Source organism: Danio rerio, chromosome 14 (genome assembly GCF_049306965.1).
Source record: "Danio rerio strain Tuebingen ecotype United States chromosome 14, GRCz12tu, whole genome shotgun sequence".
NCBI classification, from domain to species: Eukaryota; Metazoa; Chordata; class Actinopteri; order Cypriniformes; family Danionidae; genus Danio; species Danio rerio.
The window spans coordinates 18,650,661-18,939,018 of NC_133189.1; the positions used below are offsets into that span (position 1 = coordinate 18,650,661).

Consider the following 288,358-nt stretch of genomic DNA (forward strand, 5'->3'; position numbering starts at 1 on the left):
TCAGCTCTACAAAGAATCTGTTTAATTTTGTCAATAATATGTGCCATTCATGTTATTTTATGAGATATGTTATAGTTAAGGCATTAATTAATGTGTAGATGTCCTTATTGTCCTTATTGTCCTTATATTGTTCTTATTGTCCTTATGGTGTTGTTTTAGGTTTAATAATACATGTTATTTGGTTGGTTTTTTTATAACCTGAATATATTTAACATTTATATGTGCCTGTCATATGTTCTAGTCTATCTTTTCAGTGTTTAAGTTATTTTGTGAACAGCTAGCTTACTAGTTATGTAGCTGCAGCATTTACGTAATTTATTTCAGATAATTTGTACACATTGTAATTATTTTGTGATGTACTGAGTTGTGTTTCCCTGTGGAAAAGATGTTGCAGTACCATTTCTGCTATGCAAGTGACAAAATGAAGAGAGGAGTCCATTAAAGGGAAAGCTGCTCTGTTTGGCTCAACCACGGTCTTGGTGTCCTTCCTATTCATCCTATCACACATACACAACGCAGAGACATTTTTGGGGAAGCACACTAACGAAGAGGGTTCCATATATATATATATATATATATATATATATATATATATATATATATATATATATATATATATATATATATATATATATATATATTAGTGCTGTCAATTGATAAAAAAAAAATAAACTAATTATTCGCACCTTTTTAAAAAAATTAATCGCGATTAATCGCATTTAAAATACTGAAACTTGTAATTTTGCCTATTTACATGTAAAATTAATGTAAACGCAAGAAAAAAATATTTAAATTCAAAAATTTTTTTTTAAATAGAATTTTTGTTTAACTTGTAACACAGATTTCTTCATGTAAACAACATACCCACAATAAACCATCAAGATCCTGGCTTGACAGCCATATTTATTACAGAAATTAAAACACAGGCATGTTAATGACATTTAAATTTCAAAACAATCAATGTCAATAAAAAAACATTGATTTCCATGTTGGATTCTAAGTGGACTGCAGAAAATGCCAAAATACAGGAATTGCAGATATGGAAAATGAAAAATTATAATAATAAACTATAGAATACAAACTGTTGCACTCATTGTAAAGTTTTATTGCTGTGAGTTGAGAACATTAATTATAGAGTAGAAACAATATTGCTTAATCCTATATTACATTCATCCAGTTGCTAAGACTAGGAGTATCCCGCAAGTGCACAGAGACTCCCAAATGCCCACAAATTAATGATAATTTCTTGCAAACCGGTCGTTAAATACATTGCACACCCCTCTCGCCCCTACTCAGATACGTCGCTCACTCCACCCCTGACACCCCTCAACGGGCCTGACACAGACACACACACATACACAGACACACACACACAACGCGCTACAGACGTTTTGGCCCCAACGGCCTTCCATACTGGAGCAACTCCCCTCAGATTCAACACGCATGATCACGTTCATCAAATTTGCTAAGCGTCCTAAACTAAGCGTCCTAAAGTATTACTGTATTACACAAGTATTCTGATACAACAACACGAAGCATACGCTTTCGTTGCGTTTAATGAGGAAACACGCTAGACTTGGAGGGCTCATGCTGAAAGGCAGAGTAATGCCCTGTCTTTGACAGCTCGCGACTTCACCAGACGTTCTAAGTACATTTACATAAGACACCAATACTCCGATTTTAATATGATTAAGATAATACTCTTATTAAAATTCTACCGTGTACCCTTAAAAGGAAGCTTACCTTAAAGGAACACCGAGTCACGAAATGCAGAGGATTTTCTTTCTGTTCGCCATGCGGTATCAACTTACAACAGAAGTCGAAAGTTAAAAATGAAACACCCAAAATTGCATGAAACTCTGGATAACTTGTGATGCAACTAATTGTTCTATACTGGAACTTGCCTTCAAAAAGTGTTTCCTTGGTCTTATCCACATTTATTGCATGTTGAACACACGTCCACCACAACAGGAAGTAAAAAAACCTGAACTGCGTTAATTGCATTAATTTTTTTTAACGCGTTAATTATTTAAAATTAATCGCATGCGTTAACGTGTTAATTTTGACAGCGCTAATATATATATATATATATATATATATATATATATATATATATATATATATATATATATATATTGTAGTGAGCACACTGATGCCACGTCGCCCTGGTCATCGGCGATCGCAAAGGAGCTTTTTCTGCTATGCAGTCGAGTAGGAATTCCAGCAGAGATACTGACCGACCAAGGCACCCCCTTCATGTCCCGGTTGATGGCAGACCTCTGCCACCTCCTCAAGGTAAAACAAATAAAAACATTTGTTTACCATCCACAGACTGACGGCCTTGTAGCGAGGTTTAACAAGACACTGAGGCAGATGCTCCGCCGGGTGGTGGCAGAGGACGGGCGCGACTGGGACCTCATGATCCCGTACGTGTTGTTTGGAATCAGAGAAGTCCCCCAGGCCTCCACAGGCTTCACCCCCTTTGAACTTCTGTTTGGCCGCCAACCCCGCGGGCTTTTGGATGTGGCTCGTCAGGCTTGGGAGCAAGAGCCAGCCCCCCAACGGTCGGTGATCGAGCACGTACGGGACATGAGAGAACGCATTGAGAAAGTCATGCCCATTGTCAAACAACACCTGACCGAAGCCCCGCGCACCCAGCAGAGATTATATAACCGGCCCGCCCAACCCAGAGAGTTCCACCCAGGCAACAAGGTGATGATTTTGATACCCACCGCAACCTCAAAGTTCCTCGCATCCTGGAAGGGGCCATACATGGTGGTAGAAAGGGTAGGGCCGGTAAACTTTCGAGTCCGTCAGCCGGGACGAAGACGAGAAGTACAGCTATACCGCATCAACTTAATGAAGAAGTGGGTTGCAGCTAGTTGCCTTCTCAGAAGAAAGTTCTCCCGTCGTCCACATAGGTGAGCAACTCTCACCAAATCAGAAGGCGGAGCTGCAAGCCTTGGTTGGTCAGTTCAAGGATGTGTTCTCAGAGAAACCAGGCCGAACCACCATTATCCAGCATGACATCATCACCCCACCTGGCACCATCGTCCGGCAGAGGCCTTATCGAGTACCAGAGGCTCGCCGGCTGGCTAACAATGAGGAGATCCAGAAGATAAGAAAGTTAGGAATCATCGAGCCATCCCGTAGCCCATGGTCCAGCCCTATAGTGATGGTCTCCAAACCTGACGGCACCCTCTGTTTCTGCAACGACTTCAGGAAACTTAATGAAATCTCAAAGTTTGACGGGTACCCCATGCCTCGGGTGGACGAGCTGCTGGATAGGCTGGGTGGAGCCCGATTCATCTCCACCATCGACTTCACCAAAGGCTACTGGCAATTACCACTAAGTGAAAGCGCCAAGGAGAAAACCGCCTTCTCCACACCTGGTGGGCACTGGCAATACCAGGTTCTTCCCTTCGGGCTCCACGGGGCCCAGCCCCACCAGCCATACGCTGCAGCATACTTGGACGACCTTATCGTCCACTCGGAGTCATGGAGAGAACATCTATCCCGGTTACGGAGGGTGCTTCTAGATCTTCGAAGGGCTGGGCTAACAGCTAATCCCAAGAAATGCCACCTGGGGCTAACAGAAGCCAAATACCTCGGGTTCCACATCGGAAGAGGTCTCATACAGCCACAACAAAACAAGGTCAAAGCACTACAAGAAACTTCACAACCCACCACAAAGACCCAGGTACGTGCATTTCTGGGGTTAGCGGGCTTTTATAGATATTTCATACCTAACTTCTCATCCATAGCCAGCCCTCTGACAGACCTGACCAGAAAGGGGCAGCCGGAAAGGATAGGATGGAACATGAAAGCAGATGACGCATTCTGAGCCCTGAAGTCGGCCCTCACATCTTCACTGGTACTGCACGCACCTGACTTCGGCTGCCCCTTCATTCTACAAACAGATGCTTACGACTCGGGCCTGGGCGCGGTCCTCTCCCAGGTCCATGGCGATGAAGAACACCCCATCATGTACGTGAGTCTGAAGCTTACCCCTCCAGAGACCTGGTACGCAACGGTGGAGAAGGAGGCCCTGGCGATCAAGTGGGCAATCCTGGAGCTCAGGTATTATCTCCTTGGCAGGAAATTTACCCTGGTGACCGACCACGCCCCGCTACAGTGGATGGCTACAGCGAAAAATAACAACGCTCGTGTCACCAGATGGTTCCTGTTGCTCCAGGATTTCAACTTCAGCGTACAACATCGAGCCGGGGCCTCCCACGGAAACGCTGACGGTCTCTCAAGGCTCTGGTCAGAATGGGCAGGTCTGTCAAAACAGAAACAGGTTTTCTCCGCAGAAAACCCAGGACGCAAATTCACCCCAGCTGGAACCTCATCAACACCGGATCGTTCACAGCTGGACATCGTCAGCCAGGGAGGCATATAAGCCAGCCCCACACAAGAGGAAGATGAGCTTCATTCTCAGATGACTCCCTGCGCTAATGCTTGTGTCTCTCTGTCTCTCCCACAGCGGACTCCAGCTCGTGACGATCTAGCACCCGATTTCTCACTATCCCTCACCTTCTCCCCGGAGCACCAGAGCACCACTACTAAGAAGAGCACCGTATTTCACCCCTATTCACTTTGTAAATAAAGCACCCTCCGGGGACTTATCTGTAACCAATGCAACTGTGTATGTGTTTTCCCTCTGCCTCGCTACAATATATATAAATATCTACATACACACGTACATAGATATATATTTAAAATAGCGCTGTCACCTGTCACTCCCAGCTCCATCTTCTCACGGAGTGTTCCTCGAGTACCTAACTCATCCCGTCACCCTCTAACAGGAGTCTTCACCGCCCAAATTCTCTTTTCCAGTCTCCTGATAAAGAAGGCCAGCTTGCCCTGTTCCCCGGGCGCCAATATATATATATATATATATATATATATATATATATATATATATATATATATATATATATATATATATATATATATGTATATATATATATATATATATGGATTTCGTTTATAGATATATATTTATATAGAGCGCTGTCACTCCCCGCTCTATCTCCAGTCGAAGTGTTCCTCAAGCAGGGCTGGACTGAGGCAAAAAATCGGCCCTGGCATTTTAGGCCAGAGCGGCCCACTAAATTCAATCAAAATGCTATCTATCTATGCACGTCCAATATTTTTATCAACTCATATTCTATAAAACACAAAAGCCATATATATGAAATAAATAAATAAATAAATAAATAAATAAATACAAACTTTAATCTCTAATTTCTGTATACTGTCCATAAAGATATTTGTTGAGTTCTAAAAAATACACTATTCATTCATTTATTTTTCTTCGCATATGTCCCTTATTTATCAGGAGTTGCCGCAGTGGAATGAACTGCCAACTATTCCAGCATGTTTTATGCAGCAGATGCCTTTTCAGCCACAACCCAATATTGGAAATCACCCATACACACTCATTCACACACACTCATACACTACAGCCAATTTAGCTTATTCAATACACTATTCACTCAGCCTATATTCAATAATAAACATAACAAAAACTGCCTGCTAATGCATGGGTAAATCTTCAAAGGGAACAGTGATACATTTTAACCTCTTTCACCTCATCCTGCTTGCTGTTTCACTATCTAAACAATGAAAACATAATATAAGTCAAATTTGTTTCATTTTGATATTATGATTAACAGACACCAAACAGGCTCGTGTAGCTGCATAATTATATGAGCGTCATCTTCACTCTGCATATTTATAACAAAACACGGCTAAAATAAACCTGCCTCCTTTCATTTCCATTGAAAAGAATGAACTTTACCCAGTCTCTTTTGCAGAATATCAGTTTTAATAACCAATAATGGCCATTATAACAGTATAATGTACATTAAATTTAAACGATAAAGGTAAGCAATCAGTCAATGTGCAGAATCAGTGTATGTGGTTACATAAATTAATATATTAGCTTATCTTTGCACTCAGCCAAAACAGTTAACTGAGAACAAGTGATTCAAAGACATAAGAATAGTTAGATAGAGACAACAAGATTAATTCAATATCACGTTTAACAACTATAGTGAGATCAGATCATCCAGCAGGTGAACTGTCTGACATGCACTATACTCTCACCTGGGGTTTATGCTCACCCGCTGAACTTCTGGCTGCAGCTCTTGGCAGAGAGTGTGTGGTCACGTGATTTGCGTTTTTTGCCGTGTACTAGAATGAACGGAGAACTTTTTAGAACCGCTAAATGAAACGCTGGTGTATTTCCCGCGATTTCTCTCCGCCTTCCTTGCGTTTCTTCTCTCTGACACTTGACTATTTTGACAAATACACACAGACGATGCACGCTCACACGGAGTCCAAAATAGGAGTTTGTGATTGGGCCAGCCCAATGTCAATACCGAAAAGAGCCAATGGGCTGCAGAGTGTCACATTGGCCGGCCCGGTCTGTCTGTCCGGAAAAAAAAAGTCTTCTTCGAATTACCCAAGTTATTTTTTAGGGAACTATGGAGACCTACCTGATCTCAGATCCTCTGATATGCTTATTGACCAGGCGGGAGCCCTGGGCTCAAATATCTCCGAGCTCAGGGTTCTCTCCCGGGACAGCATGCCAAACCTGCTATAATGCTAAGCATATCTAAGTGGGAACTCCTGAAGTGAAGTTTCACAAACTAATTTCGAGAGGAGCATGTGATATGATTGAGCACAGCTGGTCACTCATTTGTAATCAGTAATAGTCCAATCCGAGTAATCCTAGCTTACAATAAATGGATCACTTTCTACCTTTTTTCCCTATCTTCATTTCGGAAGAATCCCCCCTTCCACCCCTTCTCCTCCTTTTTCTCTCCCCTTTCTAAAGGGGGAACTATCGAGACCTACCTCTCCCGGGACAGCATGCCAAAGCTGCTATAATGCTAAGGATATCTAAGTGGGAACTCTTGAAATAAAATTATAATCAAAGTTTTTATTGGAATGGTTTTGAAATGGATCAAACAAAAAGTTTTGAAATGGATAAAGTTCACAGTACTCATATAGATTAGTCATTAATCTATGGTAATCTATGGTTAACTCAAATGGTTTGTAGCATTGTTTCCCTCAAAAGGTTTGAGTTGTTTTAACTTATTTGTTTTTACAGTACTCAGTTGGTTTGAGTTGTCTTCATTTATTGGGTTTTACTGTGCTCAAATTTCTTCATTTATTCAAATTGATTAAGTTCACAGTACTCATTAGAATAAGTTTTTGAAGTTAAATGGTTTGTTGCAATCAGTTTCCTCAAATGGTTTGAGTTACATTAACTTAGGTTTTACAGTGTATCTGGATCTTCGTTTTCATTATGACTCAAGTGACAAATGACCCAAGACTTAATATCATTAATTTTTTTGTTCTCAATACTGTTTTATTGACCTTTCCCAAGATATATTCATCAATAATTGATCAGTCTTCGTCACAAAAGTAACACTCTATTTATATGCACATTCTTTAGTAACATTTCTAGCCTTAATAAACCTACTAGCGGTCAGTCTCTCCCTCTTGGAAGCCTAGATTGAATGTCCTTAAATGTGTGCGGGTTTGCACTATGAACTGTAGGAGAACCGGAGCACCAGGAGGAAACCCAGGTGAACATGGAGGGAACAAGCAAACTCCATACTGAAATGCCAACTGACTTAGCCTGGACTCAAACAAGTGGCCTTCTTGCTGTGAGGTGACAGTGCTAACCACTGTGCCACCGTGACACCCCTCCATTGAAAAAACTATATAGTAAAATAAATTTCTATATTTTAAAAAACATGGTGCAGGACAATGTATTTTAATGCAGTGCTTCTTGTGCAATCTGAAACCACTTTACAGAGTATTTCATATCTCAATTAGGCAGTGAAGAGCATTGATTTTTCAAGAAACAGATCTCAAACTTGGGGTTTTGTAATGAAACGACAGTTCAGATTCCTATAAACAGCAACATATACACAATAGGGCTGGGCAATAAATCGGAAAGTAATCGAAATCGACATTCAGAATTCATAATTAATCTAATTTTCCCAAGTCAATTTTTTCAATTATTTTCCCAAAAATGTGTAGAGAATGTGACCCCCCTTACTTATTATATTATGATTTATACTTGTTATAATATTATGATCTAAGGCGACGCAGTGGCGCAGTAGGTAGTGCTGTCGCTCTAACAGCAAGAAGGTTGCTGATTCGAGCTTCGGCTGGTTCACTTGTCGTTTCTGTGTGGAGTTTACATGTTCTTCCTGTGTTTGTGTGGGTTTCCTCCGGGTGCTCCGGTTTCTCCGACAGTCCAAAGACATGCGGTACAGGTGAATTGGGTAGGCTAAATTGTCCGAAGTGTATGAGTGTGTATGGATGTTTTCCAGAAATGTGTTGCAGTTGGAAGGGCATGCGCTGCATAAAACATATGCTTGATAAGTAGGCGGTTAATTTCACAGTGGCGACCCCAGAATAATAGACTAACCCGAAAAGAAAATTAATGAATAAAATTATGAAATTATACTTTTGCATGAGTACAGTCCAGCACAGCCTTCGCATACTGCACACCTGTCAAAAAAATGAACTTACACGTCACAATGACGCATAGTGCAAGCTTTGTAATTGGTGGGTTTGGTAGCGTTGATGTTCAATAAATAATCATATAGATTGTAGATAGTATGTGTTTACTTCGATTATTTTAAAATCAAGTAATGTGAGCATATTTACTTTACAAAACCTGTCAGTGAACTTTGAGGAGAGAAAAAAACAAATAAATAAAATAATCATTCATTAATCCAACAGTGCATTTTAGCCTTTTTAAAATTGAGCATTTAATTAACAAACACATTATTTGCTTAACCATAAAACATTCCTTAGTTCTGCAAAAGAAATAAATAAAATAAAATAAAAATAGACAGATTACACAGAATTTTTATGTGTTTTCATTCATTTCTGTCTAGTTGACCACTAGTCTAGTTTTGGCCTTTTATTAGATGTCTATTAGATGTTCATTGACAGACAAATTTTAACTTTGTTGTAGCTAAGACGACTACTGTATGTCTAGACATCTATAAGACATCTATTAAACATCTTTTAAAAACAAAAAAAAATGCTTCCTGGAATTTATCTGTTCTGCGCATGTTGTTTTTTTAATTGATTATTCTGAATTATACAAATGAAATGCAAAATGTTTTTAAATGGTTACAAAATTCAAATCTTACCTTTAATGTTGAAAAGACTGTACCCATGTGTTTCTTAAATAGGTGTAGAGTTGGAAATGTTTTAGAATTTTTTTATAAATGGGCAAAGTATTAAAAATGTCACTGAATTCAAATATTTAGGCATCAAGTTAGACTCAAACCAATTTTAAAACTCATATTAAAAACCTTGCTACCATACTGAGATAATCTAAGAAATTTTAAACATATCAGAGATTCTCTGACGTATAAGGCCTCTGTTATGTATTTAAATACTATGATTGTTCCACATTTGTTGTACTGTATAACGAGCTGGTCTCAGGAAATCATTTTTAATTATACAAGAGAACACTTAAAATTCATGATAAAAAGCCTGCAATCACTGCAATATCTTAAAAAAACATAGTCTCTTATTTTTGATAATATTATTAAATATAACAATGTTTGGCAATGTATTATAATTGTTTTGTTTTTAAAATTATTCACAATCTTTCTGCTCCATCGTTAAAACATTTTTAAATTCCACGTTAGAGAAAACATCTCGAGTGACGCGTTCTATATTAAGAGGGGAATGTTTTGTCCCTATAGACATAATATCTTTTGGTCAATCCTTTTTCATTTATAAAGCCTCAAATCTATGGAATTCTCTCCCAACAGAAATAATCACATGTACAAATTATAAGATGTTTTCACACCTCACTAGGAGGTGGTTTTTGTCAAATCAAATTTGTACACACTGAGTGAGGTGTTTTTGAATTGTCAGTGTTTTAGTTTATATGCAATTATACTTGAATATTTTAAACTGACTTTTTAATTAATTGGATTTTATTGTTTTAATTTTAACCTGTCCAGGGACGGCAGGTGGAAATTATCAATCCTGCTTCAACCTGGCACAATGCATCTTTTCTCTTTAAGGTTAATGTTATCTTTGTGTATTGTCCCTGTTAAATAAATTAATTCATTAATTCATTCATTCAATTATGAATGTAAATGAGCAATTCCATGCAAATGTCAACCTTGCCATGACAAAAATTAACCAAAATATGAAAACCGTTTCTAAGTTTTTGTGAAGGCTTGTATTTTACAGTACTTTGGAAATACTCAAAAATGTCTCTCAATGTTTTTAAACAATTATATTTCATTTACCAAGGTCACACAAGTGACAATTTCACATCGGTCACATCCATAATAGAGAAGTCATATCCATAATGACACTTTTTCCACATAAATGCAAAAATGTCAAATAAAATAAAGTCAATCATCTTTGTTCTAGAGAGACATATTTTATCCTTTTGATTAGCATGGTGTTTTTTGGGTTGTGCAGTTTAATTCACAGAATTTCTACAAATAATGTATACTGCAAATTTGCATATTTGTTTACATCCATTACACATGTTTATTTTCCTCATTTAAAGTACAAAAATTTTTACGGATTAATTTTTTTAGGGTCCCTTAACTCTGTGGTCAGTTGTTCTGAAAAACATAAACAGATATTTCAATATAAATTTAACAAATTTTCTATTTGAATTTATGTTGTGAGTTTTAACTGCAAAAGTCACATCCATAACAGTGGAATTATTCAAATGTTGAAATGTGACTACTGAATGTGAGCGAAGAACATTTTTTAATAATAATAATAATACATTTTATTTATAGGCACCTTTCAGAACACTCAAGGAAACCTTACAGTATGTCACAGGCACTTTATACACACAAGACAGAAGAGTAATAAACATAATATTAATCCAGAAAGTCATTAAAAGCAACCCTGAACAGAAAGATTTTAACCTAAGATTTAAAATTGGAGATAAAGTGCACCTGACAAATATCTAACGGCAGGGAATTCCATAACTGTGGTGCTATGCAGCTAAAAGCCTTGCTACCAAATGATTTCATCTTAAAATTTGGAACTGATAACAGTTCAGCCGCAGAAGATGTCAGTGAGTCTAATGCATTATGTTTTTCTCTTTATGTGTATCCCATTAACCAACAAGTTATATCAAAAGCAACCTTAAGAAATCCAAAAGAAGTCTGAATACATTACAAAATCACAGGTTAATACAAAACATTACAGAAGAGGCTGTTTTTAGCATGTAATTTGTAACAGGTAATTTGTAGGAAATCAATATTATGTATATTATGTATTTATTTAAAAAATATATATATATTCTTCAAATACAGTGAAAGAAAGTCAGAAAAATACAGGCACACTAAACTAAATAAAAATAAACACAAAATCAATGATGAGGAACCTATAATTAATTATGTTGACCACGTGGCAACTGTAGCATTTTCCAGCGTTTTGTAATGACAAGGCGCTCTATTGTTTGTTAATTAATTCTAAGCGCTCCCATTTACATGTTAATTTAACGACGATTGTATCTGTAAAAGGTTATAGTTTTTAGCCAGCAACAGACCTCTCTGAACACATCTCAGTGGTGTTGCAGTGCGCGGCGCCGCCTGTCGAGAGAACACGGGTTTCATTTTTCGCTCTTGGAAGAGTCTGTATCCCATCATGCACCGCTGTTTGAGCGGCACGGCTTCTCAACGTGTTCCGATTCAGGACATGCAGCACCTTGATTCATAAAGAAATCTAAAGCCTTGTGTTGAAAATAAATCAGTAAATGTACTGATTTGATTTCAGCTTTATTTGAGAAGCGGAAGCGCGTCTGTTTGAACGATATGTCTTTGGTTTGTGCTAGTAAGTGAGTTTATTTCTGTTAGCATAAGTGATTAGCAGTGTGCAGCGTTAGCCATTGTTGTGTAATATTAGCAGAAACTTTGGGCTTGAGGAGCTAAACTTTAATAAGCTTGCATTTGCATTTTTTCGATTCTTATACATTTCTACCATTTAAACTAGAAGCTAATATATATTTTGATGGTTTGTGTCGGAATCTTGAACTATTTGGGCAAGCAAAACATTGGCGTTGTGTATGATAGTAATCATGAATATAATGTATCGTAATCTAGAATATTATGTAATAATGTGATGTCGTCATGTTATATGAATATCAAAGGAATTGTTGAATTTAAGTATCACATTATAAAACCTGACACAGACTTCTGGTTAACATTTGCGAAATTATAATGATGTATTTTGTGCTAAAGATTATGGACATGTCATATTTGTAGTCATGAATGAAAGAGAAGTGAGTGTATTTCTCTCTTCCAGTTTCAAACGAAGTGCCGGAGCACCCCTGTGTGTCCCCTGTTTCCAACCAAGTGTTTGAGAGGCGTCTGATTGAGAAATACATAGCGGAGAATGGAGCTGACCCCATCAATGGACAGCCCCTGTCTGAGGAGCAGCTCATTGATATCAAGGGTACAGAGCTACAGATGACACCCATTTCATGAAAGTTTCTGACAATTTATGGTTCTTTTCAAAACACTTGTTTCTTTACTTGTAGTGTCTCATCCCATTCGACCGAAGGCTCCCTCTGCCACAAGTATTCCTGCTATCCTCAAGTCTCTACAGGATGAGTGGGTGAGTCCTTTAACCTGACTGTATGGAGAATAAATAAGTGTTTACATTGGCAAGTTTTTTTTTTTTTCAAATAAAGTTAAACAGTCTGATCATGGGGGTCACTAGGCCATTTTAGTGCGGCTTCTACTGTTAAAGTTCACACCACATCCTCATAAAATTGCTGTTGTGCAACGAGTTTTTCTACAAAATGTTCACCATATGCACGGATTTAGGAGATGTTCACACAGAATGCGTCTTTGCACCAAAAAAAAAAAACAAACAAAAAACGCAGTGCTCAGGAATGGTATAAAACAGTTGACTTTTCAACTTGCTGTAGTAAACAAATCCTGCAATGACTGCCCCACCTTCAAGCTCTTCTTATTGACCCACTGCTCTAGAACAAAATGCAAATGGATTGGTTAATATCAGCTATCAGTCCCTCAGTTCAGATGACAAGAGAGCTACTGCTGTGAAAATGTAAATGTCTGGATACAAGAGAATGAAAATAACATTGACAGATTTTGTTTTAGTACCCACCTAAAATTACAAAAAAATCACACATGTTATTGATCATGTGGTGAATGTTGAAGCACCATTTACACTTTTTTTTAAGAGTGGACAAAAAACTTCCAATGGGTTAAAGTCTGCTATGAAAATGACTAAATTCATTCACCTTAAGCCGGTGGGAGGGAGTTTTCGGGTAGCCACATTTACACATTTTAAACACAAGATGTTCTAACATTTAATCCCTAATTTAATCGTCATGATGCTGTCAGTCATGCACTTATTCCATTTTTTAAAAGAGCATACATTCACTAAGAAAAAGCTGATAATGAAAAGACCGCTATTGCTGTTATGCAAAATAAATTTGTCATTATCATCTGTGATGATAATCTGTGAATCATTGTGATTGAGATAAAAGCACCATGAGCTGGTGTGTCATGACCCAAATCGTGAATGTTTTCTAAGCCTCTGTTTAAGGGTTTTCGTTTATTAAAATTTGGATTAGAGAAGTGGTTATTTTTGTTTATTATTTTTAATGCAAGCAAAAATGTACTTTCATAGAAAAATGTTTAAGCTTGAGCATATTAGCTTATAGGAATGATATTTCTCTCTCTCTCTCTCTCTCTCTCTCTCTCTCTCTCTCTCTCTCTCTCTCTCTCTCTCTCTCTCTCTCTCTMTATATATATATATATATATATATATATATATATTATATATATATATATATATATATATATATATATATATATATATATGTGTGTGTGTGTATATGTATGTGTATATATATGTATGTATGTGTGTGTATATATCAATCTTTTTAATAACTTACCGCATGTGGAGTCACGTGATTCCGCTCTGTTAAGATTTATATGATTTATAAGATTTATACTTCTGCATCGAATGCATGGATACGGTCCGGCACAGTTAAAATGTTCGTTAAAATGTAACTACATGTCGCACGTTTACACTACATTGACAATGATTGGAAGCTGCTCCAGTGATGACTTGAGATTGCATATTTTCTATTACAATAACATTATTATTTACATTAAAATATTTCTTTACAGAACATTCAAGAAATGCACTGTTTAAAATGTTCTTTACTGGATATGCAAGAGATATGTTATTTACAAGAGATGTAGCTTAATTTTTATTTTTATTATGAAAAAAAATAATAATAATAATTTTGTTTCCAAAAGTGCAAGTTATTTATTTTCACTTTTTTATAAGAAAAAGGTGACTGTTGATTTTAGGCAATGTGTGTTTTAATTTCAGTTGTTCAACGTTGATGTTCAATAAAAATAATCAGAGATAGTAGATAGTGAGAGTTTACTTCAATTCTTTTAAAATCAAGTTATGCACCCTTTGTTCAGAAATCTCTCACTTGTAAAATGTGAGCATATTTACTATAAAAAACTTGTCAGTGAATGTTTTTGGGGACCAAAAATTTTTATAAATAAAATAATTGTTCATTAATCGCAACCAAGTTAAAATGTTGAATCAAATCGAGATATTGATTTTAGGCCTAATTGCCTTTTGGGATGATGTAAAAATGACACATTCAGATGTAACATCAGGATTTGATACAATCATGTACCTTATCTGAAGATATTGTTTATATAAATGTTAAATTGATCGAGTGTATATACATTTTAGTCAAAAGTTTAACATGAATTTGATCTTTTGGCGTGCGCACTACAAATGCAAAGAATCTCCCTTGCACTTTTAGATACTTATATGATATATCTTCGTGCATCAAAATCTACAAGCAGTAAAAATGCCTACCTGTTCCCAAAACAAACCATCTGGCAGAGTCTGTACCATAGACTGGAGAAACAAAATAATCCTGTACCACTTCACTGGGATTTTAGAATGATACGTCCAGTTATTTATGAAATAATTCAACAAAGCCTGCTTATTCTGTGTGCAATATGTGCAATTATACATGCATCATTCAACGTATGAAAAACTTTTCCATTTAATATTTGGTGATTGTTATAAAAGAATGATTATATTTTAGATTAACACAGTTTTTTTCTCTCTCTCTCTCTTTCAGGACGCCGTGATGCTGCACAGTTTTACACTGAGGCAGCAGTTGCAGACAACACGACAAGAGCTTTCTCATGCTCTCTACCAGCATGATGCAGCCTGCAGAGTCATTGCTCGTCTTACAAAAGAGGTCACTGCTGCCAGAGAAGGTAAGAGTGGCATGATTGCTTTCAGGATGAGATGTTGACTGGAATTGTGCCATCACTGACACATTGTTCTGCTTGCAGCTTTGGCTACCCTCAAACCCCAGGCTGGACTGGTCGCTCCACAGGCCGCTCCTGCTTCTCAGCCCGCTGCTGTGGTCAGTAATTTCTTTAGATATTCATAATGTAGCGTGAAAAAAAAAATCTTAATTCACTCATGAACCATAGGTACTTTGAGGTTTTTCAAATAGAAATGGCCACTATTTTTAATGTTATTAGACAGCAATTATAATAATTTTTAAGGTAAAATTTTGTAGCAAGAGTAAACCTTAAAAAACGGTTTTAGATTGTTATTTTTTTGCTTTTTTATTATTTTAGAAATGTGATATTTATAAAGTGTTTAAATGTTTTTGGTAACTGCCTTACCATTTTTATTGAATTTCATTAAATGTAAAAAAGAGGTTGACGATTTTAGATTTTTGAAAGTCGACTTTTATATTATCAAAGTTGAGTCAACTAGTAGCTTTTAGCGTCATCAAAAAAAAACATAAGATGCAAATGTTTTGCAACATGCCACAATTTGCGATTTATTTGCAGGACAGAATATGTTTCCATGCTGTTGGAACGCTCATAACGCGTTGCAAGAACAATGCAACATTACACCAATGACACCATTTTAGTGCAAAACAAATACACTGTCGACTCTTTCGTTATTAATGTAACATTAGCACCCGGACTAAATTTTACTGCGAAATAAATGCAGTTAACACATTGATCACTGCACATTCTAGTAAGAATGTAACAATAACAGATATTTTTGTGCAGAAATAATGCAGCACACAGATTCATGTGACGTTATACATAACGCAGAAAGGACAGGCTATAACATTAAGCCATATTACACTGTCGGAGTCCTAATCAGACTCATATTTTATAAATATTACATTATATTTAATGTATTTTATATTTTATCGCTATGATCATGCGCACTAGAAAGCTGCTCAAAATCCTGCTTAAGTCAGGCGTTTTTTGTGGTCACTGGCTCATTTTAGTTACAGAAGTCTGCTTGCTGTACATCTTCACCAGGTTCACCAATGTTGATGATGTTTACACCTACACAAGCTGTGAAGTTTATCACACCTTTGCGGCTGTGCACTTCACATTTTTTCACAGGTTTGTAGAGGGCAGCAGACAATCACATTACTTTTCAGGGTTGCTTAAACCTAACTGGCACCGATTTAAAGTTCAATACAAGTTCACGTGAATCTTTGACGCTGACATAAAAAATACAGTTAAAAAAATGTATTTTAAATAATCGGAGGGCAGTTTCATTCAGTGACAACATCCGTGCACTCGTGGTTCCACCTTAGTGTGTAAAGCTGCATGTAGTTCTGGTCAAACAACGTGATCTGCACAGTGAGACTAGTCGAAGTTTATCAAAAAGCATCACGGCAGAGCATTAAAGTCAACTAGTTGATTAGTCGACTAGTCAGTGCAACCTCTAATATATATATTAAAAAAAAATTTCTCAAGATTCTGAAAAAAAAATACTTTTAGATTATAATCTCTTTCAAAATGAAAGATGCAGGAAAAAAAAGTTATTTCATATAATGCAGGAATTTATTTCAAAAGTTGAGAATTAATTCTGAGATGAATTGTGAATCCGATATTTATTTATTTTATGGTTTTATGTTCAATTTTAAATGTAAAATAATTCAACCCCCTCATAGCCATAGTACAATGGAGTTAAATATATAATTTTCTGTTTTCATAGGGTGCTGGTGGTGAGGCCATGGAGGTCAGTGAACAGGTTGGAATGACTCCGGAGATCATACAGAAGGTTTGTGAATCCACAAGTATATTCAGCAGTGTTCTCATTGCTCACACATGTACAAAGGGATTCAAAGACTTTTTCTTACATTACAGCTTCAAGACAAGGCCACTGTTCTGACCACCGAGAGAAAGAAGGTAAACGTTTAATTAGCAGTTTGTGGTCACTGTTATTTGATGTGCTTTTCAATGTCTGTAACCTTTTACGTGTTTGTTTTTCAGAGAGGAAAGACCGTGCCAGAAGAGCTGGTCAGAGCAGAAGATCTCAGCAAGTATCGCCAAGTGGGATCCCATGCTGTGAGTATCCAATTTTACACAGTGTGTATGCGTGCATATTTTTGTTTAACATATGTTGTGTAGGCCTGATGTCCACAAAGGTTATATAAGCTGGATGTTTTTTTTCTATATCATAAGAAAACCGCTTCTAAAAAGTGCTACATTTGGTACATTTATTGTTAAAAAAGGTTTAGTTTTTTTCAGAGGTCAATATATTAGGCTCATTAAAAAAATCCATTATGTTTATTTAAGCTGATTTTATACCATTATGGTAGGATTAGTGCTCAAAAAATAAACTATGAAATCCAGCCTGAAATAGGATCAAAATCCAATTTTTTTTTTAAAACTCAAGAAATGATGAGATTGTATGCAGAAGATGACGTTCCGGACACAAAAAAACTCGCACTGAACACTTGCTAAAGGAGAAAAACCCCTAAAATGTCTATATTGCAACAGAAACCAAGCTGTTAAAAATATTCTTGTGCAATGCCCTATTTTTATTGTTATCCGACAACAATTATTGTCTGGAGGGACTTGAAATGTAGTATTTAATTTTAAAATTGTTAAATTTTCATCAAAACTAAATCCTTAAAAAAAAGTTTTAGATTTTTATCTTATGTATTCTCATTATTACTTTGTATTTTTATCTTCTGTATTTATTGCTTTCGATGACTTTTAATTGTTAGAATATTTTTATAATTATAGAAAAGTATTATTTTTTAAAATGTGGTAAACCTGATCTTTTTTTGCCATGATATAGCCATAAAAGCTGATATGGCAATAAATTCAAAATTCTCTCTTTCCATATGTCCTGGTAAAAAAAAATTGCCAAGTAAGCATAAAATTGTTCTAGAAATCCTGTTTTGATCAAATTCTGTGACAGCATCTTTGAAGGCACAGCTATTGGGAAGAAAATGACGTCTGAATCACATTGTGTAAATATCGACTTATATCTTAATCTTAATTGTAAAATCTTAATAAAACTAATACACACTTTTATAGTTATTACCATGTCATATTGTTAGCTGAGAAGCATGCTAACTTTAAACTCTGTTGAATTTAAACTTTTAAAAAAAAATTATTCTCTGTTTAGAAATTAAGATAAAAATCAACAATTTCCACCTCAAAGTTTGACAAATGGAGTTTCTGTCTTAGGCTTGGGCTGGTATAAGATTCTGATGGTATGATAACCTTCACAGTATTATGATTACTCCTCTAAATTGTATTTTTTTAATATCTGGGTAAAAAACTAAAACTTTTCCCCCCTTTGAACACAATATATTTTATGTAAAGAAAGATTTAAAATATTCTGGAACAGTAAACATGTCAGGCTAAGTAATTCAAATAAATCATTGACTTCAGATGTCTTTATTTAGTTTAAAAACACAGATTTCTTTACGATTTAAAATGGGATCTTTGGATCTTTTCTGCTAGAGATACTGTTGTCTTAAAAAAAATGTTACATATACCAAAGGAATGGTATAGCAGAAATTTTTAGCTGGTTTTAAAACTAAAGACTTTTCCAAACTGTGGTATACCTGTGGTAAAACCATTATCCTCCCATGCCTATTCTATGTAAAGTGTTGTGAGTTAGTCTTTCCTTTGATTTAGTTTAGATCGCTGTACAATTTTATTTGAAACATTACATCAAATCAGTTGTTTTGCTCTTTTCAACAGGGTCTTCACAGTGCCAGTGTACCAGGAATCCTCTCTCTGGATCTCTGCCCAACAGACACCAACAAAGTCCTCACCGGTATAATTTCCATTAGTAGTTTGTCAGATGAGTGTTTTGAATGTGTCCTGATTCTTAGAATTTTGTGATGTTACTTACTATTTTGATGAACTGTGTATAATATATCCTTTGTAAGTCCCCCTTTTGGGATGTTACATAAAATGCTGGTAGAAAGCACTTGTGTTGTCACGATACTGAATTGCAGGACCAATTGGTACAGAAATTTTAAAAATGTCCATTTCCCCGCAAACATTTGAGCTCTGTTGAGCATGTACTTAACAACACTCAAATGTTAGTTGGAAATTGAGGTTTTAAACATGTCAGCATCATAACAACACTAGAAAGCACACATTTATGTTTCCAAACCATAAGCATCCCCTAACACAATTCTTGCATGTGTCATCTGCACCCTCTTGGTCACAAATGATTGATCATGCAAGGAAAAATACTGTTGCCCTTTTTTGTTTCTTTTTTTGCAGCTCCTTCCTTTTTGTTGGATTAATTGTGACTGTTTTGCTGAAGTAGAAATAACTAATCTAAAATTAAGATGTAAACAAGGAGAGCTACCACATGGTTCTCTCAAATTAAAACCTCAGTTTGCTACGCTTTCCAGGTGGTGCGGATAAGAACGTGGTGGTGTTTGACCGTCGTGAGGAGCAGATTGTTGCCACCCTCAAAGGACACACCAAAAAGGTCTCATCTGTCATCTACCACCCTGCTCAGGTATGCCATTGCTCTTGTTTTGAATATATAAAATGGTTCCTGGTTTGTATTTAGCTCTCATGTCTCTCCTCTTGTGCTCTTTGTCAGGCGGTGGTGTTCTCAGCATCTTCAGACAGCACTATTAGAGTGTGGTCCGTTACTGGAGGCAACTGTGTGCAAGTGGTCAGGGCCCATGAGTCTGCTGTTACTGGCCTCTCTCTGCACGCTACTGGGGACTATTTACTGAGCTCATCTGAGGACCAGGTAACACACACACACACAATTGTTTTTGTGAATTAAGGGGACATTTTATAGGTTTCCCTTATTTTTACACTGCGCAAACTGTATTTTCTATCACCCTACTCCAACCCTATACCTAAACCTTTTTTTGTAATGTCACTAAATTTAAATGGTCTATTCCAGATGTTGAAGTTATATATTTCTTGTGTGATGCAAGTTGTTTGAAATTTTACTTTCTATTTATATAAAAAAATGCTATGTTTTTTTTATAGCATTGTTTCTCATATTGCAGGTAATACAGAGCAAAAAATTTACTTTTTTGACTTTGTTTTTTTTTTTAAATGTAGTTGCTTTAACTGAGATGCGTGTCAGATGATGTGTTTTGTTGGCATAGCCACTAACCGCCCTGGCATGCCATGAGCTAGTGAAATAAATTGAGTTCATAGCACATTGCTTTCCACATCCATTGTGAAAGCCACTTCACACCTTTCAAATGAGAATCAGCAAACGATGGCCACTTTCTCTTAGAGTGTAAGAAGTTTGTGCAGTGTATGTAGTGTTTTTGATGCGGCCTCTGTGTGTACATTTCCATAGTTACACTTTTCAAGGTTACATTATTTAAACCTCTACATGCATTATTTACTAAAATCTTAAAAAAATTTAAAATAACAGAATTTTGTCTTTGCCATAATTCTTGTCTTGTTTGTTTTTGTTGGCCACAAGTGCTGACGCTTTTGAAGATTTGGGCCAATTTAAGACTATATTTGAGGGAAATATGATTTTAAAGACAATTAAGAAAATTTTTGTAGCTTTGCAATAAAATGTGAATCAAGCATAATTTACAACATTAGCAGTATGCTACACTTACTGGATAAAAGCATTGTCAAAGACTACTTTAGCAGAAACAACCATTTGTCAAATCATGATTTTTTAAAAATTGACATTTTATTTAAAAATAAATAAAATTTCCCCAGAACGAGTGGAAACTGTTGTTGTGGTTTTCCGTTTCACTTCCCATGTAAAAAGAACATGCTTTGTTATTTTTATGGAAGGGAAGTCTCTGTGTAGTTACATTTTTATTCTGTGTAGTTACATTTTTAAATGTTTGTTTTGTAGTACTGGGCCTTCTCCGATATCCAAACTGGACGTGTCCTGACCAAAGTCACTGATGAGACTGCTGGATGTGGTATGTTTTATTATTTTAGCTGCACTGTGTCAGATTTTGAATAAGTGTTTTTTGAATGCTATTTTTATAAGTGTGGAAACTGAAACAAGCTCTCTTTTAGAATTTGTCAAGTTAGGATAAAAATGAAATGTAATGATTTACTTCAAAATATTTCACTCAACATATTTAATACAGGCATTTTGTACATGATTATAAGCCATGTTACAAAAAAAAAAAAGATAGTATTTTTAGGGTAATGACTTCATAAAGTATAAGGAAAAACATTAAAAATTTGATAATAAAATCTTAAAATGTAAAAAAAAAAAAATTCAGTTTGGTACAAAACAGCCAAAAGGACAGCTATGGCCAAGTAGTACTGGTAGGTCTAGTGTTAATTTGTCTCTTCATTTAAAAAGCATTTCTGCCTCATTCTTTCAGCTTTAACCTGTGCACAGTTCCATCCTGATGGTCTGATTTTCGGCACTGGTACGGGCGATTCTCAGATTAAGATCTGGGATCTTAAGGAACGAACCAATGTAGCCAACTTCCCTGGACATTCAGGTCCAGTCACGGCCATTGCCTTCTCTGAGAATGGATACTATCTAGCCACTGGTGAGTCATGTGATCTGTCTGTGTCCATTGTTCAATCTGCATTTTACCTGTTTTCTGAAGTAGTTATTTAAATACTGTTTTACAGTACATTGTTGCAAATCAGCCTTACAGTTATTAATGCAAAAAATGACAGAATTAAGGGCCTCCATCAAATATGATCTGAATCATGCTATAAAGAAGCCATGGTGACTATTTCAGTGTTGATTAAGTTCTGTGTTGTTTAGCAAGTTTTAGTTTACTTCTCTGCAGCTCTAGAGAACTAGAGTTATTACGAAAAAAAACGGAAATTAAAATTATTAGAAAAATGAAACATTACATTTAATGCAGAGGTTTGCTTGAGACATTATAACATCTTACTGTAATTAAGTTCTTAAAGATTATATAAATTCTTACAGTTTATATATTTTTGTAATTTTACTGCATTGCTGCAAAGTAGGTGTTCTGTTTGCTTAACCCTGAACTCTGCGTTGATTAACCCTTAACTTGCTTACTCAAAGTATGTGCACCAAAACTTCTTTTGAGAGTAAGTTCTATTAACAGAACTAGATTAATCATTAGTCATGAATCATTGTTACCTTAAGTGTTTGATGTAGGCTTCTACTGTGTGTATATAATATAATGATAGTGTAGTCCAGTAATATGTGCGTGTCAGGAAGCTGCTGTCAACATCCAGGATAATGAAGTGGATTTGAATTCATGCACACACTTTTTACACTTTCTCTTTTGGAAGTTGTTTTTAATGATTGGTTGGTTTTGCTTCCATATTTGTTAGGGGGGGAATATATTTCTGTAATAAGATTGCATAACCGGTGTATTTTATTAAAAGATAGTAAGATAGTAAGAAGTAAATAATAGTAAAAATAAATTAAACATATTTTGAGTGTTTAACTTACAAAATAAATTAAGAAATAGTAATATTATATGCTAATAATAGTAGAAATTAAGAAATAGTAGAAATTAAGAAACACACACAACCATATATATTAGGCATGGGCTTGTATGAGATTCGGACGCTATGATAACCTTGGTTATGTTCTTTTTAAATGTCTGGGTAAAAACATCAGTTTTTTATACTACTAAACATGTATTTCATTTTAAGAGACATAATATTGTGAAACAGTAAATGTGTCTAATCAATAAAATAAATCATTGATTTCTGGTATATTAGTTTTAAAAACACAGATTTCTTTTAAAAGGCATCTTTGGATTGCATTTTGTCTTTGAATATTTGTAAGCCACTGCACTGTTCAGGTCTATAGTTGGGTGTATCAGTGTTTCTCAATCACATTCTTGGAGGCCCATCAGCTTAGCACATTTTCCATGTCACCTTGACCAAACGCACCTGATTCCAGTCATTAGCTCATTAGCAGAGACTGAAAAACCTGTAATGGGTGTGACAGACATAGGAGAGATCCAAAGCATGCAGTGTTTGTGGTCCTCCAGGATTGTGGTTGAGAAACACTGGTCTATAGGATGTTGATGTATAAGTGAGTTTAAGAGGTAGGTAGTTCAAAAGTTAGGTAGGGGGTGTGGTAGGTTGGTAGGAAGTTTAGTAGGTTGGTAGGAAGTTTAGTAGGTTGGTAGGAAGTTTAGTAGGTTGGTAGCAAGTTTGGTAGGTTGGTAGCAAGTTTGGTAGGTTGGTAGCAAGTTCGGTAGGTCGGAGAAAGTTCGGTAGGTCGGTAGTAAGTTCGGTAGGTCGGTAGTAAGTTCGGTAGGTAGGTCGGAAGTTCGGTAGGTAGGTAGGAAGTTCGTGTGAGAGAGTAAGTCTGAAATAGAGAGAGAGTGGGTGTGAGAGGTTGTTAGGTAGGTAGGTAGGAAGATGGGTAGGTTGGTAGGTAGGACAATTTGGTAGGTAGGCAGTTGGGTATGTAGGTAGGTACAAAGCTAAATGGGTAGGTAGAAAGGTAGTTAAAAGTTAGGCAAGTAAGTAGTTAGGTAGGTTGGTAGGAAGCTAAAGGTAGAGGCTAGGTTGGTAGGAAGTTGGGTTGGTTGGTTGGTAGGTAGGTAGGTAGGTAGATAAGAAGCTAACTAACCCTAAAACGTAACCTGCTGCATATTTAGAGCAATTGTTTCTTACTATAAAAGATATCTTGGTTTTTGGACCTGAAAGCTGCAGTTATTCACTTACATGGCACTTATACGTACATGTCCAATTACCTGCTTTCCGCAGTAGCCCCCAGTTTTTATCATGACAGATGTTAACTCTGAGCAAGCTCTGCCCATTTGGCTCTGCATTGAGTATCACTTGTGTTCACTGTCATGCAAACTACATTTTTTTTGTATGCAGGTGCTCAGGACAGTTCACTGAAGCTGTGGGATCTGAGGAAGCTGAAGAACTTCAAGACAATCACTCTGGACAACAATTACGAGGTCGAATCCCAGAAATATCACTGTCAAATGGTTTTAATCAGTTTGCCAGTTGTTCTGCTTACAGGACGTTTGTCTAATATTTTTGCTGTTTTTTTGATCATGTAGGTCAAGTCCCTGGTGTTTGATCAGAGTGGAACATATCTAGCTGTGGGAGGGTCAGACATCAGAGTTTATATCTGCAAACAGTGGTCCGAGGTCCTCAACTTCTCCGGTGAGTTGAACAACGCTTTGAAGTTTGTCCAAAATTGGGTTTGTTGTTTAATTAAGAGCTTATTCTGTGTCCTCAAACTAATTTAATTTCTTTTTCTTCTTCCTGTAGATCATTCTGGTCTGGTGACTGGTGTGGCTTTTGGTGAACATGCTCAGTTCCTGGCTTCCACAGGCATGGACAGAAGTCTCAAGTTCTACAGCCTGTAACAGAAACAATACTCCCACAACAAATACATCTCTCTGTACGTGTGCATGTGTATACATAGATATGCATTCACTATCATAAACATGGTTGTAGTGATTAATTCAGAAACATTCAGTACACCTTGACTTTGTCACCAGTAAATTCATCTTTTTGTCAATTATTGCTTTAAAACAAATTTTGGCAATAAGGGTTAATGTCAGTTGTTTTTTCGTCTACCTTTTAATCTTTTGATTGTAGGCTGGCAAACTTTGTTAGTGTCCCATGACTTCTCTCTTTTTTTATCCTTCTGTGGACTATCATCAAATGTGAAATAGATTCCAATAAAGTTTAAATTTGTTTTTAATCTATTGTGTATGAATCTGTTGACTCATCGTTTTCATCCATGACAGGCACCAGGGGCCTGTTTCAGTAAGGAGGTTCAACCAACTCTAAGTTTAAACTTGAACTCTGATTTGATTTACAGAGAGATTAAAAACTCAGAGTTTTCAGTTTCAGAATAGCTGATCTGAGTTAGGTCAATCAACATTGAGTAGACCAACTCAAGAGTTAAGTGCGCACACCGCAACTATAAAAAGGCATTATCAATGGAGCGCAGATATTACAATTCACCATGGCAACATCTGAAAAAAAGAGATCACCATTTCTTTCTCCAGCTGAACTTGATGTGCTCATGCAAAGTTACAGCAAATATGACCATATATTTTAAAAAGTAACAATGTAACAGACGGTTAGCGTGGGAAAACATAGCTGCTGTTAATGCTTAGTTTTACATCTAAAGTATTTAAATATTTTAGTATAATAAAAAAGGAATGTAACGTGTGACATTTATAAAAAAAAAAAACATGTTCCCACTTTTATACACGTTGATCAGTTTTAATAGATTTAAAGTGCAGTTGTCTGCCTCTATTATTGTGATAAAGGGTTAATATGGCATTTAGAATGTAAGCAGAACTAAAAAATAGTTTTAGAATGAGTAATAATTCCATTAATTACAGTTCATTTTGAAATATTAACAGTAAAAACAGATTTTACCGCAGTAAAAGTTGTCAATCTTTTTTTATTTAATAAATGTAGCTACTTGTGCCTCAGACGACATTGATGATACACAATGAACGCGTGGGGGCGTTTCAAGCCATGAGACACGGAGAACAGATGCTCTTGACGCTCTGGAGGTAATTAATATACATTAATACTGAAACGGTTAATGCAATTTAGAATGACCAAAACAACGTTTCCGATGTTCTACAGTGTGCTCAGCCTGCTGGTTTGTCCATTCACACACATTTTCATCATCATATATTCTCTTATAACAAACCTTTTTAATGTACATACTTTAATTTGTTAAGTTAAAGTGTTTCCAGCGCAGTTTATGTGCATCTTATTAAATATAAAGTTTATCGTACTCCGTTATGCTCATATTTCATAATGTTTATTTTTAAAAGTTATGTGCATCATGACGTTTCCATCAATCGTTTTTTATACGCATCTCTAAAATGTGCATTAGAATAGATGGGTGGAAATGTAAGGCTAAGGTGAGAAATATAGCTTCGTCTTTAAAAAAAAAATGGAGGACACCGACAGAAACTCGAGTTTAGAGAATAAAACCTGCTCCTGACCAGGTTAAGGTCACAGAGTAAGTTTCACAGAGAGTTTCTAAGGTAACTGACTTTGAGTTAAAGTGACCTCTCTTTCAGACACAGGCTTGACTTACCCTGCTTTCTCGAGTTTGACAAACCTGCCATTTTGAAACGGAAAACCCAGAGTTTCTCTTATTTCAGGGTTAAACTACTCAAGTTTTCATTTAATCTCCTTTCTGAAACGGGCCCCAGGTGGGTAAAACAAGGCATTAATAGGATTACAATGGTACTAATGTAGTCAAACATTAAAAGACCAGTTAATTTACACATTATTGATACAAAATATACAGGGGATAAACAGATTCAATGTTGAATACAAAGTGTTAAATGGTATGTTTTACAGTTGAAAACCATAGTAATTTATAAGTCTGAATGGTGTTTCAGCATAGTCATAGTCTGGGCTTGCCTTTAGTATGCAATAATGTACTGTCAAAAAAGCTCAGAGGCTGTACTTCGTCAGCTGAGGAAGTTCAACCTTCCAAGGGAGCTGCTAAAACATTTCTACACCTCCATCATTGAATCAGTCATCTGCGCGTCAATAACTGTCTGGTTTAGCTCAGCTACATAATCCGACCTCCGAAGACTACGTCAAATAGTTCGGACTGCTGAGCGAATCACTGGTACAACCCTCCCTACTCTACGAGAACTGTACTTATCCAGAGCGAGCAAAAGGGCTGCCAAAATTACTCTGGACCCCTCACACCCTGCACACTGCCTATGAACTTTTACCTTCAGGTTGATGCTACAGAGCACTGTGCACCAGAACAGCCAGACACAGAAACTGTTTCTTCCCTCAGGCAATCCTTCTCATGCAACACTTGATAACAACTTGATAATGTTATACACTTTTATACACATATACACTTATTTAACAACACACTTTACATTCCATTTTGCACATAACAGTTGCACATATAACGTATATAGTAATAAGGCACATACACTTGTCTGTTTGTATATTTGCATGTACTACTTGCTGCTTATATATATATATATATATATATATATATATATATATATATATATATATATATATATATATATATATATATATATATATATAATCTGTTTTTTGTCCTGTCTGTAATTCTGTTGCACTGTAGAAGCTCTGTCATAAAAACAAATTCCTCGTGTGCGAACATAAAGCTCTTTCTGATTTCTGTCCATTATTAGTGACTACTTTAGAGAGTTAGTTCATTTAAAAATTTAATTTTTTCAAATTCCCCCTCGTGTCATTTCAACCCCCTGAGACCTTTGTTCATCTTTGGAACATAAAATGAAAGTATTTTAGATGAAATTCGAGTGCACACAGCAGATGTCCTGAGACATTGTAAGGCCTGAAATGTCCATGATACTTCATAGGCTCAACTGTAATCATATGAAGCTTCAAGCACTTTCCTCATAGTAAAAGTGCAACTTGATCTGATATGGAAGACGGCAAACAGTCACAGTAGTTTTCTGGGAGCTTTGTATGATTACAGTAAACCAATTGAAGTCGGATGGGATGTTTTAAAAATGTTTTTTTTTTTTTTAAACTTTGAACATCTCTGTACCGTAGCTGTCTATAGAGGATGACAGCTCTCACATTTCATCTAAAATATCTTCATATCTGTTCAGAATATGAATGGTCTCATTGTATTGACAACGATATGAGGAAACTTAATGACAGAATTTTAATTTAGGGGTTAACCTACCCTCTAAATGCAAGTAGTGTAGTTTTTTTTTTTTTTCAGAGTTAATTTGCTACGTGAAACATTCTACAGTTGAATGATTAGAAACGAAACAAACTACATGATTCTTGATTGAGGATTTATTGGGTTTTATACTCAGGATGCCAATTATCACAAAGTTAAAAAAATTATGTTTCAAATAACAAATTTTAATGCCTCCAAAAAGCAGGACAAAGGTCAGAAAGAGTCTTATGATTTATATCAGGAATGCTAAATCTAAGATCCAGCAGAGGGCGCTCATTACCCTCGTGCTTCATATTTTTTTTACAGTCATTGCTTGAAACCTATTCATTTATTCATTCATTCATTTTCTTTTCAGCTTAGTCCCTTTATTAATCAGGGGTCGCTGCAGCAGAATGAACCGCCAACTTATACACCATATGTTTTACACAGCGGATGCCCTTCCAGCTGCAACCCATTACTGGGAAAAACCCACACACTTTTATTCTTGAAACCTTTTCTAATTTATGTAGTCATAATAAAGGAAATATATTAGGAAAGTCATTCTCATTCAAGAGATGTGACTATATGCCTTGAGTGGTTCTATAGATAAATCCACTCACCTGCCACTTTATTAGGTACACCTAATTAGTACTGGGTTGGACCCCCTTTTGCCTCCAAAACTGCCTTAATCCTCATGGCATAGATTCAACAAGGTAGTGGAAATATAACTCAAGAGATTTTGCTCCGTATTGACATGATAGCATCACAGTTGCTGCAAATTTGTCAGCTGCACATTTATGATGAGAGTCTCCCGTTCTACCACATCCCAAGGTGCTCTATTGGATTGATTCTGGTGACTATGGAGGCCATTTGATAACAGTAAACTCATTGTCTTGTTTAAGAAACCAGTCCGAGATGATTTGCGCTTTCTGACTTGGTGTGTTATCCTGCTGCAAGTAGCCATCAGAAGATAAGTACACTGTGGTCATAAAGGGATGGTTATGGTCAGCAACAGTACTCAGAAAGGCTGTGGTGTTGACACAGTGCTTAATTGGTACTAATGGGCCCAAAGTGTGCCAAGAAAATATCCCCCACACCATTACACAACCACCACCAGCCTGAACCATTGATACAAGGCTGGATGAATCCATGTTTTCATGCTGTTGATGCCAAATTCTTTCCCAACCATCTGAAAGTCGCAGCAGAAATCAAGACTCATCAGACCAGGCAACATATTTTCAGTCTTCTATTGTCCAATTTTTGTGAGCCTGTGCGAATTGTAGCCTCAGTTTCTTGTTCTTAGCTGACAGGAGTTGCACCCAGTGTGGTCTTCTGCTGCTGTATCCCATCTGCCTCAAGGTTGGACGCGTTGTGGGTTCAGAGTTGCTCATCTGCATACCTCGGTTGTAACGAGTGATTATTTGAAGTACTGTTGCCTTTCTATCGGCCATTCTCCTCAGACCTCGGGCATCAACAAGGCATTTGCACCCACAGAACTGCCGTTCACTGGATATTTTCCCTTTTTCGGACCATTCTCTGTAAACCCTGCAGATGGTTGCGTGTGAAAATCCCAGTAAATCAGCAGTTTCTGAAATACTCAAAGCAGCCCATCTGGCACCAACAATCATGCCACTTTCAAAGTCACTTTAATCACCTTTCTTCCCTTATTTTGATGCTCAGTTTGAACTGCAGCAGATCATCTTGACCATGTCTACATGCCTAAATGCATTGAGTTGCTGCCATGTTATTGGCTGATTAGAAATTTGTTAACGAGCAGTTTCTTGTTGTATTACAGTGTTGGGTTACAGTTTTTTTCATTTGAAATGAAATCCACACAGCTCTGATTAAATAAATAAATAAAATACCTTTTACTTTAGTTTAAATGTTGAATATTTGAACTAACGGTTGATTTTATGAAGTTATTCTGCTGTTTTAAAGGTCTTGCTTTTCATGACATTAGAATTTTATCTTTTTGGCATAACAAATAACATCTGCACCAAACTGCAAATGTACACTCGGTTTGATGCCTCTGAATAACATAGGCCTTTTACTCTAAGTATGATATTTTTTATATTCTCACTAATAAAAGCCTATTTACTTTTTTTTGTCTCTTTGTCTACAATGTTGACAGTTCATGCTAATCTGAATTGATCTGTACTCACACACTTAAAATATACCTTAATGTCAAATTTATGTTTTTTAGAGAGTAAAAATTAAAACACAAAAAAGTTTATAAAATCATTTATTCTGCTTAAATGGGACTACAAAAAGTGCTGTGAATTATAAGAATAAAAACAGAGTATTACATTTATATACAAAATGATGTTGCCAGAATTATACATCTTAGTTTTGATACCAATAATTTACTCAAAAAAGTGAGAAAAAAAAATCAAATGTTACATTCAGAGCATAACTGAATTTTGTTGCGTGTTCTTTCAGTCCTTACAGTGACAAAGTCTTGAATATAATTTTAGGTATCTTTCGTAATTATTTGACTACAGCAGGAACTGCACTTAAAACAAATAAACAGCGTATTTACATCAGTGAATTAACATAAAAAATAACCAAAAATAGCCAGCAGTGGGCGCTCCTCAGACCTGAAATCTTCCATCTAGTGGCGACCTGTGGAGCCTAGCGTTTCTTCTCAGAGAAAGACACTTGAATAAGTGTTTCTTTTTCATATTATGCACTAAACAAAGTGAATTAATTACAATGAATAATTATTAGTATTGACTCAATTCCCGAAATGTGTCCCACAATTTTCAAACAAAAAAAAAAATTACAGCAGTAATTGTTCACATTTAAAATGCACTAATACTACCAAATTACTTCATCAACGTCTCAAATCTACTCATATTTCCAGAGTACAAGCAAAGTTAACACCAAACAAACAAATTACTAACAAAATAATGACTATAAACACTAACAAGTCAGAATTATAATACATTTTCTTGCATAAAATGTTTTTACTAAACAAGAATGACACTTTTTAGTATTTAGAATTCACTGGAGTATATGTTCACTGTAAATTACCCAATTATTCTGAATTAATTCTCAAATATTCCTTTGTGTATTCATGGTAATGAACATTATAGGCTTGTGTACAAAAGGTGTTCACCTAAAGGTGTTACGATAGAATTTTTAGATTGCATTTTTATGAACTAGAACATATTTCATTATTGTAATACTGTAGAATTGTAATAAATGGCTTAGTTAGGTAATATCTGAAATAGCAAACTAACATATTTCAACCTGAAATCATTGTTTCTCACAACATCAACACGACGTTGAACTCTGACATCAACTCGACATAGCTTTGCTCATCAGAGTAATGTTGAATTACCGTACACGTCATTCAAATCTAATGTGAAATCAGTGCAATTGATTAACTAACACAATGTTAAAGCGAAACAATGTTATAGAATCAACATTTTAAACACAAATCAACCTAGTTGGTTTGACTACCTAACATTGAAAAAATGTTGATTTGTGGTTGGTTGGAAAAACATAGTATCCGCATGTGTTCAACATAAAATTGATCTAATTGGTTTGACTACCTAACCTTGAATCAATGCTGATTTTCAGTCGATTAAAATTATCTTATTGAATCAACACATTCAACATAAAATCGAAGAAACTGTTTGCCTACCTAATGTTAAATTGATGTTGATTTGCAGTCGATTGGAACAATGTATAATCATTATGTCTTCAACCTAAAATCGATCTAGTTGGTTTGACTACCTAACCTTGAAACGATGTTGATTTTCAGTTGATTGAATCCACCTTATAGAATCAACCTGTATTCAACATGAAATTGATGTAATCATTTTGTCTACCTATTGTTTAATTGATGTAATTATTTTGACTACCTAATGTTGAATCGATGTTGATTTGCAGTCAATTGGAATGATGTAGAATCAACAAGTGTTCAACATAAAATAAATAATGATAATATGATAAATGAAAATAATGAAAATATGATAAATGACTCACATAACCACATACATTTCAAGTCTGTTATGCTCACTGTTTGAAGTTTGAAAGGACAACCTAATTCGTAACAAAATCAGGTTTGTTTTGAGTTTGTTTCAAGAGTTTGAAACCATAATAAACTAAGAGAAATTTGAGGGAACATTTTCAGTTCTGCAACATCTCTGTGCCCGCTGTATAATTTGTCAGTCAATTTCAACTTGTAAACCTTTTACAGGTGAAATATTTTGTTCAGTCCATTGAGGCTAAACATACATGAGTAAAAACAGATACTGTTTTATCCACATCATCAAATCAGATGCTTTCTTAACAGTGGTTTTCATAATTCAGTTGTTTACATTTATAGTTATTGAGGGTAAAACACTCAGCACATATTCATCTGAACACCATTATCAGCAGAGACAAGATGTTTGCTCACAGTATTTTGCTGATCATGTATTTTGATTCTTTTCAACACAAAAGAAGAACAAAAAAACCTGCTTTGAGTTCATCAGGATTTAAAATGTTGAATAGCAATTTACAAAACTGTATTCTTGTCGCAAAAGAACCACAAAAAATACAAGTTCTTTTCAGTCTTATTTCATGCACTACAAATGTTTATTTGTTTTTGTTGTTTATTGTTTTTTTATATTAAAAAAAGTTTCGTTCGGCCTGTTCCAGACAGACCTGGGTTTAAAAAAGCGCTTGTATATTACAAGCTGTTTTGGCCACTGACATGGAGTCATTCTATTGCTCCCAAAGACTGCATGAAACCCGTTATGGGATAGGGTTGGCATACTACATTATAGAAGTCTGCGCTTGTTGGCGTGAGGTAACAGCACCTCCATTTACAGGTACATCTAAGCCGAGTGATCGTCCATAAGCTGCTGAGAGTCTGTAGAGAACATCGGCCGGTGGACATGACTGTGCGTCTGCTTTTTGTGTCAACAGCATCTCAAACAGAGAGCTCACTTCTGACATCAGAGCTCTGCCACCCAGTGGCTGCGACTCCAGGGTTTTGCCGAAAGTGGAGAAGGAGGTGAAATCATCAAGACTGCTCATGGTACAGAGGGCATCAGGGGACGGTGGACCATCCGGGATGAACAGGTTTTCATGGTAGTCGGTTGACAGAGGAAGAGAAAGACGAGCCATCCATGCTGGATCAGGAACGTCTGAGAAAACATCATCTAGAGGAAAAGAGGGAAAAAAGTCAGAAACCTTTGATAAACTATACACTTCTGTGTTTGAGCTCAGCGGCACTGACAAAAGTTGGTTAAGTATTAGTTAAAAATTGGTAGTAAGGCCTATATTTTACAGATAATTAAACAAATCGTCACCTTAGAATTATAAGGTTTCTATCTGACATTTTTGTCAAAATTGAGTTATTGACATATTCTTATTAAATGACAACTTATTTACATTATGGAATGTTGTTTGCATTTTAAGACTATATAAAAAAAAATGTACACATATTGTTTGCTATGGAATGCAAAAACTTTGAAGCTCAAAATCTCAAAATCATTCAGAACGCAGATAGAACCTTATAATTCCAAGTCTGACAAAATGGTAACGAATGAAAAGAAAAATGATAGTAGCCTGGTTTTTTGTTTTATTTTTCAAGAGTTTACACTTGCTGATGATTGATAACAAAACATGTTTGGCATGCTGTCCCGGGAGAGAGCTCTGAGCTATCCTCGAGCCCAGGGCTCTCTCCTGTTTGAAGGGCAAGAGGGGAGGTTGAGCTCAGGTAGGTCTCGAGAAGGCCTCTGCTTGTCAATGTGTTAGGAACAGCTGTGGGATATAGCTGACTAAGAGTTTGTATATGATGCTACTTTGGATTAGTCAGTTTACTTATATTGCATGCCTTTGGACGATGAGAGAAAACCAGGGAACCCATGGAAAAGCCACGCAAGCACGGGGAGAATGAGCATTTCTGCACAGAATTGCTGACTGGCCCGGTAAGGGCTCGAACCAGTGACGTTCTTGTTGCGAGGCAACAGTGGTAACCACTGGGCTGACTTCAGGAGAAGGAGGATGAGCAGGGGTGGAAGGGGGGATTCTTCAAGACAAAGATGACTGAAGTAAAAAAGTCTGGTTGTTTATAGTGAGTTAGTATAAGTCTGATTGGCGCAATATGTGTAGCTGATGCTGGACCAGCCGTGATCCTTAAACTTTTTAAATTTACTTCCCAGCAGGCAACTTGACAGCATAGTTACATAAAAACACACACACATAAAACATTAAAAAAAGCTAATCGATTTTGATTTAGAACCTTGTAGTCAATTTGACGTCCACACATTTATGCCATTTTGACCACCAAAATAATGACGTAAAAAGTATTATATGAGAAAGTGTTTATTCACCCGAAAGCAAATTTACACAGGATTTACACAGGATTTACAAAGGGTTTTTTTTACACAGGATTTTGTATCCCTACAATGCATGCAGTCTATCTTAATATAAAAACAACATCAAATTGGTGTAAAAAAAATTGAAGACTAAAAAAACTTAACACTCTTTGTGTTGTTATTTTTGTGGTTGAAAGGTCATCACTGTGTGGGTATTAAATAGACGTCAAGGTTTTGACATTAAATCGATTTGCAGTTTTGACATTTTTTGAAGTCATTTTAACATAAAGGATCCCATTGATTTGAGAAAAAACATCAGGTTTTGTAAATGCTACAAAATAAAGTGAGTTTATGTCGGTGTGGTGTGAAATCTAATCTTGTGTTCTCTTTGAATGAGTATATTTCAAAAACATTCCCTTTTTTTTGTTCTGCAGAGCCTGTCAGAATCTTCTCTTGTTTTCTTGTTTGAGTTTGTGTGGATGAAAAACAGGATGACAGGAAATACCAAGTCGAGGTGAGTATTTATCTTTAATTCAGTAAACAGTCATTTCCTTTGCCTGACATTTTAAGGATCTCATGTGCAGTGTTTTAACAAATGCAGCGCTGCATGTCTTACAATCACACGCTTAGAGAATGTTTTAAGGGCAAACAAGGTGACACGGTGCATCAATGGACAGGGAAATTATCTTTATCAAGCCAGAAGGATTCCACAAATACTTTCATTAAGTGAATGACGTTCAGTTCAGCTATAGAATGGTGGTTTTCTGTGTTAAAAGACAGACAACTCTTAAAAAAGGTTCTCAGTTGGAATTTATGGTTACATGAAGAAACAAACATCCATGAAACCATTTTTGAAAGTTTTCATCTATAGACATCTACATTTTTTAAAAGATCAACATTTAGTTGGCTGTACACAAAAAAGGCTAAGTTATTTCAACCAAATTTTGGATAAAATATGGGTAAATTTAACCATTGGGTTAATTGGGCAATAAAATGAAACACATCTTGATGTAAATTCACATTGTTGTTGCAAAACAACAGTTTGGAACATTCTTAAAAAGATAGAACCCACCAGTGAGCTCAGCAACACCAAAGATCAAGAACACTCTCCAGGAGGTTGGTGTATGTGTGTCAGACTAAACAATCGAGAGAAGACTTCACCAGAGTGAATACAGAGGGTTCACCATAAGATGTAAACCATTGGTGAGCCTCAAAAACAGGAAGGCCAGATTAGAGTTCTAAAAAAGCCTTCACAGTGCTGGAAAAACATCCTATGGACAGATGAGATCAAGATCAACTTGTATCAGAGTGATGGGAAGAGTAGAGTATGGATAAAGAAAGGAACAGCTCACGATCCTAAGCAGTGAAGCATGGTGGTAGTAGTGACATGGCGTGGGCATCTCTGTCAATGGAACTGGTTCTCTCATATTTATTGATTATGTGACTGCTGACCAAAGCAACAGGATGAATTCTGAAGTTTTTCAGGCAATATTTTCTGCTCATATTAATCCAAATACTTCAGATCTCATTGGACAGCGCTTCACAGAGCAGATGGACAATGACCCAAAGCATACTGCAAAAGCAACCAAAGAGTTTTTGAAGGGAAATAAGTGGAATGTTATGCAATGGCCAAGTCAATCACCTGATCTGAATCCGATTGAGCTTACATTTCACTTTCTGAAGACAAAACTGAAGGACATTGCCCCAAGAACAAGCAGGAACTGAAGATGGTGGCTGTAGAGGCCTGAAAGAGCAAATGTTAGAATTGTCTATGTCCAAATATTTATGGACCTAATTGTACTAATTCTATTTTCAAATACTATTTAGGACAGATAGTATGCAAATTAATTGACCCAGGTTGGGAGTGACTGCTGTGGTCCACCATTTTTGTTTGTATGTGCATAATGCCACCATTTTCACAAAACATCATTTTTGTAGTGTCGAAGCCACAATGTGAAGCTCACATATGAGAGTTCTTAAATATATTGAGGTGAGACAGACGGCCACCTTGAATCTGACAGTTTTACTGTCTTTCTTGAGCAAATTTTAGGGTCTTAATTAAAGATTGAGGAGAAACAAAGGGCTCTGCTTGCACAAGAACCATGTGTGTGTGAGGAAAGATGTGAAATCCAGTGAGCTCTGATCAAACAAACCCACTAGGGCCACATCTAAGAGCTCAGTCCCAACCTCCAAACCTCATTTTCATTACTTCCTTTCTTCACAGCCCTTTCAAATCCCGGAGATCTCTAAATTCAGCCCTTCACTGGATTATTCACTAAAAATTATATGGGCCATCATACAATTTTTTTGCTCTCTTTTTTATTTATTTATTCTAACCACAGATTTCCTTCTTCTTTCAGTGGCTCATGATTAATTATGGAGGGTAATGATGCCATTGTTAATTCCTTTAAAACAGCTGAACCTATAAACCACAGCCATGGTTAAAATCCCCCAAAGAATTCAACCACATCCAAACAACCACCAGTAGGCTCACGCATGCTAATGCAACATGTGTGCGACATTCACCTATATTTGGTCTGCTTTTTCTGCTAGTACATATACCACAATTTCTCAAATATGCAATCAAAAAAGCGACATCAATTAAAAAAAAAAAACAAGCTATATTTCTAAATGTTTCTATGTGGTTGCCAGATTTTTCCTTGCAGGTACTAAAGCCTAGTTTTCTTATGCAATTTTGATCAAAAATATAAATGTATAGATGGCACACAGCCTAAATTGCTTTGAGCTTGTCCACAAGAATACCAATGCGCACCAATCACAACAGACTGGGTTAGTCTGTTCACTGTAAAATCACTGCAGTTTAGCATCAGGCTAAAGAGGGGTCTGGAAAATTGAATCACTAAACAAATCATATGGAAGTCATTGAGATGATTTGGTTAAAACAAACGCTTATTATAAAGAAAGAAGGAATATTTTTGACCTTGCATGCATATCAGCCTGTTGTTGAGGACTTCCAAAACCAAACTTTATCCAAATAGGGGCACTTTTAGGCATTTGAATAGCACAGGCCCACAGCTAAGCTATGTTTGTCCCAAACATGAGCTCATTTGTCCTATTTTGACTGCTATGCCATCACAAATAGTAAAAATAAGACTTTAAGACTAAGCTGAGTCTTGGTGTGACTTCAGCTAATCAGTTTTGACCAGTACAAACAATTATTTTTCAAGAGAACAACATCCAGCTATGAGGTGCCGTGTAGGACTTTTCTTATAAACACATAGATAAAACAGGTGCATATACAGTAAGTCTGAATTATTAGCACCCCTGAATTATTAGCATGCATGTTTATTTTTTAATTTTTGTTTAACGGAGAGAATATTTCTTAACACATTTCCAAACAATAGTTTTAATAACTCATTTCTAATAACTGATTTATTTTATCTTTGCCATGATGACAGTGAATAATATTTTACTAGATATTTTTCAAGACACTTCTATACAGCTTAAAGTGACAATTAAAGGATTACCTAGGGTAATTAGGTTAACTAGGCAGGTTAGGGTAATTAGGCAAGTTATTGTATAATGATGGTTTGTTCTGTAGACTATCTAAAAAATATAGCTTAAAGGGGCTAATAATTTTGTCCTTAAACTGCTTTTATTCTAGCCCAAAATAAAAAAATAAAAAACTTTCTCCAGAAAAAAAAAAAAATACAAAATTAGACATGCTATGAAAATGTCCTTGTTCTGTTAAACACAATTTTGGAAATATGGGCTAATAATTTTGACTCCAACAGTACATCTACAAATTACTCGCATATACATCTATACTATTGGATCTTTGAAACAATATTTATGAAACTTGCGTATATACATATAAACTTGATGTATGCATACACCCACATGCACACGCATATCAATATAGACTTGATTCCTGCATTAATATATAAACTCGCTACAAGCAAATACATCTATACACACAGCTGTGCAAGATAACATCTGACATAAGCAAAGTCATCGTTTGCTACTGTATTGTTTTTAAATAGACAAAACATTTGACAAGTAACTTTTATTTCTAAAACCTTATCCTTGAAAGAAAACATGTCCAATAAAAAGTGTGTATTAAAATCAATTTGAATACTATTTTGGATAGATAGGCTAAAAAAATTGTGAAGCTCATTATTATTATTATTATTATTATTATTATTATTATTATTATTATTATTATTATTATTATTAATGTATATTATTATTTTATTGAATATTATGTAAAAAAAATATTATTTAATAGGCCAAATTCTGACTGAGGAAAGTTATTTGTGCTGGCCAGTTTGTTATTTGCCTAATAAATTACAATAGGCTTCAGTTTTTTATTCAAAGCTTTTTCTAACGATTTATGATGCAATAAATTTGTATTTAAAAATAAATATTAGTCATATTTTTTTATTCTAAATATTTAAAAAGTTTTTTTTTTTGTTTACGATGACCACCCGACAAGCTAATTCAGCTAAAAATAGTGATTTAAATGTCACATAAATTCAGTATTTATGTTTAAATAGAAAATAAGGCGAATAACTACAAAAAGGTCCACTTTTTGAAAAATAGAACCTCTCCTTTAACATGCTGGCTACGGGCCTGTAGCCTGACTTTTTTTGGTAATGCTTTATGTTGTTGTACATGCATCTGATGGTTCATTACACATTTTGAAGTCCGATTGATTTTATTTTTAATGACCTGATGTGGAAAAATGGAATTTAGCAGGATGTGCTATCTTTTTCACATGACTGGAAAAGTAGGAAAAGTAATAACACTTCAGAGATATTATTATTGTACGTTTTTTGAAAGAGGTTTTATAACCTGCCAGACAAAGTATCATCTTAACATTGTGAAGAAATCTGATAGCACATCTCCTTTAATGTATCATGTCAGTAGCACAAATGTGATTTAAAACATGGAAAATTGATATCCCTAATCATAAACATATACTGATGTTTTCCTCAGCAAACACTATTATTAATCTAAAGTCTACATTGAAACTAACTAAAATAAAGAATGTATCGTTGCTTGTTATAAATTGAAATTCCTCGGAAGATATTAATGAACAAACTTTTAATTCTAGACATTGTCTTATTCAGTTTAAAATAAGTTTGATTATTCAATGAAAAAATTACATAGAATCTTCCAAAATAATTTACCTCTTAGTGACAAATGTAATTCATCAGTTGTGGATCTATTATTACTTTTTCTAAGATACAGAATTATTAGAATGGAATTTTTTGATGTGCTTTCTGAGACAAGTTGGCTTGTTATGTGGTGGGTTCTTTATTTATTATTATGATTTCTATATCGTTTATATATAGTTTTTCCTTTTCTTTTCTTTTCCTTTTCTTTGCTTTGCCTATGATATATGTGGACAAAATATGTGAATATGTGTCTTCAGAAAAAAACTTATTTGACAAAAAATGTTTTAAACCTTCTGATTTTGAATAAATTGTCACCTATTGGCCATGAAAAACCATGTGAGAGGAATGCAGTAAAGAAATGGCAACCTAAAGGCAGATAGCGAGGGTCATGGCCTTCAAAGAAAGAGTGTAGAAAGAGAACAACATTTTATCCTCACACACACACATTTCACACACTCTCACTTTCAGTATCCATAACACACAGACATCTCTGCATTGTGTTAAAGGGTTAAGAATATGGGTTACAGCATGACGTAAACAGCCCAAGGATATGTGAATATTCGTGTGAGCAGGTGTGTGTGTGTGTGTGAGTCAAAAATCACCCTTGAAGGGTTCTGAGGATGTGTGATGACTCTAAAGAGAGGGTAATCTGTACCTGCATGCTTTAGAAAGAAAACCCCTGGTGATAAACACAAAACTGCCTGTCTGTTATCTTTAGCATGACTAACACCGCAAGCAGATGAAGTTATCAGGCTATGCTTACTCACCCCAACCACAAAACCACACACTAGTGAGTTAGCTTGTTGACTACTTTTAAGCTTTAGGGAATCTTTTAAGTGGAACATGCTACATGAGCATCAGATCCACACACTAAAGTAAACTATTTTTCAGAGTACAAAACAAACTCCAAACAACCAGCACAAACACATATTGATAATTAGATAAATGTAATACATATTAAATCATTTAGTTCAAATGTTAAAGCCTTGGAGACAAAATGGTAGCTATAGTTAGCAAAGAATTTATGATGTTTTGCTTAAATTGCTCTAATATTGCAATTTTACTAGGTTTCAAAAAATATATATTTTTTATTAATTAATTTTTTTTTGGCTTATTCCCTTAATTATCAGGGGTCGCCACAATGGAATGAACCACCAACTATTCCAGCAACTTCAGATGGTTATAGGTTTTCGGCTTTCTACAAAATATCTTCTTTTGTAACTCCACTGGTCATACACCACCCAACCTGCTCTGAGCTGGGATCCAACTGACTATTTTCCACATGGAAGTCAGATGCTGTAACAAGGAGGTTAAAGACTGTGGTCCCTAGCATCTGACGCTAGAGCACCTTTAGAGGTCAGAGGAGTGAGGTTTGCCTGCAGAACACTTCTCTACCTGGCCTCTGCTACAACCCCCCCACCCCGCCCCCCCCATGCAAAGACGCGAATCCTGCAGCGTGATACGCATGAATAAAGCGATGCGAGTTGAGCGGTTTGCATGATTGAGACGATTGACGTGATTCACGTGCATTAAGTGCGAATTTCTCAAGTTCAAAAGTCTGAACTTCTGTGGACATTAGCACCTTAACCAATCAGAAGCCTTTTTTTGTAGGGGCGTGCTTATGACCTAGCGCCTGTAGTTGGTGTCCCAGAGGGAAATCCTCCTGCAGACACGGGACAACAGTTGATCAATCTAGGCTCGGCTCAGTCAGTAGCACCGCTAAAAGCCTCCTTCATCCAAGTTAAGTTTCTGGAGGAGTTTATCAACTCACAGAGCTGGGTAAAACGAATCAATGCTGTTTTTTTTTGCCTTAATAAAGCACATAAACACAGTTATTCTTTCAATAAAATCCATGTTAGCCATTAAGCAACAAAGCAGACAGAAGCCCCGCCCATGACGTGAATCCACATCTATTGTTCAGTGAATTTGACGCTCGAATGAAGTGGAATTGACGCGCGAATAAAGCGAGTAAACTTAAAATGTTTACGCGTTTATTTAAGTGCAAATAACGTTGGTCATTAGTCTCCTTGGTAGAGCAACCGGCTGGAAAGTTGCTGGTTTGATCCCAGCTCAGAGTGGGTTGGATGATGTGGGACTGGGGTTATATTGGTACCGTGAGTGAGGTTTAGGGGGTGAGAGTAGCGGAGGCCAGCTAGTGAAGTGTTGTGCAGGTTAACATCACTCCTCTGACCTCTAAAGGTGCTCTAGCGACAGACGCTCGAGGTCATGGTCTTTAGCCTCCTTACTAGTATCCAACTAACCCTAAATTTAGAAGAATGAAACTCGTAAAAGTTTACTTGAATACAACGACACATGCACAGTAGCTCATTTTAGTAATGATGATAAGGTGCAAACTGGGTTAAAACTTTTTATTCTGTCTAAAAAATAAATTCTAAAATAAACGCTTGACCAAAACATAAGGGTCAGCAGCAAAAACCCACATTCTCCACACACTGTTTATCTTAAATCATGACAGTACTTTTTAAAAACCAAAACAGGGTTTATGCTGGTGCAAGCTGTAAGTATAAATCTGGCCCTGTGTTGTTATCTACCATTTGAAACCCCTATAAAGCCTTGTTTTTCGGGCAAGAATGGATCTTAGTGAGACAGAGTGCAAGGTCATTGATGTATTTTGATTCAGTGGAAATCAAGGGGAGATATATGCTGAGCTAAATCTGCCCAGACATCAAAAAGATAAAGCAGAGAAAACAAACTAGACCTTTTATTTGGGAGAACAAAAAAGGTCCTTGTTAATTTACAGTGTGCTGAATCTCAGAACAATAGATGGAAGGAACTGCACACAAACATTTACTCTATACATAGACAAAGGAAACACAGCAGCAGAAATCTACCTACACAAATATTAGTATATCCAGATAAACAGACTTTATGCACAATTCCACAATACTTTTTGTTTTATTGGTGTTCAGTGTTTGAAAGTAATTACCCTTTTGTTGTTTGTTGTCTTACTTGGTCATAGGCTATATGTGGGGAGAAAAAGATACATCTGGAAATTACCTTAATCAAATAATAAATCATGCGTTCAGGAACCCATTTCAGGTCACCTCACTTCACTTTATACAGTTAGTTGTGGGCTTATAATTTAATTTGAATTCCACAAATTCTGCTCTGATAAAACGCTGTAAGTAATGGCTTGTTTAATTCAATTCAATCTAATTCACCCAGCTCTGTTCTTGCATCGTATTTGTTTAAAGAACTTTTTTTCAGCAATAGGTTCATTTTACAACTGCCCTGAGTTTTGCGTTTTGCGAAAACCATCATTGTCCAACTAAGGCAACAAGTTGCATTGTTACAAACATAGCTCATTGATTTGGCGTTTCCCAAATCTATCGTTTCAGCAAACATTCTTAAATTGAGAAGCAAACTTGTACGCTTCCAACTACACTTCTAGAGCTGTAGTTAGAAACATGTTTGGTTCCTGGCTGTGTTCTATTTCCAATTCTCTCCCCTATGCCATATTCATTTAGAACATTCCAACATTTAAACTTGGAATGATTAAAAAAAGCATTAAAATAGTCTGTCTTAGTTGGAATTTGCTTTGTAAGTATTTTTACAGTTCAGTTTTAGCGATCTTCATATTGACAATTAGTGTCCCTCAGTAGTGCACCTTGAAAACATTTGTGCCATTTTGAATGCAGCCGTGGCTCATAATGAAAGCTATAGGTGACCTGTATTTAAAAGCGGAGTTTAAGTTATGTCTCTAAAGCTTATGAAAACAAAAATATATAGCATATATAGCATACGTTAATGCTTTTAATTTAAGGTAGGTTATTTATTAAGAAATGTGTCTGTACTGTAGACCTGACATGGGCTAGTTGTTAGATGTGCAGTTTTTATGTTTTAGAATAGAATATGGCATATTCTCAATAATATTTGTAACGGTTTCTATCATTTTGGGACACACTCATCACTACATTGGTCTTTTCGTAAACAATACATGGTACTATGATAGTTTAGCCATGAGTTATGTTTGGGAAACACACCCCTGGTCTGGCGGGAACTCTTTAAACTTAGCTTAGCATAAATAACTGAATTGGATCAGACCATCTTGCTCAAAAAATGTTCTCACAAAATGTACTTAGACCAACAGAAATTAAAAAGGTGCTATTTTCTAGGTCATTATATCGAACATAGCAACTTTCATTTTCTGTCCGTCTTAGTAAATGATGTAACCACAAAAGAGTCAAACTTTAATTTGGAAAATTATCAATGCACTTTCTCGAGTTTTTTGAGCAAGATGCTAATGGTCTAATCATGACCCAGAGATCGGCTGAATGGATGATAAAACTCAAATGTTCAACTCCATTGCTGCGTCTCAATTTGCAAACTTTACAACCTAAATATTATTTGAAAATAGAAATATCCCATATATCCCAAATAATAGTACTGTATGTTGAAAAAAGTATGCCAAAGGTCCCTGTATAGTTAGCTATTTCTGTTTAAAAAGTAGAACCGTCCATACTCGCTAATATTGCCCACAATAAATTGTGTGTTGAACGTGAATTTTATTTGAACTACAAACGCTTGTGAAAAGTGTAAATAAATTACAAACATGGTGGAGGAGCGAGATCAACCGTCAAGTAGAGAGGCTTCGGTAAAGATGTTTGTATGACCGTTAATTAATATCTAGCCAACTGGAACATGTTTAAAGTTTTCTTTCTGTTATATTTCATCTGCAGCAACAACGTGAACTTCTAAAAAGATGTGTTTGACATTAACATCTGAATGCATAATTATCCAAAGACCTGAGGAGATTTCTCTGAATGAAAGACTCGTGAGTGGCAGTTTATCCTGCTGCTGCTTCTCCAAAAGGGTGTGGAATTAAATATGAAAGAAATGTGGATGATGTGTGGATGATTAACAATGCTCATAACTAAGCAACATGCTTGAAAGTTTATATATTTTCTTCTCAAAAAAAGTACATACTTTTTGGGCTTAGTATAAATTTGTGATTTGGAACAAGCACAAGTGACTTGTAAAATATGTCTAGTTCTAAAAAAGTAGAGTGTTCTTTTAATAAATACTTTTGCTTGTGTGCTATGAATTCATTTTACCCAGTTCACACCAAAATAAAAGTGTTTCGTAGATTAGGGTGATTTTTAAACTCAATATCTTTTTGGTTAACAGTGCACTCAGAATAAAAGCATGATCATTTACCAGAAGTCAGTAGATTATTGAGTCCTTCTTCATACAAGTGGTCCACAGGTGAGTCTCTGCCTGTTTCCCAGTCCATATCACCCATTTCGCTCTCACCATGACCACTGTCTTTAGTGCTCAGCCAATCAGCATCCTGGGCCCCTGACCTACAATATAAAGAATGAGAAAAGTAAATGAATTACAGTAATTTAAAATGTCACTCTATGTAAAAAGGCTCTGAAATGCAGATAAGATATAGGAGAAGTTTGTAACATAATTCTTTGTAAAATATTTTAAAAACAGTAACATTTTTTACCATATATTTTTTAGCATGGTACCAGGATAGCAACCACGATAACCTTTAAAGGGGTGATCCAGAGTGTATTTTTAAGGCTTGGGTGCTCATGCTTCATTTGTAAAAAAAAAATCATGTTATTTTTTTATATACTGCTACTCAGCTAACAAGAAAACGACAATCATATTTCATAGTTCCTCCAAAAGCCCGCCCTCAAGAGCCTCTGATTGGTCAGCTAACATAATGTGCTGTGATTCGCAGATTGGCTTCATGTCACCAGGAAGTGTCACGTCCAGTCACTAGCACATGCTGTGCTTCTGTGGTACATACTGTCAGTCAGTGTAGCCGTGTCAGTGTGAGCCTGAATTGGACATAAAACGAAAAGGACATAGCTAAACCTCATGCCTGCTCTCTAAAATAAAATCTGACATGTTGTCTTTCACATATATTCAGGTTATAAGCGTGTCAGTGATATGAAACGTGCACATATCTTTTGCAGGTTTGTTATTTGAGATGTAGAATGCAGGAAAAGCAGCCACATAGAGAGAAACTGCAGCACTGGTGAACACTGTGGCTGTTTACATTCTTGTTTACATCCTTGCTACAACATCCCGTTAACGCTAGAAACTAGTCTGTGCATGCAACTGACAAATTTAAAAAAATAAAAACACAGGTTGTGGCTCACAATCCATAGTTTCAGCTATTATGATTGGAGCTGCTTCTTCTTTGAGGAGTTTCAAGCTGAATCCAGCCCTGAACTGGGAGAGATTCTGAAAGCTGTCCTATGTCAAATGCTAGCTATATCTGTTTTTTTTAAATAATTCTCTGGAACATAATTAACACTGAATTGTAAGCACTTTTTTCTTTGTGTCGTGTCCTTTAGAAGTCCAAATACAAAAACAGAACAAGCTCAAATGGCATAACATGTGGCGCATGCGTGTAACCTGAAGTGTTTGTGATCTTACTAATCCGGATGTATTTTTTGTAGTCTCCAAACTTTGCTGTAGGCTTTGCTAAGTTAACTCCGTTAAAGCCAATGTCTCCCTTATTAAGCTTTAAGTGTTTTACATTTAGAGATGTTGTATATGTTCACACAGTCACATTACACATCAACTAAAGTTTAAAATATGATATTGTAGTGGACCACCTCTTAAAACACCATGATTTTTACTGTAGAACTGATGTACTACTTGCAGTATTACTGTACTATGGTTCTGGCACAAAATATTTTTGAATATAAGGTGAAATGTTTGAACAAAATACAACCCATCAGAAGGACGTCTGCTGGTTTAAACAAGCCCTGTCTAGTATAGACGAGTCACAGACTCTCCATTCTCTTTTTGATTCTAAATGAACATAAATTAATATAGACAGTAGTGGGTTCTGTCTGATAACAATCTGTGTGTACAGTGAGTAATACAGAGAGCGGCTGATCACAGGCGCCACATATTCACTGATCTACAGATACTTCCTTTTTTACCAGAAATCTACTTGATAAAATCTCAGTTATTATGGGACCATGTTCTAACATGGTTACTGTGACAATGTGGTTTTTGTAGCATTGTACAGTGTTCAGTGAGTATACGGGACAACATTCATTGTCTATTTAGCCAGGAGTCAATATGATGAAAAAAGGTTTTACCTGCCAGCTCTGTGGGAATACTTGTTGCCACGAAAATTTGGTCGAGGCTGAAGTTGCCCCTGATGCAACAGAGACAGGAGCTGAGACACCTGCTGTAAAATAATAATGACACAAAATTAATCATTTATTATACAGACACCTATAACTCACTTTATTTTCATTCATTCATTTTCTTTTTGGCTCAGTCCCTTTATTAATCTGGGGTCACCAAAGTGGAATGAACTGCCAATGTTTTACGCAGCAAATGCCCTTCCAGCTGCAACCCATCACTGGGTAGCACCCATAAACGCTCATTCACACACATACACTACAGAAAATTTAGCTAATTCAATTCACCTATTGCACATGTCTTTGAACTGTGGAGAAAACCCACTCCAACATGTAGAGAACATGCAGACTCCACACAGAAATGCCAACTGACCCAGCTGAGGCTCGAACCAGTGACATTCTTAATGTGAGGCGGCATAGCTACCCACTGCGCCGCCCAATCACCTCATCTTATATAATAAAAATCAATGTCATGATTGATTAAACATTCAGTTAACTGAATACTGACACAACTTGTGCTTTAATAGTGTTCTACAAGATGTGTGAGCCATCATGTTTATAATGTAACAAAGCTTAGACATCTAATTACTCTTGACTCTGCTAATGTTAAAGGAAATAAGCTCTTTTTACAAGTCACCTAGAGGTAAACAGTCAAGTTCTACCCTTTTGTGTCCATTCAGCAAATCTCCCAATCTGGTGAGAGCAATGTTAGCTTATTTTAGCATAAAACATTGAATCAGATTAGACCATTGGCATGTCACTCAAAAATTTCACAAAACAGTTACATCATCTACTAAGATCAAGTGAAAATGAAAAGTTGCTGTTTTCTAAGTCAGTGGTTCGCAAAGTCAGGGTCGCATGGCAATTTTTAAAAGTCAAATAACTTTGATTAAACTATTAGAATTACCTAATTTATACCTAATGTTTTTCTATAACCCACAGAAGATGAAAATAGTTTTTATATAAAAAAAACAACATGCAAACAAAAAAAACAAAAAAAGCCATCAGCCTGGATTGAAACCCCTGGGGTGTTTAAATTATATTAATTGCAGTAGATTGATTTTACGGCACCATGCTAACTTTACACATTTTGTTTTGCTTTACATACTGTGCTTTTTAACAGATTACACAGATCAGCAAAACAATGTATTTTGCATGATAAAACAGTAGTGCTTCATGGTGATCATTGGATTTAGTTTTTTTTTTTATAAACAAACTGACACCTTTATGGTACTCACATTAAATAAACATTATTTAAAGTTTAGAGAATAAAAAACATACATGATTGAACATATATAACATATAAGTTATTAAAAATATAAATATTTTTTGGAATATTATTTGAGTGAAATGCTAATTGTCTAATCAAATTCAAATTCAGCAGAACGGATAAAAAATGTTAAAGCTCAACTGTTTATCTTTAGGGTAGTTGTAGAATGAATCTTAATTTAAAAGTGGAGTGTTACTTTAAACATGTATTATCTGTTACAGAATAATCTACAGAGTTTAGGAGCATTTTGGTATGAAATATTGATTTTAGAAGAGGTTTAAGGAGACAGGAAGCTGTTTCTACACAGGGTCTATTCATTTAGAGGCTATTTCCTTCCAGGATGCACATAAGAAACCCAGCCTTGGCTGCAAGGACAGGCACCGGTGACATTTTGGCCCCTTTCCTCTTCAGCCGCCATAGGTCTAATTTGCCAACTGGGCCAAGTGAGTAAGGGAGGGTGGACTGAAGAGGAGGGAAACATTAGGGGTGGGGAGGACAGGATTCATGTTCTTCCTGCCTCGCCACAGTATTCACGTGAGGGCTCAAACCCATGCCAGGACCTTTTGTTCTGCTAATTGCTTTGGTAAAGGTAAGCATATGGGTGGACCAAGACCCAGAGGATATGCAGTTTGACTAGTACAGCAATTTTGATATATATTTTGTAAAAATATAAGCTGATAAAAAGATGTTATTATAACTTTTCTTTTTTTCTTCCTTTTTTAAATTAAAGAAAATTATATCAGTACAAGCAATTTGTTCCCCGCCCATACATGTTTGAAAACTATTAGGCTACTGTTTAGAAATATCTATACTTGCTTTAATAGTCACCCCTCTCTAAAGACAACAATGGAATGAATTTTTCCCCTCATATTTAGTTTGACTGTGTAATATGATAATATTGAGGATTGGCAAAGTTTTCTCCTGAGGCTTACTGAAGGTTTAAGTTACTGTGTGACACTAAATACACTTCAGTGCCTTCATCATCTGTCAGCTGTCCCCTTAGGGGACATACAGATATGGGCCAATCCTGCAGTAAAACTAGAGTGGGAAAACTATCATATACTTGAGCTTATATGAACTGATGTGCCTTGAAATTGAAGCCAAGAACCTTTAAAGTATCTCTGTTGATATCTTGTTTTTATATGGGAAATTGTAAATTAATAAGCTATAAGTAAAAATGGAAAGTTTTCATACTTGCACTTCAGGTGAGGCAGAAGATAGTTCAAAAGAACCGTTTTCTGCAAAGGCTGCCATAGAGAGTCTAACAAGGTTCCTCAGGATCTGCCTTTGGTCTGATTCTTCCATCCTTCCTCTTTTTTCTGTGGTCTTTGGTCTCCGCAATGTTGCCTGATTACTAGAAACTGAAGTCACAGTTTGTGAGGTGTCCATGCTAGTGGGCTTGGATTCTTCAATTTTATTTCGTCTGAGCGTACTAGCCTGTGAGTTTGCAAATGATGATGAGGAAGAATTTCTTGTCTTTTGCAGGGTCCGGCATGGGGTTCCTGAGGTATATGGAAGTGTTCCATTCCACTCTATGCTCCCAGGCTTTTTGAGTATCTTGCTTTGAGTGAGTGGCAGGTTCCCATCCATTTCTGTATGAGCTTGATTTTGAGTCATGCGAGCAAGTGTTGGTGTAAAGGTAAACTGGCTCTGTGAATGTGCTTTTTCCACTAAGGGTGATGTAGATGATAATGCCTCAGCTTCATCTTCTTGAGACGTTTCTCTACGACCCCGAAGCACTGGCACCAGCTGGATGTCAGTCTTTTGAATGTGCTTCTGAGGCCGTCGTGGGTGGCGAGTGTACGTGGACTCAGCTTGTCTACAGTTGTAAGCACGGTTGTCCCGTTTGTTAGGGTGACAGAATGTCTTGGCTAAAGCAATGATTAAAAATAATACCAGACAGGTAGATCCAAGGCAGATGGCCAAAAGCATTGTAAAGCTATACTGGGCCTGGTTATCATGAGACAAGTTCTTCAGATGGTCACGAAAATTAATGAAAGTCACTTCCAAAGTGGTTCTTGTGCTTAGTATTGGAGTTCCCATATCAGATACTTCAATTCCCAGTTTAAATGTTCTCCCAATAAGTTCTGTGGCATTAGTTGTGTTAACATAGAACTCCCCAGATGTTTTGTCCAGAAAAAATATATTAGAAGGGTTGCCGCCTGTTATTCCAAAATTGAGTCTTCCATTGAGACCAGAATCTGGATCACTAGCCCTAATTGTGGTGGCCAGAAATCCTTCAGGTTTGTTGAGGGAAGAGTAATTTCTATGTTTGTGGAAATTATCCTCCATTGCTTTATCTCCAAGTTCAGTCACAATCTCCCCTTTGTCCACATTCACTGGGACATTTAGCAATGCAATCCCCTTCTTGGGTAGAGGCTCATAAATTATGGGGTAATTGTCATTAACATCCTGTATTTCAACCAGCACTGCTGCAATGCTGGTCATTGGTGGGTACCCTTGATCCACAGCCTCCACAATAAATGAGTAGACGCGGGATTCCTCATAGTCTAATGATTGCTGGACAGTCACTTCCCCACTGCTGGGGTGAACAGAGAAAAATGCTGTTGGTGTCCCCAGTTCATTTGACTCTCTAATGGAGAAAGATACCTGTCCACTGAGACCCAGGTCAACATCATGTGCCTCCACAGTCAAGAAATGGAAGCCAGGTGTGTTATTCTCTTTCAGGATACTCCGGTAGTGGCTCTTGGTAAAAATTGGTGGGTTATCATTTTCATCCAAAACATGGACAGTCAAGTGCTTAATGCAGGACAGAGATGGATCACCACTGTCTTGAGCGAGAAGAGTAAGGTTATATTCCATTTGTTTCTCACGATCCAGAGTGCCATTGGTAACAATCATGTAGTTGTCTCCATGGATTTGTTTGAGTCTGAAAGGGCCAGAACCAGTCAAAATGTGCACTTGTACCTGCCCGTTTGCCCCATAATCTGCATCAGATACCATCACAAGAGCAAGGAAAGTTTCATTTGGTGCTCCCTCTGTGACTGTCGCAACAGGGGAGTCTGGGGGAGTCCATGTAATGTGTATGCGGGGAGCATTATCATTTATATCTTGCAATTTAATTTGCAACTTGTGGTGAGATGGGATACCATTGGGCCCTAGATCTCGAGCTTGGATGTCTACCTCATATACATTCTTCTCTTCAAAATCTAAAGGGCCTTGTAAAGTCAAAGCACCTGTTTTGGGATGAATGCTAAATAGTCTTTGTACTTCCAGTGGGGAATGCTTACTAAGGGAGTACTCAACTTCCCCATTAGCACCTTGATCGGGGTCTGTAGCACGAAGATTTAAGACAATTGTCCCACGAATTGTGTTCTCTGCTAGCTCAATAACTGAAGGGGCTTCCTCAAATATTGGGCTGTTGTCATTTGAGTCAAGAATTGTGACAATAATTTTTGTGCTGCCTGATTTTGGTGGGTTTCCTTTGTCCCAGGCTATTAACTCCAGTTCTAAAGAGGCCTGCAACTCCCTGTCCAGTTCTTTGGTGACCACTAATTCAGCCTGCTTAGCCCCCCCAAAAGAACGGACGTCCAAAGCAAAGTGCTGGTTAGAAGACAGGGTGTAGGTCTGGAGGCCATTTGGCCCTGCATCTGGATCTGCAGCCCGATCAAGAGGAATTCGCATTCTCAGTGAAGCAGTCTCAGAGATCTCCACCTCCTGCAGTAGACTAGGAAAAACTGGGTTGTGGTCATTTAGGTCCATCACCTCCACACGAACTGAGAGTAAATGCATAGCACCACCTTTTCTGTAGAGAACATTGAAGGCCAGTTCACAAAGTTCTGTTCCCCAGCATAGCTCCTCTCTGTCCAGCCGGCCAAACGTGGACACTGTACCATCTCTTGAAGCAACTGTCACCGGAAGGGCATGCCCATGCTGGACGACCTGGAAGTTTTCTAGTGACCCTGTTTCCCCACGCTCACGTAGATCATCCAGGAGGCGGCCCACCCTTGTCCCAGGTGGCTGTTCTTCCCAGACACGATATTGAATAGTGAGGTGAGCAGAGCCCATATTGTTGGCAAGACAAACTTGACACTCAAAAAGAGCTGCCAGAAGGAGCAAAACCTGGAGCATGACTGTGTGTGAGGTTTCCTGTTTATTTTTACGCAGAGTCAGATGTGCTAAAGCACCTAGATAGACATTCTAATGCATGACATCTGCAGTTTACAGAAGATACTCAAAACCTATTCACCACTACCTGCTCTATGGCTAAAACAGCAAATATAAAAAAATGCTCGAAAATGAATTACGAGAACAGTACTACCACATCCATATGCTTTATTAATTACCATTTACAGTAAATATAAAAGTCACAACAATTAAAAACATCACTGTGAAGTTTTCAAGAAATAAATTGACAGTAGCATGACTCTTCAATAAAGCTGCTTATTGCTGATATCAACAGATGTTCTACAATATAACTCACTAAACAAACAAACTATGATCAAACTAAATAATATATGTCTTTTATAGTTTTATAAATATATTCTAATTCCAGTTCCTACAGATTTATAATTTGAGCCATCCAGCATTCTCTACAGCCAAATCAATGTTATTCCACAGCATTACTCACTCACACACAGCTGCTGCTTCTCGGTCCGGCACTCCAGTCAGCATAAACTAAAAAACTGTGAAACATAGTGGGCTGGGATGGCACATTCAGCAGAGAATGACCTGCAAGCCAATCACAGATATTGAGGGAGGAGTGTAGAACTGCTTAACTCCACCCTTGTCCTGCATTTCTGAAGAAATCAGACGGTCTGCTTTTTAACGAAACATGATCCCACTTCTTTCATTCACTGCCTCTAGCTTTTCACAGACTCTTTTCCAAACCGTCTAAATAAACACAGTAAGAGTCGTGGTCTTTGGCATCCGTCATCAGTGTTGAAGCAAATCTAAGTTGAGACCCTTAGGGGCTCTGATAACAAAAACAAGGCCTCGATCTGAACTTAGAGAGTGCTGATGTAAAGTCCAGAACCTATTTCTGTTATCACAAGCCCAGATAATCACCCAGTGACACACTCCGGCAATCTCCAGGACTTTTCATCAGTGTTTTTTTATTTTTTGAAGTATGTTTTTCTGAAATGTCTGTAAGCAGTCAAAAAGCAATTGAAATTTCTCATAATTTAGTCAATAAACTGTTTAACTATTGAATTTCTTTTATCTTTGATGTTATGAATAACATTTTACTAGTTATTTTGCAAGATACTACTTGAAAGGTTTAACTAGGTTAGGGTTTTTAATTAGTTTGGGGATCTTTCAGAAGTAATCGCTACTTTTTCAAAACTCTTAGTTCTTATATCACAACAGATCATCAACAGTGCACTTTTTTCAAACACTTCGGCATATTTTCAATTGTGTTAGTACTATATAATCACTATATACTATATAATCACAAAATATCCTTTTCACTACACAAAATAAGTGTTTCATCTAAATAAATATTTCATTCACAGTAACTGCCTTTCATAAAGCTATCACAATCAAACTTTTGATTTGCATCTTTTATCATTCACTATTATACATTTGTCTGTCATTTAATTCATCTGATCTTAATGTTTAATCAATTAATAATTTATTATGTCCATAGATTTTCAAATTGTCTGATTGTTGTCTGATCATTTTTAAGTTACAAATTGATGCAAGAACTTTCAGTTGAGAAATACCAATTACCAATATTACAATCATATACAGTAGGTAGAACCTGCAAAGTTAAATTAAAATAACAGTACAAGGCTTTATACACACTCATTCACATACATATATTACGGCCAATTTAGCTTACCCAATTTACTTATACTGCATGTCTTTGGACTGTGGGGGAAACTGGAGCCGATGTAAAAAATATGATGCATGCAAATTATATATATGATATACAAGTTCATAGTTGGATTTCACATAAACAAAATATGTCATACACACAACCTATTTCAAATTATAGCAAAACTTGATATTTGTATACACTGGAATTACACATTTTAGAATTACAAATAGGCATGTACACACACATTACTGTAAAGTGTAACAAACATGCAAAAAACTAAGAAATTAGTAAAGGGGCAAACACTTTTTTACACTTTTTTTTAAACATTTTTTATATATATATGTTGCATATAACATAATCCAAATAAAATATATGGAAAATATGAAAGTGTATTGTATGTCATTGTATGGAAGGGCATCCACTGCGTAAAACATCTGTTGGATAAGTTGGTGGTTCATTCCGCTGTGGCGACCCCAGATTAATAAAGAGACTAAGCCGAAAAGAAAATGAATGAATGAATGTCTACACATGTGTAACATTTGCTGTAATGGCGGTGTACAGTTTTACAGCCCAGTAACACTAATTGAGCACAAATAGTAATTTGAAATCTGTATCTTGTATTGTTTACTACTAAATGAACTGTTAAAAAAGTACTGAGTTGAAACAAGATCTTACTGTGTTGATCTTATTGTGTTCTGAAACAATAATTATGTGAATTGAAAATATGTGCTATAGTTGGGTCGATAGAAGTTGCCATAGTCCATCGCCGATGGCTGATAGAAAAATACACACTTAGGCTCCATTTTTACTAATATGTCTGAGGATTTTGAAATGGCATTTTTAAAATGGCATTTTAGAACAAAAACATTCCACATCCACACTGGCATTTTACCTAGCATTTCTGAAAAGCCCTCCTTCCACACTATAGAGCTGAAAGTGCCAGCAGTCAGCAGGTGCTTTGAGCACAAAACCCCAGAGAGCAGTGCTCAAAAAAAAAAAAAAAAAGAGTGCATGTGGGACAGCCTATCAAGGATGTACCGCTGGATCATGTCCCACTACAGTTGTTAAATGTGATATTTAGTTAAACTTTTCCCTATCTAACGACTCTTCAGTCTTTTAAATCTATCAGGTAATGTGTCACAGCGTCAGTACACCACTTCAGTCTTTTGCGCTTGTACTTAGTAATTTTAGCAAAAACCACAGATAATGTTGGTTGGTTCCTGTTGGTTGTTCATCTTTTTTACCAACCAAGTTTGTCTACGTCAATATAACGACACAGATCACTCTGCCTATTCATGCCAGAGTCCCGTGGAAAAAGTGATTGACAGGTGGTAATTTGTGTGTAACTTGTCTTTATTTATTTATTTATGATTTGGTTATGGGTAAAATGAAGACCATGCGGGTCAGGTAGGTAAAACGGTAGGATACAAATAATTAATTTGTTATGAATGAATGAATTAATCATAATAATTAATTCACCGCCACCTACAATGACGATGCCATCATCCATGTTGATGTTTTACATTAGACATTGTTTGATGCCATATTAGTCGACATCGCTTATGTTTCTACAATAGTTAGAATACTATAAGAAACTATAACTAGTTTCTTAAATAATTTCCTATTTCTAAAGTATTTCCTAACAATATATTTTAGATTGCAGCCAAACTAAAGTAATAAAACTTTATTCTGAAGAAAAACATAACTGGAAATTTCCATGATCTTTTAAACATATCTTGGGAAATATTTGAAAGAGAACACAAATTTCACAAGAGGGCTAATTATTTTGTCTTCAACTGTACGTTTTTACTATTTGAAACTATAAATGTTAGCATTAAAGGAATATTAACCAACATGTATTAACAACCAAGATTAGTATATTCAAAATAAGCATCAATCTAGATTAATAAATGTAAAAAAAAAAAAAATTGTTCAGTGTTAGTTGTGTAAGTAATATCAAAGAACTGAAATGGGTTATTCTTTACATATAAATGTACACTGTAAAAAATCCTGGTTGCTATAAATTTTTAAGCTGAATCAGATAAACCGTATGAGTCCACTAAACTTATATTATGTTAAACTGACTTAAAACAACTTGTGTAACTTATTATTAAATTATATTATAAAATTTTATAAAATATTATAAAATATCATAAAATTAAATTAGAATGTGATTAACTGTCAAGACTAATTGATCATGTTTTTTTACAGTGTATTATTTCGATCTGTTCAAAAGGGTTTTGCTTGTACAAGCATGAGAATAATATGTATTATTGAAGGCTTGAGGCCAATAAAAAGAGGATGGCAAAAGAGGAAAAGTGCAGACCCCACTTCCCCTCTACATGGGGGTCTGCTAACATAAACTATCCCATTACCTCTCAGCCAATAAAAGCTTTTCCCAGAGTGATAACACAGAGCGGCATGATAACAGAGAGATGGGGACATGATAGTCAACTAGTGTTACTGGACGCTCATTCAAAGGCAAAGAGTAGGACAAAAGCGTGGAGTGTGTATTTATGTGTGATTTGATGCTCACGGATTGGGCACTAGGGAGTATTTCCACTTTTGAGAGCTGGTGTGCATGAGTTTGTCATGGGTCAGAGGTCACCTCAAGTGATTGGTGTCTATCTCTAAAATAAACAGTCTTGGCTTTCACACATAATCCTTTCTCTGCTTTCTAATTAACTCCACTTGGTCCAACTATAGACCATGATTACTCATATTCTCCTGTTTCTTTTGTCTCTTATGTTTCCTGCATTCTATTTTCCTGTTGCTTTCTTCCTTTAACTTTCTCCGCTTCACTCTTTTTCTGCAAGTTACAAAGGACACAGAAATTCAGAACAGAACAGACATCACAAAGGTACACTGTAAAAAAATCCGTGGTCGCCTTAAACTTTTAAGCGAAATCAAATTAACCTTATGAGTTCATTGGACTTATGTTAGGTTAAACTGACTTGAAACATCATGCGTAATGTCCAAAATTGAGTTAGAACATGATAAGTTAAGTAAGTTACAATGACATAAAAACATATGCTGTCAAAACAAACCGATTCTAGATTTTTATTACTATTATCATAATTTTTTTTTTACAGTGCAGGCATGAAGTAGTAGTAGTAGTAGTAGTAGTAATCTTTATTGTTTTTGCCACAAAATGTGTTATGGGCATCACCATATTGCTGCAGACATTCCTTAAAAAAGCAATAAAAATAATACAAAATACAGTAGTTGCAAAATTTATAATGCTAATTAAGATAGACTCTTGTTAAATGAACCCACTGAAACAGGTACTAAGGTACAACCGACTCTTTGGGACTCTTCCCTCTCTCCTACCAGAGGGAAGCAGTTCATAATGTGCAATCAAACAATGAGTTGGATCGTTCAGAATCCTTTCCACATGAATGAGGACACAATTCTCATATAAAACTTGAGGATTAAAATATTCATCATGCCCAGCAATTTTTCATCCTGTCTTTAAGAGATGCATCAACTTAGATTTACACGGTACAGATGGGTTGCCAAACCACACTGTGATACCATATCTAACAATGCTTTCAAGAACAGCTTTATAAAACTAGATCATGAGCTTCTTGTTAACTCCAAAAAGACGTAACCTTGTAAAAAAATACAATCTCTGGTGTAAACGAGAACAAATCCACTCTATGTGTGTATTCCATGTAAAAGAACTGTCAATGTAAATGCCCAAGTACTTACATGTTTCTGACTGAGTAATACGATGGTTGTGTACAACCACTAGACAATTGTCACTTATACACTTTGGGTCAAACACCATCTCTTCTGTTTTCTTAGTATTTATTTTCAGCTTATTTTTATAACACCAACCTAGCAACCAGCTAATTTCTGACTGCTAGATAACTCTAATATCATCATTCTCATTAAGTGGAACTTAGTATGGCTGTGTCATTGGGATATTAAAAAATAAAATTCTGTGAATGCTTACTTGAACATTTATTTGTAAAATGTTTAAAAAGAATAGGTAAACTAACTCAGCCTTGTGAAACCCCAGTACTGTTATTCTTTTCATCTGAACGGATATTTTTAACCTTTACAACTTGAGTTCTATTTGTTAAAAATGAGAAATACCCTTTACATATGCATGGTTTCCAGACTAGACAACATGATTGTTTTATATTTTACCATACATTACATTTTTGACCATTAAATAACATTTTTAATAATAATAATAGTAAAAAAACTTTTCAAACATCAGCACCCATCAAATCATCCAGTATCAAAAATTAACAGCTTGCAGTTTCAACAATACAGAATATATAAACACATTTGATGTCAAGTTGTAATCTTTGTCATAATGCTAATAGACAATATTTTACTTGTTATGCAGGACACTAGTGCTCTAGTACACTCAAAAAAATGAAATTTTCTGTTTGTTTATTTTCTGTTTCTTATTTAAATTATCTGATACAACATGTTTCTTTCGTTTTTTGGGAGTCAACTTGTTTTTTGTTCAATACGCTTAAATTTGTAAAATCTACTCTTTAAAACAAGTTGATTCAACTTAAAATTGTAAAACAACTCAAAAAAGCTCTGCAGCAAATTGCCTTACAACTTTGAGTTGTCATTAGGCAATAGGCCTCCCTATTTTATCTCAGTATACGGAATTACCATGAATAAAAATTATGACGTAAGGCTCAGACACCGTCACCAAACTCTTGGCTTGTGCCTAAACTGTTTAAAAAACTGGTTATACTTTATTTTGGTCCACAACTTTATTTTGATGGGTTAAGGTTAGTGTTAGGGTTAGTGTAAGTTGACAGGTACAGTTGAATTCAGAATTATTAGCCCCCCATTTTTTTTCTTTTTTAAATTTTTCCCAAATTATGTTTAATTGAGCAAGGACTTTTTCATAGTAACTTTTTCATGATAATACTTTTTCTTCTAGAGAAAATCTTATTTATTTTATTTTGGCTAGAGTAAAAGCAGTTTTTATTTTTTTAAAAACATTTTAAGGTCAAAGTAAGTAGCCTCTTTAAGCTATGTTTTTTTTTTTAGATAGTCTACAGAACAAACCATCGTTATACAATAACTTGCCTGTTTACTCTAACCTGCCTAGTTAACCTAATCAACCTAGTTAAGCCTTTAAATATCCCTTTAATCTTTACAGAAGTGTCTTGAAAAATATCTAGTCTAATATTATTTACTGTCATCATGGCAAAGATACTGTACTTGCAAAGTTTCTTATCGTCAGTTAAATGTATGTTAAATGTCTGTATTAAAAGATATATTAGCAGACAGTCGACTAATTCCCAAGAGGAATATTACAATAAAGTGTTACCATTATATTAATTAGGAATTTAATAATAATAATAGAAAAAAAAGTTTCTTCTGCGAGCCGAAAATAAATGGGGCCCTTGGGTTTGCTATAGCCCCAGGGCCCAATGTGTTCTTAATCCAGCCCTGTCTGGATAAGCTTGATCCCTTACATTATACCTTGGAATGTTGACTGGCCAATCAGAATCAGAAAAAAGTTTTCTAAAAATTCTAAATAATCTCGCTCTTTCTCTCTCATTGAAATCAGACTTTGTGACATAGTTCATCAAAACTTGGATTTATTTTTAAACTCTGTATACATTTCATTGTCATTCATGACTGTGGTATTTCAGGACATAGGTCTGATTTTTTGTTGCTACATGTTGTGAGATAAAGTGCTTGTTTGTCAGATAGTTGGTTCACATATCCATCTGGAGATAAGTGTCTGTCGTCTGTCAGGAATGTGTTGTGAGATTTTTCGGCATTCCTTCTAACCCTCAGATGAGACCAACTGACCTCAAGCCAGTGAAATGTCTGTTTATGTGCGTCTTCGCCATTTCCTCCCCGGCTGCCGAAAACATCAACAACAGTAGCAGTTCACCTCTGCCGGCTGGTTTACTGTGTCACCGTCTATTGTTTAAGCTGCACAATGATGTTTAGAGCTCTCGTCCTAATGTGATAAGGGAAGGTGGATGTAAGGGAGGTGGGGAGGGGAAACCCAGATGTCGGGGGAGGGTGGGGGCTACGAGGTTCATGAAACGCACTCACTGAATGGATGTGTCTGGACTGTGGTTAATTTAATTCACATATGCCATGTTGAAGAAAACCTCAGTGTAGCAAATGTGGCAGCCAGATATGGGATATTCTGGGACTTTTGTTTTTGTGCTTTCATTTGGAAAACTCACAAATGTTTGCATGCATGTACTTGCATGTGTGTGTGTTATTTAAAAGGCAGTGAAAGAGATATGCTTCAATGTGTTTTAATTGGTACAAAATAGACATTTCATAAAATCATGTCAATGTTGATTCCATGTTGATGCTGCAGGTAATTGTAGCCTAGATCATTAATTCAACGTTCTCATCTGTAGATTTTTGCTCAGAATTTGTGGTATCTGTTTCCTAAATTTCAAACAAAAGACTCTATTGAGTCTCAGTCTGATCGGTTTCTCAAAGTATTATTATTAAAAATTCTGCTTTGGCAACCCTTGAGCAAAGGTACTTAAACCAGATAATATGTTCATGTCTTCAAATATTTCCCAAATGATGCCTAACAGAGCTTTCAGAAATGTTCACAGTATTTCTTATATATTTTTTTCTTCTGGAGAAAGTCATGCTTTGTTTAGTTTGGCTGGAATAAAATCAGTTTGTAATTAGATAAATAAATATAAGATTTTTGATGTTAATGTTTTAAGCCCTTCAAGACATTTTATTTTTATAAACTTACCCTACCATGCATAGTTAACCTAATTAACCTAGTTAACTTTAGACTGAATACACTATAAAAACGGTGGGTTCCACAAAATTTGTAAAGAAACTTGGGCGGCAATAAAGTTAAATCTAAAATAGCAATGGTATCAGTTTCAATATCGTTATACCAGCATAAAAACAATGCACTTAACTAGGAGATAAGAATTAAATATTAAATATAATTTATTTATGCATAAAAATTAGTATGCATGGTTGTCATCACAGGACAGTTTGGAGGAGAAAGAGAGTAAATTGATAAAATGGGTTAATTGACACAATGTATATATATATATATATATATATATATATATATATATATATATATATATATATATATATATATATATATATACCAATTATGTGATTCAGAACATATTGCAAATGTATACAACATCTTAGTCTATGGCAATGGGAGTGTTGGCCTTATTAGAGGACATTGTCAAGGGTCAAATCTGAAGGGAACGCATTTTTTAGGGATCACAGTGATTTTCTGGCCCACGGTGATGACATGGCTTATTAGCCATTTCAGATTTTCAAGAGCTGTTCTCTTGAAGCTCTGTGCTGAGTTGGGTCCAAATTTGGAAAGAGAGACAGCGAGGAGGCTCCAAGGTGGCAGGGTGCGCGATGGGTGACTTCTTGGTGAGTGATGTATTTAAAGATATTATTCCAGCTAGGTTTTTTTGGTTTTTAATTTTTTTCGAGCATAATTATTTAACTGCATATCAGGAGACTGTGGTTGTTAACCCCCTCAACAACCAAGTTGTTGACCAGCAAGTTGTAGAGTAGGCAATTGGGCAGCTGGAATGCCGGAGGCGCTGCCTTGATAAGAGCAGAGGGGTGCTGCTATACCGCCCTAACAAAGTGTTCTTCTAATACATCTGTGTCCACCACAGACATACTACTCCAGACAGTAAAGTGTTGCCCACAATTGAGGCAGTTCTTCCTAAACTAAAGGGTGTTAGTTCAGCATCCCCTGTTCCCTTGCCTGTTCGGTCCACACTTTGATGGTGTGCCGCTGTTCTCTTCTTAACCTGCACCTTTACATATTACCATTTCTTTTTAAATTCGTTCACAGTGTTCAGACCCCACTGCGTCAACCACGTCAGCTGAACTCTCCCACTCAATTTTTTTTCTTCTGTTATAAATTCCATCAAAATTAAGTGTGAGCAGTTAATTTTGTATGCTTTACGCCTGCTTTAGTCAAATAGAAAACATTTATAGTAATCAAATGCATTATAAATCATGGATAGTATAAAATTAGATAATTACGTTGGTCACACTTTATTTTAATGGTCCATTTGTTGAATTTAAGTTGCATTGCATCTACATGCCAACTCAATAAATTTTTTTTTATAAATTTTGTTTTAGTAACTTTAGTTTTTGGGTGAACCATCCCTTTAAGGGGTTTTATTTGAGGACACTGCTGCAAGCAGCTTCTGACCTTTCGATCCCCTTGGAAGGTGAAGAGAGAGCAGCACTCAGCTCAGTACCTCTGTGTGTTCAGGATCCTGTCCAGACAAGAGCACAGCCTCTTAAACCCTTCACAGGTGACATGATTCAGAGCTGATAAAAACACTGTCAGTCAGCTCCTCCTGAGGACAGACACCGCTGTCAGAGATACTCCATGACAGATTCACAATCCCCGCTGCTGATCTGTATAGGTGGAGTGTGATTCAGGGCAGGATGTGGCTGTGCTGAGCTAAATGTTCATTTTGTGAAGAGGGCTGGAATCAAGAGAGGATATGAGATCACCAGAGAAAGATATATATGCAAATATTTTCATACTCTGTATTTCTGTTACTACTAAGCAGGGGCGCTGTTAGGGAGGCAAAGGTTAGGACAATTCTTAGGGCCCATGTTGTTTTGGGGCCACCAGAGATTACTATTAGGATAATAATACCCCCCCCCCCCAAGACACTCGAACTTCAACTGCGAAGTACTCCGCTTCTACGCCACTCTTTACTTATGTCCACGAACCCCCCCACCCCACCTATGCTCTTCACTTTCGTCCGCAACACCTGTCAAACACCCCCTCTTGGTGCTCTTTACTTTCGTCTATGACACCTATCACCCAACACTTGCGCTCTTTACTTTCGTTTGCGACATCTACGCCCCCTTCCCTGTCCCTCTCAACTTTCGTCCACCACACCTGTCTAACACCCCCTCCCCACGCTTCTCACTTTTGTTCGTGAACCCCCTCCCCCGCTTCACTTTCATCCGCAACACCTGTCAAACACCCTCTCCCTACATTATTCACTTTCGTTCACGATACCATCACCCACCACCTACGTTTTTCACTTTCTTCTGCAACATTCGCCCTCCCTTTCCCTTCCCCTCTTCACTTTTGTCCACGAACACCCATCACCCACCACCTGTGCTCTTCACTTTCGTCCCTGAATCTCACCACCCTCAACATCTCTCTTTGACTTTCGTCCACAACACCTGTCAAAACAACCCCTCCCTGCGCTCTTCACTTTTGTCAACGACACCCATCACCCACCACCTGCAATCTTCACTTTCGTTTGCGACATCCACCTTCCCTTCCCCACCCCTCTTCACTTTCGTCCACAACCCCCCCATCTCCCCCACCCCACATCGCTCTTCACTTTCCTCTGCAAGACCTACATCCTCCTGCAATCACAACTACCTACACCCTCCTTTTGAGCTCTTCAATTTCGTCTGCGACATCTGCTCCTCCTTCCCCGTCCCTCTACACTAGCATCTGTGACACTACTGCTACTAAGTTTACACAGTTTTGACCTAACTTACATTGTAAAAAATGTAAAGACAAATAGTCATGAAAACTAATATATTTTAGCTGCTTTAACTTTTTTTTTTAAAGTTAATCAGGTTTCGCATAATTTTTTTGAATTATACAAAGTTTAACTTATATTATTTTAAATGTTTTTAGACTATATTGTTTAAATTTTATATAATATTTTTACATGATTGATGTAAGTTAAACCTATTAAAGTTCATTTGATTTAACAAAAATAAATTAAAAAAATATGTAATTACAATGTAATAGCATAAGTTTGCAATTAAATGTGTACTTTGTATGTTTATGTATACAACTACAAATAATCAAACAATGTACATGCAATATACAAGAAACATTTACAAATATTATTATGGATGTAACAATGTAAATGTAGTGACATAGTAGTTACAATGTAACAACACAGCAACTGCACACAAGCTAAATGTTTATAATTACACATGTACTGTGTATATTTACACATAAATATTCAAATAGTGTACTTGCAATATACAAAGAAACATGTTTATAAATATTATCTTGGATGTAACTACATTGTAAGTATAATTTAATGACAGTATTTGCACAATAGATAAAAGTTTGTAGTTACATATTACTTCTCAGATGTAAGTACAATGTTACAAGCATGTAAAATGTTATTACATAGTAACTGTAATGTAATGACAGTGTACTTACATCCAAAAAAAACATTGTAATCACATATGTACTGCATATATTTATGTTTAAATACATAAATACTCTACATGCAATACACAAAGAAACATTTTAGTTTATAAGGATTATCTTGAATGTAAATACAGTCTAATTGCAATGTAATTACAATGTAATAACACAGTAATTAAGTTTGTAAAAAATGTGTACTGTTTATTTTTACGTATACAGCTATAAATAACCAAATACTGTATGTGCAATAAACAACAAAACATTTACATTCATAAACATCTTGGATGTAACTACAATGTCTTTTAAAATGTTTAATACATTGTAGCGACACAGTAAATACACACAAGATCAATGCTTGTAATACACATGTACTGTGTATATTTATAAATAAATACACAAATACTGTGCTTGAAATATAGAAAGAAACATGTTTATAAATATTATTTAGGATGTAAAATGTAAAGACACAGTAATTACACACAAGAGAAAAGTTCGTAATAAATGTGTGCTGTGTATATTTACGTATACAACTAGAAATAACCAAATACTGTTCAAGCAATATTTAAAGAAATATTTTTAATTGTAAATATTGTCGCGGATGTTACTATAACGTAATTACAATGTAATGACAAATTATTTACATCCAAGATGTAAGTTTGTAATTACATATTTTGTACAAGTTATGTATGTGTGTATTTACATATATGTAACTACATTGTAACGGTGTAGTAAATACAATGTAACAACACAGTAATTGCACAAAGGATTAAAAAAAACTTAATCTCAGATGTAATTACAATGTTAAAACAATGTAAAATGTTATTACATATCAATTATAATGTAATGACAATGTAACTACATCCAAAAAAGTTGTAATTACATATGTACTACGTTTATTTACGTAAAAGTACACAAATACAATAAATGAAAAATATAAAGAAATATTTATGGTTATTATCTTGAATGTAAATACAATGTAATAGCAATGTAACTACACAGTATTTACAATTTAATGACATAGTAGTTGTCGCACAAGATAAAAGTTTGTAATTAGATGTGTACTGTGTATATTTACATATAAGACTATATATAACCAAATACTATACGTGCAACATACAAAGAATCATTTACATTTATAAATATTATCTTAGATGTAATTAAAATGTAAGTAAAATGTAAGGACATAATAATTGCACACAAGATAAAGTTTGCATTTACATATTACATCTCAGATGTAATTACAATGTTACAATAATGTAAAACTGTTATTACATTGCATTCATAATGTAATGAATGTAATTAAATAAAAATAAAACATTGTAGTTACATATGTTCTGTGTATGTTTACGCATAAATACACAAATACTGTACATGAAATATACAAAGAAACGTTTAAGTTTAAAAATATTATCTTAGATGTAAATACAATATAATAGCAATGTAATTATAATGTAATGACATAGCAATTAGGTTTGTAATTACATGTGCACTGTGTTTATTTGCTTATACAACTATAAATAACCAAATACTGTAGACATGATATACAATGAAACATTTACATTTAAAAATATTATCTTAGATGTAACTACAATGTAATTAAAATGTAATGACATATGTAGTTACAATGTAATGACAGTAATTGCGCACACACAAACATGTTTATGAACAAAGATTTAAGTTTATATATTCAAGTATAAAACTTATTTTTTTAAATCTTAGATGTAACTACGATGTCGTTACAATATAACAACACAGTAAGCTCACCCAAGATAAAAGTTTATAATTACATATAACATGTATATTGTGTATATGTATATGACTATAACACACAAATACTGTTCAAGAAATATACAAAAACACATTCACAATACTATCATAGATATAATTACAATGTTATAACAATGTTATTGCAAAGTAATTATAATGTAATGACAAGGTAAGTAAATCCAAAATAAAAGTTTGTAATTGCATATGTACTGCATATATTTGTGTTTAAATAAACAAATACTGTACATGAACAATACAAAGAAACATTTAGGTTGATAAATATTATCTTAGATGTAATTACAATGTCATTACAAAGTAATGACATAGTAAAAAAGCTTGTACTTTTTTATTTGCATTGTGTATATTTACGTATAGACCTATAGATAACCAAACACTGTACATGCAATATACAAAGAAACATTTACATTTATTAATATAATCTTAAATGCAACTAAAATGTAATTACAATGTAATTCCTTTCAAAATCAAGGATATAATTATTATTTTTAGCTGTAATTACGATGTATTAGCAATGTAGTACAATGTATTGGCATAGTAACTACAATGTAACGACACAGTATTAGCACACAAGATAAGTTTGTAATACATCAATACTGTCATAGATGTAATTACAATGTTCTAACAAAGCAATTACAATTTATTACAAAGTAATTTCAACGTAATGACAGTGTAATTACATCCAAAAAAACATTGTAATTGCATATGTCCTGTATATATTTATGCATAAGCACACAAATACTGTACATGAAATATACAAAGAAACATTTAAGTTCATAAATATTATCTTGGATGTAATTTCAATGCAATAGCAATGTAATTAAAATCTATTAACATAGTAATTAAGTTTGTAATTAAATGTGTACTGTGTATATTTATGTATACAACTATAAACTACCAAATACTATAGATGCAATAAACAAAGAAACATTTACATTATCTTAAATGTAACTACAATGTAATTACAATGTAATGATACAGTAATTGCACACATGATAAAAGTTTGTAATTACATCTCAGATGTAAACACAATGTTATAACAATGTAATTAGTTCTAAATGATTTTGACATATTGAGCTTCAAAGATTTGCATTCCATATAGCAAACAATACTGTATGTGCGTAACAGTTCTCTTTTATACATTAACATGACAGAGACCCTACATGTAGTCTAACTGTCAATGATCAAAATTCTCTTAAATTTGAAAATTAGGGTAATATAACAGGGTAAATGCAGATAGAACCTTCTAATTCTAAGAAGTCATTTTCCCTTTCGAATTATAAGGTTTTATATGGCAGATCATTAATTAAAGCATTACTTTTTAAGAAGTACAATCAGTCTGCTAATTAATTTAATAAAAATAAATAAAAATTGGCGTCATAACAATATGTTGATGTTTAAGAAAGTTTTTTTTTCTAGAACATTTAGTGTTTTAGAATGAATGTTTTTTCTAGTTCAAATTAATCATGCTATCCAGTGCAGCCGTTAATTTAATGTAAATAATAGGAATTATATACTTTGTGTGAATAAATGAACTATATTTATTGATTTTTTTCCCCCCGTGAATTAATTTATTTTCACTTCAAGGCAAACTTAAAGACTTTAAAAGAAAACAGATAATGAGCAAATGAGTTTATTAAACACTGAAAAATGTTTCACTGTGTCACTATGACATTGACATTTTCTAGTCTTTTCTTCCGCCTCGGAAAATAACTGAGAAAGCACAAGTGTACACTTCTTACAATTTATTTTACAGTATTTTAAAAATACATTGTATTTTGATACAAAATATTAGGTTAGGCTATGTTATTGATGTATTAATCATGTCTTGTAGTTTATGAACTGTTTTATTACAATAAACTTAGAAACTGATTTATTTTCTATTTCTAATTATATTTGATTATTCTTTGGTTTTAATTAAATTACAGTAAACTTGTAGGTTTCATAGAATTTAACCACTCTTTATTAGCTCCACCATTTTTACAAACTATCATTAGATTGGAAAATATTCTTATATTATTTCTATAGGAAACGTTATGAAGATGCACAGGAAGGGCAATCGGTGCTCAGTGCATCAAACCCGTAGGTTCAGTACTTACAGTTGATGAGTGATTCAATTTTTTTATCATATTTTAAGTAAAATATTATTATTATTTTGACAAAATTCAAATCCATTATTTCCAAATATTTCGCAAGCAACAATACCCAGATATTCTGGCAAATTCCTCAAAATACGTGAAACTTCAGATCCTGTTTTAGTGAATGACTGATTTTCAGTAAGGGAAATGCCTAAAATAAAACAGACTTAAAAGGCCAGACAGTAACATGGACATTGGCCTTGACTGTATTTACTTGGTCATTTATGGCACACTGTGTTTGCCAAACTTGTGCAATGCAATATTGACCACTGATTGTCATTTAATAATGAAAACTAAATCCTTATGCACATTGTGAATCTGCAAGTGGTGAACAGCAAATGGAAATTTTAACCAGCAACTAAGATTAAACTCCTCATTACTGTTCATTGATCATGAATAAGCTAGTTGTAATGTTTAGGTTGTGGTTAAATATAGTCACACAGAATCAAATGTGCTTTTTAGGTACTAACAATCAGTCAATATGCAAGTTATATGCAAAATACAGCAACAGTTAATGCTTTTTTTTTTCGTAATATAAGAAAAAATAACCATATTACATTTTCTCTGCCAAATGATATCCTGTTTATAGTAAACCATCCAATGCATTCATCACTTTCACAAATACAAGCCTTTTCCCGTAATCTGTTATGGTCAAGCGTGTGGCAAGAACATAAATATGGATGTAATGTTCCACAACAAACTAAGATAAGTTGCTGAAAATTAAACAGACTTGATGACGGTGTGCTGGCATTTCAGTAATGGGCATTTCCAGCCTTGGGTTTATTTAGTGATTACACACTGAACCAGTGTTGCACAACATGTTAGTTTTACTCCAAATACAAGCTTGGATGAGAGATAAAAGCTGCACACAGTCAGACTGAAGAGAAAAGAGAATTAACACAACAATCTTTATCTTAATCGAAAGTAGACAAGAAATATGCTGCGCTGCCTGTTTGTCTTCGTGTGCCTTTTGCACACAAGTATGTAAACTATGATTATCAATATGGATTTTTGAAGTTCTCATAAACGTAAATGAATAGTGTATTTATGTAAGAGTCATATCTCTGTCTTGTTGCCCACAGTGCTTGGTGTTATGGGAGCTGTCACTCCAAAGCCAATTATTATCAACGGCACCTACATAAACCCAGAATTAGGCAAGTATCATGCTAGGTTGAGGAGCATCGCTCGGAGCTGCCTGCAAATCAAAAAAAATCATGGTGCAACACAGGGTGAGTATTGTGGGAATTTAATTTATTTAATATTTAGATTAAAGTTAGGTTTCGGTGCTGAATGGTTGATCAACCACTCAAAAATACAACAAGATATTAACTTTAATCTCACTGTAAAAAAAAAAAAAACTGTTATTTTAAAAATTTTTTACAGAAATTTATTGTAAAATAACACACATTAAATTACAGAAATTTACCGTACAATAAAAAACAAGGAAAGGTAAAGATAAAATTTAAGGTAAATTTCTGTAATTTAACGGCTGTTATTTTACAATAAATTTCTCTAATTTAACTGCCGTTATTTCACAATAAATTTCTGTAATTTTGTTTTATGTTTTTTTCTGCCACCCCAGCTTTTTTACAGTAAAAAATGGAGTGAGATTTGGTAACCTTTTGGATTAGGCTCCTGTGTGTCATGATCTTTAAATTCTTTTTAGATATACAAAGGTGGTGAATCCATTATTTTATGTTTTTTTTAACAGAAATTTATTGTTAAATAACAGACGTTACATTCAAATTCAGAAATTTACTGTAAAATAACAGATGTTAAATAACAGATATTTAACGTAAAATAACAGACGTTAAAAACAGAAATTTACTGGAAATTAAAATTTGAGGAAATTTCTGTATTTTAACGTCCGTTATTTTACGGTAAATTTCTGTAATTTAACTGCTGTTATTTTATGGTAAATTTCTATAATTTAATGGCTGTTATTTTATGGTAAATTTCTGTAATTTAACCACTGTTATTTTATGGTCAATTTTTGTAATTTAATGGCTGTTATTTTACAGTTAATTTCTGTAAATTAACAGTCGTTATTTTACAGGTAATTTCTGTAATTTAACGGCCTTTATTTTATAGTAAATTACTGTAATTTAACAGCTGTTATTTTAGGGTACATTTTTGTAATTTCACGGCTGTTATTTCACAGTTAATTTCTGTAATTTTTTCTTGTAATTTAAATACACACAAATGGCTATTTAGATTGAATTTAATCAGCTAGAAATGAAAAGTTATCCAAGTTCAATCAGACAGTACAAAAATATTTTAACAATAGACTTGGATATAATGTAGATGGAAAGGTACTCAACTCAACTCAACTCATGAAAAGCATCGCAGTTACCATATTTGTTTTTGCATTGTTTTATTTTGTTTTTAACACAAAAGTAGCTTTATTGAAAATGTCAAAAACATGTAACCATTGACTTCCATGGTAAAAATAAAACCGTGGAAGTAAATAGTTACAGGTTTTCAGAATTTTTCAAAATAACTTCTTTTGTGCTTTCAAAAAACTTTTCCTTTTATTTTATTTTTTTTTTGTTTACCAGAGGAAAGAAATTTAAATGGGTTTGTGACAAGTGAATGATAAGTAAATGATGACTGAATTTTCAGTCTTAGGTAAACTATCCCTTTAACTGACTTCATGTTTTCGCACTATGGTGTTTTGCTTTAGTCTTAAAAGTCTATGACAGATATAAATATTTATATACAGTCAGCTTGCTGTCAAGTGTTCATGACCAGTTTTTACTTTTCCAGTGGATAGCGACTTATAAAAAAACACCTGTACACATGAGGCAGCTATGATTAATATCTATCACTTAATGAATGTCAATGCAGTAACGCACAAATGAGCTCAAATCCAAGGATTTCTTTTATTGACACTCAAAAAAGTCGACAAGCCACTTGCTCTATTTGCAAAATATTTATAGAAGGTCCTATGGAAAAAAATGGAACAAGTTTAGTTCTGTTAAATGATTCATTCTAGTTTTTTAAAACCAAATTAAGAAATAATCAAATGAATTTAGGTAGGTGGTGGTATGCACAAGGAAGAATCCTGTTGAGTTGAAGTGCTTTATTGACATTGGGTGTATGTATTAATGAATCAAATCAGATAAACACAACACAAACATTTTAATTCAATTATCTGCAAAGAAGTTACATTGTTTAGATGCACAATGAGTGCTACAATTAAAGGCCCAGTAGGTGATCTTCCACAATGCTAACGGCTTAGCATAAATCTCCGAATCACAGTCCCTCCCCTGCTGTCTAGAGCCACGCCTCCTTAAACACGAGCACAGCAAAAGAACCCTCTCATGTGTTAAAAGCAACTAGTGCTTGTCCGGCAGCGTGCAAGCCAAACTGACTTGCTATTTTAGAGTGAATATTTAGAGTTGCATGGTAAACAATATAAGGAGAGGCTAGGTGGAATAGCGCTATTTACTTGTGTTTTGTTGTTAAACTAATTAAAATCTACATCATCGATGCTGTAAAAGGTCCCTTATGAAACTAAAAAAATAGTCTTAGTAATCTTTCACCGGAAGATTTTAGTGGCTGAACACTTCTGCAATGATATAAGAAATAAGACATAACCCATTTGTAACAAAAACATCTAACATCAGCTTTGCGTGAAGCTAAAATAGTTTTAAAACAGAACATTACCTATCTAAGAGAAATCCTTCTGCCATTGTGTCATCTTTTCTCCAGTGTGCAAAGGTAACTCCAATAGTGATTCAGGTTTTTAAAAAGTTTTGATTCAGCATGTTTTTACCGAGCGCGCACACTCTCTCTCTATCTCTTTCGTGAGTGCACAGCACAAACAGCGATCGGCAGAGCTGCGTACAAAAGGCTGTGCTGTTGTTCAAATCTGCATTTGCTGACAGACAGTTCGCTTATCGGATTTATGAAAGATGTTGGGCCAACTCTATTTAATTGTATGAACATTTTTTAGTTTTATACCTTACAAAAGAAAAAGAAAAAAAAACATATAAATACATTTAGATAATTTACTTTAATCATTACTATTAAAATGTGAAGAGACTTTCAACCAGCACAACAAAAATAGCTTCTGAAGAACCATACTGCATCTTTAAATTATGTTGATTCTACAAATAATTTTTTGAGTGTACTTTACTTCTTTATTGAGTATCTTTTCTACAAAGTGAACTCTGGGGTTGTTGTTTGTCTTCAGATGGCATGTACATCCTGACAACAGAGAGCGGCACATATTACCAGACTTTCTGTGACATGACCACAGCCGGAGGTGGATGGACTCTTGTGGCCAGCGTCCACGAGAACAACATCAATGGGAAATGTTCTTTCGGCGATCGCTGGTCGAGCCAGCAGGGAAATGACCAAAGCCTGCCTGAAGGAGAAGCATCATGGGCAAACACTGCTACGTTTGGCAGTGCAGAAGGCTCTACCAGTGATGACTATAAGGTACATTAGAACATGGAACTTCAGCCATATACTAAGAGGATATTGATGTCAATCTGATGGTTTAATACTGTCACATCCTACAGAATCCTGGATATTATGACATTTCTGCACAAGACGTCTCAGTGTGGCATGTTCCCAATAATGAGCAGTTGAAAAAGTGGACATCTTCTGCCATCCTGCGCTACCATACTGAAAGCCAGTTCCTGAAGGAGCATGGAGGAAATCTTTACCACTTATTTAAGGTCAATCACACTTCTGTGCCCCTTAATTTCATTTCAATTTTATTTCAATTTCATTTCAAGGATTAATTTTATTTTAAACTAATTTAATGACAGTTACTTGTAATGTACTTCCCTTAAATGTTGTAAACAAATGTTTCAGTTTGGTAAAAATCTATTCAGTGAAGCAGATACAGTTGAAGTCAGAATTATTAGCCCCCATTTGATTTTTTTTTCTTTTTTTAAATATTTCCTAAATGATTTTTAACAACAAGGAAATTTTCACAGTGTGTCTGATAATATTTGTTCTTCTTGAAAAAGTCTTATTTGTTTTATTTCGGCTAGAATAAAAGCAGTTTTTAGTTTTTTTAAACTATTTTAAGGTAAAAATTATTAGCCTTTTTAAGCTATATTTTTTCGATAGTCTACAGAACAAACCATCATTATACAATAACTTGTCTAATTACCCTAACCTGCCTAGTTAACCTAATTAACCCAGTTAAGCCTTTAAATGTAATTTTAAGTTGTATAGAAGTGTCTTGAAAATTATCTGTTTAAATATTATTTACTGGCATTATGGCAAAGATAAAGGATATCAGTATTTAGAAATGAGTTATTAAAACTATTATTTTTAGAAACGTGTTAAAAAAAATATCTCCGTTAAACAAAAATTGGGGAAAAAATAAACAGGGGGGGGGATAATTCAGGGGGGCTAATAATTCAACCGTAATTGTATTTTCTTTGAAATACAAATATATTTGCCATAATAACTTCAGTTTTGAACTAAAGAAAGTTTCACATACTTAAGAAACAATAAGAAATTTGTCAATATATGGTATGGATGAAATAATGTGTCATTAAATTGAAACATTTAAATTGTTGATACATATAACAATAATTAATAATATAACATTATTAATTTTTTGTCATTTAAAAAATTATTTAAAAGCCCCTATTTGACTCAAATAATAATAATAAAAAAACATTCTATGCAATGAGATTTATTTGGAAATCCAGGAGTTCACACTTAGATATTGTTTGGCCAATGGAAGCAGGTTTGGCATGCTGTCCCGGGAGAGAACCCTGAGCTCAGAGACCAGAACTAGTATCCATATCCAAGTTGTGAGATAGGGGTAGGGAATCAGTCATAACCGAACAGGGTAAAGTTGAAGAGTTTGGTCATGTTTGATAAGGGGTTCCCACAGTTTGATGAAAATAGTGCTTGGTCCTGATTAAAAGATCTGTTCAGCTCGCTATAGCATTATAATTATCATCAAATGTGATCAACAATGAGTTTTCATGTTTAAAACGTTTTTAAAACACTGCATGTTTGTAATAAAGACAGTAAAATCCCTACGCATTTCATCACCACAGTTGCATGTCAGTACCATTTTAAAAGAAGACACTTGAATCCTGCTGTGTGGGCTTAAATCAGGCTTATTTTGTACATTAACACAACGGATATCCATACAGCTGTAGATATCAGTTTGTATCCTGTCACATTTGCCGTGCAAAAACAGTGCAAAACTAAATGTGTTTGTGTGTGTGTGTGTGTGTGTGTGTGTGTGTGTGTGTGTGTGTGTGTGTGTGTGTGTGTGTGTGTGTGTGTGTGTGTGTGTGTGTGTGTGTGCGCGTGTGTGTGTGTGTGTGTGTGCGCGAGCACAGAGTGTGTGACTCATTGCTGCAGAAAGGCTTGAATTAACTCCACAACAACTGTAAAAAATAACCGTTGATGAAGTTTTTACTGTAGTAAGGGAGATCTGCTTTATTCTTGTCTGTCTTATTCTGTGCTCTGACACACACGTGGGAACGGTGGGCAGGGAGAAAAAGCTTTAAAGGCACAGGCAACAAAAACAGCTACAATGTCAAAACAGCTAAAATTTCCCAAATTTAACAGGTATAATAAATAATATGATGGGTATTTTGAGTTGGAACTTTACAGACACTTTCTGGAGACACAAAATATTTATATTAATTCATGAATAGGTGCCTTTTAAGATCCTGTTCATACACTTTATATATTTTAATATTTTTAGAATTGTATAATTATTGTTAAATTAAATCATATTTTTATGTCAAGTTATTCTGACAATACTGCCACGTTTTCTGCCAATGTTTTGAGAACTGACACATAACCATGATTAATCTTGGTTTCACCTTTATGCTTATGTGAATTCCATGTTCAAAATCATTCAGAAATTAAAAATAAAGTAAAACTTTATTACTCAAGTGACCCAAATAAAACGTTCTGTATTGTGATTTTGATTTGAACAGAAATACCCTGTGCGGTTTGGAGCAGGACAGTGTAAGAGTGATATGGGACCCAGCAGTTCAGTGGTGTATGACACCGGAGACAAAGATTCCACTTCAAACCTATATGGACCATCTGTTAGAAGTACTGCACTCTGTTTTGCTTTAAGGAAATCCACAAAACAATAAGAATGAAGTATATATGATGCATAAATGCTTGTGTTGATTACAGATGAGTTTGAATCTGGCTTCATCACATTCAGAGTGTTCAATACTGATCAGTCAGCAATGGCCATGTGCTCTGGAATTAAGCCTTCTGGATGCAACACTCAACATGTAAGTGGTTGCTTCTTTTTCTTTTGGCTTAATTTAAAGCTGCTATAAAGTGGATTGATTCATTATTTAAAATAGTTCTCTAATATTTACTACGTAGTTAAGTGGTGCAAAAATGACCCAGAAATGGTTTTATATGCTCATTTATACTCACAGGAGTAACCTCTATATGAGAAGCTTGGTTTTGACCATATTTGGAATGGTCATGAATATTAATGAGCTCTGCTATGATTCTATTGTATCATTACAAACATATCAGTTAAATTTCACAGTATACATGTTAAACTAACAAAAGATCAAGTTAAACAGACTTTATGCCTGTTCAGGAGGGGGTACTTAATTAATTTTAATCTGTATATCCAGCATTTTGTGCTCTAACAAAAGTTTGTGATGAGATAAGATACTCCATGATTTCATTGACTGAAAGCTCCAAAATGACGGTTTTAAAAATCAAGAATAATACAAGTTTAGATCAGCTTTAAAAATAAGGGGAAACATTTAAATAAGTCATAAATATTAGAATGAAATCAGACTAACATGATTGTGTTTTGCAGTATTGTATTGGAGGAGGAGGATTTTTTGCCCAGCCTGAGCAGTGTGGAGACTTCACAGCACTGGACCTGAAAGAAACATTTAAACAACCCACTCAGTCAGCTGTGCTTCTCTTCTACCGTTAAAGAGTCCTATTGGTTATATGTACATCATGGGAATCAGTGTTGTTACACATTAAGTCAAGTGCTGATCTGAACTGTATGTGCATAGTTGAGAAAACTGTGGTTCTGTTTTATCCATGAATGTTGATATCAATAAATATATTAAATGCAAGTTTCCCGGTGTGTTTAGTATAACTACACCAATTTCTAGCTATAGAAACATAAAAATTAATTTTCTGTTCAAGCAGTGTATATAAGAACAAATCGTTCATCTGTCTTAAAACGTGTTATGGTGAGTTCATGTTTTACAAAGTTTTAATTGAATATATTTGCAGCCGCATTTTAAAAATGTTTCAAGAGTTCACACTTAGCTGATGATTTACAAAGCTTATTTGGCATGCTGTCCCGGGAGAGAGCCCCGAGCTCAAGGGCTCCTCGAGCCCGGGGCTTCCTCCCGTTGGCAGAGCAAGAAGGGAGCCTGAGCTCGGTGGATCTCAGAACTCCCCTGCCGCTGTAGCTAAGGGAACGTAAGGAATTAGACCAGCTTGATTGTTAAGTATGTTGAATGTCTTTGGATGGTGGGAGGAAACCGGAGAGCCCGGGGAAAACCCACGCGGACACGGGAAGGACATACAAACTCCCCACAGAAACACTCACCGGTCCTATCGAACTAGGACCGGCAGTATTCTTGCTGTGTGGTTCACAGTGCTAACCACTGGACCGCCGTGCCGCCCAATTACAGGTAAAGGAGGAGAATAGGGGAGGAGGGGGGTTTCTTCCAAACGAAGATAAAGTGAACTGGAAACTTAGACTATTTATGGTGCCTTAGGGCTCATATGATTGGAAGATTAGTGATTAGCAAATGCGAGACTGGACGTGATAAATCATAAGCACGTGATCCTCTCGAAATTAGTTTATGAATAAACTTCACTTCAAGAGTTCACACTTAGCTGATGATTTACAAAGCTTATTTGGCATGCTGTCCCGGGAGAGAGCCCCGAGCTCAAGGGCTCCTCGAGCCCGGGGCTTCCTCCCGTTGGCAGAGCAAGAAGGGAGCCTGAGCTCGGTGGATCTCAGAACTCCCCAAAATGCAGAATTAATCGCTCGGGACAGCAGCCGCGTATTCGAAGAAAAAACCCCCCAAAAGGCAGGAAATTTAGAGCTATATCCGGCTGCTGGATATAATAGAAGAAAAGAGGTTAAATGCATGGGCATTAATTAGATAGGATTAATAAGGGTGAAAAGAGGATTCTAATAACTCTTGCTGGAGTTAGAGTTTGAAGGAACCCCTGCGGGGGTCATGGTTTTCGGGGTTAAGAAGAAGGGGAGAATAGGTGGTTTGAAGCAGTGAAAGAGAACTTTGAGTGAATCTTGTGGGAGTTGGAGCTCTAAGTGACCCCTGCGGGGGCCAGAGTAGAGTGAAGGTATGGAGCAGAGAGTGGAGGAGAGTAGCTCTTACGAAAGATGGAGCTTTGTGAGAGTTTGAGTTTAGAGCAGCCTCTGCGGAGGTTAGAGCTTGAGGGTAGGGTGTAGATAGGAGTGACCTCTGCGGAGGTTAGAGCTTGAGGGTAGGGAGTAGATAGGAGCGACCTCTGCGGAGGTTTGAGCTTGAAGGTAGGGTGTAGATAGGAGCGACCTCTGCGGAGGTTTTGAGCTTGAAGGTAGGGTGTAGATAGGAGCGACCTCTGCGGAGGTTTGAGCTTGAAGGTAGGGTGTAGATAGGAGTGACCTCTGCGGAGGTTTGAGCTTGAGGATAGGGTGTAGATAGGAGTGACCTCTGCGGAGGTTAGAGCTTGAGGGTAGGGAGTAGATAGGAGCGACCTCTGCGGAGGTTTGAGCTTGAAAGTAGGGTGTAGATAGGAGTGACCTCTGCGGAGGTTTGAGCTTGAGGATAGGGTGTAGATAGGAGTGACCTCTGCGGAGGTTAGAGCTTGAGGGTAGAGAGTAGATAGGAGCGACCTCTGCGGAGGTTTGAGCTTGAAGGTAGGGTGTAGATAGGAGTGACCTCTGCGGAGGTTTGAGCTTGAGGGTAGGGTGTAGATAGGAGCGACCTCTGCGGAGGTTTGAGCTTGAAGGTAGGGTGTAGATAGGAGTGACCTCTGCGGAGGTTTGAGCTTGAGGGTAGGGTGTAGATAGGAGTGACCTCTGCGGAGGTTTGAGCTTGAGGGTAGAGTGTAGATAGGAGTGACCTCTGCGGAGGTTTGAGCTTGAGGGTAGAGTGTAGATAGGAGTGACCTCTGCGGAGGTTTGAGCTTGAGGGTAGAGTGTAGCTAGGAGCGACCTCTGCGGAGGTTTGAGCTTGAAGGTAGGGTGTAGATAGGAGTGACCTCTGCGGAGGTTTGAGCTTGAGGGTAGGGTGTAGATAGGAGTGACCTCTGCGGAGGTTTGAGCTTGAGGGTAGAGTGTAGCTGGGAGGAGCAATGAGTGGAAGAGAGTAACTCTTGTGAGAGTTGGAGCTTGAAGCGACCTCTGTGGAGGTCAGAGCTTGGGGGTAGAGTGTAGATAGGGGGAGATAGGTAGCAGTGAGTGGAAGAGAGTAACTCTTGTGAGAGTTGGAGCTCTGAGCGACCTTTGTGGAGGTCAGAGCTTGAGGGTAGATTGCGGATAGGAGGAGATAGATATCAGTGAGTGGGAAAGAGGATTTGGATAACTCTTGCGAGAGATTGGGGCTCGGAGCGACCCCTGTGGGGGTCAGAGCTAGAGGGTGAGTCATAAGGAGAAGAGAGGTAGTTGAAGTAGAGTGAAGAAGTTTTAGCTTGAGCGGACCCCTGCGGGGTTTGGAGCTTGGAGAAAGAGTCTAGGCGGAAAAAGAATAGGTAACATCGTGAAGAAGAAAGGACTGTGGCCGCTATGGCCGAATCCTGCGAGAGTTGGAGCTCAAGGGGGCCCCTTCGGGTGTCTGAAGAGTCTAGACAGTAGAAACAAGATCATTAGAGGTAGAGTGTAAAATAGATTAGTTGGGAGTGGAGTGTAGAGAAGAAAGGAACGAGAGGCTGAAAAGTAGGGTTATAAGGATAAAAGATTTGGAAAAGTTGGAAGAAGGGAACAAGCACAAATATAATACATATGTACAAACGCAGTAAATGCGCAAAGAACATGTGGATACAAACGTCTGCATCTGTAAATAGCTATTGGTGATTGCAGAAGATGCTAACTGCAATGGCCCTTGAGGGAGTCCTTGGCAAACATGTAAGGGTGCCATGGGTGGACAATTGGGCTTCTGCGGGGTTTGGTTTGGATGACTCTTGCGAGAGTCGAGGCTCTGTTAGACACCTTTTTGAGTTGGAGCCGTGTGAGGAGGTGCTTGGGGGTTGGTTAAAGCCTGTTGGGCTTTCTTGAGGTGGTATTTACTGAGACGTATATAAGATTTGAAAACTTCAGAAGACCAGCGACCAAGGGTCTGGATCTGATGGTGTGAGAGCCCGTTGTAGTGGCTGCGCCAATCCTGAATGAGTGGCTGGAAAAGGGCTCTGGGAAAAAACCTGATAGGCGAAAGATTTCTTTAAGGTGTTTTTGAAACCAGAATCGAGATACTGGACGGTTAGCGTCATCAGTAAAAAGCGGGGCCAGTGGGTTAGCCTCTTGAGATTTTCTAGGCTAAGAGGGTTTGGAATGGGCGTGTAGGTGAAGGAATATTGAAAATGAGGATAGAGTGTCCTCTCTGGAATTAATCTGTTTTGCTTTGTTTGATAAGGAAAGAGATAGTTTCCCTGTCTTGCAAAGCTAGATCTGAGATGGTGGGGTGGAGTAGAGGGTTAAATTTGGATGTAACTGTTAATTCAGAACATTTAAGAAACCCCCCAAAAAATGCTAGATTGAACATAGCATCTAAGGTGCGGGCTGTATGGGAGGAAATGTAACCTTTACAGAGGGTGTAGATGCATGAGGTAAGGATTTTGAGTGTAATGGGTTGTCTAGCATGGTATGGAATTGTTTGAACGAATTCCATGCTGTGAGGTAGGCATTGAGGGTTCTGGGAGCTATTGCTTGTAGGATAAGAGATAGAGAAGTTTGATGAAGATTATGAAGTGGGTGGTTTATGGAAATATCGTTACTGAATAAGGAGGGACCGGCGTTGGGTGAGGGTCTGCTTCCGGGGCTAGTTGCCAGAATATCTGCAAAGAGAAATGAGAGAGAGAGAGTCAGCGATTTGGTTTTTGCAACCAGGTACATGTTCAGCAATCATGATAAATTGTTTTTTAGCAGATATCCAGATAAGGTGTCTTAAAAATGGCATAAGCGATTGGGAGTGGGAGCGTCCTTTGTTAATGCAATGCACTGTAGCTTCGTTATCGCAGTGAAAGAGAATGCTAGATGTAGACCATTCGTCCCCCCACAGGATGGCTGCTGCGATGATAGGGTAGAATTTGAAGAGGGCTGAAAAACATTGGTCTTTGGAATGGAATTACAATTGGGTTGGCCATGTTGAGACAAACCAGTGTCCTTTATATTAGCCACTGTAACCTATTGGAGGGGCAGCGTCTGTGTATGTGTTGATGTCAATAGGGGATGCAATCAAGTCGCTGTAGAAAAAGGAACAGCCGTTCCATTGCTTAAGGAAAGAGATCCATAAGCAAAGTTCATCGCGACTGGGTTTGGAGAGAAAAATTGTTTCTTCTAAACCATGAACTGTGGTGGATAATTGATGGAGGTGGGAAATGAAAGGAATAATGCGCATAGCGAAATTTAGATGGCCGAGAATTGGTAGGAGTTCTCGTTGTGTGCACATCTGTTTTTCAAGGAAAATTTGGGATAGAGAAATTATTCGATTGATTTTCTCTTTAGGAAGGGATGCTTGGAATTTATGCGAGTCTAGATTAATACCCAGAAATTCGATTGAAGTACTGGGTCCTTCCGAGATCAGCGAAAACCTGCTGGGTGATCGCTAGGTGTTTGGCTGGAGGAGATGACGGGGGGGGAATAAGAAAATCGTCTAGAAGGTGAATGAGGTATGGTATTTCGTAAATATTAGACAGAATCCAGCATAAAGCTTCTGACATTATGTCAAATATTTTTTGGGCTGCTTTTGCATCCGAAAAATAGAATTGATTTCTCCAATAAATGCCAAAAGGTGCCAGAAGTCTGGGTGGATTGGCATGATTTTAAAGGTAGGGGAAATGTCTTCTTTGGCTAGCCAGGTGTTACGACTGGCTATCTTTATGAGAGAGATCTCTTGATCAATGTCGTAGTAGTTAAGTAAATATTCGTCCAATGGAATAGTGCTGTTAATGCTAGGAAAGGAGCAATTGTGTTGGGACGAAAGGTCGACTACAAGGCGTTTTTGCCAGAACATTTTTGAGTAGCGACACCAATGGGGCTAATGCGCGAGATATTAAAAGGAGGAGCCTTGGAGTTCCAATCATGAAGTTGTTGTCGATTTCTTTTTAATAAGATAATCGACGGTTTCAGGTTCGGAGGTTGCAGACTGCAGGTTAGGACAGATTGGATAAAGTGAAAAATGGAATGTATCCTTTGTGAAGAGGATGTGGAGTGTAATAGGTTGGATGAGGGTCAGCTTCTGGAGCCAGCAGTCATGATCTCTAAAATAGAAAAAACAAAGAGAATCAGAAATTAAATCTTTGCAAAATAATACAAGTATGGCAGACATGAAAATTGTTTTAGTTTATATCCATGCGAGGCATCCTAATAAGGGCATGGGCGGCTGTAAATGGAAGCGCTTTTGATAATGCATGGTCCGATGACTTCATTGATACGATGTGCAAGGATGGTAGGGGTGGGTGTTCGTCTCCTAACGGGATGACAGATGAATGGAGAGCTGAGGACATGGGATATGGCTAGTCTGGTGGTCCTGGAAAACTGGTACCCCTTGAAGACTGAGCATGTGAAGTGATAGTGAAGTTTAAATTTGTATTTATAACAGTCAAGTGGGAAGTTTGTTTCTTTGCCGTTTTCACATCCGACTGACTTGCTATATAATCTTATATGACGCTTGTAAATCAACACATGAGTCGCTGGCGTATTACAATTGGACTTTTGTGCTTGATGGCATAATGTTTTTCAATAGCTTGTTAATATTTACTGGTTGGGTAATAATTTTTTTTTTTTTTTTTTTTTTTTTTTTTTTCAGAAGTTAAATGTCAAATGGAATTTTTTTTTTTTTTTTTTTTTTTTTTTTTTTAAATAAATTTACAAGCGTGTCTGGCCTATTCATTCATAAGGTCTTTGCAACAGAGTCAAGAGAGAGGGCGGGACCATCTCCAGTCTTTTAGCTCATTGGATGGAGACGCTTATCTTTACAGCTATTGGCTTAAGGAGTTTCAGTCAGGCCATGCAAAAGGTGCAAAAAGCCTGGCGGCCATTTTGTTGATCAAATTCAACATTGTTTGTGGCTGGAGCTGCTGCTCTGCTGAACACATTCCAGCAAACAATCTGTTAAACGATGGATAGCATGTGTACTGCTAGGAGAAGGTGAGGGTTCCGTTTTATTGCAATAGCTTTGGAGTTTGGCTTATATCTTGCTGGGAAATAAGGTTGAAGACACAGCAGATGCGTTGTGGAGGCTCTTTGAAGTGGAAGGTTTTGGTGTTGTTGTTTAAGCTGTTGATTAAATTGTTGGAGTTGTAGTTGTTTGAAATGGTAGCAATAGTAGTTGTTGTTGTTGTTGCTGTAGCTTGTATATTGTAGCTTGTAGATTGAAGCTTTTAGATTGTATATTGTAGATTGTAGCTTGAAGCTTTTGTAGCTTGTAGCACTTGTAGCTTTTGTAGTTGATGAGCAGAGCAGAGCGTTCTTCCAAATGAAGATCCTGAAGATTGTAGCTTGTTGCTGCTTTAGTTGTCCATGCTGGTTTAGAGTTGGTTCTTCAACGGAGCTAGCTACGGTGAAGCTGCTTCTTCCAAACGAAGATAAAGTGAACTGGAAACTTAGACTATTTATGGTGCCTTAGGGCTCATATGATTGGAAGATTAGTGATTAGCAAATGCGAGACTGGACGTGATAAATCATAAGCACGTGATCCTCTCGAAATTAGTTTATGAATAAACTTCACTTAAATAATGAATTCCTCAAGCAATGTATCACGAGAGAAATGCTGAGTGTAAAACATTTCAGATATAATTTAAAAAGTAGCAAAGAGGGAGTGAAGGGGCTGTCGCCTCACAGCAAGAAAGTCACTTGTTTGAGCCTTGGCTGGGTCAGTTGGCATTTCTGTGTGGAGTTTGCATGTTCTCCCTGAGTTCACGTGAGTTCCCTCCGGGTGCTCCGGTTTCCCCCACAGTCCAAAGACATGCAGTACAGGTGAATTGGGTAGGCTAAATTGTCCGTAGTGTATGAGGGTGAATGAGTGTGTATGAATGCTTACCAGAGATGGGTTGCAGCTGGAAGGGCATGAAAACATGTGCTGGATAAGTTGGTGGTTCTTTCCACTTTGGCGACCCCAGATTAATAAAGGGACTAAGCCGAAAAGAAAATGAATGAAAGAGGAAGTGAGGAAAGGGTGATTTTTTTTCTTTTCAGTAGGTTGCAGAATGAAGTGCTAGAATTAAGTTTTCACTCTCTTGAATATTGTGAGGGGTTTTGGAAAGAGACTGTGTACAAGTAGATGCCATAACTCCTCTCTGTAGGTATATACAGTACATCCGGAAAGTATTCATAGTGCTTCACTTTTTCCATATTTTTTAATGTTACAGCCTTATTCCGGGAAGGGATTAAATAAGTTTTTTGCCTTCAAGATTCTACACAATACCCCATAATGACAATGTTTTTTGTTTTTTAAATCGTTGCAAATTTATTAAAACTAATCCTGAAAAATCACATGTACATAAGCATTTACAGCCTTTGCCTTGAAGCCCTAAATTGAGCTCAGGTACATTCTGTTTCCATTAATCATTCTTGAGATTTTTCAGCAGCTTAATTAGAGGTCAACTGTGGTAAATTCAGTTGATTGGATATGATTTGAAGAGGCATACACCTTTCCATATAAGGTCCCAGGGTTGACAGTGCATGTCAAAGCACATACCAAGCATGAACACAAAGGAATTGTCTGTAGACCTCAGAGAAAGGATTGTTTCGAGCCACAAGGCTGGGGAAGGTTACAGAAACATTTCTGCTGCTCTGAAACATCTGTAAATGGAAGATGTTTAAAACAACCAGGACTCTTTATAAGAAAATGTGAAATACTTTCCGGATGCACTGCACTTTGATGAAATACATGTTGATGGAAATCTGCTTGCATTCACTCACCCTTTGGCCTTCCAAGATATAGCAATTTAGTTTTTTCTTTAAAAAATATAAGATTTTTTGCTGAAATAGTACAGTGGCTGAGAAAGCTTAACAAGCTGCAGTTTTGGAAAAAATGTGCAATTACAAAAAACTCCAGAAAATTGAGAAAAGATCTTCATCAGTTTGACAGCACATGTGCTGCAAATCGTCACAATGCATTTTTACATTTTACACAACAAAAACAATTAAGAAAATGCACCAATTTTTTACAACACAAACAGTTTACCAAAACACGCTGCATTTTCACACAGCACAAACAAACTAATAATTTGCTATGCATTTTCTCACTACACAAACAATCTAATAAAACATGCTGGATTTTCTCACAACACAAACATTTTACGTAAACGGGCTGCATTTTCGCACAACACAACGAAAATGTTTCAAAGAAACCCTAAAACGAGACAGAACCGTCTAAATTTTTAGGTTATGGTTATTTAGGCTAATGAATACTAATAAAGACACTGGAATCGGGATATTATCACCTTTAGAAAACCACCTACAACATCACTGAACAGTAGTCACGCCCATCACGTTTTTGGGTCCCCTTTAAACATTTCCGTTGTGTTCAGTTCTTTTTGTTTTGTGAGAAAATGCAGCGCGTTTTCGTAAATTGCTTGCTTTTTGAGAAAATGCAGTGTTTTATTAATTTGTTTGCGTTGTGGGAAAACGGCATGTTTTTTTTTTTAAATGTGTACGCATTGTGACTATTTGCAGCATGTGTACTGTCAAAATGATGAAGATCATTACTTAATTTGCTGGTGTTTTTGCAATTGCACTTTAAGCTCTCTTGGCCACTGTAGAAACAATGATACTTAACGACACATAAAATACAAGGTAACTATTTGCTAACTAGTCAAAAAAAAAAAGCATATATATGCATAACAAAATGAATCCCTGCATCTAGTTCAAATATCCAACAATTCTGAAATCAAGCAAAATAATCTTCCAATGAGGTAAGCAATAATCATCAAAACGAAACACAAGATTGTTTTGTCTACGCCGTTGGAAGACTATTTTGCTAGTTACCCTGTTTAAACAGTTTTCAGTTTTATTGTTTATTTAATTAATAAATATTTTCAATGCATTTGCAAAAAATTCCTGATAATAAATGCTAATGTAAAAACATGTTAACAGCCAATTTATGGCTCATCGACGTGGTAGAGAAACTAACAGTAGTATTTTTGTAGTAAAACATTTCGTTGACACAAAACACACACACAGACGCACAACCACCAACACCCCCTTCTGCATCCTTGAGCTCGTTTCCTGCAACAGGAAGCAGCAAAAATCCCATATGATTCTTTTCCTGTTGGCCAAAAACACGACTTCCTATCCATGTGTCCAGGTCAGTTGAAATCAGCATGAAGTTGGAGAACGTGCACCTGTGTGAACTTCAGGCCAAAGCCAAAGAGAAAGACAATGAAGTTTGAACAGCTCCTCTGGGCGGTGAAGTATTTACCCTTTTGACTCTCACAGTAGAACTAAAAGCTTTCATTTATGCGTGAAATGAAATGCACCACAAAAAACAAAACAAATAAACCAATGGTGAATGATAAATTAAGGAACTGTCAATCTAAGAGATTAGTCCAATCTTAGTGCACTCCTGCCGTCCCCATCCATTAAACACACCTACATACCTGAGATCTGCTTTTATTTGGATGAATTTCCTTTTTGAAAGCACCTATGAATTTAGTAGAGTTATTTTGAATGGGACTTCCAATTCATGATCTTTCTCTGGATGAGGAATTTAAGTTAGTCTGATGATGACTTAAGAACAGATTTAATAGAATCAGTCCAATTTACAAATCCGGTTTAGTGATTTTTTTAACGCATTTAAAGGGATAGTTCACCCAAAATGAAAAGTTCGGATCATTTTACTGACTCGGACATTTTGAGTATATGATCAATAAGGACCTTCTGATTCTAGGAGTATTTTATGGAGTAATAAAGCAGTGGACCATGGACCAATGTTTGAGAGCCACTGGTTTTTAAAACAAAAATTAATTTCACGTAATAAAAGCACTTTCTTTAAGCAGAATGATTTAGTGCAGCAGCAGCAGCTGAGGACAGATAGAGGAAATGAGAGCTTTCAGCGTCACAGAGTGGCGACATGACACCTTTAACAAGCCGCTCTCTGCATCCTGTCACTGATAAGACCAAGCCAAGAGAAACAACCATTACATTAAACACACACACACACACACACACACACACACACACACACACACACACACACACACACACACACACACACACACACTCACACACACACATACACACACACACACACACACACACACACACACACACACACTGGAGGGTGTGTGCTTGCTTCTTTAAAACGGCAATTAAAGTAGTTTAATTAGAGTCACTGTACTTGAATGCCACTGTTTTAACAGATATTTAAGTCATTGATTGTACATGGCTGCTCACAATTATGGAAAAACGTTTTTTTTACACTAAACCAGAGATGCTCAAAGTATGGCTCGTGGGCCAAAGTTGGCCCATGGTAACATTTGGTTTGGCCCACCATCCCATCTGAAAAGAAAGGGAGAATGCCTTTAAAAGAGATCGTTATTTAAAATTTATTGCAACCTTTTGTTTCTTTGTCTAATTGAGCACTAGAGAAAAGCCAACTAAAATTCAATGTTTCAATTAAATGTTGTTAATATATTAATAAATGTTGTTAATATACGTTCAGCTGACAGATCGAAGACAATGCACAAGACATCGGTGAGCAAATCAAGCCAAAGGCAGAAGCAGCTTGGCTGTATTCAGCTTTGACCTCCATTGTGTTATAAAATGGACTGTTTTTACTATAATAGTTTTATTATAAAACTTAAAAAATGATATTCATTCATTCATTCATTTTCTTTTTGGCTTAGTCCCTTTATTAATCTGGGGTCGCCACAGTGGAATGAACCGACAACTCAGCGGATGCCCATCCAGCCACAACATCTCTGGGAAACATTCACACACACTCATTCACACTCATACACTACGGACAATTTAGTCCAATTCACCTGTACCACATGTCTTTGGACTGCGGGGGAAACCGGAGCACCCAGAGGAAACCCACTCAAATGCAGGGAGAATATGCAAACTCTACACAGAAATGCCAACTGCAGGCGAGGCTCAAACCAGCGACCTTCTTGCTGTGAGGAGACAGCACTACCTACTGCACCACTGCGTCGCCTAAAAACGATACTGCATCATAAATTAATGTGTTTTAAAGCAATGTTTTGTAATTATTTTTAAATATTAGCAAATAAATTAGGAAATTCCCCATGGCTAATTTAATGTGATACATGTTGGTATATTTAACTTTGGCCTACAGCCCTTTATTAAGTTTGGTGTTTGGCCCATTATAACAGATAAAACGTTAAAAGTTTGGGCACACCTGCACTAAACCTCACCCTTAACTGTACTATTAATGTTTTAAAAGCAAATATGAGCAAATGTATTCTATGAGTGACCACAAAATAATCAAAACAGTGAAAAAACCTAATCAAGTGACATTGTCCTAACAATTTATGATCAGGTGAAACAATCAATTTGTTGTTATAAGTCCCAAGTATATTTCTGTTGTTACATTTATTAAAGGATCTGTGCACAGTAGAGTAACACAACTAAATGTTGTTAACAAACTATGGTAAACAAAAATAATCACATAGCGGTAAAACATCTTTTCTTCCATGTTGTGATATCTATTTGCAGGGAATTATGAGTTAGTATTGAGATTTTCTGTTGCAATTTTTTTATTTTATTTTTATTATGATTTTTTTTTACATAAAAAACATCTAACATAATCTAACATCTGGCAGCTAGCTCTCTGGAACCCTCATATGGTCACCCACTGAAGCAAAGTAGGGTTGTGCCTGGTCAGTACCTGAATGGGAGACCACATAGGAAAGCTAGGTTGCTGCCAGAAGAGGTGTTAGTGAGACCAGCAGGGGGCGCACAACCTGCGGTCTGTGTGGGTCCTATTACCCTATTAAATTGATGGGGACTCTATACTGCTCAGTGAGTGATGTCTTTCGGATGAGATCTTAAACCGAGGTCTTGAGATCTGTGGTTGTTAAAAATCCCAGGATGTCCTTCAAAAATAAAAAATAAAAATAGGGGTTTAATTTGGCCAAATTTGCCCACTCTGTCCATCAATGCCTCTCTACTGTATATTATAATTGGCTTCCTCATGGCCTCTCCACCAATCATCTGGTGTGTGGTGTGCGGTCTGGCTCAATATGGGTGCTGTTGCTTCATCAAGGGGGATGCTGGTGGTGGAAAAGGACATTCCCCCAATATGTAAAGCGATTTGAGTGTCCAGAAAAGTGCTATATAAATGTGAGGAATTGTTATTATTATTATTAGTAGTATTAGTATTATTAAAGCCAGTGTTTAATTTTCAGCATTTTTTAAAGATAATTTCAAAGATGTTTGAAGTAAAATTATTTTCCCTCACAGTCTCGCTGACAGGTCAAGACATCAATTTAACATGCTGAGTCAGACACATTTTCTCTCTGCCACAGTACTCTACTGTTATATGCGGATTAAGGACTAATCTGAGCATGTGTGAAGTGAATTAAGTTTTATAACTGATTGTAGAGATTGAAAGTGACAACTGACCCATGTTACCTGACCCATGTAACCTCCAATCTCCTCCTACTTACAGAAACTTACCTACTTACAGAAACTACAACATAAAAACTCACTATGCACTATGCATTTCACCATGTCGCTAACTTCCTTTTTAATTCAGTTGTCAAGAATGTAGCGGATGTTATTGGATGTTAGTCTTTACAGACTGTTTTGTTCCTTTCTTGTAAGTCACTTTGGACAAAAGCATTTCTATGGCATGTAAAAGTAGGAACAAGTAAGAAATACAAAGCAAAACAGAGAACTGAGAAGCAATTACTGTTATTCTCATCAGACCCTGATTTTTCACGTCACTAGATCTAGCTTTTGTATAACAATAAAGCCCTCAAGGAAGCTTTTACAGTGTGATTCCACCACATTGTTTCATATAGCTGCTTTATACAGTGGCAAAACCAGACAGATGTGCTGTGCACTGCACTCTCTTTCAAGTCACATGAAAGCTTTGATTTCCTTCAGTTACTCTTAAAAATCGACACGTGTTCACCATTACCTCCATCTCAAGCTTTATCCAATGCATTATATCCGTCTGAGGTGAAGCTTCTGAATGCAGAACTATTTATGAGCACACGAGGCAGCCATTAAGTTATTCATTTCTTTATTTATGTTCACTAGTTTCAGATGAAAAATGACAACAGTTCCATTTCCAGAGACATTTTAATAATGCTAAAATGCTCTTAAAAATACTAAAAGACTAAAAATAATTACAAACAAAAACAAATATTCAGAATAAAAAAAATGACGAAGAGCCAGCCAATAGCAGTTATCTAGTCATCCAAAACGAAATTGTAATTCTTAGATTAGTAAAATAAATTAAATATCTGGCGGTTAAACTTGACTGGATAGGAGAACTGTGGAGAAACTGAATTATGTACAGTATAGGGAACAGAGAATATAATTTCAATATATGGAAAATAGTAGAATTTTAAGAGAAAATATCAATAATTTATCATGGTGAAAAAAATGTCTGCTTTTATCGATTTTATTTATTTACCTTTTTCTTTGGTAATATTTTTATCTAGTTTTTCTACCACATATGCTGAAAACATGCATCAATCACGTTTAAACTGCTCTTCTCAATCTTTGCAATGTGCAGAAATGTGCAAAGAATTCATGAAAAGTTAAATGAACTAAAATGAAAATTGATTTAACTTAAAATTTAATTCAAATAAACATATTGAAAATTATTTTTAAGTAATCAAACAACGCTCGCTTGAAATCATTATGTACATTGTATATGTAAAGAAAGTGCAAACTTGATGAAAGATTTCAATCAGACATTGATCTCCAAAGAAAAAAAAAAACTTGGTTCTTTTATACTTGTTGTGAAGCTGTTTTGCTGTTTTAGAATCAGTCAAACAAAATATCCTGAAAATGTCATGTAATCAGTATTTTCCTAAAGGAAAAGGACGTAGAAATCTATATGAGAATTTCCCACTGATTTGCACTACACTGACACTGATCTATTAAGTTGTAGCGCATCCTAGTGGTCAGAACCACAAAACACCACACACAAAGACTGAACGTCAAACATTGCAGTGGTTTGTGTAAAGTCTAGTGATTTTTTTTTAATGTTCACACAGGATAAACTGCAGAAATTACATAATGTTTATAAGAGGTAATGACTAATATCAAAAGTTTTAAAACATATTTCTAATGGTTTTTTAAGTCTATTCAGCTGACCAAGTCTTCATTTATTTAATCAGAAGTACAGCAAAAAAAGCATTTTTGTAGCCCCCCTTAAGCAAAAAGTTTTTTTTTGTCTACAAAAAAAAATAATAAAACACTGTTATACAATTACTTGCCTTATTAAGCCTTTATTTTTTTCTTTAAGCAAGTTAAGCACTTTAAGCTGAATACTAGTATATTGAAAAATATCTAGTCAAATATTATTTACTGTCATCATGGCAAGGATAAAAGAAACCAGTTATTAGAAATTAGTTATTAAAACTGTTATGTTTAAAATTCAAACTAAAGTCAGTATATATGTTTCTGTTTAATCAGTGAAGATTTTTTTTTCAACACATTTCTCAACATCATAGTTTTAATGACTAATTTCTAATAACTTATTTAGTTTATTTTTGCCATGATGACAGTAAATAATATTTGACTAGATATTTTTCGAGACACTTCTATTCAGCTTAAAGTGACATTTTAGGGGTTAACTAGGTTATTTAGGTTAACTAGGCAGGTTAGGGTTATTAGGAAAGTCATTGTATAACGGTGGTTTGTTCTGTATCAAAAAATATCGCTTAAAGGGGCTTATAATTTTGTCCTTAAAATGGTTCTAAAAAAATAAAAAAATTGCTTTTATTCTATATATACTGCATTATTTTACAAAAGGTATTTATTTCAGAGAAATGATGATCTTTGGATCTTTCTATTCATTAAGTTATCCTGAAAAAAAAAGTCAACAGTTTTCACATATTGAAAATAATATTAATAAGCAAATGAGCATAGCAGAGTGATTTCTGAAGGATCATGTGACTATAGTAATGATGAAAAAATGCCAGCTTTAAAATCACTTGATTAAATGACATTTTACAAAGCATTCAAATAAAAACTATTTTCAATAGTAAAAACATGTTTTTAGAATTATTATTTTGATCTGTACTTTGGATGATGTAAATGCAGAATTTGTTAGCAGAAGAGACTTCTTCAATTTTTTAAAAACATTCTCCCTTGGTAAAATTATCTCTATATAATGAAGTTATAATCTCTGTCATAAAAAAAATGAGATTAAATATGACACATGGTGCATGAAGTAAAAAGTACATATTACAAAATGGCAAAATAGGGCAGCACGGTGGCACAATGGGTAGCACAATTGCCTTAAAAGGCAAAAAGGTCTCTGGTTTGAGCTCCAGCTGGGTCAGTTGGTATTTTTGTGAGTAGTTTGCATGTTCTCCCTGTGTTCACGTGGGTTTCCTCCAGTGCTCTGATTTCCTCCACAGTCCAAAGACATGCGCTGTAGGTGAATTGGATAGGCTAAATTGTCCTTAGTGCATGTTTATAGAATGAGTGTGTATGGATATTGCCCAGTGATGAGTTGAGTCTGGAAGGGCATCCGCTGCGTGAAACATATGCTGGATAAATTGGCGGTTTAATCCGCTGTGGCGACCACAGATTAATGAAGGGACTAAGCCAAAAAGAAAATAAATGAATGAATGAATATGCAATGATTGCAGTGGTCTCTTTTCCCACATCATTTGAAGCATTAGCTCAGCCATTATGCTAGCCTTCAGTCATGTGATTCTTCTGAAAGTAAATTAATATTAAAATTCATTTAGCTGTGGTGACCCCAGATTAATAGAGATTAAGCCGAAAAGAAAATGAATGAATGAATGAAAAATGGCAAAATAATGAGTAGCACTTATTACATTATGAAAAGTATCATTATTTAACATTAGTCAGTGCATTAACAATCGACAATTAGCAATAAATCTACTGCTATATTTATTTGTTAATGTCAGAAAATGAAAATACAGTCATTCATTGTTAGATTATGATAACTCAAATATAATACATAACATTAATAGAAGCAATGTTTGATTTTCATAACTATTTGTAAATGTAAATGTAGCTAAGTAACCCTGATAGAACTAAAATTAATATAGCCTACTTAATGTTTACACTTTAGAACCTTTTAGTAAAATAACAATAATTAAATTTAGTAAAATTACTCAACAAATTATTCAAATTGTATTACTTTTTATGTTTTATTTATGACAAGCGTTAGTGCTCACACTTTATAGTGAGATTCCATTAGTTTATGTATTTACTAAAAAGAACTAATAAAAAACAACACTTGAACTCCATTTAATAATCCTAGTTTAACATTTACTAATGAAATGTTATGCTGATCAACATTAGTTAATGCACTGTGAATTAACAAGCACTAACAATGAATGATCTTATTTTCATTAACTAATGTTAACAAAGATTAAGAAAATACTGTATTACATACAGTCAGGTCCAAAAATATTGGGGCACAATTCTAACATTTTTGGCTGTATACACCAACACAGTTGATTTGAAATGAACTGCAGACTGTCAGCTTTAATTTGAGGGTATTTACATCCAAATAAGGTGAACATTGTCGGAATTACAACAGTTAGCATATGTGCATCCCACTTGTTAAGGGATTAAAAGATTGATTTGGATGTAAATATCCTCAAATTAAAGTATACAGTCTGCTATTAAAGCACACCTTGTTCATTTCATTTCAAATCTATTGTGTTGGTGTATAGAGCCAAAAATGTTAGAATTGTGTTGATGTCCCAATATTTATGGGTCTGATTGTATATTGTTTGTTTATATTAGTAAATACATGAACTAACATGAGATAATGAAACCATACAGTAGTGTTACCATGTTATCTTAAGTGAATGAAAAAACAACGACAACATAAATGCATAATTCCTTTATCTCCATGAATGCACACTGTTTGTTCGGGAAAAAATGCCTATAAAAAACTTTAGTTTGTTTCGAATTGTAAATACAAACAGTAATAAGCAAATTAAACAACTTCCAGGGAACAGTGTTTATTGCTGCTTGTTTTGCATGTGTACAAAATAAATGGCAAACTCACACTTTGTGTCTAGCCTATAGAGACATTTATAAATAGGTTATCAAGACCATCTAATATCTTTAGAGGAGAAAAAAGAAATTCAATTTAAAACAGTGATTAATAAAAAAAACATTTAAAGCAATAAAAAAAATCAGTTTAGTGCAACTGTACAGTACTCCCAAAGTTAAATTAATCATACAAAGAAATAATTTAGATCCTTTTGTATCAGATTTGGTTTTGTCGAAGCACCATTGCAGGTCCTTAAAGATGAAGTATGCAAGATTTGTACATTAACCACTAAACTAACTATTAAACATTCTGCGCACCATAAACACATTGAACGTATGTTTCAGTTACGTTGGAAATGACGTGATTGGTACACATGTGTCGCTCATTGGGACATAGATATAAACAGCGTTTGGTATGCTTGTAACGTAGCTGGTATTTTGAGCGATTGATTGCCTTGGCATGGAGCTCGGTTAAGCTGCGCTGACCATCTCTTTTTGGACCCTGACTTATCTTTTTATTTACTTGATAGTATATAAGTCATTGTTATGTTAAAATAAATATTATTTGATTGCATCTGGTCCTCCTTTTTGTTGCAGTTTAAGAGCCGGCTGTAACTGCACAAATATGTCAATCATTTCCAGGTCAACCAAAACCAAACGTTTTGGGCATCGCTGCTGTAACACGCGGCTGAGCCAGAGGGTTTTAAGGGTTGTTGCTAGAAGAGATACAGCTCCAGACAGAAGTTTATTCATTTTCGTTTCGTTTTAGTCCCTTTGTTAATCTGGGGTCGCCACAGCGATATTAACCGCCAACTCATGTCACATGTTTTACGCAGCGGATGCCCTTCCAGCTGCAACCCATCTCTGGGTAACATCCAAACACACTTACTCACACCCACACTACGGACAATTCAGCCCACCCAATTCGCCTGTAACCACATGTTTTTGGACTGTGAGGGAAACCGTAGCACCCAGAGGAAACCCACGCAAATGCAGGGAGAACATGCAAACTCCAAACAGAAATACCAACTGACAGCTTTTTGCTGTGAGGCAACAGGACTACCTACTGCGCAACTGCGTCGCCCCAGTCAGAATTTAAAAAGAATTATCAATATTATTCAATAAATTACCCATTACATTGTATTTTATTAACATCTACCCCAACCCTAAATCTATTCATAACAGTAAAATAAAATAAAAATAGTAATTATTGTCGTACAATGCCACAAAAATGATGCCATATTGGTGTGTGCATGTCCAATCCACAGCTTTATCCATTCTAGACTTTACCAGTATTTAGCCAGTGGGGCTGATTTGATCATTGAACTGTAAGGACTTACAAAAATATGCAGACAATATAATGAAACAGATATAAACTTTGGCAGTGTTTTTACAAGATGGAGGTACATTATTTAATAGTTTGGGTTTCAATTGAGACATCAAATTTGAGTTTCTTTTCAACAGGTAAGCTAGCCTTAAAGGGATAGTTCACCCAAAACTGATCATGGTCATCATTTACTCAGCTTTCACTTGTTCCAATCCTGTTTGACTTCTTTTCTGCTGAACACAAAGAAGATTTTTGACAAACCCTATAACCATTGACCTCCATAGTATTTATATTTAATATTATTTATGTCTATGGTTTTCATCTTTCTTCAAAATGTTTTCTGTTGTGTACAACAGAATAAAGGAACTCATAAAGATTTCCCACATAGCAAATTTTCTCTGGCCCAGCTCTGGCCCACACAATCAGGTTTTGCTTGGCCCACATGCCGCAGTGAATTATGGAACATGACTGGACCAAATTTGGCTTCCAGACAAGGGCCAAACACAGACCATATCTGGGTCAAGTTTAGAAAAGTTAATAACTCATCACTGGGCCTGAACTGGGCCAGATAGGTTGGTGTGTCACAATTGCAATGAAATTGATAAACCCATGAAGCGCTGCGCTTTAGGCACACTATGGGCATGCTTTTTCTCAAAGTGACCTGATTGGTAGAATATTTTCTTTACTCAAAAATTATTTTAGTGTATTTTAAATGTGGGTCAAGACTGGCCAAACTCACATGGCCCACATATGAATTTTTAAAATCTGGGCCAAATCTTTTGTGCCGCCTTAAAGATGGTGCCACCTCTGCCAAACCCGGGCCATGTTTGGCCCACATGCTGTATGCCAGTGCCGGATGAATTGCTGCTATGCCAGCTTTATGCCAAATCTGGGTCAGAATTCTTTGCTACTAGGGTTAGATACACTTGATGGAGAGTCAATTGTAAGTAAATTTTCATTTTGGGTGAACTATCTCTTTAAGCTTTTGCCATACTTGTCAACATTTTACTACAAAGCCTCTTACAAACTAATAAAATATTAAAAAGAATATGCATAATTTTATAATCTATGCTTAATTTTTCTAGTAGCACCGGTAGTGCAGAAACTACACACTTAAAGTTATCCTGTTAACAGTTTCCTGATGACAACTAGCCCTTCATGTTTGTTCAGTCAGGCCCAGAACATGACTAAAGGTATGCAGCAGGTCCAATCCCAGATAAACCTGCGTCAAAGTGCAGATAATCCCCAGTCCAGCAAGAGCGATCAGCACCCACTGCATCTTTGCACTGAAGTACAGCGGCTCCAGTCTGCCAGCAGAGAGGAACAGGTGAGGAACAGGACCGAACAAACATCAACATTACTGTACTGGATCACTGACCTGCCCTTAGAAGACTCTGCATAGCCATGGAAGTACCGAAAGCGACCATAAAGGTACAGGAGCCCAAAGATCACTGCCAAAACTAGAGAGTGGGAAAATCATTTAATACATTGGTTTGTTCTTACACTGTAAAAAATGACCTGATCAATTAGTCATGACAACATATGTTTATAGGTCATTGTGTTCTAACTTAATTTTTTGTGTTACGCAAGCTGTTTTAAGTCAGTTTAACATGATATACGTTTAATGGACTCATACGGTTAATTTGATTCCGCTTAAAATTTTAAGGCAACCAGGATTTTTTACAGTGTATTAGTGTAACTCCAGAATGAAGGATTTACAGTGATGTAATCGAAGACCTAATGTTTGCTTCCAAAACATTATTTTTCACTAGCTGAATTCAAAGTCCCTTTCAAGGAACATCCATTCACTCAGCGGCCATATTTGCATCTCTGGACAGTTAATCCAAGACCAAAGTTCTATCTAAATGAATGGGGGAATCCTGAAATCTTAAAACTGCTGGCTGAACTTGCAACGTGTTATGAACCCTTTTCACAAGACTGTTATGATGCGTATAACAATCATCAACATCTTAAATTTTTGAAAGTTTTTAATATTTAGATTTCAAAAATGTGTTTATATGGATTCATGTATGTATTGTATCATCTTTGCATCAAATTAGAAAAAACGAATTGCTGCTTGTACAAGGCATGTGAAATGCACAGTGTATAAACAGGGTATTTGACGTTGTTTTCTCTTCTGGCTGCTGTATCAGTCTCACACTATTTTTTCCTCTATTATTTCAGCAAATAGAATTGCAAAAAAAAAACAAAAAAAACTATGTTGTACTTTCCCATTCACTGCGCTTTAAATTTACTCAACTATGAGGACTTCTGATACCTGGAAACGTGAACAAAAGTCCATACACAAGGGGACTTTTAATTCTGAATAAGCCAGCTCAGGCGCTTCTGTTGAAGTGTCATGTCATACCATTATAAACTTATTGCTTTTAAGATCTGATTTTTGTAAAATCAGTGATTGTCACAACCTGATTGGGACAGAATATTATGTCTCACAAACAGTAGCTACATTTCCATCCACCTATTTCTATGCACATTTTGGGTATGTGCTTAAAAAAACATTTGACATAAACGTTAAGATGCGCATACATTTTGAAAATGCGCATAAAAAAACATATGCACACAACTGAGTTGGATAATATTGTTATATGATAAAAAAGATGTGCATTTTTTTAAATAGAAGAAGTCTGCATTTAACGAAACACTGTATGACCTTCATTTACCTTTTAAAAAAACGTATGAAAAAGATTTAGAATAATGTTACCTTCTGAGAACTTCATGATGCTCTACATGCCATATATACAGATTAATGAAAGTTTTAAGCAATTTGTTTTTGTTATTTTTGTGTTATTACTTCAGTAAAATCACTGTCAATTGAGACTATCCTGTTTTCTTCCATCTGTTCAAAATAACAAGAATACTTCCGTCACAGAAATGTAACGCTCTGACAATCTTTTATCTGTTTTTGTGGGGAGCTCAAAGCTCATCTCACTGAGTGTGCTTCAATGTGATTACACTCATTTTATTTCAGCAAACTATTTTTAAAAGCATATTAATTAATTAAATTAAATCATTTTAAAAAAAATTTACTCAAATATTATTACTTAATTTTTAACCCTCTTGTGCACGGCGTAACCATATGGCAACACTGTTTCTTTGAGACCAACATATTTTTTTATTATTAGAAAGAGAGGAACTTAGAGTAGCCAATGATGTGCTTTGTTTAAGTCACATGACATCCAGTGTTTTTCTGTAGAGCGATTTCTGACAGACATATTCACAACTCAATTTTTTTTTTTTTTTTATCAAATAAGTTTTTTGTAAATCATTCAAATGTGTGTGTTACCAAATGACAACACTGTGCAATAGTTGAACATGCAATATATCAATGGCTTAGCTAGCTAGCCAGGTCAACTGTGAACTTTTAAGTTGTAACAATAACAACATGAATGCTAGTAATATATTGTTGATCAGTCATGTGTTAATGGTATTTGCATTATGGATAAAATCTAGTTTTAATGGCAATACTACTTTTGAATAGATATGAATACAGGGAACAGTGTATGAGCACCACCTTGTTTTATGGTAAGTGAAACAAGAAAAGGGCAGAAGTGGCTCTTCCTGCAGATGAAAGTGAGGGTGAAATGGGTTTTAGTGACCATGAGAATGATGCAGACTGGACATTTGATAGAGAAAGTTCAGGTAAGTTAGCTCAGATATATATATACACACACACACACATACATACTGTACAAATTGTTAGCTAGTAGCTACATTATTCTGATTCATCTGGATATATGATGCATCTGATGCATCTTTAAATTTGAAATTTCTAAGTTAGATCCGCTGTTTGATATTGTTGCCATATGGTAACGTATCATACCTTAAAAAAAACATTTTTTCCAATATTTTTACAGCACTTAAAGTTAAGCCATTTAAAAAAAAATTAAAAAACAGTCCAATATATATATTTTACAGATTTATCATAATGTGTGCGGTAGAGGGTTGAAAGTAATGTGTTACTTTACTCGTTACTTAGAAAAGTAATATTATTATGTAACTTGCATTACTTGTAATGCATTACCTTAACACTGCTAACAAATAAGAAACAGTCCTTGCATTAAATTCCATTTTTCAAAAAAAAAAAAAAAATTACCACAGTATTTTCAATGGAATTTCTGCACTCAGCTTCTGCTCCTCATAGCGCTTGTATTTAAATGGCCTTTCATCTCATTTACGCTTGAACAACTAAATAAATGCTTTAGTCAAAATGAACAAATAATCGGTCTTCCTTACAAAAAAATGTTCCACCCTATATTAGTAGTGATGACTTTTTTCAGTGATAAAATAGAAGGCTTTAGACAGAAAATAGAAGATGTTAAACTTTCTGCATTGCCTTAAACATCCGATCCAGTAAACATTCCACTGAATCAAAATAACCTACAGTGCTTTAAAATCATAGAACAGGAAGCTCTAAACTCTATAAATAGCTCTAAACCAGCTACGTGTATGTTGGACCCAATTCCAACAAAATTCTTAAACTTCTTTATCTTTAGGCCATGTTCCAAATCCTTACAAGCTAGCTGTTATTAACCCTATTATTAAGAAACCACAACTGGACCCCAGCAACTTAGCTAACTATAGGCCTATTTCAAATCTTCCATTTATGTCTAAAATACTAGAAAAAGTTGTTTCTGCCCAATTATGCTCCTTTCTACAGACAATGTTTTGAAGTGTTTCAGTCAGGTTCAGGGCTCATCACAACACAGAAACCGCATTAGTGAAAATAACCAATGATCTACTCTTAGCTGCTGACCAAAAGTGCATCTCGCTATTACTTTTACTGGATCTTAGTGCGGCATTTGACGCCATTAATCACAATATCCTCATAAATTGCTTAAAGTCTACAGGTGTCCAGGGACAGGCTCTACAATGGTTTAAGTCATACTTAGCTGACCGTTACCAGTTTGAGAATATTAATGGAGAGTCTTCACATCATCCCAGTGGGTTCCTCAAGGATCAGTTTTAGGCCCTTTGCTGTTTACAATATACATGCTACCCCAGGGAGACATTATTAGAAGACATGGGATCAGCTTTCACTGCTATGCAGATGATACTCTATTATATATTTCAACTAAACCTGATGAGATGCCTGAACTTTCTAAGCTAACTGAGTGTATTAAAGATGTTAAAGACTGAATGACCAACAATTTTCTTCTCTTAAACAGAATTATTACTTATTGGGCCTAAATCCTGTACACAGTAGATTTCACAACTCGACCTGCAATTTAAGGGTTACAAAGTTAGCGTTAGCTTTACTATAAAAGTTCTGGGTGTCATATTAGACAGCAATATAACTTTTGAAAATCATATATCCCATGTCACAAAAACTGCCTTCTTTCATCTGAGAAAGCTAGTTCAAGCTAGTTCATGCTTTTATGACTTCTAGACTGGATTACTGTAATGCTCTGTTTGCTGGCCGCCCAGCATCATCTATTAACAAACTACAGCTAGTGCAAAATGCAGCTGCCAGAGTTCTTACCAGGTCTAGAAAATATGATCATATCACCCCAATTTTATCCTCCCTACACTGGCTGCCTGTTAAGTTTCGTATTGAATTTGAAATATTACTCCTCACCTATAAAGCTCTAAATAATCTAGCTCCTGTTTATCTAACCAACATTCTGTCTTGCTACAATCCAACCTGCTCTTTAAGATCTCAAAACCCAGGGCTTCTGGTAGTATCTAGAATAGCAAAGTCGAGCAAAGGAGGTCAAGCCTTCTCATTTATGGCTCCTAAACTTTTTAATAGCCATCCTGATAATGTCCGAGGCTCAGACACACTCTCCCAATTCAAAACTAGATTAAAGACCTATCTTTTTTACTAAAGCATACACTCAGTGTATCACTAGCAGTATGATACATGAATGTGCTCCACACAGGTTTCTGCATCTTGTTTTATATACACTATGAACAGCAGCTATGCTAATTATTCTCTTTATTCTCTATTTTCAGCTGAGGATACTCATCCTGAGGCCCTCAGACCACGCAGCTCCACTGATTCGATTTAAGACCAGCAACAAAATGATCCCAAAGTTTCCATATCCTGGACCAGGCCGTGGTGGTCATGGAGGAGTGGAGAGCATGAGACTGATCCCTGTAACGCTCCAGGGGCAGACGAATCTTCGCTGAGGCCCAGCTTTCAGCCCCCGGAGCTTAGATTGCAGCTCAGCACAAGAAATGGTCGTACCCATCTGAGCCTGGTTCTCTCAAGGTTTTTTCTTCACTTTCGCCAACTGAATTTTTTTTTTTCCCATGCCGCGGTCGCCACTAGCTTGCATGGAACGGAATCTGTAGAGCTGCGCATCGGTGGATTTGCTCTTCAGTGTTTGAACTCCCAGTAGTGATTATTAAACCACACTGAACTGAGCTAAACTGAACCTAAACTTTAAAAACTAAACTACACTATTTCAATTTACCATGATCTTTTATGTGAAACTGCTTTGACACAATCTACATTGTAAACACGCAATACAAATAAAGGTTATTTAATTTTCCCATATGCAGTGCAGTATCAAATTCCATTTAAACAACACTCTTCACCTCTTTGTCAAGGGGGGCATGCATGAAATTTTCCAGAATAAAAGTGAAAGTGTCAAACTGCAGTTAAAGTCGACAAATAAAAATAAAACACCTGAATTTACATAAAACTCTGCAGGAAATGTTGATAGCATGCTGACGCAATGACGGTAATCGAGTTATATGCTATAACATATAAAACGGGATCATGAAATTAACATTCAAAAAAGGAACTCATATAAACACTTTAGTCACATTATTGTCTTATTCAGATTAAGGCAAATAATTTGATTTCTGATGTACATGTAAACATAGTTAATGATCAGCTTTTTCAGGTTTGTTTGATTTAGTGTTGGAGCAAAAGTTTGCAGGACAGTGGCTCTCCAGGATGCCCAACCCTTTTATTTAGATTTGTTTCATTCCTTTAACTTTAGGTGTTGTTTGAAGAGTACAACAAAGCAACAATGAACAATATTTTGCATAAACATTATTTTAAGGATTCTGTTTTTGTTTATATGCAAATCTGGGGTATTAGATGTGGTGGTGTGAGGGAAATTAATATCAGATATGAGGGCTGTTTAAACAAAAAACTTTCATATCTAATCTAAACACAATGAAGCCTAATCTAGTCACAGTCTAGTCATTTCTATATACCAGTTTAAACTGGAGTTTTGCTGCCCTCCCATCCTTTCCCTGTATCGAAAACACTAAAACAGGCCAGTTAAACTATTTCATTCTTTTAAACATCAACATTTTTTAATAAATCAAGAGTTTTTTAAGCGCTACGAGTTTATAGAAAGCTGGATAGATTCTGGAAAATGTGCATGTTGGGATTATAAGGAACATTTGGAGTGGAAATGTGCTTGGGGTGTTAAAAACTGTTTAAGAGTGTGTAACAGAATGTGTATCTGATTTTTTTATTTATTTCATAACATTATTTATGTTATATTTGTTTAACTCAAACCCTATTTAAACCAGTTGCCAGCTCATATTTATACAGACTTGAAACGTCCAAGAAAATTTGGGATAGTTCAGCCAAAATCACAATGTCCATCATCATTTAGGCTTACTATCTATCTATCTATCTATCTATCTATCTATCTATCTATCTATCTATCTATCTATCTATCTATCTATCTATCTATCTATCTATCTGTCTGTCTGTCTGTCTGTCTGTCTGTCTGTCTGTCTGTCTGTCTGTCTGTCTGTCTGTCTGTCTGTCTGTCTGTCTGTTCATATTTTGAGGGAAACTGAAACTCACCTTGACTAAAGAAAACTCCAGCCAACCAAAGCGAAAAGACGAATATGGGGAAATATTCGGAACAGTTTGCTCTGGCGAAACAAAAAGACGACAGGCAAATGAGACAAGCCAGTCGCCGTGAACAACATCCCTCTTAGGGTGGTCGTCGTGTCTATATTAGAAGAGTTCAGATGCAAAAGCCTCTAAATGCCATCTGAAACTCTCGTCTCCTTTGTTTATGCTCAGTTATTTCACTTTAAAAACAACGAAAATTAGTTATTTGTCAAAACTTTACTAAACTCTCCGTACACAGGGTTTCGAGAAAATGCTGATTATATTAAACGGCATTTAGAGTTTTTTTTTTTTTTTGCATCTTAACCCTTCGTTTATTCATTTCTTTCGTCTAACTTACTGGGCTCGAAAGATTCTCTCAAACTCCGGTGGTCCAGAAGTGGCAGGAGGAGAGACCGCATACTTTCTCCGAGCGTAGATCACCTGCAGAGAGAAGTACGCTGACGGGAAGCAAAACACATTTAGGCTACCACCTCAACTCAAACAAAAAAGATAATAATTTAAATGTTAATGTAAAAGTAGCTTGATGTTTTAGGAAGTGTTACAGAACGTATTTCATATTTAATTAGGTTGCACTGTATTTTACAGCTATGTGCCATGCTGAAATTATGAGGAACAACAGGTTAAGGTTAGGCTCAGAGGTAAGTCGAATCGGACATACCTCATTTATGACACATGTACTCTGAAACAGAACTGTAAAATAAAGTGTAACCAAAAATCCTTTGAACATAGCTAAGCCTCAAGTATAATGGTAACATGGATTTATCAAATGGTTTATAGTAAATAACAGGAAACCTAGGGCTTATCAAATGGTTTGTAAATGATCATCAATTTGTTCAAAGTCCAGCTACCACAGGCAAAAAACATTGCAACAATTAGAATACCGAATACATTTCTTACATATAACAGTTTATGAAAAATGTATAACTATACAACTCAAACATGTTTCGTCATCCAGTTAAACTGGCAAATTATGATAATAACAGTGACACATAACACAAAGATTTGTATTTATTATACATTGTATTTTCTACGATGTATAGTAATTTACCTTGTTCCAGCAGCCCCAGCACTGTGACCGCTGCTAACAGCACTATCTGGTCCAGCATCTTTCCCGTGGACAATGAGGTCAGTCAACAGACTGTCCACCTCTGACCAAAGCACACTCACTGACTCTACCTTCAGGTATTTATATCAGTATGACTATGTGGGCGGGACACATTACACCACTGACAGAAATCTCTTTCAACACCTAGAAATGAAGATATTCATATTTTTTTCCTGGTTAAGAATTGTGGAATGATCTGAAATTTAGCATAGCCCTTTACCTTAAGAAAAATTTGTCTTATATTTCCATGTTACTGTACTGTGGCAAAATAATTTTAGATGACATGAGTGATCACTTTGAGTTTTTATGTAATTTAATAATTTCTATATTAATGTAAACTGTAACTGGTGATAGGTAGATAGACAAATTAATTTTAAAAGATAATGTGTTTAGCAGAAATATATTTTTGCTGTATTTACAAAATTGACAACAGTGGTCGATCAAAATCGGGTGTTATTTTGCATCAATGTAGAACAACTCCAATATAACTTCACTTTAAACAAAAGTTGCACATTGTTACTTTTGACCCCATTTTATATGTATTTTAAATATATCTGACTATTACCTTGTTAATGTTCACTGCAAACATATTTTGGCCTGTTTTTGCAAGAAATAAAAAAACATTTTCTTTTAAATTTAACTTCAATCAAATGTTTTAAAAGCAGTTTAACAATGTAAAAAAAATATATATATATATATATATATTTTTTTAATTATTATTATTGGCAATATATCCTCCACGATAGACATCACAAGCTTCCGGTGCCTAGACTGCAGCTCTGAACAAGAAGTTTGGCCAGTGGAGAAAGGGTCGAGCCCAACTGAGCCTGGTTTCTTTCGAAGTTTTTTTCCAATTCACTTTCGTCAATTGGTGAAGTTTGTTCCTCGCCACTGGCTTGGATGGTTTGAGACTTCAATGGATTTGCTTTTCAGTGTTTGGACTTTCAGCAGTGAAAATTAAACCACACTGAATTGAACTAAACTGAACTTAAACTCTACTATAATCTTCTTTGTTAAGCTGCTTTGACACTCTAGTCTACATTTACATTGTAAAAGCGCTACAAAAATAAAGATTAATTTAATCTAATATGCATTAATCTTATAAAACATATCGAAACACTGAAAACTAATGTGGAAAAGAAAAGTAAGGCATGGCTATTAACAGTAGGACATAAATAACAGTTACTTTTGTCCCCACAGGAACTCGTGCCATTTAAACCTGATTTACTTTTAAACTGAAAAACTGATACATTGCCAACTCAAGGATGAGTTACTGAACTAAATAACATGTAGTTTGATCATTAGTGTGACATGAAAAGAGAAACACAACTTGTAATAAACATAAAAAAAAACACTACAATAATTAACTTTTTGCACTTAACTAAAGTTTCTGCCATGAAACTCTATGCACACAGGCTGATAAGTCACATAATTCGTTCCTGCATCATTATGTTCCTTGTTGTTTTACGCTGTTAAGCTGCAGTGCATTTTCAGAGACCCTCCTCCACCCCAGCTCCACCTGTGTTAGATCTGCTACAGGGGGTACATATATTATGTTTGCAGCAGCAGCATGTTATATTCTCAGATGGCATGTCTGTGTATACAACCGGAAGTAGCAGGTTTCTGTACTTGCTCTGCTATAATAATCAGCATAGCAGCAGCATAGCAGATCTATACCGCCAAGATCAAACACATCAACATTGCCATAAAAATAACAGAAAAATACAAATTTGGACCCAACCGCAGACACAGTCCCAAAATCACATGATACTTGGCAGCTCTATCAAGGGTAGCATGCTGAACGTGCTGTTATAGCCTTGAAATCAAATGTTATCAGGGTTTCAAGAAAAATCACTGTGACTTTCGTCCCATGCTACTTTTGTCACCGCTCTCCCCCCCTTTTTTTTTACCCAAAGTTGGATTCAAACAACCCAGCATTAATTTTGTGTATTTTTATTTTTCTCCCTTTTCTAATTACTGATTTCATTCTCCTATTTCGCAGTCATCTATTGTATATATTTTGTTATATTATATTTGTTGTATAACCCCTTATATACACATTGCGATAAATAACACACAGAAAAAATTGTTCAGTGATTGGTGCATATTTAAGCAGACTATTTGTGTTACAGTTCATTATTTAATAATATTTAGATTAAAATAATAAGGTTGAAACCCTTAGGCTCAGTAGGTAGTGCTGTCGCCTCACAGCAAGAAGGTCGCTGGTTCGAGCCTCGGCTTAGTTGGCGTTTCTGTGTGAAGTTTGCATGATCTCCTTGCGTTCGCGTGAGTTTCCTCCAGATGCTCTGGTTTCCCCCACAGTCCAAAGACATGTGGTACGTGGTACAGGTGACTTGGGTAGGCTAAATTGTCCCTAGTGTATGAGTGTGTGTGGATGTTTCCCAGAGATGGGTTGCGGCTGGAAGGGCATCCGCTGCGTAAAAACTTGCTGGATAAGTTGGCAGTTCATTCCGCTGTGGCGACCCCGGATTAATAAAGGGACTAAGCCGACAAGAAAATAAATGAATGAACAATTTAACAGTTTCTAGAAAAAGATTTCACTCTTAAATTGGTCATGCTTCTATTCCACCTCAAACCTTAATGGAAAGTATTTAGAGCACATTTATGAGAATATGTAACTACACAATATGCACATTACATTAAAGGCACTCGTTGTAGTACCAAATAAACACACAACAAACCCATTTCTAGAGAACTATATTTACACTATACTCTTGTTTTTCAGAGAACAATAATAAAAGTATAAAATACTTACAAAAATTTGCAACAATGTACATATAAAAATAAGATCTATCTTCTTCAGAACAATAGAAACTGCATACATACAAAAAATATATAAATATACATGAAATCCTGTCACAGAATCTCAGATGAAGCAAGAGTTCAGGCGACACAGTTCAGACCAGCACCTGACCTGCCTTCATGTAACATCATCAGGCACCAGAGGGAGAAAAGCAGGAATATTAACCCTCTCACCAACATGGAAATCTAGAACTCTGGGCTTACTAGTTCAGTTCCAGAGAGCGAGAGAAAGAAGGAAAAACGTAGTGTAACATATGCATCCCCATGTTCACTGAAGAGTTCATCAGATCTTTCTATTCCTGTGATAATCTGATTAAAACAAACATCTACCTTACAAGATTAATGTGAAATTATCCAATGACTACAAACCACGTGAAACTCAAAGAATCACTTTTTTGGCAATTCTTGTTGCAAACTCATTTAACTTTCTTTTTTAAAATGAGACAATGCTCATACAAATGGTGTCAGATTTGTGATAAACATCTCCTACTGTGTCCTATAAAAGCAGGGGTGTCAGATCCTGCTCTGGACGCCGCTTTCCACATTTGTTTATCAAAGAATGTTAATGAAGCTTCAGTACGCTGAATAAACTGCTTTTGTGAAGAGCAGTTTAGTACATAATCATCACTTTTAGAAGTCATGAACAATATTGCGACAAGTAAGGCCCAATCCCAATTGTTTGTTTTTTACCCCATACGCCTTCCCCTTGGCCCTTGAAACAAAATGTAAAAGGAAGGGCTTCAAATTTACCGCAAAGTAATGGGACAAGCATGATTGTAAAACACTAATATAATAAAACATATGCTTGGTTGTTGTAAAAGTCTCCTTACTGTGCATCTGCAGCCATTTTGTCGTTGTAGCTGGTGTACTCTGGAAAATTTCTATACTCAAGAGTTTCTAGTTTGGTCCTGGAAAATCTTCACTTTAAGGGTCATCTTGCCCTTCCCCTTAGCACTATGCCTTCAAGCTAAAGAGAATTAGGACACCCCTAACCCTTCATGTGAATGCAAAAAAACGAGGGGTAGGGGTAAGGGAAAGGGCTAAGAGGTAGAGTTGGGATTGGGCCTAAGATTCAGTTTACACAGAGTCAGGTCCAAAATATTGGGACATCAAAACAATTCTAACATTTTTGGCTCTATACACCAACACAATAGATTTGAAATGATGGCCAAGATGTGCTCTAACTGCAGACTGTCAGCTTTAATTTGAGGTTATTTGGATCCAAATCATTTGAACGCTGTAGGAACTACAACAGTTTGCATATGTGCCTCCCACTTGTTAAGGGACCAAAAGTAATGGGACAATTGGCTTTCCAGCTGTTCCGTGGCCAGGTGTGTTATTCCCTCATAATTCCAAATACAATGAGCAGGTAAAAGGTCCAGAGTTCAAACTGTTGTAATTCCTACACCGTTCACCAGATTTGGAAAAAAATACCCTCAAATTATAGCACATCTTGATTGTTTCATTTCAAATCTTTTGTGTTAATGTATAGAGCCAAAAATGTTAGAACTGTGTCGAGGTACCAATATTTCTGGACCTGACTGTTACTCCTTTATTCCCATTCAAGGAATGGCTGTGCAATACTGAGAATGATTCAATGGGCTCAAGACTGATGTTTAGTTTGGTTTGAAGCTAAACACTGCTGAAGGTTTGCCCTCACGAACTGGTCACCCTATGAAAGAAAGAAGAAAATAAAATGATATGGGTTTGAACCGTTTGAGCACTATTTGAGAACTATTGCTTTAAATTGTAAATCATTTTGTGCCTCTTCAGGAGTGCAATTATAAGGCATGCGGAAGTGTCAAGACCTTCCTGATACTGAACATAGCCTCTTCATGCCTACAGTGAACACAAAGGCAACCCAACTGGACGAACAGCTGAACGCATTCATGAGCACAAACTCATTATATAGGAAAATTCAGTGGTTTTACTGAGCCACAGGTTCAGTAGTAGAGCATTTCCCTCTTTGAAATTTTAAGTCCAGAGAACACTTCTGTGAGGCAGGCTCTGTGCTCTACTTGACTTCCATTATATACACCATTATATATATATATAGATATATTCAAAAGAGAACACAGCAGATCTGACCATGTGATGCAAGCAGGTTCACCATCTCACAAATCATCCAAAATCTGGATCTTCACGCTATCTTGTCTATCGAAGGCACTAGCTTTGGTGTCACTCATTGGTGACTGGCCAAAAGCTCATCTATATCGTCCATCCACTGTTGTGTCGACTGATCCTTCAACAGAGAATCCACTAAATCAGTCTCGGCTGGAAACCCAGACAAGCTGCCTCCCGATTGGGTGTTGTAGCTGAACTGGAGCTGCTGATTGGCCGCCCTGTTGAGCTGGTAGGCCTGATTGCACTGAAGTCCTGTGGTGCGGTTGGGTACGGCCTGTGCTTGGCTAAAGGGCCCCAAGTCAGGCAAAACCTGCTGGGTTTGCGGTGGTGCTTGTGGCTGACCCTGCTGGGCTGTCTGCTGGACTGGAGGTGGCAGCTGCTGGGGCATGCCTGGGTTATTTGTCCGTTGCTGGTTCATGTTAGTCATCATTTGTCCAGGATTCATACCTCCCATGGTTCTACCTGCCGCACTGTTCCCCATGCCCCCTTGGGGAAATGGGGTGTTGTTGGGAAGTTTAGTCAACCTTGACTGCATGTGAAAGCTGGAATTGGGGAAACCAGCTGGCATGGCTCCATTCGCAGAGCCAGATTGGAGAGCTGGATGCTGCTGGGGTGGCTGCTGCTGCCAAGACTGAGCCTGGACAGGCAAGGCACCTGGGATACTGGTAGGCATGGAGGTGGGCATAGCAGATCCCATGTTATTAGACATTGCGTTCGCCATGTTGTTGGGCAGACGTGCCAGCTGCTGCTGTTGTTGTTTCAACAAGGCAGCATTGGGCTGGTTTTTCAAGTGTGCTTGTTGCTGGGCTGCTAGAACATTCTGCCGGTAAGCAGCAGACATTGTGGACACTGGTTGTCTCTGCTGGTTGGCATGGGAGGCATGCATAGAGATGTTCCCATAGAGGACTTGTTGCACATCAAGATTGCTGCAGGGTGGGAGGCTCATGTCTGCTTGACTGGCAGCCGTAGAGGGACCAGTATTTGGACCAGCATTTTGGCCAACTCCTATTCCCATCATGCCTTGAGTCTGAGAGAACATTCGCTGTGTTCCAGGAGCGGGGCCACTGAGAGTGTTTACATTTCCTATTGGTTGAGATGCACCTAAAATAAGAAATGAGAAATTAAAATGAGTCCAAGTTACTCAAAGGTGGCAAAATAATGACATAAGAGAAAAGATTGGTCTTGAATGACCCTTCCAAATATGGTCAAAACCAACAATTTTACATTAGGACTAATTCCTAGGCTTGGAAATGGACATGTAAACTTGTTTCTGGATATTTTTGCACTTACCTTAGCCACTTACTTTCTATGTAGACATCAGAGAACAATTTAATAATAATATTGCATCAAGACCCAATGATAAATCCTTCACAGAAACTAGATTTAGAAAACAGATTCAGACAATTTTCATTCAAGCAACCATGAATGAAACAATTTCATCCTACTTACTTCATAACCCAGAACTCAGGGTTATGTTTTTCAGGCCAGTCAATTTTAATTGCCAGATTGGGGAATAAAGCTTTCTAAACTCTTTCATCACATTTCTACCTAGCTAGCTTGGAAATAGCCTGTTACCATGTGTAAGCATCAAAAATAGATTCCCAGATGAATGAAGTACGCTGCGTGTAACAGTAGAACACCTCGCCACACACTTACTATTTTGTACTTCTGACATTCAAATTAGTCTATCAATAAGCACACACAAATGCAAACCAGATGGGCTTGTTTGTTGACTAGTAACAAAAGGCTACTTGTGTTGACCTACCGAGGGAGGAAGCTCAAATTATATGGAACTTTACATGATCAAAAAAGAAGAGACGTGAAAGATACAAAGGTCTGAAGTTAATTCCTGGCTGGATCCAAACCCCTATATAACTATATAATATGAGCAATGGTCAGACATAACCACATTCCAGTAGAAGTGTATGTCTTGATTAATTCTTGTTGACAGAATACAACTGATCCAACATAAAAGACAAGTTACAGCAGGTGTAAATGTGGTCATTTGATAATCAAGTAGAAAAGTGATTACCAGAGATGGTGTGTTCGCTGAAATTGGAGGTGTGCTGCTGGGCCAGGCAGGGCGGCACACTGGTGAACTGGGAGACCTGCTGCTGTTGCTGCTGGAAAGGGTTCTGCTGGGCCTGCGGGTTCTGTTGGTCCTGGTACTGAGGTGGTGGACGGGTCAAATGTCTCTGCAGCTGCTGTTCCTGCTGCTGCCGCTGCTTCTCCTATAACAAACGCTTCAGTTATTACTAAAAAACAATGGTTAACTTACAGTATCCCACAGACTTCAATGAAAATGGAAAAATCTGCCATCTATGCACTCTTCATTTTCTCAACATCTTTCTGATTTTCTTTCTTCAGTTGAACACAAAAGATGATATTTTGGAAAGCACTAGTTGCTGGAACCCATTAACTTCTATGGTATTTTTTCCATCCATATGGAAGAAAATAGGCTTCAGCAACCAGCATTCTTGAAATTATCTTTTTTTTGGTCAAAAGAAAGAAAATCATAAACGTTTAAAATCTTATGAGGGACAGTAAATGATGAGGTAATGTTATTTTTGGGTGAACCATCACTGCATTGTGAATTTTTGTGAGAACGCTGCCTCCTGGAGGCAGGTCTATGAAGTAGGACGGTTTACAGACTCTCAGATGGTTTAGATCAGGGGTGCCTAAACTTTCTTATGAAGGGCCAAAAAAACCTAACTTGATTGTGGGTGGTGGGGCTATGGTAAATATATCAAACTGAATTATGTTAAAGCTGTCATGGGTAATTTACTAACTAATTTATTTGATACTGAAAAACAAAAACTAGAAAACATCGCCTCATATAAACTAATGCAGTATAATTGTTTATATTTTATAATAAACTCATTATATTAAAAACAATCCCATTTATAACAGAATGGAGTTCAGTGGAGTACCTGTTTTTGCTTTGATATGCAGTATTAACATTTTATAAAATCAGATTCATTGACAGATACATTTAATTGAAACATTTAATTTCAGTTGCCTTTTTTGTAGCAGAGCAATAAAACAAAAACAAACAAACAAACAAACAAACAAAAAAAAAATACATGGTTATGTTAAATTAGAAAAGAGAATCTCTTTTCAGATGGGATGGTGGGCCAAATCAAAGGTTACCATGGGCAAACTTTGGGCCACGGGCTCTAGTTTGGGCATCTCTGGTTTTAAACCATGGAAAAAAAATTAACTTTTGACACACTACTGGTCATTACAATTAGAGATCTAACATTTTAGATCAGATTAGAATTACAAATGTTTTTAACAGTTTCTTATGCCCATTAAGACATTTGCTTTAATAAATTTAAATGGCAGTAAAAAGTAACATTATCATATTTTTAATATTATATATTAAATTTAAATAATTTTTTCCCCATACAATAGTCATTCATTCCTGTGGAATGGAAAAGCATAAATTACAGCATCCATTATTTTCTTCTTTTGTCACATGACTCATTAAAAACCAGTATGATATGCTTATTTGATGCTTAATAAATACAAATTAGTCTTGGTCCACAAATAATAACAACAACAACAACATAATAAAACACATTATTATTTATTATAGGTATTTTTAAAGTTTTTTAGTTATAAGGTATTTTAAATCATGGATTCTCAACCGGTGGGCCGCAACACAGTAGTGGGCCTCAGCGATCTTGCAGTTGGGCTGCGAGATTAAAATGAAACTTTGATTAAACTAAAATTAACTTTCAATATTATACTATAATTCCTCATTAATATGCTTCATTAAAATGTTGGAAGTAATGCACTTTCTCCTGTTCTCTGACTGATTACTTAAAACTTGGTGCAAAAACAGCCTCATGATCGCGTCTACAGCTAGTACACGCAAGTCTGTTCATTTACAAATTATGCGTGAAGTGAAAGTCTCTCTCTGTGTATTTGTGTGAACCATTTAATATATCCGCATAGTTGTCCAAATTATTGTCCTGTGAGTGTTACAGGAGGATCTAGCGAGGCTCAATGGTGTTTCTGCCATAAAATGTAAAATAAACTTGTATATTAGCTTCAGATGCGCTCTGGCGGAGCTGTTCACTGTTCTTGTAAGCAATATTTCCAAAATGTCCAGCTGCAAACTCAACCCCCATTAGATCGACACTTTTTAACAGATTTAGGGTGTTTACTGTATTTTACATTTGTTGATATTTTTGACTAGCAGATATCCAGTCAGTCCAGTTTAAGGCTGATCTTTTGCAATCTCCCTGTTGACCTGTGGTTCTCTTTGAATATGTGTATGTTTTATATATATATATATATATATATATATATATATATATATATATATATATATAATACAATACATTTGCTGTGCCTTTTATTTTCTATTATCAGCATTTTTAAAAATATATAATTTTATTTAAATATATATATATATATATATATATATATATATATATATATATATATATATATATATATATATATATATATATATATATATATATATATATATATATATATATATATATATATATATATATGTATGTATGTATGAAGGTTTAAATGAGCATTTTATAAATTTATGAGAAAATGTCAGACAGGTGGGCCTTAAAAAAAAATTATCGGAGAAAGAAGAGGGCTCCAAAGTGCAAAAGGTTGAGAAGTCATTTTAAATGCCTTCACAGTTACTTTTGATTCACCTTTGCAAAATATTATGTTTGTTTTATTTGATATACTATTACATTATAACTCGTATATTAGTTTTAGATATATTTAACAGCAAATCATTGATTTTCAAAAGATCATGTGACACTGAAGACTAAAGGAATGACTGCTGAAATTTAGGCTTTTTATCACGACAGAAATAAATTAGGTTAAATAAGGAAACAGTTATTTCGAAGTGGTCTGTTAAACTCTATTATATCGCAGTATTTCAGTATAATAGGATTATAATTGTTAGTACTAATTAATGCATTTACTGAACATTTGTGTCTTTGTACTACTGCTGGCAACGTACCAAAATGATAAAGGGTAAGAAAAAAAGCACCTGCTCAACCATGATCTGTCTCTGGAGCTGAAACTGTTTCTGTTGATTCATCAGCTGAATTTGCTGCTGCTTCAAGTAGGCAGGATTATTATGGTGACCCGGGATGCTGTTGCTGCTTGTTTGTGGGGTCATGGTGTTGCTGGGACCGGGAACGTGCGTGTTAGGAGGGTAGGAGCCTGAATCCTGCTGAGAGAAAGTAAGAGGTGTCTCTTATTAAAAAAAGAATCAGGTGTACCAACAGTTTAATGACTCATTGCTAAAGTCATTTGCACTATTTCTCTATTAGACTGTAACTTAAATAAAGAAATTACTCTCCCTACTGGCAGTTTATATTTCTAATTTAGAGTAAAAAAAAAAAAAAAACTAGTTATTGCTATAATTTTTTTGAAGAACAACAGTAAAACCATACACTTCTGGTCATCGCTGACTTATATATATATATATATATATATATATATATATATATATATATATATATATATATATATATATATATATATATATATATATATATATATATATATATATAAACACACACACAGACACACACACACAATTTACCAAATTATGTTTTATGTTCAACAATATATGCCTGATGCAGTGTAAAGTTTGTGTAATAAGTTCTAGACTAAAGCAAATCCTTTCTAAAGTTACTTACATTGTATGTTGTATTTGTAATGTTTATTTGGTGATTTTCTCTCAGAATTCTTACACATGACCCTGGACTAGGGCTGCACAATATTGGAAAAATCTAATATCGCGATATAATTTTATTTTTGTGCGATAAATATTACGATGAAAATACAGACTCACATGATAGTTGAATAGCACTATTTGACTGTGTTCTGGGGTGTCTAACAGTATTCATGTACACAAATTAAACAATCACAATGCAAAAAATACTTTTCTTACTTTGCTTCGTCTAATTTCTAAACCAAATATCTAAAATAACATCTTAGATCAAGTAAAAATATTGTTTTGCTTTGAAATTCAGATAAAATGAGGCAAAATCAAGAGTTTAATAATAAGTTAAATAATCTTGTTTTTCCTTTGAAATGTTGATATTTGAAATAGAAACAAAGACAAAACTTCTAAGTAAAACATTTTTGTTGTTGTTGTTGCATAAATCACATAAATACAGTGATTAAATACAATTCAGTAGCTCATGCTAAACTATAATTCAGACTTAACATTGCTTATCTTTACGATGCGATTGCAGATGCGCACATTGCAATATCAATGCTGAAATGCTATAAATTGTGCAGCACCACCCTGCACCACAAAAGCAGTCTTAAAAGTAATTTTTTTTTAAAAAATTGAGATTCATCATGTGAATAAATACAATATCAATTGATGTGTGATTTCTTAAGATTTAGAAGCAGAATTTAGAATTTAGGCATTATTTAACTGAAATACAAGTAATTGAAAATCTGTAATGCGATGATTCAACAATCAAATTATTGGAAAAAAAATAGCCTCTAAAGAGGTCCAAATTGAGTTACTAGCAATGCACATTATTAATCAAAAATCTCACTTTGTTGTCTTGTCTTGTTTGTCTTCATGAAACAAGATTATTACTAAACAATAATTATTTTCAACATAAAGATAAACAGGTTTGACTCTTACAATGCATTTTTTTGGCTATATATATATAAATTATATATGAATTTTATTCATTCATTTCTTATTCGGCTAACTCCCTTATTTATCAAAGGTCACCACAGCGGAATAAGAATTTGCTTTATGCAGAAAGACTTTTTAAACACTTCCGGTGAGCTGTAGGCCATTACAAAATCGGTGCGTTTTCTTTAAAAATCAATGACCTGATTGATATAGGATATAAGTGGGTCTCAGAATGTACAAGAAGCACTGCATTAAATTACATTTTCCCCCACCATGTCTTTAAAATATGAACATTTATTTTACCCCAGTATTTTCAATAGTTTCTGCATTAGCCTGCTAATCCTGACATGCGCGAGCATGTAAATGCTTTTAATATTGTTATATTCTTAAACAACTAAATAAATACTGAAGTGTATTTAACTGATTGTATTTTCATTACATTACAACATCAATCCTATAAAAGGAACAGCATAAAATTGAAAAAAAGTGACAATAACCATTGACGGAAAGCTTATTGGTATGGGAATAAACACTAGCTGTGCATATTGACCTTATTCTTCACGTATGAGCGCATGCAGCAATTTGAATCTTCCGGTCTCATTCACTTTCATTCATTTTCAGACGTTTAAAACAGCTTGTTACAATGCTTGCTGTTGCAGACTGATATTTTCCTAATATATTATTCCGATTTTTCTGTATCGTCATGAACACACTTGCTTGTAGAGCAAGTAGTTTGACCGTTTTTGCAGTTTATTATTCCTAGTCATTTCTCCCATAGGCAACTGAATTGGTAGTTAGAAAAAAATAAATAAATAAATTAAAAAAAAAAAAACGAGCGCACTTCCGCATCAAGAATAAGCTCAATGCTCTATTTGTGTAAAATAAATCAAAAGGCACAGTTTGCAGTTTTCACCACTAGAGGGCGGACGTTAACAACAAACAAGAGTAATTTAGCGACACTGTGAAACTTCCCTGTTTTATATAAAACCAAACCAGAAATTGATTGTTTATGACGTCATTAGCATGGCAACACAGGGCATGTTGATTTCATTAATTAAAATAGCCTATTTCTCTAGATTTGAGAATTCTTCAAAATATTTGGGATTTAATGTAAGTACATAGTCAAAATATAAAACATTGTTCTATTGATTTTTAGAATATCTTGTATATTGTGCCTTAATTCATATTAAACACCTAGGCTTGATATTACACAACTGTAAGATCTTGTTATGTTCCTACTGACTTTGTCGTGAAGTAGAACTAGGACACGTTCTTGGCAGGTTTGGTGAGATTTCCCCCTCCTACAGTATAATTAATGCAATCTGCACCGGCTGAATGTTTCAAATTCCCTGCTTTGAAATTCCACATTTACATTCAAGTATCAAAGCAGCTGAGCAGCACATCTCTCCTCTCTGATCTGATCTGACTCAATCATGAGGCAAAAAGCTTCCTCAGCACCTCGGAGCTGGACTACAGACTGAGGCGAAGATGGTTTAAAAATAAATTAGAGATGCCGACGCTGGCAGCCGCCCTTTTGCAACAAACACCCGGCACACTCTTGCAAGCTGTCTCTCTCTTACACGCGTACACACACACTGAAGGTATTTCGAGGTCAGTGACGACACTAAACGGTGTTATCTGAAAAGTGAGCAGACGACAGAAATTTTACCGAATTGGAGAGAGAGTTAACAACAAGTGAGTGATCCATGCAGGAAAAGTTTCAATCTTTCAAGAAACTGAAAGGCAAATGGGTTAAATGGCCATATTTAAACAGAAAGAACGGTTAAAAACAGAGGCTGATCCGAAAATACTCAGCTCAGGATGACGGCCAGAGGCGGGAGAGCAGAACGCATGAAAGACTGCTTTGTTGCCCCCTCCTCTCTCTCCCTCTCTCTCTCTCTCTCTGGCTCTGTCTGTCCTTTTCTCTGTTGACTTGTCTCTTACAGCCCATCCCAGCCCCCACCGCAGTGCGTGTGTGAGTGTGTGTGTAAGAATGGCTGTCTGCTCTCTGCTCCTTAGCAACCAGCTGCCTGACCCAGACAAACTGTTCAACCCCGGGGCGTATGAGGCCCACTGCCAAACACACACACACTAATAGAGGTGGATAAAAAACTGAATATGATTGTGTAGTGGAGGCTGTTTGATTGTTAAGTTTTGCACCAATAACTGGAACAACTGGTTATCTGCTAAATTCTATATCTGCATGCTGTTTAGATTTGTATAAAAAAAAAAATTTTAAAAAAGAAAGAAAAATCCCAGTAAGATACACCCTGAAATCATAATGGTCTATCTGACATTGTAAATAAGTTGTCACAAATCTAACAAATTGACATTGTGCATGTTTTTGCATTTAGAAGAAAAAAAAGTTCTACAAAAACATTTACAAAGTCAAAATCTAACTTGGTTCAATATTTGAGACAATAAGCACTTGTGGACCAATCAAATGAGGACCAATCAGGATCATCTCAGAGACAAAGAGGCCTTTGACTAATTAGTTCTCAGCATTTGAACACCTCCAAACATTCCCATGTACATTTATTTAAGTGCTATTATTGCACTTATAACTGATTAATACATATTTTACGTAAAATAGTTTATACATTTTTTTAGAGCTTAATAAACTGTTAAATTGTTTTTTTTAAAGCATTGTCTGTTTTCTTGCATTTTTAAATGTCTTAGGGTGCCTTCACACCTGTAGATCGATCGTTGTGTTCCAAAACAAGGATTAAAATTGTTACAATATTGCTCTTTGTTCTTGGTGTGGTTCGCTTTCACACTGCAAAGTTTGAAAGAGTTTAGTTGGTCAACTGTCAAGCGTCCTTATTTTAATTTATGGCATTTAAAATATGTTCTTTTTAAATGTCTGGGTAAAAAGAGCTCGTAGAGCTTGACTTTTCCAAACCACCATAAACCTTGAAAACGGTTATCGTCCCATGCCTATTTTTTAGTTCGTTGGAACGTTTTGCTTTCTCAGTCATTCAGGTGATCTTGGACCATTTGTTTTGGCGTGGATCTGAGTGCGATTGCTGGATTCACATATGCCAAACAAACCGTTCTAACTCGGAAAACGCGCCAGGTTCCCAAACAAACGTCTAGATGTGAATACACCCTTAAACTATACATCTTTACACAGTTCACATTATGCATGGGACGATAACCGGTTTCAAGGTTTATGGTGGTTTGGAAAAGTCAAGGTTTTAAAACCGCTAAAATTTTGTGTTAAATCGTTCTTGGGGTAAATGTAAATTACATTTTTTTGGACTATTTTATTTAGTGTAAGGCAACAGATTCCTTTAGTAGAGAAGGAAAACAGAAAACATCAAATTAAAAAAAAAATGTAATAATAAAAAAATATATATAGACCTGAACAGTGCAGTCGCTTACTTTATGTCCAAAGAAAATAAAGATATCCAAACATTTGGGTCTTTTCAAGTTGATTTGAAACTAATGAAGACAGCAGAAGTCAGTGATTTATTTTAATTATTAGCCTGTCATGTTTACTGTTCCAAAATGCTTTAAATGTTTCTTAAATACAAATATATTGTGTTCAATGAAGGGAAAAGTTTTTTTTTTTTTAACCAAGATGTGTAAAAAGAACATAATTAAAAGAGCATTCACACTACTGTAATACCATGAAATTTCTATCCAAGGTTATCATACCATGCCCAGTTCACATAATGTTTGCTACAGTACATGGTATTCAAAAACTTTAAGGCTAAATTTCTAAAAACACTCACAAAGTAGAGTGGATTCCCTTCCAGCCGCAATCCATCTCTGGGAAACATCCACACACACACACACACTCATACACTACGGACAATTTAGCCTACCCAATTCACCTGTACCACATGTCTTTGGACTGTGGGAGAAACCGGAGCACCCAGAGGAAACCCACGTGAACATGCAAGAACATGCAAACTCCACACAGAAACACCGAGCCGATGATCCAACCAGTGACCCAGCGACCTTCTTGCTGCGAGGCAACAGCGCTACCTACTGCTCCACTGCTTTGCCCCTGATATAATGTTAATAATTTATATTTTTTAACATCTTGGCTGGTCTGAGCGAGAGTAAATTAACAGCAAAAATTGGGTAAACTATCACTTTAAGATTTATTTCAGTATTACAAATGGCAGATATAGCTCTATATGCATGTTTCAAATCTCACACCAAAACTATCTCTTTTACGTTTGACACTTTCACATGAAGCAAGGAGCACGAAACAAGTCACGTTCACATATTACAATTGATAAATTAACCCCGCTATAATCTTATATTTGAAGATGCGTTTTGTTGTGTAATACAATGAGATTCAGATATTTTGAACCAAATCTTGAAGACACAAAAAACAAAGTCACTTCTACACGCTTATCCACAGCTTTTCATTCATCTTGAACACGCCATTACTATGATGATGACAAGAACAGAACAACAACATCTGACCTACACTGTTTGAACATGTGAGTTTCAGTGAATAACAAGCTCTGACATGATTTCACATTTAACATCTACCAACAAAATGCCCTTTCTATGAATAATGACGGTTCAGATTAGCCTCACGCTGAGAGTTCTTCATTTAGAAAACTAGTAAGGGGTTATTTTAATGTGTTAGTAATGATTCACATGCATTTTTTCTCTAATGTTGAAAAAATTTAACGATTAAAAAAAGACATCCAGCAGGTTCCTGTAATGATATTCAGCAGAACACAAGCACACCCAGAATGGTCTGATTTAACTCCATGACTTTTAGAACAAACACTCAAAAGCAAGTACAAACACTTTAATTTATTATATGAAAATTAACAGTGAATTATTAAGATTTTTATTAATACTAATAAAATATCAAGTTAATTCTAGGAAGATTCCAGAATGCAGTTTGTGACATACCCAGGTCATGGTCAGGCAAGTAAGCTGATAATATACATTTTCAGAAGAATGCAACTCGCCAGTAAACAAAGAAAAAAAAAAAACAGTACTCTTTTTTTTTTCTGGTTTCTGATGATAATGTCTTGTGGGTTCATGGCTAATATACATACTCCGAGTTAACTGAACTTACTCCAAAGTGTGGTTTTCAGATGAAAAGTAACCTTACATTCTGGAATCAGTTATTCTATGATTATATCATCAGTTATTAGATGCATTTATGCTGCATCTAAATGCATTGTGGGGGTGGCACAGTGGTTAGCACTGTCGCCTCACAGCAAGAAGGTCGCTGGATCGAGTCCTAAATGGGTCAGTTGGCATTTCTGTGTGGAGTTTGCATGCTCTCTCCGTGTTCACGTGTTTCCTCTGGGTACTCCGCTTTCCCCCAAAGTCCAAAGACATACAGATAAATTACGCTATAGATAAATTGAATAAACTGAATTGTCCGTAGTGAGTGTGAATGTGAGAGTGTATGGGTGTTTCCCAGTACTGGTTTGCAGCTGGAAGGCTATTCGATGCGTAGAAAAAATATGCTGGATAAGTTGGCATTCCGCTACACTTAAACCTATTAGATGATCTCAAAAATAAAATTAGAAAATTTATTGTATTCTTCCTCAAAATATTGTTGATTGTTACATGCAAAAGGTGGATTAGCGGTTGTGTGCTTTCTTTTTTCAGTCTTATGGATTAGTAAAATCTGACACAATTTAGTGAAGCCTGTGTCAAACAGTTATTTTACTAATGAAAGACAACAGTTGTATGAGAGATTTTAAATCTCTTAGAATTAAGGACTCCTAGCCATGAACTTAACAAAACCAGATCCTGTTAATATTGCAAAATCAAATACCCTTCAACCTCTAAAGCCTGATTTATACTTCTGCGTCAAGTGACTTGCGTAACCCACGGCGCATGCAACGCGCGTGGCTGTGCATTTATACTTCTGCACGCTGTCTCTGTTGGTCTGCATTAACACTTCTGAAACGCTAGTTGGCAGTGAGATGTAAATGTTCCTCTGTGTCGAGTTTCTTCGCTGCTTTTTTGCTTTTCCTGAACACTTCCAGGATGTACAAGTGGCTCAAACTCGCTCATTTTGAGGCAGCAACCGGCGGACGTGCAACAACTTTAACTATGAGGTAAACACAAAACAAAACTTTCCATCCGGAGCTCCTTCACGGGACTTCACACTTGTAAACAATCGCTACATTGGGTTCGCGCCATTCACGCGGCTCTCAGTCCCGCCCCGACTCGTCGGCGCTACCAAGCCGACCAATCACAGAGCTTGTGCTACGCGGTTGCGACGTGTAGTTACATTTTTTGAGAGGTGCACATCAGTGACGGCCACGGCGAAGGGCTATGCATCAGCGCCGTAGCATACGCCAGTGTTTGACGCAGAAGTATAAATCAGCCTTAAGCCTCATTCACACTACGAGCAACTCGCAGCATACGCGAGTGACAGCAACCGTTGGTGACCAGGTGGGCGTGTCGAGCATTGTGACAAAGTTGAAAATGCTTCAACTACATGCAAATGATGAGCGACTTTCTTGAGTGACAGCCAACAGGATCACCAGCAGAGCTCACGGGATCCTCTCTCAGGTTGCTCAAGGGTTAGTTGTATTCTCCGTGCTGTAGACCTACACAGGTCTTTTTAGTTGATGCAAGCAAACATCAAGTTTTTAGTAAGAGTTTGACATCTAGCCACAGCGATTTAAGACTCGGATGAAGCACCAGTATACTACTCAGGGGCTGATTTACCTAATAAGCAAGGTAAGTGGCCACTTAGGCCCTGTTTACACTAGTGCGTTTTAGTTTTAAAACGGCGTTTTAGAATGAAAACGATCCGTGTCCACACTCGCGTTTCACCCAGCGTTTCTGAACTGCTCACCGTCCACACCAAAACGCTGAAAACGCGCATCACGTGACCACACAGACACTCTCGGGCAAGCGCTGCAGCCCATCTACCCAGATGAGAGCTGTGCTAGTCGGACTCCTCATCAAGCATCTCCCGCTGGATCTAATCTCACTATATTTATTAAACAGGATATTTCATTCATCTTGTTGTCTTTATCTAACGACATATTCCCTGACTTTGGTCATTGGAATCTATTACTTTTTCTCAGGTAACGTGTTTTGGCTAAGCGCAAAGATAAGTTAATGATTAATGTAACCACGTAGCCTATTCTGTATATTGACTGATCGCTTGCCTTTATTTCCTATAATGTATAAACTTATTGTATGTTATACTTTTATAAATGGCCATTATCGATTATTAAAACTTATATTCAGCAAAAGAAAGGGTGTGTTTCGTATTTTCACTGAAATTGAAAGGAGGCAGTTGTTATCGGCTCCGTTTAGTTATAAATATCCACACAGTGAAGATGACGCTCATGCAGCACGACGCCTCAACATTTCTGCTGTCTGTTAAGTTGCTAATATTAAAATGAAAATAGGCAGTTCCTTAAATCATGTTTACATTTTATTGTTGAGAAAGTGAAACAACGTAGCCAGAGTGATGTGAATGAAGTTATAAAGTACACTGTTCCCTTTAAAGATTTACCCGTGTCCTCTGTATAGTCTGTTGTCCATATCAAACTGAGAAGAAGAGACTGCAGCCTTGATCAAACTTGCGAAGTCTGAACTTACAAGGAGAGAATGCAGGACTGAACCGTGTGTGTAGGCTACTTAATATTCAGGAAAAGCCCCAATCAGAGAGGCGAATGTCTGCAGCCCCGCCTCCGTTTTCAGATGTCTCCGTTTTCCATCATCCACACTGAGACGGAGCAGCAGCGTTTCAGAATGAAAACAGCCTCTCCAGCGTTTTCGAAACGCTCCGTTTTCGGCACTCGAGAACTCCGGCGTAGTGTGGACGGATGGCGTAACCGTAGCAAAACTTATGCGTTTTCAAACTAAAACGCATTAGTGTAAACGGGGCCTTAGAGCCCCAGGAAATCTGGGGCCCCTTAACAAATATTTAAAAGTAAAACTTATACCTATATAACATCGTTTTCTACCATATTTTGTATGGTGAGAGTTAAACAAATACAATTTTAACAGAATGAAATTTTATTTAGTATACAATCAAATATAATATTATTATAATACTTTAATGTTATGTAATAATATTACAAAATAAAATATCCATCATGGAGCAGTCTAGCAGTCAAATGTATAAAAAATATATATATTTATTATTTTTATCTGTTAATTAATTTTAAGAAAAGTAATCATTTAAAATGTAGAGATTGCATTAAATGTAACATAAGATTGAGTGACATAAAAAAAATAACATCAATATAAATAAAAAATAAAAGTAAAAAGGGTGCATTTTAAGAATTAGGCCCCATAGCTGGAATTGATTAGGGCCCCAAAATCCCTAAATCCGCCCCAGAATATACTATTTTGTATTCTTGTTTTTTTTTACATGCAGTATTGCATTACTTTACATTACTTTCATTTTATTTATATTTATACTTTATACATAAAATGAACGTCTCAGCTTAGTTTACAGTGATCAGTGAGTTATTTTAGTACTACAATTCTCCAACCGGAAAAAAAAAGGTTGGTTGGTTGGTTTATTGGCTGTACATGTAATCGTCAAAACTATATCTGCTGTGTTAATGATGGAGCAGTGCATGCTCAGAGCAAGAGAAGGCCACAACGTTCCCACTTTCAACAAATCTGGCCAAAATTATGTTGCTCCATTCCTCGCTCTGCTCACATACACAGCAAAAATTCAATCCATACTGTGATAAACTGCTGTTTGTCTTTTTGACAAGACATTTTATCAATTAATTTAACCAAACCTGGGTTCGTTTCTCTTTCCAATACAACACATTCTTCAAATTCTGGCGATTTATTTGATGTCTGTTGATCATGGTTTAATAATACCATACAAAGCAATCCCATCTCTTCACAAAACCTTGATTAAACCACTCTATTTACATAAATTATATTTTAAAACAATGCTTTTTGAATGGGAAATAAGCCTCTCTTCAGACTAGGGCTGGGCGATATGGCAAAAAAAATAATCACGATAATATTCTTCATATCAGTCGATAACGATAATTATCATGATAAATGTCAAATCTTTATATCTAATAATTTTATAGGATTTTCAGCATGCCAATTGCAGCTGATTTAACACATTTTGTGAAATGTTTTAGCTGTCTGACAATATAAATAATAAAGTAACAAACAAAAGAACAATCTTAATTAGCATTTGCTGTTTAATTTTTTAACAAACAAAGACATTACCCTACAAGTTATTGGATATTATTGTTTAACATAAAAAAAAATAAAAATAACAAGTAACAAGTTTGAAAAAGTAAAAGGGGAGTCAACTGTCACAGAATTTTCAGTTTTGGATGAACTGTCCTTTTAATGGTGAATTTAGGGTGAAATATCTTTTAATATATTTTATTTAGGATGCTAACAATTACTTGATGATTGATTGATTGTCAATAACGCTTTAATCGATAGACCTTATCGATGATTGATTAAGCATGGACATTTTGAAAGTTTAGTTATGCTTTGCGCTGTGAGACGCGTCCATGCATTACATCATAAAGTGTGTGCAGTTTACATGACTTATGGATTCACTCTCTTAACATCGCATATTGTGGGACGCATAAAATACCTGTTATGTGCAGATCTTGATTATATCTGTGGGTGTTTTAATTTTACCTCACAGACTGGCACGAATAGGCCTATGCAGACTCTCATTTTATAAATCGCGCATCATGACGAGACATGCAGGGAGCGTCTCCATTCACTCAACGTTTTTCTGAGCTCTCTCATCCTTCAGACCGAGCTTATTCTTCCAAAGAAATCTAAGAATACTATCAGTGCTGCGAATAGCTTGTAAAGACTGTCCAGCTCATGCTGCATAAAAAAAAACAGGCTTCGTTAATTAATTAATAGATTGTTTTGGTGCTAAAGCATATACTATAGCGTACTTGTTTTAAAGCGCTTCACCTCAGATGTTGTTGGTTCTTCTTGTACATTTGAATTAAGTTACACATTATCATTCATTCATTTTCTTGTCGGCTTAGTCCCTTTACTAATCCGGGGCCGCCACAGCGGAATGAACCGCCAACTATTCCAGCACATTTTTACGCAGCGGCAACCCATTTTTACTTCCAGCCGCAACCCATCTCTGGGAAACTTCCACACACACACATTCATACACTACAGACTTTTTAGCTTACCCATTTCACCTGTACCCAATGTCTTTAGACATTAAACATGGTGAGAACATGCAAACTACACACAGAAACACCAACTGAGCCAGCCCAGGCTCGAACCAGCGTCCTTCTTGCTGTGAGGTGAACGTGCTACTCACTGCGCTACCGCGTTGCAAAGAAAAATATATAAAGCGTATATATATTTTTTGTTCATGTCTGTGGGTGGATGATGCTTTGCTCTGTGGAAAATAAGGATTTAATTAATGATCCACAACTGTTGTAAACATCTGTCATATCTTTGCTGCATTTTTAATGTCATAATTTTAAAGATTATTTCTTGAGCATTTCTCCTCTGTGATTATGTCCTTCATAAAGGCTGGTTCTTCTACCATCGATAAGAACAACAGTGGTTTTAAAAATTCCAAAGAAAATATCATAATATTAAAAAGTATACAACAAAATATTCTATCGATGTCGTAACAATGCCCTTAAATGATGCAGCCTGTAGTTTGCAGAAAGCATCAAGTGTTCATCAAGTGTCTGTCATATCTTTCGTCTGTCTTTTCTGTCTTTACATTGCTGGGTAGTTGTGATGGTTTACCAACACTGATGGTGTACCAACACACTGTTTGGGGCTGTTGTTTGTTTTTCTTACCCCTCCAAGTGCAACTTCCACTGTACGGCTGTACACTTGTACTGTGTGCGGCATCAGGAAGGGCAGGCTGCAAATATACTGTGCAGCATCGAACACTAATCAAACTGTCATTATCGCTTTATCAGAAAAACATTTATCATGATAATTCTTGATATCCTATTATCGCCCAGCCCTAGATCAGACATAAATATCCTGATTCTTACAGGGTTTGCAACAAAATGAGGGCAGGTAAATGATAAAAGAATTTCCATTTCTAGGTATTTAAACTTCCTAAATAAAAATAAATGTGAGGTGTGCAGTGGGAAGCCAGTCTTACCGCAGTATGTGGTAGATGTGCTGGTCTGAAGTTCATGGTAGGCGCCCTTTGTTTCTGGATCTGTTGCTGTCGCATCATGTTTAGGATGGCCTGGTTCGGTTTGTTGTGGTTCTGTGTGGTCGGAGGGCCCCTGGGTGCCCCTGGTGGTCCGTCGTCATAGTGAGACAGTGGTTTAGTGTTGTTGAAGTCCAACATGGCTGCCTGGGCACCTGGGTTGGAAGGATGGCCGAGGGGCCCTGTGGGTGCTGCTGGGTGACTTAACATGTTGGCATGGCCACCAGGCTGCATGTAGCCAGCTGGAGCACCCGCTTTGGGAGAACCTTTGTTTGGCATGAGTAGGGTCTTGGGATTGGGAAAGTCTTGAGGGTACAAAGAAGGACTGGTGGGCTTCTCAAGCCCAAACGTACCACCCATTTGACTTTGGGTGGGAGCATTTTGGGGCCAAGATGTAGAGTGGCTGGGCTGTTGGTGGAACTTTGTTGGTTGCTGTTGTGGAGGTTTCTGTTGTGGTGGCTTTTGAACTACATGCTGCTGACTGTGTAAAATCGCTCTCTGCTGAGCCAACTGCTGCAGCTGCTGAGCAGGGGACAGGTCTTTGGGTGGAACGGGCATCAAGTGATTTGGGAGTGCTCTGCTCTGAATAGACCCCTGTTGCGAATGCTGTGGAACAGGCAGGGCTGGTGAAGTGGCCGGAGCCGTAACAGGAGAGTTGGTGTGAAGCGGAGGTCCCGATGAAGTCGGTCTCATCTGAGGTGAACCATTGCAGGAGTCCTGCTCAAAGGCAGAGGTAGCCGTGGCAGGAGAAATTTCAGTCTTCACGTTAGGCAGATCTTGTGATATCAAGCTCTGAGCTGCAGCAGATGTGAGCTCTGGGTCTTTGCGATCTCCAAAACTAACGCTGAAGAGCTCCTGGATGTCCTCGTAGGGTACAGAGCGATTGAACTCCTCCATGATCTCACTCCAGTCCTGATCATTCAGGTTAAGGTCAGGGAAGAGGCTGTTGTTTCCATTTGCTCCTCCCTGGGGAAGTATGCAGGACAAGGCATCATCTACCGGCTCCTGCTTTGGTTCTTTCAGACGGAAATCAGACTCTGAACCACGCACTGCACCATTGTCTTTTAAACTTGCTCCGTTGTGCTCGGAACCGACCACTCTGTGGTTCCCATTGGCCATCATGGCATCAGTGTTCACATTATGTTTGGTGTCCAAGGGTGAGAGAGGAGGCACAACACCATTTGAGACCCCATTAAGACCACCCATTGCATCTTCAACACAGGACTTTTTATTAGGGGGGTAGCCATCGGTGAAACCATTCACCTGGTCACGGCCTAAAGGTGATTCAGCACTCTCCAACTTCCTCTTCACAGTCTCCTGTAACTGCACATAGAAGACAAAACAAATAATTTAGTTAACAAGCACTTTGTGCAGTATTTCACTTATTTGTTACAGATTTGTACAACGTGGCATGCAACGATCCTTAACTTTTGCTGGATTAACCAGACTTTATCAAGTTGTTGATATTTTAAGATCAATATTTTGTATGATGTACTAAGAACCTGATTGTTTGCGATGTGATCACATAAAAAAAAACTCTGCAAAAGATGCTCCTACTGGAAGATGAGACCAAAATCAATGTTTTTCTATTTTTTATTAGACACTAGTCAGATTCCATGGTTTTATTACAGTAATGATAATAAATGCATGGTTGAAAGTACGGTTACATAGTTTGCATAAAAGGTTTAATCAAAGTTTATCCTAAGTATTTAATACAAAATATTGGTCTTAGGACATCCAGGACAAATTAGGGCATAATTTACCCACTTAATCCCGGTCACTATATGAAAAAAAAAACATCTGTTGCTGCTTCAGTTTCATTCTACCATCTGTTTTTAAGATTAAGAACTACATGCGGTTCATTAATCATATGCAATATTTGTTAGTAAAATGTAAATATTATATGACCAAGATAGTTTTTTTTTTTTTGTACATTAAATGGCAATTGGTTGTAAAACAAGTTCATATTCTTAACAGCTTGCTTGTGAAAGAGAATTAATCCAGCTTCCAAAACCACTGCCCTAAATAAACTATTATCTTATAATAGAGACGGGATGATAACCGCTATCAAGGTACACTGACGTCTGGAAGAGTCAAGGTTTTAAAATGGCCAAAAATTTCTGCTATAACGCTCCTATGCCGTATGTAAGATTTTTTTAGATGCTTTTTAAGACAACAGTATCTCAAACAGAAAATATATCCAAAAAGGCCATTTTAAATTGTAAAGAACTCTGTGTTTTTGAAACTAGACAGCAGAAATCAATGATTCATTTGAATTATTAAGCCTGACATGTTTACAGCTTCAAAATAATTTAAATGCTTCTTAACATAAAATATTGTTTTCAAAAGGGGAAAAAAGTTTTTGTTTTTACCCATATAAATTATTATTATTATTATTATTATTATTATTTTTAAGAGCAGACATCCCAATACTGTGAAACTGTGATATTTTTATCCAAGGTTATCTTACTATCAGAATCTTATACCAGCTCACGCCCAATTTTTAATATAATATTTTACACATTTTTTTTTACTTTTGAATTTTAATTATTTACGTATCTCCTATTTTACCACTTGGTATAAAAAGACAAAAAAGACATTAAAAGATTAACACACTAAAATAATAAATATTTGTTAGTTATGACTGGGATCTATGTTGATAAAAATCAATATTTATATACATATATTAGGGTGTCAGACGTAGACAATTCGGTATTGGTTCAGTAACAGATCATAACCGGTTATTGTGTGCTAACGTCATTTAACTCATATTCGCTATGTGAGGGTAGAATACTATGGCGAGGGAGGCAAACACGAGTAAGTAAAATGCAGAAACTCTGCACAATTCACTGCGTGTGTTTGCTGGACAGTCATTCACAAGCTATGTTTCCATCCAAAAATGCGAATTAACTTTATGCGCAAAACTGGATTTATCGCATAAAAGAGGTGTGAATAAAACAGGGTTTCCATCCAACGAGACAAAGCAAACAAAACCATCACTTCCTGTTTAACTGGCACCAATTTTCTACAGTAAAAACAGAATTTGCTGTAGTGGGAGAAGCTGCATAAATCTTTTCTTCATTTATTAAATGACATTTCTGGAATGTGTTCGGTAAAGGTGTTTTCATCGTAGTTTATGCACATCTTTTCTTATTGAATAAAAAGTTATCCTACTCAGATATGTGTATACATTTTTTTATGATGTTTCCATCAACCGTTTTTTTTTTCAATGCGCCTAAAAATGGTGGATGAAAACATAGCTAATGACACAGCAGAAGCCCCCATTTCACTGCTGTGAAAAAAATGAAAGAAAACGCCATTTTTTTCCTTTCTCTCACTGTGGACTTTTGACCTGCTGGTGTGACGTTTCCTCTCCTCTCTGCTGTTATAGTGATACCCGTGTATCCAATCCAGAGCAAATTTTCATTACCGCATCTTTCATGGATTAGCTGTAATCGCCGCTACCGTTTATCAAGGATACTTATCTGTAAACATCCCCAGCCTGTTAGAACCAAATCGCAGTTCTTTTTGTTGAGCGGTTTTTAACAACAACTCGCTCAACAACGCTCAAAAAGCAAGCAGGATAATATTTACGTTTGTTTATTTGCTTTAAACGAGCATGTTGTTCTGTTCATGTACTTGAGTTTTGTTCGATGCATTCAAAAAAAAAAAAATGTTTTCTTTGAGCATGTAAAAACTAAAGGTACAGTTTACATATATCTGACTGCTTGTATTCAAGGACAATATTGTATTACAAATATATGTTGCATCATGTGTATTTATAACTTGTACATTAATACAAAAATTGTTGTGGTGAAAAGTAAAATATAAAATTGTGTATGGAAAGTATCGTCAATGCACCTTGATACCGAATTGAACCAAATCGAAGGCATGGTAATTGTAACCGAATGAAACCATGAGACCAGTGTAGGTTCACAACTCTACTATATATTATTTCATGACCATTTACGACACTTTAACCTTAAGTAACTTTTTTTAAAGAAAGCCGACCATGGATTAATTGTGATGGCGTCATTAATAAACCTGACAAATGTAAAATTATATTGTACAATACAAACAGCAAGTCACTGAAACTGAAGTTGCACTTTTTTTCAATCACAAAAAAAGTATGTGCTGCATGATGGAAGCTACGACATAACAGTACAATTCATTTACAAGTTCTGGCTGTTCAATGGAAAGTGAATGAGGTTTGAAAACAAGAATAGATGTGCCGTTTTTATCCAGTCCAAAGAGCTGAGTGAGCAGTGTAGAGCTGATCTATGGTCTGGCTCAGGGTGAAGGCATGAACTCCCCCCTCTCAGCCGCAGTTTCTGAACCTGAAAAACTGGTCTCTCTGTAACAGCTACAGTCACTTTTCTGAGACCGCCCCGCATAGGCGGCACACCCACCAAAAACGTCCTTTCAAACATGCTAAAACTCTTCCCAAAGCAATTTTCTGCCGACATACGCCTCTTAATCTGCACTCTTACTTTCCCTCCATCTTCTTGCTTCCCCCTCCCCGACTCGCAAGCACCTCCACCGCAGGCTTGAGCCACTTGAGTCTAATTACCATGTGTATGAGCGTGTATCCCACAACAAAAGAGTCAGTGCTCGGCCCACGTAGGGGAGCGGGAGTGTGCCGAATTCCAGTCCGTGCACAGCTCAAGCTCTGCTTTCCCTTTATGCCCTGCCTGCTACAATGGACAACCCACGACTGAACGGGAGGAAGGGGGGGCAGCAGTTTTGGCTCAAGGGCAGAGAGCGGCGTTTCAGCACACTGATCAATATTAGAGCAAAGACTGGGGTCAGTAGACTCAATGCTTTGTCGCTGCTTTGAGGTTACTGCTACCTCCCCAAAAAGGGGAAGTGTCCAACAAGTGTTTAACATCCTTTAGAGAAGCTACTAATTAGTCCTTTAACGGCTGAGAACAGCCAAAACTCTGCAAGTGCAATTCAAACCAGCTGTTCATTTATTAGTGCTTGTTGCCAAGATGAAGTACTAAGAAACCCAAGTATTAAACTGTGGTATGCCACTTGACGTGAGCTAGACACATGAATGAAACGTCAAACTGTGCTACTTTTTTTAGGCGTTCTGTTCTTTAATAAACTTCCAAAGAAAGAAAAAAAACAAGTACACTAAAGGAGGGACTCAAGCATTACCGGTGGGGGGCAGGCGATTTTTATTGTGGCTTTCAAGTGACCACGTAGCAACCACATAACAGCTCCTGGTAACTAATTGCAACATTGACTATGTTTACATGGACATCAGTAATCAAATGATTTGCCTTAATCTGAATAAGACAGTAACATAATTAAGGTGTTTACATGAGTTGCTTTTTGAATGTTCCCTTCATATTCCCGTTTTACGTGTTATAGCATAGAATTCGATAAACAGAGTCACCACAATATCCACATTTCCTCCGTGGTTTCATTTTTAATTTGTCGATTTTAACTGCAGTTCGGCACTTTCACTTTCATTCAGGAACATTTCATGCATGCCCCCTGTGACAAACGAGATCTTGGATGAGAGTATGAACTGCTGGAGGAATGTTGTTGTAATGAAATTTGATAGGCTACCACATGTCATATGGGGGAAAAAAACTCCACATTTCGAGATGCAAGGTGCTCCTTCAATGACTTTGTAGAATAGTGTCAAACAGCCCTGTGTATCCTGTTGCAAAATGCGGCAAAAATCCTTGACGACTTCGATAATTCGACTAAAATCGGCATACTCCGCATGTCATAATTTGATTTCTGTTCAGTTCCATTATGACTAGTCCTGTCACAAGAATCAATACATCAACTCATGGCACAACACGTGGACATGTCCTAAATCATTTTTAGTAAAGCAATAGTTATCACCCATACATAAAAAACAATTCTAGCCACATTAACTCATTGTGCAACTTGTATATCTCTATTGGAGGTGTCTGTCAGTATGGTTAAAAAAAAAAAAAAAAAAAAAACTACAGTATTTGCTATAAATTTTTTTTTTTTTTTTTAATTGGACATTTGTAAAATCTATAATTAATACCTATTTGTTTAGGATACACGTTTACACTATCTAAATCCAATGTCTAATTATTAAATTGTTAAAATGACTCATTAAATTAAAATTTCTTTTGAATAAAAAAAATTATGTGGTCTTTGGAAGAGTGTACTTGCACTATGACGTTATTATAGTGTCAAAATGGTCCTAAATTGACAATAATATTGTATGTCGCAATAAAGTTTAGTGCTAAATATCATACCACAAAATATAGAAATCGTGACAGAACTAATTATGACCTTAATCAGATTAAATAAAAAATATATATTCCCTGTTTACATAGTAGACTCTTAATCAGAGTATTGTCTTAATCATATTAAAATCATATTATTATAATGTAATGTAATGTGTATTTATATAGCGCATTTATTGTGTATGGCCATACACCCAAAGCGCTTCACAATCATCCCCACCACCACTACCACCAGTTGTCCATGTAAATGTACTCACTGTAATATGTTAATGTATTTACATTTTATTCCTTAAGATCAATTTGTTAATAACATCTTTACATTATGGATGTTTCTTTTACAAATTGATTGATGGATTTTAGGCAAGTAATTTCGCATTTATTGATTTTTAGTTGTAACCGATTGTTTTAGGAATTTGCACTTTTTCATTCCATAAATTTTCTTTTTGGTCTTCTACTATATCTGGTTTCATCCAGAGAATTTCTGAACTTGTTGGGAGAGTTTAGGTTTTCACTGATTCATACAAGTTTTTAGTAAGGTTCTTTTGGCACAGACAAAAAGTTCAAATAAAATTAAATCTTTAATACAGTCCTTGTGTACACTGCATTCACCTTGACATTTTTAAAAAGACAGAAAACAAAAACAGGCTTTTATGATATATAATTTATGATATACTTATTGAACATCCAAAACGTTGTGTGCTAGGCTAAATGTGCTCATAGTATACTAAACATACGATGGCACTTTTATCAATTAAAAACTCTTAAAGATCTTCTATAATGCGTCAAAGCAGATCCAGGAGTTCCTGTCACACTCATAAATGAAGATTTTCTGCAGTGAGATATGTTCCCAATGCCTCTGTAAAATTGTATTGGTTCCATTTTCTGGTTGCATATTATGTTTTAAGTTTGCTTAAAGATGCCTATGGTCTGTGTTGCATTTTAGATTTAAGTCAATCCAAACCGGAGCTCTCAGTCCACTTGATTTGATGTGTATGGCAAGGCAGCAAGCACAATCAATTTCTGTATTCCTAACATAACTGGATTCATTTATTTTTTCAGTTGGCCCAAATCTGATTTTCAAATGATTCAACGATTGCCTGGATTTGTGTTTATTCGTCCAGTCAGCAATAACCAACCAAAATATTGACTGATTTTGAAAATAATCCTTCATCTAAAATTTAATATTAGTTCAAGAAGTTTTTTAATTCTTTCAGCATTTTATTAATTAGCTTTCATACATGGCACATATACAGCAAATTTCAGCAAAATGTGTTTAGTCAAACCAAACCTGCCACTAAGTGTGAACACACCCTAAACTTACACGGATGCAAACAGAAACCTGACAACTACAGTTCATTACAGCATCTAAACCAATGGTTCTCAACTTCACATTTAGGAAACCTCTAGGGGGATTTTTTTACTCACTCCAGGGTGATTCTGACACTTTCTCTGGCATTTCTTTCTTGAGTCTTGGTTAGCCCTGGTCAGAAGATGTAAAAAGCTAGTTGCAGGCCAAGTGCTGAATGTGGAAGATTGAGTTGCAGCATGTTGAGTCATACTGTGAATAAGGGAAAACAACTACCAGCACTACAGTTTTTCACAGAAGCCTTACATTCAAGATTTCCTTCTAGAACAATAGCCATCTAAAACCAAGAGCTTATCTATAAAAAGCTGTATCAGCGGGATCTGTAGTTGGTTAAGCTGACCAAAAATTAAACAGTATCATTAATTAGTGCCGTTACAAAATCTTTCTTTATATTATGGCTTCCATTAAAAAAAGCTAATCATTTCATTGTATTTCTAAGAATGTGAGGGTGAGTATATGGCAAAATTATAATTTTGAATAAACTATTTTTGAGAACACTGCTGTATGTCTGAGGTATATGTTTGAGACGGCACACAAACATCTTGTATTTTAGGGGGTCGAATGTGCTGTAGATGTAGAAAAGTGTGAAAGCGCACCAACACATCCAGCTGTCCAGAGGCCATTGGGAACAATAGTGAGTCAGTAGTGTGGGCGAGCTGGGGGGGGGGAGGGGTGAATGTGAACAGACCTGAGTCATCCTAAACACTTGTGCATCATCAGACCAGCATGACTATCCCAAAACTACTGAGGCAAAACTCTGACAGACCTGCTTTAAAACTGCAGCCTTCATGCCAAACGAAATCCAAACTAGTTTGACTGCTCTATACGCAAAAAATAACCTACTTGGCTAGACAAAATAAACTGTAGTACTACACCTGAACTAACTGTCCTGCTAAAGTATAAAACATATGCAACGATGCAAAAAGTTGTTTTATCTGAGCAGATGTTCATGAAAAAAAAGCAGTCTAAACGTCATTTAATGTGGGTGGGTTTCCTTCTAAGATGTATTCATATAGACAGAATATTATAGATTATATAGAACACGTGAATGATCCTACCATGTAGGTTTCTTCTTTTTCTTTAACCGTGTTAGTTTAAATCAGAATGTATTTTTCTCTCAATCAAAAAAAATAAAATAAAATAATCATTCTGGTGACATATTATAGACTTCAGTCATCTTAAAGTTAGTTCACCCAAAAAGTATGTTATTAATTGCTCACCCATGTCATCCCAAAGTCCTTAGATTTTAAGGTTGATTTATACTTCTGCATCAAGTGCACGTCTATGCTCTGGCGCAGCCTGTGCGTTGACACATAGCCCTCTCTGTTGCAGACGCTGACACACACCTCTCAAACCTGTATGTAAATACACGTCGCAACGACGCATAGTGCAGGCTCTGTGATTGGTCAGCTTGGTAGCGCTGATAAGTGTGGGTGGGACAAAGAGCTGTGCGAATCCTTGGAGCAAGTGTTTACAAGTGTCAAGTACCGTGAAGAAGGTCCAGATGGAAAGTTTTGTTACTTTGTGATTAAAGTTTTTCGAGCCAAATGCAGTACCTATAGTAATAGGTGATTTTGGACGTGGCCTAGATCACTCTTTTTTGACACACAATGATCGGAGCATGGATCGCTCTGTTAACGAGCTAACAAACTAAATCAGGTGTGATAATTAAGAAAGACAGACAAGATGTGCAGGGTGGGGGATCCTGAGGACTGGAATTGGGAAACAATGTTAAACCGGGGTAACACTGCACTTTGCTTCATAGACTTCCATTCATACATATGCAAATGCAGCAGACCGAAAACGCAAGCTTGTGCAACAAGTTTAATAGTCCGTGGCGTAGCAAACTTCAAGCTTGGTGACCTGCGAAATTGCATCACATGACTGCATGGGACCAATATAAGATAAAAACATAACTTCTTTGTACAGAAAAAAAATAATAAAATGGACCAATCCCTCACTTTTTTTTTATATCTAACCATCTTGTTTAATCCCGCCCCTTTTCACAGTGCCGTACGACAGAATTCCGCACACTCAAACTTTAGTGTGACTGTGGCACTACTTGACACACAAGGATTGAAGCAAGGATCACTTTGTTAACAAGCTGATGATATGAATCAGGTGTGTTAGGTAAGGAAGACATTAAAAAAATGCTTTAATTGGTGATGTGAAACAAACTTAACCAGATATGGAATAGATCTGTCACTACTTCCACTTCATCACAATGTTTAGATATAAAGTGGTAACATTTACATCAACTTAATAACATGTTAGAAACTGCACTAGGTGCTTCTTGCAAGTCTTTAAGCATCTCTTCAATCATCGGCACACCAAACCAGCAATATCCAATTCAATATTTGTTAATTACATGCACCAAACCAAATGATCTATACATTCAGTTTGGTAGATACACTGTTAATATGTATAACCTTGTATAGTTCTCCCAGTGGATCTATTGGACACATGCATTGCACCAGCTAGTGGACCACTGTCTTAGCAACATTCACCTTGCTTACACTTCAGACAAATGATACTTTAGACTTAACAGCACACCTCTTCTTAACAAAAGAAAAGAATGTTAAAAGAATGGAATGTAGTATCTCACGTCAACAGCCGTTAAGGGTTAGAGTTAATTCATAACTTTATGTTCAAGATTAAAATTCAGTCATCATTTACTCATACTACATGTCATTCCACACCCCATGAAATATTCAGTGCTCTTTAAAACACAAAACATTGGCATTTCAAAAACATCCTTAACAAATACATAAGGACTGAGTGGTTTTTTTTTTGGAGTGGATGGAACAGTAACAGACATTTCAAGTGAATTAATTTAAGTATAAACTGAACAGGTTGTAGATAAGTTTGGAGGAAACTCTTGAAAATGTTTGCTTTTAGCACACTTCTTTAAATGATGAATTTAGGCTACATTGTATTTAAATTCGAGCTAACTGTGTGCTTAATGCAAACTTCATATACAATAAAAAATACTTAAAAAGCTTTGGACAAACCATATGCATTGCTGTTCCTCAAAACAAAACAAAAAAAAAAAGCTAAAGGGACTTCACATCAGGCACATCTTCATAAGCAGAGCCGTGTGCAAAAAGTAAAAATAAATAAATAAATAAAAAGCCATATACATCACCAGGTGAAAAGGGTCTTGTGTGCTCTCAATGCACAGAACCACACTAGCTATGTTTCCATCCAATAATGCAAATTAACTTTATGCACAAAACTGTTTCCATCCAACAAGAACAAAAATCAACACTCTCTGATTAACTGGCGCTAAATATCAACAGTAAAAACAAAATTTGCTAAGGTAGGAGAAGCTGCGTGAATCTTTACTTCATTTTATAAATGACTTGCGCCTCAGAAGGCAATCCTGACACGCAGAGAACACGTGCAGTGTTGTTTGAAGGTGTGAGTTGCAAAGCACAGATGCTCTTGATTCTGGAGGTAAATTTATAATATAACAACACTAATACTAAAATGGTTAAGGCGACTTAGAATGACCAAAACAACATTTCAGATGTTTTACAATGTGCTCAGCCTGCTGGTTTGTCCATTCGCACACATTTTTATCACCGCAGGATCTCTTATAACAAAATCAAAATGACTTTTTTTTTTAATGTGCATACTGAAATTTGTTCGGTAAAAGTGTTTCCATCGTAGTTTATGCGCATCAAAATCTACGCGCATCTTGGCATTTCCATCAACTGCATTTTGAAATGCATCTCTAAAATATGCATAAAATAGGTGGTTGGAAACATAGCTAATGATGTCATTTACACATGTGCAAATACAGCAAGTTTAGAAGTCAATATTTGAAGTGGTTCAAAACAATTAAAGTTGTCCTAAAATCATTGAACAACACCCCATTCTTGACAATTTTGAAGATTTAGATTTGATCCATTTCAAATGTCAAACTACTGTACATTGGGCTAGGGCTGTCGCAATAACGGCAATATTGCAATAACAAGCTAACTGCAAATTAATGAGTAACCACAAAAAACGCATCATTATCCTCACCTACCATCATGCGATACTAGTAGTAAAATTAATATTTGGGCACTGATCTGTGCTATAAATGCAATTTCCATTTGATTCAAAAGATTTCAATTATTTTTATTATTTAAATCGCTGTGCTTTGCGTATCTCTCATATAATTACAGTGTTGGAAGCAAGGTAAAGCAGAACTAGCTGTGCCTCACATCAGATTGCGCAATCCCTTGCAAACTATGTTGAGTGCGTGCCTTTGTAGGCATTTTTTTTTTTAATGGCCTTTCTTTGCATATGATAGGCAATGTATTTTACAAATGGCTATCACTATTTTTGTGTTAGGATCTGACATAGAGCCGCACAGAAAAGACAGGAGGTGAGGCAGGCAGTAGCTCTGCCGCAATAAAGAGGATGCACGTGAGCTCACGGTCAGTCTTGTTCAGTTGTTGCTCTTCTTATACATAAAGTTCAACAGGATTATTTTATGTTTGCTCTGACTGACTGCAAAAACTGGGGGTTTAATATCTCAGCTAAAAAAAATTATCAAAATTGGATTTTTAAACAAAATGTGAATAAATAATGGACAACCAATGCCAGAGCTAAAGGGCTTGCTTCAAAGTACGGGACAGAAGATAACTTTATCATTTTAATGTAATTAACGTCATTTTAATACCTTGTTTACAAGACTTTATTAGCCAGAGATGCCCAAAGTAGGGCCCGTGGGCCAAAATTGGCCCATTGTAACCTTTTATTTGGCCCACCATCCCATCTGAAAAGAGTGTGAGAAGGATGGAGAGGGTTGGGGCAAATACCTTTAAAAGAGATGGGCATTTCTAATTTGACGTAACCCTTTTTGGTTGTATGTTTCATTGCTGAGCTACAAATTAATTAATTAATTATTAATTATATATTATTAAAAAAAGTATTAATTAATATAAATCAATGTTTTTCTGGTTATTTTTAAATATTCTAAAATAAATTTGGAAATTACCCATGACAACTATATTTACGTTCGGCCCACTATGGCCTCAATCCAGTTTGGTTTTTGGCCCTTCATAAGAAAAAGTTTGGGCACCTCTGTTATTATCTATGTTTTTAAATAATTCCTGTAATGATGTTCAAATAAACCGGTATTACTATTTTATTAATTTAAATTTAAACACTACGAATGAATGAAAATCTCTGATATGACATTCTGACTCTGATTGGCTAAAATCATTTTTCTCTCTTGGCTTGACTCCCACCATTAGAGTTTATTTTCAGCTATTAAGTTCAACTTTGTGTTGAGCAGCTGTGCTCCAAAAGAGCAGACTCATGGCACCATGGGTTTACCTTCATTTTCTGCGGCGCAAGTAAGGTATTATATAAAAAAAAAACACATGGTGGCTTCTCCTTCTGCAGCAAATTCCATTTATCATTTAGATGTTAGGAAGTGACAATTTTGTTCTATTTGCCTCACTGATCGAAATTGTGCTTTATTTGCAAAACTTTTATGCAATATTCCAGTTTTGTGCATATAACTAGTTCACATTTTTGGATGAAAAGAGCTACTGACAGGCAGCTACACAATAAATCACAGACTATTTAATTGCATAATGAAATTGAAAAATAATCCATTTGCAACTGACAGTAGATTGCGGGATGAACTATGTCTCTTAGTAAATGCTGCTACAGCTGAAATTATGCAGACAATTCACATTTAATGACATTAAATGATGAGCCAAGTTCATTTATAGGTTATACTTTCAATTTAAAGTTTGCATGAGATCACCCTCTAGCTTTTGGCTGGAGATTTACTACTGCTGACAGAACTATGCTTTTCTGACAAGAAAATAAAATAAAAATCGGATGCTAGAGAGCATTTGATTGGTCAATATTTGATGAGAAACTGGTATGAGATGGCAAAAAAAAGGTTGATCGATTTAGGTAGTGACAAACTGCATGCTCTACATCAGGGGTCTCAAACTCAATTTACCTGGGGGCCACAGGAGGCAAAGTCTAGGTGAGGCTGGGCCGCATAAGGGATTTCACACAAAAAAAGTCCTCAAATGTCATTATTAACAGTTTTAATTATTTCTTCTGAACATGAAGTGTCCTGAACATTAATAGAACATTGAGTGAAGATTATGAACAGTTCTTCTGAACATGGCATCTTTTGCCTACTCCTTGCTGCCAGAGACTTGACAGCGCTTCTCACAAATCTGAACCACATTTGGCTTTAGAGCGAAAGCAGTTGAGACCCTCAGTATGGCTTGGGGGAATTCACTCAAAACTTCCATTCCCTCACCTAAAAAAAGGCGTATATATGTATAAATAAAACACCCCCACCCCACTCCAGTCACATCAGTCTGTATCTACCTATAATATATATAAGATGCAGGCTGTAGCTAGGTAGATGGCAGGCTGCAGATAGGCAGGGGCGGGAACAGCTTACCTTGGTTCTGGCCGGCGCGAGTTCCCTCCTAACACTTCCCGCCCGTCACAGCGTCTAACAAAGGGGCAGGGTGCGTGGTGACGTCACTGGCATCCCCGCCCCTTTGTTTACACGGTGGGCGGGGAATGCCAGTGACTGCTGTGTACGGATAGAATCAGCGGAGCGGGGAGCGCTCTCTCTCCCCGCTCCGCTGATTCTGTCAGTGTACAGCGGTCGGCGCGGGCCACAAAATATTGCACTGAGGGCCGCAAATGGCCCGCGGGCCGGGAGTTTGAAACCCCTGCTCTACATGTTTATATCAGATTTACATAACCTAGCGCTCTACCTGTGGTTTGTGTGGGTCTTAATGCCGCAGTATAATATTGGGGATTCTATCCTGCTCAGTGAGCGATGTCTTTCGCATGTCTGGAATTCGGGTCATTAAAAAACCCAGGACGTCCTTCGAAAAAGAGTAGGGGTTTAACCCTGGCATCATAGCCAAATTTGCCCACTGTCCATCATGGCCTCCTAATCAACCCATATTATAATTGGCTTGATCACTCTGTCTCTCCTCTCCGCCAATCAGCTGGTGTGTGCTGTGCGGTCTGGTGCAATATGGCTTCCATCGCGTCATCCAGCTGCACTTTGGTGTTGGGTGGATGGTGGATTCCCCCAAAATTTGTGTGTAAAATGCTTTGAGTGTCCAGAAAAGCTCTATATAAATGTAAGGAATTATTACTGTTATTGTATTTACGAAATGCTAATTTTTAAAACACAGTAGATTATACACATCCTTAAAGTGTGCGTGAACCAGAAACTGCGACTGTTATTTTTTTCGTATTGTGACTAGGGCTGGGCGATAATTGGATAGCCATAATTATTACAGTATAAAATTTTTCGATAAAACGATAATGACAGTTTAATGACAGATAATTGCTCGATAATATTTTCGCACTATGCCTAACGTTGCGCAACCATTTTGCAGGCTGCCCTTCCAGATGCCGAACGCCGTACAAGTTTACAGCCAATCAGAGTTAGTTGCAATTAAGTAAGAAAGAAATAAGGTAAAAAAGGTCAGAATCACAGACACTGTTGACAAGAAACGTCACTAGACTTCATGAGCTACTTAGTTATTCTCTGTCCAACACAAAACAGAGCAACGTGCACCGCAAACTGAGCAGACGAATCGTGTCATCCAAAGCAGGCAACACCACGACCTGTTTCACCATGTAAAACAAGACCACCCTTATCAAGGATGCTAAGAAATTACAGACCTAAACAAGTGTTAGTAAACCAATGCAGCTACCCAGCAGAGTCTCATGTCATCCTTTTCGAAAGCCGTGCCTTACGAGAAAACCCCCCCCGAAAAGACAGACGCAAGACATGACAGAGGACACAATCTCAAACACATCTCAATGAACTATAAATGCTTGCTGTAAACTACAGGCTGCATCATTTATTTGTTACGACAATAATAGGATCTTTTGATGTCAAGCTTATGTTTTCTTTTTAACCCATAAGAACCCGGACCGATTTTTCCTTATAGGAAAATTATGGGGCATATAATACAGACCAAATGGACCACTAATAACATGTTTCTGCAGTTGTTTTTGAAATACAACCCCTCTTTGTGAAAGATCTGCAATGTTACATATATGTCACATTGGGCGTTTATAACACATTTTTCATGTTACGTATATGTCACATTGGGCATTTATTTCACAATTGAAAAAAATACATTTTGTCAGTTTTATCTACTACATAACATTTTTTTTTCAGTTTATTTGCTTTTCCCCAACATGTTTTAAAGCCCCATAACTGTGACCAATACATTTTGCAACAATTCTTTCGAAACATCAAAATTCAACCTTTTTTGGTATGGTTATTTGTGTATTGTTTTCACAACTTGAAAATGTGTGAACTAAATAAAAATAAATAACTACCTCACAGCGACACTGGCTCAGTGGGTAGCACTTTTGCCTCACAGCAATAAGGTCACTGGTTTGAGTCCTGGCTGAGTCAGTTGGCATTTCTGTGTGGAGTTTGCATGTTCTACCCATGTTCGCAGTGGTTTCCTTCAGGTGCTCCGGTTTCCCCCACAGTCCAAAGACATGTGGTAAAGGTGAATTGAATAAGCTAAATTGGCCTTAGTGTATGAGTGTATGAATGCAAGTGTGTATGGGTGTTTCCCAGAGCTGGGTTGTGGCTGGAAGGTCATCAGCTAAGTAAAACATATGCTGGATAAGTTAGCGGTTCATTCCTATGTGGTAACCCTTGATTAATAAAGGGACTAAGCCAAAATAAAATGAATAAATGAATGAACTACCTCACACTGAAGGTTAACATGTTAAACCTGCACATGTTGTCAGCCACCATGGAACACCTTGTGTCATTTTCTCAGTATGCACGATTTCCTGGCATTTTGTCTTAGACCAATACGCAGATAGCTCCCAACCAGTATTTACGATTCTTTAACAGTGGAGTTAACAATTTTTTTGAGTTCCAGATTGTTGCACACTGTACAAATGCGTTTTTTCCTTCAGCAACGCGAACATTTTTACTGTTATTAACTTTTTGAAATACTCCAGTGGTGTGTGAAGATAGTCTGGAGTTTTGGCACTTAGTCATTTGAATGTGCACCCGGGGGTTTCAACTTTCTACAAGAAAAAATTTAGTTGCCCTTGCTGGCCAGAGTTTATGTTTGGCTGTGCAGCTTCTGAATCTAGATCACTTGATCTGCTAATGTCTAAATAAGATCCACTTGATTCACCATCCTCCATGTCTTTTTTTTACTTAAAGTGTAATCAGGATCATCAATGTCTTTATTCAAGTCACTGTCACATCCCTCATACTCACTGTCATCTCTGTGGATAAACTTTAGTGCATTCTGAACATCAAATTCTTTCCTGAATCTAATCATGTTATTCTCACTTCAATTTTACAACCTTAAAATAAGACCAACATATGATATAAACATCTTGTTACAGCTTATAGTTATAAAATAGTTTCAAAATACATTTCATTAACGATATAATTAATGTGACATTATTAATTTTTTGTTAATATATGCTTTGCAATGAGCAGTAGAAAATATTGAACACTAAAATAGTTTATTCAGCTAAATTATTGAGCAGTTTGTTACTATTTTTTTTAATGTGACAAATACGTCACATCAAAATTCCACCAACTGTTTTAAGGTTAACAGCTCGATGTGACATATGTCACTACAATATCTTCGTACCTTCATTTATATCAGTTTGTTCAAGAAATGTATTAAAATCACGGTAAATGTAATCTAGGATGTGTTATTAAAACTTTAGAATAGTTAAATGGGTCAAAACATACCTTTAGTAATAAAAACAGATCTCTTTAAAAATTGCTGACAGTGCAACATGTGCTCCCTACACAGTCCACCATTTTGGACATGTTGCCATGACAACAAAAATGCACACATTCTTACGTGACTGAACCTGGATGTTACTTATACGTCACTTTGAGACTTCCCGAGTTAAAAATGAGGAATAATGCTTTTAAAAAGACCTTTTCAGATGATCACAATTGTTTGTGACACCCGCGTCACAGTGGGTTCTTATGGGTTAATATTAAAATATTTGTTTTGAAATCTGTAATACTACTATTGTCTCTCATTGACGGTAAAAGAACCAGCCTTTAGGCTACATATTTAAAGGACGTAATCACAGAGATGAAATCAGATGTTTAAGACATAATCTTTAAAAAAATGACATTAAAAATGCAGCAAAAATGACAGACGTTTACAACAGCAGTGGATCAATAATTAAATCCTTTAAATCCTTTTCCACGAAGCGAAGCTATATGCTTTAGCGCCAAAACAGTCCATCAAACTATTTTCACGGTTTCATTTTAATTCATTAACTACGCGCGGTCTGAGCAGCATGAACTGGACAGTCTTTTCGCTGCATTGATAGATTTCTTGGCTTACCTCGGAAGAATAAACTCGGATGGAGCTCAGAACCTCGATGTGTAAATGTAAAGGCTCCCCGGCTGGCTCCCCGCATGTTTTCGTTGTGATGCGCGATTTATAAATTGAGAGTCTGCTATTCGTGCTAGTCTGTCAGACAAATTTGGTTAAAACACGCGCAGATATATCGGATATATGCGCATAACAAGGGTTTATGCATCCCACAATATGGGATGTCAAGAGGGTGACAGCATAGGTAAATTGCACACACTTGATGATGTAATGCGTGGATGCGTCTCAAAGCGCAAAGCATAACTAAACCTTTACATGTCCATGCTTAATCAGTCATCGATAAGGTCTGTCGATAAAAGCGTTATTAACAATCAATAGATAAATACATTAAAGTATATTTCACCCTAAATTCACCATACTCACCATTAAAAGGAGAGTTCATCCAAAACTGAAAATTATGTGACCTTTGACTCACATTGTTCCAAACCGGGGTTTTCAATAACTTGTAGGTAATGTCTTTGGTTCTTGAAAACTTGAACAGTAAATGCTGAATAAAGATTGTTCTTTTGTTTATTATTTTATTATTTATATTGTCAGACAGCTAAAACATTTCACTAAATGTGTTAAACTAGCTGCACAAAGCCATTGGCATGCTGAAAATCTTATATCTTTGATAGATATAAAGATTTTACATTTATCAAGATAAATATCGATATCGACTGATATGAAAAAAATTATCGTGATAATTTTTTTTGCCATATCGCCCAGCTCTAATTGTGACGCAGTTCCTAGAGAAGCAGAATATTAAATGAGAAAGCAGTGGGTGTGGCTTCTTCTTTTTACTGTGAGCTGATTGGATATAGTAAAGTAGGCATTTAATTCCAAAAGATGGAGAAAATGGTTTGAAGGGAGTTATTAAAACCTCAGACACCTCCCCCTCACTATTTTTGTTTGATGTCAAAGCTGACAGTTGGACCAGCGTGATTAGAAATGTCAGCCATGCCCAATTCCTAAGATGCATATAATCTGACAATTTAATAAAAAAAATAAATAAATAAAAAAAACAGGAGTGCATTTTCGGATTTCCATGAAAGATTAGAAGGGCATTTTTTTCCTAATAATGTTTACAAATTAATTGTTTACCACAATACTAACAATGTGCGCTAACAAAATCATATGGTAAGTTTTGATTTCTTGGTCTCTTTAACGGACTGAAAATAAATATTCAGAAAAAACTGAAATTTAACATGGAAAGTAAGCGAACGCATGCACTAAAAGAGCTTCTATGGAAGTCTCCTTACTTGTTAAATATTACATGCTGTCAGTTTCAAAAGCCTAATTGTTGCTGTAAAACCATCCCTGGTTTCAACACTATCCACTGCTCTCTGTGCCACTGTTTTAGTTAATAGCACTGTTGCAATTTCTATGCAGAAACAAAAAGGGGGAAAATAAATAATAAATTCACAGGGGGCCATGTTTTAAAAGCCCAAGTGTATTAAAATGTTGATCTTGCTTAAGCTGCGATGATGACATCACATAGGCCCTGTTCACACCTAGTATTAAAATGCTTTTTGGTCAGTTGAATCACACGTAGAGGAGGCTGAAACATTCTTTCCTGATTTCTCTGAGAAGAGGGTCTATAGGGAAGTTTACGTATGGGTTTGATCTTTCGACTCATCATTGCAAAAAAATTCTTACATACTTTGCATTTGAACACAAAAGGAGGCAACACAAAGTGATACAGAGAACACCAGCTTTCATTGTTGAATTGAAGGCCACAAAACTACGGTAAACACTGTGGGTTTGAATTGGAATAAAGGCTGGTAAAGGCCAGGACATGTCAAGCCAATGGTCAGCCATTGGGAAGCATCAGACTGTAATCAAGTCCTGTTGCAAACAGGGCAAAACATTCTATTTTTAAAAGTCTTTATAAGAAGTGATTTCCTGGTTAATTCTTTAGTTGTCTCTAACATAATGGCATTCACACGGGTGTATTTGAGGATGTCTGTAAAAGTGGACATGCGCAACATATTCAGAAAAATACTAGAAACAGAGTTGTTTTGAAATAATAAGTTGTCATTTGGGTTATGGAAAGTGCAGTCATGCAATGCACTCTCCAAAACACAAACATAGCCATGAGGTGATCAATGATGCCCTGTCTCAAAACATCTGTGGCACACAGTGAGCAACGCGGAGCTCATGTGACATGTGCTGGACGCGTGCTCGTGTCACGGTCACATGATCTCAGGGCTGGTGCTGATGCAGCGGCTTAAACACACCTGCAGATTGCAGAAGTTAGCGATGCTCCCAGATTAGCACGTGCGTTCAATTACCGTACTGCATTTTTAGCTTTTACAGATTAGCAGTTTTATTAGTGCTTCGCTGTTTGTGTTCGAATGGGTGCCAATCAACATCTTACAGGTTTAATATCTACTCAAGTAAGCTTGAAGGTCAGTTTATAAATTAGGATGTGAGGTTTGAACCTACAGTTTGTTAGTCATCAGATTAGAAGTAGAATCGTGATCTGTGGCATGGACTCACCGCAATCAGCGTGCTGTTCCTGCTCTGCTCGCCGGGCGTCCCACTCCCTCCGTCCGCTATCTCCGCGCTGCCGCCCCCGCCGCTCGCCCCCCTCTGCCCGACCGGGTCCGCGCTCGCCGCTGCTGCCGCCGGCGGCTGCCTGTGTTTGTTGGAGCGCTTGGCCTTGGTCTGCAGGAAGCGCTGCTGCAGCGCGATGGTCTGCTGCCTCTCCATCTCCAGCCGCTCCATAGCCGTGTTATCATAGCGGTTCTCGCAGCCGGTGTGATGCCGCCGGAAAAGCTCAATCCGCCGCCGCAAGCGTTCCATGACGGCACTATGCCGCGGCACCACAAAATCCGCCATCATCCAGAAAAACAGCGGGTTAAAAACTCACTCTCGAGTCTCCGGATACCAGCACAACTCGAGACTAATCGTGCTGTTACGGTGCGTGTGCGAGCGTGCGCGTCTTTACAAAACACACTCAACTGCCTCCATTATTCACTTTCTACCTCTTTATATAACAAAATAAATGGCACATTGTTCAGATGTGAGCGCTCAAATATACATATATATATTGTTAAAATCACAACTTTGACTAAAGTTTCCTTTTAACTAAACGATAAGACGACGCGCGTACACACACACACATAAACAAACACAAAAATCACAGAACAATCCCCTTATCTAACTAGACCCGGGTCCTGACAACCAGAACGAAATTAACACTATCCTTTTATGAATGAAAACGTCAACTAAAGATATTAAGTTATTCATCTTAAACGTTACATTTCTTTCGACTCGATATAACGTTAATATCAGAGGAAAGTTGAGAGGGTTCAAAACTTTTAACAGTTAACGTTACTTAAGGAATCCCTTTCAGAAACTTCAACCCGGTTTATCTTTAACTTTTAAGTTTACATAGATAAATGCGCAACATTTCGTCTAATCGGGCTGTCTTTCTTAAAGCAAAACCTTTTAACAATAACAACAAAAAATAAACGCGTGTTTTTCCGACTCACAGTTGAAGTTTGACAAAGACGTAGTTGATTTCTAAAAAAAAAACACCGACGAAGTGTTAGAAAGTGGTGGGTAAAAGCGTACACATTACATCCTTCCAGCACAAAATAACTTCGGCAGTTACGAGTGAGTTTTAGTAGTAAAAGTAACTTTTAAAGTAGCAGTGCGGCTAACAGCTGATCCTCAGTTACATTACAGCTACGGATGTAGCTTAGCCTATGTGCTAACTAGTCCTCAAACAAAGCACTGTAAACTCTCTTTCTTTAGATTCTGTTCAAAAAGTCTTGAAGTAGACACAACCGACTACCGTCCGCTGGTTTAACGCGACACGAAAACAAAAAAGCAAAGGGTTAAGAAATAAACTCTGCCCTACTGCGCTGTCTCTATTGTTTTCCAGTGTTCAGGCAGTTGTTGGTCGCCATCTTGTAACTATTTTTTTCTCTTTTTTTCCTGTTTTATCCACGCGCTGTGAGTGACATTTCAGTCAGGCAATCACAAACTCTCACTGCTAACTCCGAGCACTCGAGCCTTCTTCAGCAGATGTGATACTGTTATTTGAAGTCACACGTTATTTTAAGCGCTTATTGTTTTTAATTATTCAAAATATGTTGTTCACCAGATTTTTACAATTCTTTAAAAAAGCGTTAAGAAAAAATTGGCTACATACAAAGATAGACACATACACACACTGAGGGAGACTAAAAACTAAAAACCTATTGATATGTTTTGGCAGAGAATGCATACATTTGTCGAGACCGGAAAATTCTGTCGACTGGTATTTTCAAACCGATGTCAGGTGACCCCAGGGGTCTGCTTTAAAGTGCCAGTGTGGTCCATGTTTGAGAGCGTAGATTTAAAGGTAAAACCAAAATAAAATTTAAATAATTATTAATGAAAATCCGAGGGAAACATTAGGATCAAATGTAATATCTATATTTTTATTTAAGATCCAAAAAAAAAAGGATTAAAACAAACAAATTCATATTAGATTATCACAAATTGTAAAACTGATTCAAATATAAATATGAAAATTAATTAATATACAAATTAATTAAATGCTGTAATGCGAAAAAAGAGAATAAAAACTATAAATATTTTCAAAGTAACATTTCAGATACTTTTGTAATGTTTTTGGTTGAATAAATTTGGTATTCCAGAAAATATAATATTTTTTCTTTCTTTTCAATTCTTGGTTTTTATAGTGGGGGTCCCTTCCACAAGAACGATCACAGGGCTCTGTGAAATCTAAAACTCTTGACTAGTTGACTACATGCATCACTGGATTTAATTGGGGTTTGTTTTAACCTGAGGTAAGTTGTGTTTTCTCCAAGATTCTCTAAATAAGGGGTGCCCAAACTTTTTCTTATAAAGGGCCAAAAACCAAACTAGACTGAGACTAGAGGACCGAATGTAAATATCTGGCATGGGTACTTCCCAATTAATAAATAATATATAAAAATAGCTTAAAAACATTCCTTTGTATTAACTTTTTTTTTTACATAATAAACTTATTACAGGAAAAACAATCTAATTTCTAACAGAATGGAGTCACACTAGTCAAACTGCACCTGATTTTGTCTATATTTGCTCGCAGATGTCTTATGCATTGTTCTCTTATGCACTGTCGAATGACAGTATTTACATTTTTACAAAGTATTTATTTACGTATTTACAATTAACACATAAATGAAACATTTAATTTTAGTTGGCCTTTTTGTTGCTCAGCAAAAAAACAAACAAACAAACAAAAGTGATTTTTTTTTTAAAAACTAAAATAAAAGCATTCAGACTCCTTTCTCAGATGGGATGGTAGTTACAACAGGCCAGCTTTGGCCCACGAGCCCTTTTTGGGCATCTCTGCTCTAAATCCTTTTTAGTTATATTGGGGTATTCCACTTTGCTTGGATGAAAACTATAAAGATTTAAGACAGAAAGAGAGGCCTTATAGATTATATCAGCCTGCTCTCAGTCTATGGGCAAGACCTGATGCTTCTCTGATACTGTAAAAGAGTTATGCAACTCCCACCACTATCACTTCTAAAAATAGCTCTTCCTTACAATCTCATAACAGCTGAGATGAATGTTGTCAGGATGTCTCAGAGCTATTTTTAGACATTTATTGAGAAATCGGTCCATTTTTAGCTATGATTATATGGTATGCAGCAAGACTCACTAAGCATTCAGAAATATAGTTGTGGACACTAAAGAGGTTGCTCTTAATACTATTTTTATTTATTATTACTATTATTATTATTATTATTATTATTATAACACAATTGTCCTTCAGTAGCTCACAAAACTGATCACTTTTTTTATCACAAGCTACATTAAAGGTATAGACTGCATTATAACTCAGAACTACTGTTGTTTATTTATTTTTTATTTTTTTATGTTTTGTTTTTCCTGAATGAACCAAGTCTCAAGTTTACACAGGTGACCAAGTGGAGTAAGCAAAGGTAAACTTTTGTCTATTTACGCACAGTTTATCTTAATTTTTCATGCCTAGCAAAGCTCTTTGAAGTAACTTAAAATGCCATTATTATGCTGTTATATTACTTATCAAGTGTAGTTTAGCAGTTTGTGAATGTCAAAGTTTTGAAAAGTTTCTTAGACCAAAGTGCAGGATGAACTAATTGGCTTCATTTAGAATCATATGCTACTCTACCATTTGCAAAATATAAATGCAAAATAAAGATTATTCTATATATTATGCATGTGTGCTGTATGAATGACATGTATACATTTGCAGTCTTGTTTTCACTGCCATTCATAAATATCTCTGATGCACTCTTAACCTGAGTTAGTCATCCAAAGTGCTATTTGTTTATTTGGTAATATAATATAATATAATATAATATAATATAATATAATATAATATAATATAATATAATATAATATATTTGACTTGTAGCCAGGGGGGTTCGGGTGGTTTGAAAGACCCACCACTGACAAAGTCCAGATTTTGACCCCATCATGAGCTCATTTATCCCATTTTTGACTGCTATATCATCAGAAATTGTGAAACTTAATGATAGAAGAAGGCTTCAAGACAAATTAAATTGAATTATTCAAGTGTCCAAATTGTAACTTAGGAAAGTTGAATGGAGCTGGCCAGTTTTTTGCTTATAGGCTGCAGTTTTATTTCATAATAAGTTTTACCAGATTTTTTTTTTTTTAAATGATGGATAATACATTTGTATTTAAAAAGTGCTTTTTTCATATTCATTTTTTAAAATGCTAATCTCGTTACAATATCTATAAAAATGGATTAACTTAGTTTAAATCCAAATTTGTAAATAAATACTTTGTAGTAAATAGTTTGGTAAGCACTTTGACAAAATTGTAGGAAATAGCATCAAAAAAGTGTGGCAATGATCACCATTCGACAAGCTGATCCAGCGAAGATTAGTTCTTAAAATGTCACTATAATGCATAATTGAATAAAAAATGAGTGTGTGTATATGCATGTATTCTTTTTTTTTTTATACCTTTTTGTGACTAACAAATTGTCAGTAAGACATTAGGCACAAGTTCATTAAAGTACAGCACATCCTGAATGTTTTTGTACAGTTATGTTATGGCTTTATTCTAAAATGGATTAATTTAATTATTACAAACAGTATTCATAATCATGTTGTTGAAAAAAAAAAGTTTATTTGAAATCTTTGCAAATTTCATAACCCTCCTGTCGTGTTCCCATCCCACCCCTTGGTTTAGTGTTCCGGTCAAAATTGACCAGGCGGTTTTAACTGCTCCTACATTAGCACAAAAATAATTTTCACTACCAAACTTTTATTCAACATTCTTTAGCTGAGAACAATGACTCAAAGTAGTGTTTAACATCAATTAATAGAATTAGACAAAATAACTGCAGTGGAAACACAAATAGGCACTGAAAAGGTTTACAAAATGAACAATGGAGAAATTAAAATACATTAGTGCTCCTGCTGCTATAAAGATTTGTTGAATGGAGATTGACTGAAAGAAAGAAAGAGATTTGTAAGAATTACTAACTTATGAACTTGTTCGAATTAGCCAAACCGATAAAACGTAAAATAGTTATGTTATTATGTGAAACACAATATTTCAAGTCAATATACAAGTCATATTTGACCCGAACATGACAGAAAGGTTAATACATGAAAAAAAACTCAAGTATTTACAGCTTTTGCTAGAACCTTCTTGAGTGAGTTCAATGCTCAAGTCTGCTTCCACGCATCCTTGATACCAAGAACACATCTGGGAACTTTCACGCGTCCTTCGTTTTTGCGGTCTTGAGTTTTGGAACTAAACTTTGGCAGTAGATGATGACAATACACAACACGAGGATACAAAATTGCTGAAGAATGCATGAGAAACAGCTGAGTTGTCTTACAACAGGGGTGCCCAATCCTGTTCCTGGAGATCTACCTTCCTGCAGAGAAGACGTTTTGAGCCTCCAGGCCTCATCATGTAGCTGGCCACCTGACCAAACCGAGTGAGTGGGCAGAAGGGCTTTGAGGTGACCATGAAACCGATGGTCACTCTGAAAGAGCTCCAATGTTTCTCTGTGGAAAGAGGAGAACCTTCCAGAAGAACAACCAACTCTGTAACACCATTCAGGTCTGTTTGGTAGAGTGGCCAAACTACTGTATATGACAGCCCACCTGGAGTTTGGCTGCTGTCAGAGTGAGAGTCTTGAGAAGGACCGAATGACTCTCAGACCAAGAGAAACAAAATTATCTTGTTTGATTAAACAAAGAATGAAGACTTTGTTTGGAGGAAACCAGGAGCTGCTCATTACCTGACTCATACATGCCTACAGTGAAGCATGCTGTGAGCATGTTTTTTAGCATCAGGAGAGACTAGTCATAATTGAAGGAAAGATGAATGCAGCTGAGACATCCTTAATAAAAACCTGCTGCAGAGCACTCTGGACCTCATTGGGCACATCTTTCAACAGGACAATGACCCTAGCACACTAGAGATGTAATTATATGAAAATTTCATAAAGCGAATTGAAAGTATAGTGGCAAATGAACAAGGTTTTCATCTTCACAATTTTGTTAAAACGATGCATAATAAATGCAACATGACATTCTACAAAGTTTTGTATCTGAAATGAACAAACAACAAAGAAAATTAGCAGCTCAAGGTAGTTTTGTGATGAACAACATTAACATGCATTATGAATTTGTTGTATTTGTTTTATTATTTTTTTTGTTTTTGTGTGTGTGTGTTTTCACAGGTGGTGTTTAATTTCCTATTCAAGGTATTTGATTTAAAAACACTTGGGGAAAACTACCTCACAGAGATCCTTTTTTTTTTTTTTTTGACAAAATGGCATAAAGCCTTCTATAAAAGCCAAAAGAGGTTGCGGAGGTCTACCAGCAGAGTTCAGCTGCAACCCTAATCAAACCAAAGTGGAATCTGAAGGTGCACTTGATGATTAAAGCCAGGTGTGTTTCATCAAGGTTGCAGCTGAACTCTGCATGAAGGTTGATCTACAGGAAAGGGTTGGTCACCCCTGCTTTAGTGATGAGCTTATCACATTGTTATTGGATTTTCTTTGAATTTGCGGATTGCGAATAATCACAGATTTCATGATGATGAAAATTTGATATAGTTATCCTAGCAGAAAGCACAGGTGAATTGGGTAAGCTAAATTGTCCGTAGTGTATGAGTGTGGATGAGTATGTGTGGATGTTTCCCAGAGATGGGTTGTGGCTGGAAGGGCATCCGCTGCGTAAAAACGTGCTGGATCAGTTGGCATTCATTCCGCCGTGGCGACCCCACATTAATAAAAGGACTAAGCCGAAAAGAAAATGAATAAATGAATAAAGGCAGAAAACTCACAAAGTAGTGGCTATATGATAACTATAAGAATTTTCTTGACTGGTCTAGCCAGATCCCAGAATTGAACTTGATTGAGTATCTCTGGAGACATCTGAAAATATCTGTCCACTACCTCTCCCCATCCAACCTAATGGAACTTGAGAAGCTGCAGATGGCACATAAGCATGTTTGGCACCTATAACTGCCTCACATTTACAAAAAATAAAAAATTGATGCTACAAGCTTGGTACACCTATTTTTGTTCAACGTACGGAGCAAAGGCTGTGGATACTTTTTTTTTTTTTTTCAAATACATTTTTAACAATCTCCCGCACAATGTAATACCATAACAATGGCATTTTAAATATTTCATTTGTTTTTTTTCTTGGTCCACTTTTACAGCTTAAATACAATGCACTCATTTACAGTCTGCAGTCACATTGGTGTTAGTAAATTTTTTTAGAATTTTTTTTTTTTAAATTCCTACACAGACATTTTTCAAAACATCTCTTTTGTCACAACCTAATAATATTGTGTAGTTTTAAAGACCATGTCACATCCTTCAGGCAACCCCCATACAGCTTATTTCTCAGAATCAGACAAAGGGAGTCATCAAAATGTGTGTCTGTGATTGTACATGTGCTCACCCACTTCAGACAAACCTGAACCCTGCAGACTTGACAACATTAAAATGATGAACCATCTTCTACCTCATTAAACAAAATAATAGATTTGGTAGTTTTGCTAAGATTCAGAAGTTCTGATTAATTTAGTTATTGCAGTTTAACTAAAACATTACAAAAAATACAATATGTATTATGATAAAATAGATAATGTGATATAATAAAAAATAAACATTGAATTATTATCAATAGTATTGGGAGAAATGGACGCTGTGTGCTCTGGACCAAAGTAGAAAAAGATCATCCAGACTGTTTTCCAGACTGCTGAAATGTGCATATTTCAACAAGACAATGCAAAACCATGTTCTGCACACATTACAAAGTCCTGGCTGCAGAGGAAGAAATTTATAGATACTTGACTGGCCTGCCTGCAGTCCTGACCTTTCTCTAATAGAGAATGTTTGGAGCATTTTGAAGCACAAAATGCAACAACGAAGAGCCCACTTTAAGACTTGTTTGCAAGAAGAATGGGACAAAATTACACCTGAAACACTTTATCATTTGCCGTCTTCAGTCCCTAAACATGAAATACGTGTATGTTTTAAAAAACTATGTTTGTTGTATTGTTTGCAATGAAATTCAAGTCAAATTACATTTAGTAATGACTATTTTGTCCCATAATGTCCCAACTTTTTTTGATTTGGGGTTGTATACATGTATGTGTAATATGGCACAAGCCACAAACTCAAATAAGTTGTCCATAGGCAGACTTGACAACTCTGATCAATTTTCAGAATGTTTACTTGCTTTAATTCATATTTGCTGAACATTCAACACAATAAATGTTATCATATTGTACTTTTTTTTTTTTTTTTTTTTGCACATCCTGGAGGAATCAATTGTTGTGAGAGAGAGAAAAAAGTTGATCAATAATGATTTTTCTTTAGAACCAGAATTGCCTATATATCATATGTTGAGACTGTTGGGTGTTACCTTTAAAAAAAAAAATAATTCATTACTAATTACATTAAAAATGTATTTTAGTTACTTTTCCAATTACTTTGAAAAGAAACTTAATTGTTAGTATTTAACAACTTGCCTCAACACTATTTATTTAAATTTCAACGCATAGATTTGAGTCAAATGGAACCTTTTAGCTTAATTAAAAATGTAACGCAAAGAATAATAAACAAAAGAAATGACCCTATTCCATACACATCATACAATTACAAATGATTTTATTCATGGTTTTTTTTAGCAGGTGAAAGTGCTGGACAAAGCTAATCTTCTTTTTTGAAGTACTATGGTTCGATTTCTGTGAAATTATACCTCATGTCAGGTGTCAAACTCAGTTCCTGGAGGACTCCAACCATTCTTCAACACACCTGTGGTTTCAAACAAGCCCGAAGGGCTCAATTAGTTTGATCAAGTGTGTTTAATTAGGGTTTGGAATTAAACTGTGCAGGGCTGCGGACCTCCAGGAACTGAGTTTGATACTGTTGAATTGCTCACTCAACTCATATCGTTTAATATGTACAGTAATTAAAGCAGACACAAATTTTAGGTAACCTCGCTGACCTGAACATGAAAAGTAATCCCTTACATGGAAAAGTAATCCAATAACTTTGTAACTAATTACACCCAACATTGCATGATAATCTTTAATTCTACATGAAGCCAGAGTATATAAAAAGTAGTGGTGGGCCGTTATCGGCGCTAACGCGAGACTCATCGCACAATAAAAAATATTGTCACTAATCTATTCTCAGAGTTAGGTTGGGAGCTGCCAATTCTTTAAGATTTAAAAATATAGTGAAAAGTGTTACATGACTAATAGTTTGATTGCGCTGTTTACTTCAGTAATGCCACTAGCATGCTCCACGTCTTAATTCTATTTCTGTTCAGTTATGACTTTAGTCGCATCAAGTTAATCAAAAATCGCAGTTTACACGGTAGACTAATAATCATAGTATTGTATTAATCATGTTAGAATCGTATTAGAGTATGTTTACATGGGCAACAAAACTTTATGTTTGACACACTGTCAGGGCTCTGTGAACTTGGCTTTGCAAAGCAGCATTTTCTGCATGTATGTACATCAAAATCAAGTATGGAATCGCTGTTTCGAGTTTATGTGGCCATACAGTTCAAAATTCATGTTTAACTGAATAAGCAGTTATTAAACACAAGCACATCTTATTGAACATCATTTATTTTCATCACCAACTATTGTAGAACAGTTTCTCAAGTAGTTTGTGATGCATTTTAGAAACAGGAGATGAGCCCCTAGTCTAAGGCGCCACCTGGTTTGAGAAACCCATTCTCAAAGTCTTATTCAGGTAGCACACATATTCTGAATGCCTTCCACAGAATTTAAATGAGCCATTTTAATCTAGATTTTAAAAATGATCTATGCCCACCAACAATAAAAACACAAAAATCACACATGGCTCATTCGTCAAATCAGTTTATTTTAGTTTGTGAGTAACATGATGGATTCCCCCCCCCCCAAACCGTCCCAGCAAGACCAGAATCCTCATCCAGACTCATGATCTTAAATTCACAACTTCAATGATGCCAGTAAATCACTCAATAACTCTCCATCCTTCTATCCATCCACACTATTAAATCACCTACATTTGTGAAATAATGGTAATCCAAAAACAAAAGAAAGAAAACAACAACAGCCCAAAAGACAGGTATACAGACAGCACATTAATGGTTGCAGACAACACCAAGCAGATGAAGCGAGACGTTAAAACAGCAGAGCAGCAGATATTGGCCTACATGATGAGTGATTTTCTTTTTTTTAATTCATTCCATTTCTCAGTTACCTTTGAAAGTGCCAACTCTCATTAGTCTTGGGGTAGAGCTCATGTTACGGCATCTCACCTGATCCGTTACGATGGAAGAGCAACTGATGAGGCCATATTGAGAGTACAAACAAGTAACTTTATAAAACTAGCGATAAATCGTATGCTAGTTTTCATTTGATCAGGGTACGCCCCCTAATAGTGCCATTTTTCTTATCTTTGGGGTCTAGGATCTAGGGGCAGAGTCGATGCAAAATATCGGAACTCCAAAACAGTTTGCTTTACACCCAGGACTTTCATGTTTTCTCTTCGATTGACACTTACAAGAAAACTCTGAGGGTGAATCTCACAAAATTGACGTCAAAAATGTCACCGGGAATGTAAAATTAAAATGATAAAGATGTACAATTAAGCACAGTCAAGTGAAATAACCATTTATACATCGATGTGGTTGACAAAAATAAGATTACAGTTTGTAATGGTTATGTAAAGTCAAATGCTAAACCATATCCAAACTTAAAGGTATCGTTCACTCAAAAATTTGTGTTAACCAAGTGGTTTTAAACCATTATAAATTTTGTTTTTATTCTGATGATGAACGCTAATAATATATTTTGGTCATTGACTTAAATAATAGGAAAAACAAATACTATCGAAGTCAATGGTTACAGGTTTCCAGCATTCTTCAAAGTATCCTATTTTACGTTCAACACCATAAACAAACTAAAAACCACTTTGGAACTAGTAAAGAGTGAGTAAATGACAGAATTTTCACATTTAACAATCTTGAAATTGTAAAAACACCACCATACATACGATGTATTTTCACCTTCACGCTAAAAACGTGACATTTTCCTGAGATCCACCCTCAAAAGCTTGAATTAGAAATACCTACCAATAAACGGTCCCTTAGTCCTCTCGTTCTCATGTGGTGTGAATGTAATTGGTTCAATGAAACAGGAAGCTGCTGCTGCTGCCGCTGAACATGGCTGGATAGGATATGACATCACATCGAGAGTAGTAGATAAACAGTTCACCAGTTTTCGATCAGACAAATAAATGAACGCGAGAAAGTAAAATATTCGCAAATAAAAAAAAATCTGTCCCGTTGTTGGGCTGGACAGGTTAGAAATCTACGTCAGAGAACACATTTGTACAGCAATTCACGATTTAGTAAAAAGTCCATTCGAATAAACAAAAACAAAGAAAAACGTTAGACCAAAACAAACAAACAAACTCACAGTACATTCACAGAAACCAAAACAAAAATATTAGCAAATCTTGTGTCCTACAAGTAAGGCAGTACAAATCTAGAACCTACTAATCTAGCTGGCAATCTCCCTGCTGGATACTTTACTGAGCACGTGCAGTACATGTCCGGCTGCGTTCAGCTCACGGTTTGGCTTTCTACTGGACGCCCAGTCTACGCCATGACAAAAAAAAGATCAACCTCACGGAATAAAAAATGATGAAAACCTCTCATTTACGTGTTATATAGCTAAGCGGTCGGCTTTTAGAGTTCTTCATAATAATATATCCTGTCATCTCGCCCTTCTATGGCTTCTCGCGCATTACTCTAGAACAAAAGTATAAAGCTGTTGGCCTGTAAACTTTACAATACCGAGTGTGCCATAGTGTTGTTCTGGTTTAGGAACACTGTCTGGAAGTGTGAGAGTAGGATTTTTTTACTTAAACGTCAGATGCACAGTTCAGGAATGGTAACAAAGATTGTTTCCTTATTAGATACGGAGAAAGTTTCTATGCCGTTGAATGTGGTAGCCGTCAACATCCTCTAGAAAAGGGTTGAGGTGGTTGGTTTCGCCGTTGGTTGTGTGGTGGAGCGTAATGTTTCACTTTGACTATCGTCGCAGCAGAAGAGTATGGGGAATATGGGGGAGCAGGGGTGTAAGGGAGGAAAGATGGAGAAGGACCCGGAATGGGGGAAGAGGGATGTTGGGATGAGAGGAGAGGAACTTTTTGCACTTTAACAGATTCAGGAAGTCCATCAGTCCTTTCTTGATTTCCTGTTTCTGGGAGACCTTCTCAGAATGTCATCCTCTGATTTCTACACAAAAAAAAAAAGAATTGAGAAAAATTATTAGAACAAACATATTTCAAGTTGCAATGCTTGTGTCAATCACTATGGTTTGCATCCACCATAATATAATGCGCATTTTAGAATATTTCATTAAATGCTTAATGAAAATGCTAATGTGCTCATAATAAGGGGTCTCCAACTGTCGGCCTGCAACTGACATCAAAAATATTACGGGATTCAGCCCCCCAAAACATATTTTTGAATCACTATCGCCTATATCTACTTGTGGTTTTGAACCCCCCAACTACTGGATATTTAGGGTACTGTACTATATATATATATATATATATATATATATATATATATATATATATATATATATATATATATATATATATATATATATATATATATATATATATATTCGGGTTACTTTCAGTTTCTCTCAGCGTGCTGTCGTAAGTAATGCAGATGGAGATTATTTTCTGGTGCTGATTTAAATGTTGATATATGTCCGTAAATGCTCTAGTTTAACTAATTCTCTATTTTTGAAAATATTTAAGTCATAAATATTATAATCAGATTGATTATTATCATTTGATTATAATCAGTTTTATACCACGTGTACAGATTATATACAGTAGTCGGAGAGAAATTCAACACCTTATAAGAGCTCTTTTAAGACTTTTCACACATTAAGACCTCATCGCCACTTCAGGATTCAACCAATAACATTGAAGACATTTTATTTTATAGTAGATTTAATAAATGCTGATTGAAAGAAACATTATTCATACAGTATAATGATTAAAATGCTAATCCAGCATGTGGCATATGTTGACAAATACTACAGGATGCTCATCACAAGGGGGGGAATGGGGAAAAGTGTGACGTTAATATGGTGAATGAAGCCCCTCTTCTAGTACAGAAGCCAATCATCAATTGCTAATAGACTGAAGATTCTGATAAGGACTAATGATTGTAGGCTATGATGGCTTGGACCAGAAGTTTCTGCAAATTTTGTGTGATTCAAACATTTATTAAAGAAACTATAGACAGTTTTTATTTTTTATTTTAATGATGATTACAAATACGAGAATTAAAACGCAAGCTTAGCTAGCAATTTTGGAGAATTAGATGTTTTCCCATTTAAATAGAATGCCCGAGCATACTGACCGAGACGCGTTTTAAAGATGACTGCAAAAAGTGACTTGCCTAAATGGAGTTTAGAATAGCAATAATAATGGTGAAGCCTTAATTACTACAGTAAACAAAAGAAAATTTGGACAAGGGTAGGAGGAAGGGCTAAGGGGTAGAATTGGGATTGGGCCTAAATGATATAACCTGTTTCTTCAATAAAGTGATTTTGTTTTTCAGCTGCTTATTATTGGAAATTTGCATGTAAAATCTAAAATAAATAAATACATAAATAAAATAAACTGCTATTGCAGTCTTTTGTTTTTATGATTAGGGACCGAGCATCTACAGTGCATAGGCTCTATTGGAATGGCTCCAATTCTCCTTCTCCGTAATGAATTGCGATTTTGAGGGTCTAATTTGTATTGCAATTTTTACCTGAATAACTCTATTTGGAAAGAAGTCATTATTTTGTAATGATCAGGATGATTTTGTATGTGAGTGCATCTGCAAAAAATATGTAATAAACAAATGACAAGCAACAGATCAGAGATTCAAATAAAAACAGATCAAATATAAAACATTTTTCTTAAAATATTACACAGAAATTGTCAGAAGATTGCCAGCATCTGATTGGTCATTATGGAAATGAGCTGCTTCGTCAGTGTGGCATAAATGTGCACATTTTCAGCTGATCACCAACAGAACTTTCTGCCCCATCAGCACTTTGAGATGCAATGTAACGCTACTTTAACATTTAGCAAATCGTTCTCAGAAAAAAAAAAAAACATTTCCTACTAGTAGCACAAGAAATGTACCTCATTAGATGTATTGTCATCTTTGTCTCCATTCTCTGCGGTATCGTCTCCATCTCCATCTCCTGTGGAGTCCTCTTCTTCACTCTTCTTTGCCTCTGAAGGGAAAAAAGAAAGAAAAAAAAGTAAGAAATCAGGAAATCAGCTCAACTTTCATGCGATCCAAACCAGACCTTCCCGCTTGAGGGGTTTATTTGTCAGACCTGGTTCTTCATCCTTGGCTTCCTCTTCTTCAGCTTCCTCCTTCACGTCTGGCTGCGGTTCATCAGTCTTCTTGTACTCTGCAGCAGGTGTAGACGCTGAGCTCTTCTGCAAGTCACACAAAGACATCAGTCTCACAGAGACACCCTTGGCAATACAGAAAGGTCATGATGCTTTCACTGGCACAAATTGAATCTTCGATAAAGCACACAGACATAAGCTTTTACCTTTCCAGTGCAGCAGAAGACGATGATGAGCACCAGAGGCAGAGCCACAGTCAGAACATAGACGATCCAGAGCCAGGGTCTCTCTTCAGCAGCTGTGATCATCTGATTCACCAGACCAGGCTGTCAAAACACACAAACACAAAGAATTCAATTAACATGCTTGTACAAGAACCAATGGAAGCTATATATATGAACAATTCTGAGAAACCAAAATGGATAATTGAGGCCCTGCCCACATGAACACTGGCATTTTCAAAACCTCATTTTTTTCCTAAGTAGTTTTACTGTTTGTCCATGCGAACACGAAGTATTGGTTGACAAACCGAAACTCTGGCTAGGGTTAAGATTATTCAAAACCACAAGTACAGCATTGTCGTGTGGACACTAGAACCAAGGTTTTTACCTCAATGTTATTTTGAGTGTTATTTTCCACTTTCTAATTGGCTAACAAGGCTGGGTTCACACAAAATTTGAAAGACGCATATTTCACACAAGTATCACGTATTCTGCATTGTTCAAATGCTGGATGGTATTCCTCTTCTGTTCTTATGTTTGTATTGACTTATATGCAATATTTACTCCTCTACTTAATTCCCGTTTGTAAGCTGATTTATACTTCTGCGTCAAGCGCACGAGTATGCTCCGGTGCAGCCTTTACACGGTCACATAGCCCTGGCCATGGTGGGCTGACACTCATCTCTCAAAAAAGTAACCCGTCACAATGACGAATAGCGCAAGCTCTAATTGGTTGGCTTGGTACCCGTGAAGAGCGTCACTAGATTGACGAAGCGAGTGTTTACAAGTGTCGAGTCCTGTGAAGGAGCTCCAGATGGAAACTGTGGTTTTGTGTTTAACTTATGATTAAAGTTGCGGCACGTCCGCCAGTTCCCGTCTCTGAACGGGAGTTTTAGCTACTTGTAGCTTTCAGAAAAAAAAAAAATACCTGCAAAGAAACTCGACACAGGAACATGAAAACCTCATTGCCAGCTAGCGTTACAAAAGTATTATTGCAGAGCAACACAAACAGTACGCAGAAGTATAAATGCACCGCTACGCGCAAGGAAGGCGCTGAGGGTCAGGCTGATCACTCGACAAATAACTTTACAGTTTTCTTCTGCCATTTTAAAAATAACATGGCCCCAACGAGATTTTTTAGATAATTTCAGTAAGTGTGAATGCTGCCATCTTAACCTTGAAATGCAACCAAAAATATATTCCACATCCAAGTAAAATCTGGTGCGATCTGACAGGGCTTTTACACCTGCCTTCTTTAGTTTGGTTGAATCACACTACAGTTCACTTTCTTGTTTAGTGCTGTTCATTTGGTCAGGTGTGAATGTAGCATATTGCACTCATGAGCAGCGAATGAGCACCAAACAAACATACTGAGACCTGTTTGAAAAGGTATTCTCGATATTTTTAAAACAAACACATGGAAACGTGGTAAGATGATCCCAACTCAAAAAGAGCCAGCGGCTGCGCATTTTTGGATTAAACAAGCTCATTATGGGATGAGGGCAAGTATTTGTTTGCAATGCTTTATCAACAGCTCCATGGCAACTTCTGAAGTGACTTGCAATGTGCCTCCACCATTTGCATAGCATTTAAACAAGTCTTTTCTAGCTGCATCCATGCTTTATTCAGAATTTATAGTCTGTCTGAAGTGATTCACACAAACTACATAATGACCAGGGATACGGCCAACCACCGCTCTATACTAACAAGCGATGTGTTGCTGGCTTTTACGCCTCTCTTTGTTTACTTTGAGTAGCAATATTTGCATGGACCAATTGAAAATCTCCTGAGGAAAAACATTCAATGAGACATCTGGTCAACGAGTGACCTTGATGTTTGTCACATGACTGCATTTTGGTTCGTTTCAACTGGTTCAGACCAGAGCATGTGGTGTGAAAATAAACCAAAAAAACAAAAACATATTACAATGTATCATCTGTTGCCCTTGGTTCTGACCAAATTAACTGAACCAAAAGGTGTGAAAAGACCTTAGTTTGAACACAACATGGACCAAAGACATAAACAAATAAAATTCTTGCCAAAGTCACTTTAGCATGACCTACTTTGGCACCAATAATATTAATCAATTAATCATTTTGATAAGACTTTGCTCACTTTGGCTTTATTTTAGAAAGACCATAACATTTGAGGTTGCATGTTATGGCCCGTTTTCACTGAGTGGTACGGTATGGGTTACCTTTATCAGGCTTGCTTTTACACTAATAAGAGAGTACACTGCCAAAGGAAACGTCAAAGAGGAAACGTCAAAGTAAAGCTGTATGGGTTGTTTACATTTTATATGTGAAGCACTTCTCACAAAACAGATGCTTTATACACAAATACTTGTGTATAAATGTTCATTACTAACCTTTCTATGAACATGATTTGATTATAACTGCAGATCAATGATGTGCGAAATAGCCTACTGTAATGTCTGCGATTATATAAAAAACCTGCAACATATAGCCCACAGTAACCCCTTATCTGTATCTTCACCAGACGAGTTCAGAATGGTCAAAAAGATGATGATAACAGTTAAACATGGCAGTTTGTTCATGTTTTAGGTTGCTGAAAGAATCGTTTGCTCCTTTGTTTTTTAGCATATCACTCTCGCGTTTTTCCGTTTCTGAAAGGATCAGGGGCCTGTTTCAGAAAGCAGGTTAAGTGAAAACTCAGAGTAGTTTAACCCTGAAATGAGAGAAACTCTGGGTTTTCCGTTTCAAAATGGCAGGTTTGTTAAACTCGAGAAAGCAGGGTAAGTCAAGCCTGTTTCTAAAAGAGAGTTAACTTTAACTCAGAGTCAGTTACCGTGGTAACTTACTCTGTGAATCTAACCTGGTCCGGAGCAGGGTTTATTCTCTAAACTCTGAGTTTCTGTCGGTCTCCTCCCCTTTTTTAAAGATGATGCGGCATTTCTCGCATTAGTCTTACATTTCCACACACCTATTTTAGAGCTCATTTTGGAGATGTGCATAAAAAAGATTGATGGAAACGTCATGATTCACATAACTTTTGAAAATACGCATAATATAACAAGTGCATAACTGAGTGGGTTAAACTTTTATTTGATAAGATAACATAAACTACGAAGTGCACTTACAGTATGTACATTAAAAAATGGTTTGTTAGAGATGATGATAAAAATGTGTGTGAAAAAACAAACCAGCAGACTGAGCACACTGCAGAACATCTTAAATGGTGTTTTAGTCAATCTAAAATGCCTTTACTGTTTTATTATTAGTGTATATTATTAATTACCTCCGAGCGTCTGGAGCGTGTCAAGATCTCTGCGTCTGGCTTCAAACGCCCCCACGTGTTCATTGTGTCAATTGTCTTCTGAGGCTCAGGTACAATTAAATAAAAAATCATTGATGCAGCTTCTTCTGCCGCAGTAAATTCTGTTTTTACTGTTGATATTTGGCGCAAGTTAATCAGGAAGTGACGATTGTGTTCTCTTCGACTCTTTGGATAAAAACGCTGCTTTATTTTTAGGCATTATTCCAGTTTTGCAAAAATTTATGTAATAGCCTATATTTTGATGAAAACACAGCTATTGCCTACATTTTTGTCACACACAGAACAAAGTCACGTACGAGGCTTGTCCTTTTTTTCTAAAAATAATTAGCTTAACCTTTGACATGCACTGTTACTAGTTTAATGGGATTACTATTCTGTCTAAAAATTATTTTATTACTGCTTACCTTCTTAATGTTATATCAACCTCTATCACTCGATCAATAAAAAGGCAGACACAGAACAAGTGCGCTGTTAAATCTATTAAAACTGATAAAAGTGTATAAAAGTTTAGAAAAAAGTATAAACGTCACACATTACATTACTTATTTTATTATACTTAAAATGTTTAAATACTTAAAATTAAAAATTACGCATTAACTTGAGCAGCTGTTTTTCCTCGCTGTTTCTGTTTCACTGATGTTTGCTTTATTTTAAATATATACACTCATATTTGCTATAACTTTGCATGAGAACATCAAGTTCAGCTTGAAAAAGAAATGCTGATCTCTTTTTTTTAAGATGTTGCCGTAGTCACTCGTAATGTCTGCACTCCATTGATAATGCCTTTTTATAGTCACGGTGCGCGCGCTTAACTCTGAGTTGGTCTACTCAAAGTTGATTGAACCAACTCAGATCGGCTGTTCTAAAACCGAAAACTCAGAGTTTTTAATCTCTCGGTAAATCAACTCAGAGTTCAAGTTTAAACTCTGAGTTGTTTGAACCTCCTTACTGAAACAGGCCCCAGATGTCAGAAGCACTTTAATAATCATGCGCACGTTATTATCATCAGCTCAAGAAGTTTGTAATTTCAAATATAGTAGTGCGGCAAGCGACTGCAAGCTCTCTGGAGAAAGTGAAACCACTCGCATTTTTATACGGCATCGTAAACAATAGGACAACAGGTTTATCTTCTTGACATTGTGGCTGTTCAAGACGATGACAATGTTTGTTTGAGCTCAGGTCAACCACGGCTCATTATTATATGTATATATTATTACGATGTAATGTCTTTGCTCTGTATTTAAAAGTGGCACTTTCTTTGCTTTCATTCTCCTGGCTTGTGTACGCGCTAGTGACATTTGTCTGTAAACCAATAGCGTTCAGCTGTGAGTCTTGCTCTGCTTTTTGGTACCCTTTTGTTTTGCTAGGTACTAATTGGGAAGGGTACACAAAAAGTGGTATGGTTTACTTTTAGGTACCTTTTGACAGTGGAAACGTCCATAAAAGAGTATCAAACAGTACCGTACCACTCCATTATAGACATGATTTGGCAGTCAAATTAATTTATTTGTTTCACATTAAGAAATGTCTGCTATAAAAGCGTTACCATTATACCTTATTCAAATCTTTAATTGTACTAAAAGTGAAAATAAATTGAGTACAAATGTTTCATTCATTCAGAGATTTGATGCACATCTCAGCTCTGAGAAAAAAGGCCTCTATTAGTTCCGAAAGCCTGGCTTTGATGTTGCTGTGACAAAGCCATCATGGCCGATTAAACAGACCACAATCAAAACAGTAAAACACTCAGACAAAAAGCCACTGGCTTCTATTAGGTTCTTTAGACAGGCACAGAGCTAGTCCTCCAGTTTAGCATTCAAGGCATGTCTGGAATCCACCTTTGGGGAAAAAGGCATTTGCACAGTAGGAATTCTCATGAAAGCAGTCCAAAACACAGCTAATCCCAGAGTACACGGCGATCAGTGGTGCCTCCCAGATCACCGACAAAGTCAGCGACGTTCTCTTGTGATCTGCAACACGCTCGGAGAGAAACCCCACGCAGACTGACTTCTGAAAAAAGGACCCATCGCTGCCTAGCCATCATGTCTTTGAAGACAACAAGAAAAAACATGACAATCTAAAAAGAAGACCACATCTGAGCACAGGCTCTGGAACAAGGTTTGCCATAAGATCTGATTTTCGTAGCATACAAATCAAAGCTCAGTGTTTCACCCCTGCAGTGCAGTCATACGATATCTTTCTGACTGGGAGTCTTATTTACATGGTGCATCACAGAGCTCCATCAATATTTTGCAATCATGGAACTGAGCTGCAAAATTACATTTGCAGTATAAGAAAATTGCACAGATTTTTGGCAAATTTAGTATTAATAATTTAATGGCTGGACTGCACACTTAATCAGATTGTGATATTGACTAGTGTCTGGAATATTAAAACGCAGAGACTGCTATTGAAAAACGGAAAATTTTAAAAAGTCACAGACACAATATTTAATCTCCAGAGCTGCTCAGAGAGTCATTTTACAGGAAATTGTGACGTATTGCTATTGAATTTTATAATAAACATTTCATAGTAGTAATAACAATACAATTATTATTAAAAGCGTTTTTTTAAAGGAGCAATATAAATTCTCTTTCATGTTAATTTTGATAGTTGTGCAACAATGTTTAACAAAAAAAAAAAAACTTATTTTTAGAAATTAATAAATAAGAAATCTTAAATTTAGAAATTATTACAATTATTTGAGAACATTTTAAAGGATTAATAAAATTGTTAGTACTTCATTCCTTCAATTGATTCTGGAATAATTGTTTTACTTGCCTTAATTGTCATTCAATAGCTTCACAACTCTCCGCTTTTATCAGCTCTCTCATAATGGCCAGTATCAAGTTTAATATCACAACATTTACTGTGTCTCCCAATCTTGAACAAAAAAATGCATATTATTGTAAAGGTGTAAATGTCAAGATTCAAAATGTTTGTTTTGTCACAGTATCTTTGACAAAAATAGATTTGTGACAGAACTGAAGACATTATAATAGTTTGGGTGTCTCCTGGAAGTTATTTTGGTACAATGTTGAAAATCTCTCAAGAGAATAGAATTCTTTGATAGTAGGGGTGTAACGATTAATCGTTGTACGATTCATTGCGATGCAAAAATGTCACAATATGCATCGTGGCGTTATGACTATTTGATTACGATATGACGTCCGTTTTCTCTTATTAGTTGAGCTGTTTGCACGTGAGCTACGTTCCACCTGCTGTCGCACACGAGTTCAGATTGCAGCAGCAGTAATGTTAACAGACCAAGATGAGTGGAGTTGAAATAGAGGATGGCCCATCCTCTCAAAATCAGACATCTGGCAACATTTCGGTTGTACAGTCATGGGACAAACATAGCCTAAGTTTTAAAGTCTTCACAGTGATTTACATACTTTGCACAGCAACATGGATACCTCCTAATGGTGTTGAAAGTCACATACTGTATTTATAAGGTACAATTCACCCTAAAATATCATTCTGTTTTCATATAAGGATGTATTGGCAGCCGCAAAATCACACATGACGTGAGCTGACCGTGAGCTGTTACTACAGAGGGCGGACTATGATAGACGCGCGCGCGTCTGCTTCAGTGAACAGAACCTGCAGGTTGTGACTAACGGGTAATAAAGTAGTAAACAACATTCAGTTTGTGAAAAAGAGTGATCGTTCAGGAGCCGCGTGGGAAGTATGAACAGCAGTGGAAATGAAACCGAAAGCGTGCACATTATTTAAATAATCATATCATATTTTAGAGTTATGATTATGACGAGCATGAACTCTTTTGAGTACAGAGGTACACAAAAATGCACGTCAACATGATACACTTGATAGCGCCGACATCAGCGACGCCGAAGAAATAGTAAACCTGCCTAAACTGCTGAAAAGAGCCACGACTGTCCTGTGTAATGAAAAGACGGCTACCCTGTCACTCATCATGCCCAACACGAAGACAGCCATCTATAAAAACCTCTCAGACAGATACATCAGTTCAGGATTATCTTATAGAACTGCTGATTACCTGGAAATGTAGATTGCACACACAAAAAACGCAAGTTACCAAGCAAAGCCTTAAGCTCTTATTGTTAAATTCAATTGAATTGAATAATTTTAATAATATTTTATAAGAAGTTTTTAAATTGTTTTATTTTCCAGAGACAGGCCTGTTTAATTTATTTTCTTAAAGAAGGTTCAGTTTAACACGTTGAAACAAAAGAAATACATAAAAAATAGTTTACTTGGTATTTAAATTTTTTTTTTAAATAAAATTTGCATTTCAGTTTAATTTTCAATTTTTATTCCAAATATCGTGATACATATCGAATCATGAACATTATATCGTGATACACATTGTATCGTGAGCTGAGTGTATTGTTGCACCCCTAATTGATAGCCATTTTAAATTTGGAACACAACAAGGATAGACACATTACCATGACTAGATTTGAACGTTTTGTGTAAATATTTAATTTTTAGAAAATTAATTATGTTAGTATTTATTAATACTATATATGATACTAATAATAGTATTTGATCTACGATGGCTCAGCACAAGTACTTGTGGGAAAACTAAACATAACGGCCTAGTTTTCACAATTTTGCGATCGCTGAATCCAATGCAAAATGTGTACGACCCTTTTTTTGCGATGCTTTCAACGATGGGAATCGGTTCGAGGATGACGGCTACTTGATGTGACTGAATTGAAGGACATTATTTTTGCTTTACATGTATGGCTGGTATTATGATGTGCATCAAATCAATAAATGATTTTGCTTTTCCTGCCATTGATGAGATAAAACACTTCCCTGTCATTGATGAGTTTTACGACAATCTGCATTTTAGGTGTATTGCAGTAAAGAAACCCTGAGTGAGGTACATGAAGTCAGACGCAACGAGGAGTGAAATTTGATAAACAGAAAAATAATGATGAAAAATAAAGAGTTTAACAATCTTCCTTTGGCTTAATCCCTACCGTTTATTTTATTTATATATACTGTATATTTTTATCGCTAAATTGTATGCAAATTTCTGGGATTAACCACCACAAAGACATTTTTAAAATCATAAGAAATCACATTAAAAATTACAAAAGGAAATAGGTAAAAAACTAGAGGGCCTGATGTCAGTGTAACTACTTGTCAAAGGGTTAAAATCCACCTTAAGTCTGTATTCATGAATTAAACCATTCCGGAGTGCATTCTCACATCTATATTCAATTAAACGGCAGTCACCATTTAAAATCTTTTCTTTTTTTATTTTAAACTGTGTAAGTTTCATAACATCAATTAATTAGGCATATATGGTCACTAACAGTCATCATAAAAAATCCATCAAGTAAAAATAAAACTGATAAAAAGAAGGAAAAAGATGGGCTAACAAGATAATGCTCTATATTCAGATTTTCCAAAGTGGAGAGATTAAGAGGTCACACATGGGCTGTGTCAAGGACACAGAGCTGTGGTCTCAATGTGTGTGCGTGTGTAAGAGTTACGATGGATCCGTGTGTGTTTACATGTGCTTGTGCTGATGAGGAAACAGCAGGCCCACGCCCTGTGGACGAATCAGCTGATCTGCCTCCGCTGTGTCATCAGGTGTAAGTGGAAGCAGATTTACAGAGCCATGCTCCACTCACACATGCCACTATTTACAACAACACATGGGAAAAAGAGATTTTCACAACCATGTCCTCATATTATTGCCAAAGTCACAGAGGTCCAGGACAGATAAAAATGAGAAGAACAAACATTCTCCATGTTAAGTTCTAGCAAACGTATTTGTGATCTTATTGGTTTATTAATTATATTTTTTGGTCAAAGTCTACAATAAGGCTTCATTGGTTTACAAAAACGAATAAATACTAGGCCTGCACAATTTATTACTTTAGCATTGATATCACAGTGTGTGAATATGCAAAAGTCACATCCCAGGATCTACAACATGGGAGTTAGAATTACAGTTGGCCAGGTACAACATGAACATGAAAATTTGTATAGACAATATAATCTGGCTGCAGAACTTGCACTTCCAGACTTATATATATATATATATATATATAAAGAATTAGTAATAAAGATGCAGACAACTAATCATTTCCGGTATTGTTTGTTTTCTTTTTGTACACCACAGTTACATTCCCTTGTGTATTTTATTTAATAAACATGAAAAAGCTGGTTTATTTAAAAAAAAATTTGCTTTTAATTTGTAAAGCATCTTTCAGTAAATTAACTATGTTTTCAATCTTACAAAATATTTTTTGCAGACAAAAATCAAACCAAAAAGTGCTTCAGGGGTACTTCATGCGTCACTGCTCTTTGGATAAGTGAATCATAAAAATATGATGAAATGTATATATATTTTTTTTTGATTTTCAGTTATTTTTCGAGTGCCTTGGACTCATTTGGTAGCTTTTGAGTTTGAGAAGTCTGTTTTCTGTGTGTATTTCTTCTGCCCACCAACTGTACCTTCAGCTTTCTGATACAGCACATGATTGATGGAGAATTAGAAAAGAGCAAGATACAACAAGTTGTTTCATACCTCGGCGGCTCCCTCTGCAGCTTTCTTCAGACCCCAGCCATCATTGGCCCATCGCTCCGCCACGTTACGATCAGAAGTGATGAAGAAGTTGTCAAAGAAGATATCAGAAGACATGGACCAGAGCTCCAGACCGACAGCGCTGAATGGAGTCATACGGAAGGGGTGCAGGTCCTCAAAGAAGTCTGGGTTTGGGATCTTCCTGGGCTTCCACACACCCTGATTAACAAACAAACAAACAAAACGACACTTTTACTTCAATTCACGACTTCTAAGTTTATCATAGCTATCTTCATTAGTTTCAAAAACACAAACCTTTCATAAACCCCAGGAATGGTATAACTGAAAGTTTTAAAACCTTAACTTTTTCAAACCATAGTAAACCTTAAAGCCGGTTATTGTCTCATTCATAGGCCTCATTATTCAAAATATATTTTAAATATACTTGAACTGTTTTATTATGTAAAAAACATCTAACCAGAGACTAGGGCTGCAAATTAGCTTTTAAATGAAAGCTTAAATGTGAGCATTGGCTAGGTTTGAATTCCCTCTATTAAATAAACTTAATACTACTACAAAAAAAAAAAGGTTTTATATTTATATTCAATAAATTTCATGCAATACAAACAAATGCATCTATATAACATCTAGTTCATAAACATGTAGAAGATAAAAAAACAAGTCACATACTTTTAAAATACATAAATAAAATGCATTGACTTGATTGATCAGTTCAAAAGCAAGCAAGAAAGTGCATTCTCGTTAATAACACATCCTTAAAACTCTGCTTACAATGATACTGTCAAATAAAAGTAGTATAAAATCTAGTTACCTGATAATTTGGGTTGTCAATCATTGGTGACTTCCACTTGCCCTTGTAGTTGGGGTTGTCGATCATTGGTCTCTCCCAAGCACCGCAACCGGGGGCTGTTTCACAGACTGGATTTGGAATCTGAGGTGCTTCCCACTCACCATCCATATCTTCATCCCTGAGACACCAAAACAGACACATGTAATGGAGGTAGAAAACCTCTCGCGCAATGTGATCCACAGATTGCTATTTTAGCTGCTCTCTTGGCTATAATTATCAAAATTAAATCTAGATCATCACCCCAGGAGCCCTAATTTCTTCATTAAAGTCGACTTATTTTACTGCAGTACAACTTATAAGCACACAATCTTCTTTATGATGATGTGGCATGACATTACAATGCACAACATTTGCATCGTGGACTTTAAAAGTAAATAGTAAACCATCATCATAAATAAAGCATAATGTTATGTACACAGATAAAGAGAGATACTACAATATTATTACTACATCTATTCTCTTCTCTTCATCTTAGGAAAAGTAGGCTGTCTCAATGGCCCTTAACATAACTTGACTTCAATAACTATACGTACATTACATTTAGCAAAAATCCAGAAGCCAATACTTACTACACATTGTTTTATGTGACTGTACTGAGGGTTTCAAGCACCAAAACAATACAATTTATTTAAAAATTGTAAAACATTTACACATTTATGCCGAGTTCAGACTGCATGAGTTTAGCTCTGATTTTGACTCTCCAACAGGTTGAATAATCGCAGCCAAAGGGCTGAAATCACAGGCAAATCGGTGCTTGTTCGTGTGAGTAACAATCACACAGTGTGAACTATTAAAGACACTATCTGAGAGACTAGCCGATGAGTTGCCGACACTCATCAGATATTTGGCACGCTAAATATCTGGACCTGTCTGCGATTCAAATCATCCAGTGTGAAATGTATTCTGATTGAAAATATACATTTGTTAAAATATATATTGTGTGACTGGGCGTTGTTTCCATGCCATTTCTCTCGTGCGTTTGGTTATAAAACGTAGTTTGTTGACCAAGACAAAGTTGTCAGCAAATTCTATAGTGTAAACACCGCACCGACAGAACGCTAGGCCAGATAGTCATGCATCTGGAGCCATTCATTCGAATGCATTTAATAAAATATTATTTCAATTCATAAACATGTTACACTAAATGACAAACCATTCTCAACCATGTCTTATGTAAAACAAGTTAGTTATTTAAAACAATACAAATAAATAGATTCACTTTACAATATTTACAATTTACTTTTCTTTTTATGAATAAAAATATGCCCAGATCAAGTATGACGTACAACATAAATATTTAACTTTTGATTAGATATTTATATTTAACATGAATATTTCTAACAAACTTCATTTCTGAGTGAAGTTATGAAAATTGAGATTCCATATATTACAATTTAATTATAATGACAAAAATTGCTTTTATTAAATTGTCCTAATTGGTCAATTAATCTTTCACCCACATATTTTTTTTTTTTTATCTCGTCATTGACCACAAAGATTTAAGCATGATATCCTACATATTCAACTTTTATATATAGAATATTCTAATATTTCGTCACCTTAGAATTACAAGGTTCTATCTGACACTTTTGTCAAAATTGAGTTAGACCTATTCTTATAAAATGACATTGTATTTACAGTATGGGATTTTTTTTATAAGTTGTTAACAATAAGACTTTTTATTAAAAAAACAAAAACAAATGTTACACACATACTGCCTGCTATATTGGAATGCAAAAACTGTGAAGCTCAATATCCCAAAATCATTCAGAATGCAGATAGAACCTTATAATAATTCCAAGGTGACGATTTAAATAACACTTGTGCGGTTATAAAATGAGAGATTATATACATTAAAATTTGATTGTGATGGCAAAAATTAGCTTTTTTACTTATTAATTTATTCTCTCTCACATTGCATTTATAAATAAAAAAAGTTAACTTTATTTTGTGTGAATATTCAGTAAATGTGCATGAAATTAAAAACACAAAGGTAACAGCTGAGCTGTGATAACTTATTTTTTAAATAGATTTTATAAATGTGTCGCTATACTGTCTTGATTTATAAACAGCTATTATGTTTGCATTCAATTCCTTACAAATATCACTTGAACCAAAAATAATTGTTTATAAAAGTTAGGAAAATGTGTCTTCTTCATGAGCATTTTAATGTACAGTTAAAAAATATCCTAGAGCGCCACCTGCTGTTAAAAACAATAAGAAACGATTCAAGATAGAACAGCGATGCATTGTTTTTGCCACAGTTCTAGCAAACCAGGATTATTGGTGATTTTAATGTAAAATGCATTACCAGTCCTCTGGCTTGACGGCATCAGGATCACTAATGTACTCGGGCTCATCGTCCAACCAGCCATCAGGTTTCACTGCATCTTCATCCGCAATCTTAGCAGGTGCATCTTCATCCCTGAATCACAAACACATCAAACAATAAGAATATGGACAAAAAGTGAGGATATTGGGCACAGCACAGAAACATGAAGACACTCCGCCTCACCAATCCTCGGGTTTCACAGCATCTGGGTCCTGGATCTTGGGTCGCTCATCCCAATCTTCAGGTTTATGGTCATCGGGATCCTCGATCTCGGCAGGAGGATTGACAGGGGGAGTCACATCATTCAAGAGGCTGCCGCTGTTCACCACAGTCTGGTCGATCAGGATCTCAAAAGTGTTATCAGGGTTCAACACTGCAGGAGAACAAAGAGATAAACAGTAATGAAATCACCCGTCTAATTTTCACACCACCTAAAATAACCCGTCTATGAAGGCCATTCTGTTGTGCTTTTATGAAACAGACTTTATGGTCACGTATAATGAAGTGTACATTAATTGTGAAAATTGAAAGCAACGGCCAAATAAGTTTCAGTAGGACATGAGATGTTTTAATTCAGTACAGGTGTATGTAACAAAACCACTATTCTATGAAAAGTTGAGCAATTTGTTGAGCAATGAACGCAATGACCAATCGGCAGCGTTTAAGAATGTGCTCAACATTGCTTAAATGTTAGCGGGAAATTGAAGTTTGCAAAATTTCTGTATCAATTGGTAACAAAGTGGATGCTTTTACCAATCCTTTAGGGCAGCCGTCACCAAACTTGTTCCTGGAGGGCCGGTGTCCAGCAGATTTTAGCTCCAACCCTAATCAAACACCTGAACAAGCTAATCAAGGTCTTACTAGGTATACTTGAAACATCCAGGCAGGTGTGTTAAGGCAAGTTGGAGCTAAACCCTGCAGGGACACAAGCCCTCCAGGACAGAGATTGGTGACCGCTGCTTTAGGGCAGTGTTTCTCAACCACGTTCCTAGAGGACCACCAGCACTGCATGTTTCAGATGTCTCCTTTGTCTGTGTCACCCATTACAGGTCTTTCAGTCTCTGCTAATGAGCTATTGATCTGAATCAGGTGTGTTTGATTAAGGAGACATGGAAATGTGCAGAGCTGCTGGTCCACCAGGAACGTGGTTAAGAAACACCACCTTAAAAAGTTGTCAAAAGTATCGATACTGAAATTTAAAAAAACTGCTGTTCCCACTAACATTTGCACAATCTTAAGCGCATTCATAAACACAGCTGATTGGCCTTTGTGTTCAACAGATATGACTGTGATTGGCCGTGAAGGTCATAGGTTTTCCAATCTTCACCGCTGTTCACCAAGTGTTTAAGAATGTGCTCAAATGTGCAGGAAATGGACATTTTTTAAATTTTATTACTGATTAGTACCAAAGTCGATACTTTTGAAAACCCTAGTACCTTATAAGTTGAATTTGTTTTACAATGATTTACCTTTACTATAGATTTTGATAACAGCCTGTTATCTGTTAAAGCTCAACTTTTTTTCTCAAGTACTTAACAGTACATTGTAATATTGAAATCACGACATAAAAATGGGACAATCTGTATTGCTAATATAAACTGTGTGATTCATGATACAGTGTTTACTTTATCCAGGAGTCAGGTTATTGTATTTATAGGGTAGAATTGACCCAAAAATGACAATTATGTCTTCATAAAACATTCGCATGCACATCTTCACATGAGCTGACACCTTTGGTTTTGTTTACCATAAAGAGAGGTGACGTGGATATGCCATTATGCAATAAGACACTTGCATTTGTGCAAACTTTAGTGTATGTGCTCAAGGTTGTCTTTCTAGGCTGTGAATAACAATTAATAAAGTAAAAAGCATTCAGTTTGTTGGACAAGTCAATCGTTTTGCTTCAAGAGAACTCAGTAAATCTTCAGGAGGCAGTGAGTAGTAATTATGAGAGATAATTAAACAAGCATTTTAGATGCTTTATTCTTTAATAGTGAACGGAGTTGCATCGTGCTGCTTTTCTGCAGATTCACTGAAATTCTTTATTCACAGTAGAAGTATGAATGTTTATATAGTGGCAGACCAACTAACCTATTACTTCATATAACTTTGAATTTAATGCTTAACACAAAAAGGTCATCTGCTAATAACAAATACCTGATTTAACAATAAAAATGTCTATTGATTTGTAAAATATGTAAATCAGTTGATGAAAACGCCAAGATGCGCATACATTTTGAAAATGCACGTTTAAACCATATGCGCATAACTGAGTAGGTTAAACTTTATTCGATAAGAAAAGATGCGCAAACTATGATGAAAACACTTTTACCAAATAAATTCCAGTTTACGGATTAGAAAAAAAAAAGTCATGTGGTTTTATTATAAGAGATCATGTGATGGTAAAAATATGTGTGAATGGACAAATCATCAGGCTGAGCTCATTGTAAAGCATTTGAAATGTTGTTTGGGTCAATCTAAAACACCTTAACCATTTCAGTATTAGTGTTATTATATTATTAATGACCTCCAGAACTGTCAAGAGCATCTGTGCTCTGCGTCTCACACCTTCAAACGCCACCACACATTCATTAAGTGTTGGCATCGTCTTCTGAGGTGAAAGTCATTTATTAAATAAAGAAAAGACTGACACAGCTTCTACCACAGCAAATTCTGGTTTTACTTGGTACTTGGTGTCAGTTATTTAAGAAGTGACAATTTTGTTCTCTTTGACTGATTGGATGGAAACGCCGTTTTATTTGCGTGTCTTTTATGCGATACACACGTTTGGGCATAAATTTAATTTGCACCTTTGAATGGAAACATGGCTATTAAGGAAATGATTTAAATCCAACAACCCAAAATGTATACACAATTTAGAATTTTAGCATGCATATTTTAATATTATTGTTTCTAAACATACTTTAGCATACATATCAAAATAATAACAATTAGTGAGTTCAATAATGAGATCTGTATTGAATCGTGACTTGAGTGTATTGTTACACCTCTAATTTTTCTTGATTTTGATTGTAATGTAATAAAGTGCTTTTATTAAGCTGCTTTGGAGCAATAATTCTTATGAAAAGAAATTATACGAAGAACCTTGAATAAAGCTCTTTTGAGATCTGTAGTTACCCAGTGTGTAGAGGTGCGTCTTCTTGTCGGTGTAGTATGAGCGAAGGTCTGAGTCAGGTTTCTTAGCATGTTTCTCCTCAAACTCGCCCGTTTTGGGGTTCTTGTGTCTGAAGATGAAGTGCAGTTTGTAATCTTCACCACACTTATCAGGCCCAAACATGATGGTGTATGGAGTCTTGTCCACAAACTCCTCCTGTGAGGACAGACAGGAAAGAAAGAGTTGAGGCCACACATAAACAATGGAAACATGTTATTGTGCCCATATTATACCATTTAACAAATAAAATAACAGCAAGGAAAAGCTGGGTCTCCACTTCCTGCAAAAGGTTGTAAGTTTATAAAACTTTTGTACAGTGCCAGAGAAGAATCTTCCCTACGGCCCTGTCCAAACAGTAATAGACTAAGGTCAGTCCGTTAAATTTTAATATCGCTTTGGCCTTTCGTTTACACAACACTGACTTTGTCAGTGTCCTGAAATGAACTTTTTGACTTGCAGGTTACAATGTGGAAAAATCTTTAAAAGCCGCAGTCACTTAATCAAGTAGTAATGTACACTTACTGGCCACTTTATTAGGTACACCTGTCCAACTGCTCGTTAACGCAAATTTCTAATCAGCCAATTACATGGCAGCAAATCAATGCATTTAGGCATGTAAACATGGTCAAGACGATCTGCTGCAGTTTAAACCAAGCATCAGAATGGAAAAAACGTGATTTAAGTGACTTTGAACGTGGCATGGTTGTGGCATGGAACCTGACAGAGCCATCTCCAGGGTTTACACAAAATGGTCCAAAAAAGAAACTATCCAGTGAGTGGCAGTTCTGTGGGCGCAATTGCCTTGTTGATGCCAGAGGTGAAAAGAGAATGGTCAGAATGGTTTGAGCTGAGAGAAAAGCAACATTATCTAAAATAACCAGTCCTTACAACAGAGGTCTGCAGAAGAGCATCTCTGAACTCACAACAAGTCCACATTGAGGCAGATGGGCTATAGCAGCAGAAGACCACACCGTGTGCTCCCTGTCAGCTAAGAACAGGAGACAGAGGCTACAATTCACATTGGCTCATCAAAATTGGACAATAGAAGATTGGAAAAACATTGTCTTCTCTGATAAGTCTTGTTTTCTGCTTTAACATTCGGATGGTAGGGCCAGAATTTGGCTTCAACAACATGAAAGCATGGATCCACCCTGCCTTGTATCAACAATTCAGGCTGGTGGTGGTGTAATAGTGTGGTGGATATTTTCTTGGCACACTTTGGGCTGATTAGTACTAATTAAGCATTGTGTCAACGCCTAAGAATACCCGAGTATCTCTGTGGACCAAATCCACTCCTTTATGACCAGTGTACCCATCTTCTAATGGGTACTTTCAGCAGGATAACGCACCATGTCATAAAGCACTATTCATCTCCGACTGGTTTCTTGAACATGAAAATAAGTTCACTGTACTCAAATGGCCTCCAGAGTCACCAGATCTCAATCCAATAGAGCACCTTTGGGATGTGGTGGAACAGGAGATTCGCATCATGGATGTGCAGCCGACAAATCTGCAGCAACTGCATGATGCTATCATGTCAATATGGACCAAAATCTCTGAGGAATATTTCCACTACCTTGTGGAATCTTTGCCATGAAGGATTAAGTTAATTAGATTAAGTTCTGAAGGCAAAAGAGGGTCCAACCCGGTACTAGTAAGGTGAACCTAATAAAGTGGCCGTTGAGTGTAGATGGGCAAAATGCTATTTTTTGGAATATCACATGACCAGGAGGAACCACTATGTAACAACCAGTAACTTATTCATTTAATGTTTTAATATGATATCATCAGCATTGGCTATATTCATGGCAACAGTTCTAGTAAATATTCTAATATTCCAAACTTTTAGAAGTTGTTTAAATCCGATTAATCATAAATACTGTAAACAAGCCAAGACAGCTTTCAAGACAGCTTTTTAAACATTTCCCCTAAAATATTTCCTGAATAAAAACGCTCTATAATATAATCTAAAACTGTACATTCTATTATAATGTTTTATCTTCAAAACATTCTTACACTAGTCACAAATTTCTCTTCCCTTTTATATATATGTCTGTGCAAGTCTTGAGTGGCCACTTCTACATCTCATATGTACTACCTGATCATGTCTATTAATATAATGATAATTATTTCTTTAATTTATAAATGGATTTAATTAACAACCAGTAACAACAACAATGGCAGATTACAGAGCTGTGTTTGTGCTGCAGGCGCTGCTAAGTTTTTTAGCACACATCAGATATTTTTAAATCCAACATGTTGCCCTGTTTACGTCTGTACTCCGCACGCTTCACGCAATGCTTGACTGCAATCTTCTGTTATTTTAGTGTATCCTGCAGCTCTGTCAATGTTTGTTTACAGGACCACATATAAGTGTGACACACACATCACATCATTTTAACCCAGTTTTCACTTTTCCATCTGAACGTAGACATTTCTTGAAATCAGTGTATGGATGAAAAAACTTTTAGAAACCACAAAAGAAAAAACCCACAATAGATTCATTCATTTACTCAAATCAGTTGGACATAGCCTAAATAATATCTCATGGAAAAAAGCAAGTCTTTACACTGATGTCAAATAATCTGAAGGTTTTTGTTTGTAGATCAAGGTATTAAAGGCAGGTAATAGCTACTACTCGGATTTACATCACAATCAGCACAACTAATATATAAACCATCTTACCAGGTCGAGGTCAGGAGTCTGAGACAGCAGTTTAACATAAGCCCCACCACAGTCAATTCCAGTCTGGAAGTTTACTTCATACCTGAGGAAACATTGAGGGTTACTGTCATATATTTTATCATTACTTCAACATCAATGTTTTTAGATTATATGAGTATTATGTGGCTATATTATAATCTTGAGTTCTGATATGACAAAGTTGACTACAAATGTAGTATGAATGACTACTTGAAAACACACAAGTGTATTGCTCCATTTATCCTTATGATATCTGCACAAAGCACTCATAGTAAGAGCAGACATGAATACTCACTGGACAATGAGTGGTTTGGTGTCAAAGGTAAAAGGTCGCAGTAGGAGGGCAGAGATGGCATGGTGCTTGGCTTTGGATTTCAACACCAGACCTTTGTCTCCTGGAAGTTTAGAGTCCTGCATCTCCTCAACCTCCCATTTACCTACACGAAACAACACACCACAACCTTATGACTAAACACCCTTATATCAAATGTGCTTAGGTTTTGAATTTTGAAAGCAACTTAATTAGTTCAAACTATTATCTAGCAAAACCACAACATAATATATAACAAGAATGCATAAGTAAAAAAACTCTGTAATTGATATTTTAATTTCAAACTACAAGTTAATGACTACAGCTTTGTTTTTTATATACAGAACAAATAATTCAGTATTCAAAAATCAAACATTTTTGTAATTTTATCATTTGCTATTATGACGTATTAGATTCATGACATGTTGAACTGACCGTCATATTTGGCAATGTCTTCATCGATGCCATCCTTCTTGGCCTGAGATAAAACCCATCTAGAAAGAGAGGAGAAAGACAATGCTTTGGAAACCAAAGACTCCAAACCAAAACTGACAGTATTATTAACATTTATAATTCTAAAAAATGCCCATTTAAATAAGTGCTAATAAATAGTTTTTAACTAATGTATTCAAAGAGTCCTAAAATGTATCCAGGTTTACAAGAAAACATTTAACAATTAACTTGTATAATAAATGCTTCTTGATCAGCAAATAAGCATATTGAAATAATTATTGAAGGATTTTGTGATGATAAAGACTGGAATTAAAGCCAGGAGCCAGGTCCAGTCATGTTTCAAAGATCACTTCTGGGGCCTAATCGTGCCAAAGCGAGGCTTCCTCTGGGATGTGGTAGAGCAGAAGATTCACATCCTGGATGTGCAGCCGACAAATCTGCAGCAACTGCGTGATGCTATCATGCCAATATGGAACAAAATCTCAGAGGAAAATTTCCAGTACCTTGTTGAATCAATCACTCCAACTGACTCGCTGAGCTCTTGGTCCCGCCCACACTCGTCAGCGCTTCCAAGCCGACCAATCACAGAGCTTGCACTACACGTCTCATTTTTTGAGAGGTGTGAGTCAGCAACGGCGAGGGCTATGCATTCATGCATAGGCAGCGCCATAGCATACGCGTGCGCTTGACGCAGAAGTATAAATCAGCCGTAAGGGTGTGGCATAAAATAATCCTTAGTTTTAATTTAATAAGTTACATTTCTTTGCTGCGTTCTCCTTGAAGATGTTGTTTCAATAACACATTATAATCTTTACACACTTCAGTCAGACTTTAGCAGGCCCTATACAACATTTAAGAAACATTAGGGGTGTAACGATACACTCAGCTCACGATACGATGTGTATCACGATATAATGTTCACGATTCGATATGTATCACGATATTTGGAATAAAAATTTAAAATTAAACTGAAATGCAAATTTTACCAAGTAAACTATTTTGTTTCAACTTGTTAAACTGAACCTTCTTTAAGAAAATAAATTAAACAGGCCTGTCTCTGGAAAATAAAACAATTAAAAAACTTCTTAAAAAATATTATTGAAATGACAGAGACAAAATTAAGGAACAATTTAAGTAAAGGTGCAAAAAAATAAGCTTTCTATTCAATTGAATTTAACAGTAAGAGCTTAAGGCTTTGCTTGGTCACTTGCGTTTTTTGTGTGTGCAAAAAAAATTCCACATTTCCAGGTATTTAATTCATATTTAATTAAATTCATTTAGAGATATCTCTAATTACAATTGTGACTAGTCAAAACTCATTTAGAGATATCTGCAAATATTTTTCAAAGGAAGTCAATGGAGGAATATGACTAGTCATAATATATTTGCAGATATCTCCAATCTGATTTCGTACTGATACAATTGTAATTGCAGATATCTCTAATTGTCATTCTGACTAGTCGAATTATAATTATGACTAGTCAAAATATAATTAGAGATATCTCTAAATATATTTATGGATAGTCAGAACAAGAGTTTAAATGCTAAAACGGCTTGCCATACGCGCGTCTTTCATAGTTAGCCCTCACGGTCAGCTCACGTCATGTGTGATTTTGCGTCCGCCAATACATCATTATATGAAGACATAATGATATTTTAGGGTGAATTGTACCTTATAAATACAGTATGTGACTCTTTCAACACCATTAGAAGGTTTCCATGTCGCTGTGCAAAGTATGTAAATCACTGTGAAGACTTTAAAACTTTATGTACTGCTATGTTTGACCCAGTATGCGTGTCAAAAAGCAGACGAGTCTAAAGCAATGACTGTACAACCGAAATGTTGCCAGACGTCTGATTTTGAGAGGATGGGCCATCTTCTATTTCAGCTCCACTCATCTTAGTCTGCTAACATTACTGCTGCTGCAATCTGAACTCACGTGCGACAGCAGGTGGAACGTAGCTCACGTGCAAACAGCTCAACTAATAAGAGAAAACGGACGTCATATCGTAATCAAATAGTCATAACGCCACGATGCATATTGTGACATTTTTGCATCGCAATAAATCGTACAACGATAAATCGTTACACCCCTAAGAAACAGCAGTGAGTTGTCAAGTTTAAAAGACGCGTCTATGGATCTATGTGTGAGAGAGACTGAGCAAAACATTGCTCACTTCACAGCTCTGTCAGATGCTGTCGGGGCAGCTAGGTTTATTTATTTATTTTTTAGATAACATCCTACGAAATATTAAAACAAAAAAATGACAAAAACTTTACCAACTACATATCAACCTTTGTAGGCTCAACACATTAGTGTCATATAAATTATTTTCCTTCGGCTTAGTCCCTTATTTATCAAAAGTTGCCACAGTGGAATGAACCGCCAACTAGTCCGACATATGTTTTACACAGCGGATGCCCTTCCAGCTGCAACTCAGTAAAGGGAAACACCCATACACTACGCTCAATTAGTTCATCCAATTGACCTATAGTGCATTTCTTTGGACTGTAAAGGAAACGAAGCAGTGTTTTATTAGATTTAGATAAAACAGCCTGAGCTATACTAAAAGCAAAAAGAAATACAATAATATGATATCATAAAAATAATTAAATAAACAAAACAAACAAACAAAAACTATAACAATTTAGGGCTACAGACCATTTCAGTGTGGTGATGTCATTGGCCCATGAACATTTCCTGCTTGTTATCAAACTTTTTTTATAACAGTAACAAGAGGCAGTTCAATCATAACTTAATGTAAAAAAAAACCTATCACCACAAAGTAATTTATCAATATATGGCTCTCTTAGGATTTTCAGAAGCTATTGAAATTAAAACGTAAAACAGGAATACGTTGGGAGTTTTGTTTTCATTTATTTCCCTCAAAAGATAATATTTTCTGCACACGATCTATAAAAATGATTTTACAGATGTCTTACCCCTGAAGTGTTCCTTTATCAAACGCCTCAGCGAAGTAGTGCTCTCCCATCGGCTCTGGAGCTTTATATGTCACCTTCAACAAAAGACGTTTGGGGACAACGTTAACCTAGTTACTCAAGTGCAAGACTATTTTAAATTTAACAATGGTTAACCTCACAGAACAAAATGTGCTTTAGGGAAGAATTAAAGTCCAATGGGTTCAAAACACAAGTCAGAATAAATCCTAACTGAATTTCACATTTGTAAGTGATGTGATCAATGATTGGTAGATCAAATATTTCATGTCGTTTCTTATTTAAAGACATGTCAGCTTCATGGTTTATCTTCGTAGCAAAAACTATGTAGAATAATACAAATAAAAACATTCATTAAGACTTCCACATTAACAAAAGAAATAAAACTTGCCAACAACTCTTTAGACCAATAACTTCAACCAATTACAGACCATCTCTACACGTAACATCCCAAAAGCCAATCAGAGCTTCATGTTCATCCATATTTACAAAGCAAATACTGAACTAGTATATTGTCTAGGAAAGTAAAATGTCTAACACTCTTACAGTGGGTGCTGACGGTGGGGCAGGGGCTTTTTGTTCCTCTTCTTCGATATCTTCCTCCTGCATGTCATCGATGGCATCTTCTACGTCCATCTCCATGTCATCAGCCTCCTCCTCCTGCGCTCTCACAGGTCCCATGAGGAGCAGACACAGACTCAGAGAGAGCAGCGCCACGCATAACCGCATCTTCAGCTCCATAGTCTACAAATAAAAAGGCACAATCGATTAGACGGCGGTCAGGATGTACAGACAGTTGTCGAGCAACTGATTTGTTGGTTTGTGATGTTGAGTTAGATCTCTTAGCTTTGATAATTCCACTAAATTCTTCTGAAAATACATTGGTTTTATGCAGTGCGAACATGACAAATTTAATCAGCACGGTACTCTGATAGGTTTTTAGATCTATGATGCTTACATACACGTTTAGAATTTTTTTGCACTCATTCATTTGCCCACAAGGTGGCAACACTAGTCTGTGCGGTCATCTCATTGTTAAAAAGTAATGGAGACCAAACTTAACAAAAAACAAATGAAGTATATAGCAATAGACACCCATGTCGTCAAACCACTGTGCAGGGAATTAAAATTTACCAGCACAAGTTTGAATGAGTTTAAGGACTTAAAAAGGATGTATAGTTCAAAACATTTGGAGAGAAAAAGCTGATATTTTGAGTACTTACAATCACCTATTAAATTTAGTATACTTTAAAGTAGGGATGTCAAAATTAATTGTTTCTTCAGTGCATCGCGATGCAGATGGGGACAATTCAATATCGGTTCAGTAAGAGATCATAACCGGTTATTACGTACTAACGTCATTTACCTCCTATGCGAGATGTCGCAGAATACTATGGCGAAGGAGGCAAGGGCGACTAAAACCTCTCATACTACTTAAAAGGTAGGTAATTATGCACAATTCATCTGCTTGTGAGTATGCTGAAAAGTCCTACGTTGACACTGAAGAAGGCATAGCACACTAGCCGCTATTTCACTACTAGGGAGAGATGCAGGAAAAATCCATCTCTGCCTCTCTCACACACACTTTGGACATTTGACCCACTGCATTGGCCTGTTTGGGAGGTAATTTTTCCTCTCCTCTTGGCTGTTAAAGTGATGCTTGTGGATCCAGACTCGGGCGAGCCTGAGGTGCGAGTATTCTCTAATGTTTCTATTACGGATTACCCTTGCCAACCGCGTATTATGTGCATATAGACTGTTCTTCCAGCATTACTCATCGATGAAGATCGCTTTCATTTCTAAAGCCAAGCGCAGCCCTTTCTGTTGAGCGAGTGAAGACAATGATGAATTATAGAGCGGGATAATATTTACAATTGTTTATTTGCTATAAATGCTTGTGTTGTCTTCTGTGCATGCATTGGAGTTGTGTTTGATACATACAAAAATACTTAGAGCAGATAAACTAAAGGTACAATTTATATATCTTACTGCTTGTATTAAAGGACAATATTGTATTGAAAAATAATTCATTATTGAAAAAAAAAAAAATCTAATTATGTATGAAAAGCATCGTCAATGCAGTGTGATGCACCGAGACATTTCAGCGAAGGAGAGTGTCATTGACAATTATCTTCTAATCTTATCTTATCTAAATTTGTATGTTAAGATGAAACCAAAGGCCAGCGATTTCAATAGGTTACATATTAAACATACAGATGAATTAATAGACTTCAAAATAAATGCTTTGATACACAGTCCTAAAGTAAGCCTAAATAAATGAGCACATGCATTCACCACATACAAACGCTATCTTTTCTTTTGCAGTCTACGTGAAGATATTTTTGAAATGTTGGATTTGTGTCTTCAGAAGACTTATAAAAACAGTCCAAATTAGCATGGCACTAGCAGATTTTTACCTCTGTATTTAGAGGCAGTCAACATGTTGCCTGAATTACGATGAATGATTGTGAGGTGCCTTTTTACCTCACTAAAAGAGAAGGATATTTACCCAATATCATCATTTAAAATATATTCATGTGTACAGATATTTGTTATCTGTACACAACCTTATCACAACCTTTCCAAGCCTGGAACATTACAAGGTTCTTCATGATAGTATGAACCCTGGGAAAAAGCTTTGCGCTTTTAACTTTAACATGAAAAAGTCTCTGATCTATTTCAGCTTAACATTTACTTAAATGTGGCATGGCACACTGCTATAGCCACCTTAGTAGCAAGGATGGACAATAAAACAAATCCTAAAAATCACTAACATCACTAACAGTATTGTGGCAAAATTGATGTACATTTATAGAAAATCATGTTATATTATAAATCCAAACATTAAAGAAACAATAGAATATTTTTTACATATTAGTTTAAGCCATTTTGTCCATGTGTATTACATTAAATGAATAGTTCCTCCAAAATTGAAAATTCTGTTATTTATTCACTCATTACTGAAAAATGTTTGACTTCCATTTTTTATTTAACACAACAGGAGATATTTTGAATGCTGAAAACTGGGAAACAATGACTTCAACAGTACTTGTTTCTGACGACAAATTCAATTTGTACCACTTCAGTTAAGTCAAGAAATAAGCCACTACAAAATTCATGGCACAATTATTACTGCCTCATGCCAATCATGGTTGTGACCATTTTTTTATGCCTAAATATGCTATCTTGGTAAACCATCATGACAAAAACAGGCTATGATTTACTTATGTAAAATAGTTAAAGACACCTTAAACAATGTCACATTTGCATTTAAAATGAAATACTGTAACTGCGCTAATGAAACTTGTCATAAGCATGCATAAACTCTCATTCAACCTTGTCATGACTATAAGGGCTTATGAACTCCCACTTCAAATAAAATGTGAAATTAATATCAACACTGTCCACATGTGAATCGAATAAAAAATAATTATAATATTGCATCACAAAAATGCTCTCAGTACAAAACATCAGGACTTCATCACTATTTCTGCCCACTAAAAGCAGCACAGACAATCTCCTTAAGAGCAAATGCTATTTCTCCTGCAGACACACTTCTACCATATCAGTACCCATAACACGGTGCACAGTCCTCATAGACAGCAGTGCAGGCTGATGTAAAAAGGGGCCTGTGGTTGCAGTGGACATGTTGCCATCTCAGGGTCCCCATGACTCCAGTCGCCGCGGTAATATCAGAGGCGGAGTTCTGCCGCATCAGCCCCTTTTCTTTAATAAGATTTACCCCAATGAGATCCAGTGAGATTACACGCAACCACGCACACATTTTAAAACAGGCACAAACACACACCTAAATACCCTGCACTTTACATAGAAAAGCAACTGTTTCTACATCGACTATAAGCAGCATTTCATCTGAAGCATCATTTAGCGCCAGCGAACAGACGGGGAAATAAAAACTCTAATGACCAATATTACCTCAACAGCACTCTATTATAATACCCACAAAACCTTGCTCTTTTTCTCTCTCCAGCCAGAGTATATGATTACTGTCATTCTCTTCAAGAGTGGAGTATTGGAGCGCTGTCAGTCCATTCCTCAAAGGTATCAATAAACTAAAATAAAAACCTTAAACGGGTAACACTGGTGTGTTTAAACACAGACGGTGTACCCCACAGACTGTTGTGTTAATGAGCTTAACACACTCAGGATTAGTGCGCCTGAAACAGTGGTGCCAACAGCCTCTGATAACAACACATCCCCATGGCAGCTAAAACAAAACAAAAATCACTGCAAACAAATGACTTTCACTGAGCTTTCAAACTACAGAGGAAAAACAAACTAGAAGATATGATCTTCCACCATCATTGCGTAAAGACTCCATTATCTAGGGGTAAATTATTGGAATAACATTCCATTTTTCTTGTGATGTATATCTTCTGTATTTGTTTATTAGGCAAACAAGTCTGCAACAAAATAAATTTCTATCATCACTAATGAAAAAAGCATTATTATATATATTTTGATATTTTTTGTTTTAACGGGAGAGTAAAATGACAACAAATGAGGTAAAAGAAAGAGTGAGAGGGGTGCACAATCGGAATCAGTGCTGCAAGATATAGCTAAATTTTCCAGCCCAAAAACAGTCCAAAACTCGTCCAAACACACAGAAAAAAAGCCCAGAATTAGGGCTGTCGTGGTTTGTAGTAGTAAATATATTGAGAGATAAACAATATTATTGTGATTTTAAGACAATTTTGACACTATACAGGGCTCGAAATTAACCTTTTTGCTTGGTAGCACCGGTGCTCCTAACTTTAAAAATTTAGGCGCATCAGCCAAAATTTACTCGCACCCACCAATTGAGCACCGTTACTACAAGTTTTATACAAACATATTTATTGTATTTGAAATCAACACTAAACAAACTAACAAGCAATATATATATATATATATATATATATATATATATATATATATATATATATATATATATATATATATATATATATATATATATATAAATAAATGCAAGCGTGAGGAAAATATGTCTTAACGAAATCCCGTTATCACAAGAAAATAGATTTTTATAACAGAACTGAGTAAGCAAAAGATACACGGAGCGCTCACCTGCCCTGCATGCACTGCTTAAATGAATCTGTTAACGGTATAACTCTGCTGTTCTCACAAGTGCTGTCTGATATTGCACTAATGCTTTTGACACATATTGTAGCTTATTATATGCATACATGTTAATAGCAATACCGGTTTATTTTTATAAGTAGCGATATTAGTTTACTTAATGCAAGCCCGTTCGCGATGGTGTACGTGGTGTTCAATTTGACATATAGCTGTCCCTTGCATGGCGGACAGCATCTGGCGATTATATGAAGGATTAAACAGAAGCTCTCGTGCTAGATGTGGCAAACAGTTAAGTTACCTGAAAACTCCATCCCACAGACTGTTTATAGCGGACTTGAAGCCAATGGAAGTCTTCTACTCTTGGAAAAGTGTAGATAGTGGATTAACATTTAGCACATGATCACTACTAAGACGTTTCAGTATTTATAACTTTAGATGTCATGGTTTCTAAAACAAAATCTGTCAGTGTTATCTTCATTCTCCTCTTCAGCGCTTTACAATTTGTCGCGGTAGTAGCTCTCTCTGTCATCCCAAGCCAGAAGCGCTGACTGAGTGATTGACAACTGATATTAACCAATCATTCGCGTTCAGTGCTAGAGCAGTGGGCCAATAAGAAGAGCGTGAAGGCGGGGCACGCATTACGGACTTGGATTTGTTTACTGCAGCAAGTTGACATGACAACAGTTTTAAACCATTCCCGAGCGCTGCGTTTCGCGTTGCAAGTGCAGATGCATTCTGCGCGAATGTCTCCTGAATCCACGCATGTGGTGAACATTTTACAGTAAAAACTGGTCGCACATAACAATTTTAAGCACTCGCAGAAATGCTCCCAAATATATTTTAAGGTCGCATAGATAAAATTTCGGGCGCATATGCGACCAAAATGGTCGCAATTTCGAGCCCTGCTATAATATTATCACAATGCAATAACTCTCTTCCAAAGAATACATCATACCTTAAAAATATTTTAAGAATATTTAATTAGTCATTTTAACTATTTAAAAAATAAGGCATTTTAATCAGAATGTGAAAATGGAAATCCTAAACAAATATCAATAATAAACGTTAACATATATGTCCAAGCTAAAAAGAACTAGAAAAAAAGTGTTTTCAACTGTCAGGCACACATGAAACTATAATATAGTAATTTTTAGTACATACCATAGTGTTTTTTTTAACCATACTATACTTACACCTCCAGTAGACATAGAGGCGCTGCGCAATCAGCTAAAACATAGTTAAAACAGTTTTTTTATGCAAGGACGATATATATTGCATCCCAAAAAATTGAGGACATGTACACGTGTTCCACGATAAGCCGATATATTGATTGTGACAGACCTACCCAAAATGTTAGATTAATATTTTATTTTATTTTAATTTATTTTAAATTAACCCAAGTTACTTTAACCGTCATAATTTAACCATAATCAACACCACCAGTCACAGAACCACAACATAACCGGAAACACTACCACCTCCCACCCACACATTGCACTTAATGTGAAGATTACACAGAGATATTTAAACAAAATATCTGATCTCTTTATAAAAATAAGTGTAAAATAAGAAACTCTTCAACTTGGTAAAAAAAATGTTACAAAGTGTGTGCAACGGTAAAGATAGATCAACATCTGTAAAGGGTCAATAATAATGATAGTAAACCTCGCTGCACCATTACAAACTGTGAAGTTGAATGAATATAGTACCCCCTATGCTAAAAAAAAAAAAAAATGTTCAGATGGGGAGCTAGTGGCTGGGATACACTAGAAACTAAACCAAATAGCCCTCTAACAACATCCTTACATCCTCACTGCTGCTATATTCGCTAGGGATGTCCCGATACAACATTAACTACCGATACGATATCGATATTGCAGCCTTCAGTACGAACCGATACTGATACAAATCCGATATCAGCAAAAATCATGAATACTTTACTTTTACCTATTTCGTTGAGTGGAATGAACTGCTAGATCAAATTGTGAACAAAAGTCAGCAACAGTAAGTTTAAAAAAACAACAACCAATTTTTTTAAATATTGGATGCATAAATGTGAATCATATATATATATATATATATATATATATATATATATATATATATATAAAAAAGAATTAAAGAATAAATATATTAATAAAACTTATGCAATCTGCACTCCAAAATGAAAGTACTAAGACTGCCACCTGGTGGTGCAAAGAGAAAACTTATTGATATGAACTTTTTAGATTGCTTCAGTACAATTTGTGTAAGATAATAGACATGCACAATGTGACTTTCTTTTAAAAGCAATAATACATTTATGCAGTCATGAACATATTTTGACAGTTAATATGATAGTGATTTGATGCTTCACAAAAGTTCCAGACAGCTTTACCAATATCAAAATGCTTTTGTAAACATCCAGTTATTCTTTACAGTGTTTAAAAAAAAAAACGGCTACAATAATACTACTATGGCTACTATAATAAGGAAAATCCACTCAAACTGTAAAACTAAATAAATTGTTCTTGACAGATGAAAGGGCCAAGCATGCAGCCCACAACAAGGTGTAAAGGTATTGCGTATCATATTTAACAAACGGTTTACTGCAATATTATGTAATTTTACTCGCATGGATAATTGAATATTAATCAGATGATGTCATTACGCTGCTGTGCAGTCAGCCAATCGTTGCATTGCTGATCATGATTTCGAAGATTTATAGATCTGTGCTTTACAACATACGCAGCGATCTCAGATCAGTTCATCCAGACATTTTAATCTGATTCATCAACTGGTAGGAACCTACTAGAGGTTGAGTGTCCAAATATTCAACTTCACACATAGCTTCTTGATGAATTTTTGATTCAATTTCGAGCTGAAAAATCTTTCACATGGGGGAGCAGAAATAAGGAGTTTTTGGTCCTTTTCTCCACAGCACATAAAATAATGGTACTTAAGAATAATTTTATCAAAATTTATTTTACTTGAATAATATACAGCACAGATTCCACCCTGTGTCCCACATGGGAAAAGTATGACAACGTAAATAAAGACAGAACTGTAAACTCATGTGCAAATCTGACAACGTTTTAGAGCACTTTATCTTTCTGGGCTTTCTTTCTGGACTTTTTTGTCCGGAGTATTTTCAGCGGTTATCGTGTTGATGAGCGCAGGGGATTCTGTGAGTTGGAGTTCGCCCAGCGGTAGTCTCCCATATAGGAAACCCCGCTGGCAATCAGCACAAACTACAGGAAGTGATCGACAGCAAAGACAACCCCACTGGCAATCACAACATTAAGAGCGCATCGGACTGCTTACATCAGGGATTTTTAACACAGTCTGATATAGTTTTTTGGACTGATATCAGACTGATTTCCGATATCAATATCAGATCGGGACATTCCTAATTTTCACATGTGTTGACAAAGAGAAACCATTGCTGCAATTCCGATGCAAGTTTATGGAGAAAAGTAAAAAGCACTGCATTTTTTGGGTGCAACGTGTTTTTCTGAGGTAATTAGTCTGCCATCATTACTGAAATGTGAATATTCCATACAAAGAGTGAAACAGATTAGTTATACTTAAATGAATCGCAGTGTCCTCGCGTCGTGGAAGTCACGTGCCTCTATTGGAAATGACAAACTTACTTCCTAAGCTTATTGGCATTCCTTAATTTGAAACAGTATTTTATGTCACAATTACAGTGTTGTTATAAGTAATCCTGTATACCACATGTGTGATTTATAAACAATTAAATCAGCTCTATATGTTTTTAGTTACACATTTACATGAACAGTATGTATTGTGCACAAATATTAAACATCTTTAGATATCTTCGATATGTGCACTGTCTTTCACTGTGTAAAAAATCCTACATTCTTTCTTTTGTTTTGACTAAACTTGTTTTTACAAAATATTAAACAAGGAGATGAAAATGAATAGACTATAGATATGACAAGTAACAAAATTATTTCAGAGTACTGTGATGAAATGCTGGTTAAACATATAAATGTAAACAGTCATTATAACAGACCAGAACACAGAGCTAAATGTGTTATAAAGTAAATGTAAAGAAGTAATAAATGTAAATGTGCCGTCATGTAATAAATACTGAACTTATAATCAGTGAATATGAGGTAGTTTCAATTTCAAAATGCGGTAAAAATGTCCCATTTAGGCATTTTAAATTCTTTTGAACACATTCAGTTGCTGCTTGTCAATTTGACAAGGCTTCTATGTTCGTTCTTGCTGTCAATTGCAAAAAAAAAATGATGGATAAAAGGTTTCTGATAAACCGCTGTGACAGCTGCAGGTGCTGTATAATGTGCATGCACACGAGGGGGGGGGGGGGGTTGGGGGGTATGGGGTAGTTAGATTTCGATAAAACACCGGCACTGCATGTTCCTCCATGTTGCGTCAGTGATGGGTCGTTCTTGAACACCAAGTTAATTTTGAACAAATCTTTTGTATGACTCATTCATTTGCGCATGCACACATTTGTGCAAGTGGAGCTTGCGTGCCACCTTGGAGTGGTCTGTTTCGCGCAGAATGCGCAAGTGTGGCCTTAAACTATATCGATATGAGAGATATTGGGTAATACTGCATCGCGTTGTGGAATCATATCGATAAATCCCTAGAACTCGATATACCACCCAGCCCTAGTCTGTATCTATCCTTTTTTTATTTTTAGTAATTCCAGACATTCAGTAATTTGGAATAAACTGTAGCTATCATCAAAACTCACAAAAGTGAAGTGTTTCTCACATGCAACATGTGAACAACCCGAACAGCTTACTCTTCAAAGTGAGAATGACACATCGGCCAAAAGAGTGTCCTGTACCAAACTGTACTGCATTACACTGAACTGAACTACACCACTCAGTGGAAAAGAGACATAATTTTTCAGGAACTAATAAGTTCAGGCAAATGCAGAGTAGGACAGGGTAGGATATGGTAAAAATGCAATCTTAGGTGCCATTTTCCATATTGAACTATAAAAATATACATTTCTATATCAGTTGTTAATGTTTCCAGATTTAAAAGAGGGTCCATTAAATGGCATAACATTTTCACCCGATAAATTTTTGGTAGCCAAAAATTCGGGATATCTCTTTATAAACATACTTTTAGATTCCTATTGTTGCACATTTCTGCTGTGTGATTGGCTCGTAGATTAATCACTGAGTAAAAAACTCCAGAGCAATTCATTGTTATTGACAAAAAATTATCGCAATTCGATATAATATCATTTATCAGCCCAACCCTATTGTAGAGGCTATCAACTACATTTAATATAATGCACAAATATTTATAGAAAGGCTCATTTTTTTCCTGAGTCTATGCCATTTCTCTTCAGAAGTTAAAGGCAAAAAAACTGACATCTTTGAACTCATTTAATTAAGACTAGATTAAAGTCATCTTCCGTAGTTTGTTGTTTTTGCAGTGTTCCTTTCTTTCCTTATAGACTGTGAGTCAAATTAGATCAGTGTTGCCACCATGTGGAGGATATTTAGAGCATGTGTAAGCAGCACATAAGCGTTAAAGCCGAAGCATGCTTTTGGCGTAAGAGCAGGACACTCAAGTTGAGGATCCCAGAGGCTACACAGTGTATGTATTGTTAAGGGGTTGAGGTGGGGGTCACAAAATACACTCTTGACCCATCTGTTGCTCAGTGAACTAATGATCATCTGTGGGGGTAGAGTGAATTCAGTCCTCCATCATCAGCACTATAAAGCTAATCTGATTCAGAGTGAACAGAGCTAACTAAACAGACATGTCAGCAAAATTAAACAAGTACAGAGTCATCAAAGGTTACACTGTAAAAAAAAACATTAAGTTGACTTAAAGCGAGTAAATCTTTTCATTTTAAAGTGATTCTGACTCAAGTAGACTCGTTGACTTACAGATAATTAGTTAATGAACTGTGCATAAATATAATGAACTGTGCATAAACATAAACATTAACTCAACTTAATAGTTCCAAGTTACAATGCGTTTACTAATTTAAATAGGTTTATTCACTTTTCTTTTTTGAAGTCCAGTGTATGCTAAATCAAAATTTAGGAAAGCAACTGGACCATTTATTGTATGAGACTCAACGTCTAAAATGAAATTGATTAAGACAATTAAAGATGATAGTGATTAAAAGATAGATGATTAAAAACTAAGTCATTGAGGAAGTGATTGAATTGAAGTCTCTTGGCAGAAATCTACAAATTAATTTAAAATTTGATAGTCAAGTTAAAAATATGTGTAAGATGGTCAAGCCAAGACTAAACCGTTTTTGTTTTATTAGAAGTATTATAACATATCAAACTGCAAAATAATACACACATTGATATTCTCTCACTTGTCATTGTATTACATCATGGTCACAAGCCACATTGAAGCCTATTGACTCGATATATATAAACAAGCAATCCAAATTATGAACTTAAAGCCTATTCGATCATTGCGATGACATCATTGTAAAGTTGTATGTAAACATGATCTTCTTAGCTTTGATAGTTTAATTAAATTTAATTACCCTTAATTGGTTTATAAATGTTTAAATAATTATGTTCCAATGGTGTTTTCAGATCTCATCAGTAGGCATCAGAACACGAGCATCTGCTGATGGTGACTGTCTAGTGCCAAAGTGTAAAGTCTGGTTTATACTTGACGCGCCCGCTAGTTCGTTTGAGTGCACACGGCGAATGTTACATCATCGCGGTGTTTGCGGAGGTTAGCTTTGTGTGCACGCGACAAGATTTCGGCTGACCAAGGCACACAAAATTGAGACTTGGCCGAACAGTTCGCACGGAGCTGCATTTCATTCGAGTTGAATATGAATCACTTTGAAGAGATTTTGTTTGGAACAAGTATGTATAAACAGACTACTTTATGATCCGTCCATGCGTGATCATAGGGATAACCAGATGACCAATAAGTAACAAATTATATCTTTGATAACTGGAAAAGATTATTTGAACCTATCAGTTTATAATATACTGATGCCCTCTTTTTCTAGGCTTTATTGGTGATGATGGCCTATTCATTCCATAATAAAAAACATTTGTAGAGCAACCCATGTTCTTTTGTCATTAATATTTTAATAAACTTTACAAGGCAGAGATATGAACAAAAGCAAACGATGCAACAGTTTAATTTGAAAAAATCTTGAATGGTTAAAAAAATCTTTATAATAATTAAAATAATTTATAAAAATAATTAGTTTAAAAATCTTGAATAATATTAATGATAGGACCTAGTTTTTGAAATTTCCTACTTCTGTTTATACGTCTGATCCAGTCGTTGTAAAGAATATTACAAAGGCAAATGTGTCAAACATAGAAGCTTCAGACCTCTTTTGGTCAATCTGTTTTTTTCTGTTAGGGAACCAAATTGTGGAAAAATTTACCCATTAGCCTAAAATTAGAAAGTAATAAAAATTATAAATGTTTTTAGTAGTGTTCTTAAAAAGTGGTTAAAAACAAAACAGCAGTGTTTGCACAAATAGTCTACTATTAATTTGTTTATGCTGCTTTTCCTTTTACCTTACCGTAATTTTATGTAAAGAATTATAATGAGTAATTGTGTACATCTATTTTATTTTCATTGTCAAACCTCCATGGACAGGTGTTGAGAATTAGCAAGTCTGCTAAAACACTTAAACAAACGCATTTGGTTGGCCAGTGTAATTGTGATATCCATGTCAAATAAATAAATAAAAATAATAAAAATAAATAAACTCTCTGTTGTTGAAAGATAAGATGTTAGTAACTTTTACTTCAAAAGACAGAAAGAAATAATTTTGCTGTACACTAAATTAAGCTATTTAACATTGTCCTTCATTTGGTTTTTCCTTGGAAAACAGCATTAAAAAATCTAAATTGAATTCCAAATGGAATTTGGCTTTGAACTCTGAACTGAGAAGTTTGAATAAACTTACACAAATTTCACTTAAACAAAACCCCCATTAATTAAAACAAATATGCAGAAATTGGCAAGCCCTACGCTGACTTTTTTTGAAAGAGGAAAATTGGAAGTAACACTTGTGTTAACTGCCTAATAACAGCCGATTAATTAGACTAAAATAGCAGCGAGGCCATTACTACAGGGCAGACTCATTACTTCAATGAAGCATCATTAAGACTGAAAGAGGAAGACATTCGACATGGCAGTGTAACTGACAGCGAGCTGCTTCAAATCCAGTTTGGGCAGAGATCTGCGCTGCTGATTAAATACGACTGATCCATTAGACCTGCCAAAGCACATGTTGATGAAACCCACAGGCCAGCTGAAGGCTCATATCAATAGTTCTGATCAGCCAGTCTTCTACGTTCAAACAGGATTGTATAATGACTAATGAACTGTATTCCTATAGAGATTTCATGTCTCTTTCACATGTAAATTCTCATTGCAGTAGTAAAATGTTTGTAATTTTTCATGACATGGAAGTATAAAATGTTAACAGCATCTAATGCAAAAAAAAATGCATTAACCAGACAATATTTTACGGTGAATACATTTACAATCAATATATAATTTTAACTGAATAATTTGATGGTGGTTCAGACTTGTATGCATTAATTCAGGCACATGCACACATAGGGCTCAACCTGTGCAGTGCACATGCCCTTTTTACTTTTTAGTCTTGGATAGAAAGTGCCCTTCCAAAACGATCAAAAGTGCCCCCGCGACACAACCCCCCCCCCCCCCCCCCCCCCCCCCCGTTCCCCCCCCCCCCCCCCCCCCACATAACATCACATAAAATTTAGCACAACTGATCAATATTATGATTTTAACTTGAGCCAAAATCAATATCCAATCAATAACTGATACAGTCTCTAAGAAATAAGAGAATTTGTTTTGTTATACTTTATTTGGACTGCACTTCAAGTAATATTTCTTAGCTTCTGCTTCCAATGAATGTTGTTTTACCAACAGAAACATTTAAAAAGTATATTTCTTATTAACATTTTATACTCTTTCACCAACATAGATATTTTTCGTTTTTTTTGTACTATTTGCATAATAATTTTTCAAATTCAATAAATGCATTTAAAATAAAACACACTTAATGTGTTTCCACACATACATAAATAAAATATAAATATTTCAAATAATGCACAATATCAAGCTCTCTATATTTTAACACAACAATATCAATTATAAAAAAGAAAGAAAAGATATCTGCTGCTGTGTATAAAAGAAAGTTCATAAATTAAAAACGCCAACAATAAATGCTTTACTACAACACTTTGTAACAAATGCATTTATTTCAGTATTGTTACTGAAACTTGATAATCATACTGTCATTTATTCTCTAATGTTTTTAATTTATTCTCTAATTCTCTAAAACTATATTTGTTGCTCATACAACACAAAGTACAAGTTAAAACTTTGCTCACAGCATGCACTCATTATATCAGACTTATAATTGTGTGGTTAAGCCACATGTGGTGGTCCCAGCATGACCCAACCGGGGGTTCAAATCAGCACTCAATAGTAAACGCATACTCTTCCAGAACACATGGTTAAGCCTCTTTACACTCGACTGCCACAGTCCTGGGCTTGTTGAGATGATGGGGGAAGGTACCAAGAGACCATCTACACACACAATCTTCCCAAAGTGCAGCGGAGAAGTGTGACTCAATGCCCCGGGCAGGATACAGGCCATAAATGTGAACAGATAACTCTCTGATAATTCACTTTACAACCTTTTTTTGGATATCAGTAAAGTTGTTTGAATAACAGTTAAGGACAAGTTACACAATTAGACAATAAAGAGTAAAGTTGGTTTTTTATTAGGAAATTCAGACATTCGCATTGATAACAATTTCAGAAAAGTATTCTTTGTAAATTCTAAATAGGGAAACCATATAAGCAAAGTACAGCGTTGTTCACAGTCAATTAGATAGTGTTAATGTTGTTTGTAAGTCATACTTGCATGCTAATTCCGATCGAATATTTAAAGTGACATGGTAAACAATATAGAGACTTCTAAATGAACGAATGTGTAAATTTAAAACCAACGCTACCTCTATATTTAGACAAGAGTTACTACTGCTCTGTAAAACCTCAAAAGTTAAAGCAACTCAAACCATTTGAGGAAACCGATTGCAACAAACCATTTAATTCTAATGAGTACTGTGAACTTAATCCATTTAAGTAAATGAAGCAATTTGAGCACAGTAAAACCCAATAAATGAAGAGTACTTAAATCAACTGAGTACTGTTAAACACAATAAGTTAAGGCAACCCAAACTGTTTGAGGAAACTGGTTGCTACAAACCCTTTGAGTTAAAAACTAATCTAAACGAGTACTGGGAACTTACTCCATACACATCGAAGTAATTAGGTATTTAATTAACTTATTACCTTCAACACAAAGTTAAAAAGTTTTCAAATGAGTAGAATTAGCTTTCAGTAAATTTTGAGTTAACTACACTCAAATCATTTGATAAAGTTGACTGTTGGGTTTTACATTGTGAGAATGTGAGCTTTTGGTTAAATATAAAGGTCAAAGTTTCTGAGAACATGTAGTTACATGTTAACAAACAACATGGGAGGATTGCTGATAGAATTTTTCAGCCTTTCTGTTCCTTTAATACAAGGAAATAGAACGATTTGTAAAAATTTGACATTTTCTCATCCTTTATTTTTTACCATCCTATCTGAGGTAACTTACTCTCTTATGTTAGCCACACACACGAAAGAGGATGTTTTTAAGAAACCTGTCACCATTGATTTATGCAAGTGAATAGTGACAGGTTTCCAGCTTTCTTCAAAATAACTTCGTAAGTTCACTCAAAATGAAAATTCTCTCTTTTAAGTCATATTAATCTTTAATTTCCTCAAACCCTTATCCACGTTTCTACTCGCACAAATGTCAGAGTATTTCACTCGTGACCTCTACCTTTTTCTTAAAGGGCGGAAATGACGGTTAAACTTCTGACTTTTCCGCATTTTATCCCCCACACAGCCTCGCTATTCCAGAAACATCCACGAATTAACTCAAACTGAAAGCAAAAGATTCTCCTCGGTGATATTCAATCGGCCCGTGTCAAACAAACCTGCTGTAAAGAGCTATGTGCGCTGTCAGTATTTAATAACAGAAACATCTACAAATTCGTGAACATAACTTTAGATAACGTTATACATACTTCTTTATAGACACGCGAATTACGTAAAGGTGAATTCAGTCCCACGTATATGTAAATGATGGTTTAAACTAAAGTGCTGCTGTAGATTTAAATCAAGAGCAAATGAATGAGCGCATGTTTAACTAACTTCATTCAAGGGATTCGTAAACCTCTCAGCAGCTCTTCCCACCCCCAACATTAGGCAAGACCACACGAACCGCAGCTTTCATCTCACTCCGCAGACTATGCAAATCAAACGAGACCTAAAATACGAAGCAGGTGACTTTTGGTTTTATGACTGAATTTACTGACATGACACCTGTATCGGTTAGCTTAGCTCTAGGAGCTAGCTGACCAACTAGCCTTTCGGTCTACGCACATATTCTGAATTTAACACTCCGGTTGATTCATATGTTTTAAAATCCTTGCAATAACGCGTCGGTTAATAGTATTGCACATAAACAAACGCGATTGAGTTGTAGTAAAGCTTATATTTGCGGGTTTAGCGTACTCACCCGTGCTTACTGATGCTGCACTCCGCCTGCGACTACAAGCGCATCACGTGTGGCTATGGACGATCAATCCAGATCCGCAGGCGCCGCCTCTCGGTGTATTTGATTGGGTACTGTATTGATAGTGGACGCGCCTTTTAGAGATTGCGCGATGGTGATTGTCCAGATTCTCTGTCTGTCACAAACAGTAGTGTCCGCCTCCAACCTGCACCTCGTGGACACCGTTGATTGGCCGTCAAGGACACGGAAATAGACTCTTATTGGAGACATCACAGTAGAAGCGAAAGATGACGGATTTTCGTTTAAGAACACATCATGCACAGATTTACTTTGCTTTATTTTCAAGAGCTGTCATATTAATATAAATATTATTTAATGAATATGCGTATTATTGTTTCATGCACCAAAAGCTTTTATAGCATCTTTATATGAAGAGTTCAGATGCAAAAACCTCTTAATACCATATGAAAATTTCACATAAATTAGCATTTTTCTCAGCCTCCAATGTTTGTCACTTTAAAGGCAAGGAGAAGAACTTATTCGTCACTATAAAAGTAACATTTCTGTACCTACACACAGGAGCAAGAGCGTAGATTTGCTCTTGACATTGGTGTGACATACAGAGAGCATGCTTAAAACTGCACAAATTCTTTTTTCGTAATGTTAAAACATAAATAAAGGCTTTAAGTCTTTTAAGACTTAATAATACAAATAACAATTATTTAAGCATGTCCCATGCAGCAAAATCATTGATGTAAAGAAACATTAAAAATCATCAAATTACTGTAATTGAGTACTTTTTCTTGACAAATGTAATTTACTAAGTTGTTTTATAAAAGTGTACTTTCAATTTCCCTTGAGTACATTTTTAGTGCTGTATCAGTACTTTTACTCCACTGTTTTATTATTACTTAATAATAAAGCATCCAACGCTTTTTAATGCGCTCACCTAACCCCACCCCTAACCCTACCCATAACAGTGATGTCACTCCATTGAGTGCATTGTGTCTGACATTGCATCGCTGAGTGATGCAATCTCAGCTTGCATCATAAAGCCTGCATCCAGATACTATTGTGTCTATGGGGATTAGAAAAATCAGTCCTGTAATTCCTGTCCAATCAAATCACTCAAAGGTAATCTTAATGAACAACCTCAAGACAGGAGCGATTTATAATTGCAGCAAACTGTTTGGAAGCATTAAAAGTGTTCCAGAAGATGTCCAAAATCTTTACACACACTGACCCACAGACTGTTTAGATGCATGTCACTGATGAGAAGATGACGGATGTTTACTGTATGATGATCAAAATGGCCTTAAACACCCAGCAGGCACAAGACATCAACATGACATTAGATTGACGTTGTACCCTAACGTCATAGGGATGTTGCATTTTGTTTGGAAAGGAAAATTATGTTGACATCAGAATTCAACGTCAGGCCAACGTCCAACCTAAAACCAACCAAATGTCATTGTCTAATGAAGTTACAGCTTGACTTTGCGTGGACGTTACCACTATGAGGCACTATGCACTATGACGTAATGTCTATCAGATGTTGGAATATTAGTTGCCATACCTGATGAATAAATGTCAGTATTTGATGTCAATGTGATGTTGGTTTAAGATGTTGGCTCGACATTAGATTTTGGTCACTTTCTAACAACCTAAAATCGACCAAATATCAATGTCATTTGCCATAATTAATGGACATCCAAATAAAGTTGTCTTTAGACATTGAATTTTGGTCACCTGACATCACAACCTAAATCTAACCTAACATTAAGGTCTTATGATGTTGTGTGCCTTCTGGATAATTAAAAGATGCACTACAGAATGTTACGTTTACATACACATGCACATATTACATGTAAATGCATCAGCTTTTACCAGCATAATACTCAGTACTCTTGAGTACTTTTGAAAGGTCAATTTGAGTAATATTTACCAATATTTACTTTTACTCGCACTACATTTTTGACAAGTAATGGTACTTTTACTTGAGTATGATTTTTCAGTACTCTTTCCACCACTGAGCAATAGTCAATGTGACACAAAGAGGCATGTGGCACAAATGAACCATTTTATTTTATTGTTTTACATAGTAATTTAAGCCAAAATCTAAACTGAATTCCAATTAACTGCATAGCCCTGGTCAATAATATGGTGGTCTAGTGCACTTGACTTTAAGTGACTTACACTTTTCTTTGAAAAGTAGCTCCTTATGTCCTAGAGGAGGACTGGAAAATGTCCTTTTTTTGGTGCTTCTCACATACAAACATGACTACAACTATCAGTCACTTGACAATTGAAAAAGGCCCAGTCAAACACACTGTCCTTTTGTTTTTTGGGGTGCCGGAGGACCCAAGAAGGGTACATAATTTAAACCTTTCTTCACATCCCGGTTACTAAGGATTGATGGAGCATTATTTTATATTAAAGGTGATTAAATTATTGGTGGGGACATTTTAGTAATTGGTAGATATTGGTGGGGACATGTCCCCTCCGTCCATGCCAATTCTACGCCCTTGCACAGGAGTCTGAGAAAAATGCTAATGTGCTATATGCACATGGACTTTTAATTTTTAGCCAGGCAACCCAAGCGCTTCCAGTGAACTGTCTTTCAATGACAAAATTGTCACATTCAAGATCTGGTTTCTTTAAAAATCTGCGTTCTTCACTGACTGTTAGATATATGATATGAAGAGGGTCTCTGTTCGAACAATAAGCACTGCATTAAAGTCTTACATCTCGTTTAACGCTTGAACAACTAAATGAATGCTGGTCTATTTAACTGAATGTATTGTAATTACATCACAAAATCGGTGCTGTAAAAGCAACCTTGTAAAATTGAAAATAGTCACATTAAGCTTTCATCGGAAGTTTATCATTGGCTATAAAACTCTAGCTGTGCATGAAACCCATTTTAGAGGGGATTATAAAGCATTTAGAGATTTGTCTAAATCTCATTGAAAAATATTAAATACAAATAAAAAAATAAATAAAAAAAATTGTTGAGATTTTGCTGGTATATTTTATTAATTTTTTTTGCAATAATTTGCTTGAATTTAATTGTCTTAGTATCATCTGTCAGTTTCTTTTCAAAATATGTCTGATAATATCTTTTTTTCTGGAAAAAGTCTTATTTCTTTTATTTCATTAAAATTTTTTAAAAAACATTTTACGGTCAACATTATTAGCTCCTTTAAGCTATATATATATATATAGTCTACAAAACAAACCTGCCTAGTTAACCTAATTAACCTAGTTAAGCTTGTAAATGTCACTTTAAGCTGTATAGAAGTGTTATTAGTAATTAGTAATTAGTAATAAGTTATTAAACTATTATGTTTAGAAATGTGTTGAAAAAAAATCTTCTCTCCTAACTGTATAAATAAATATATACACACTCACACACACACACACACACACACACACACACACACACACACACACACACACACACACACACACACACACACACACACACACACACACACACACACACACACACACACACACAATGGGGATCACCACTGTCTGCTATATGGAGATATATTTCATTATTCATTCATTCACTCATTTTCTTTTCTTTTTATTCTTTTTTTTTAATCTAGGGTCACCACAGCAGAATGAACCATCAACTTATCCAGCACATGTTTATGCAGCTGCAACCCATCACTGGAAAACATCCACGCACACTCATTCACACACATACACTACAGACAATTTAGTTCACCCATTTCCCCCTGTACCGCATGTCTTTGGACAGTGGGGAAAACCGCAGCACCCGGACACCCTCGCAAACATGGGGAGAACATGCAAACTCCACACAGAAATGTCAACTGACCCAGCCGGGGCTTGAACTAGCAACCTTCTTGCTGTGAGGCAATTGTGCTACTCACTGCGCCACAGTGACGCCCAAAATTTAATTATAAATAAATATAAAATAATAATAATTAAAATGACATGGTGGCTCAGTGGTTAGCACTGTTGCCTTACAGCAAGAAGGTCACTGGTTCGAGTCCCGGCTGGGCCAGTTGGCATTTCTGTGCGGACTTAAAACAGTGTTATCTGTGTAAACAAACTGACAGCTATTCTGAATTATACTGATAACCAAACAAAACTTTTTAGTGACAATGATAGCCACAATATGGAGACATATTTAATTATACCTAAATTTATGACCATAATAAACCCGAGACATTATTTTAGGACATTTTATTTGATGTAAAATCTTCTTGTCTTTATCCGCCTTTGTTATGGAAACACTCAATACACTTTCCGTGATTGTCCTTTAAGCTAATTTGCTGATAGGGTTTGCAGGTGAGTTTCAGTTGGTTGTGGGCGATTGTGATGCGAGTGAAACTGAATTCCAGCATGTAGTGTTTTAAGTCACACCCTGATAGCCTGAGATGATGTTTGTTTTTTCAGGTGGTCTTCAGTTGATGGGCTTCAGGGCAGAGGCTGAGCTGGACAAGTGAGACCGGTTAACCCGTTTATTAGCAAACTCACCTCTGACGACTACATACATAATGTAGATCTTAAAGATTTCTGATTTAATCAACTTGGGCATGTTATAAATAAAAACACAGGCATTCAGATGACAAGAATGCAAACTTAACATGACTTTTATTGACTTTCACATTCACAAAACTAGTCATAATTATCAGCTTTTTAATATTTAGATTAGTATATGACAATATTTAAACTATTCAAATATATTCAATTTGAAAATCTGCAATCTAGGGGTTAAAATGACCAAAAAAATATTGATGAAAAAAGTTGATCAATGCACATTAGTTTTGTTGCACATTTAGATTTGATATACAGAAGGAACTGAACAAAATATTCTGAAACTTTATATTTACTTGTTATCTATTATATTTAGTTTAAATGTCAAAAGAAAAGTACTATTTTTTACAAAATATTTTGGCTATGGCTAAACAAGTCTAACAAGTATTTTTCAAGTAGTTTAGTGGTCCATGGTCAAATTTATCCTTCATATTTCAGAATTTGTAATTGTATCTTCTCCTTAAAAGGTTGTCAACAATAAATCTGGGCCTAAATGTAGCCATCAAACAGCAAAGATGAATAAGGAGGGAGGATATGAACAGTTTTATGAAAAACTGGATTTAATTTTTTCGTTTTAAAATCAAACAAAAAAGCAAGAAAAGAAATTCCTACTGTTAAAAAACTAAGAAAACTTGACAATGTTTAGTAATTTTTCTAAATTAATTATTTGTAACAATAAATATAATTAATTGCTAATAACAACTATTGATATAATATTAAATATAAAATAATATTATTACTAATTCGTTACCCTCTACTATTATTATTTTATTTAAAAAAATGAATTAATGTATAGTCTGTAACATATTTATCATTAATGTACTGAATTGTTTTTATTTGCATCTGTACTTTACCACAGCATTTTTCACCACATACATTCAGATAAACTGTTAACGATTTTTGTAACATACACTGTATTTAAATGTAATGAGCTGTATTTTAGAGTAAAACAGTTATGCAGTACTTTGCTGTATACTTAAAGTTGTACTGTGAAAATGTCTATATTTTTACAGTAAAGATATACAACACTGTAAATAAATAAACAGGAAGATAAATGCTGTAAATGTAAAATTGGTAGTTTTGCTGTTAAGAATTTACAGCAAGTTACTACAGGGTATACAGGAATCAGAGATTGAAATTTAGTGCCCTTTAAGACCTTTTTTCAGACTCTTGCATACATGACCTCATAACTTTCAGTATATTTGCTAAATACTGATTGCAAGAAATGAATCCTAAACTAAAACTGTATTTATATATTAAATAAAAATGTTAATCCAGCAGGCGGTGCCTTTACAACAGCAGAAATAACAGTGTTTCCCTGGTTAATGCAGTAAACAAAGCAGCGTGATGTCAAATCTAGCAGGATTTGTTTGATTTCATAAACTACATAACATCCCAATATTCAAAAATATTCAGGCAAACTTTAGCATACTGAAACCAAATTTAATACACTGTAAATTAGAATTTAGGACTTTTTAATACTTTTTTTAAGGGCATTAAATTTCTCTAAATTGATTTATCAATTTTTAATACTTTAAGACCCCGTCAACACCCTGTACTATAGTGAACTGCTGCCAGTAAGTTACTGTAGATTCTACAGGAAATTGTTAACAGTTTATAAATGTTTAAAATACAGCGGGGGTAAATAAGTATTGAACACCTCATGCTTTCATGCTTTTCTCATGATTGAACCAGATTTTGGTAAATACCCAAACAATACAAACATAAAAACAAAACAAAACAAAATAAAAAAATCTAAAAAATGAGTTGCGCATAACAACAATAGAATGACAAGGAGAAAACCACTGAAACACATTTAATACTTTATATAAAAGGCTTTTTTTATGATGATGACAGCTTAAAGACGCCTCTCATATGGAGAATAAAGTCACATGAATCGCTCAGGTGTGAGTTTTTCCACAGACATCAACAAAATGTAAAAATCTTGATGTTTCTGTGAGTTTCATCTATCAAATCTGATTTTAATTTTGTATTTTCAATTGGATTCAAGTCAGGTGATTATCTTGGCAATTCTACAGATTGATTTGCTTTCTCAAAGCATTTGACACTTTACTTTACTGTGTTTTGGATCATTGTTTTGCTGAAATGTCCACCCTGGTTTTATCTACATCGTCCTGCTAATGTAGATGTAGGACTGACAAAGGGCAGAGCCTTTGTTGAATAACCACTGAGAGATTACAGCTGCTGTCTGGGCTTTCACTGCCTTTCTACCACCTCCTTTCTTTATGTGTTCAATACTTTTTCCATGTGTCATTTCATTTTATTACACATAACGTCATTTGTAAACTAATTAGATTTGTTTTATTTGCATGTATGAATTTCTTTGGTTGCTACTAACATCTGTGGAAAAGTTCAAATCAACAGCACCTTCAGTAATTATTTTCTATGAAACATGGTGACATCTTCAATACATATTTTTCCCACAATAAGTGTACCTATAATGATCAATGTTGTTTTTTTTTTTTCTGTGTGACTGGACTGTATTGCAACATATAAACCATAAACACCATCAAAGACAAGTTTGGACTTTGATTTTATTCAAATCATTTGACAGGAGCATTACATTTTCATCTGAGATCATGGATCAATTGAATCAAGAGAAAACAATGAAGAGCCAGTGAAAGTTGAAGCAGCTTTATATCCATTCTGCTTGTGCTGTAAAACAACATGGTGATTCTTAGCATTGTTTTAAGTCAGATGCTGTTCTTTTGCTGCACAAAACTTTCTCCTTTTGAAAAGCAGTTGTAAGATCTTCTCAAACACGTCGACTGTCCAGTTCACAAACAGCACCGTATACTGATGCCTGAACTGTTTACTAAACTAAACACTTACAGAAAATGGCATTTTAAGGCATGGAAATAAAAAAATCAGGACCCTCGACAGATCTGTGTAGCATCTGATAATATTTGAGTTATTTCTATCACCAGAGAGCAAACCGAGCATCTAAACACCAGCGCATTGACTCACACTGAGCTGTACAGATTATTCTCGAGCAGGATTTTGCTTTGTCTAACTTTCTATATCAGTTTTTGGCTTTAAGGTAAAAAAAAAAACCAAACAATCAAACAAACAAACAAAATGTCCACATTAGCGCACTACTGTGTCACATTAAGGCAGGAAGAGGAGGAGAGAAAAAAACATATTGCAAGAAAAAATAGGCTATAGCTACCTGATTAGAAAGTAAAAAAATTATAACAATAATAAAAAAAGATGCAACAAAAAAGTTCGGAAGGCTCCCCCATCCTGTTCATTTTGATAGATTTAATTATCACAAGAAAAATCAGCGCTTCAATTTTCTGAAGAAATGATTTTGCAGCATACTCTAATAGTTACTTTAAACATTTCTCATCATCATAACGAATTGTTTGGACTGACTTTGGAAAAAACCACACACGCTAGGCCTGTGCACAAACAAACACATATCTAGCATGGCCATAAGCCTGTGTGTACTTCAAATGTATCGTAATAAATAATATAAATACATCATTTGGAGAAGCCTAAACAGAATCACTTGTCAACTAATCAACAACAAACCCAACTCTTTGAAAAAAAAAAAAAGATTGAACCTCGAGTAGGAATTTAAGAGTCTTCCATTCCAAAAGCAGCATTTTTGTTGAATGTCAGAGTTTCCAGGAAGCCCTTGACAACAAACCAGTGTAATTAAAGGAACTCAATCATGGGCATATGTACATATAAATACAGTTTACAAAAAAATACAGCGTCTTCCAGCCACTGCGGCGCGTCTGACAGCGCGAGCTGTGTGTCTTTTGTGTGACGCCGTGGCTTGGCCTTCTCTACCCTGCTAGAACAGCTTGCCGCCAGCAGTTGGCGCTATTGGACCAAGCTAAAGAAACTGCTGTGAGGAGCTCATGTGGAGGAGTCTCCAATCCTGCACCACACAACTGCTTAAGTCATGAGGTATTGATGAACTTCAGTCACTCGGCTTTCTTGATGAAAATCTGCGGAGATGAAAACGTTACAGTGTTTAAGAAATGTGAATACTATATAGAGCTGAAGCTGTGAATGTTTTTCTATTATTGTTTGAATATTTCCCAAATTATGTTTAACAGAACAACAGTTTCTTTACAGTACATTCTAGAAAAATGTTCTTCTTCTGGAGAATGTAATTACCTTTAGTTTGGCTGGAATAAAAACTATTTTATATTATTTTTTACTAATAAATTTAATTTTTAAACATTTTAATTATTTTTCCCAATATTAGCCTACTTAAGAATATTAAGAATATGAATACTATTTTAATAACATTAAAAACAGACAGCATATGCGCACACGCACACACACACACACACACACACACACACACATATATATATATATATATATATATATATATATATATATATATATATATATATATATATATATATATATATATATATGTCTCCATTATAGTCCCATACATGAGCTCATTTGTCATCATAAATTGTGAAAATAACCCATCAAGAAGGCTTCCAATCAATGCAAACAATTATTTTTCATGAGTCCAACATCCAGCTGTGCAAGAACACATAATATGATGAAAGTGAAGTCGACTTTCACTACAAGTAGCCCAACTTTTTTTTTCTGAATCTTGGTTCTTATTCCTGAAAGAAAACAAAACATCAAGCACCAAAAGTGGCCCATAATAAAGTTTATTTTAATACTAACTAGGCTATTTTGTTATCTATAAACTTTCAAAATGTACCTTTTTAAAAAAAAAAAAATTTCCATTTAAAACTTTAACTCCTGTTTTTTCTAATAATATATGATGTAACACATTGTAATTAAAAATAAGTAGCTATATAACTATATATTTAGCAAAAAGTGTGGTTTTAAAGACCATCCGACAAGCTAATCCAGCAAAAATAGTGCTTAAAATGTTACTAAATTGCAGTTTTTAAAAGTCATAATTAAATAGAACATAAACCAAATAACCGTAATAAAAAAAAAATTCGAAAAAAGAACCACCCTTTTCATAAGACTGGATTAAGGCCTGTAACCTCATAATCTAGTTAAGCATTTAAATTGCATTTTAAGCTAAATATATTGGAAAAATAACTAGTGAAAAACTGTGAACATGTACTGTCAACATTTCAAAAACAAAATAAATTAGTTGTTAAAAATATCATATTTAAAAGGGTTTGGAAAAAAGTTAAACTGTGTTTGGGAAATATGTGTATGTATATATAAATATATATATAAGATGTGAATATATATATATATATATATATATATATATATATATATATATATATATATATATATATATATATATATATATATAAATTTCTGTGCGGAGAGGTCATGTTTTGATCTTCGATTTTATATATATATATATATTTATATATATAAATATAAAATCGAAGATCAAAACATGACCTCTCCGCACAGAAATTTAAAATATGGACCAATTGCTCGCTTTTTTTATTGTGTCTAATCATCTTGTTGGATTTCTCCCTTTTCGCAGTGTCGTATGACACAATTTTGCAAGCTCAAACTGTAGTGTGACCGCAGCATTAGTGTGGACATGGTCTAATTAAGTCAAAATTTTTTTAGCCACCTACTTCAGTCTCACATTAAATTTATGATCAATCAACTGCTCTCTACTATCTCACATGCCCCGCCCCCTTCAAGACGCTTCTCATTTGGTTTTCATTTGATGCACTTGAGCTCAACCACTCTAGCTGGCTATTGGCTGTTTTTTTTAAAGGGAAGGAAGTATTATTTAAGGTAAACTAAATTTAACGATACTTTTGAGTTCAAACATATGAAGCAGCACAACTGCTTTAAACATTAACAATCTAAAATCCTAAGCAGCGAATTAGCATATTAATCGGAAGTGTAAGAAAAGTGTTTCTCTGCATATGGTGTCTCTGTATGTGGAGTCAGTCTGTGAGTGTGTTTGAGGAACAGATGGCAAGGGTTGTGTTGTGCTGTACCTCGCTGAGAATCACCCACACAGGAGAGTCCGTCAGTACTGAGAGCCGCAGAGCCTCCAGCGGCCCGAAAGAAGCGTCCACTTCCCCCTCCGCGATGCCGTTCTCAAACTTCCCTGAGGAAGCAACAGAAACACACACTGAGAGAGGCTGGAAGCTCCATCCGCACTGCTGAAACATTTGCAGAACAAGTCTTTGGAGATGTGAGGAACTTAAAGCTGAGGCAGGCTGTGCCAAGTGTTCATCATTCAATGATACATTTTGAGTGAAAATTCGACACATCTAGCACACTTTCTGTGCAAAATTTTGTGAAAAATAAAAAATAAATCTGTGGATTTATGTGGAATAATTTTGAAAGTGTTGTTAATAAAACACATTAAATAATAATAATGATGATAATAATAATAATAATAATAATAATAATAATTAGTATTTAAGGTTTACAAAGCAAATCCAATAAGAACCACTTGTTTGACAAAAAAGTAAACCTCTCATATAATATATCCAGTAAAACACAGAAAATATTACACACAAAACACACAAACTGTGTAGCACATACATCATATCTGCATATATACAAGCAAGCATTTGCATATTATTCAATTACATTACTGAAAATAATATAACACCTGAATAAATGTATATATTTACACACATTTACAGTGCATCCAAAAAGTATTCACAGCGCTTCACTTTTTCCATATTTTTTAATGTTTCAGCCTTATTCTAAAATGGATTAAATGTACTTATTTTCTAGAAATTCTGCACACATTACTCCATAATGACAAAAGATTTTTTGAAATTGTTGAAAATGTATTAAAAATAAAAAACCTGAAAAAAAAAAAAATCACATGAACATAAGTATTCACAGCCTTTGGTCAATACTTTGTTGATGCACCTTTAGCAGCAATTACAGCCTCAAGTCTTTTTGAATATGATGCCACAAGCTTGGCACACCTGTCTTTGGGAATTTTTGCCCGTTCCTCTTTGCGGTACCTCTCAAGCTCTATCAGGTTGGATGGGAAGTGACAGTGTACAGCAATTTTCAGATCTCTCCAGAGATGTTCAATAGGATTTAGTTCTGGCCTCTGGCTGGGCCACTCAAGGACATTCACAGAGTTATTGTGCAGCCACTCCATTGATATTTTGGCGGTGTGCTTTGGGTCATTGTCCTGCTGGAAGATGAACTGTCGCCCCAGTCTGAGGTCAAGAGCACTCTGAAACAGGTTTTCATTCAGGATGTCTCTGTACATTGTTGCATATATCTGCATTTATCTATCCTGACTAGTCTTCCAGTTCCTGCTGCTGAAAAACATCCCCACAGCATGATGCTGCCACCACCATGCTTCACTGTAGTGATGGTATTAGCCTGGTGAGGAGCGGTGCCTGGTTTTCTCTAAACGTAACGCCTGGCACAAACTCCAAAGAGTTCAATTTGAGTCTCATCAGACCAGAGAATTTAGTTTCTTATGGTCTGAGAGTCCATCAGATGCCTTTTGGCAGGGAGTGGCTTTCGTCTGGCCACTCAACCATACAGGTGATTGCTGCACAGATGGTTGTCCTTCTGTAAAGTTCTCCTCTCTCCACAGAAGAACGCTGGAGCTCAGACAGTGACAATCGTGTGATTGATCACCTGCCTGATTAAGGCCCTTCTACCCTGATCACTAAGCTTAGATGACCGGCCAGCTCTAGGAACAGTCCTGATGGTCATAATCAATTTGTGTTGGGACCAGTGGTGAAAAGAGTACTGAAAAATCATACTTAAGTAAAAGTACCATTAGTTGCCTAAAAATGTAGTGCGAGTAAAAGTATCTGTTGTAAATATTACTCAAAGTATGAGTAAAAAGAAGAGCTTTTAAAAGTACTCAAGTAGTGAGTAGTGAGTTTTACACTATTAAAAGTTGATGCGTTTACATGTAATTTGTGGATGTGTGTAAGCGTAATATTCTGTAGTATATCAAGTTATTGCCCAGCAGGCACACAATGTCATAAGATGTTACCATTAGGCCATGATGTCAGATGACCAAACTTCAATGTTATTTTGATGTCCAATAACAACGTCAAATGTTATTTATATTTGGTTGATTTTAGGTTGTTAGAAAGTGACCAAAATCCATCGAGGCAACATCTTATAGACATCTGACATTTATTCATCAGGTATGGCAACGAAAACCCAACATCTGATAGACATCATAGTGGTAACGTTCATGCAACATCAACCTGTAACATCATTAGACGTTGATATTTGGTTTGTTTTAGGTTGAACGTTAGACATTGACGTTGAGTTTGGACATCAACCCAATTTTCATTGATCAACAAAATGCAACGTCCCTACGACGTTAGGGTACAACATCAATCTGATGTCATGTTGACGCCTTGTGCCTGCTGGGTGTTTAAGGCCATTTCGGTCATCATACAGTAAACATCCGTCATCTTCTCATTAGTGACATGCATCTAAACAGTGTTTGGGTCAATGCGTGTAAAGATTTTGGAAATGTTTTTGGACACTTTTAATGCTTCCAAACAGTTTACTGCAATTGTAAATCGCCCATGTCTTGAAGTAGTTCATTTTGCTGCGATTTAACTTCTGTGTGATTTGACTGGACAGGAAACACAGGACTGATTTTTCTAATCCCCATAGACAAGAAAAATAAAGTAGTGACAGCAGGTTGAAGGAAAGTAGTGGAGTAAAAGTACAGATACAGCCCTAAAAACTTCCTCAAAAAAAAGAAAAAGTACACATTTATAAAACAACTTAGTAAATTAAAATTCCTGTGAAAAAGTACTCAATTATGGTAATTTGAATATTTGTAATTAGTTAATTTACACCACTGGTTGGGACAATATGAAGGAGTTAACTTATTAGTTTTCACAAATTTAGGTGGATTAAGCATAAAAGGATAACGTTGTTCCCCAAAAAACCCTCAAGAATTGTGTTGTTTCAGCTCATATTTAAATAAGTATTTTCAACAAACAGCAAGCCTAATTTTTTAAGTGTAGCTAAATAAAAAAATTAATGATGGGCTAAAAAAATCAGCAGATGCTTTGCAAGAATTGTGGAAGTATCATCTTACAATTTACTTACAATTTATACAGTACATTGATTATTAAAAGCCAAATTATCAGAACTCACAAATTATTATAAGTAGAACATAAATAACCTCAAAAACAAATCTTTCTGCTGCTATATTATGTATCTTAATTAAATCTTACTGAACTGTTGGGAATACAAAAAGAAAATAATTTGATGGAACAAAACATTAATCCCACATTAAAATACCAATCATAAGGATATTTTCATAGTCGATAGAAAAAGGAAAAAAAGTCAAACATACTTCCCACTATATTTCCACTATATGGCAGCTTTAAGACACCTCTCTGAAAAGACCACCTCTGTACAATGAAGTCACAAAAACTGGTCAGTTTTTTTTCACAGACTTCAACAGTGTGTAAAATTTGTGATGGTTCTGCGGGTTTTGTTTATCAAATCTGATTTTTATTTTGTGTTTTCTGTTGAAATTTCTGTTTATTTTGTATTTTCTACTGGATTCAAGTCAGGTGATTGGCTGGGCCATTCTACAGCTTAATTTGCCTTCTCTGAAAGCATTTGAGAGTTTCCTTGGCTGCGTTTTGGATCATTGACATAAAGATTCTAATATTGATTTATAATGACAAAGGGCAGAGGGTTACTGAATAACTATTGATAGATTTCTAAACCTTCCTTTCTTCATGTGTTCAATGCTTCTTCCCTGTGTCATTTAATTGTATTACACAACTTAATTTCATAAACTAATTCAAATTATTTTCTTTTCATATATGGATTTATTTGGTTGTTTACAACATCTGGTGAAAATCTCAAGCCAACAGCACCTTTAGAAATATGTTTTCTGAAAATAATTGTGACACATTCAATACTTATTTCCTCCACTGTTGTAGAACAAACTTATTTAAAATGTGAGTCACACTTTAAGGTTTGTTTGTATTTTAGTGATTTTTGCCTCAATATAATCATAGTTTGCTAAAGGAATAGTTAACTTGATACATAACAAATTTCTAAAACATTTTATTGCTGAGCATGTGCAATTGCTGGACAAATAAAACCTTTAGTTAAAAAATTAACTTAAGCAAAACATCTGAATATAATTAAATAAATATTACTCTGCCTCTCTGAATGTATACCTTATTTTGCCATGAACTAATGTTTTAATTTATTTTCCACATGTACTGTAGTCATCTAGATAAATAATACATTTTCTTCTTCAGTAATGTCTCCTTTAGCGAAATAAATATTCTACTTCTCTGAATTGATCTATATGAAACTATTTATGTCCAGTATTCAATGCAAGGATATTTTAAGGGTGCTTTTACACCAGTGAATTGATTCATTTGTTCCGAAACAGGGATTAAAATGGTTAAATTGTTGCTCTTTGTTCTTGGTGCGGTTCGTTTTTACACAGCAAATTTTCTAAATGGATCAAAAAAGCTAAAACAAGTCATGTGTGAGTAAATTCTCCTCACATTGGTCAGAGTTTCATGTTTAATTTTGCAGAGTCCCACTCAGGTTTCACGAGTCCTTATTTAAATTTATGGCGATTAGCAATAAGACATTATAAGCGAAAATCTTTGCTCTCATTTTGAATGGTGACACCCACAGACATCATCACCAGAGATAAATCAGAGTGAAGACTCTCTTATACAAAGCCCTTGACTAGACTGCAGTTCGGTCAATGACAAAACAGCTCTTGTTAAAAGTTTATCATGCTTTCACTATTGTATTTAACATGAAACGCATATTTACCGGTATGAATGATCCCGCCCAACTCATAATTCTCTCTTATAGCCATATATGCCTATTACATATCCATAATATACTGTGATATAGCCGGGCTCGGATCGTTTTGCTTTCTCACTACAATCGATCTAGTTTGTTTCAATCAAGCCGAGACCACCTCATTCAGGCGATCTTGGACCGATTGATTTGGCACAGATCGCGATTGCTGGATTCACATATGCCAATGAACCGCGCTAACTGGGCAAACAAGACAGCTTCCGAAACAAAAGTCTAGGTGTGAAAGCACCCTTAGTAACCATAATTAAATTACCTGAAAATTAGATGTAGTCATGTGGAAAAGTAATTTAATTACAGAAACTAGTTACTTTGTAACCAATTACAACCAACACTGTTTAAAATACAGGCAACATTTAAAATACACTGTTTAATTAAAAGGAAAGTAGAACAAAATATCATTTGACATTTTTTTCTTTCATTCATTCTCTTTCAGGCTTAGTTTCTTTATTAATTTTGGGTCGCCACAGCGAAAAAAACCATCAACTTATCCAGCATAAGTTTTATACAGCAGATGCCTTATCCAGCTACAACCAATCACTAGAAAACACCCATTTAGTACAGAAATGCCAACTAACCCCGCTGAGGCTCGAACCAGCGACCTTCTTGCCGTGAGGCGATCAAGCTGTGCACTGCATCACTATGTTGCCGACATTTGTTTCATATATAAATATTTAATACAATTTATATGCATGTTCCGCTTGCTCATGTTCTTTTGGTTACCAAAACCGTCTGTTTGGATTATATCCAGCATATTAATGACTGAAGTGAAATATCTAATGCTCCGTCATGAGGGACAGGCTTCAATAAACCCTGAGGCACAGTAATCACACAGGCTTCCATACATAATAATGAGAAAACCCTTTATATGAGAGAGTAAGAGAAAAACAAAACAAAACAAAAACAAACGAGATACAGTTTGCTCCAAGAGCATTTTGAGACGGTTGAAAAATACAGAATTTGTAGGGTTTTCTCTCTGGATTTGGAGTGTGAGCTGAAAGAAAGAAAGAAAGAAAGAAAAAGAAAGAAAGAAAGAAAGAAAGAAAGAAAGAGAAATACACTAAGAAAGCCCAGAGTATTTTCACATGTAACAGCTTCTGAAGTGGGCGGCATTGGCTCTCTCTGGAGAATGACACTGTGGAGGCCGTTTTAATAGGGCCATATGATATTGCACCAATTCTGCAGCATTTACATGAAAAATAGGGTGAAACAAGACAGGTGTTTAACTATACTCTCATAAACAACATCTCATGTATAAAGCAAACCAACAACAACAAGCTGACGTCACTCATTCACGGCCATTGAATGTGTGTGTGCATTCAAAATAATCATTGTTTCTTTCAGAGCTTTATTTTATTAGGCCAGCACATGCTTCATACGAGGCTGAATCATGCGGCTATATTTAGCGTGTTCTTCACAGCAGGTGCGGTGTGTGTTTCTTGCTCACCTATTCTGATGAAGCCATCTTCTGTGCGCTGGTACTTCGGCGTCTTCTCTCTTCCCTCCTTCAGTGCTTCTTTCTCCGACTGGATATTCTGATGAAGAGGGGACAGAAGTGTTAGAGTGTTTCTCGTACATGCATCAGCCTCTCCACTTCAGTAACTCATCACACATCTGTTCTTTTAGACAGAGAAAAACACACTCTTCATTTCACAAGCAAACATCTGCCTGCAGAAACTTAGCTAGACTGCATACTCATAATACAACTGCTTGATAACCCCATTACCACCAAAATAGCAAAACTAATAATTTGTGAACTGATTAGTCCATCATCTAGTTTTATACACTAGATAGTATGCATTCTCATACTGTTTAATACATGTGCCTGATAATCACATTAACCAGAACCAAAACAGTCCAAAAATCTGCAAACAGATTAACACATGGTTTTATGGCTTGTATGCATACTCACAATACTCAAGTGCCCGATAATGACATTAACCCACATCCAAATGGTCCAAAACAGCAGGACTCATCCAATTTGTGAATGGTTTAGCAGCACATAATCTAGTTTTATAGCTAAAGAACATATTCATAGCACAAGTGCCCGATAAACACATTAACAAACACCAATATATTCCATAACAGCATAAATAACTATTTGTGACCTGATTAGTTTTTAATCTAGTTTTTTACACTAGCTAGTATGAATACTCACAATACAAGTGCTTGATAAACAAATTAGCAATGTTAACACTATAAAATAGCAGAACTCATCCAACTTGTGAACTGATTAGAACATAATTAGTTTTATAGCCATGCAAGTGCTTAAAAAACACATTTACGAACAGCTGAACTAACAATTTCTAAACTTTTAAGTCTTTAATCTGATTTTATACACTAGCTAGTATGCATACTCAATATAAGTGCCTGGTAAACACATTACCAAACTCCGAAATGTTCCAAAACAGTAGAAATAACTATTTGTTTACTGATTAGTCCTTAATAGTTTTATACACTAGCTAGTATGCATACTCACAGTACAAGTGCCCGGTAAACCCATTAACAAACTCCAAAATGCTCCAAAACAGCAGAAATAACCAATCGTGAACTGATTAGTGCTTAATCTAGTTGTACATACTAGCTACTCATGATACAAGTTTAGGTCCCACTTTATATGAAGTGTCTTTAACTACTATGTACTTACATAAAAAAATAAATACAATGTACTTACTCTGTTTATAATGTATTTGAGAACACGTGGTGCTTTTGAGTTGGGATAGAGGTTGGGTCATGGACAGGTTTGGTGGCATGGGTAGGTTTAAGGGTGGGTTAAGGTGTAAGGGATGGTCAACAGTGTATTTACAAATGTAATTACAAAAGTTAATTACAGATGTAGTTACATACATGTATTTAATTATGCATAAGTACACAGTAAATCCATGTATTTACACAATAAGTACATTGTGACAAACTATTAATTCCTGTGTAAGTACATATTAGTTAAGACCACTTACTAAACACATTAATAAACACCTAAATGCTCCAAAAACAGCAGAAATGGCTATTTGTGAACTGATTAGTTCTTAATCTAGTTTTATACACTAGTTAGTATACATACTCATAAAACAAGTTCATGATAAACAAATTAACAAACATCAAAATTATCCATAACTGCAAAACTCATCCAACATGTGAATGATTATAAAGTAATTTGTATTATAGCTATGCATATTCATAGTACAAGTGCCTGTTGAACCCATTAACAAACGCCAAAACAATCCAAAACAACAGAACTAATTATATGTAAACTGATTAGTCCTTAGTCTAGTTTTTTACACTGGCTAGTATGAATACTCATAATACAAGAACTTGATAAACACATTATCAAACACATAAACACTACAAAATAGCAGAAGTCATCCAACTTGTGAACTGATTAGAAGATAATTTAGTTTATAGCTAAGCAAGTGCCTGTAAACCACATTTACAAACAGCAGAACTAACAATTTCTGAACTGCTAAGTCCTTAATCTAATTTTATACACTCTCTAGCATGCATGCTAACAATACAAGTGCCTTGTAAACACATTAGCAAACACACAAATGCTACAAAATAGCAGAACTCACCCAACTTGTGTACTAATTAAAACGCACATATAACGTTTATATATATTAACGCAGTTTTTAAAATGCACATTAACCAACATACAAATAGTCTAAAACAGTAAGACTTTCAGCAAATTTGTGAAGTGATAAGCAGCGAATAATATAGTTTTATAGCTAGAGAGCATATACATCCACATTACACATTCAAACACATTAACAAACACCAAAATGGTCCAAAACAGTAGAAATAACTTATTGTGAACTGATTAGTCCTTAATCTTGTTTTACACACTTGCTAGTATTCATACTCATAATACAAGTGTTTGATTAACACATTAACAAACTCCAAAATGGTCCAAAACAGCAGAACTATCTTAGAACTGATTAGTCCTTAATGCACTTCCAAGTATGCACAATTGTAATACAAGTGCTTGATTAACACATTAGCAAATATGTAAACACTACAAAAAACTTGTTCAACCTGTGAGCTGATTAGCACATAAACTAGTTTTATAGCTATGCAAGTGCCTGATAACCATATTATCAAACAGCAAAGTAGCAGAACAAACAATTAAGCTTAGTTTAATACACTAGCTAGTATGCAAACTCATAACACAAATGCTTGATAAACACAATAAACACAAAAATGGTATTATGTTGGTGTTTAACTGCATTGCTGTATTGCAGTTCTGCATTGTGCTCATACATATTCACATATCGTGCTAAACCCAGAATTATCAGGGCTTCTACAGGTTTCATCAAGTCAAATTTAAGACTTTTTAAGACCCTCTTAAGACCACCAAAAGTAAAATTTTAGACGTACAACGGGTTAAACACTAAGAATTTTCTCTAATGATCCGGTATTATCACAAGAAATCGTGCAATTGTTTTAAATTAAAATTTAATTTGAGGGTTTTGTGAGATGTATTGTTGATGGATTGATCTTGGCCTGATTGAGTAGTTTTACAAATTTTATTTCAAAATTAAGACCTGTTTAAAATGATTTAAGACCTAAAACACAATACTTAAGTGCATTTAAGACTTTTTAAACCCTGATTATATATATAAAAAAAAATAACAACATACTTGTCAAGTGTGTTAAAAAGTCCCTAATATGCATTAAAAAGGGTCTCTAACCACAGTCTGATATACATGCAGGGTCAAAAAACACTTTCATTGTCTTATAATTTGCATACATTTTTACTTAATTATCCTAGCGACTCCCATATGATTCGTTCAGCGATTCATTTGTTCCCAAACCCTCCTTAGCGAGATGCTAATCTGTGCTGATTGGTCCAATGACCCTGTCTATTGTTATTGGTTGACTGTGTTCACGGCTTTTCAACAATTTTGAAGTAGTCAGTGTGCAGAGTGTATGTGTAAGCATACCTGCCAACACTCCAGTTTTTCCCGGGAGTCACCCATATTTCAGACCTATCTCCCGCCACCCTCCCGTTTTGTTATTTCTCCCAGAAAACTTCCTCAGTCCTCAGTCCTCCCCCATTTTGGTACAGTCTGTGAAAGCCATGAGTCGCCAACTTTGGCATTATAGCAGCGGCCGCCCAAAATACGTTTCATAATACAGTTACTAACACCACAGTGCACAGTACCCAGTTCTTAAGAGTGTTATTCAGACACCTCACCACTTAACCTAACCCCAAGGGTCTCCCGGATTTTCAGAGATAAATGTTGACAGGTATGTGTGTGAGCACAATGCAGAAGTGCATTAAAGCAATTCAGTTAAACACCAGCATATTGCTTTATTCTTAAGTAAAAACAGTGACACACATTCAGTTTTAATCCACACAGTGGCAAAACATGAACTATTTTGAAACTTGAAACCTGCTGAACGTGTGTAGGAACAGATGATGGTGCCATAGCACTGATAAACGGCATTGGAATGCAAGCTAACAAAAGCATTTAAATCCGTAAACATAGCAGCATGCGTCATGTTTTCAATTAGGTTTTAGACGCGATATATGAATATAAAATATTCATATATAAAATGACATTTTCCTAGCTTTGTGTGCGCAACAAATGGGCGGGTCTTAAGTTCTGTATCAATGTAAATGGCACGGCTAAAGACTCGTTATCAAGATGATTAATTTGAAGCACTATGAGTCGACTCTTATGAATAAATCAGTAGTTTTAAACACTGTCCACTTTCAGATTTAAGCCTTAACTGGATATTTCACTTTACTTAGAGCTGTCCATGCGCTACATGGAAGGTCCTTTAAAAAAAATCCATAATGGGGCTTTTTAAGTCAGTTTAACATTGGCAAGTTAAAGTCAAAGATTAATTTGATTCAACTTTAAAACAAGCATATATTTTTATTTTTCAGTCTAACCTACTTTCAGCACTATTAAGCTGTTCAGTTTCATAATATATGCTCTTTATTGTGCTGCATGCAATAATCTTTACAGTATATGAAAGCGAATGTGACTGTAGCATTTCAGCAGATCTGAGGCGATATTCCTTTATTAGAAATGTCACTTTTGGCAGAGATTCATCTAACATAGATATACTGAACCAATCTGTGCTCCTGCTTTTCTGTCGAGATAAAATAAAAAATGACAGCCAAAACAATTAAGGCATGAAAGAAGCATTAAAGAAAACTGACGCAGGAAGGCCACGAGCTGACATTTACCGAGAGGAAGCTCTGAAATACTGTAAAGGCTCATCAGTAACAGTTGTTCCTGCGTAAGATACACCAGATATTGGGTTTACATATTGTGTCTGGCAACTATTATGTCTCAAATAGCTCTTATGAGGCTTCTTCTTGGATTAAAACTCTGTGAAGTGACCCTAGAGAAGACAAATGTGTTCAAAACCCCAGCAGAGAGTCACTTTAATTTCCTGAACAGCATTAAAAGCATAAAACAGACCACAAATACTTTTTCCTCCAGGGCATTCCCTGCTAATTTCCTATATCCGGAAGAATTCCATAAATGTCCCTAAAGGGAGCTTTACAGAGAAGGAAATGAGGAGAAAAGAGAGATATTACAGGCTGGCAGGGAGGAGAAGTAAAAAAAAAAAAAAAACAGCAAGAGATATTACAGGGCGATGGGCTCCCGCTCATAGAAAATCCCGCTATTAATCTTGCGGTGAACGTCCGTTTCCGACTGTAATCTTAAATCACAGTGCCGCCCCTCGTCTGCTCTCCCTCGGGAGAAAATATTTCCTCCACGCCAACCGCACACACAGCAGGTCACATTTTATTACCGTGTGTCAGTACGGTACCATTAGCTCATAAAACAGAAGTATATCTTTATCTTCGCGGCTTTGCTTTCTACCTACTTTCCTCGAACTCTCGCTGTCTGCGGTTGAGTTTGGCTGTGCGGAGCGGTGATGGAGCCTTGCAGTAAATTACACAGAGAGAGAACCAAGCCAGTCAGTTTTGACTTTCTAATGATTCTCCTGTACTGCCAAACTACTTTTTAACGAGTCTCCTGTTACTTATGTTCACATCATTTCTGTGACATTTAACTCTTTCGCTTGTGTTCTGCTAGAGCTTTATAGTGTTGCTGCACAAAAATGACAAGCATTTTAAAATGTTACATCATTTTCTGGAATACTTGATTCTGATTTGTTAATGACCAGTGTTGGGTAAGTTACACTATAAATGTAATAGATTACAAATTACTGATTACTACTGGAAAAAAAATATCCGATTACATTACTAATTAATTGATGTAAAAAGTAATTCGATTACAAATAACTTTACTTTGAGGTTAATTTTAAAGCATATAAAATATACCTATTAAAATGCTAAATAAACTGCAGCTCTTTCAGTAATTTAATATTCACAGAAAACATTACAATAGGTTGATCACAGCAGCTTGACAGCTTGACATATTCAAAATACTTCACCCAAAACTTGTTCCAAAGCTTTTTGTCTTTTTTTTTCCACATAAGAAGAAACTGGATATCTGTAACCATTCACATCCTTAGTATGAAAAAGCACAGTAGTGTTTGGGTGTTCTGTGCTTGTCTGAGGTGATTAGTCCACCTAAATGTGTATATTCCAAAGTATGAAGCTGATCGGTCAGTTCTTGTGACTCGCGGTTTTCAACTGGCGTGCCTGGGAAATGTGAGTGCGTGCAATATGCGCTCCCAATAAGTGTGTGAGCAAAAGATGCGATATGTGAACGGCCTATCCTATCCAGCACAAAAAGTAAATTTAGCCTGTTTTGGCTGTGTTGGACCATCGTGTTTTTGGGCGCTGGCCTCCTCCTTGGTCACTAGTATGGTCGTAGAATGCTTTCTGTTCTAGTGCTTCAACAAGTTGTTGGTCGAGTTAAACACAGTAGAAAGTTCTCCAGACTGCATTTCAAAGCAATATTTTAGTCTTTACACCCAATGAAATCAAAGTAATGTCTGTATGTCCACTTGGAGAAGCAGCCACTCTCAACAGCAACCATTTCAGCTTGTGTGCGCCAGCAATTTAATAGCGCATTCTGATTAACTGACGGTCCAGCGGAAAACCAAAAACTATATTTAGGCAATTACATTGACTTTAGTATCTGTAATCAAATTATACAAATTTAAAATGTAATTCGTTACATTACTGCATTCCTTAAAAATATGTTATTAGAATACAGTAATCCGTCACTGTGGAACGCGTTACACCCAACTCTGTTAATTATATTCCACAGAATGTTATTCCCGGATAACCACTGAAACTAATAATACAGGCTCATCCATGTGCTTTGAATCATTTTGAATGGTCAGAGAATACTTTCATGCTTTTTTGTCCATATGCTTAGTGGGATAAAGTACATCTAGGCGGATGTTTTAGCTGAATAAATTCATTTAGTCTTATGAGCTGTTCAGACCAAACATGGCTTGTGCGATTAAATCGTGATACTTGCACATAAATAGACTTATTTTTAGTTTACTCACTTTATTTACAAGTCAAATTCGCTTTTTTCGCTTCACAATAGATGCGAATTTGCGTCAAAAAAGGGGCATCTGTCTGCCCGATGACTGCAGTTTCATTGCTATATGGCTAACATGGATTTTATCAAGAGACCCGTTTATGTGCTTTAGCAAGGCTGAAAAAAATTCAACCCAGGCTTATTCTGAAAACGTAGGCTTATATACATTTCTGTACAAGTACGCAAAATATGTGCAGGAGCTATGTATTTATTTTTTGTAGTTTTAGTTTTCACATATCCACCAGAGGATGTTGTGTGTGCAATTGAGACTCAAATTTCTTCAAATTTCAAATTTGCCATTCGCGCCTGCTGTTCTCACGTAAATCCACTAGAGGCCGATGTCGACTGACTAACTGACTGACCAACCGGCTGATTCCTCTATTCACCCCCTTCCCTAAACCTAACTGATAGTGTTTTAAAAAACATAGATTGACCAGCGCCCACCCACTTCCTAAAACTCAACCAACAGTGTTTGGAAAGACAATCCAGAAAAAGAAAAGCCTCCTGGTATTTACTACGTTTTCAGAATTTACCACAGTCCCACCCTGTTATTTAGTTGTTTATTTTATTTTTTGGCTTGTTTTTGTCTTACTTGCTTTCTGGAACCGTTCTTCACTGGATTTGCACCGCATTGTCGCAGTCAACTCCTCTTAACGTCTCAAGTCCTATGACGTACATGATGAGCTATCAAACAAACTATTACAGCAGAAAAGCTGTCCTTATGGAGGCAGTTGGTCAGCTGCTAACGCGAAAAGCAACACCCCGCAGTGTTCATTTTAAAGACGAAATGCATCTATACGTACTTCTGGCTACATGATTTGCAATTTCCAGAAACCTATATAGGGATATGTTTTCAGAATGAGTCCATGTTGAAAACATTTGTTTGGTGCCATGCCTGGGTCTATCAGATCTAATATACATACAAAAGTTCACTCTGGTTCTTGAATCTGATTAAATGATAGCCATTCGATATTCTGCAATAACAGTATTTGTTCAGCCTCCTCACTCTTCTGTATTACTCCGCAGACATACAGCGACAAGAGGACACATTACAGTATGACAAATATTGCAGCTATTAGACAACACAATGTACTTTTGAGGCTTTTTTTACTTGATAATGTAGTTGTTTAGATTGCAACCATGCAGTTTATTTAGAAGGATAGCGCCCATTTCAAAATATTTATAATTTTTGAGAGACGCATCGGCGTCCATTAGTCAAAGACGGTTGACGTTGTTTATTCACCAGATAGATCACCATTAAACTGGTTAATGATATAAGTTGATGTCTCTCTTTTGTATAGATTGCAACTACGCAGTTTATTTATAAGGACAGTGCCTATTTTAATACAGTTACTTTCCTATCCCGGTTCTCAACAATGTTATTCAAAGACCTCAACCCTGAACACCCCCTCCTTATTGCAAACACAACAGAAGTCTGGTAGTGATTGCACTGCTTTTTAGAGGTTAATTATTGTGATATCCTGATTGCAACAGAGAAATACTGTAGACTGTGTCACTGTAAGAAGATATCTCTGTAGACGGAGGGTATTTCATGTCAAGTTCAGCCTTATAATCTTAAAATGTCAGCAAAATCAGCTGTTTTCTCATCACTTTATAAATTACACTAGAGAATTATTTAAACATTAGCTCTAAAGTGGTGTTAGTGAATTCTTCTGCTTGTTTGACGTCAGCTGCAGATGTGAATAAATGGCGGAAGAAAGAAGTTCCAAATACAAAAGGGTTTTAGACTCTCCGAGTTTGATTTCTTTTTTTATATACAGGATTGTGCCGTCGAACTGTTATATAAACGCAATATCACACAAGTAGCAATATGCCAAATGGCTGTATATTAGCACTGGTGGGACGCTAAGTAATGCACGCCTCCCACCAGTATTTATATATATATATATATATATATATATATATATATATATATATATATATATATATATATATATATTATTATTGACTTTTTAGACACAAATATGTACTTTTTTGAATATAAATTTTTTTAAAGGACTAATAATTTATGCAGTCATGCAAGTGTTTTAACAACTAATATGACAGTGATTTAATGCTTCACAAAAGTTGAAGACACTTTACCCATATCAAAACACTTTTTTTGATGCAAAATTAATTTAAACAGCCAATTATTCCATACGCTGATTAAGAAACTTGAATAGGCCTAGGCTACCATAATAAACAAAATAATCGTTGCATTGCTAATCATGATTTCGAGGATCGATAGATCTGTCCATCACAACACAAGCAGTGATCTTGGATCAGTTCATCCAGACATTTTAATCTGATTTGCGAGATTGTTTTAAGAACCAAATTAGCCAGAGCTAAGTTATCAAGATTAAAAGATGAAAGATCTGTCAAATCATCTAAGATCATTTAAGCGGGGTACAAAGTTATATTTTTGGCTAGGTTATTAATAATAAATTTTTGCATTTTGTCACAAACTCAGAACACTTATTTTATGGTTTGTTACGACCAGTGGTGGAAAGAGTACTGAAAAGTCATACTTAGGTAAAAGTACCATTACTTGCCTAAAAATGTAGTGCAAGTAGAGTAAAAGTATCTGTTGTGAATATAAACCGATTTTCATTTTCAAACAAAATGCAAAGTCCTCATGACGTTAGGGTACAACCTCAATCTGACGTCATGTTGACATTCTGTGTCTGCTTGGTGTTAAAGGCCATTTCGGTCATCATAGAGTCAACATCCGTCATATTTTCATCAGTGACATGCATCTAAACATTCTTTGGGTCATTGTGTGTAAAGATTTTGGACATCTTCTTAGACCATTTTTAAAGCTTTCAAACAGTTTGCTGCATTTATAAATCGCCCATGTCTTGAGGTAGTTTAGTATGATGTGATTTACCTTCTTTGTGTGATCTGATTGTACAGGAATCACAGGATTGATTTTTCTAATCCCCATAGACAATAAAAAATAAAGTATTGACTGCAGGTTGAAGGAAAGTAGTGGAGTAAAGCACTAAAAATTTACTCAAAGGAAAGTAAAAGTAAACATTTTAAAAACTACTTAGTAAATTACAACTCCTGAAAAAAAATCTACTCAATTACAGTAATTTGAGTATTTGTAATTAGTTACTTTACACCACTGGTTACGACAGTGTGACTTCAAGTTTAACCTAGAAGTTAGCATTGAAACAGTTTCATTTTAGTGACTTCTAATTTAAAAAATTATTGTCAAAAATGACTGACCGACAAAAAAATTCTTATTAATTATGTTATGCTACGCTATATCATTACAAAATATTGGACTTACGGTTTTAGTCATCTTGTTTTCCTCTCATTACAATAGATTTTGTTTTTGCTTCATTGATCTAAAAATGAAACCTCATCCTAGTGAGAAAGATGAGAGCCTGTAATGCTCAACATAGTTTTCACCAATATACCATAATCATAGATCAGTGGTGCTTATAATCAATCACATTCAAAAGCATATACAAGACAACTAAAAGATCTTTTATAACAAGAAATTTATGAGCAGTTTTTTTTGTACACAGCAGTGTGATGGAAACAGATCACGCATAATAACAGAAGCCCTCTCGGCAGCAGTTTAAATCTGTCAGTAGCTGTCTGGAAATGTTCTGCAGCAGGCGATGAAAGTGACTGTCTGAAATAATGCATCTCCTATGAGGCCTTAACAATTCAAGCTAGTCAACCTCAGTAAATGACAGGTAATTTGTTGGATATTTAAATGACTATCAATCATCCAGGATCATTTCTAGACAATTTTCAAAAGCTGTAGCTTGAGGGCTTAGTTACTTTTGTCAGATTTTATTTTTATTTATTTACATATTTGTTTATTGGAATTTGCACATAAGGACAAATTTTGGATACATATAGATTTTCCCTAAGCAGATATTGCTCTCCATTCAAGTTTCATCAAATTCAAACAAAACGTGGCATGACTTTTCCATGAGGCTATCTGTATGGTTGATAATAGGCAGATTTGATATTTTGGTTAAATTATGTTAATGTGATCTGGTTCGAAATCATCTATAACAGTGATGTCTAAATTCAGTCCTAGAGGGCCAGTGTCCTGCATAGCTTGCCTCCAACTTCTATCAACACACTTGCCTGGAAGTTTTAGCATAGAGAGAGGTTGAGTAGCTTGTTCAGGAATGTTTAATCAAGGTAGAAACTAAAATTAGCACGACACCGCCCTCCCCGGGACTGAGTTTGGGCACCCCTGATCATAAAGACAGCAACTCTCTTCTTAACTGGATCGGCACTTTCTTTAGGATTGTCCAAAACAGTTAAATAAAGCCACCAAACATCTAAAAGTGCAAGTCAAGAATGAAAAAAAATTCTAAGTCTGAAGTTACACTCAACTGTCACTTTATTAGGTACACCTGTCCAACTGATTGTTAAAGCAAATTTCTTTTTTGGTCAAGACAATCTGCTGCAGGTCAAACCACCATCAGAATGGGGTAGAAAGAGTATTTAAGTGACTTTGAGGTACTCGAGGTATGCAGAAGAGAACATCTCCCAATACACAATACGTCCAACCTTGAGGCGGATGTGCTACAGCAGCAGAAAATCACACCGGGTGCCACTCCTGTCAGCTAAGAACAGGAAACTGAGGCTACAATTCACACAGTCTCACCAAAATTAGACAATAGAAGATTGGAAAAATGTTGCTTGGTCTGATGAGTCTCGATTTTTGCTGCAACATTCAGAGAGTAGGGTCAGAATTTGGTGTCAACTACAAGAAAGCATGGATACATCCTGCCTTGTATCAATGGTTCAGGCTGGTAATGTTGTTAAATTGGTGTGGATATATTTTATGCCACACTTTAGGTCCATTAGTACCAATTGAGTATTGTGTCAATGCCACAGCCTACCTGAGTATTGTTGGTGACCATGTCTATCCCTTTATGACCAGTGTACCCATCTTCTGATGACTAGTTCCACCAGATCTCAATCCAATAGAGCACCCTTGGGATGTGTTGGAACTGACGATTCGCATCATGGATGTGCAGCCGACAAATCTTCGTACTTGTTATTTACAAGTGAATTACTATGTATAATAGGCCTACTATAATATTTATTTAAATTTATTTAGTTCACATCAGCATCACTATCCACCCTAAATGAGATTATATTCTACAGCTCTTTTAAATTAAATCACTAATAGATAAATTCATTTTGATTGTTCCTTACTTATGTATTTTCAAAAAAAGCTCTCAGTTGATGCAAAAACATCGTCCATGTCACGTTTTATACTGCCGGTAATAAATTTGAACAAACTCTTAACCCTAATTACACCAAATAATAATAGTGATGCTCTCACATTTAACCAGGTTCTAGGCCAGCTATAATAAATTCAGCTCCTGACACCAGCTTTGAAACTACGCCAAAGAGTGTTTGCCAGCGCATTATATTTTCAGCCCTGACTGAAGTGTTGAGACAGAGTTTCAGCCCAGATCTGTGGGGTGTTTATAGAGGCTGCGGTGAAGCAGTCTTTCTGCCCAGAGGGAACGCGCTATCAAACAGTCAAGATCCTCCAACAAACACACTGCACACAATGACAGGGACTCACGTCGAAAGGAAGAACCTCCACTGTAGTGTTGAAAAGCTTGTCTCCGGGGTGCTCGATGTTTCCACTGCGGAAGAAATACCTGCAAACACACACACACAACAGGAAAACTATCAATCTTAGAAATTCCTTAAGGAGTAGAACGCTAAAAGATCGTACTGCATATATGTTTCCTCATATATCATCCTATCATGGGTTTATTTATAGAGCCTGTAGCACACAGTGGCCCCAAAAAGAGTTGAAATGTATTTATTTATTTATTTAAAGTGTTTTTTGAAAGAAGTCTCTTATGGTCACCAGATTTGCTTGATTGAAAATTTTGGTAAAATAGTAATATCATTACAATGTATAAGAACAAAAATGTAATTTATTCCTGTAATGATGGAAGGATTTCATTATTATTAATTCAGCAACAATTTATTTTTATTTTTATTTTAATGTCATTTTAAATCATTATTGTTATTATTACCATCAATTAAAATCAACACAAAAAAACTATATTTGCTGTATTTATATTATTGTAATTATAATTAGTTTTTTAAATTAAATTATGAATTGTTTTTATTAAATTAAAAGATTTTTTAAAAGTTTACTCATTTAAAATATTCAGCTCTTAAGCAATTCAAGAAACCACCTTCTAGTAATCAGTTCTCTGGATTTCCCATTAATACGAATATGTTTTAGGAGTGTGTTTTATTTCAACAGTTCAAATTTATTTCAGTTCTTAAACAAACAAACAAACAAACAAACAAACAAACAAACAAACAAACACAAAGTGTGTGTGTGTGTGTGTAAGATATGCAAAAATATGTAAATATTTGTTATATTTGTTATTTGTATATTGTTGTTATTTTATTTTGGCCTATTGTAATCTTCTCTAAATTCATATAATCTTATTTGAAATGTCATTATTGATTAAAACAATTCTAAAATAGAACCATTAATAACTTTTGAAGTAGCTCCTTTTTTCGGACTTGTTAATCCTATATAAAATTATAAACAATTTTACTCTGACCTTAAAGCTATTTCAATAGCTCCAATTTTTACAAGATTTAAGTGAGTTGAGACTTTTTTGTGTAGCCAGAATGTGTCTGTGAAGTTTCAGGTCAAAATACCCATCAGATCCCATTTACTATATACCCTGTTGCCTTTAAATGAAAATGAGCTGGTTTACTCTGCCCACTCTCAGGAGATTTAGCTTCAGAGAAGAAAAAAATCAGGGTTGGTTGTCAGGATAAACACAGCAAAAATGATCCAAAAGCAACTCGATGAAGCAATGACACAATGAAACAAAAACACGCTTAACATGTGTTTTTGCTAATCTTCTCACTGCAAATGTGAAAGGATGCCAAAGAAAAAAGTTAATACAATATGCTGCTGTATAGAAATCATTATAGCCAAGTTACTGTATAAAATAAACCTGACTTCAAACCTGCATTCAGGTTGTGTGATTGAAGAGTCCTTGTTTATTGCTGTGTACACTATGCAGCTGTGTTGATTTTAGCAGTTATGAATTACAGTGGTCCCTCACTATAACACAGTTCATCTTTCATGGCTTCGCAGTTTCACAGATTTTTTCGTGCACTTTGACATGCTTTTTTTTTTTTTTTTTTTTACAACATTCTGCACCGTCAAAGGCACCTGTGGTAGCACTTTAAAGGCAGAGGAAAATGCTAACCACTGCACAAAAAGTTGAACTTCTGGACATGCTAAAGGAAGGTACAGTAGAAGTTACACAGCTGTAGGGTGCCGTTACGGAATAAATAAATGAAGATTAAATGGTTTTGATATTCAGTTTTATTCTTTAATCCTGAACTTATTTTTTTCTATGAAGGTTTGAACTTTGAAAGTTTTAAACAGGAGAAAATCTCTAAAATCTCTAAATGCCATCTGAAATATTCTTCTAAAATCAGCATTTTGTCAGGCTCCTACGTGCCGGTTCAGTAATTTCACTTTTATGGCGCAAAAAAATAAATAAATAAATAAAATAAAATAAAAATTAGGAAAAAAAAAATAGGAGTTATTTCTATGATCTTTAAAGTAAAATAAATCAACATAAACAAAAGAGACTGAGAAAATTTGTTATTTTTGACTAAAATTTCAGATGACACAGAGGTTTTTGCATCTTAACTCTTCAAATGTTAATGCCTGTCAGAGAAAAGTGTATAAAGTGTGTGGTATGAGGTTTTACAGCCTTAAAACATCTTTAAATGTAAAAAAAAAAAAGCTGACTACTTCATGGATTTCGTCTATTGCAGGTTATTATTAGAAAGTAACTCCCGCGATTAATGAAGGACCACTGCACATAGATAAAAAAGTATAGTTCAAAATGCTATTAAAAACACAAAGCATAGCACTTACTGCTTTATGAAGTGCAGTTTGATCAAGAGTTATACAGAACATTTAATTTCAGTTTCTTTGCAATTCCTGTCATGTAGACACGTTTATACAAGTTAATACTAAAATATATTGCACCTGATCCAAAAAAAAAAACCCATTTACAAATGCCAATACAAATGAGCCACACACAAATGCTGTTACAAAAGCACATTGAGATGTTTCTGATCACTCGCAGCAAATGTGACAGGATGCCAAAGAAATAGGTTAATATGCTGCTGTATAGAACTCATTATTGCCAAGTTACTAAATAAAATAAACCTGATTTAATGTCCACAAACCGACAATCACGTTGTGTAATTGAAGCGTCCTCGTTTATAGTTGTGTACACTATACAGCTGTGTTAATTTCAGCAGTTATGTATTATGTAGCTCAAAAATGAGTTCAAAATGCAATGAAAAATCCTGGCAATCCTGTTTGCTTGATGAGTCCTAGTTTATAGTTGTGTACACTATGCAGCTGTTTTAATTTCAGCAGTTATGAATTACAGTGGTCCCTTGCTACAACGCGGTTCACCTTTCATGGCCTCGCAGTTTTGATGATTTTTTTCTTGCAATTTGACATGGCTTTTTTTAAACAATATTCTGCACCGTCAAAGGCAAAGGAAGATGCTAACCATTAAACAAAAAGTAGAACTTTTAGACATGCTAAAGGAAGGTAAAAGTTACACAGCTGTACGGTGCTGTTACGGAATAAATAAATGAAATGGTTTGATCTTTAGTTTCATTCTTTAATTCTGAATTTATTTTTTAATTTATTAGTTTTAGTTTTAAACAAGAGAGAAAAGTGTGAAAATGTTAACTCAATGCTGTCTGAGAAAAGTGTATAAAGTATGCAGTAAAGGGTTTTACAGCCTTAAAACATCTATAATAATTGTAAAAAATAAAGCTGACAACTTCGTGGATTTTATCTATTGCGGGCTAATTTTAGAACATGACTCCCGCGATTAACAAAGGACTACTGTACATAAATCAAAAGTATCGTTCAAAATGCTATGAAAAACACAAAGCATAGCACTTACTGCTTCATGAAGTGCAGTCTGAGTTAAACAGAACATTTAATCCCAGTTTCTTAGCAAATCCTGTCATGAGGACATGTTTATACATGTTAATACTAAAGTAATATCAACATCCAGAGCTTTTTGTCTGACTGCATCTCTGTTTAATGGTTATCGTCTTTTTTCATATATATTTTGTACACTGGAAGCTTCTGTAGCCAAAACAAATTCCTTATGTGTTAAGCACACTTGGCAAACCGATTCTAATTCTGATTCTGATTATGAATATGCGCCAGTCAATCAATATTGGCTGGCAGGGAAAACCACACTGCTACATCACATTGGGTGGGCCTCAAAATCAAGAAATTTGGATTCTTTTTTTAACGTCAGGAAATTTAAAAAGAGACTTGTTGTGTTTATTTCACTCTAATATAATCATTGACACACTACAATATATCTACACACAGTTCTGTCAAAACAGCTTACAAAAGTTGATTTTGCATCATAGGTGCCCTTCAATACATCCTTGCTGATTAAAAATAAAAATCTGACATCTGAACGGTAGTGTAAGGCACAGAAAAAACCCAGAAAACAAATTGACATTTGTGTTATATAAAATACCAAACCAAGTGATTAAAAAAACCTCACCCACAAGCTAATTAAATGCATCTACAAATGCAGCTCAGGAAAAATGAGTTCTGAGAAAAGCCTTTGCGCACAGATGACACTAAAATGCTATCTGTAATGACATTCCCACATATTAAAATGTCCAAAAAACAATTTCCTTGCAGTCGTTCAGTCTTCATTCTCCTCTTTGGTTCAGAGAAACACGAGCAGATTTCTCTGTATAATTACATGTGTAGAGCCGCCGCGGAGTGTAAATGGACACCTGCGCTTGTTAATCTGTGACTTCTGTAGCATGAAGGAAACCAGTGAGAGATCGGCAAACGCTCTCATTCAGACTGAGCGCTATTAGCTCTCAATTATGCCTGAAATATGCATGAACTCTCCATTAGGGTTAAAAATGTATGGATGACTGTGGCTCATGATGATTGATGCATTATGCGGCTCCTGTGAGTCAGCGTGATCAGAAAGACTGTGCGAAAACGAGCTTAATTATAAAAATGGACAACATGCTTTTCTACTTCATTCACAGGGAGAAACTAATCAGGGAAGGAAAATGAAAGCTCACGATCAACTTGACGACACTCATAAATTTGTGGATGGTATAACTGATTTATTTTTTTTGGAGGAAAAGCATATCAAATAATGAATAAGTCATTTATTTAATAAAATAGAATTTTATGATATTAAAAAAAGGTAATAAATTATTATAAATTGTATTAAATATACATAAATTAGAGTAAATAGATAAATCATCACACTAAATAAATCAATAAATATTAGTATAAAACTATATTATGACTGCAATAATCATATAAAATAAAAACAAAAAAAATATTAAATAAAATTCAATTAAATAAATGAGCTAAAATGTTGTTTAAAGGGCATTTATTGTACCCCTTTTCAAGATTTAGGAGAAGTCTTTTGTGTGTGCAGAATGTGTCTGTAAAGTTTCAAAACCCCCATTAGATTATTTATTATACCTTTAAGAATATTGGAATTGTTTTTGTTGCCTGTGCCGTTAATGCTAGTTCTCCTCACTCACCGTTCCCATGTGCCAGAGCGTGCCTTAATCTCCAGCATTAGATAAACAGCACAGTGACAGACATGAAGGAAGCAGATCTCACATAACATTTGTGACAAATACTACAGTAAGATCTTTCCCAATGATTATTTGATGTTTTTGTTGTGGAATTAACTCAAGCCTTTCTGCAACAATGAGTTGCACACAATGTCATTACACACACACAGCTCATGTTTAACTGTAATGTGACAGGATACACGTTAATATACACTGTTGTATGGATCTTCGTTGTGTTAACGGTCAAAATAACCTGATTTAACATCCACAAACCAGGAAGAGTCTTTGTTCTGACATGCGACTGTGGTGATAAAGTAAAGACGGTAAAATCGCTGTAATTCCTTACAAACCTGCACAGATTTGAAAATGTTTTAAACTGGTAAAACTCATTATTGATAACATTTGATGATGATTGATGATTACAGCAAGCTGAGCAGATCATTTAATCCCAGTTGCTCTGCGCATGTCCTTTCTTGTTGATATGATTATACGTGTTACTACAGAGACATGTTAATACGTGGTTGTCAATCAATTCAGTGGGCGGGGAAACAGCACTCCTACGTCACGTTGCGGTGGGCCTCAAAATGGGAGGGATTTGGATCCTATTTTAACATCGGGAAATCAGTCATACTAAATGTTCACTGTAAAAAGTGAACTCGTTGCCTTATAATTATTTAGTAAACAAACTATGTGCCTAATTATGAAAGTTAAGTCAACGGGTTTACTGACTTTAAGTAAATTAACTACTTGCTTTTTACAGTGTGTTATTTGTTGGAACATTGCATCTCTCATGTCCTCTACGCTACGTAATATCATTCCACATGGTGCAGGCATAGTACAGCAGCAGAGTTTTTTTGACTATTACCAAAGACTATAGAATACACAAGACATGTTACTAATATGGCAAATGAAGCCCCGCCTACTAGTATAGAGGCCAATCATCGATCATTATAGACTGATGTTTCTCCGTTGGAGTAGCTCGGACCAGATGTGTGCCTTTAAAACTTGCTTTACAGACATAAGAAATATATCCACAAAAATTCTGTACCTTTAAATTAACTAACTACACTTGCTTTAACTACACTTTAATAAATAAAGGTACAGGAGCTGTTACTGGGGTAGTACCTTTTCAAAAGATACGTATTTGTACCCTAAGAGTCCACAATAGTATGATGCATATTAGTGCATATTAGTACCCAAATGTACCCAAAAAGTACCTTTGAGGACCCCATTGTGGACCCCTTCAGGTACAAATATGTACCATTTGAAAAAGTACTACCCCAGAGACAGTTCCTGTACCTTTAAATCTGAGAGTGTACCGTTATCTATATGAAACAACCATGAAGTACAGTGCGTCCTGTCAATCGCACTTACCATGACAGCAACTACTCAAATGCCCGCAAACTTGTAAACAAAGAGTCATGTTCATTTCTGGAAGAGATTCGGCATCAAGACCAAGTTGTGAGTTACTTCAGAAGACCAGCGGGATCAGATGATCATTATTCAGAGGATGATAATGTGTAGAACGGCCATAAATGAGGTTGGCGTCGTGATCTCGTTCCTTTCGAGTGCGCATTAGCTCAGGCAACCTGAAAATATGCCAAGTTTGTTTGTTTTGAATGTTTAGAAACTAAACTTATGAGATAGTTGTTGTCATTTTATTGGTGGTTAAAAATATGTAATGTAATCATAAGCTTTTTAATTAATTAAATTAAATTAATTAATTAATTAGTAAATAATTATAAAATTATTTAAATAAATCAATCTATATTGTGATTATTAAGACAAATGATTATCGTTTCAATTTAAAATGCTTTAATAATTTATTATTTTTTGTTTTTATTAACTGGGACCAAATTTCTTTCTAATAGCTGATGATAAGTAATGATATTTAAACAGCGGTATTATAGAGAACATTCTCTCTTGCTGATGCTTTCTCAATAAATAAATATTAAATAAATGAAATTGGAAATTAGATTTTTCTTTTAAGTGAGCTCAATAAGGGATTCACTTCTCATCATATGCAATACTGCATTTTGGGCCAAAAGCCAGAATAATCGTTTTGTAATTCATTATGTTTCGGAGAGTGCTTGTAAAAGCATGTAGGCATTCATGCATGTGTAATAGAGAAACTCGAGGGCTTTCTCAGAGTTTTTGTCAGTATGTTTGTACCTCTCTACTCGGACAGGTGTGAAGAAGCGAATGCGTATGAAGTCTCCAGCGACAGGTGTAAAAGCCCAGAAGAAATCCTCTCCTAGATAAGCCTTCTCCAGGGTGAAGTGCTGGTACGTTTTTAGACTGGTGGTGACCTCAGCCAGCGGGTTAGCATGACCTTTATGCAATGTCTGCTTTCCAAAGTCCTTATCCTGTTAAAAATAGCAAAAAGTAATATTGCAACCATAAATTACAAGGTGTACCACGTTTTTAATCAGCATAAGGGGAAACTTAAGAGTAACTAAATGCAGATAGATTACTAAAAATACTAGTAAGATTACAAGGCACCAGAAAAAAAACAAGGTATGTGAGAAAAAAAAATGCTTTTTTACAGGCTAAATCTGCAGTGATTTCATATTAGAGACAAAACTAATGTAAAATGTAATAAAAACAAACTGACTTTGTGAAAATAAGCTACTTAAAACATATAATTATAAATCTAAAATGGTAGACATCTTGGATAAAACTGCAAATTCATTTTCTTCCAGCAGGTGGTGGTATTGAAAACAGCTTTTCCTTGTTTACAACTGTATGCAAATCAGCTGCATTATGCAGAGATTATCTGTATTAGAAGAAAAAATACCCTATATACTCTTATTACAACAGAATTTTTCACTCAGAAATACTTTAATAAGAGCCTAGAGAACAATATTTAGAATGTTTCCACATCAGTTTTTCAAAAACCCTACTAAATTACTATAATTTACATCTAAAAATTAAATGAACAGATACACAGTTATATTGGATAAAGTTAATGTACATTAAGTATGGATGTTTACTCAAATTTTAGACTTTATTTAGACCATATCGGGGGGTTTATAAGTTGTATTGGAAATTGGCTGAATACATAAACATGATTTGTGCATTATTTGAAATATTTAGGGAATCATGTCAGATAACGTTTGTTCAAATGGCTGCATCTTTTGTTATTCAGTGCGTTTCTGTCATCTGTGCTCATAGACTGTAAAATCCTGTCAAGATTAGCCTGTCCCTTTCTGTATGCATCTCTTCTCCACCCTTTCTAATCTAGGTTCCTTTACAGACTTAGTATAAAGTGAGTAAAGTATGTTTGCATTTCAGAACACAGATTGGCTGAATTGAAGAAACAAAAAAGAAAATAATCATTCTGAGTAGCCTCCACCCCAAAAAATGCAGTACATTTTCTTACTGCAACTGCATTTTTAGTTTTCTGTGAAGGAACTTGACTAGCCTGCACAGAGTCCTGACCTTAGGACCTCATCTGCCTGTGCAGATTGCACATTTCTAAAATAGACTGTCCAGTTCTGGTTTATTAATAGTCAATCCATGCAACCCTAATATAAAAAGTTTTCATTTGATATTCGCAAGAAAGAATCATTCTGGCAGCCACAGTAGCCTCCACCTTAATTAAGCGCAATACATTTTCTCTCCACAACTGCCTTTTTTGTTTGCTGTGGAGGAATTTGACTGGCCTGCACAGAGTCCTGACCACAACCAGACTGAACACTTTTCGAATAAATTATAGCACACACTGTAAACCAGGCCTTCTTGTCTAGCATCAGTGCCTGACCTCACAAATGCACTTCTGGAACAGGGGTTCCTAAACTTTTCAGCCCGTGACCCCCCCCAAAAAAATGCCAGTGACCTGTGACCCCCACATTCCTTGACAGTGGCTATAAATATACTCATTTTTGCACATACAGTAGACCTCTATAAACATAAGCATATTGACAACACAAAAAAAGCAACAGTCTAACAACCATAATCTATAATTTATATAGTATTTATTAATGTTTCATTTAATATTAACCTTTCAGCACAAGTCTATTCTTGGTTTAATATTGGAGACCGCCAATCAGAGATCATCTTCAATATTCAGTTGTGACCTGTATTTATTTTGAATGTATTTGATTGCTATAAAAGTGTCAGAAAGTTTAACCTGGCGCTATAAAATCAATCTGATGCAGCTGACGCTATTGCCGTGTTGTAATTTAAACACACAATGCTATGAAAAAAAAGAAAAGGCTTATGGTTTTTTATTTGCATGTTGTTGCTTTTTGAGGCAATTAACTACTATTTTCATCTTCTGTGGGTTATCGATAAAATATGATAACTTAAACAGTTTAATCAAATTTATTTGACTTTTGGAAATCACTAAGCGACCTCCTGTTGTTGTCCCATATGGATGAATGTATATTAAGTATAGCTGTTTACTCAAGCTTTAGACTTATATTTAGGCAATATCAATAATTCTAAGTTGTATTAGAAACTGGCCAAATACATATTATGATCTGTGCATTATTTGAAATATATAAGGGAATCATGTCAGATAACGTTTGTTCAAATGGCTGCTACTTTAGTTTTCAGTGTGTTTCTGTCATCTGTGCTCATAGACTGTAAAATCCTGTCAAGATTAGCCTGTCTGTTTCTGTATGCATCTTTTCTCCACCTTCTCTAATCTCAGTTCCTTTACAGACTTAGTATAAAGTTGTGGCAGTGAAGTTTTTATGCATATCCGAACACTTTAGTTTAGGTCACAATTCACGGTATTAACAAACCATTAACTAACACTACTAGCTTGATAAATGACTAATTAGCTGTTTATGAACAGTTGGTAAGGTAGAACTTGGATTTAGGTTTCGGGCTGGATTAGGGATGCAGAATAAGATAATATATTATAACTAGTAATAAACAGTTATTAACTTAATAATAGGCAGTAGTTACCAGTGTGAATTGTAACCTAAAGTGTTAACCACATTTCTAACATAAATCATCCAGTTCTAGTTTACCGCGAGTCAATCAATGCAACCCTGATATAAAAAGTTTTCATTTGATATTTGCAAGAAAGAATCATTCTGGCAGCCACAGTAGCCCCCATAAAAAAATAAAATAAAAAACGCAATACATTTTCTTCCTGCAACTTTTTAGTTTGCTGTGGAGGAATTTGACTGGCCTGCATAGAGTCCTGACCTCAACCAGACAAAACATCTTTCGGATAAATTATAGCAGAGACTGTGAACCAGGCCTTCTTGTCTAGCATCAATGACTGACCTCTCAAATGCACTTCTAGAAGACCAACATACTTCTAAACCCTTTAAAAAAACCTTCCCAGAAGAGCTGAAGCTGTTGTAGCAAAGGGTGGATGACTCCATAATAAACCCTACAGATTAAGATTGAGATATCATTCAAGTTCATGTGCTGTGTGTGTAAAGTTTCACAGCATTCATAGTTTGGTATAAAAACAGTTGAATGACTATAGATGAAGACTATCAGCAATGATTCAGGCAGGTATTATGATAAAGTAGGCGGAAGAATACAGTGAGCATGACCATCAGGAAGCAGAGCGTCAGATGTGTTCACCAGCTCGCCGGCAGACAGGAAAAAATCAATACGACATGGAGCAGGCAAGTCATATGAGCACTCTTGGCCATGGAGATTCCTAACGCTCTTCATTTACAGGGAATAAAGACAGAGCAGGGAAATAAGCTGATTTATTAGGATATGAGCTCTTATCGGCTGCCTGCTGGGTTTTGTGATTTGTAATTTCGAGGATCTCGGAAGAGAAATTAACATAGTCCTGAGGCAGACTACTGTGCCGGAGGCTTGCAAATCTATAAAATGATTGCGCACACACATGTAAATAAGTAAAGACCTTTAGTTGGAAATCACCTTGAGTTTCTGGATCTTTCCAGCGAGGGAAGAGTGTGTTCCGACATGCTGGAAGAGAGATGGTTTAAAGCGAATGCGTAGGTTTGCTTTCTGTCTGTCACAATGTTTCTGTGGGACACAAAGAACATTTGTATATATATTATATCATATGTAAATGTCTCATACAGTCTTATGCAAAAGTTTGGCTACCCCTGATAATTTTTATAATTGCAAGCCATAGCCTGCTGGCCTCTCAAATCAGCAATTTCATTTGGATATATTTTATACCCTACACTGTAAAACACAACAGTCAGCTTTATCAAATGAAATGAGTGTAGTAAACTCAGAATTGACTAAAAGCTATTTCTACTTATTTGAAAAGAGTTTTGAACACAGTGTTGAAGGTAATGAGTTAATTAAATACCTAATTACTTCTAATGAAATGCAGCAAGTTCACAGTACTCATTTAGATTAGTTTAACTCAAATGGTTTGTAGCAATCGGTTTTCTCAAACAAAAGAACTTAACTTATTGGATTTTACAGTACCCAATTGGTTTGAGTTCTCTTCATTTATTGGGCTTTACTGTGCTCAAATTGCTTCTTTTACTAAAATGAATTAAGTTTTACCCATTTAGATTGTTTTTTGAACCAAAATGGTTTGTTACAATCATTTTCCTCAAATGATTCGAGTTACCTTAACTCAAATCACTGGGAAAAAGCAACATTTCAGTTCTGACATAACATTTGTTTAATTAACTAATGCAATGCAATTTAAATAATGACAAAAACAGGCAGGTACAAAAATGTGGGCACCCCAATAGAATAATGACATCAATATTTTGTACAGCCAGTTTTTGCTGAAATAACAGCCTGTAGATGCTTCCTATAGTCAAAGATATATGCCTGAATTCTTGCTAAAGGTATTTTGGACCATTCCTGCTTGCAAAATTCTCCAGTTCAGTCAGGTTTGATGGGTGCTGAACAGCATGAACTGACTTTTTCAAATCAATCCATACATTTTTGATCATGTTCAAGTCTGGGAACAGGGATGTCCATTCTAGAACACTATATTATATCTGAGCATGAATTCCTTGGTAGATCTGGAACTGTGCTTTGGGTCACTGAAACATCCAACCCTGTCGTAACTTCAGCCTCTAGACTGATATCCTGAACATTGTTCTTCAAAATCTGCTGATACTGGGTGGAAATCCATGCAACCTTTGAGGTTTACAGTAGCTGTGCTTGCCACACATCCCCACAGCATGATGGACCCTCAACCATATTTACAGTAGGGAGCTGGTTCTTCTCCTGAAATGCTGTGTTCTTTTTTCACTACGCAAAACGCATATGAATGCAGCATTTGTCCACAGCATATTTTTCCAAATTGATTCAGGTTTGTCCAGGTGAGCTTTTGCATTCCTCAAATGACTCTTCTTGTTGCAGAATGCAGAAAAGTCTTCATCTGCATCACCTAACATTGAGCTGTTCTTTGTAAAGAATGTGCTGAACTGTGGAACAATGTAAATTAGCAGCAGCAAAATGTTCCTGGAGCTCTTTGGAGGTGGTCTGTGGTTTATCTGTGACCATTCTAACCATGCTTCCCCTTTGCCGTTCAGATATTTTTCTTGGTCTAGCACATCTTCCTTAACAAGGGCTGTTCCTTTGGCCTTCCATTTTCTTACTATATTTCTGACTGTGAAGATAAAGACTACAAACCTTTGTGATAGCTTTTTGTATCCTTCTTTTAAATCAGGGGTGTACAAAATAGGTCTTGGAAGGCTGGTGTCCTGCTGAGTTTAGCTCCAACTTGCTTCAACACACAAGCCAGGAAGTTTCTAGTATATCTAGCAAGAGCTTGATTAAATGATTCAGGTGTGTTTGATTAGGGTTTGGAGTTAAACTCTCCAGGACACTGACCCTCCAGGACCGAGTGTGGACACCCCTGTCTTATATCATGTTGATCAATTATCCTAGTATTTAGGTCATTAGGAAGTTCTTTTGAGGTCTCTATGTTGATACTTTCAGATTCACAATAAGGAGAAGCACAACTAGCAATCAGCCAAAATCATTTTTCATGATTGATGGCATCTGTGTTAAGATTGTTAAGGTATGAGCCACTCGAATCATTTTTTGTTGTTATCTATTAACATTAAGTGACTACAGGTTTTGGAATGCACACAAAAGAGAGGGTTCCCAAACCTTTGCATAACCTATTTTTCAGTTTGACTTAATTTCACACTTGCCAGTACTGCTACACTACGTTATTCTGTCATAAAAGCATTATCTAGCTTTCTCTAGAAACTGAATGGCATTTCACTGTAATTTTCTCTTATAAAGAAAGAGCATATTATTATGGAGCCTCAGAAAGGTGCCCAAATTTTTGCATAAAACCTTATATAAAGAAAAAATCAATTGATGTTTAGCCACATATACAATGAAATATTACCGACATTTATATACACAAACATATTACAGATGTATTGACAATTTTTATAAAACCACAGTTGACTTGCTTTACAGCTTTAACCTGATAGTCATACAAATTATGTTCAGATACACTTTTTGGAGCAGCTAAAGTAGAGAGATGCAGTTTCATCTCTGACAGAGTTGGAATGTCTACCGGTTTCTGTCATATTCAAGTACCTCTAATGAGTGATCTTCCAGCTTTAAAGGGATTGAAACAGAATATTTCTCCTAATTTCTCCTAACCCTCAAGTGGCTCCGAACCCATAAGTCTTTCATTCATCTATGAAACTCAAATGAGAATATTTTTAAGTGAAACCTGAGAGATTTCAGTCCCTTAATTGAAAGTCGATGCAGCCTAAATTTTCAAGATTCAAAAAGTTAATAAGAAACGAAATCATGAGCAGCAAGCAAGCACAAATGAGCCTCTTTTTCAATAAACTTTAGGCACGGTTAAAAATATTGACCACCCTTGGTAAATACGAGCAATGAAGGCTGAGAAAATTAAAATTTTTTTCACAAAAATACTATTTAAAATTGGAAGTACAGTGAGTGACATTGTGAATTAACCTTAAAAAAAGATGCACAAGGCATGAGTATTAGCACAAAATGGGTTACTGTGCACAAAAGTAAGCTCCTGCTATAGCAGTACCTGTTCTCTGACCTGTACCCTATAGAAAATAAGCTTACAAAAACTGAAGAACAACATAATTTCAAGGATCTAGAGAGTATAAAATGGTCTCTGATCTCTTTCCAGGTTTATTCTCCAACCTTCCAACCCCTTGAGGCATTATTTAATAAGAGTCTGTCATCTGAGAAAAAGGAGGTTTCATGAAAACTTTAAATAAAAGTGCGCCAATAATTTTGGCCAGTGTGTACTGAAGAGGAAACACTTTGTTGGTAGTTTGTAATGTTTTATTTGTTTGTTTGCTTTTAAAGAAACATAAAAAGCATAAACAAAGATGATGTATTTTCATAGCCTTCTTTGCATTAATTTACCAATGGAGCCATTAATCTTGAGCAAGGCCATTTCTTTAGAAACCTTGGAAGAAACCGCTTAGTGCATAAGGAGTATTTTTTACAATGTCATCATGAACTTTTTGAAGCCTGAATAGATTGGTAGAATAAAGAAATTATATTTCTCAGAATTTATAAAAATACCCAAACTTGTGTTTCAGATATGAATGAAAGAGTATGAGTTTTAGATTTCACAACGATGAGCTACTGTAGTACTTCCATTCTATTAAGATACACTACATCAGTGGTTCTCAAACTTTTTTTCACCACGTACCATCTCAGAAGTCTCTCCAAGTACCACCATAATGACTAGTATTGAAATAGTATAGCGTATAGGCTTAATTAAGCAGCTACAGCTCTGCACAGTTCAAAAACGTGGCAGATTAATTCCTATTGTTATGAATATTTATTATTGTCAGCCACTTTTAACATTATTAATAGTTTGAACATTAACTAAAACATTAAAAATAAACAATACATCAACGTGTGCTTTTGAAAGTTAATTAAAAATGGCTGTTCTTAAAGTAAACAGAAAACTGCTGTGCTTAAATGTAAAGTATTACCATTTAGTAGCCTATTCATGAAAACCTGGAAATCTTCCTTAGACCTCATAAATATCATCATATTCATGTATAAACACTTTGATAAATTTTGAAATATATGGTACATGTATATACTGTATATATATATATATATATATATATATATATATATATATATATATATATATATATATATATATATATATATATATATATGACTTATTTGTATATCTTTGAGCTCTAAACATTAACTTGAATTTTAAATATATGATTTATATTAACATATTTAAATTATAAATTAGATCTGCTTACTGCGCGTTAGAGTAGGCTTTGTGTGTCAGAGAGGTGATTAAACTATACTGTAGCTGTCAACATTAGGATATAAAAATACGAGATACACTCCCAACAACCATTACAAATATGGGAAGGAAATTAGCTTCAAATGACGGAATACAAAACAAAAGGTCTAGCATATTAAAATCAATTTACTGATAACATCTGTGGTATCGTATGCGTTAAAAGTGTGCTAATTTTTTTACTTTAATTATTTAGCGATTCCTTCGAGTACCACTTGATGGAAGCCTGCGTATCACTAGTGGTACATGTACCACAGTTTGGAAACCACTGCACTACATAGACTACACTGTAATAAATATCTGTGTATTACCAGTTTTCATAATTTTGTGATTAATGTTTTTATTTTACCCCTCTCCTCTCCCCAATTATTTATGCTTTTGAATAGCATTATGGGACCCTGACCTTTTTTCAAAGAACGTTTAAGTTAAAAAAGTGATTTTTATTGACATTTCTAACAATTTAAAGTGATATATTGTCTGAGTTACAGTACAGAAACCTTGTAATAAACTGCCAGTACATTTTCTATTATTTTACAGAATTAATTCTATATATTATTTCTTATCCATTATGTTATACCATTAAAATGTCAATAAAAGTCACTTTGTTAAACTGTAAAGTTGAATTTAAACATCAAAAGTCAACAGAGCAGAGATCAAATTCCCATAATGCACTTCACAACTGTAAAGAAACGGAAAACACTTGTGAATCACAAAGTGAAATTTAGAAATATGGCATGAATTATCATCTTTATGCTGATGATATACAATTATATATTTCTGTTGAGCCCAGAGACACTGCTGCAATGAAAAATTTGTTCAACTGCATGTCCAATACTGCACAATAGATGACTGCTAATTTTTTCTAAGTTGAATAAAGATAAAACTGAAATTCTTATTGTGGGCACAAAACCTGAGCGGGAGAGGATTGAAGCAGAATTTTAATCTTTAGGTTTACAATCTAAACAAGATTTAAAGAACCTGGGTGTTTATTAAATATTATTTACACCAAAAAATTACCACAAAACAACTTAAAGTGTCTATAAAAATCGAATACATATGCTTCACCTTTCTATTTCCATATGGACAACTGGCATGATCAGAACTGTTTAAATCAGTAACAAGGTTGATAGTTTTACTGTTCACTCAGACATTATTTGTTTGGAGAGGCTTGGAAAGGCTGCTTTTTACATATGTTTGATTATTGATTGCCTCTACAAATATCCAGAATTTCAAAACTGAAAATTGAAATATAAGATAAAGTGGTGAAAAAAATAAGCTTTTACTCCCACTTACTCATATATTTTATTCTTGCAGAGCACACTTCCTGAAAGGATGATTGTGGATGATTATGTAATTACTTTTTACTAATTTAGGGATTAACATGGATTTGAGTGTTTAGATAGCTTTTGCTGTTTCAGAGTTTACAAACAAGGTATTAAATTATACAACTAATCTACTGAATTCAGACAGAGCATCTTACAACATAAGAGCAACTCACAAAATTACATATATCTTAAAGGGTTAGTTCACCCCAAAAATGAAAACTCTGGTCCTCATGTCATTTTAATCCATGGAGACCTGAGCCAATAGCTTTTGTTCCACTAATTTTACACTAAAGAGAAATATTTTCAACAAATAAAGGATTATTTACACTAAATAAATACCACAAAACCACTTAGTATCTATTAGAAAGGAATACATATGCTTCACCTTTCTTTCCATATGGACAACTTGATGGCATGGTCAGAACTGTTTAAATCAGTAACAAGGTTGATAGTTTTACTATTCACTCAGATATTATTTGCTTGTCCCTCCAGGTCATTACAATTACACAGTTGCCATTAGAAGGCTGCTTTTTACATATGTTTGATTATTGATCACCTATACAAATATCCAGAATTTCAAAACTAAGAAGTTTAAATGGGGAAAAATTGAGCTTTTACCCCCACTTACTCATATATTTTATTCCTGAATGGATGATTGTGGATCATTATGTAATTACTTTTTACTAATTTAGGGATTAATTTGGATTTGAGTATTTTGAGATAGCTTTTGCTGTTGCAGAGTTTACAAATAAGTTATTAAATAATGCAACTAATCTACTGAATCCAGGCAGAGCAACTTACAACATGTATATCTGCTAATATATAAATATATAATGGTAATACAGTAATTGAGATTTATACAAGCTCATAATTATGCAAATCTTTACATCTTTACATATATCTTAAAGGGTTAGTTCACCCAAAAATCTAAATAATTGTTGTTATTTATTCACCCTCATTTTGTTCCAATCTCCCTGAGATTTTTAATCATGTTCATAACACAATTTAAGATATTTTAGATGAAATCCAAAAGCTCTCTCATTCTCCATAGACAGCAATGGTCACCATGTGTTTCATGCCCAGAAAGGAAACAAAAACATTGTCAATATATTCAATGTCACTTCAGTAGTTCAACTGTCATCATATTAAGTGTTTATTTTTATTTTTATGAAGCTTCACATTAGGGCTAGGTAATATGGCAAACAAGCAATTTCAGTACTTATTTTCCAAATTGTACGTTAACGATATATATTTTGATATAAGTTGTTAATGATTCCAGATTTAAAAGAGGACCCAAATTAAATGGCATAACATATTTTTCAGCCGATATATTTTTGGTGGCCGAAAATTTGGTACATCTCTAATATCAACACATTTTTAGATTCCATTGTTGCATATTTTTGCAGTGTGATTGGCTCGTAGATCAATATAGAGTAAAAAAGGCCAGAGCTTATCATTGTTATTGACATAAATTTCATTGCAATTCGATAAAATATCATTTACCGGCAAACCCTTTATTTCACACGATTAAAGTTGAACCTGAAATTCTTGACGTTCCTGTTTTGGACTTTGAAAATTATGTGAACATTACTGACTATGGACGATGAGAGAGCTCTCTGACTTCATCTAAAATATCTTAATTTGTGGTATGAAGATAACCTAATGCCTCAGAGGGATTGGAACGACATTCGGGTGAACAATTAATAACAATTTAAAATGTTTGTTTGAACTAACCCTTTTAGAAAAGATTCATATAGTAAGTAAAACAAATGATAATAATAATTCTTACCGCATCTTTTTCCGGGTTGCACACCTTCACCCACATGATGTGGTCCAACAGCCAATCAATGGGCTTGTCTTTGTAAAACATTAGCATGAACTCCACGATCAGCGGCAGGTCTAATGACTTGAACATTTTACCTAAAAAGAGGAAAAGAGATTCATGAAAATCACCCACACAAGACTAATAACATCAGCAGAAACACATTTACCCTGAGGGAGGTTTTCCGGGCAAACTGGACCAGAGCGAAGTGAAAAATCTAAACTCATATAGATTTAGACTTTTTAACAAGGATTTAGACTGGAAACCCAAGGGTGAAAAATATTTTATGAATTCAAAGAGAAACAGCGCACTGAGATTAATTACATTTTCATATTAACGATTCAAGGCTTTTTTTATTAAGTGGAGCAGCAAATAACTACATGTTCTTCATGAATGCAACATTTTTTCTTAAAACATGAGATTAATTCAATTCATCAAGTGAAATCAGATCGGATTGGGCAGGAAGGATGTTACTCTTCTCCATTGCAGCCTTTTTTTATTGGCTTCTAATTAAGTTTTTAGGTCACAGAGGATCTGATGTGGCCATTTCTGCTTGCCGAGGGCAAAACTCCAGCCAGTAAATCAACTCATTTTTGATCATCTGTAAAAGAAGTGACATCTGTTTTTATGCATTATGAATTAAAGAGTGACATCAACCACAGGACGGCATCTCACACAGAGAAATCCTGGCTCTCTAGTGTCAAAACACAACAGCTGCTGATCTATTCATCCAACAGATTAGGTTTCATGGACATGTTTGTTTGGAACATCATACTGCTGTCTTTACTATGCATATTGTGTCTGAACAATTCTGATGGGTATTGTATCCCACAATGCACTGTACATGATATGACCGGACAAAAGTTAAAGATGCCATGAAATGAAAATCTGGATTACCTAAGCATAGCTGAATAATGAGAGTTCAGTACATGGAAATGACAAACAGCAAGCCACAAACTCCACATTTTCTTCATTCTCAATGTAAGTGCGCAGTAAAAACAGGACAATCAGAACAAAACAAAATACAGACTCTAATAATAGTTGCCCTGATACAGTTATAAAAATTTCAATCCCACTTTAGATTAAAGGTGCAGTATATAAGTTTGACACTCAAAGGTTGAACTAGGTATTGCACTCCTGGATCAAAACACATTTTTACTCGGCTCCTCCTCTGATGCAAGTTGCCATTGACGTGAATGTGTCTGACTATCGACCATAAATGCTGATTTAAAGCTGATTTAAACCATATGGAATATTGTTCATAGTAAGACTTTTTGTCCTAAGCAACATCTGAAATTTCTATTTTAGAAACGGCTTCTATTTCAGGGAAACAACAAGATAAACAATAATCACCTCAGGTACACCTCGTGTGCTTTATTTAGTGTGAAATGCTAACAATGTGAGTTTGAATGCCATCTTACATGACATTTGTTGTCATACTACTGACTGAAAGCAGACCTCAGATCTTAAAACATAAAAATAAACCGTTTTAAATTGAACTTTAGAGCTGTGATTCAATGCAAGCCAACACATATCTGTGACTGAGCATCTACATTAAATATTGTTAAAGGTTGAAAAAAGGTTTAATATTATTCATATTATGTAATATTAGTAAAAAGATTTAATATGCTTTAATCAGATTATAAACCTTCAAATTTTGTTGAAGTGTAGTGAGTGCACTATTCTGTGCTTCTGGATGGCTGTTTTTAAATTTCTGTTTGGTTTCGTCTGGTGCAAATCTCATCACGTAGCGTGATGTTAGGAGACGGGGTTACAATGTAACCTGCTCATCTAATGTTTACCTTCTAAAAATGTTTGTATTATATTATTTTCTAATTAATAACCACCTCATGTGGAACTCTGAATCTGCATCTCATTTCAGAGTTTGCTACTGTCCACCGGAGGTTGCATTTCGGTCACGAATACAGACTTTGAGAGCCTTCCTGACTCAACTGACTTTAGCATTGTTTTTCAGATGATGTTCACTTAGCATGTTTCTAAAATATCTGCAAACATATTTCAGTATTTTTATGCTTTAGAATAGTCAAAAACGTATATACAGCACCTTTAAGTGTCCTTAACTACAATGTACTTACATCAAAATATAAATGCAATGTATTTAACGTGTTCATAATGTATTGCAGAACAAGTCTGGTTCTATTTAGGTGGGATACGGGTAGGGATAGAAAAAGTTTTGTTGGTATGAACAAGTTTATCTGTAAATATAAGTTTAAGTGTCAATAAAAATGTAATTACAAATGTAATTACATTCAGGCATTCAATCAAGCATAAGTATAATGTAAAAACATGAGTTTACTTGCATATGTACACTGTAGCGAATAGCTAATCTCAGTATAAGTACACAGTATTTAAGGCTACTTAATATAAAGTGGGACCAAAATGCCTTAACTAGAAAACACTCAGGGTAATATGAACCCACAGAACTGGCACGAATGGCACCAAATTGCATGATATTTATATTATTTTTAACATTTAATACCCATGTAATATAAGTAACACATTGGCTGATGCATCATGCACTGTACAAAACATCCATATTTCCATATTTTTTATTTATGGTTGTGAATTGCTTTATGGGACCTTGATCTCTGCTCTGTCCACATTTGATGTTGAAAATTCAGTTGAACAAATTTACCTTTATTTTAAATAATATAAGAAATAATATATAGAGAAATAAAAATGTGCTGGCAGATTATTACAAGGTATTTGTAGCATAATAAACAACACCAACCCAGACAATATATCACTTTAAACTATTAGAAACGTTCAAAAAAGTACATTTTTTAAACTTTGTAAGGTTAAAAAAGATCAAGGTAATGTGATTAAAAAGCATACATAAACAACATTAATTACAAAAAATGGCAAAAAATTTTGAATCTTTTGTTGCTGTTGTTGGTTTGGCAAAAATCAGTAAAAACACAGCTGAAGAAAGACTTTAAATGTGAATTTTCATCTCACATTTATAGTTTGCTCTATTTAACTGCTTTATTAGCCCCTTTGAGTGATTTATTTTTTTGATAGTCTACAGAACAAACCATCGTTATACAATAACTTTGCCTGATTACCCTAACCTGCCTAGTTAACCTAATTAAAAGCCTTATAAGTCACTTTAAGCTGTATAGAATTGTCTTGAAAATATTTAATCAAATATAATTTACTGTCATCATGGTAAAGATAAAATAAATCAGTTATTAGAAATGAATTATAAAAATTATTTTGTTTAGAAATGTGTTGAAAAAAAAATCTTGACTGTTAAACAGAAAATGGAGAAAAAAAAATAACACGGGGGTTAATAATTCAGGGGGCTAAAAATTCTGACTTCAACTGTATAGAAAAAAAATTCCCTAACAAAATGAAAATGAAAATTATAATGCCTAAAAATATAAAAATATTAAAAATAAATAAAATAAACCGAACTTTCAAAACAACTATTAAAATGAGAAAATCGAACACTAAAACAATAAATCAAAATGCATTCTCAAATGAGAAATCAAATGAATTTGATATCTAATTTTCATGAACTCAATAAAATCTTGTAATAATTAAATGACAAATCAAATGCTCAAACTATAATTCAAAGTAAGGAATTTGTTTTGTTTACTATGATTGTTGTTTTGCCTCCTGTCCCGTTTCTAATTCTGTCTAATAAATGTTTTGTTAACATTTCGTTTTAGTTTTTTTCTTCAATTGAACTATGTTTGTTTGTTCTGATAACGTATAATTTCTTAGTACCAATTTCAAAAACTGTTTTTTGTTCACTAAACTTCAGACATTTATGTCAGTACAATTTGTGTTTTTAAAAGTAGAGTACACACACAAAAAGTGAAAGAAAATAAGGATTATGTTTTTTTTTCTTCTTCAGTTGCACAGCCTAAAAAGTTTTGTTACAAAGTTGTTTACCTCTCCAGGAAACTAATAATCTTATGCTAACCCAACTAAATGTTGTTTTGTATTACTGACAAATAATTTTAGGTCAGTGCAGCTGATGTTTTCAAAGTTGAGAAAACAAGAAAATAAGGATTATGTTTTTTTTTTTTTTTGTACTGGCTTAAAAAATTTGGGGCAGTACCTTGTCACAGGTATAGGTTTTTACCAAAAGAATACACATCAGTACCTTCAAGGTACATATTAATAGCTAAAATCTTCAAATATGTTTGTATTTTTGTGTACCAAAATGTTTCTTAAAGGTACCAGTTGGTGCTCCTTAGATACCTCAGATGGATCTTGGACCAGTTACAATGCTCATTAATAAGTTCTATATGTCCTATATTAATAAGCCCTATAAGTCCATTTAAAATAGTAATATACAGTTAATTTCAATAGATTTAATAGCAGCTCTAGTGCAGCATAGTGAGCAGTTTGACAATCTGAAGACTAGTTTAGTATCATCAGCAGGATCACTCACCAGTGCATAACCCACCCACAGGCTTACATTGACCATTAGTGCTGGAGTATTGATCTGACACATACACACACACACACACTAAATGAAAACACAAAGTCAAACCGAATGCAGCCCAGGCACAATTATTTAAGATCAATAATTAATTATAATAAATAATTCAAAATAAATAAATGTATAAAATGGCAATAAACTCTTGATTGATTTTTTTATGGTGCAGAGAGATTACAAGCCCTGTGAGCGCCTTTGCTTTTAGACATCATGATATCTTCAGCTCTCCACTTCTGAAAAACTTTGGCAGTTATTCAAGGTTGTGTGTGTAATAAATGTTCTCAGTCTCGAGAGCATGCGCTAGTTCACCTTCACGTCGTCCCTGAGAAGTGTGACAGCTGCTTACACAAACACACACACACACAGACATGGTAAATCTACAGGGAAACAGTCTTATCTGAAATAGTCAAATCAGTATTCACCTCCACATGGAAGCAGCCCTCAGCCTGTTTGTCTTTCTTTCTCTCTGAAATAAATGAGTACATTTAACAGATGTGAGGGATCTTTAACTCTATTACTCTCTGACTTAATGAACGCTTTCTTTTCTTGTGACGGTATGGCAGTTTTGCCTGCAGTTCTTCTTTGATCATGCAAAACCAAAACTGACCATACAGTATTTTATTTCTTAAAAAGATGGACCCGAGGCCAAATTCACAAAAGATTAAGAATAAAGTGTTCTTAACTGATATTTTCTTTATATTTTCTAAAGAAAAATGTGAAGAAATCTTTAATTGGACTAATTAGATATATATTATTTTCTAATCTCACAGCAATTCATAACTTTTTCATTTAGTTGCTAATTCGTATGAAATCTCATGGTACAATTTAATAAAATTTGCGCATAACCCAGTGATGATTAGGTTTAGTAGCTGGGTTGGGTGCCACGCCGCCTTTTAAGAATCTTACATTTTCATACAAATTGAATTGGCTACTAAACTGACAAAAAGTAAAATAGTTTTGTTTCATTTTGCGATCAGACTGATTATATTATACTACTTGTCCTATATTTTAACCTAAAATTATTCTTAAAGTCTTCTTGAAGTCGGCATAGAATCAAAATTTATAATGACTATTTTTCTAGCACGCATTGTTAGTCTTAAGCCTACTAACACTATGCCATCCTTACAGTGCCCAGGCCCGTTTCCCGAATCATTTGAGAAGTGTGAGTGAGCTGAATCGGGCTCAAGCATGGTTCACTTGGCCGGCCCTGGCCCGGTTGGAAAAGGTGGGCCTGAGCGCAGTTCACTTGGAATTTGGCACGATACGTTTGTAGTGTGAGTGCAAAACGTGCCAAAGCCCGAAACTGAAAGCGAGACGTGACTTTAAGGGACTGTTTCATAGTGATTTATTAATCATTCTTACTGTTCAGTGAACGTAAACTGCCGTAGTTTATTAAAGACGCAAACCTCTCACTTCACGACAGCTGGGCGCCTTCAGCAGACCTCCTCATTCCTGCAGCACGAGGGCTTTATGATTATGAGTGCCAAAAGTGGCGGATCTGTCCGGCGAAATATCTGACTGTGTGTCACCGCATCCCTAAGGACTGTTTGGCGAAATATTTGACTGCATGTCACTGCATATCACTAGACACTGGCCGGATGAAAAAAATGTTTTGTTTAAATTGTAGTTTTCTTAAAAGCAGGGTTTGACAATAATGATTTCATCACAGTATCGAGAAGCTGCTGCAGGACTGACTTAAATAATAGTGTTTATGCGGGCAAAAAAGGAAGATAATTATAAAAAATGAGAGGATCACTCGCGTGCAAACAGGTTACGGCGGCACGAAGCAACCGTGCCTTGAAACGCAACTGGTGTGATTAGTTCTCGTTAAAATAGACTGGAAAAAAGCGATAATCATGCAGTCAGTTCTGCTGCTTTCAATAGCTCGAGATTTTTAAAAATATATCCTTTTGTAAGCAGCAGCAGTTGCTTTGGCTTTAAACATTTTTTAAACAGATTATTGATGGGCCCAATGTTAACTATGTGTACGTAATTATCCTTCACTATCAACTGCTTTCTTCTGCTTACAGTTATCTTTTTAATACGTTTTATTTATCAATGTTGTTGCAATAGTACTGCTTTAATAGGAGATTAACTCCCCATTTATGTGTAGATATCTGGTGATATGAGACCTATTTGTTTGAAATGTCAATTGTTTTTTTTTTCTTTCAAGTAAGGTATTGTTAAAAAAAGTGCATGTATACAGCTATATTTTGCTTGTTCTGACACAAAGCAATAATTATTTTTAAAAAATTTTTAGTGTGGTCAGAGATAAATTTGGTAAATCCTTAATTTTGAGCCCTGAAAAGTCCTGTGAAACAGCAATGCGGCACTGTGAAACCACAACCCAATTGCTCATAGAGCAAGCTCATACAAAACACACACAAAGTGAATGATTAAGGAGCCATGTGGACATAACACAAATTAAATCAAGAAATCTTAGCATGTCCAAAGCCAAATTAATGCAAATAAATTATTTTATTTATTATTTTCTCAACAACAAAATTGTGGCTAGTAACGTTGGAAATCTATTAGCCACAGAAGCTGGTGATCAAAAAAAGTTAATGTCAAGTCCTGCTGACAGTAATTGTCTATACAAAATCATTTTAAATAACTTCATAAAGTTAGGATTGGCTCTGATTTAAACTTTTAAAAAAATGATTTGAAAGGCACCTACTTTACCTCCATTGTAAGATTTAAGCGAAGTCTTTTGTGCCTCCAGAATGTGTCAGTAAAGTTTCAGCTTAAAACACACATCAGATTATTTATTATGCCTTTAAGAATATTAGAATTTTCAGCTCTGAGCACATTGTAGCAGTTTTTCTGTGAGACCCGTTTTCAGTTTTTTTCAAAACAAAATGTAAACAATTAATTATTTTTTCAACCTGAAATTTATTGGCTTTGGCTTATTTTCTTTGAAGAACATAAATCTAAACAAATTTTCAGCGACCGCATATTGTACTCCCCCCACACATTTACATTGCATACAAGGTGTTCGGGTCCACTAGACCCAGGTCTAATAAAAGTCTTGAAAGTGTAGGTCCAGTGTTCCTACACTCTGTCCTCCTCCTTTCTGGTGCTGCTGTTTTCTTCCCCTCCCCCTCCCGCACAAAGTTGCATTATTGTTAAAAACTCACTATTAACACTGTCTGCTCTGACATTCCTGCACATTTTACCCTCTCTCTTGCGGTAACCAAGCTTTATTTTCTCATACCCTGTCCCATCTGCGAATTTAGGGCATAGTGCTATAAATAAGACTTTGCCAGTGTGGTTCCTTATTACAACTGATCAAGATGGCCAAAAGATTATCTGCTGTGAGGGCCTTGCAATTGATTGTGGAAGAGAGAGGGGCTTCTGATGATGATGTCCATGATCATGGTGGGAACAATACGAAAAAACAAATCTGTGGGTTTTATTTTTTTATAACATTAATAAAAAAAAAATAAAAAAAAACGAGAACCACATTAATTCATCAATATGATCTAACAAAGGTAAATGGGAAAAATTAACCATGTTTGCTCTTCATAAGGCTTGTAATTGGGATAAAGTAAATATTTGTTGAGTAATTTAACATAAAATTGTTTGATAATGCTAATTTCTAAAGCCAAAACTCTAGCGGGTCCACCAGACCCATGAACACTGGCTGAGTAACTAAAATACGAACACCACAAAAGGGTTAATAAAGCCGTTTTGCAATGATGAGTCACACACAATGTTGTTACAATGTTCACACACGCGCACACACACACAGACACAAACACACACACATCAGACTTACACATACAGAGAATGTCCATTTAACTTTGCACAGCAAATGTGACATAATACACGTTAATATCCACTGCTATATGGATATCTGTTATGCTTATGTACAAAATGAACCTGATTTAATGTCCATAAACTGGAATTGAAGCATCATATTTTACAATTGTACTGACACGTGGCTGTGGTGATGAATTACAGCGACTTAACTCTTTTCTTTAATACAAACATGCCCTGTTTTAAAAAAGTTTTATACTTGTAAAACTGATTATTGATCACATTTGATGACGATTGATGATCACAGAGAGCTGAACAGATCTTTTAATCAAAGTTGCTTTGTGCACATCCTGTCTTGATTATACGCGTTACTACAGAGACATGATAATACGCGGCTATCAATCAATTCGGTGGGTGGGAAAACTGCACTATTATGTCACGTTGTTGTGGACATCAAAATGGGAGTGATTTTAATCCTATTTTAACATCAGGAAAATTTAAATAGAGACTAATTGTATTTTTATCACTTTTATATGACTGTGGACACACTATACCTAGACACAGTTCTGTCTTAACAGCTTACAAAAGATGATGTTCATCCGAGGTGCACTTTAATTAAGTTATTCGGTTGTTTTAAATAAAGAACTCTTTTATTTAAATTTTAGCTTATAAATACGACAATCTTTGGCAGTTTTCAGAACATCTATTTGTAATACACAGGATAAAAGTAGAGTTTTATCCATCTTGGAACTCTTTGAATAAATTCATAATAATTGGCATATTAATGCAAAGCAGAGTGCTGAACAATTAAATCAAAAAGAGTTTGCACACTTTTGCTTGCAAGAGTCATGACGTGTACTAGATCAGCGAGTCCTTAACAACAATCACTATTTATTCACCTTGATGACACCAAAGACTGTCAAATTTTCATCTCAACAAAGACATTATAATTATTATTAAATTTATGTAATAACAAGGTTTTCCTACTACACAATTGGGATGACACGAGTTTCTGATTTCCAACATACTTAATCTCACATCGCATACAGCCAGTGCTTGACATTAACAACCGCCTACCTGCCAAATTCAGGTAGATTTCAGCTCTGGCGGGTAGAACAGCTGCTCCTTTGGCTGGTTGGAAATATTTGTAAATTTTATCCTAAATACAGGGTTCGACAATCAGGATGGCCCAATATAAATGTGATCATAAAATCGAGAAGCAGCACGACTGACAAAAATAACTGTTTGCGCAAGCAGAAGAAGGCAGGTAAATACCGAATGAGAGGATGATTTCTCGCTCGCACAGGTGATGTGATGCGCGCGACTGTTAAAAAGCGTGCATGCTCCCGTTTACTTGCACGAAGTGTGCATAGAGAAAATGCAACTGGTGTGATCGGTTCTCTTCGAAATAGACTAGACAAAAAAAAACGATGCATAATTATTCTTCAAACAGATTATTAACAGGCCTAACATTAACTGTGTGCGCATGACCATCCTTTCATTATCACACATGGTATGTTTTTCACCTGCTTTCTTTTGCTTACATTTTTATTTATTTTTTGTTAATAATATAGTTGAATTATCATCCTTTACAACAACATTGCTTTAATATGAGATTAATTCCCCATTTATGTAGAGATAACTGCTGATCTGCTGATCTTTAGCCAGGACAGATTACTATGCATATTTCAGATACACAACATTAGACTTTTTCAATAAAAAAATGCATGTGTGCAGCTATATTTAGTTTGCTTTGATAAATTTAAAATGTGTGGCTAAGAAATATATATATTTTTTGTTGGGGTCATAGATACATTTGGTAAATCCTTAATTTTGAGCCCTAAAAAAAGTCATGTAAAATAAAACTAATTGCAATGCGAAACAACCCATTTGCTCATGCACAGAAGCACAGAAAGCAAGCTCATACACGACACAAACAAAACGTGAAATGAATGAGGAGGCATGTGGACATAACACAACATCTAAATCAAGTCATTTTAGCATGTCAAAGTCACATTTATTCATATAAAATGTATTTTCCAAACAATAAAATTGTGCCTAGTGAAAATGGCAAGTAGCTAGTAATGTTGGAAATCTACTAGAGACAGTAGCTGGTGATTAAAACAAATAACGTCAAGCCCTGCATACAGCAACAATACAATGTAAGCAGCTGAAGTTACACGTTACTCTTGTTTGCTTGATTTTTCAAATTAATGATATGACATTGATATTAACTTGACAGTTAAGCTCATATTTCCATTTTATAAAATCAGAGCAAACAAGTCAATTTCTAACACACGCACGCATAAATACTATGTCAAACCGATAAAAAGCAACAGAAAAAGTAAGCATGTCAATTCAGACTAAAGTTGTGATTTTAAAATGTAAATAATAATACAAGATTTACAATTATAAGAAAGGTAACTGTTAGTAAAATCTTTACAGCATGCGTACATTTTAACGTAAAGGATAGTCCACACAAAACTGAAAATTCTGTCATCATCTACTTAAACTTTACTTGTTCCAAACTTGCCTGACACTCTTTATGTTGGACACAAAAGAAGATATTTTGAAGAAAGCTGGAAACCTGTAATCACTGACTTGCATAGATTTGTTTTCCTTCTATGGAACTCAATGGTTAAAGGTTTTCAGCTTTCTTCTGATTTTCTTCTTTAGAGCTCTTCAAAATAAAGAAAACCAAAAGGTTTGAAACCACTCGATGGAGAGTAAATAGTGAGTAAATTATAATTTTTGGATGAACAATCACTTTAAGTATTCAAATTAATTAAAACTGAAGGATTCGATCCAAGTCATTAAAATCTCACTCTTGTCATGCAACCCGCAACTAACACAATTTTTAATTTACTTTCCTTGATGACCAAAGTTAAAAGCTCTGCCTACTTGAATATCTTTCATAATATGAAAGTAATGTAGGATGTGAACACCATTTCACGCTGTCTTCAGTGTAATGAACTGTGGAATGAGGTTAAACCAGGTTTATCTGGTTTATGTTCCCACGAGCTCCTGCTGGCAGCTAACTGAACTACACCTTCTGGGAACAAAAGGCATTTCCAATAAAAATAAAAAAAACACCTTAAAAAATACTACAATGTGCAAAAGGGTCCCAGATTATCATGATGTCAAATCTACCAATGTGTATTACAGTTGGATTTCATATATCCCAGTTTGATGGGTTTTAATATCCAAACAAATACATTCTTCACTTCTAACTTCCTGATTAAAATGCAAGGATAGCACACGGAAGGTACACGCAAATCACACAGGACATGTTGCTCCCCGTTTTGAAAATGCCAAGCAAATATATGCAACATATTGAAATATAGTGGTAGTGGTTTCATGCATAGCAAAACACCTTAAGCATATTTCTGAAGACATTCACTTTACTTCTGTGGAAATCTGATTTACATGTACATCTGTTGATGCAAATGTGAGAGCAGCGGAGTGTGGAAGCCATTGGAGTATAGTGAACTTTCATGTTCAAGAAACTAGTTTGAGATGATTGAGCTTTTTGACATGGCCAGTTATTCTTCTGGATGTAGCAAAGACAAAATCATTTCCATAAATCTGTAATTAATTTGGTCAGTTGGGTAAGGTACCAAGGACATTTTTTTACTAGCTTGAATCTCATAATTACAGACATTACAATTAGAAGGGTCGCACTTTATTTCGCTGGTCCGTTTGTTGAATTTAAGTTACATTGCATCTACATACCAACTAATTCTCATTAGATTAGAAGTAGGCTGTTAGGTTGGGGTTAGTGTAAGTTGGCATGTACTTGCAAAGTTCCTTATAGTCAGTTTAATGTCTGTTGAAGAAGCAGTATCAACAGATATTAAGCAGACAGTCTACTAATACTCAAATGGACCATCAAAATAAAGTGTTACATTTGAAGTGAGCACAGCTAGTGAATAGATCCATACTAAAGTTAAGTGACTTATTGGCACAGAACGGAATATTTGTATTTATTATATTTCTAATGGTATATAATCATGAATTTGCTCATTAGGGTATTTGATAAGCTGCATTTATAAAGTTCACCACTATGCAGCATGCAATCTGTTAACCAAATTGAAGTGAAATGAGCAAAGCTGGAAAACAAGATGGAACAAGCAAGTAAGTATTACTAGCATAGCATAAAATTTATGCCTAACGTATTAGTTTTTACAAATTTAAGTGGATTGAACATAAAACAATCATGTTGGTCAAAACAAAAACAAAAACTCGGTAACACTTTATAATAACTACACATTATGAATCATTTATTAAGCATTAGCATCTAGTGAATTCATTATTTATAAGGCATTAACTCAACATTAATAAACGTTAGTAAGCAGTTTATAACTGCAGCTACAAATGCTCTATTCTTGACTTATAAGCACCGATATAATGTGCTTAATTATTGTATTTCCATACTTAGTTAATGATTTATTTTTCATTACTAAATTAAGTATCACATTATTTACAAACTAGTTGTATTTAAGAGTAGTTGAGGGTTTTTAGGATAATTCAGAATGAGTTAGTAATTGATTAATAAACTATTGAAATCAACATTTATATATATTATTATATAGGCATAAACTAATAGTTAATTAATATGTTAATAAATGCTTTGTTAACTCAACTTCATGCAGTTTTGTGACCTAATCTAAAGTGAGGACTATTCATGCTTTATAAATCCCTTATAAATGACAATTAAAGAATTAAAGACTCACTTAGAGTCAAATGAAAAATAATCTTTGCAATCTTTTCTAAAAAGTAAAATTACTGTAAAGTTTAAACATTGCCAAATTACAGGAGTGTCAAAATACAACATAAAACTGGATAAAGCAACAACAATATAATAATTTAACAACTGTATAATAAGATGCAATGTTTAAACTATACAGTTATTTTATTTTAGATAAGGTTGCAAAGATTTATTTTTCTTTTGAAGTACAGTTTCATTTGTATATCTTTAAATGAATCGGAATGAATAATGTGTTCCTGTTTAGAATTTAACTGAGCCTTTATTTGTCATTTATAAAGGATTTATATAGCATACATAGTCCTCACTTTAGATTAGGTCACAAAACTAGATGAAGTTGAGTTAATAAAGCATTTACTAACATACATAGTAACCATTAATATATGCCTGAATAAAAAGATATATAAACGTTGATTTCATTAGTTTATTAATCATTTACTTACTCATTCTGAATTATTCTAAAAACCCTCAACTACTCTTAAATACAAACAGTTTGTAAATAATGCAATACTTAATTTCGTAATGAAGAATAAATCATTAGCAAACCATGAAAGTACAATTATTATTACAATAATACAATTATCACTCATTTATATTACATTATAAATATGTTTGTAAGTCAAGAATAGAGCATATGTAGCTGAAGTTATAAACTGCTTACTAAGGCTTACTAATGTAGAGTTAATGCTTAACAGATAATGAATTCACCATTTGATAATGCTTAATAAATGATTTATAGTGTGTAGTTATTATAAAGTGTTACCGTGTTTAAGATATTTAATCTAGTCTTTTTTTAGCCACTTTCATGTTTTTAGAGAGAAGCTGATGACATAAGTTGTGTATTCAGCAGCTCAACACTGCAGTGCAGACTAACAATATGATCATTATTACTTACGTTTAAACAACAAAATACATAGTTTTACTTTGAGAATCAGATTATAAGATTTCCCAAAATGTAAATAAATATTTGTTGATAAATGCAGAAAAGGGAAAAATAAACAAAAAATGATATAAATCATTGGATTGTAGTTTGTCACATGATAATCTTAACACATCACCAAAACTTTAAAGTGAGGCATTCTAAAAACAGTCACATTATAAAAGCTCATACAGGGTACAAGCAGGAATAATAAAGAGCATCTAATATGGGTTTTTGAAAATTACCTTCCATGTAGTGTGTAACACAGCTCTAAGTGAATTAAAACATCCAGCTGAGGTTTCAATCTGAAAGTGCACTGTGTTTAAAACTATTGATTCTTTAACAAAATAGTCGACTCGGAGTCTAATAAATGAATCGTGTTGGGTTCGGATCTTTTTCTGAATGCATTGAAATCGACACAGTACATCACCAAACATGTAGTACCGGATCTGGTAAAACGTGATTGCGCCTTTCTCTTCAGACACTAGCAGAACACAAGAGATCACAGGACTGATCATTACACAAAGATGACAATCCCTGACAGATGTAGATTCAGATGTGGGGAATAAATGGTTAAAGTTCTTTTATTTTCACAACAATGCCACAGTATAGCCAACCTAGTGCTGTGTTTGTTCCTGTCATTTTTCTGATTTTTTATACATTAACCTACACTGCAGCATGGCATTCATCAGTCGTTTGTTAAAGCAAGGAGCAGCAGAGACTATTATATATGGGACTTTGTCAGACTTTGACCGTAACTGTCATCGTTTAAATGGACCAGTTTCTTCTTCCTCCTGATCATAACGTGCAAGTTTAATTTAAAATCGTTGCCTCGTTTTGTGTGATTTGTAAAACATGTGTTTAATTGTGTACTGGAACTTGTAATTGCTCCATGTGGCTTATAATCACTTATTTATTATAGATCAGTGCTTGTTTTATTTGTTCACGTTGCATCCAAAACCACAATGAAAACGCGTCAGTGCTTCTTCCTTTACCGATTTACATGTGTTTCTGAACTCGCGACCCTCTGAATAATGTCTTTGCTATGGCCTCCATCAGCTGTTCATAAACATGCGGCGCAGTCAAATTTTAACATAGATCAACTTTTGCCACTGTGTGGATTAATAATATATGTGACTATTATTACTTGGTTAGGTTTAAGAGTAGAGTAATATGCTGGTGTTAAACTGCATTGCTTTAATGCACCCCTGCATTGGGCTCTCACGTACAATGTGATACTTCATGACCGTGGTGGGCATTTCTCTGTCTCTTTGAACCCATTAGACCAATCACAACAGACTGGGTCATTGGATTAATCACAGCAGATTAGCCTCACACAAAGGAACAAATGCTTAGTTTGTGCTTCATTATTACTTATTTTACAAAACAACACCTCTTATATTTAATAACAATCATATTTTTATTAAATGTCTTAAAAGGCAATATATTTTACTTAAAAAACACCTACTACACAAATAAAGAAAAAATGTAAAACATTAAAAGCTACCTAAAGAACTACCTAATGTGACTCCAGCCTGATCTCACGAGGAAACGCAAGTATTGTACGTTTTGTCAGTTTAATGGCTAATTCGTATGAATTCAAGTTGTAGCACCTGCTCTAAACTGATTTATCATTCATTCATTAATTTTCTTGTCGGCTTATTCCCTTTATTGATCTGGGGTCGCCACAGCGGAATGAACCGCCAACTTATCCAGCAAGTTTTTACGCAGCGGATGCCCTTCCAGCCACAACCCATTTCTGGAAAACATCCACACACACACATTCACACACACACTCATACACTACAGACAATTTAGCCTACCCAATTCACCTGTACCGCATGTCTTTGGACTGTGGGGGAAACCGGAGCACCCGGAGGAAACCCACGTGGAGGCAGGAAGAACAAGCAAACTCCACACAGAAACGCCAACTTAGCCAAGGCTCGAACCAGCGACCCGGCAACCTTCTTGCTGTGAGGCGACAGCACTACCTACTGCGCCACTGCTTCGCCCCCCAACTGATTTAAGTTGTTATTATTTCTATTAAAAGTATACATTATTATTTAGCATTGATAGATATTGTAGTGATACGTGGTAAAGTCCGAAACTTGTGGAAATAATTTATAATTAATTTAATAATGAGACGGTGACCATCTGTTCTTTGTTCTTCTGAAGGACAAAGGTGTTAAGAGCCCAGAACTTGCAAAACAGCTTCTTGATCTAATCCACATTGTCTTAGACACAGAGAGACACATGATTTTCAATCTTCCATTTCACAAAAGAGAGACAAAATGGAATATTTCACTTTATATATATCTTTAGATTCCCATGATCATGTAAATATTTAATATGCATTGCTTGAAACACTCCACTGTATGAAACATACTTACTATTGTTTTTATATGAATGTTTAGGTAAAGATCAACATGACATAGTGATGTTTAGACTTTATATATTCAGAACAATGCCTTGGGTAAATTAGATGCTGGTTTGACTTGTAAATTATGAATAAGAAAATATTGAAGTCTCTTAAATATATCAACAGTTTAACTGTGGACTATGCAAATGCCGGTCACACTATGAATGACACCATCCAGTTACCAATGGTGTATTTGAAAGGCACCATATTTTCAATCCCGCCTTCCAGAGAAAGGATAAAACATCGTCTCAAAGAAGAGGAGTGGTGATGTTATACACAATAAGGAGAAGTAGTAACAGACCGTGGTGGATACACCATCTGTGGTGATACACAATTTGAGTGGTATCAGAAGGAAGAGTTTTGTTAGTGCAAGTATTTATAACTGATATTCATTATTAGCAAAAACTTCCTCAGTTGTTTTTTTTAATTTTTAGAATAAGGGTTACGTTATCAGACTCTAGCTTGTCTTTGGAAACGATAACAGATATTAATCACAATCTTCAACTTACAGTAATCACCTTCAAGACTCGCCTATGCACTTCATTTATTTTACATTAAGTAATTTTAGTTAGCCTTGTTTACTTTTTTGGTAATAAATACACAGTTATTACAATTGTGTCTTGATAATACAGTAAAAAAGCCTCTACAAGTCAGATGACCTCATTATCCTTCATATTTGGCCAGATAATAAACACTTTTACATTTGTATATTTAATTACAATTACAATATTTGACTGTTAGTTATTTTGACAGTCGAAGCAGTCTGCTGCCCCATTTTAAAGAAGTTATTCATTTATTATTTCTACGTTAAGTGCCCTACGAGAGGCTAAAAAATTAATATAAATATCACTACCAAAATGATGATGTTAATATTTGTGATAAATGTAATTATCACTTAATTGATGCCCTTGTGTGAGGCTAAAATATTGATATTAATATCAATACCAAAATTTTGATGTTAATATTTGTGATAAATCCAGTTATCACTACAACATCATTCTGATTTTGACCCAACCATAATGAGTACATAAAATAACCTTAACAATATCATACAAAACTATCCTGTGGATTTATTTGCCCAACACTACAGCAGAAGAGTCCACTGCTGTGACACAAACACAATCTACATGTTTCTGCTTATGAAAGGTGCTGAATGTATTCTTAGCTGCCTGCTTGGGTAATTGCCACCTTCGTGCCACTCAGGCAAAGTTGCGCTGGCAGAAGAAGTCCTGCCAAGAACATGAACGTAACACCAATGTAAAGAGCGTATGTCTGTGGTTACGCTGGTGTGTGTGTGCATATGAGAGAAGCTCAGTCACGGCTGCTTTTCTAGCTGCCTCTCTCCAATTAGCAGCTCGTGCAGACAGGCAGAGTGAAGAGAGAGAGAATCTGTTAGCAACAGTGCTCATGCTAGCCGCTATGCTGACTGACAGCAGAAAGAGGGAGAGAGATTCATCCAGACGGATTTGTCACGCCTGCAATCCCCGAGCTAAAATAGGTTGACTCCACGGTGGAAAGATCTCAACCTTCACACCAGGACATCCGAAAAACTGTTAGCATTTACACTGTGACAGCATGGGGAAATCAGTCAAATGTGAATTCTGAGACATGATACTGACAAACATATTTAATGTATGCCTTTAAATTTTAGAGAGGCTTGCTAGAGGAGCTATCACTATTAATATCACTCCTCCTACAGATTAAAACTGTATTTAAAGGGATAGTTCACTCCAAATAATAAAATTCTGTCAATTACTTCACAGCAAATTGTAAGGTGTGGAATTTTTTGGTGTAAGTCCCTGTAGTGTTACTGTGCGTTCACACCAAAGTTGCTGCCTGCCTTCAGCTCCAGCGGCGAGAATCAAAATTTGCTACATTGATCTCGTATTTAAAGGGGCCGTTGCAGCATATCATATCAGTTACATTCCCGCATAAAACATGTTTCTAGCGTGAAAATGCTGCACACTTTTTAATAAATTCATTTAACAATGGAAGATCGAGTTGCATTTGGTAAGGCTTTGCTCCACTTAATTGTCCAATGTGTCCATATGTCTGAAATAAAAAGCAGCTATACTGTTTTGTAATGTTGCATGAGATTCTTGCTTTTTTGAAGAAAAAAATATATATAAATATTTCACATACATCAATGCTCATCAGTAACTCGCCAGTAACTTTTTAATGTAATATAACTAATTAGAAATTCGGCAACCCCAATAATCAAACCCTTGGAAACAACTGTAGTCGGAACCAAAGTTCACAGGACTGTTCTCTGGACTCCTCTCAAGCGGTGGACTTCAACATTCTGATTGCTTGCCGCCGAACCACATCATATCTCATTCCCATAAAGTTGACTTGATTACAACTCTGTTTGTCACCCACACTGGTGAAGATGCGCCATGCTGCTCCTCGTCGTTTATAGCTGCCGGCTCCCATTGAAAATGAATAACTTCTGGCTACTTTGACGCTCTCACTACTTTCAGTGTGAACGTACAGTTAGAGTGTTAAAATTCAAGTGTACATATACTATTTTTAACACTGACGTGAGTTAGATTATACGCTTATTTTTTAGTAAGGCAACAGAACAGATTTTGTTGACATTTATATTATTATTTTTATTCTAGGGTGTTAATTCAAATAAAGACTTTGCTTTGTGAATTTCATGGGGCGAAAATCTTAACATTTACTCAAAGAAAAATTGTATATGCTAAAATGACCAAGTAGTATTTAATCTAGTATATAGTTTTTGCACTCTTTGGGCCCTATCATACACCCGGCGCAGTGGGGCGCAAGACGCGGCGCAATAGGTTTTTGGTAGTTTCAGCTTGGCGCAAGAGTCGTTTTGAGGCGTTGCGCTACGCTGTTTAAATAGCAAATGCATTAGCGCTCATTTGTGCGCCCATAGGCGTTCTGGTCTAAATAGGAAGGCATTCTGAGGCGGACCGCTGGCGCGTGGCTATTTTGAGAAACTATAATAGATTTTTCATTAGACCAAAACTAAGCCGGTCTAAACACCGGCGCAGAGTTGCGCCTCGCTTATGCACTGCTTAATACGCACATGAGAGCAATAGGCAAATATCTTTACATATGAAAAAATTTTAAGGATATATATATATAATATATATAATATTAAGGATATATATAGGATATAATAAGAATAGATATAGGATATAAATATAAAGGATTAAAATATTACAAAACATTGTTATCTAGCCTACATACATACTGCTTTCATGTCTTCTTCATCTCGGGAGGCTTTTTCAGTTCATTCATAACAATTTGCTTTTGTATAATGTTATTATAGCAGTATTGTTTAATATATCCATATTTATATTTGTTTTATTAAAAACAAGCTTAGATTTGCCCACCTGTCAGGTTTTAGACCATATGGGGCACAGCATGTGTTTTAGGATATAACTCAGTATTTTGACCACACTTTGTCATTTTTGTTCATTTATTCGTTTGCTAGAAACTAGAACTGAATTTAGAAATAGTTTTGAAACAAATCTTTGCGCTTAACAAACTAAATTATTTATTTATAGACTAATTGATGTCTGTGCGTAAAGGTTTCCCTATCCAAGAGCGAAAGTGAAAGTGACCCATTATCTCTCATTCTCACGCAGTAGATGCTGTTTAACAGTTTTCTGTTAAAAAAAAACTGTCAACTGTTAACTGTTTGCTAGTGAAATGCTCATTTTTTCCACTTAGAATTACTTTGCGTCCTGTAAATAGCAAATGCGCTCTTGGCACGACGCAGCTGTGTCTTAAAGGGAATGGGAGATGAGATTCTAATTGGGTTATTCTCAAAACACACCTATAACTCATTAAGAAAATAAACTCAACCCTTTTAGCCCATGTGCCTTGGTGCCAAGAGCATTTTCCCTTCCGTAAATTAGCAAAAATGCGTTCTGACACGCCCTGAAAGCGTTTGCGCCCTGCGCATGGACCGTCAAAATAGAGCCCTTTGTGTTTAATGTGTGCATTTTTACACTCTAAGTGTACAATATTTTAAATTGCAGAGGTGTATATACTCAACACTTTGGAAAGTGTACCAGGGCACTTGGCTGGAGGGACTCGTATATACACCAGAAAAGTGTTAAATTCAACACCTGTGGTGTAAAAGGTACACTGGCAAAAACCTGACACTTCTACAAAAAAAGGACACTTCTAAACCTGTTTGAGTTTCTTTCTTCAGCTAAAAAATAAAAGTTTTTGTACAAAGTCAATCCATTTCTGAGCCAGCGTGATCTAGAGAAAGCCATCCATACTTTATCAGCTCTCATTTGGACTATTGCAATGCACTTTATGGTGTAATTAACAAAAACTTAATTCATTGGTTACAACTGGTGCAATATGCAGCTGCTCGCATGCTGACCAATAGTCGGAAACGTGAGCAAGTCACACCTGTCCTTTACTCTCTTTACTGGATCCCTGCTAAATTCAGAACTGATTTTAAACTACTGTTGCTTGTTTTCAATGCAGTTAATGGTCTTGCACCTTAATATTTATGTTACATTTTAAAGGTTCACAAACTGACAATCCTACAACCAGCAGGCCAGTTGTTGCTGGAGGTCCCCGATCCAGGTATAAACAATAGGGTGATATAAAATTCCCCCCCTTTAGAACTTTGCTTCATCACAAATATAATACAAAGCGCAATACAATTTACAACAACGGTGAGAAAAAAAATAACCTCCACGTCAAAGAATAGGTCTAATTAATTCATACATGACAAATGCTTAAAATGATAATAAATACACCACAACAACACTATGAATAAAAGAAGAAAATATTAGAAATATACCCAGTAGCACCACACTCTATTCTGCATAACACCGCCTGTGATCAGCAATAGGGTGGACTATTATGGCGTAACAAATTCCTACACAGATTCCACATATCTCTCCAAATTGCTCATGTTCGATATAAACCCCAAAAAAATTGTCTTCAAGTCTTAAGTAATATAAAGTCACAAGTGTCATTGCTATTTTTAAATCGATCTTAATCAAATTTGATTTTGAAATGAAATGGCATCCAAATGGCATCTGATTAGAGCCGAAAAAAGAAAGAAATGAAAAGCAGAGAAAAAAAAAAGCAAGCTCAAGAATGTATATTTTGCTATGCATAATACATTATTAAGTAGTGTAGCATTAGGGTTTGTTTTAATAAATGCAACCTGTACCCATTGACTTCCATAGTATGAAAACCAGTGTACATACACACTAACAGAATTTTTTTTTTTTTCACTGCATTTCTACCCAAATGTTGTGGGGTAGTTAGCCTACATGTATTATGAAAGTCAATGGTTACAGGTTTACAGCTTTCTTCAAAATATTCTGTTTTGTTTTGTGTGCACTGGTTTCCAAACTGGTTTGACTTTCTTTCTTCTGTTGAACACAAAACAAGATCAATTGATGAAAGCTGAAAACCTATAACCATTGATAACTATAGTAAGAATTACAAATACAGTGGAAGTTGATGGAAATACGTTTTCAGCTTTCTTTAAAATATATGTCTTTGTGTTCAACAGAAGAAAGAAAGTCAAACAGATTTCGAACACACATAATGACAGAACGTTAATTTTTCAGTGATCTCTTTAATGGGAACACTTACTTACTTTCCCTTTGGCTTAGTCCCTGATTTGTAAGGGGTTGCCACAGCGGAATGAACTACTAATTACTTTGGCATTAGTTTTATGCAACAGTTAGGGCATGGAGCGGAAAGACTCACTCATTCACACATACTAATACAAACTTTGTCCAATTCATCTATAGTGCTTGTTTTTGGACTGTGGGACCCACACAAATGACGAGAGAACATCCAAACAGGTCCAAAAATGCCACCTCGCCCAGACCTTCTTCTTGTAAGGTGACAATGCTAACCACTGAGCCACCGTGCCACAAACTATGAACACATACATTGAAAAATATCAGATAGGTTGCTATAATAATGATAAAACAAATCAGTTTAAAGAGTTCACTCATGGATGAACATTTCCTCACCATTTCATCACTCTCAGGTAGTTCAAACCATTTATAATTTTCTCTCTTCTGTTGAGCACAAAATAAAATATTCTGAAGAACGTTGGAAACTAGCAGCCATTCATAGCAGGAACATAAAACACTATATAAGTCAATAGATTTTTTCCCCCAACATTTTTCAAAATATCTTGTTTTGAGTTGGCAGCTGGCTCTCTGCAATTCTCACATGGTCCCCCTCTGAAGCTAAGCAGGGCTGCACCTGGTCGGTACCTGGATGAGAGACCACATGGGAAAGCTTGGTTGCCGCCGGAAGTGGTGTTAGTGAGGCCAGCAGAGGGCGCTCAACCTGCGGTCTGTGAGGGTCCTAATGCCCCAGTATAGTGACAGGGACTCTATACTGCTCAGTGCGTGTCGCCTTTCAGATGAAATGTTAAACCAAGGTCCCGACTCTTTGCAGTCATAAACAATCCCAGAATGTCCTTCGAAAAAAAAGAGTATGGGTTTAACCTCGGTATCCTGCCAAATTTGCCCACTGGCCTTTGTCCCTCATGGCCTCCTAACAATCACCATATCATAATTGGCTTGAACAAGTCTCCTCTCCCCCCAAACAGCTGGTATGCAGTCTGGCTCAATATGGCTGCTGTTGTGTCATCCAGGTGGATGCACACTGGTGATGGATGAGATTCCCCCAATGTGCAATGCGCTTTGAGTGTCCAGAAAACTGCTATATAAATGTAAGGAATTATTATTATTTGTATTAATATTAATATTATTATTATTCATGTGTCTGAGACTGCACGTCTAAGCGTGCATCTACAAGTCTGCAGATATTACTGCAGAAATGGCATTTTTAGTGTGAACTATCCCTTTAATAGTGAAAAATATTCCCCTTTTCTGTTTTTATTATTCTGACTTCAAAGTATGCTGAAAAGTGTCCTTCTTAGTCTTACAAAAATGGTTTACTACTACTTCAGATTGTGTAACAGTTTATTTGTATACGTGATTGCATGTGTGGGAGGCTGAAATGACTAAGTGCACTGAAAATGTCTGCGTGTGTGTGCGTGCGTGCGTGCGTGCGTGTGTGTGTGTGTGAGTGCGTGCGTGCGTGCGTGTGTGTGTGTGTGTGTGTGTTGTGCGTGTGTGTGCGATATGGGCAGAGAGCAGCATCAATCAAAGCTTCAGGGCTGCTTTGGGACCTATTAGAGTAAAAGAGCAGGGAAAGACTCTAGAGAAATGTGTGGCGTGTGTGTGTGTGTGTGTGTGTGTGTGTGTGTGTGTGTGTGTGTGTGTGTGTGTGTGTGTGTGTGTGAAGGACAGAAACGAACTGACTTGAGAAAGGTGTTAATACCCGGAACTGACTGGGTCATATGCTGTGGTGTTGAGTGCTAAAGTGTGAAATGCATCATGGGGATTTATCTTAGCTTTGGTACGTCCACTCATTGCTTTTCTGCAATTAGGGTATATTACTCTCAACTTCATCTGGCTGAGCAGTCTTCGTGCTCATTTTTAGAAAACAAATCAGAACTCTTGGTAAAGACAGGGCCTGAGGCATAAAAAACGGTTCATACTAGTTGAGTATGGTCAAGCTGTTTTGTAGCTTATTTATTTCACCAATGTGACCAACCCAGGGTTCGGTGGAGTCTCAGAGTGCACTGTTAGCCAGTTATGCAGTTTGAGTGCTCATTCAGAGTTTTTGACACCCCAAACAACGGATCCAGGAACAGTATTTTGTAAGTATTATTTACTGTGGCCATTATTCAGCTAAATACAATCATGTTTTTGAGAGATCTCAATGTAAAGAAAAGCTTATGTTTAAAACTGTAACACATTTTAACCATAATCATCCTGACTATGATATTAGCAATTTGAAGCATTTCCAATGATATATGACATATTTATCATAATGTTTTATAAACAGGTGTAATTTTTATGTATAAAAAACCAGGGGCTCTCAACTGGTTTGGCCATGGGACCCACATTTTTACATGGCCATCAAGCTATATCAAAACATCAAACTATAATACAATTTCAGGAATTATAATAAATTAGTATTTATTTGTTAACATACACAAGTAGTGACTGATAAATCATAAGAAAATAAACTATATTTTATTGCTCTCATTTAACAAAATGTATCAAATTATAGAAGTACAAAAGTAAAAACGACAAATACTGTAAACAGTGGTTAGGGTAAGGAAAGGTTCAGTTACCATGAACTGAATTGAACCGTTAATAAAACATGTTGTCTGGTTTCTAAATGTCGTTTTAATTTAGAAGGTTTCATGCTCTCTTGTGAGAGCACCTCACTAATTATGACACACTGAGACTTTAAGTCTTTTTTTTGTCATCAATATAAATAAATCCATAATTTACAAATTCAGGGCCGTACTTGCGCTTTGACATATTTGTTGCTATATTTAAATGAAATTTTACATGTCAGACGGTAGGGTTCTCTTGCACGCATTTCAAAATAAGTCAAAATAAGTTAAAATTAAACTTTTGTCGTTTTTTTGACCACACACCTCGCGACCCTTAGACACTGGTCTAAACTGTATGTATGGCATAATACTGTCACTCAGTGGTTGGCGCTGTCACCTCAAAGCAAGAAGGTCGTTGGTTCGAGTCCTAGCTGGGTCAGTTGGCATTTCTGTGTGGAGTTTGCATGTTCTCGCTGTGTTCACGAGGGTTTCCTCTGGGTGCTCCTGTTTACCCTACAGTCCAAAGACATGCACTAGGTGAATTGGGTAAACAATTTGGTGAACCAAATTGGCAGTAGCGTATATGTGTGAATGTGAATGTGTAAGGATGTTTTCCAATACTGGGTTGCAGCTGGTAGGACATTCTTTGTGTAAAGCAAATGCTGGATAAGTTAGAGGTTCATTCCACTGTGGCAACCCTTGATGAATAAAGGGACTAAGCTTAAGGAAAACGGATGAATGATTGTATGGCACATGATATAATTGAGCACCACACAAGCAATTGTGCTGTTTAATCTATCAATCTTATTAATCTATCAATATTAATAATGTCAATCTATCGCACAGTCACAAATGAATTGATTTTATATGGGTTCAACAAACAAGATGTTATTATTAATAGAATAATATTTTGGAGCAATTTGTTAGTATTTTTAAACTAGCGCAACTCTAATTATCATGTTTTTCATCACTGTGTTTAAATAGAAAATCCATCTGCGCCACTTTGTTGACTCATGGGTGTGCTGGTCTATAAAGAAGGTGTGTTAAGGCGCATTATTGGTGTGTTGCTATTTTGAGGAACTGAAATAGACTGCGCCATTGACCAACTGAATGCTGGTCTAAAGACCAGTGCAGGTCCAAAATGTGTACACATTGCTTAATCCACACAGGATGTACAGCAATACACAAATATGGATAAAAAAACAAATAAATAAAGGATTAAAATGTTACAAAAATTATTATTTTCTTCATGGATATAAAAAACACTACACCTCTATGCTTTCTTCATCTCAGGGGGCTTTTTTCAGTTTATTCATGACAACTTGCATTTGTATAGTGTTTTTATTATTATTATTATTATTATTATTATTAGCAGTATAATTTATTATATGCATATTTATATTTGTATTAATAAAATAAGTTTAGATTTATCCACTTGTCGGGTTTTGGAGACGTATGAATCACCATATGGGGCATGAGAATAGGACGTGTGTTTGGATATGACTCTTTATTATTGTTCATTTATTTGTTTGCTGGAAATTAGAACTGCATTACAAATTGTTTTGAAACAAATCTTTGCACTTAAATTATATAAAATATGTAGGCTAATGGAGTGGAGTGCATACAATGCAGTTTCCTTATCCACAAAAGTAAATGAGAAAAAGTAAAGTAAAGAGAAAGTAAAGAAGCTGAATGAAGGAGGCTCGTTCTTTATCCTTGTACTGCAGATGGTCTGATAAACTGTTTTTTTGCTAGTGAATCGTTCCGTTTTTCCACTTTTAAAGTCTGTCCTGTACATAGCAAATGCCCTATGGCACGACACAACTGAGTTTTAAAGGGAATGGGAGACGAGACTCTGATTGGTTTACTGCACGTTATGCTTAAAACACAACGATAAATTATTAAGAGAATAAGCACAACCTTATGGCGCAAAATTAGTTTTTTCATTCTTAAAATAGCAAAAGTGGATTTGGACACGCACATAAAGCTTTTGCGCCATGTGCTTAAGGCTTTGTGCCTAGATCAATAAAATAGAGCCTAATTCTAATTTTCAATTTTACAATAAACTACATTTTTATTCCTTTATTTTGTGTAAATAATTTAATAATAATAATAATTAATAAATAAAATAATAAATTGTTTATTGTGGCCGATGACACCCATATTTTACTGAAAGACAAAGATTTGTATATCCTAAAGTGTTTTATTTTTTATTTTTAAACTGATGCCATAACAAATTGCCCCAATCATTTTTATTTTTTGCTTTTTTGTTGCATTCATGAGTTATTTAACTGTCTTTTTATTATTTAATAATTTCATAAACTACAATAGTCTAACAGTGAAATTCTCACTTTACAGCAATGTAAAGATCTTTTTAAATGTTAAAGTTTATGAATGTTAAATAATGTTAAACGCAGTTATTTGTTTTCCATGTCATTGGCCACCTTTGGAGAATAGTAGTACATTTAAAAAAAAAAAAAGCTACATGGGTAAACTCAATTGCGCAATACTTTTATTTATATTGTATGTATAATTAATTTTAAACCTTAAAAGCTATGCAGTTTCTATGTTAATGATCATGGTGAAATTGCTTGGGATGCAAAGGAAACTATAGTTAAAGTCTTGCCAAGTGGACCAGATTGGTCAGTGCCGGGCCCTGGTCACCAAACAAAAAACAAGGGCTTTGAGTTGACAGCTCAAATGGCAATCGATTCAGACCAACTTAGACCAGCTAGAAGCCAACAGTCTTTAGAACCTGGCCATGCCAATTTGATTTATTTATGTGTGATCACATGAGAACCATGACTCAAGCCCAGAAGCTCAAACCAGATCAAAAGCAAACAGATGCCAACTGTAGCCAATCCTAGCAGAAGCAAGACAAACACACTTGTGTTTGCCTCTTGGCCGCTAAGGGGAGTCTGATGTCAGAACAGTTTGTTTAAATTTAGTCAGCTAACAATGAACAGTTTGTTTGTGGTCAGCCATGTGACAGAGTAAAAATACCCGTCGAAAATCAATTTAAATACAAACAAACACAACATGAATCAACAACACTTTGAAAACAAAGGGTCTCTAATGGAAAATATAGTTCCATCTAAAATGTTTTGCATCTATAAAACCTCTTTATCATAGAAAAAGCTGTACTGAAAAATATTTAACTGAATTATATTTTTACTGCAACTGTAGCTCCAATAATTATTTGCATGGTATGCAAATATGAGTAATACCTTAGTATTGTAATTGGTAATTGTTTGCATTCATGACTAGAATAAAGTCAAATGTAATGCAGTAAAACTTGACCATTTTGTTGTGCAAATACCCACACACACCCCTAACATACACTAACATGCTTTGTAAACATACCTGCTTTAAAGTTCATGTCAAAGAGCTACGTTTTATGAAGTGATGTTAAAGACAGAGCTTATTTTATAAAATCCCAAGGAAATTCTTGTCGGAATCCAGTTATCTTAGTTTTGTCATCTAAATAACTGTATATTGGCTAACTGTTAACTAATTTAAGCTTAGTGATGAATGGACAAAGCACTGAAATAAACAAACAGATGGATGAAAAGACAAGATAGATACTAACTTGATTCAGTGATTCAAATTATTTCTACATTAAAGTTCCATGGAGAGCCAATTTAAACATTTTAAGTTAATAACAATTAAAATTGGACTAGTTTCCAACAGTATTTTGCCTCATTACTGTTCGCCATAAAATAAAAATTTACTCTCCATCAAGTGATTACAAACATTCATGAATTTTTTTATTCTGCTGAAAACAAAAAGACATTTTGCAGTCAAAAATATAAAACCATTGAATTCCTTAGTAGAAGAACATCTAAATATCAGCAAAATCTCTTCAATTTATTTAACACATAAATAGACATCTAAAATAACATCAGAGATGAGTTGCAAGAATATTTAAAACCATGGAAACTAATATGTAAATATTTTGAACAGTACTTCACCAAACTAATGCGTAGAGCTGTGGTTTATCTTAAACTAGAGCTTAAGTAATAACAAGTATTTATATTTATAATTTCTTCATTTTCCTTCAGCTTAGTCCCTTTATTCATCAGAAGAAGCGACAGCGAAATGAACTGCCAACTTATCCAGCATATTTTTTACACATCGGATGCCCTTCCAGCTGAAACCCAGTATGGGGAAACATCAATACACACTCATTCACTACGGCTAATTTAGATTATTCAATTCACAGATAACACATGTCTTTGGACTGTGGGGAAAGCGAAGCACCCGGAGGAAACCCATGGCAACATGGGGAGAACATCCACACAGAAATGCCAACCATTTTGCCTCTATTTATATTTATAAGTATGTCTATTATGCACAACTTTAACCTCAGCTGGTAACATCTTGCAAAGTTGGAAACTCTTTACAGAAAAAGCTCTTTGTCCCAGTGTGGTTCTACTGGTTCTGTTATTATCATTATGTCTCTTCATTGGGTTAAATAAAACTGGTATTGTTTTACGAAGCATACATTTATAAATCAATTTTATGCAAGAGCAATTTCTAAAATTCATAACAGCCATTATTTTTAAATAGCATATTACGGTATTTGATTGCAAAATCATTTGAGTCTAATCTATAACACAATAGGTAGACAAGATTATTGCATGCAGAAATGGATGAGCTGCTTGAATTGAGATATACTGCCTAATACTTTTATAAATTAATCTTCAAGTTTTCTGTATATGAAATCTATGTTGTGAATTTAAATAACATCTAAAAACTTAAACTTAATGTCATGTCCACCCATACAGTATGCTGACTCGAAAAAGATTTGCAAAATGTAAATCATTGAAATTTTTTCTTTGAATAAGAGAATAGAATTATTTTCACAGAATTGTGAAGTATATTCTAGCCTACAAGACTGGTTATTCAAAAGTCTTATTCAGGCCCATTCAGTGTGTTGTTTTGGACCTTATTTCAGCAAAAATATTTTCTCCTAAATGTACTAACTACGCATAATATATGTATATTTATTTTTACGCAAACGTACATTTTTTCATGTACAAAAATTATTGTAGCCCATTTTGTGCCGAACAAAAAAATATATGCTGACCTATATGTAATAAGAATCTGAATTTAGTCATAGCTGAAATAAATAATAAATGTCAGGGCCTGTCAAAACATCGTAGAGGCCCAAAAATCACCTCAGACCTTAGAGGGTTAAAACCTAATTCTTATTTTAATATTTTTGTTCAGCTTTAACCTGGGATGTTTTTTAGCCACAAAAATTATCTCAATTTTGATCACTTAATTTTGCAGCAACTTTTGTTCTGTATGTGTTGTTTGAATTTTTTTCACATTGCTCTCTTAGATATACATATAAACTATAAATGCACCAAACTCTTTAATTGTACATTTAATCATCATTAAAGTGCCTCCAAGAGGCTCTGATCACTAGGAAGCATCTCTGTTATAACATAACAGTGCCTTTGACCACGGTACTTCGCTGCGTGGGATGTATGTGCGTAACCTAAAGAATTAATAACATCATTAACCCGGATGTGTTTTTTTTGTATTCCCCAAATTCGTTCACTGTAGGCTTAGATAAGCTAACTTTGTAAAAGCCAATGTCTACCTTTGCATTAAACTTTGAGCATATTACATTCAGAGATGTTGTTTAAGTTCACACAGCTACATTACACATCAACTAAAGTTTAAAATATGATATCAAAGTGGATCACTCCTTTAAGAAATGGTGTAATAACAGCTTTTCCTCCAAAAAGATTTAAGGAAGCACATTTTCTAATAGATAAATGTAAACAGTTTACTGAGCTATGGTTAAACTGTAGGAACTGTATTTTTTCATATAAAGTAATAATGTAATATTAATCATTGATATTATTTAATATGTAGTTAGTCTTTAATGCCAAAAGAGATAATGGGCTGGCACAACCTGTTACTAAAACCTGGCTGGCCCATACTGTACAGTGCTAATAAACACTTGCTCATCCTTGAAGCTTCACAGCCAAACCATCAAAGTGTGAATTACTGGCAACTGTAAATCCTGTGATTCAGATCACTATGTCAGTTTATGAAACCGTAATGAAATTAGAGCAAATTGATAAACACAATACCCAAAACGGCACAAATAAATGCAAGGCTCAAACAAAAGTATGTTAAAAATAAAAACATTAAAACCAAATGTGAAATATTACTGATAATCACTCTATAAATTAAATATAGATTAAAATTTTAAGAGTGATTCAGTCAAGAGAAGTGATTGTTTTTCCGCTGTTGTTTTATGAACATTTAACGAACCATGAAATTAAAATAAAACATTTTAGATGTTAGTTTCGGTTTGTTAGTTTTAAGCATATCTATTAGCTAATGTGCTCCAAAACAGTGACAAAATTCGTGTTTAGAAAATATAAATTACAGAAATATAACATATAATAAAATATAACAAAATATAACACAAAATAAAATAATTTAAAGAATGTTATAAGCACATAAACTTTGACAAACACAAAGAAGTCAATAAGTACCGGATTCTAAAAATCTTTTTTCGGTAAAAAAAAAATAAAAAAAATAAAATAAAATAAAGTGAAGGGTGAGATAATAGCAGAATTTCTTCAAACTGTGCACTTTTGTACCTTCTTTCAAGTGAACTAGGCAACATTTGATTAAAGTTTAAACTGTCAGGTCTTAACTAATTTACAAAGCTAAACTTTAGTCACAATGCAGGATTGGAGATCATTTTAAAGTGTTACTTCCTGTCTCATGGAGAACAGGTGTTGTTTAGTTATAATTGAATTCATGCAGTCTTGATTTTCCCCACTAACATGGCGACTCATCGTCCCAGCAGTGAGTTTCCACTTGTCTGAGCCCAGAGCTCTCAAAATCAATTCTTTTCCCCATCCGATCCCCCGAGGCCATCAGTCAGCTCCACACAGCAGAAAGACAACACTGATCACCATCATCAACATAATTAGCCTTCATATCAAACACAGATCATAAGAGAGCAATTATTTCAGCGGCCATTTCAAAGTGAGCTTCACGGGTTTGATTTAGAGACTTTCAGACTCCGATTCCTCTAATTGATCCCCAACTGCCTGTCAAGACTTACTCAGACACAAAATCGGTTTGCATAAAGAAAGTTGTTAACCAAATAAACACAAACCAAAAGATTATTGGATGGAAGGATGAACAAAAAGGCCGACAGTAACTTGATCCAATGATTCAAATCAACCTTTGCCATTAAATTTCCATGGGGAGCCAATTTATACATTTTCAGTTAATAACAATTAAAATTGGATTTGTTTCTCACAGTATTTTGCCTCAAGTGTGACACAGTGGGTATTGCTGTTACCTCACAGCAAGAAGGTCACTGGTTCGTGCCTCGGCTGGGGCAGTTGGCATTTCTGTGTGGAGTTTGCATGTTCTCCCCATGTTTGCATGGGTTTCCTCCGGGTGCTCCGGTTTCCCTTATAGTCCAAAGAGATGCGGTACAGGTGAATTGGGTAAGCTAAATTGTTCATAGTGTATGAGTGTGAATGGGTGTATATAGATGTTTCCCAGAAATGCGTTGCAGCTTGAAGGGCATCAGCTGCGTTAAACATATGCAGGATAAGTTGGTGGTTCATTCCCCTGTGGCAACCCCAGATTTATAAAGGAACTAAGCCAAAAAGAAAAAGAATGAATGAAAGAGTATTTTGCCTCATTATTGAATTTAAAGGGATAATTCCCCCCAACATTTTCATTGACTATTTAATCTCCATCAAGTGATTTCAAACCTTTATGAATTTCTTTATTCTGTTGAACATGAAATATATTTTAAAGAAAGATGATTGTATGAAACCAATGACTTCCATAAAGAAAAAAAAGCAAATACAATGTAAATCAATCTTTTAGGTGTCCAGCTTTCTTCAAAATATATTTTGTGTTCATGTTACGTGCCAGCAGGTATTGGTTATTTATGTTTGTATTATGTTTCTCATTGTGTTTTTCTTTTTATCACTCCAGTTCACTTCCTTGTTTTTGCCTACTGCTGTTCCTGATTGGCTGGTTCACATCCACTTGATGCAACCAATCCTGACACTGCTTTATGCTGATTGGTTCCTCTGTGGCAACTCAGTTCCAGTTTCAGCCAATCAGATTACTCCAGCTCACTATATATTTTTTTGTCTGCCAGCAGTTTGGCAGTCTTTGTTGGCTCACCTTGTTACTGGTTTCTGTGCTTTTTGCTCGCTCGATTGAACCTGTGTTTATATCCCCATTTTGTTAAGTTTTGTTGTGATATATTGTCCGTCTTATCTTTTTTTTACACTGTGTTGTCATTTTGGTTTAGTCACTGTCTGTTCTTCTTGTTATTATTCATTCCCTTTCCTCATGTTTCCCCTACAGAGGTTTGGTAGAAAGACTGGTAGGTAAGTAGGTCACGTGACATACATTTCAACACATAGGAGTTCAACTGTCTAAAGATACACTAGGGAAGGGGGTGAGCGCCAACCCGTGTATTTTTGGTTAAGTGGATAGTTAGTGTAGTTTAGGTAAAACGTCTTGGACGATGAAGATTTATTTTTCACATTTTTGTTTATTAGACTAGATTAGCGGGGATTTGATATTAGTAAGACTGTTTGGTTTTGATTGTTTCTTTGCTTTAGCGCCACCCATAGCCAGTCTTTCTAATTTATTTTTTGTTTTGGTTGTGAATTTTAAATATTGTAAATAGCTCACTCACTGCTTCACTTATCACCACTTGTAATAAATCACTTTATTTGCACAGCAATTCTTGTATGTGGTCATTACTTTGAGTACAATTTTCTTTGAGTGTTTATTTGAACAAAATCCTCGGTCAAGTGTGCAACCCCACTCCCCTAGACTACCCAGGGGTTGTAACAGTTCAACAGAACTAAGAAACTTAAAAAGGTTGGGAACAAATAAAATGTGAGTAGGCGTTGACAGAATTTTAGTTTTGGGGGGAAATATCCCTTTGTGAACATTTTTCATGCATCTGTACTTTACCACAGAATTTTTATTTTGTTAAACCTTTACTTTACTACATTCAAAAGCAAAATTACAATCTTTTTACTTCAATTTTTTTAAAGGGCACCTGGTTTACCCTTTTTAAGATAAGTCGTTTGTGTCTTCAGAATGTCTGTTTCAGAGTTTCAGCTCAAAACACCCATCAAATTATTTATTGAACCTCTCAAAAGTTAGTATTTTATAGCTTTGAGCATCAGGTAGCGGTTTTTGTGAACTGATCCTTTAATGCAAGTCCTCCACACCCCACATTGCAAAAATGAGCCACACACAATGTCGTTACAAAGTTCACAGACAGACAGACAGACAGCTGTTTTTGCACGCAAATGTGACAGGATACAGGATAATCTCCACTGCTGTGTGGATATGTGTTATGTTAATGTACAAAACGAAACTGATTTAACCTCCACAAACTGGGATTGAAGCGTCTTTTTTATAAGTGTTCTGACAAGCGGCTGTGGTGATAAAGTAAAGCTGAAGTAAATCGCTGTAATTCATTACAAACATGCACTGTTTTAAAAACGTTTTAAATTTGTAAAACTCACCCTTGATCACATTTGATGATGATTGATGATCACAGAGAGCTGAACAAACCTTTTATTCCTGGTTGCTTTGCACACGTCCTGTCTTGTTGATGTTATTATAAGCGTTACTACAGATACATGTTAATACGCAGCTGTCAATCAATTTGGTGGACGGAAAACCGCACTTAAAATGGAAGGGATTTGGATACTATTTTAATGTCAGGAAGAAAAAAAAGAGGTTTGTTGTGTTTCTATCAGCCCAATATGATTGTGGACACTATACCTACACACGGTTCTGTCAAAACAGCTTAAAAAAAGATGATTTTTTTTTTTATCATACAGTAGGTGCCCTTTAATAATAAAATCAAGCTGCTCCTTGTTATTGTCCTCACCACCATAGTAATATAACTTAACAAAATTAGAAAACATAATAGTCTACTGTACATACTAACTGGTAAGGATGCATGACTCAGCAGATTTTTGCCATTTTGCCTTATGTTTACTTTAATATATACATTTATTTTACAATTTTTTACAAATGTTGTTTTCCTCATTTTTATTAGGCAATTTTATGGAATATTTTGTTATTTTTATTTGTTTGCACAATTGCAGTGCTCAGCACATTTGAGTACACTCCATTTTGAAAATGAATATTTTTAAACATTTCTCAATGAATAAAAGGCTGTATTTTGGTACATTCAAACAAAACAGATTTATTAAGCAGATATATTTATTAAAATAATATTTTAGTCACCAAACATATTTAGAAATTGAAAGATAACACGATTAAATTCAAGCAAAATATTGCAAAAACAAATACAACCTACAAAATTTCAACAAAATTTTCCCTTTTTTTGCTTCTCTTGATTTTTCCTGTTTTTAAATTTGTATTTAATATTTTTCTATAACATCTAAATTTAGGTGTATTAGTATTTGGTCCGTTATAGTAAGTAATTTTGTTAGATAAGCTCCAGATTTGGCTTCAGTACTGACCTAATTGACAGTATATGCATAAATATTATACTGTATAGCTTCCTATTAAAGGTATGAATTTAAAAGATAGATTTGTGAGTGGTGTACTTGTATATGCTGAGCACTGTAAATGATCATTAACCATTAGATGTATTTATCAGTTTTGCAATTCCAAACGTGTTTTTGTTTCTTTGTTTTATGAAGTACCTACTAAAAAGTCACGTCACAACTGTGTGAAAGATAGCAGACTCTTATGTTTGTTTTGTCAAACTATTACTTCCGTGTCAACTCATGAAAATCTGACTATGAATAAATGCACCGTCATGGTAATTTACTGTGAGAAGCACAAGAAAAAAAAACTCTACATCAAAATAATTGCAGAACTGGTGCTTCTACTCTCCTACTTGATGCCTCAGCATGCAGCATGACTTCTCATAATTGTTAACTGATAAAATTTCAGACAAAATGAGGTCAAAAAAAAAAACAGTTCAGAAAAGTTCAATGCGGCTGGCAAGCATTTGAGCTGTAGTGATCATGTACTCAAAACAATTCTTTTTGCTGCTTGTTCAAACTACTTAAAAATGAGCTGAATCAACATTTTTGGGGTAACTTAATTGTTTTTCGTTCAATCTATTAAACTTGTAAAAACATTTTAGTCAGCTTAATTGATTGTGTTTGGACAACATGAAAGAATTGTGTGGACCCAGCACTGTTTTTACAATGTGCATTAGATATCGTAAGTAAAATCAATTGTTTTGTGGTTAATTTTATTAGCCAAGTCTATCAGGCAAGTATAAACATAAATGTTGGACAGATGATTGTTTAATTAAAATCAAACAAACAAACAGTGTTTTTCATTAAAGCAATATACTGTATGAGTGCTACATAAACAAATATGATTCAGTTTGGCAGGAGAACCAAATTGCAGAACTTTTGCAAACACAGCTTACAAAGAATTAATGCTGCGGTTTTCTTACTGCTGTCATTTTGTGTTATTTTATTGGAGGAAAGTCCATATTACAAACAGTATATTTAAACATTCAACCAAATGCTTGTTATATTAGCATTTTGACAAAGTTTAGCTTTGACTGACTTCTAAAGTTTGCACTGTGTGTGTGCAATGTTTTCATTGCTTGATTTAGTCATGTGTATTGTTCTTCAATGTTTGTCATGCGTCTTGTTTCTCTTTGTTGTGAGATCCTTAGTGTTTGATGTATATGTTAGTGTTACACACACACACACACACACACACACACACACACACACACACACACACACACACACGTATACATATATATTCACAGCCCCCCTGAATTATTAACCCCCCTGTTTATTTTTTTCTTAATTTTCTTTTTAACAGAGAGATTTTTTTTCAACACATTTCTAAACATAATAGTTTTAATAACTCATTTTTAATAACTGATTTATTTTATCTTTGCCATGATATCAGTAAATAATTTTGTACTGAATATTTTCACGACACTTCTATACAGCTTAAAGTGACATTTATAAGCTTTACTAGGTTAATTAGGTTAACTAGGCAGGTTAGGGTAATTAAGCAAGTTATTGTATAACGATGGTTTGTTTTATGAACTATCAAAAAAAATATATAGCTTAAAGGGGCTAAGAATTTTGACCTTCAAATGTTTTTTTAAAAATTAAAAACTTTTTATTCTAGCCAAAATAAAACAAATAAGACTTTCTCCAGAAGAAAAATATTATCAGACATACTGTGAACATTTCCTTGCTCTGTTGAACATCATTTGGGAAATATAAAAATGTCAATGGGGGCTAATAATTCCGATTTTAATTGACCTTCTATAGCTTACAAGAATCCAAAAAGAGCCACATATTAATAAATAATGTTACGCTAGCTGTTTTTTTAGATTAAGTTAAATTAACATTGAATAGCCTCTTGTTACAGTTATGGAAAAGTTTAATAACAAGCAGGAAATGTTTATGGGCCAATGACATGACCACATTGAAATTGTCTATATATATATATATATATATATATATATATATATATATATATATATATATATATATATATATATATATATATATATATATATATATATATATATATATACATATTTATTTATACACACCCTCATGTTTAATTTTTTCCTTATCTATCTTTAATCATGTAACTCCACTGCCGGCAAATTTGTTTTTTTCGCTTTGTCATGCCAAGCTTTTCAATAAAAAAATTAATTTTGCTTAATTATGGCCACATTTACATTTAGTTTTAATGTAGGTTCATGTCAAGTCTAGTTTGCTTGTTTTGCTCATTTGTGTTAATAAACTGCACTTGGGTTCTCATCCCTACCTTCAGTTGGACTTCAATACATTGATACAAAAATAATTTACACTTAGATTCACTTTTTGAATATCAAAAAATACAAAGCTTACAGCTGATGTAAATAAGGATGATTTTCTGAAGATGTCCTCAAACTTACTACCAGTGATGGGGGTAATGCATTATAAGTAACTCACGCTACCCAATAATATTATTTTTCTAAAGTAACGAGTAAAGTAACACATTATTTTTTAAAACAAGTAATATTATTTGAGTTACTAAAAAAAAAAAAAGTAACACGAGTTACTTTTTACCTTGCTTAATTGGCTTTTACAAAACATACTGCAGAATAAAAACTACCTTAGGTTGAATCACATACTTAATGAGAGAGTGTGCTGCGAGGGAACACACAGTCAGCTTGCACTCATCATCATCAGGTCTTCTTTTCCACAGCAGATGAGTCAGTGTACTGTTCTATTAACTGAATAACTCAGGATATTGGTTAATTAAAAGTCAGAGGGGGTATCTGTTATGTTAAAAAGTAAGTAATAAGGTACTTACTGAAGACACAAGCTGTTTCACGACAATTTGGTTCAATTTAAAGAACTGGTTTGACCAGTTCACTTAGAATATCCAGTTAAAATACAAACGATTCATTCATGAAATCGCCCGTCATCACTACAGACAGTCGGTCTATTGTAGAAGCAACTACGTTTTGTAATATAGTAAGATATTTTTCTCTTTTGGGAAACAATTTACACAGGGCCGGTGCAAGCTGAACTGCCGCTCTAGGCAGAGGATGATCATGCCACCCTCAACCCCAATGTGAAAACGAAAGTGACCGGTTATGAAAAAGTGAGGTGTCATGGACCTCTATTTAGCCGCCCTATGCGCGGATATAACTGAGGACGCGCGGGTGCTGAGGGAGGGAGGAAGGTGTCGCCGACGCTGTCCTCTCTATACTGCCGCCCTATGCGCGGAAATAGCTGAGGACGCGCGGGTGTGGCGGACCCCTAATCTGTTGCCCTACGCGCGGATTTAACTGAGGACACGCGGGAGGTGTCACTGACGCTGCCCTGCCCTCTCTATTCTGTCGCCCATGCGCGAATATATCTGAGGACTCAGGTGGTGAGGAAGGTGTCGCGGACATAACTGAGGACGCGGGTGGTAAGGGGGGTGTTGCGGACGCCGCCCTCTCTATACTGCCGCCCTAGGCGGCCGCCTAGGTCGCCTCTATGGACGCGCTGGCCCTGAATTTACACATTTGTTAAAACTCAAAGATTTATTTTGATTTGGGGATTTTTTTTTAATCATCTTACTGTTCATTTTATTAAACATTTTAAAGTTTTAAAATCTGTTTTCGTCTTAATAAATGATTTCATGTTAGTACTCTTAGGCTTTATTGCAGCCTTTATCTCAATGTACAATGAGTTAACTAATAACACAAAATGTACAAAAGTAGCGAACATATTACTTTACACGCTATCATTAATCTGTTTATACAGCATGTTTAGCTCTGGGCTCAGAAAGTTCTCAAAATATAATTTTATCCTACATTTTTTAAAAAGAAAATGAAGGTGTAGGTTATAAAGGTGGCTGTTAAATGCAGAGCTTTATCCATAAAAAAGGTTAAAAAAACTACTTCTTAGAGTTCAACCTCCCCTAGGTAAGGAAAAGTCACATAAAAGTAACTCAAAAGTAATATAACGCATTTCTTTTCATAAAAAGTAAAGCAACTAGTTACTTTATTGGGAAAGTAACTCAATATTGTAATGCACTACTTTCAAAAGTATCTTTCCCCAACACTGCTAACTACACACATTCATAACACACAGAACCTAAAAACAAGAACTTAGCAGGAGATTTTGAAAGTGATTATTATGTGATTTGGGAGTCTTGATCTGATACTCTAAAACTTGCGGCAGGAATTAGTAAACAGGGTCAATTAGCATGAGACTGCAATCCTATAAAAGCGCTGATGGGAAAGTTCAGTGGGTGATCTACTGACAATGCTCAAATTAAAAACACAGACACAGCAGCTCATTTCCATAATGCCCAATGCAATCTACTGGAGTGCAAACAGAAAAAAAAAATTAAATAATGAGTCTTGGTAAATCAATACGTTTGGATAAGCCATGTTATGTGTAAGAGATTCTTTTGGGGCACTAAATAATCCCAGTACACTGACTTCTGGAAACCCTAATAGTATAATACATTAATAAAGTGAATGTATTATTTACATTAATAATTTTTATCCATGTGGTACCAACATGTTTTCATAGATCTGATCACAAGTGGTTAGTCAGGACATATATCCACTAACATATGCGTAAGGTTTTGGTGCACTTTCTGATGATGATGATGATGATCACATTTTGACTAGCTCTGTAAATGATGGAAGGTGGACAAGCTCAAAATATTTAGACACTATTTACACTT

At 35.6% G+C, this 288,358-nt stretch overlaps 7 protein-coding genes and 1 long non-coding RNA gene across 9 annotated transcripts in view; 3 read left to right on the forward strand and 5 right to left on the reverse strand.

Moving 5' to 3' along the window:
- Positions 1–11,734: 11,734 nt before the first annotated feature.
- On the forward strand, positions 11,735–25,014 carry prpf19 (pre-mRNA processing factor 19). Its single transcript, NM_201467.1, is given in 16 exon segments — positions 11,735–11,871; positions 12,343–12,492; positions 12,578–12,654; positions 15,194–15,335; positions 15,414–15,487; positions 17,104–17,169; positions 17,256–17,297; positions 17,382–17,456; positions 19,113–19,188; positions 19,781–19,890; positions 19,978–20,133; positions 21,226–21,295; positions 21,713–21,886; positions 24,174–24,256; positions 24,362–24,467; positions 24,576–25,014. Coding segments are annotated over 16 exon segments (1,518 nt in total). The 5' UTR covers positions 11,735–11,852; the 3' UTR covers positions 24,674–25,014.
- A 5,195-nt stretch (positions 25,015–30,209) lies between these two features.
- On the reverse strand, positions 30,210–52,499 carry pcdh12 (protocadherin 12). The gene is made up of 4 exons (XM_677918.10): positions 49,046–52,499; positions 46,534–46,625; positions 44,618–44,763; positions 30,210–33,137 (listed from the first exon to the last, which is right to left on the reverse strand). The coding sequence occupies exons 1-4, from the start codon at positions 51,941–51,943 to the stop codon at positions 32,749–32,751; spliced, it is 3,525 nt and encodes a 1,174-aa protein (XP_683010.6). The 5' UTR covers positions 51,944–52,499; the 3' UTR covers positions 30,210–32,748.
- A 16,107-nt stretch (positions 52,500–68,606) lies between these two features.
- Positions 68,607–75,823, forward strand: itln3 (intelectin 3). The gene is made up of 7 exons (NM_001159584.2): positions 68,607–68,731; positions 68,834–68,980; positions 71,950–72,197; positions 72,281–72,439; positions 74,690–74,810; positions 74,898–75,001; positions 75,553–75,823. The coding sequence occupies exons 1-7, from the start codon at positions 68,689–68,691 to the stop codon at positions 75,673–75,675; spliced, it is 945 nt and encodes a 314-aa protein (NP_001153056.2). The 5' UTR covers positions 68,607–68,688; the 3' UTR covers positions 75,676–75,823.
- A 17,135-nt stretch (positions 75,824–92,958) lies between these two features.
- Positions 92,959–103,690, reverse strand: ltc4s (leukotriene C4 synthase). The gene is made up of 5 exons (XM_003199867.7): positions 103,354–103,690; positions 102,643–102,742; positions 102,252–102,322; positions 95,832–95,913; positions 92,959–95,760 (listed from the first exon to the last, which is right to left on the reverse strand). The coding sequence occupies exons 1-5, from the start codon at positions 103,409–103,411 to the stop codon at positions 95,610–95,612; spliced, it is 462 nt and encodes a 153-aa protein (XP_003199915.1). The 5' UTR covers positions 103,412–103,690; the 3' UTR covers positions 92,959–95,609.
- A 2,421-nt stretch (positions 103,691–106,111) lies between these two features.
- Positions 106,112–148,083, reverse strand: maml1 (mastermind-like transcriptional coactivator 1). Of its 2 annotated transcripts, none has more exons than XM_690627.8 (5): positions 146,657–148,083; positions 126,090–127,466; positions 113,393–113,575; positions 110,390–110,588; positions 106,112–109,458 (listed from the first exon to the last, which is right to left on the reverse strand). In XM_690627.8, the coding sequence occupies exons 1-5, from the start codon at positions 146,999–147,001 to the stop codon at positions 108,416–108,418; spliced, it is 3,147 nt and encodes a 1,048-aa protein (XP_695719.5). In that variant the 5' UTR covers positions 147,002–148,083; the 3' UTR covers positions 106,112–108,415. The 2 variants fall into 2 exon arrangements, with proteins under 2 accessions (XP_695719.5, XP_005157273.2); XM_005157216.6 differs by having other exon boundaries at positions 113,393–113,578.
- Positions 148,084–148,768: 685 nt separating this feature from the next.
- Positions 148,769–154,946, forward strand: LOC141377494 (uncharacterized). The gene is made up of 3 exons (XR_012389677.1): positions 148,769–148,962; positions 150,070–150,108; positions 152,033–154,946. It is a non-coding gene; the product is annotated as an uncharacterized lncRNA (long non-coding RNA).
- A 1,594-nt stretch (positions 154,947–156,540) lies between these two features.
- Positions 156,541–200,723, reverse strand: canx (calnexin). Its single transcript, NM_213448.1, is given in 15 exon segments — positions 156,541–158,967; positions 160,896–160,990; positions 161,096–161,201; positions 161,321–161,440; positions 171,168–171,383; positions 171,997–172,153; positions 174,347–174,460; positions 174,551–174,740; positions 177,506–177,698; positions 180,228–180,309; positions 180,541–180,682; positions 180,991–181,049; positions 183,953–184,026; positions 184,514–184,711; positions 200,694–200,723. Coding segments are annotated over 14 exon segments (1,803 nt in total). The 5' UTR covers positions 184,709–184,711; positions 200,694–200,723; the 3' UTR covers positions 156,541–158,907.
- Positions 200,724–207,803: 7,080 nt separating this feature from the next.
- The window catches only part of mgat4b (alpha-1,3-mannosyl-glycoprotein 4-beta-N-acetylglucosaminyltransferase B), a 271,360-nt gene continuing 190,805 nt past the window's right edge, over positions 207,804–288,358 (reverse strand). Inside the window, 7 exon segments of the mRNA NM_001002180.1 lie at positions 207,804–209,242; positions 211,223–211,335; positions 217,513–217,600; positions 230,130–230,208; positions 237,398–237,591; positions 241,088–241,195; positions 248,559–248,689. Coding sequence (NP_001002180.1) covers positions 209,219–209,242; positions 211,223–211,335; positions 217,513–217,600; positions 230,130–230,208; positions 237,398–237,591; positions 241,088–241,195; positions 248,559–248,689 — 737 coding nt within the window. The 3' untranslated portion in view covers positions 207,804–209,218.

Bases quoted from the DNA above. Each gene is read 5' to 3' on its own strand.
- ltc4s (XM_003199867.7), bottom strand. From the start codon at position 103,411: ATGCTGGACCAGATAGTGCTGTTAGCAGCGGTCACAGTGCTGGGGCTG. The intron at 102,743-103,353 runs GTAAATTACTAT...GCTTCCCGTCAG, and splicing joins GCTGGGGCTGCTGGAACAAG to CGTACTTCTCTCTGCAGGTG. The intron at 95,914-102,251 runs GTGAGTTTCAGT...CCCACTCTCTAG, and splicing joins TGGAGTTTTCTTTAGTCAAG to TTTTGGCAGTGATCTTTGGG.
- itln3 (NM_001159584.2), top strand. From the start codon at position 68,689: ATGCTGCGCTGCCTGTTTGTCTTCGTGTGCCTTTTGCACACAA. The intron at 72,440-74,689 runs GTCAATCACACT...TGATTTGAACAG, and splicing joins ATCTTTACCACTTATTTAAG to AAATACCCTGTGCGGTTTGG. The intron at 74,811-74,897 runs GTACTGCACTCT...TGTTGATTACAG, and splicing joins ATATGGACCATCTGTTAGAA to ATGAGTTTGAATCTGGCTTC.
- pcdh12 (XM_677918.10), bottom strand. From the start codon at position 51,943: ATGCTCCAGGTTTTGCTCCTTCTGGCAGCTCTTTTTGAGTGTCAAGTT. The intron at 46,626-49,045 runs GTATGAAAACTT...ATTATTTTACAG, and splicing joins CTGCCTCACCTGAAGTGCAA to CAGGTGTCTCAGCTCCTGTC. The intron at 33,138-44,617 runs GTAAATGATCAT...CTTTTCCTCTAG, and splicing joins CAATAATCTACTGACTTCTG to ATGATGTTTTCTCAGACGTT.
- maml1 (XM_005157216.6), bottom strand. From the start codon at position 147,001: ATGATGGCGGATTTTGTGGTGCCGCGGCATAGTGCCGTCATGGAACGC. The intron at 113,579-126,089 runs GTAAGACTGGCT...ACTTTCTCTCAG, and splicing joins CACATCTACCACATACTGCG to CAGGATTCAGGCTCCTACCC. The intron at 109,459-110,389 runs GTAATCACTTTT...TTCTTATTTTAG, and splicing joins CAGCGAACACACCATCTCTG to GTGCATCTCAACCAATAGGA.